The sequence below is a fragment of the Astatotilapia calliptera genome, chromosome 6 (assembly GCF_900246225.1).
Source record: "Astatotilapia calliptera chromosome 6, fAstCal1.2, whole genome shotgun sequence".
In the NCBI taxonomy this organism is placed as follows: domain Eukaryota; kingdom Metazoa; phylum Chordata; class Actinopteri; order Cichliformes; family Cichlidae; genus Astatotilapia; species Astatotilapia calliptera.
Window position 1 is genome coordinate 24,775,048 of NC_039307.1, and position 209,363 is coordinate 24,984,410.

Genomic DNA, 209,363 nt, shown 5'->3' on the forward strand with positions numbered 1-209,363 from the left:
ATGACAAAAGTACCCATTAGTGCATATTGATGAGAGCATTATGCAATTTTGAAGCAGTGGTCTCTCAAAAAAGAAAAAGTAAAAGGCAAGCTTTCCCCCCAGGAACTGCACAGAACTTTGCATCTCACTCTTCTCGACCTGTGACGGGCAGAAAACCATACCATATAAAATGTGCAATAGAGGGGAATTCTTGAAGCAGCGCCCCAGTTAAGTCAAGGCATATATAATCTCTTTTGATGGGCTGTATTATTGTGGTTAAGTCTCATCAGTCCCTCCTAATGTGGCAGATTACTCCTGGTTGGTTTGCCTTTTTTTCCTTCTTCTTCTCGCAAATTTACAAATTAAAGTCTGCGAATTCTTGAGAAACCTGAAAAGGATGCTCAGCTCACAACTAATAAGCGACATTTTTTTGTTTGCTTATTTTGTTTTGTCTATTTCACAAACAAATGGTTGACAGGCTGTGTCACATTCCAAAGCATAGAGGGAACAAAAAAAAATAAAATACCAAACAAAAACAAATATATACTTTTATACATGAAGATTTCTTTTCGTTAACGAGAACGGTTGAAGATGAAGAACACGATACTACTTCCACACTTGAAGGGAGGAGGGGCGCTCTTTTCAGCGACGAGGGGTCGTGAAGCGGCCCTCTCCCTGGCCACTGGAGCCCCTTCCAGAGCCCATGCCGGGTTTGGGGGCCATGCTACCACGAGGCGGCGGTCCCCTTCCATCACGCATCATCCCGCTTCCCACGACGCCTCGTGAACCTCCGGCACCCCGATCGTTGCGCCTCATGTCCCGACGTTCGTCTCCCCCACGGGTCTCTCGTTCACGCACTGCTCTCGTCTTCTTCTCCTCCACGTTCAGACGCACCTCGCCTCGAAACATGATGGGCTGCAGGGAAAATTAAGAAGGGCACGGTCAGTTTCACTTTGCTCCTCTCCCAGACTATTTAAGCATTACTCTCCAGGTCTGTTTCATTCAGGTGGCAGCGACCCAGAGTGAAAGGACACTGGTGAGATTGACATTGCTGCCAACTTGAAAAGCATGTTTTTAAGGTTTATCCTTACCACCTCACTGACCAATAAAACCCCACTATTACCTGCTACTGTGTAATGGCATCAATTTCGATATCAAATGCAATTTCCTGGATTTTTCTTGTCTCGTGGGCATCACTGATAACCCCAGCCTCAAACAGCAAAATCTTTCCCCACCCCATAAAAAGGACTCTTGAGCATGTCTGCAGGACTGGTTGAGGCAGAGCTGCCATTTTTGTTCACTCCCTGAAAATATGATTCTTTACACCTGCACTTATGCGTCTGTGTGCTGGATCTTCTCCACTGTGTCAAAATGGCCACTCTTTAACTTGAACTCCAATTTTGTTAAAGAAGAGGCAAAACCTTTTGACTGGGTTTGGTGGTGTGCAGACATTTTGTTACTGTAGTCCCCCAATTTTTAGTGGGCAGGCATAAGGTAGTGCAGAGACTTCAGGGAATTGCAGTAACACATCTGCTTATCGTCTCATCATGGATTCACAGAGAAAACAAAACAAACATGTGCTAGGCTGGATGTCACAGATTCAGGATTGGACACTGATAAAGACCCATGATGATGCTTGGCATGAAAGTTGGGCCAGTTTGACAGCAGAGTTGTGTTTTGTCTGTCAGTGGCTAATTTGCAGATGCACTAGTGCAAGCAGTCAGAACAAGATTTTTCACAGAGCCATCAGGAAGAGAACAAAGTCTGAAACCAGTCTAGACACACTCAAGGAAAAGACCCTTGAAGTTTTTTCCTTTCTCTGGGTGGAGACACGATAGCAATTTGACTTCGTCATCTTGCTTTCCTCTTTGCATATTTAAAATCTCAATATGTGACTGACAGGACAAGGGATGCAAACAAATATATCACAGAAAACAATGACTTATGTTTCAATCAGTATGTATTCAATCTGAGCACGTAGGTGAACCCTAGCATCAAATGAAATGTAGCAATGCGTGTCACCAAAATCCACCACCAAATGAAACAAAGTGGGTAATGAAATGTTGATACATGCCCCTTCTACCTTGGCCCCCAGGATTCTCTGCACAGGCTCCGAATCGTCAAAGACAACAAATCCAAAGTTAGGCAACTTCCCACCAACGCCCTTGGTGTTGATTCGCAGTTCCACCACAGTTCCATATGCTGAAAGATCAGGGGATAAATTAAAAAAATAAATAAAATAAAAAATTCATCAATTTTGAATATTTTTTTTTAATGTGGAAGAAAATAAATATATTAAAAAAATAATTATATATATATTTAAAAGCATACTCATAAAAAACTCTTTGAGCTCGTTTTCGTCAATGTCATGTGGAAGATTGCCAACAAAAAGCTGGTGGCTGTCAGGGTACCGAACAATTCGCCTGCTATCCATGTCACCAGACTCTGAATCGCCCCTGCTACCTGCAAATCAGAACAACAGGCAATGAAAATGTAGAATCACACATCGGATCAACAACTGAAAAATGTTCTCAGTAAGAAATAAAACAAGTGCTTTAAACAGTAATATTTACCTTTGTTCACAAAACTCAAGTGCTGTTTTCCTGTTTGAGAGTCTGAAGAAGCAACGCCATCTAAAAAGCAACACAGACGTACAGATAGTATAAATAAACCAGATTTAAACAAAAAACCAAAACAGAGGAATCTTCAATCTGAGGAGGTCGGTGTTAGCATTACCAGATCTGGGACCCCGTGGAGTGAAGGGTGGTCTGTCGCGAGTGCGCTGGTCTCTGGGGCGAAGAGGTGCCGTCTGTGTCTCCGGCTTTGCATCGGCTCTGGGCTAAACAAGGCAAATGAGAAATTAATATCATCTCAGCTTTATCTAGGATCAGACAGAAATCTGTCCTTTTGTGCTGGGGCTGTATGTCATTCTGATCTTTTCCTGACAAAACTTTTCCTTTTTACTGGTTGTTCAACATATTGGTTGTTAGCATTCAAGCGGTTGCTTCAGGTTTTAAAGAATTGCTGAATTTCCTCCATATTTTCCTTGAGGAGACTGCATATGCTGAATATGCCTGGTTCCAAATGAAAATTTTTATTTTGTTTGCCGCATGAAATCGGAAAAGTCCAAACACGTGTTAGTGTCCTTTTCAATGAGCAGAGGTCATTCACACATGTGTACCAAAGTTATTGCTCTTCTTCATCACAAACATTCAATGTGATGCACGTTTGAAATGAGCACTGCAAGAGACTTCTAAGAAGGGCCTACACCTATCAGAGGGGCACCTACAGTATCTCATTATTAAGGTTTAATTTACAACAAGCTCTCTTGGTTTTTAAGTTAATAAACTCATGGTAGTTATTTACCTGTGAGCTTGGAGCCTTAACAACATGGGGTGAGATTCCAGAAGAGGTGACTGTGCCAGAAGGAGGCAGGTTTTTACTGGTCACCAAGGCCCAGGAGAAAGGCTGTTAGGAGTACAGTAACGCATCATTAGGGCTACACTGATAATGCTCAACAGCCACACTGTCATATCAATGTTTGTAACTTTGATTAGAGCGCATTAGTGCCATGTGGATTCTGTATCGTCCTGCTCTGTGCATCTTAACATTACAAAATGCATTGTTTTTCCTTCTGGCTTTAAAACTGGATCACAGTAAAGTTGTTATTCTCTAAAATGTTAAATGCATCACTTTAGATTCAATGAACTTGTATTGCCCCTTGTAATATGAGATGGAAACCACTAAGAAGTAATTTCTCCTCACCTTGGGAGGCTCCAGGGTGTTTGGTGGAGACTCCACAGGGACTGGTGAGGGTGCCTTCTCCTCCATCTCTTCAAGAACCTTCTCCTCGACCTCGGGCTTCGTCTCCTCTACCTTGGGCTCTGGTTCGGGTTCCGGCTCTGGCTCTGGAGCTGGTTCTTCCATGGGCTCTTCAACTCCGTTGCTGCAGACCACAAATAAGGAAACATGAAACAAATGTGTCACCTCTGCAGACGGATCATATTTGAGAGACTTTCATCTTACATTTGATTGCACCGAGTTCTAATCAAGTTCTGCGTACCTGACGGGGTGAGGTTCATAATAGGTGCTGCTGTTTGGGCTTTCCTGAAGTGGTTCAGGGGAAGTCGGCCTCTCCTCTGGCTCCTCTTCAACCTCCTCCTCCGATTCTGCAGAAGCAAAATAGTTAAAAAAAACAAACAAAAAAAACAAGAGCACTTTAAAATATGAACATCTACTTAAACTCACTAGTTTTAAGAAAAAGAAAAGTCACTCATGAAAATCTCACCCTCATCAAGCTCAGCTTCGGAGTCTCCAAAAACCTCATCCTCATAACAGAAGATGTCATTGTGGACGTAGAACTTGTTCGCCACTGAACCCTGAGAACATGAAAAAAAAGAAAAGAAAAACTGTTTAATATTTATACACAAACGGCACATGTTACAGTACTTCATGTATATCTTTTCAATTAGGCTGGTCTTGTGTAGCCCTGATAAGAATTTATTAGTCTTTGTAGGTTTTCAGTCATCCAGGTCATGGTGGTTTAAGGATCTTGGAAAGAAAGCAACTGTACTTTTCATAAGTAGCGAGTTTCATAAAGATATTCATCAATTATTCAGAACTGAAGATGCCTCTTGGATGAGAGGTGAAATGTCATCACAAAACTTCTAGTCGCTTTCTTTCCAAGATCCTAACACTATTTACTTATTCCCTTTATTGTGAGGCCACTTTGAGACAAGTGGGAGCACCAAGAGGTAGAAGCACTCACCTCTGGAGCAAGCACAAACGTTTGCATGAACTTCCTCATGGGTTGACCATTGTTCGACAGTTCTCCGAGGACTTGTACCACCACTCCATCGCTCAGTGTGGCATGAGCATCCACGTGCCTGATCTTTGTGTGGCATTCACTAAACTGCAGCGACATGACCTTCTTGTGGATTTCCTAAAATATGCAGGGAGGGGAGAAAAAAAAAAAAAAAAAAAAAAAAAGAGAGAAAATGAAGGAACTAGGAAAATAGGAATCTTATTTCTAGACTCTCAAACTTTTAATTACTAATTTGGCAGGTTAAAAATCAGCAGAATTTACCCAGTGTGTTTTAATTTTATAAGTATACATCAGCTCAGGATGCAAGATGGTATTTTTACCTCTGGTAGTTTAATAATACCATTTTTTTTACTTCCCCGTACATATATTCTTTGCAGACAGCGACTTATTTAAAACGTTTAAATTCCATTAAAATGACATTTCACTAAAATTAAGTATTACCCCATTAATGAACTGGGGCTACAGTACCTACCGCTTGCCCATACACTGCTTCTGCCAACTTTCCACTTGGGTCGAGTCCTCCATGAACGTAGGAAGAATTCCTCCCGTAAAACCTAATCGCAAGTTAAAAAGCATCATTACCCATGCACAAATTTCCCATCAAATAGACTGTCATGTAAACATTTTGCAATTACCTGTGCAGAAAATCTGGTGCTTTGTTTAAGAGTGTGTAATACTGCCTCACAAACTCCCGCCCTACAAGCAGGGGACTTGGCTTCTCCATCACCATTTCTTTGGTAAACAATATTAAGTGCTGAAATGAAAAAAAAAACAACAACAACAAACAAAAACAAAACAAAAAACGACCAGGATTTAGTTATTATACCGTGAAGAGCATGCATTTAAACATTCAGTTGGTGATTACACATACCCTAAACCACATTAGAAAAAGTGAAAATATTTAGTTTGTGGAAAAACATCGTGGAAAGCCTACCACATAATACTTAAGATAACTCAATACTATTAAACAACACCGTGCATAACTAAAAAAAACAAACAAAAAAACAAAACAAAAACGGCCATATATTTTTAGCAACACTCAAAATTCCTCCACTAGGATTACATCTGCATTTTACAGCACTGGCTTAAGCTAGGCAGTCATAATAGAGTGGCAACCGAGTGACGGACACAGAAAATGAAGTTCAGAATCAGTTAAAGCGCATCGTGCATTGTTTGCGGTCAGGCCATTTTAAGGAAGTCCATGTTGAGCACACGCAGTTGCAGTGCCTGAGGTAAACATGGATGTATCTGAGCAGCAAGTACAGGAAGTACAGAAAGGGCTCCTCTTTGCTAGAAAAGCGCTTCGTTTTCGTCGTCTAGGCCCACGTTTCATCAAACCAACATTAACTCCATACCAAAAGCAAGACAGTTGACTGTTTAGCTGGCTGGCTAATACACTAGCCGACATTCAACTGCGCCATCACGTCTATCCAATGAGACAAAGAGGGAAACCAGCTGATGATTAAAAAGGGAAGCTAGTAGTGCAGGTGCTCTGGTTAACGAGTGGAGAAAGCCAGCGAAACTACCGCTAAATTGAGTTGCAACTATACATCACGTTCATGTGTTATATCTGCGTAACCATATGTAGATGAGTGGCCTGCTATAAAGGGCCTTTTCGTCTAACCACATTTTGTCATCATTCACGTTTATCACGTTAACAGACGGATCCAAAAACAGCACCGTATGTGCGCCAGTTCTAGAAGATTAATGAGCACTGAAACGTCGTTAAGCTGACACACGTTATATAGTGGACTGAATGAATATGAATGCCACTACCGGCCTCTTTGCTGTCACCGTAAACTGCTAACACGAGCCCAGCAAACTGAATCGAAACTCAGAGCCTGCGACACTGCTAACTGGCTAACACTAGCGTTAGCTGACTTGTGGCGTCGTCGTTTTTTCTTTCGACAGGGACCACTTGTTCAGACAGCGGGCATATTTCATTTACACGCAACCCTGGAAAACAGACAACATCCACACATACATACAACTAGCAGGCTGTTTGAAGGCAGAGCTCGGGTAAATCAAGCCGACCTGATGTTAAGCCCGGCGTTAGCAATGGCTAAGGCATTTGCCATTGTAGTTAACCAACAGAGAGGTTCCACTACTGATACTATTCACTCACTCTTTTAAAATTTGTTACAAAGCCCAAGTAAGATAAAGCTCCCTCACACTTCTATTAGCCAACGCCTGAGTGTCCAGCTATTATCAATGAAACAAGTTAAGAGCTAATGCTAGCTCTCAGAGACAACAAAGGAAGACGATTTAACTAACTTGATTCAGAGTTAAAACGTCTAACCACACAGCTAATGTGGAATATTTGCACAATAATGACACATTTTAGTCGCCAACTCTGAATTATTACTGGCTGTAATCGATTGGAATAGTTGCGGTGTAACTACACAATGCAGCTAACATTAGGCTAGCTGATGCTGTAACCATTAGCTTAGAGGAATGCTAACTTACCTTGTGAAAGACCTATCTATGTAGACAGAATGGTGTGTAATAAATAATTATGAGCAACCGACTGTAAAGGGTTCTGAATTACAGAAAATCCCAAATGAGATACTGTGCGATTTCCCACGCTGCTCTCACTGACAGTTTATGATCTCTGCTCTACCAGAGATTGAAGATTTAAAGCGATAGCTTCGATTTATTGTTGTACCCCTGCAATCCGGGGCTGGGAACCCCCATTACACAAATTCAGCCAATGGACTGATTACACTGGGCAACAAAGAGAGTGACGTCAGATAAATAACCACGCCCCTACAAAACTATCCGCAAACGTGTGGAGCGTAATTGAAACGGTACTCATGGACAGGAGTGTTTTTAAACTCTTTAGTTGCCCTGCATTGAGGTTTTTGCGGTGTTTTGATATCGTCTATGTTGATATATACGTAATTGTCTGTAGCATGCATACTGCATGCATAATAACATGCATACTGTATACTGTTTAAACGTGCATATCAAATCCATAATTCTGTGATTACAACGCATTCTTTTGGTAAAAATCTCATTACAAACCAGTTCTAACTGTGAACAACTTCTTCTCCTTATTCTCAGCTGTTCCATTTAGGGGGTCCACCTCTAATTCTCCTTATCACTAGTATCCTCTTCTGTCACACCTACCCTCTGCATGTCCTCCGTTACATCCATGAATCTTTGCATATTCAACAGTACTCTGTCCAACATATACACTATCCATCTTCTTCATATATCCGAATCATCTCAGCCTTGCCCATTTATCCTCGTCTCCAAACTGCTCAACCCGAGTTGTCCCTCTGATGTACTCAGTTTCTATCTGGTCGCTCTCAAGAAAATCTCAGCATCTTTAGCTCTCCCACCTGTACGTTGGTTACCTGTCGTTTTCTTAGTCCCACCATCTCCAAACCATATATCATAGAAGGTCTCACTACCATGCTGTAAACCTTTCCTTTCACTTGCCACCACCCTCTGTTCTCTGTTCTAGGTATTTAAACTCATCCACCTGCTCCCTATTCTCACTATTGATTACAGTGTTGTCTGCAGGCATCATAGTCCATGAAAACCCACCTGACAACTATAGAAGAAACTCATCTCTATCAGTCGAAAGATGACATAATATTTTTCCAGTACACCAGGGCAGGACCGTTTCTCAGTCAAAGTTGTTAGTTTATTTTGATTTGTGTGCACTGACTGTTCTGCTCTAAGATGTTTACTGTATGTTTCTCTGTCTTCGGATTAATTACCTGTGGAGACAGAGCAAAAGAAAGCTTTGTGAAACTTAACTGAGACTTGACACCAAAAGTGAGGTTATTTAAACAGATGAAACAACAGTGAAGCATGATTTCTGACATTTAACTCTATCTTTGATTTTGGGTTTCCCAAAAGTGGATATTAAGCACCACCATGTGGTCAAACAGGCTTAATGCCTGTTACTGTGGGACATTTTTTTCTTTGCTGGTAAAAAAAAAAAAAAGAAAGAAAGAATAAAAACCTGCACAAAATGTAGGGAAAGGTTAAAAATAATCAATCTTGGTTGCTTGGTGGTTGATATATGTGTTTTGTCACTGACGTAAATAGAAACAAAAGCTTGATTTAATACTTTTACAATGTTTCTTAAAACAGTTTGGTTTACTAAATTTAGGTGAATAGGCAAAGTTTTGCTGATTTGATGTTTTAAAAAATATATAAAGTTAAAGTCGAAATAATTATTTTGTAAGATGGGTGACTTGTACATTTTTAATATCTACAATCTGGAAATCAGACAAGCTTGTTTTTTTAATATCATACATCTTTGTTTTTAATTTAGGATGTATAGTGCAGAGAAAGTCAGAGCCTGATCATCGGTGCATTATACATGTAACACCTCCATTATCATGGCTTACTAGAGTGCTGGAAAGACACAAAATAAAAAATCTGAAGTTGCATTTTTTTAACCTCCAAAAGTATTGAGAAAATTTTTTTCCATAATGTTTGGACACATGAAAACACATAATACAAATTAAATTATATAATAACTAACAAAATGGAGAGCAGACCGTTAACATCATTACCTAACTAAACAAAATTACTGAAACCATGTTTGTTTGTGGAGTTTGTTTTTAAATATGTGCTTGAGATTTTAGAGTTGTTGTTACACCCATGTATAACTACAGAAGCCCAGTGTGAAAGCACGTTATTACCAAAGGGTCAGCTTGACCAATTTACGGCCATGATCATGCATTTTATTTAGAAGCTAAAATGCAGCAGATCAAATATAGTTCCCGCTGATTTTGACGGGGTTTTTTGTTTGGTTTGGTTTGTTTTTTGCATGTGGAGCACTGAAATTTCTGACCTCCTGTCAGTACGCTCCTCTTAGCCCAGTGCCTTGTTGCCATAGCAACCACAGACCCAAACACGCAGCTCTTGTGTAACTTTATAAATAAAACCTGTGTTACATTTTCAGTAAGTGCAAAGCTTATTGGTTGTTAAAAGAAAGCTAAAAAAAAAAGTTTTCAAATAAAATTACAACTTTTTTTCAAATTCTGAATTCTGGGTTTTACTAATTAAATACAACCCTACACCTTTTACACGCTGTAAATCCAAACAGTGAAATCTTGTTAAGTTTTATTAAGACATTGGGGTTAAAAAAATTATATCAATTTCATTAAAAAAAAAAAAAGTTCCCCCTGTGGTATTTTCCATCCTTTACTGCGACGCCATGACTTCTACTGTAACCCGAGTCCAACCCAAGGAGTTTTTTGGGGAAGAGTAACAAGAACAAGATGGCTGTCCCGGGATGAGAAAACTATATTCTTTTTTTCACGTAAACACGGCATTTTAATGCAGCGGACAGTTCAGTCCAAATACCTGTTTATCTAACAACTTTAACCACTTTAAAGGCATCACTTTGAAACGGACGTCGTTTTTCACGGGACTTTTCGGGAAGTTTCTAACGGTTTGTTGAGGGTGGAAACTACTGCATTAGCTATGAGGAGCAGGACATCGTTACTGAGATCTCTTTACCGTGAATTTTACGCACACGGCAAGGTTTTGTGATCTCATTCAATTGGCCATTTGACTAATTTTCTGCTTTATTTGTTTGGTTGTTTTTTAAGGCGTTTAACAGTTTAGTTTGTCACCTCTGAAAGCTTCAGTCACTGCTGTTTATGGGTAACATTTAGCTTTTTCGCATGCCCGCACCATATTATAATAATAAAATACATAAATAAATAATAATAATAGCTGGACCATGAGTTCATCTCGAGTCAGACCCCAGCAGCTGCCTCAGAGCCAGGCTGCTAGGTCGGCAAACAAACTCGACTCAAGTGAAGGGATAGAGATGGAGAACATCCAGCATCAAGACCTGGGTCTCGGTGGAGTCGTAGGCACCCCGTCCCCACCTTCGCGACAGGCGTGGAGCCGGGATAACCCGGGTTTTGAACCAGAGGACGAGATCATGGAAGCAGACTGGCCTCAAGCGAGTCCCGGGAGAAGGTCGGCGTCCACGACCTCCGGCAGCAGCTGCAGCAGCAGCGGTCTGGGTAGCTACAACCGTGGGGGCAGCAGCACCAACATCCCCCGAGGAGGACTCTATCCAACCCCGACTTTGGAGCAGCAAGACAGGCATGGGCACCCCAGCTGTCTGAAGCAGATACTCCAGAAAATCAGAAGTAGGTGACGATTTTTTATTCTTATTGTAAAGAATAACGCCAAAAAAACTTGTACGGTTCACTGACAGTCATGCTATTTTTTTTTACTAAGTGTTATTTGTGTTTTTACTTTGTAACTGTTAATAAAGACGATGCACGCATAATAAAAAACAATATTTTATTTTCGTCCATTAAAGTAAGGAATCACATATATGTTTGAATTCTGTATGACCACCGCTTTCTTCTCTATTGTTATCAGTAAATCTGAGTTCAATAATTGCACTAATATTGTCCTGATGTGTCATAGCCTTTATTTATCTCATGTATATAAGGTTTTATGCAAAGATGGAAGCCTCGAGTGTTGTCACTCTTCTAAACTTTCCTGAGATAGTTGCACATTTTGTCTCTGTGTAAATGTTGCACGTTAATAGTTAACTGTTTCCTTTGTAGTTCTGTGGGGCACAGAGCTGATGGAGGAGAGTGACAGCAGTCGAGAAAGATACCTCAGGAATGTACTGAGGGAGATGCTCACATATATCGCATTCCTGATCACCATCTGTATCTGTAAGTAAACATGCGAGTCTTGTTGTGTCCTTTAGGAGTAGTTCCTCAGAAGTGACTTATTACTTTGATCATTATTAAGAAATACTTAGGAGATCCCCCTGATAGATAGCATAAATTAAGCTCCAGATAACAGTTGTGGACTGAACTGAGAGTGACTCATGGACAGCTGTTTAAAATGTGGCATCTGTCCTGTTGCTGAAAATTTACTTTCCATACTCACAGCTTAATGAGTCTGGCAGAAAATCTAAATTTCAGCATTTGTCAACGGGCATAAATTCAAAAAACAGCACAAATTTCAAATGGCAAAAAGAAGTGGCATGTTTGGGAAGAAAGTTAAAATAAAATAAAAAGAACTCATAGTAAAGTTTTCCCTTCTCTCTTCTTGCTGCAATAAAAAATGCCAAAGTGTGGTTTAGGGTGGATCAGGAAATGATTTCCTGGCAGACACCATTAAGGCTTATTTTGCCAGCCTGAGCCCGACTGTTAAAGGCATTTTCCAGAACTACTGAAAAACTGCAGAGAATAATAATGCATTACAAAATTAAAAGTAGATTCAGCCTAATTTTGAATTTAAATGTTCATAGGGTCCTTACACAGTCAGAGTGCATGTAAACTGTGTCATTGATGCTGGTGCTAATAGAAATTTCCTTCTCTTTCCTGTCATATCCTGATTTGTTCTGCAGTGACCTATGGGATGGTGAGTGTAAATATGTACCATTACACCAAAGTCATGTCTCAGCTTTTCCTGGACACGCGGCTGTCTGCCGGGGACCCCTCTACTTTTAGGAGCCTGTCAACCATGGAGGATTTCTGGAAGGTAAAGTGTAACATTCATCCTGTCGTTGATGTCTTTTACTTTTCTGCAGTTTTGTTATCATTTCACAACATCTCAAGAAAGGAAGGTCATGTTTAAAGGAGTACTTTAAAGTCAACTTTTTCAACTAATGCTTATTTGCTCCCTACTGATGAGATGCATTTGAAGTTTCTGATTTTGGTGATTTGGTGATAGTGGTGATTTTAATATTCATGTCTGCTGTGATGCTAAATCCCTGGTCAAGGACTTTCTAAATGTTAATGACTCTTTTAACCTGACACAATGGGTCACTGTCCCCCACTCATGAAAAAGGACACATACTGGACTTGGTCCTATCCCAGGGGTTGTATTTGTGCGTTACAGAAATATATTATTTGTTTAACAGCTTCAGTCATCGTTGTTGTTTTTATTCGTTGTTGTTGTTGTTGTTGTTTTTATTGCATCATTGTCGTGCATTTTCCTTGTTTAGTTGCTCTTTAGTTTGTATAGTACTTTGTATATGTAGTATGAGCTGTTGGAAATGTGCTATATAAATAAGTTTGACCTTGATCTTTAGTTTGTGTTAAGCTAAGAAACTTTAACTTTCGGTTCATATTTATCAAATACATGTGAGTGTGGTGTTGATCTCATCTGTGAACTATTTCTTTATTTTAAAAGTGCATGGCAGTTTTAGTCTTGTGAAGTTGGTGTCCATCAGTTCAATCAGTGCAAACTTAGTAATAAACCACACTTTTGATTACAAGAATTAAAGATCTTTCTTCATGCCTTTGTCTGCCCTATACTCTCAGTTCACAGAGGGACCTTTCCTCAATGGCATGTACTGGGAGGTGTGGTACAATAATAAGAGCCTGCCAGAGAATCAGAGTCTTATCTACTACGAGAACCTCCTTCTTGGGGTGCCGCGCCTCCGACAGGTCAAGGTCCACAATGAGACCTGCTCTGTCCATGAAGATCTGAGGGATGAGGTCCAGGACTGCTACAACCTATACACCCTGACCAATGAGGATACTGCCCCCTTTGGTCCCAAGAATGGAACCGCGTAAGTTCATGAGTTTAAATTGGTTACATAAATATGTATCATATGGGATGCAGATATATTACTATCTACATCCTGTATGTTTCTCTCTTGGCCTCTGTCAGGTGGTTGTACACCCCAGAAAGCGAGATGAATAGCAGCAGTTACTCAGGTCAGGTGTCTAAATATGGAGGTGGAGGATATTACCAAGACTTGTCTCGTACCAAAGAGGAGTCAGCCATCCAGCTGCAGGTTCTGAAAGATCACTTGTGGCTGGACAGAGGCACTAGGGCAGTCTTCCTCGACTTCTCTGTCTACAACAGCAACATAAATCTTTTCTGCATCGCCAGGTAAGAATCAATAGCCTTGTCATAAATTATAATGTTGGGTTGTAACAGATTTATTGAGCTGAAACTATAATAACAAAACTACAGATAACATACTTTGAAATCATTATTATAGTTAAACGTAGGTACAAATATCTTCAAGAAAATGCCTAATTTTAATGTTTCCTGAGTTTGCTACTGAAAATTCACAATTTGAAAATAAAACAAAGTAAATCTAAAAATAAATTTGCAGTTTTAATTGCAGCACAGAATAAATTTACTATAGACCCCTCTTTTCAATATATCATTTTTTAGATTTTCCTCTTGTATGACTGGACTATTAGTTTTAAGGTCTTTATAAGCAGAAATGGTGAAAAATGCCCTTAGGTCAAATTGCCTATTTTTGGATTCGATTCTTGAATTTAAACTGAATTTAACAAAAAGTAAAAAGCTTTTAGTATTCTGTTAACTAAAATGTGTGTGGTAGCATATGGTTATCACCCGGTGCCTATCCACATTACTTTGCTGAACCTCAATGGTGGTGACTAGTATGGATGTATACACATGGCTAAATCCAAGAAGGAAGTTGCTGAGGAAAATACTCACCAACTTAAATCTACTTTGCCTTCCATTGTTAATGAGGATTAGAAAACCTAATCATGCTCCTTCCTGACTTATCATCAGCCAGATTCTTGATTTACACACTTTAGTTTGATTTGTTTCCACAACATAACAATGCCAGCTACCGTTGCAATAGCTGACTAAATGTGGTGCATTTGTCAGGTTGCTGGCAGAGTTCCCTGCTACTGGTGGCGTAGTGACCTCTTGGCAGTTCCAGACGGTGCGACTGATACGATACGTGTCCAGCTGGGACTATTTTGTTGGGATGTGTGAAGTGGCTTTCTGCCTATTCATTCTCTATTATGTGGTGGAGGAAGTGTTGGAGATCCGCATCCACCGCCTACATTACTTCAAGAGCCTGTGGAACTGTCTCGATGTTCTTATTGTCACGGTGGGCATCAAGGTTAATTTTAGGATGATTACAAATTTGATTTGATTTGATATTCACAGACTTTCACTTGTTTGTTTCTTTCAGTTGAGCATTGTTGCTATTATTATGAACATAACGAGAACAGCCATGGTTGGAAACCTGCTGAGAGGCCTGTTGGAGAACCACACTGCTCACCCCAGCTTTGAGCCTTTAGCCAACCTGCAGGTTCAGTTTAACAACATGGCTGCAGTTATTGTCTTCTTTTCCTGGGTCAAGGTAAAAAAAAATCTTCTTCCTTTACTTCATTATTCATCCAAGAGACCTTCAAGGAACACTTAGTGGAATTCACCAATGCAGCAGAGTCGACTAATGCGAACACTGTCTCACTTCCTCTCAGCTTTTTAAGTTCATCAACTTCAATAAGACCATGAGTCAGCTGTCCAGCACCATGTCTCGCTGTGCCAAGGACCTCATGGGTTTTGCCATCATGTTCTTCATCATTTTCTTGGCTTACGCTCAGCTGGCCTACTTGGTGTTTGGAACTCAAGTCAACGATTTCAGCACTTTCCAAGCCAGCATGTAAGAGCCTTGAAAATTTAGCTAATGAATGTAGGAACACCTCAAACCAGTGTTATTTCCTATTGTTGTTTAAAATGTTTTATTTGTTTGTTTGCATAGATTTACCCAGTTTCGTATCATTTTGGGAGACTTTAACTTCTCAGAAATTGAAAAAGCTCATCCAGTTGTTGGACCTATATACTTTACAACCTTTGTCTTCTTCATTTTCTTTATTCTCATGGTAAGTAGAGAATCCACGTGATTTGTTAAATAAGTAACCTTTGTTCTGGGTTTTAAAATTAATGCTCAGTTATCCTACAATATTTTCTCTCTTTATTTTTTACATAGAACATGTTCTTGGCTATTATCAATGACACATACTCTGAGGTGAAGGCTGACATGTCCCAACAGAGGTCTGAGATGGAAATGACAGACCTTATTAAGAAGGTATTGAACAACATTTCTATTTCATTGTTATTTGTTATTAAGGCAGATTTCTTTTAAATTGGTTTTGGCTTTGATAATAATAATTATAATAAGTATAAGCATGTACACCTGAAAGTGTGATTTCTTGGGTGTGACTGAATCTTAACAGGGGAAGTATTATGACACACTTTGTCGTCTGTTGTATATTTACTGTGATGTTGTTTGATGCTCATATTAAAGATCAGTTAGGCCATGTCCTCTCACCTGAGCAGGCACCTTGGAACGAATCTGGGCTGTTATGTCGAAGCTTGTATCTAAATAAATAGGGAGAACCATGACTTTCATTTCATCAGTTAGTGGGAAGTAAAAACTCCAGACATCAGAGCTGTGAATTTGGATGTGGCTGAGATGGGGGCGGGGCTTTAAAGCACAACTTCTGTCTTCAAAGAAATGCAAAGAGCAGCCAGTCAAAAGAAATTAAGTTTCATAATGATGATGTTATGCGGAAAATGGTTAGACATCAGGTCTTGCTGTGGTGCATTCAAGTGTAAAAACTCTGCTTTGTAGTTTTAACAAAAAGACTGATGCTTTTCTCTTGAATCTATCTGAACCATGTGTGGAGTGTTGGGTGGGCAGTATTTTCTGCTTTTTGTGAGGTTTTTCAGGCTTTCCTTGCTGAGAAAAAGTGGTAGGACTGCAGTTATGTGTTTCTATTGCTGTCCAGAGGTGGCAGAAGTACAGACATTCTGTACTTAAGTATAACTAAAGGGTATTAAAAAATATTCCAGTAAAAGTTGAAGCATTGAGTCAACTTCTTTATTCAAGTAAAAGTAAAAAAGTACAGGCTCTAAAATGTACTCAAAGTAGCTCTTTGAAGGACCTTTCTACCAGTTATTTTTGTGCTAAGCTAACTGAACCTTGTATTATACTAATGGTAAATGGTAAATGGCCTGTATTTGTATAGCGCTTTTACTAGTCCCCTCTAGGGACCCCAAAGCGCTTTACACACCCAGTCATCCACCCATTCACACACTGGTGGAGGCAAGCTACAGTTGTAGCCGAGGCTGCCATATTGCGCCATCAGCCCTTCTGGCCAACACCAATAGGTGAAGTGTCTTGCCCAAGGACACAACGACAGACTGTCCGAGCCGGGGCTCGAACCGGCAACCTTCCGATTACAAGGCGAACTCCCAACTCTTGAGCCACGATCGCCCTATGTATAATGTAATTATAAAATAATATTAGTACATAGAAATACAAACTTTATTTCATTCTACATTGTATTTCTAATAAAGGTACTCAGAGTATAAAAAAATAGCACTATTTTCTGTTTCCTCCATTGTAGAGACTTTGCCTCTAAACTAGAAAATTAGTAGGGAAGAGGCTAAAATGGGATTCAGCAGGTGGGAGAACCTTTAAATCCACCACAGTACAGCAAAGTAACCTGTTTATCCCGCACTAAACTGCAGAGTCTTTTCATTCAATCTTTAAACAACACATTTAGTCTCCCTCTGTTTTTTGCAGCATGTATAACAATGTGAAAACACATGTCACATGGACAGACACGATATTTGATTTTAAAACAAGAGGACTTACATGTAAGCTTTAAAGTTCCAGTTTATGATATCCCACTGAGCAGTCCTTACATTTAAATCCAACCTCGTCTTCCTCTCCTGTCTTTCTTATCTTTCTCCATCTTTGAGTGAAGTTAGCGCTTTCTTTTCTCTCCCTGCTGGACGTTTAATCAGAATCAGAATAACTTTATTATCATTGTCACAGGTACAACAAAATTAAAAGTGGTCCCCGATCAGTGCATCTAGCAACACACTGTGTTTGTTTCAAAATGTAGGGAGTGAAAGTAAAAAGTTGTCAGAAAAAAGACCTACTCAAGTAAAGTACAGGTACCTGAAAATTCTACTTAAGTACAGTAACGAAGTATTTGTACTTTGTTTCTTCCCCCCTATGTCGCTGTCAGTATATTATGGAAGAGACTCATTTATATTACTGTAAATGTAATTTGAAATATTTCTCTGGTTTCCTTCCCCCAGAGTTGTAACAAAGCTTTGATGAAGCTGAGACTAAAGAAGACAGCGGTAGATGACATCTCAGACGGTTTGCGTCAAGCTGGGGGGAAACTGAACTTTGATGAACTCCGTCAGGATCTAAAAGGGTGAGGAAACTCTAATTCTGCTAAAATCCCTCAGAGTTGTTGTGCTCAGTTTGTTGAATATAACACTCATGCAGCCTGTCTTCAGTGTGTACTGTCTCTTAATTTCATCAGAAAGGGTCACACAGATGCAGAGATTCAGGCCATCTTTGCCAAATACGATCAGGATGGTGATCAGGAGCTGACAGAGCATGAACACCAGCAAATGAGAGATGACCTGGAGAAAGAGAGAGTGAGTGAAGTCCCAAGCTTTTATTTTTACCATTTGGTAAAACAAGAAAAGAGTGTTATTTCAGTAACTGATCAGACAATCTGCACATAAGTGCAACAATGCAGCCACAACAGCAGATGTTCAGTGTGTCTCTGCTCATACGCTAGGAGGACTTGGATCTGGAGCGCAGTTCGCTGACTCGACCCAGCAGTGGGCGGAGCTTCCCTCGTACCCAGGATGACTCAGAGGAGGACGACGATGAGGACAGTGGTCACAGCTCTCGACGTCGTGGCAGCAGCTCTGGGGGTGTCTCGTATGAGGAGTTTCAAGTGTATGAAGTTTTTTTTTTTCCTTCCTCAGATTTATCAGTAAATGATATTTAAAGAAATAATAATAATAAATAAACTGCTGGGCAGACTCAGTTAGTAGAGAAAGGACCATGGTGATAACTGGATGTAAGCATGGAATGAAGTCTAATTGATGACAGTTTTTGGTGATTGTGAAACATTGGAACATCCTGAAGTATAGGTTAAACTTGCGCAGCATGAAAACATTTTGCCAGGAACAAATAATTATTTTTTAAATATATTTTTATTATATTAATGAACACATAGTCATGACAGATTTCCTAAGAGTGTTGGACAGACTAAAGGCGAAGTTTATTGTCAATTCCAGAAACTAAAACAACAACAACAAGAAGCTGCAAGTTCAAGTTTAGATCTAAGGTCCAGATTTATTACAGATTTGTTAACTGTCAGTATTTATTATAGTAAGTTAAATATTTATTCGTAACAGTAGCTGTGTCTGTCAGTGAACTACAACTCTACTGTATTAAATTTATGTGGTTGATGACAATAAATAGATATCAATCAGGCATAACATAATAACCAGATGCCTAATATTGTTCCCCCCTATTGAGACATGGACTCCAATAGACCCCTAAAGGTGTGGTATCTGCAGATTCGTTATGTTCTGTTAGTCACGAGGTGCAGCCTCCATGAATCGGAGTACTTTGTCTAGCACATCCCACAAATGCTTGATTAGACTGAGATCTGGGGAATTAACTTATTCAGTAATTTGAGCTATAGTAGCTCATCTGCTGGATCAGATCACACCACATGCATCGGGCCAGCCTTCACTCCCCACATGCATCATTTTGGCCTTACCATCTATCATCCTGTCACTGGTTCACATTGGGCCACTTTTGATAGTTACTGACCACTGCAGACCAGGAACACATCACAAGAGCTGCAGTTTTTGTCCAGCTTGTCCCTTGTCAGACTCACTCATATCTTTATGCTTGCCTATTTTTTGTGCTTCTAACACGTCAATTCTGAGGACAAAATGTTCACTTCCTCCCTAATATATCCCACCCACTAACAGGGGCCATGATAAAGAAATGCCCGATCGGTGTATATGCAGCACTGGACATTAGCGAAACTGCATCTGTATTACTGGAGATGTGTTAGCATCGTCCCTTTGCATATCTGCCAACACGTGCTGTACACAAAAACTGATAATGTAATAATGATTTAATTTTGTCATCAGCTAAACTCATCAGCTAATGTTGGCAGGCAAAAATGGGTATTGTGTGTCACGTCGTAGTATTTCATGCTGTTCTGAGTGATAGCAGCTGCAGCGCTATATGACATTTAACAACAAGAGAGAAAATCATTCTTTGTTGTGCAGGCTGGTGAGACGCGTGGACAGGATGGAGCACTCTATCGGCAGCATAGTGTCGAAGATCGATTCAGTGATTGTCAAGCTGGAAGTCATGGAGAGAGCTAATCTTAAAAGAAGAGACGTGGTGAGCAGGCTGCTGGATGGAGTCATGGAGGTGAGGTGTTAATATGTTATTATGTTAATAATGTTATCACATGACTGAATGCGTCATTTGTAGTGTTGACTTATGGCTGAATTGCACCCTGCAGCTCCCCTCAGTTGAGTTTTAAAACAGTATTCTAGTTTTTGAGGTTTTTAGGTATTTTTTATTGTTTGGTTCATCACTCTCAGTCACTCCCTCGAACAGTGATGAACACTGTGGTGAACACTATCGAACATTTAGGATTTAAGCAAGAGTCTTTTTTTTTTTTTTAAAATACTTGCCTTACATTCAGGAAGAAGCTCAGAATGAGTTATTATAAGTTAACTGGATAAACTCACGAGATGAATACGTGTGGGTTGAGCTGACGTTAACATAGTTTGACATTTAATCTGTTTCCGTTTGTCAGGATGAACATCTGGGGCGGGACACAGACACACACAGAGAGCAGATGGAAAGGCTCGTCAGGGAGGAACTGGAGCGCTGGGAGTCCGATGATATGGTCTCACAGGTCAGCCACCCACAGCCGGCCACTCCTGTTGGCCCGCGGCCTCGCCCTTCCTCGTCCTTGTCCACCGACGGCCTCGACACAGGCGTGAATGGGAGCAGCCATGTGTGAAGACTTGGCATGCTGAACTCTGCAAAGAAACTTTATTGGATCCTAACTTAATATGTGGGTCTTTGTTTTGCAGCAGAATGTGCTAAAGCTCATGGAAGGTGTTTAACTTACTCGACATATTAGAGAGGAAGTCAAATGCACCTCACCTGGTATACACAAATGCACTGAAAGAGAGAGGCTGTCACATGCAAAGGGTCTTTACTCAGTCTCACGTATTATTTTGACAGATGACGAAAGGTAAACAAAACAGACAAGGTGCTGAGGAACAGTGAAGGATTTAATCATTACACCACAGTATTACACACGCATGTACCAGCGAGCAAGTATATTCAGAATTCAGTGTATGATTTTAATATTACATGCTTTCGATCGCTGTATGCACAATTATTAGCATTTACACAAAAGCCCTTTCTATGAATAATAATGTTGCTGATTACTTTTTTCATCATTTTAATATGCAGTAGGTACAAGCGTGGCACTTCCTGTCACATTTACTCATCCTTCCAATGAATTAGCTTATCGTTTTATGATACATATTGTAACTTTAAACAAACTTCGATTTGGAGTGCATCCAGTGTTCATGGGAAACCCATGCATTATTTTTCCTTTTTTTAAAAAAAAAAAATCTGTTGTGCCAAATAAAGTGTTATCAAAATACATCAGGGGGACTTTACTTGGTTTTATCTCACTTTACAAGAAAACATATATATAAAAAGAGAGAGAAATCACATATTATATACAGTATTACAGATGAGTCATTATTTCAAAGCAGAATCAAATAATAGTCATACTGTCTACTGATCTGAACAGAAAATAAACTGCACCCACAAACTTCCCTGAGACTGGTTCTGTTGGAGGTTTCTTCCTGTTAAAAGGGAGTTTTTCTTTTCCACTGTCTCCAAGTGTTTGCTCATAGACGGTAATGTGATTATTGGCTTTTCCTTGTATTATTTGTAGGTCTTTACCATACAAATTAAAGCGCTTTGAGAAAACTGTTGTTGTGATTTGGTGCTATATAAATAAAATTGGAGTGAACTGAAAAGTAGGCCAAAAGTCATTTTGGATTTGTCTAAGAACTAGAAAGTTTAGATGCAGCAGTTTTAGTACATTGAAATTTATTTGCAAATGATGTTAAATTAAAAGATATTTTACACATTTTAAGGTTTTCAGTAACCAAAATTTGGTTTGTACTTCAAATTCTTCCATATACACTGATTTAAAGTTACGCAAAAAAAAAAAAAAAGTTTCTTATTTCAGGAGAATTTATATCATGGTTTTGGTGTGTGGTAACTACACTAAGGTTTATAACTGTATTAATAATAATTAATGCATTAATAATAAAAAAAAAACACAAGACCAAAAGTTACATGAAGATCTTTATACATGGTATGAAAAAACTAACAGAGTATAAATGTATTACAGAGTTTTGCTTTGGAAAACAGATAAAGCCACTTGATGTAATGCTTTAATGTCTACAATTACAAATGATCAGCTTTTAATTATATTATGAAAAATTAATAGCACAATTAAATAAGTATAATTTGGAAACTTTAATCAAAACAACTGGGTTACAAAGGTATTGGGAAAAAGTCACAAACTGACAAATGCTGCAGAAGTAAATATTAATAAACAGCTTTGAAAGTTTACTTTGAGGCCAGTATACTTTTTAATTTCTACACTTTTTCACTTTGGAAAATTCACAATTTTATCCTATAATTTGAAAATATTCTGTCTAGTTTGTTTTGGACTCACAATTTTTTATACCCACAAAGATTTTATCCAGACTAAACTTATATAACAGTAAACAAAGGAACCAACAACTAGGTTTTGATATTTTGGGAAACAGCCATACTTGCTCACTTGGTATACTGGTACTTTTATATCTGCACAATAAATACACACACTGGCATCTCCACTAGGTTGCTAGTACTGGGTTGGACCCCTTTTGCCTTCAGAGCTGCTTTAATTCTTTGTTGGGGAGATTTAAAAAGGAGCTGGAAATTTTCCTCACAGACTTTGGTCTATACTGACATGATAGCATCACACAGCTGCTGCATATTTGTCAGCTCACATCAATCTCCCATTCCACCACGTCCCAAATATAGTGTACTGGATTCAGATCTGCTGACTGTAGAGGTCATTCGAGCACAGCGAACTCACTGTCATGTTAAAGAAACCAGTTTGAGATGATTTGAGTTTTGTGATATGGTGTGTTATCCTGCATGAAGCAGCCATCAGAAGATGGGTACACTGCGATCCAAAAGGGACAGGGTGAGCAACACAGGTAGGCTGTGATGTGGTCTTCTGCTGCTGTAGTCCACCTGCTTCAAGGTTTGTCATGTATTTACAGATGCTCTTCTGTACACTTTGATTTTAACAAGTTGGATATTGTTGAATGTCTGACCTCTGCGATCAAGAAGGCATTTTCACCCAGAGACCTGCTGCTCAATAGATATTTTCTATTTTTTCTGACTTTTTTCTGTAAACCCTAGAGATAGTTGTGTGGGGAAAATCCCAGTAGATCAGTAGCTTCAGAAACACTCAGACCAATCCATTTAGTACCAAAAACCATTTCATGTTCAAGTTAAATCACCTTTCCTCTATATTCTGATGCTCTGTTTGAACTTTAGCAGGTCATCTTGTTCATGTCTGCATGCATCAATGCATTGAGTTGCTACCATGTGATTGATTAGGACAACCTTAATCAGTATTTTTATTCATCTTTAGGCATGAAAAAAAGATTTTTGAACTTCATTTTTTAAACGTGTATTTTTCAAATAGTTTTTTACATGACAACATCACCTTTAGAGTGAGCGGCAGGGTATGGAGTGACACATCAGTGTCCAATGTAGTGGTTTATGTGCAAGTGTACCATCAACACTGATATGAATACAAGAAAACAGTGTTTGAATAGCTGTCCACTGTAGTGACCACTATGCGTAAAAGGGTTAATGAGCAGCTGAACACAACACACAATAAGATTTTATGAGCTTTACAGGGAGACTAATGGTAAAAACGTGAACTCTAGAAAAGTTTAGCTAGCTGTTTTCGGCTGCTTTCAGCTTTTTATTTCAGTATTTGCACTTGTACTCTAACTTTCTCGCTTCATTATATGCTAAAGATATGAGGGCAGTGTAAAATAAAACTAAACCCCCAATATATAAATGTAGCTTTAATTGTGCTATTTCTGAGCACAAGATCTATCAGTGCTGGTACATTAAAGTAAAAAACAGATAACGCATTAAGTAAATTTCTTGATGAAGCGAAGCTTCAGATAGGCAATGATGAGAAATATGATCATCATAACAGTCAAAGCTACATGATTCTCCCACAGACCCCAGCAGGTGTAGTCTATGCCCAGGTACTCCAGATACTGCTCTCCTGTGCATCTGAAATGAGGCATGTTCAAACTGGTCAGATATTAGAGCCACAATACAACATGTTGTTAACCAGTAAGACAGAACTGGACCAATTACTCACGTCTGGCCAGCTGTTTTCACAGTGCAGTTGGCTGTCATAGCTGACATGTTGCTGTTTCGGATTACAACCTCTTCGCAGAACCTCAGACCCACAAATTCGTTTATCTTCAAGGCCTGAACAAAGACAGAAGGTGAGGCAGAGCAGTAAATCCTTAGCAGAACAATTTAAATACAATATGGTGCGTTTGGCAGATCATTTGTTCCATTTTAAAACAATAAATGTAATGTAGCTATTCTCTTTTGGGTCTCAACTCCCTTTTCACGTATATGTTGCCATATAAAGTAATTTCCTGTTTCATTTTTAAAGTCTCTTGTCTCTTGCACGCTGTCTTTAGCTGTGCTTGTGGTCAGTTGGTCCCTAGTTTGTTGGCCTTAATCCTCTCCTTTGAGTTTGGCTCCATCTTCAAACATGACAGTTACTATACATGGGGTTTTTAAAGCGCATTATCAGTAGGCTATCCACTTGGTCATGTATGTTTGGTATAATGTGCAACACCCAACAGTTAAAATCAGAGAAGTCTGTTTAAGTCTATGCATTCAGCCATCTAACATCAAGTTTAGAGCCCAGTTCAGGTCCAACCCCAGTTCAATAAAAACACACTTACAGACAATTAAAACTAAAACTGCTAAAACATATATGTGAAGGAGGTTGTCTGTGATGTGTATTTACAGTGGGGCAAAAAAGTATTTAGTCAGCCACCGATTGTGCAAGTTCCCCCACTTAAAATGATGACAGAGGTCAGTAATTTGCACCAGAGGTACACTTCAACTGTGAGAGACAGAATGTGAAAAAAAAATCCATGAATCCACATGGTAGGATTTGTAAAGAATTTATTTGTAAATTAGGGTGGAAAATAAGTATTTGGTCACCTCAAACAAGGAAAATCTCTGGCTCTCACAGACCTGTAACGTCTTCTGTAAGAAGCTTTTCTGTCCCCCACTCGTTACCTGTATGAATGGCACCTGTTTGAACTCATCATCTGTATAAAAGACACCTGTCCACAGCCTCAAACAGTCAGACTCCAAACGCCGCCATGGCCAAGACCAAAGAGCTTTTGAAGGACACCAGGAAAAGTATTGTAGACCTGCACCAGACTGGGAAGAGTGAATCTACAATAGGCAAGCAGCTTGGTGTGAAAAAATCAACTGTGGGAGCAATCATCAGAAAATGGAAGACATACAAGACCACTGATAATCTCCCTCGATCTGGGGCTCCACGCAAGATCTCATCCCGTGGGGTCAAAATGATCATGAGAACGGTGAGCAAAGATCCCAGAACCACACGGGGGGACCTGGTGAATGACCTGCAGAGAGCTGGGACCAAAGTAACAAAGGTCACCATCAGTAACACACTACAACGGCAGGGAATCAAATCCCGCAGTGCCAGACGTGTTCCGCTGCTGAAGCCAGTGCATGTCCAGGCCCGTCTGAAGTTTGCCAGAGAGCACATGGATGATACAGCAGAGGATTGGGAGAATGTCATGTGGTCAGATGAAACCAAAGTAGAACTTTTTGGTATAAACTCAACTCGTCGTGTTTGGAGGAAGAAGAATACTGAGTTGCATCCCAAGAACACCATACCTACTGTGAAGCATGGGGGTGGAAACATCATGCTATGGGGCTGTTTTTCTGCCAAGGGGACAGGACGACTGATCCGTGTTAAGGACAGAATGAATGGGGCCATGTATCGTGAGATTTTGAGCCAAAACCTCCTTCCATCAGTGAGAACTTTGAAGATGAAACGAGGCTGGGTCTTCCAACATGACAATGATCCAAAACACACCGCCCGGGCAACAAAGGAGTGGCTCCGTAAGAAGCATTTGAAAGTCCTGGAGTGGCCTAGCCAGTCTCCAGACCTCAACCCCATAGAAAATCTGTGGCGGGAGTTGAAAGTCCGTGTTGCTCGGCGACAGCCCCAAAACATCACTGCTCTCGAGAAGATCTGCATGGAGGAATGGGCCAAAATACCAGCTACTGTGTGTGCAAACCTGGTAAAGACCTATAGTAAACGTTTGACCTCTGTTATTGCCAACAAAGGTTATGTTACAAAGTATTGAGTTGTATTTTTGTTATTGACCAAATACTTATTTTCCACCCTGATTTACGAATAAATTCTTTACAAATCCTACCATGTGGATTCATGGATTTTTTTTTTTCACATTCTGTCTCTCACAGTTGAAGTGTACCTCTGGTGCAAATTACTGACCTGTGTCATCATTTTAGGTGGGGGAACTTGCACAATCGGTGGCTGACTAAATACTTTTTTGCCCCACTGTATTTCATTGAGGTGATAACCTCTGTCTGAATTTTGAATTGTTTCTGCTACTTTCTCTATATATCTGCATCGTCTGCTGTCAAAACCTTTAATGCTGACTTACTGCAAGACCATAACGAGGAATACTAAAGTACTTCAGCCAAGCCAACCAGTCTTTGGTGCTGGGTAGATTCACCAGGAGTCCTGAAAAAATCTAGCAGACACAAAGTCAGTTTAGATGTCTTTTTTCTGGAGGGTAGAGCTGACATAACACGACTTACAAACACATCTAAATGTTTCAAAGTCCAGATGCAGGATGTTAATAGTCTCACGGGAGCTTTTACTATCAGACAGTAAAACGTAGATGAATAACTGTCTATTGTTCATTATAATATACGGATAATATAATATATCTGTGTTGCTTATAGAGACTTAGTCAGATATAGATTCAATAGTCAATGTTTTCTGGAAAATTTTGCTATTGATTAAGAAATCAATCAACAATCATTTAAAATGCACTTACTGGCCACTTCATTAGGCATTGCCGTTCTTATACTTAATTTGTCAACCCCGTAGTAGCAACTTGGTGCATTTAAGCAAGTACACAAGGTCAAGAAGACCTGCTGAAGTTCAAACTGAGCATCAGAATGGGAAAGAAAGGTGATTGAAGTGAATTTTTGCCCACACAGCAATCTCAAAAAATGAGAAAATATCCAGTGAATGGCAGGTCTGGGTGAAAATGCTTTGTTGATGCCAAAAGTAAAAGGAGAATGGTCAGACTGCTCTGAGCAGGCAACAGCAACCAACTCGTGACAGTCCAAGTGTGCAGAAGAGCATCTCTGAATGCACGACACATCAAACCTTGAATAAGACCACACCCCAGCATAGCCGACCATCTCCATCCCTTTATAACCACATCTGATGTTAAAGTGACCAGTGAGTTTATGTCATCAGTGAGTCTTCTGTTTAAAATGTCTCATTTCTTTTTTTTAAAAAACCCTAAAGTTGCCTAAAACAAAAAACGGAGATGTCATCTTTACTCCTTCTCCCTTCCAACTTATTTATGTGGGTCATGGGGTTGCTGTATCTCTTACCATCATGAAGACAAAGGTGATGGTCATGAGGATGTTGGCAAGAGCCACGACACTCTGGTCAGCTGAGATGGCCATGGTCATGGCTGTGGCTGTGTAAGCCACCAGAGTCACCGTCAGCATGAAGACAAAAAAGGCTTCTGCTGTGGATTTGAGCCCTGGTTGGACACACAGTTTTGTGCGCTTTTACACACTGATGTCATTTATTTAAATTGAAATGCAAAAATTTAAATAGATAAATAGATAAAAGTCTCACCAATCAAAAAATAGACAACACAGCTGAAGATAACAGAGGTGACGGTGCGCAGAGCGATATCAGACAGGATCTTAGAAAGGAAGTAGACAGACACTCTGTAGTAGCCGCTGATGTACTCGTGCCTGTCACGAGAGAAACACATAAAGCAACAGTTCAATCTAGAGTCACACACACACGTATACGGCGTCCTGATGGAGAACTTACACAAAGAGTTTCCTCTCAGTGATGAAGAGCTCGGCAGCAGACACAGTACTGAAACACTGGTTGGTAGTGATGAAGAAGAGGGCGCCCATCCTGGAGCAATCAGAAAAGCAAAAGTCTGGTCACTGGGGGTCATGTGATTGTTGGGTTTTTCTCTGTAGGTATTATTGTAGGGTCTACCTTGGAATAGAAAGCGCTTTGAGGCGACTGTTTTTGTAATTTGGTGCTGTATAAATAAAGTTGGAATTGGAACCTCTGGGACAGCACAACACTTAAAGTGCACGCTATCCGGTTGTTCAGTGATGACGCGACAAATCCTACTTCCGGGTCTAAAGTAGTCTGCGTTTAATATGGCTTTTGTGTTGTTAACATGTTTAATGTTATGTATTTTCTTATATTTGATCTCAAAAAGCTCCTAAAACAGTCAGTGATCACTGTTGACCTCCCTCGGCTTTTATTACCGCTAATCATTTATTTAAGCTCAGTTTTTAAAACCTTAGGATGTAACTACAGCCCAGCCCATGCAGCAGTATAGGAATGACTAACCTCGTATTGTGGATGGATTAACTCAGTTGTTCTCCTGGCTGAAGTTTGGTCCTTTTACAGCATCCTGCCATGCGATTACATTTGTTCCTGACCACCGAGAACACTCACGGTAACTTTTATCGAGTGGAAAAAAAGTTAGCTTGTTTATATTATGCTAACATAGCTGTGTCGCTAGCGGTCACGTAGCACATCATTATATACCAGCTAGCCAAACTTCAGTAACCCTACAAACGTCACTGCTTTTTAGTTTTCTGTCTTCATTTATGCTGGAAGTGATAACAGAGCTGTACATTTTAATTTGTTTCCAAAACCCCGCAGTCAGGACATGCTATATTGTATTTAGATAGAAGCTAGCGAGCTAACTCCCTGCTAACTTCTAACTCCGTTAAATGTCATAAATTCCGTTTTCATGGATGCCTGAATGTTAAACTCAATTGTTACACCTGGTAGAGCAGATCGCTGATCATTTTATTAAAGATGAAAGACTTTAGACAGTTTTTCAACTCTCAGTAATGCCATAGTGATCGTTTGATATATGGACCTGCAGCGGAGTTTAGGTCCAGACACTGCTAGTGACGTCAGACTGAACAACCGGATACTCAAAAAGAGACTGCACAGATAAGACCTGTATCCGGTTGTTCAGTGATGACGCGAGGAATCCTACTTCCGGGTCTAAAGTAGTCTGCGTTTAATATGGCTTTTGTGTTGTTAACATGTTTAATGTTTTGTATTTTCTTCTATTTAATCTCAAAAAGCTCCTAAAACAGTCAGTGATCACTGTTGACCTCCCTCGGCTTTTATTACCACTAATCATTTATTTAAGCTCAGTTTTTAAAACCTTAGGATGTAACTACAGCCCAGCCCCTGCAGTAGTATATGAATGACTAACCTCGTATTGTGGATGGATTATCTCAGTTGTTCTCCTGGCTGAAGTTTGGTCCTTTTACAGCATCCTGCCATGCGATTACATTTGTTCCTGACCACCGAGAACACTCACGTTAACTTTTATCGAGTGGAAAAAAAGTTAGCTTGTTTATATTATGCTAACATAGCTGTGTAGCTAGCGGTCACGTAGCACATCATTATATACCAGCTAGCCCAACTTCAGTAACCCTACAAACGTCACTGCTTTATAGTTTTCTGTCTTCATTTATGCTGGAAGTGATAACAGAGCTGTACGTTTTAATTTGTTTCCAAAACCCCGCAGTCAGGACATGCTATATTGTATTTAGATAGAAGCTAGTGAGCTAACTCCCTGCTACTTCTAACTCCGTTAAATGTCATAAATTCCGTTTTCATGGATGCCTGGATGTTAAACTCAATTGTTACACCTGGTAGAGCAGAACGCTGATCATTTTATTAAAGATGAAAGACTTTAGACAGTTTTTAACTCTCAGTGATGCCATAGTGATCGTTTGATATATGGACCTGCAGCGGAGTTTAGACCCAGACACGGCTAGTGACGTCAGACTGAACAACCGGATAGGATGCTTGCCAGGAAAAGTCTTAGAAAAAAAATAACATGAGACTCCAACCTGTCAATCAACACAGAAGCAAAGACACAGCTTTGTGCAAAAGTCTTGAGCCACTCCTCATTTCCTTATATTTTGCCTTCAAAGAGCCAGAGTTTCTTGAGCAATAGTTCTCCAGATCTTCTGAAGGTCTTTCAGAAAGCCTGGGGAACTATTGGAGCCCAGACTTCGTCATTATAATGTTGACAGAGAACAGAACAAAAGCCAGCCAACATCCAAAGACCTTTGAATGTCCGTCAAGAAGCCCGGAAAACTATCCCCAAAGATAACTTAAAGAAATGGTAAGAAAGCTTGCCTAAAGGAGTTCAGGCTGTGTAGAAGAATAATGGTAGTCAGACCAAATATTGACTTTTCAGTATGGGGAATTGTACAAACTCTGTACAGGAATATACTGTATGGAGTTTGCACAAATCACTGTACTTATTTCACATTTTCTTAGCAAAACATAAAGAAGTGAGTGGCGGCTCAAGAATTTCAGCACAGTACTGAACTGTTAAGAAAACAGTCATGTTCAGAGCAGAATAAAGACTAAAGATCTTACATACTGTAACGTGACCTTTGAAAACTTGAAAATGTTTGCAGTAGTTTGTCACCGATGTCCTGAGCACAGACTCCCAATCTGAGCAATATTTCACACGACTCCTCACAAATTTCTTTTGCGTTTGTTTCTAGGTTTTTTCCCTCATTGCTGATTTTCCTACGCTGACTGTTGATGCTGATTGTTGTTGCCCCAATATTAGCCCCTACACCAAGCAAAGATGAAGGAGGGGTGAGAAACTTGAGACATTTAAGCCACGTACGGGCTGTCTGCCATTCTGCATGTGCACTGACCTTGAATATAATCACATTAGGTCCCTGTACACTACTGAACGGAAAAAGGGAGACCACTGAGGTCTCTGATGGGCTTCGCTGGACTTGCGAGTACCAGGTTGTGCCCAATAAAAAACGGTAAGAAGATTAACCGAGCGGGAATTACCTTTCACACTTTTTCACCAGAAGCGGTCACTGACCTGAACATTTATGGGGAAACATGTTGCCTTTAGTGTGTAAACGCATAGTATTAAAAAATAAAAACAAAACAACCTAAAACGAAACAATAAAAGAAGTCCAGTTTAAAACAATGGCTTACTAATAAAAATAAATGCTACTAAAGCTACTAATTTAAACATTTGCCCATCGATATAGATTTTTTGTAGTTGCAGCGCATTAAAAAAGAGTTTTGGGGTTTACATATTGTGGAAAACATCATCTATAAAATATGTAGAGTCCAAACAATTAATAAATTGCTTATTAGTAATTTTCCTCACGAATGCTGCTGGATTCGCTCAGTTTGCTGACATGAGGCACACACAAGAAATCTGGAAAGAGGGAAGCAAAGACACACTGTGTCTTCAAGTGAAGTACCATGCTAAAGAAAGACACTCTACAAACTGGCAACCCAAATGTTATTTTACAGGCTTAAGCGATCAACGAAGCATTACTAAACCAAGCCATAAATATAGCTTAAACATTTTAGCGTCAAATCTTAGGTTGACATTTTTCATGTTAGCTGACTGGTTTGTAGTCTTAAATGAACCTTTTACAAGTGTATTAAACCCATATCTGAACCACATCGCTGCGTCTCACACCCCGACTATGGAGGCGAAGGACTTTCTCGAGCATTTTTTAAGCTGCATTGTTCACTCACACGTGCCAACATTTCCTCTAAATCAGATGGTTTACTGCGATAACTGCAAGACCCGATGGGGAAGTAACAGTCATACTGCAGTAACAGGCCGAGGGCTGTGTTAATGTGACAGTTAATAAAAACATCGATTTTATAAGAGTATGTTGAGGTATTTATTGGCCTGCAGACGATGAGAGACAAAAGGAATTTTGCTGTGTGAGCTTTACATTATTACATGCATTTCATGGAGTGCCATATGTATTAAACCAGCTAAATTACACCGATGTAATAAGTATTATAAGTGAGAGGGATTAGCTGATTAGCTGCTGTGGCATTTAGACAATAGGAATGCTTTAAATAAACAAATAACACACAACATTAAAATGATCAAAGTACAAATTATTTAGCCATGAAGATGGTTTTTTTTTTTTTTGGAGATGACAGCAGGACAGTCACATTACATACTCAGAACATTTTGTAAAATATTATTATGTGACTCCAGCTCACTGTTGAGAGCAGTTCTCTCACCTGTTCTGAATACCACTCTGATCATCTTTGACCCCAAAGAAAATGGCTCCCACGATGAGAGCGAGGAAAACGTTGACTCCCAGCTGCGTAAGAGATTTAGACAACGTGATGACTTCTGTGCCTACAACATACACATTCAATATGTTGTTATATAAAAAACCTTAAAACCTCCTGAAGTCCAGTTTAATCCAAACTTACCAGTTTGGATTAAACTGGTAAGTTTAATCCAAACTTGAATTTAGTTTATGGAAAAACTAAATTAAACTTTTGGGGGTAAAAAACAAAACAAAAACATGGGTACAAAGGACTGAAGTGAGCAGAAAATGCTAAGGTTATGTCCTCCTGAACTGATCCTGGGGTGAGATGACTGAATGGAGGGGAAAAAAGGTGAAAGCAAGACATGTTTTAAGCTGAAACTATTTACAGGTTATGACAGGACTAAGTGGTTCCCAGGGTGAAGGGATAAGCCAGTAAGGTTGAGCCTTTTTCACCTCATTCCCCTCAGTCCCTCATGTGGAAGCTGGGCAGCGGCGGGATAGGTCATGATGCCATCATGTGATGACTCCCACACCGGGGCCAAGGGGCTTTGGCTAGATATGATATCAGTTCAGGTTCAGGCCCAAAGAGGCAGGAGTGGGGTCACAACAGTCACCAAAGCTGATTACAGCACCCACGCCACCAAGGAACCTTCTCGAAGGATTATTTTTGACTTATTTAGGACCAATTAGCTGTTAATAATTCTTAAAGTGAGGAGACTTCTGACAGCATTTTGCCGCCATGGGGCGACTAATGGGGGCATAAAGGTGACCCCTCTAACACGCTGCGTATCCTGCTCACGATGATGGGGCCAATACAATGTACACTGTTAAAAAAAACATTAAAAAACGGTAATATTCTGGCAGCTGGGGCGCCAAAATACTACCGTAAAATAACAAAAAATAACTTCCTCATAAAAATACGGTTATTTCCAGTAATGACAATACAGTTTGTTGCGCTAATTTTACATGGGATCTTGCCTTTTCAAGTGATCTTAAACATTAAATTAGGAACATGTTAATGTGATTAAACAATGAAATTATCTATAAATAGGAAAAAAAAAACAAATCCTAAAAAATGGTAATATTCCGGCAATCATGAATATTATGTTGTATTACATTACAGTGATTTAACGTTAATTTACATTCGAAATGTGAATTCACAGTCTATTTACGTAACGTTAATGATATTCTAGAAGAACAGAACAAAACTGTAAAATGCACAGTAAAATACTTTCATATTAGGATTTTTTCCTACAGTGCAGCCATACCCGCGACCTTGTAGTTGTTAGTTCACATTCATTGGCCGATGCTTAGCGTCATGTTATTATGTGTCCCAACATCCAATGGCATGTCACATTGTTTTCATGGCCACACCCTCACCCAGGTGCAGAGGCCTATTTCTGTTCAGGAATGTTGTGAATACTTTGAGATTTATATTAATTGCAATTCCTACCTCTACATTTATTTTTTAAAATATATAATGAGCACAGCGTGGCCGGGCAATGTTTTATATGTTTTTTTTGTTTGTTTTTATTTCTATTAATTATATTTTCACTTGTTACCTCTGAATTATTGAATCAGACCTAGATGACATGAAATTTTCAGCAAAATTATAATTCAAATACTCCTTTAATTATTGATTATTCTCATAAATTTTCTATCATTTTATATATTTTTCCATAGTATTACATTTGAATTTAACAGATCATTCTCTCACATAACAGACAAATATTTGTGAAATTATGATACATTTCTGAATGTATTTTTACAATCTAAATATACATATGTACAAAAAATATATATTTAAAAAACAAGTAAATTGTGTTTTACTATATTTACAGTGATGTTATGTTATTTTACCTTTGACATGTAAAATCACAGTCTACCTATGTAAATTTCATGATATTCTAGAAAGACAGTACAAAACTGTAAAATATACAGTAAGATACTTTGACATTACTATTTTTTGGAACAGTGTATGCTTTTATTTTTAAACATACTTAAGTTTAAACCTGTCACTAATTAACTATTTAAAGTTACCCATATAGCTACAAAAAAGTTGGTAAAAGTCTTCACCAGCTAATGAGCTTTATGTTCAGCTGACAGACACGAGAGTGGCACTGACCGACGTCTGAAAGTCGAACGCGTGCCCTAAAAGACGATGGTGTACGTGCTTACCTGGGCCACAGATGTTTGGGGGTTCAACATGAGGTTCTGAAATGTTCTGTGAAGGACCCATCGTAGCTGGTGAAAGAACGAGCTGTTGTAGGTGATGGTGCGGGACTTTGGGAGGGACCCACAGCGCTTATCTTTAACAATGCGTTCCAGTTCGGCTCGTGTGTTGCTGGAGTAACCGCTGTTCCTGTACTCATCCACCAGGCGCTCCTCGATGCTCTGCCTGGAGCTACTGAGCTCCTTGAAGTCCAAATCTGTTCACAAATACAAAAAAACCCACTCAGTTATATTTTATGTTCATAGCACCAATTCACTCTGGCACTTTATATACAGATTTGACTCTAGAATAGAGTTAATGGTCGACTATGTACACCCCACGATTCAACAGCTTGTAGAACCCCCTTTAGCAGCCACGACTTCAGCTGTTTTCTACATGACTTTATCAAAATCTCCCATGGATGTGAAGGAATCCCTGATTTTTTCTGCTTACGTTTTCACGTGAAATTTTTTCACTTGCAGAAAATGTTAACAAAAATTAAGGCGTTATGAGGTCCAGTAAAAACCATCTGTGTTCCTGTTTTACTCTGTCAACTCTAATTTGTGCGTTTGACATGTTGTTCTAATCACTATAAATGTCAAATTTAAAACACTTTAAATAACTTGTTAATAAAAAGTTCCAGGTAAAAATACTGTATCTTCTTTATTGTATCGTGCCTTTTTGTGGATGTTGCAAAATCAAAGAAAAATGCAAAGAAATGGGCACATTTGCACAGAATATGTTTGTTTGTTGTTATTCTATTAAACCAGGAGATGTGATACAAACTTGACTGAATATTCATAGTTGGTTAATTATGCCGCTACCTTCAGAGCCGTGCACTTTGGTCATTGCTGTGGCGGTGAAGTCTCCGTTAATCACATCCAAAAAGAAGTCAGCTGGGTTGTTGTGGGCCTCGCAGGCATAGCCTTGAACACAAATCACAATGTTGCAGCTCAATATCAAAGCAAATCCTATACATATAGTGACCCTGCAGCTTTTTTAGAAGCTGCACATCCATCTACATTTATTCACTTCATAAATTAAAGAAAACTGTAAAGAAGTGTCTTGTGATGTTACTGTTTAGTCAGTGTAATCACCGATGTTGGCAAAGTAGTCCAAAGCGTTTGGTGCTGGTCCGTGGTACACCATTTTACCACCGACCAACAGTGTGAGAGTGTCAAACAGTCTGTAGATGGAGTAGCGAGGTTGGTGGATGGACATAATTATGGTTCTACCATGACTCGCCATTCTGAAAAGACACATAACACAGTAAAAAATCAATAGGCACCACAATAAATTGATCTAAATAAAGTAGAAGCAAACAGCAGCAGTTTTCCTGCTGTAATTCTTCTATGTAAAGTGATAAGCTTCTGTTTAAAGTTAACCAAACTCCAGAATTTTGCTTGAAACACTTTTAAAAATTCTTTAAAGGCCAGAAGCTCAAGATTTTACTTTACTTTAAAGAAATCTGAGAAATTAGAGAGAGTCCGGGCTTTCTCACCTTTTCAGCAGGAGCAGGACAGAGTTAGCAGTGCTTGCGTCTAGCCCGGTGGTTGGTTCATCCAGAAATAGGACAGCAGGATCGATGATCAGCTCCATGCCGATGTTTGTCCTCTTTCTCTCTCCTCCTGAGATTCCTCGGGTCATCTGCGTGCCCACCTGAGGAACAAAAAAAACACCAACAAAACACAACGGGAATCGCTGAAAACGAGCTTCATCTGCCGGGGCAGGCTGCTTGTTAGAGGACAGGTGAGTGACAGGCTGTGATTATCTGCAGCACCTTGGAGTCAGCCACTTCGGTGAGACCCAGTTCTTTAATGAGGTGATTGACTCGAGCCTCCTTCTCGACCTGAGGCACGGAGACGTGCAGTCGCAGAGCGGCAGAAAAACGCAGATTCTCCCTCACGGTCAGGGTGCCCATGACCACATCTTCCTAGCAGGGAGACCAAAGCTTGATCAAAGGTCACAAACTGAAAAGCTATTTTGTAGTTATCATTTCCACAAATCCTTAAGGGAAACAACCAGAAACAAGACGGAGTTCACTGCCTCACTGCAAGAAGGAGTGAACCTCGGCAGGGTTTGCAGGTTTTTCTGGGAGGTCTAAGCCTGCCTGCCTGTCTTCTCTAAGGACACTTGCACAAAATATTTCTCATCTCAAGAGTTTCTTCTTAAAAGAGGTCTAACACAAACACAAACAATCTCAGCACTATGTTTAATGTTTAAAGGCCAACCTCTGTGTGTTAAGTTGGTTTTACAGCCTACAACATTTGCTTTGCTCTCAGACGCAGCGTCTAAGAGAAAGTCAAAGCTCTCAGCTTTTTCTGCATGAAAGCTTAAAGAAACCAGTCGAGGCCGGCCAATGCGTCACTGAAAAAGACCCCAAAACAAAAAATAAGTAGTGAAAAGCCAGTTTACACGTTGCTTAACTTAACACCTAAAGAGAGCTGCATTAAGTACGTAGAAAATAAACCAGAGAATGACTCCGACTTACAGTGCTTAACAAGTTTATTAGACCAAAACACAATTTAAGTTTTATCCCACAGCTGTTCTAAATTAAAAGCACTGCTAATTATCAAAAGCAATTCTTATGTTTCTGTAATGATTAACCCACCAGCATCCATACACTGTTTAATTGAAAGGATTTATTTTAATGTTAACATATATTTATCTGTCCTATCCACAATTTTTCCAATTTAACATTTTACAAAAAAGCTGATTTTTTTATTTTTATTTTTTAGAATTACAGGGTTTTTTTTACTAGTGCTCCTAAACAGAAAAAAAAAAATTTCGCGATTGACGCTCAATTAATTCCTGACTTCTCAGAGACGACTAGAGTGCCGGCTCAAATTTGGGTATAAAAATGTAAATTCAGCTGTTATTTACCTGATAAATAGTAACATAATGTGTAGCTTTGAACAAATTTTTGATAGATTTCTAAAATATTTGTGGCAGGTGGTATCAAGCATTTGTTAAGCACTGTACATTTATCAAATAAATATATTTCAAAACATAATATCACTATATCCATATCAGTGCATCTGAGTGGATATAAAATGGTTAATATGAGCTATTTAAAGAAATACAAATTTACCTGGACGACATAGCCAGAGAGGCACTTAAAGTTTGGAGGCTGTGGGGCTCCATCAATGAGAACTTCACCCGAGAGACCTGCGGGATCCTTCCTCGCAGCCAGAATATCCAAGAATCTCAAAGAAAAAGAGCAAAGAAAAATTCTACAGATATCCAAAACAAAAGTTAAGGTAATTATTTCAAGATTATATACAATTACGTCCATAGGTATTCAGACAATGTCATTTGAATTCAACGGGCCTAAAAATATCACATTAACTGTTTAGGAATTGCAGGCCTTTTATGCATAAATACCCCATTTTTAAAGGTTCAAAAATAATTAACAAGACGTTTCGTGGCTAGGTGAGGCTCTTTCCCTCATAATTTCAACTGACAAATGAAGCAGACGTAATATCTGAAGTCAGCTCAAAGTATTATGAGCTGACAGAAGGTTTAATAAACAGTCCAGTTTAACTCTCTCAAGGCAGGCGTTGCAGATTTGCAACAGTTAAAAGCTAACAACCTGATTACCCCACATACATATTTTATGAGGTTTTTTTTTACTCAGAAGTACCACTGCAGGTATTCTTTTGTGCATTAGCAACAAAAACTTAATTTGAGCCTGAGAGGGTTAAAAAAAATCATGGTTCAAGCTTTACAGGGTTAAGAGCGGCCAAATGAAACACTTGGTTGGTTCCTAAAAACAATGAATCCACTGCCCAGTATTACGACGACTAAAGTGCTGAATTAGTTCTATGGGTCACCGCATCTAACCAAGTGAAGAGCACTATGATCAAGAGACGCTTTCATGAATACAGAGCGTTTACTACAAGGTGCAAACCTCTGGTTACACATCTACAAGAGCTCGCACAGTTCAGGAAAAAAAACCTTGGAAAAATGAAACCAAGATGAACGCGTACCAGTATGAACAGAAGAGAAAACAATGGTGAAGGAGAGAAAATGCTCATGATCCAAAGCACAACCCACCCTCTGTCAAACATGTCAGATGGCTGTTCACAGCAAATGCGATACTTACTTGTACTGCTTGTATTACTGTTTGTTCAATCACATATTGATTAATTGATTTATACTGTAATAAGATAATAATACAATGATTTATAGACCTAACTGTATTTTTGAAAACTAAAGTAGTACTCACGAAGATTTTCCACTTCCAGTAGGTCCAAGAATAGCATTCAGACCAGGTCTCATAATCCCACTGCGAGACAGCGACACAGGCAAAAAGAGTGTAATGATTTAATAATGAAAAAAGAAACTCAAATACTGGGACACATATTTGCTTATGTTTCCAATTATAAATGTTTTTTCTTAGATTTTTACTGTATCAGTTTTATGCCACAGACACAAAGCATGTGAATCAAAGTAGTTAATATGGTCCTTAGACACATGCTGAAATGAACTACTTTTATTAAATGAATCATCCCTCCCAATCCCATTTAAAGTAATATTCATGAATGGATTTTACAGCAAATACAGATATCATATCATTTTTTTTTAAAAAGTAACAATTTAAAGAACTTCAGAGACTTCAGAAAGCACGGAGTGAGTCAGTGATTTAAAACAGAGTTGAAGACTGAATTAAGGTCTGGCGGTGGATCACGTGACGCTGTTTAATTCGTTTCCCTGGCAGACTGCTCTTTAGTGCATTTGAGAGATTATATGCAAGAAACCATGCTTAATATCATATAATTAACACTGTGGCAGGAAAAAGGTTCCCCCCCCCAAAAAACTTGTGTGAAATGATTCATTCTTCCATGGGAAACGTCAGCTGTATTTAATACCATCAGAAAGGAACTGCAAGGGTCTATTCACTATTGTCCCACTTTGTACTGGACTGACATGGAAAACAAAAGAAAAAAAGCAAGACGACACCCCCCAAAATTAAAAGAAATCTAAAACAGTCAGTGCAATAAAATTCAAAAGGATTCATTTGGCATTTTTTCTGAAATTCAACAAAGTAAAAATCATAAGATTTCTACTGTTTAATGGGGCTCTGTGCATGTTCAGCTAGCTTAAGCAGAGGGGAAATAATTAAAAAAAAACAGGTATTAAATGTTTTACAGGTTTTCTGCTGCACTTATCAAGTGAGCAAATCATAGCTCTGCAGGTTAATATCTGTAAATTCATGTGCGCGTAGTGTGTGAGTGATGAGAAAACGGAGGAAAGCGAGGGAGAAGGTGACAGAGCGGAGAAAGACAAAGAGACTGACTTGAGGTCCACCAGTATTTCCTTGGAGAGGATCTTTCTTTTGCAGAGGAAGCCGCTCTGCTGCTGCACTTTGTACTGGATGTTGTGGAAGCTCACGGTGGAACCGCACCGCTGTTTCGTCCCGTCCACGCCCGTGCCGACCTTTGACACGGCCATCCCGTTAGTACCGATGTCTTCTATCATTGCAATGTTGATGTGACTGGTTTTCTCCATCATCCTCTGCTGCAACCAAAAACACAGAATTTTATACATGAAAGAGAAACGCTGTTACTTTACTAAAGGCACAGACTGATCAGTATGGTGATAAGGATCGCTTTGAAGTGGTGTTAAGGTTTCCACCTCTTGAATACCTGCTGGATGCAAATCACTTTTTGAAGCAATAATCCTAAAATCAGCATAGTTATCAGCTGTTTTAACCATCCTGAGAGTCTCACTTAAATAATAAACACCTGCAAAAGTGGTAAACAACAAGATAGTAACTAAATGTTCATTGCCAAAGGAGGCATTAGCTCTAAATTTTATAAAGCAAAAAAGATCAACATGTGGACACACATTTCTTCTAATCTACTCTAATCTAATTTAATTTTGAAGTTGTAAGTTTAAATGCAGGCTAAGGCTGGTATTCTACGGCTTCGAAGGGATAAACTGATAAGGATAAATAAATACAACAAATAAAAATCCTGGAATTTAAGGAACAGTGGACTTTTCACTGCATTACTCGGGGATGACATGCTGGACAACACTGTAAGCTTAATATTTCTAAACACATTTATGAGGGTGCTCGACTCAAAGGACATGTCCACTATTTATTTTAACTTGTATTAATTTAGAGGACTAAAGATGTACTGAAACGTATTGATGTGCTTTACTATTATTATTATTATTGGGAACAAAGTACAGTTTTTAAATCCACACGTTGTTTCTGTGGCACGCGCTGCTCTTTATAGCAGTGTTTTGTGTTTGAGCTCACGTGTTAAAGAAAGAAAAAAAAACACAGCAGGTATATGAGTGGACAAGAATATTATAGCTATGTAAAACACGTGACCTCGGTGATTTACACTCCATGGGTCAAACCTGCCTGAGATAAAATTAAGGGAGTATTTCTTCTTGCGCCAATGCTAAATCAAGGCAGCAGCTGCACGTGATTTCTTGCAGACGTTAATAAATAAAATATGATTGAGGAGCTGCTGAAATCAACAGTGTGAGGAGAGAAAATATTTGTAGCTGGGACTTACCGGGCGGTGAGGATGTGAGAGGGCTGCTGCTGCAGACTGATGGCCAGCGGCAGCTCACAGAAGGGTCAACCCCACTCAGGCTGGGGGAGGGAGGTGAGGCCCATCACATTTTTCACAGCTGCTCATTTTTCTTTTTTTCCGTTTTATTCATACAAAAGTTAGCCAGATAACTTCATTATAGCATTTTCTATAGTTATGCCACTTATAATAAATCAGCTTATCCCCCTTTTCCACCAGAGTTACTGGTTTCTTCCAGGAGTTGGAATATAATGAAATCTGCATCTGGCAATCTGTTGTTTAGCTACCCACTACTGTATGGGGTTACACATGAGTGCTGAGGGTCAGAACTTAATAGATTGTAGCTGAAGTAGTTAGTAGAGCATCTATCCCCTTTTAAAATGTCTAGAAATGCAGTTTAATAGTTCTGGACACTTAATTCAAGGGGTGACTGACAGATACACAGCTTACAGATTTTTAGGGGGTGGGAATTTAAATGTTAATGTATCATTGCATTGAAGTTTGCATACCTGGCTCATCTTACACAAACTTTTATCGTCAGTCAAATTAATTAAATATGTGTGGCTAACTTTAGTTTGTCACAAGAGAGAATATCTACCTGTGGCATCCTGGTAAAGTAGATGTACTGCAGTAACTTTGTGTTTGTGATACTAAAGCCCAGAGTGTGACTGTGAATGCTGGATTTCAATGCCTGCGTGTAAAAGAAAATTTATATCTGTGTCTTCATGCAACTCTTGACTAAACAGGATCAGGTTTCACAGGAGAGCATAATGGATTTATTGCACAAGATATAGTCTCTGTTAGGTTGCCAACAATCCTGTGAAGACTGTAGAGAACTATGATCCTAATTTTAGCAGCATTAGATTGCAACGGTGTGATGCTGCGTCCAGAGTTTGAAAGAGTCTGCATGTGTGCATTAGTGTGCCTATCAATTTTCAACATAAGTGCGTTAGGAAAGCGGTCTTATGTAACTTCTTTGGTGTCACGGAGTAACTCTACTCTGTGGAAGCTTCCACCTAAAGACGTCTACTGCATTCATGTTCAGAAGGCAGGGATGGAAAACAACTCTGGAACCCACGACAAGGAAAGATGTGAAGCAATGGCTGACACCTGCAATCCCACTCAGTGCTTCTTGCCGTGGATTCTGTGGTGGATCCATTGGATCAGTGTCAGAACAAACATTAACTTTGAGTTCTGTCTCCCCTTGGTGGCCTTGGGAGAAATCTCACAGTGGCTCAGAATATTCTCTCAGAGTATCTCCATGCTGTGGTCATGTATCCTTGTGGCACATGGCACTTTTCACATAGATCTGAGATGGCTGCTTTCTGACTTACTTTTAAAGTCTTAAACAATATGTCATTCATCTATTTAGTCAAGCCGCTCAACCTATATAACTCCAAAACATGTAGCCAGATGCTCTCAGTGCAACCGAAGTCTCGATTCAGTCTCAGCTGCAGACCCTAGACTAATGCAATAACCTGCCACTTGATATTTGTACTGTAGTTTATGCAGTCTTTTAAATCCAGCCTTTTAATTGAAGTTCAAAGTCAAATTCAATTCCCATCAGGCTTTTTATGTTGTGTTCCCCTTTATTATTATTATTATTATCTTGTTTTATTCAAATATGTTCGTTTGATTTTGTTTTATTAATGTGTAGTTTCATGTGGTTTTAAACCAACCCGTAAAGTACTTTAAAAAGCAACATGGCTGACCAAAGTGCTGTAGAAATCAAACTGACATTGACCACAACTGAGTGAATGTCTAGTTTTGTCTAGTTCTCCATTTACATTTGGAAATTTCTTGAATTTGTTCTGAGGATAAACAGGAAGTTTTTTTATTATTCGTTTGTCAGGCTGTTTCCCCAACAACTTAAAGCAGTTTGAATCTACACAATCAATCCAGATAGAAATGAGATTTTTTTTTGTTAACAAAAAAAAAAAAAAAAAAAAAAAAATTGTGTTCTTGTCTAACTGACAACAATTAAGATTTCATTATTTATTACGTATACCTGTTATTTAATTAGTCAAGTAGGTGGAGCAGAGCTTCCTAACTCTGGACTCAATTAAGGTGTCCAAGATTTATTTTTCAGACACCTGCCTTCTTTAATTTATCAAATTCTTCCATACAATTTGTAATTTTCTAAATAAAGATGACCAAGTTTGAGCTCGTTGGCAATGTTAAAAAAATAAATTAAAAAAAAATCTGGAATATATGTAGACATAATGCAAAAATAAATATTTTAAAAAATATCAATGTTTTCTTATCTGTTTGAAGTGGCATGTAAACTGCTCTGTTGATGTAAATCTTTCACTGTATGGACAAAAGCATTGGATCACCTACACGAGGATAACAACACGTCCATGTTACAATGAAAACGGCTTCTAAATGTATCGTTTTTTATTGAAAGTGTCACAAGCCGTTTAGACCAAGAGTACAGTACTAACAGTGTCGTTCAAACGGTCACATTTGGGTCCCAGGTGCAGATCCAACACCACAATGATTATATTTCAGAGGCAGTGCAACAAAGTACAGTAAAATACTGAACACAAGGTTAGAGAGTAACTCTGACAGAAGGCTTGTTAACTATTTTGAAAATCATACACACAAGCGCCTTTATAATATCCAAAGTCCCGTTAGATACAAGAATAAGGGAGAGAAAATATATTTACATGAACATTTACAAGATGACAGTTTATACAACATTAGGAACTCACAGATAAAATAATGCTGATAAATATGACGTGCTGTATTTCTTTAGCCTTAACAAGGACAAAATAAAAGATCACACCACCAGCTCAACGGATTAAGTCTGAAAACACATCCACTCACATAAGGTCAGCCAACACGACTTGAGCAGCTTAGTCACACCTATAGCCTACAGAGACTGGTTACATTGTTTCAGTTTAAGCAAACATTCACATTGTCATACATGGCTCTTAGCTAAACAATTCTCTAGTGTTGCATTAGGTGTGCTTTGTTGTGTCTGACTGACACACAACGGTGGAAAACCAAAAATAACGCCAGGTTACTCACACCACAGGTCCGTGTCTAAAGACCTGCATGTGTAGAATATTCTGATGTGCCAAACGTAGCTGAGATATGAAGAAAATATAGGTGAGACCAGTTTTCCAGGTGTACATATCACACAGATGATTATTTACAGAACAGAAACAGTATGATTCAGTACCTCAAACACTTAAGTCCCCTTTAAAGGACCTGTTGCAAATCAAGCAAGCCTGGCAAAGAAACATAAAATTTCATTTTTATTCCTATATAAATACCAAGTTCAGTCACCAAAATGCTGTCCAGGCAGCTCTGTTCAAAACCTTTACATCTTTTAAGATTGTCCAAGTCTTCCAATAACTTCTGCGGCTCTTTAAGAAATTTTGTTTTTCTTTAAATATAAAGGAAATTTTAAAGTGTTGGTTTGCAACTAAATGTACAAGAACAATTCTTATAGGAAAGCTATATAATTTAGATATTTTAAATTTGCCATAAAGTTTTTAAGGCCCAGTCAGTGACTTTATCAGTGACACCAGTTCTTCAACCAAGGTGTGGGTTTCACAGCAGCTGATGACCAATCACTGTAGTTCAATTGCCCAACCCTGACTCCTTTTGTTGCACTTGCTCCCAAAATTAAAATGGAGAAATGGTCCAAACTTAAAACCTGTGCTCTTAAAACTGGTGGGATACATTTTCTTTAAAAATGTAGGTTAACAATAAAAATGAAATTGTGAGTGAGATTGTGGCGTGATGAATCTAAACTGAGAAAACAACGTGTGAATGGCAGAAGAAGGTGAGGAATTAAATCTGTAGAGCAGGCTACAGATTTAGCCAACACACATTCCCGTCTGCTGCTCACACACTTTTAGCACCTATGAGGTCATTGGCTTGCTAGTAGATACAACCTTGTATAAAGGGAGATTTACCCCCATGAATTCACTGCCTCTTTGTTCACACAGGCAATAAACATCATGCAACTGTAATTAATGTTGTAGCCATTAGGTGTCATTATTTCGGCAAACCACACACTTTTTACAATGTTTCTTTACAGGAAGCCAAATGTATTGCACATGTTAACAAAGTCTTAAACAGACCTCGTCCTTTCATCCTATGTCCCGCAGCCTATGCCCAGCGACCACTGGACACGAAGCTTCTGCTGAAAGAGAAACTCGTGTCTGAACTCTTGTGCTTTCCCCAGGCACCAAACGGCACCACGATGATTGTGCTGTTGTCCTCTGAACCATACTGAATAGCCTTAAAAAAACAAAACAAAACAGAGCACCGCAATGTGAAGCACAACAAGGTTAGAGAAAGTCATCGGATGAATGATAAATTCAAGCAAAAATTAATCTTCTGTAGGAAATTCCAGACTTGAGGAAACATGGACACGGTTTTGGGAAGCTTTTTTGTGTCTAACAGATCATTTCAGTACATGAGTCAACCAAAACTTAATGAAACCCAGCAACAAACAACTTTGTAGGAGAACAGGTAACACATTGACCCATGGGCTAATATTCAACAAAAGCATCAAATGTTTTACCTGCTCAGATATTCTCTGTGCTGCCTCTTTGGGTTCGTGACACTGGTTGATGACATTGCAGATCTCCTGGCTGTTCATAATAAAGTTAATGCCATCTGTGGTCAGCGCCAGGAATGAGTCATGGACATTGTGCAACTGAAAGGGAATAAATAAATAATACTTTATAACAGACATTAAAAAGACAAATCTACTGAACTATTACAAGAAGATGGTAAGACTGGCTTTACTGTCTTCTTCAGCGAACAACAGATGTGAAAATGTGCTGTTGCAGAGATCTGCATTAAAACAGTCCATGGTTCTGCCCAATACACCAGCAATGTGGATTTTACATCAAACAATCGTGACGTACAAAATACAAACAAAATATTTTGCAGTCATTTTTATAAAACAGTCCCCATTTTCAGTGCCTCAGAAATAATCGGACAAACATTTTAAATATAAGGATTGTTTTTAAACACCTGGGTGAACTTTGCAGTCAGTGGCTAAGGTCTCACCTAATGCTTTCCTCCCTCGAGCTGCTCGGTTAGGGCTTTCCTGCAGCCACCTTCAGTTGTTGCTTGTTTGTGTCTCTCTGTGACTTCAGTTTGGTTTTTAGTAACTGAAGACATGCTTTGTTTGGTTACGATCATGTGACTGACTTGGCCATTGAATAATATCAAATTTCTTTCCCTCAAGAAGCTCTTGGGTTGTTTTTCCAGTTTGCTTTAGGTCATTATCATTTGCACTGTCAAATTTTTTTTGCAGCATGACATGCACACTTCAGAATTCATCCTGCTACTTCTGTCAGCAGTCACATTACCAATAACCCCAGTGCCTTGCTTCCATTGGCAGCCATATGTGCCTATACACTAACATTTTTGTAAAAACCCTCAAAAGTTTGAAAGTCAGTTGCATCTTTATTGTCTGATTTAAGACCCACTGTGGTGGTGCACAGAGGAAAAATGACAAAAACTGCATCTTCTGAAGATAACATGTATCAAAAAATATATATTTCAGTGACAAACTAAATTTACAAACCTACCGTTACTCTTTTGGTCTCAGGTTCAGCAATGACTCCCGTCTTCTTCAGGTCAAAGTCTCCAATGCTACGCGTCATTGCCAACCTGCCATTGACATTTGGCTGCCCCAGGCTATTCCAGGTGATAAACCCCCCACTCTTCTTTATCCTTTAAACAGGTGCAGATCGGTATATTAGTACATGTATGCTACGAAGGCAGGATTCTTTTCAGGGCACTTACAATTAATAAAAAAGAAAGAAAAAATGAAGTTTAAAACCTGCTTTTAAAAGCATCATGTACCTGTCTTTTTCATCCTTTCTCTCAGGGGTGTGGTCAACAGTGAGTTTAAGGGCCTTGCCCTTGCGGCACAACATGACACGACTGTCACCCACGCTGCCGACCACCAGCTCGATGCCGTCCCTCAGCAGGGCCACGGTGGCGGTGGTTCCTGCGTTCATCCCGGGTGCTACAGAGACATACGAGAAAATCTCAAGCTCCACAAAGCCACTGCCCATAGTGTTAACAACAACATGGTATATCTCACGCACTCGCAGTCACACGCTACAACATGAACACATGGGTGGGAAGCCATGTAGTAGACTTAGAAAAAACTACAGATATTCACACAGTAAACAACAGAGGAGGCAGTCACACATGCAGGTTGAACTGTTGCAGAATAGAGCTGAGGTCCAGAGCAAATGTTACAGCAGGTAAGTCTAAAGCTGAATCCAAAAAGATAATAAATAACAACAACATTTATCAGTGCCCGATACTGGGCCTGATACTCGTAAAGCAACACAGAAACATCAGAGAATGTCATAATAGTGAGTTCAGCATTTTATCTTTCCTCTTATGTTCACCATGGATGCCTCTAGGGTTGAGAAAATATAATAAGTCAGTCACAAGAAATATTATGTTCAACTGACTCAGTAAAGTAAACGACTTGCGTTTTAAATAAATAAGAAAAAAATGTTTTATTTATGCCAAATGTTGAGAAATTACTGGAACAAAGAAGATTAACAAGTTTTACTGTCAAATATTTGACATTGGCAAACAATGTTCTGGTGGTAGATAAATAACGGTAAAATTTTATGCAATTAAAAAGTTTATCCTTTCCTCTCCTCAGAATTAAATGAGCTGATAGAGACTTAACGTTCTTTAAAGCTTAATCTGAATATTAAACATGGACTGGATCTGTCGCTGACAACATAAATCTCACACAACTTTCAAACTGAAGCACTGTCTCACAAGAAGCGTTGCATACACTTGGTGAGAAGAGAAAAATCAAAAAGAGAGATAGAGATAGGTAGAGGCAGAGAGAGAGAGAGAGAAGTGAGAGAAAGATAGGGAACCTTCCAGTAGTCCAGGATTTAGGACCCGCTGGACTCTCCTTCAATATCTAGCCTCTCGTCATCCACACTGGTGCCAAGGGCTTCCAGCTCTTAGCTGGCTCCGCAGCTGCCGTAGATAACATGCACACACACATACAGGCATATTGGGACATTTCACAGAGTGAGGCCAAAGTGAGGCCATGTAACAAGTACACTAGCGTTCATATATCATTAAACTTAAGACATAAAAGGTGGTTGAGAAATTTCAAGCTAAGCTGATGAATTTTACAGAAATAGGGCAAACATGTAAATTAGATTTATTGAGGGAAATGTTTTGCATTAATTTTTTTGCGTTATACTCAAACATTCCTTAATAAAAATGCCTGCTTTAAACATAACACTTTGCAGACAAAGAAAAGTAAACAGATTGGTGACAAATTAAAGGAAAACTCACTATTAACTAATTATGCAAAGTCTTTAAACCTCTACTGACAGATCTGATTCTGTCCAAATGATATTCTCTCACTAGGAGGTACCTCGGGGTAGTGACGTTCTTAAATGGTCGAGATCTGATAACAGCAGTCAAGAATTCCTACAATTTTCTCATTAATCGACCCACTGGGTAAACCCTGTGTGGCATCACGCATGTAAGGTAAAGCTGTTCCGTTTATCCAAATGTGTACTCTGATTTTTCCTTTAATTTGTTACCTTTCTGTTTCTGGCAATGTCGTGCTGGAAGCAAGAAAAACACTAACATATCTTCTACGCGTAGCTAATTTATTCATGAATTATTTAAGGAACTTGGGGGGAAAATGACAGACCTCTAACCAAAAGTGCTCAGTGGGGAAATCCAAAGCTTCAACGCCTAAGTAGGATAAGTAAATTATGTTTGAAGAGAGAAGAAACAAGTGTCATCACATAAAAACAGAGTACACAGCATATCCAAGAACATATAATGTGAAAGCACCTACCATTTGGAGAGAAGTGCAAATGCCTTGCTAGAGCTTTGTCTACTTCAAGGAAGGCTTTTGTTAAAACTAATTCCAGATTTTCCTCGTCTGCAAGAAGGTTCCTTGAGGAAATCAGAAAGAAAAATCACTTACAGAGCTGTGACATCTGACATTCACATTATTCAGAAATGAATAAGCTACTTGTGACAGCGACTCATATGAACTCCTTACGTGATATATTTTTCCATGTATTTTTCACAGAAGTCAGCTGCCTCCGATCCACCGTGCCCATCAAACACAGCAAAGTAGAGCACCCTGTCGGTCAGCTCGGAGACGCGGTAGCGGTCTTCATTGTCCTTGCGTTGACCAATGAGCGAGGCGCAGCCTACCTTGGATAGGCTAACTTTGGGAATGGGCTTGCCGTAACGAATGCTGGGGGGCAGCAGGATGGGCTCATCGATACGATTGTCCCAGATTCCAAATGAATCCCAGGTAGTGGGGCGGCCGCTGCTGTCTGGATCAAAGCGTGTATTACTGTGCCGAGTTTCTGACGGGGTGTGGAACGGTTTGCGGAAAATGAACTGGAAGTGGCTGTCATGCTGGACTGGAAGGGGGACTACGCTCATCTGTACAAGACCGGCTCGACCCACGTGAAGACCACTGCATCTTGCCAAGCGTGCGAGACAGGCTGTTGACATCACCCTGACAGCACGAACACCTCGGAAGCCACTGGATGGAGAGGCAGAACAGTGTACTGTCTGGACAAAGCAGGAAAATAAGAGAAAAGGGAAAAAAAATTAAAATCCATCATTTAGACTGGGAACACAGCATGACAAAAATCTTTTATTTGTTTAGGAGGAGGCTCCATTATGAGGACTAAAGGTCTCTTCAAACTAGAAATCATTACACAAACACAAATCAGATAGAAAAAAACTGAGATTACACAAATTCCTTCATATTTTTGAAACATTTGAAATGTAATCCATCTAGTAATAAGTGACAAATACCTCCTAACTATTACTAGCATCTGATACTAATCTTGATCATTTGCTTAAAAATAATCAAGTGGTTACTTTTAAATATACTTAATCGATGTTGCATTAAGACTATTAGATGACGTCATCTCCTTGAACCCCCTGTGAACTTCCTGAACCTTTTATTATTTGACAGAAAATAATGACAGGCAGTAACTGGAGCCCAACAGGTCTTGTGTTCACACATTCACCACGTTCAAATAAAAATTTAGTCAACTAACAATAAGAATCATCCTCAATTCTAAATTCAAAGTGTTGCGCATTTACTACTGTGAAGTTCCATTTAAGGATACCACAGGGATTCTGTGTTTGCCGACTAACTACTAAAAGCTTTACCCAGTTTTATTTAATTTTATTGCTGATCTTCCAAGAGCTGCTAAACAAATAGAACGTAACATAAAATGACATAAAATTATGTCTAATACTGTGCAAAAGCCTTGAATCATTCCACTTTTCTTTACATTTTGATTGAAGGTCTTTCAAAGTTTCTTTTGGACACTGGCTGCTTTTTCGTTCATTTTCAGTTCAGCCCTTATACTTGACCATTTTTGTTGTTTTTTTAAGTTACTCAACATCGACCCATGAATCATTTAAGTATTTACACAATGCGATTCAAGAGATGAGCCAGTGTTGTGTCTACACACAACAGACAACTTGGCAACTGGTTGTCTTTTTGTGTGTGCAATCTTTGCACACTTTTCTTGCTCACCTTATGTAGTCCTGTGTTGATTGTCTGTTAAATATAGCACCGTGGTCTTGGAGGAACGTTGTCTTGCTTCACTGTGTACTGTACCACTGCACATGGTTGAAATGAAAATAAAGCCACTTGATTTGACTTGAAATAACCAATCTTATCCTTTTTATCTTTAGGCACTTGGTTAGTAGCGGCCTGTCACATAAAGACATTTCTTTAGTTTAATCCACAAAAAACTCCAAAGATAAGTTTGACAGAACAGAAGTATTTTTACACCAACAAAGTTTTCAAAAAGCTGTTGTTTGAAAACTCTGCAATATGTGCTAAAATAGAAAACTGAACAAGTACACAGCAAAAAATATAAGTAGCCTAAAAATTAGCTTAAGAGTCATTAGTCATAGATTTGCCTCTCCGGATCCCGAACCCTAACATTATTGAAGCATTGTGGGATCACCGTCAAGGAAAATGGAACAAAGAGCACCAAGCATCCAAAGAAGAGCTTCGAATGTCCTTCAAAAAGTCTGGAGAACTAGTCCTGAAGACTGTTTAAAGAATAAAAAGGTAGTCATTCCAAATATTGACTTTTAAGCTTGTTAGAATTATAAAAACTCTGTATTTACCCCAAATACTTGATTTCCAACTATTTCCTATTTTCCCAGGAAAACGTAAAGAAATGAGAGGTCGCTCAAAACATAAACAACACATAAGCATATATTCTTAACAATCTCAACTAAATGTAGCATATGCAAACTTTTTTTGAAGTTCATTAAGATTATACAGATTCCTAGCATACTAAAGAATGAAGAGGCATAAAATAATTGAAGGTTATAGCTCAACACTAGCGGAGATAAAGGTCATTATAAAATTTAACAAACTTTACAATTTACTCTTTGCCACCAACAAACCATAGTCTTGCCTGTTACTTGGCATTTACGAAATCCGTGTCTGGCTATTGAACAACAAGGTTTGTCGAGTTGAAAGGACATTTAAAAAAAACAAACAAACCTTCCTTTCAGTAACAACAACACGCACAGCCTTTTTCGGACATCTACTATAGCAACCTCAATTCACACTATTGTACACTTAAAATTTAACATATATGAGCCCAGACTCTTTTTACTGTTAGTAAAACCTATAGGAGAGTGTTAAAGCCTTAACAGGAACTTTCCTCACTGTGTACAGGGCTTCTTATGGGTTAATAAGCAACATTTACTCGGACAGCATTAATGAATGACCTTTATTGTATTTGGTTTAATTAGTGAATAAACACTGATTAGGGAGAATTTCCGACGTGCTATATCGTCCATATGTTGTAAATCATCTCAGGGTAAACCGTGTATTCATGTGCGTCAACATGTCTGTGAAGGTTCTCAGAATGTGCGTCAAAGGCAAAGCTAAAGAATGATGCAATAGCCATTAAGCTAACTGCTCCACTATCGATCCCAATATCATAAATGTGTGAGGCACTTAGAAGTGCTATCCTAAGAGAATCTGAATAAGAAGCAGTCCTTAATAAAATGCAGTTTCAATACACTTACGAAAAGAAGCAGTATATAAACGGTAACGTCATCCATTTTTCATATTAGCATTAACTAGCTAGCTGCAAACGATAGCTCTGTAGCACGCAAGCTAACAAGGTAGATAGCATCAGGTAAAAGTTACCATTTCGTCTAACATTACCGAGATTTCAGTTGCATGTTGACTAAAAGCCATACCTCGAGAGTTTCAGATGTATTCGTCAACTTTAAAGATCCTTTGCTTGCTTCTTGTGGCGTGATAACAAATTGAATGAAAACGGTTGCCCCCTCGTCTTGCCTTGTTATCAAACAGCAAGGCCTATGATGTGACCGCACCAATCAAAATCTTGTAAGAGTATCCGCCCACATTGACGCCCCGTCTACAGCGCATAAAATTAGCCGAAAAAAGTCTTAATGGCAGCTATGGGTACCAATAATAAAGCTGCACCTCTAAGCGCCAACTGTCGCGAAACACCGAAAGGGCAATGTAGGAATAGAAAATACAATTTGTGACACAATGTCGTCATCCAAGCATTGATTTTGTTCACTAAGCTTCTGGTTTCTTTATGGCCAGGGCACTAATTTAGACCCGGAGCCTCCAGTAGGTAATTTAGGCCTGGGTGTTTACGTCAGTCCAATCTTTGCCTGCTGGAATCTAGGTAACTGGGTGGAGAACGAAACAGGGGCTGTATCCCAATTCAGGGTCTGCAGCCTTAATGGCCCACAAGGGCCGCGTACTCAAAGGCCGGAAGTGAGAGGCTTGTGAAATGGGACAGTCTAGCCTCCGTCTCGCTGCCCAGGATGCCTAGCAACCATGACACTAACAGCTGGAAACGTTTCATACAGCTTTGTTTGACAGAAATGAAGGAGAAAATCTTTTGTTCATTTGTTTGTTTGTTTCTACATGAGCTTTGATTTGGTAAGTATCTGAGGCTGACTGTGAAATCATGATTATTGGGCTTCACTTCTGTACTGAACAGTCATTTAAGATTAGCTAGTAAATAACAATTAGCTAATGTTGTTCATGAGACTAAAGTCATCTCACTTTGGTAATGTAAATATAATATGGCCAATATTAAAGTTATAATTTCAATCATTATTAGTTATTACAGCAGTGAATGAACTCTGTTTCAAATACTGAGCTTCAGTAAAGATTCAAGCTGCATTTGTTTATATTATTTATATTTCCTGTCACCTTAAATCTTCACTCAAAGACAGGTTTCTTTGACACTGTATATATAACTGTGTTATATATATGAGAGACAAATATTGTTCTTTTAATATATTGGCATTACTAAAATTGTCTCAGTGCTTAATTTAAATATCCATAAAATCATCACATTCTCTGTAAGATTAACGTCAACAATTGAACGGTGTATATTTTAAAGTTACGGCTTTAAAACCAAGTTAGTACAAACATCGCTAATGTCACATAACTTTGCCGACATGTGGCCAACAGTAATGTTTTAATGTTCTTCGTTATTAAACATTCGCACATAAATAAGTAACATAATATTCAGTACTTACTTTTAAAAGTTTACTCTTCGGCCTCCCCTCTTCCGCCGTTTTTTTTCCGGCAAAATTATCCACACCCACTGCCGCGCTATGCATTCTGGGATATGTTGGGCCACGGAGTCCACCGCCACATCCTTAAAATTCAATGAAATGAAGGACGCATTTGAGGGCCGCATTTTCGAGCAGCCTTTGAATTGGGACAGCCTTCGTCGTGTCGCTGTGACGTAATTGGCCTTAAAATGCGGCCTTTAAGGCTGCAGACCCTGAATTGGGATACAGCCAGTGTGTCAAACTCTTTCCATACCTGGGGGTAAAAGTGGAAGATAAGTCGTTAACTAGGATGAGTTGGATAAAAAAAAAAAAAGTCAAACCTCAAAATTTGACATATGTCAAGGTTCTGATATGTGCATAACGCTGTTATTAGATACATTTAGTGAAATAAACAAAATGTTTTCCTGCAATGAAAAAGTAGAAATAAATACATAAAACTGCAGAAAATGTATACACAAGTACTCAGACAGTACATCAGAATTAGAATAATATTACTTTATTGATCCCTAGGGGAAATTATCTTTCCTTACAATGCTCCATTATAAACAAATAGTAGAAAAGACAGTCCCTTGTGGTGCCCCTGTGTTGCTGATTACCTTGTCAGACACACACTGTGGGAGACGTACATATTGTGGACCACTTTTGTTGGATTTGAAGAAGGTGGGGGGGGGGGCAACTTCACTCACATAAAAAACATCACAGGACCTTCCAATACCTAACACAAACGTGAAACATAACACCTAAAAGACTTAGTTTGACGGGATGCTGACATGATTCAGATATTAAAATTAAGAGCCTCCGCCATTTTAAACAAAGCTTGTAAAAAAGTATTAAATATTGGGAAAATAAAATAGCCACACCAATAGATTTAATGTTCACGGACTTTGTTGTTACGCTAGTAGGCATTCACCAATTCGGACACAGCCATTGGTAGAGCCCCATGCTCGGCGGACCAATCACATTGTCTCCTGCCCATAACGTCTAGTGACGTAAGCAGCTGTGGCACTTCCTCGTTTGTTTTCTGGGCTGATGAACCGAAACCAGTCGCCCAAATTCAGAATGCATCTGTCAAGGTAAACACACTGTTTTAATTTTGCACCACCCAGCTGTAAAACAGCGCCGCTGTGCTTAGGTTGTGTTCATCGGCTAGCCAGCGGGTCTCTGTTTTTTAGCTATAAGACTGACAGCCAGCGCTGTTTTAGCCTGCGAACGTTAGTTAGCTATTAACTATAACGGCTTGTGTGGTTTGTCAGGCTCGCTAACAAACTTACTCAGGTAATGTCAGTGGGGACATTTAGCCACTGCTGCAGGATGTGTTTGTAATGTACACACAGCACGGGTCAGGAAGCTAACCTGACTTAACGTGCTGGTCCTCACAAACGATAAAGCAGCCGCTGACACTTAAAATACAGCTAAATATACAGCTAAGCGTATCTCACATCGAGCTACCAGTGTTTAGATAATAATAATAATGATAGCGTACTGGTAATACACGGGAGCAACTCACAGCCAAGACTGGTGTGCTATAGCATGCTAAACAAAGCTATAATGTATAGCTAATATTTATTTAATGTAACATTTAGTTAATGTTTACTAACTGCGATAAGGATGGTCACCCTGGGCTTTTGGTCCATTCCCTATATTTTCCTCCACCCTCCCAGGTAAATTAGTGCTTTCTAATACATGTGCCCGCATCCTCTCATCACAACTGTTTTCAGAGGTGTTTTTTGAATCACCTCTGAATCACCTTTTTCAGAGGTGATTCAGTTTAGTTTTTGCAGGGTTGTAATATAGGTTATACTTGTAATGATATAACTCATAGTATTAATAAAAAATATTTATATGGCGTTTATCCCAGTTACGATTTACACCTTAAACAGTGAAAATGTATAATATTTAAAAGTCACGTTTTTGGGACATTGTGAGGTAAAGCATACTCTCTATTGGCCCGTTTCTCTTTTGTGTATTTTCTGGCTTACTCAGTTGGTAATATTATTGTGCTAGAAGAGGCTGGACATTAAGGCGGGACTGCTTGGAGCTGCTTAAGCCAGGATTACACTGACAGGGTTTATTTAAATACACTGCCTGTTCCTCTGTCATCATGCTTACATCACTGTCACACACACCCACAGCAACCTCCGAGCCCGTCCTTGTTCCCTAATTGAAAAACTGTCAAGAGTTCACATATGGAGCAAAGTAATCAGCTCCTTACGAAGAAATATGCATAATCACGCTGTTTCTTTTGCTTCTAGGGTTGGAATTTACATGAAGAGGCGAAAGCGGGCCTGCTCTCGAGCTTGATCATTATAGTCTTCCTCCATCTGGCTGTCACTCTCTTTGCCTCTTCACATCGGTGCTCATTTCCTCTCCCTTCACCAACATGCTGTGCTGGGGGAATGCCAAGGATGGGCAGTTGGGTATTGGTGTGGAGAAGAACCCTGTGTTTGAGCCGAGGAACTGTCATGTGTTCAGTGGCAGGGGAATGAAAGAGGTCGCCTGTGGAAGCCAACACTCTGTGTTTCTTATGTATGATGGCAGTGTGTACACATGTGGCTCTAACAGCTGGGGACAGCTGGGTCATGACAAAGCAGGGACTTCCCCAGGTAAGCTCTAAATTGGAAACACCAGATTGGACCACCCTGGTGAACAACATAGCAAGTATGTTTGAGCATGTGCCTGAATTTGGACTGATTTGGCATGATTTGTCTTTGTCTGTGTTTGGCTGCACAAGCAGGAGGTGAATTGATGGTCTAATAAAAAAGTCAAATTGTATTCTGTTCTTCAACTATAGTGGAGTTATGTATTAAAAACCTAGCTCGTTATTTTGCATCTTTTACGTTTAAATAAAAGTGTTAATCAATTAAAGTAGTTATACAAATGGGCATGGGCTGATGGTGAAATTCTGGGCCGTTAGTGATGTTTGGCTGACTTAGTTGCACATAACCAAGGTTAAAACTTATCTATGATGAGTGATTAGGCACACGAGCAAGATTAGTCTGCACATAGTTGTTTGAGTTAAAGAGTCTGTTTTATGTTTTGCCTCAAATAATAGAAAGTTTTATATAAAGTTTTTTTTCCTCAGCCATTTGATAAATAATAATTAATTTTAAACTGGAATAAATTAAACTCCACTTTCAAAAAACTTAAAGAAATCACAGACCTGGTTATTTTCCTTTAGTATAAGCCGAAAGCTCTTTAGTGGACACCAATAATATTTTATATGGGAGAAGAAAAATACCCTGATGCTTAGTTACAAAGACTGAGCATGCAGTGAAATGTCTTTTGCAAGTCTTAGCAGGTTCAGTGGCTGTTGTGTTTTTATCTGATGTGGAAGCAGGATGACTGAGGATTTAAAAAAAGCACAGACACTCATGTAACAGCAGCATGACTGTATGCTGGAATTGGGCATCATTAGGTGAGTTTGACATGAAACAGAAAGGATTCGTGTACCCACATTTTGGGCATTTTTCCTAAATTGGTAGTGACTGCAGACATGATGGGTCTGTGTTGGTATTATGTGGGTGGAAATGTGTTCTACATGTTCTTTGTTATGGCATGTGGGTGAACTTGTAACAGCCCTGAACAAATACAAGAATTGCTGGACCTTAAAAATCATACACAGATTTATTTGAAGTATGTCCATCCACATCTTTAGTTAGATACACTGCATAGATTCTGGGATGTTATCTCACAGGTTGTATAACATGCTGGGCCAACTTGGCATAATTATATTTTTGTTATAAGGCCTTTATCATTTTATGTTTATGTTATTGAATCTTTTTAACAAGCTTAAAAATGTTGATTGTTGATTAAATGCTATAGTCTTACCTCACTTAAAACCACATTATCAACTATTTTGAGTTTTCAATTTGTCTAAAGCAGCTAACCCTTAGTTGGTCCTTAGCAGAATACCACCAACACCAACTGCAAAGTCTCACCCACACATCCTTTTTGCACGTGCTTCAACACAGCATTTCTCAGTGCAGTTAATAATATACTATTTTCAGAAGAAATGTGTATATTATGTTTCTTGGATCTGTTGTATTATTGTGTACAATAAATACTTGTATAATAAATAGCATGTAGTTTAAAATATTTAGACTTATAACTGAAAAACAAATGGGTAAAGAGTAAAAGTAATGAAAAGACCTCTACTGTAGACCTGTCATCTCTTCACAGAGGTTGTTGGGGCTCTGGATACCCAAAAGATTGCGATGGTGTCATGCGGTCGGGGGCATTCGATGGCAGTGAATGAACAGGGTCAACTGTTTGCCTGGGGAGCTGGTGATGGGGGACAGCTGGGACTGGGGACCACAGAGACGACTGTTCGAATTCCCAGGTGCCCGTGTAGTTTATAGGAAGAAGGGTTTAGCCTGGCCACACAGAATTACACATGCCAGTAGGAAAACTTACAGTACTTACCAGCAGCCTAGCACCTACTTGTACAGCGTACATCTGGCCACTGCCACAGCTAAGTGTGTCCATAGAGCGTGCAGACGTAGACAGGTTTATCAGAGCCTATTTGAAAACTGTTAGTCACAGACTTCCTGTAAGTCTTTCACATGCAAATACTGGGAAAATGGGATTTTACTGTAATAAGTGGTTTGCAAAACGTTTTCTAGAATAAGCAATTAGTGCCCTGACAAACAATTTTATTTTTAATAGACAATTTACTGAAAGTTTATGAGGGGAAGAAAGCAGACAAAAGAGACTAAGACTAAATAGATATATCAGAAATATATTTATATCTATATGCTCACAAAATCATTATTAAAAAGAAAGAAAAACTACAGTGACATCTTCATTGTTAATCCATTGGTTACTCAGACTAACCTCAGTGTTATAGTGGAGGAGAAGAAGCCCCATGTAAACATATACTCAGCGAGATAGTTTAATAGTCAGTATTTTGTATGCAGCAGCCTTTCATAATTCAGTTCAACTTAGTTTTATTTATATAGCACCCAGTCACAACAATAGATGCCTCAAGACACTTTGTATTGTAAGAGAAAGACCCTACAGTAATACAGTGAAAATCCCAATAATCAGATCACCCCCTATGAGCAAGCGCTTTTGTGACAGTGGGAAGGAAAAACTCCCTTTTAACAGGAAGAAACCTCAGGCAGAGGCAGGTTCAGGGAGGGGCGGCCATCTGGCTCGACCAGTTGGGGGTAAGGGAAGGATGACATGAGAAAGACACATTGTGGAAGAGCGCAAGAAATTATTAATAACTAATGATTTAATGAAGATTAGTGTAAAAACACATGGTAAGAGAAAAAAAACACTCAGTACATCACGGAAGCCTCCAGCCGACTAGGCCTATTGCAGCATGACTAAGGGAGGATTCAGGATCACTGGATCAAGCCCTAACTATAAGTTTGATTAAAAAGCAAAGTTTTAAGCCTAATCTGAAAAGGAAAGTGGGTGTCTGTCTCCAAAATCCAAACTAGAAGCTGGTTCCACAAAAGAGGGGCCTGAAAGCTGAAGGCTCTTCCTCCCATTCTACTTTTAACTACTCTAGGAATTAAAAGTAAGCCTGCAGTCTGAGAGCAAAGTGCTCTATTGTGGTGATGCGGTACTATGAGGTCTTTAACATAAAATGGGACCCGATTATTATGGATTTAAAAGGGAGCCAGTGAAGAGAAGCCAGTATGGGTGAAATATGCTCTTTCTAGTCCCTGTCAGTACTCGTGACAAAAACTCACTGAAAAGCTGGAAGCTTTTCAGTGAGTTTTTAGGAGATCAATAATTACCATACTGCATCGTAGAAGTAATAAATACTAGTTTTTCAGTATCAATCTGAGAAAGAGATTGCACGAAAGGAAGAAAGCAGTTCTTATATATTTGCTTAGTGTGTGCATTGAAAAACATCCTGGTCAAAATGACTCCAAGGTTCCTCACAGTGTTACTGGAGGCCAAGGTAATCCCATTTAGAGTAAGCATATAGTAACATATTTCTAAGATTTTTTTTTTAGGGCCACGTATGCTAACCTTAGTTTGTAGCGGAATTTAGGAATTATAGGTCATCCAGGTCTTTGTCTTTCAGAGATTCCTGCAGTTTCACTAAGTTGTGTGTGTTTTCTGGCTTCATGGATAGATAAAGTTGGGCATCATCTGCATAGGAGTGAAAATATATGTTTTGCCTAAGGCAGGGGTGTCCAACTCCAGTCCTGCGGCTTTTAGATCCATCCCTACTCCAACACAGCTGAATCAAATGATTGGATTACCCCTTCAGCATGCCATCAAGTTTGGCAAAGGCCTGGTAACAAGTCATTCATTTGGTTCAGGTGTGTCGGAAGAAGGAGTGCGACAGTAGCTCTCGAGGACTGGATTTCAACACCCCTCGCCTAAGGGAAGCATGTATAATATAAACAGAACTGGTTCTAGTGTGGAACCTTGTAGAACTCCATAATTCACCTTTGTGTGTAAAGAGGACTCCCAATTAACATGAACAAATTGAAGTGTTATAATTTTACGAAGTTTGTCTGAATTAGATCTCTCTTGTAAATGAGATGTTGAGTCTCAATGGGGCTACCTGTATAAATAAAAGTTAAATAGCAAGTAAAAAGTCTATTAGATAGATGTGAGTCGAACCACCTTGAATAGCTACAGCATGCTCTAATCGCTGTAATTAAATTATGGTCATCGAACCTCATTGCACCGAGGTTTAGAAGAAGCACAGACAGGAATCTACCATCAGTGGCCATAAGAAAACCATCTGTAACCTACACTAAAGCTGTCTCTGCAATCTGATGCATTCTAAAACCTGACTGAAACTTTTAAAATAAACAATTTCTTTGCAGATGATTAGTTAGCTGTTTTACAACTACTCTTTCAAGACTTTTTGAAAAAGGCAGGTTAGGAAGGTTGTGATTGGCCTATAATCAGCTAAGACAATAGACATCAGGTTTGACATTATTTGGAATTCCCAGCCTTTTCATGCATCATCTACTTAAACAAGAAATGTTTTAAATGTGTATTTTTTAGCTTGATAAACAAATGTTTTTGTTTCTTTTTAAATTTATCCTAGGTTGGTCAAAAGACTGTGTGACCATCGCATCTCTCAAGTAATGTGTGGGAATCAGCACTGCATCGCACTTTCTAGAGGTGTGAAAGACAATTTCTTTATAACACCTCATCACTGTTCACGATCTGAATGTTGGATCCCAACTGTGTCCAATCGAGCTGAAATGTATGGCATCAGAAAACCCTCATAAATTCTTAAATTCACTTCATGCAAATTTTAGCTCATCTATCCGCTCGTCCACAGTTCACTAGAAGCGTTAAGCCTTAACAGTATTGGTCAGATCTGAGTGAAACTTGCACATGGTCAAGGCTGTTTTACGAGCAATCACCAGGCAGTAATGATGGAGAACAAGTGTGTGTGTTTATCAATGTAACAACAAAGTGTCAACCATCAGCATCAAGGTTAGCATGACTAGGACTCAAGACATAATATTTTCATTAAAATATGTGATTGCAAAGGGAGGAGAGCATAGTTTGAGAAAATGCAATGGTTTTGCATTATGGGAGATTTTAAATTGACTGTTTTTTTGTCCAAAGAAATGTGATCAGATGTTGAACCACAGCTTCTTGGGGCTAAACACACATAGCTTCATGTATTAATACTAACAGGATAATGGGTTTATCTGTGATTTATCTGTCAGCCTGAAAAGTTGTGTATTTATTTATGTTTGGTGTAAGCTTTGACTTGATTTAAGTTTGGCTATAAATGAAAACATTTGGTGTTGTTGATGTTTTGGCAATATGTAGGTCTGAGCCACACCCTGTAACAGCTCTAAATATAGCCACTCTATAAAACAGACATCTGCCCTGTATTTTGTGTTCATTATTGGTGTTGATGTGAGGTAAAGTTCATGATGTGCGTTTTTCCTCTCAGATGGCCAGCTGTTCACATGGGGCCAGAACACCAGCGGGCAGCTCGGGTTGGGGAAAGGAGAGCCCAGCAAGCTGTTCCCTCATCCTCTAAAGTCTCTGGCAGGAATTCCTTTGGCACAAATAACGGCAGGAGGAGACCACAGTTTTGCCCTCTCATTGTCTGGAGCTGTATTTGGCTGGGGCAAAAACAGAGCTGGACAACTGGGCCTTAATGATAAACAAGGTAATAATCACCTGGTTAGAAAGAACAGCGACTGTTATATGATATAATGCAAAGTGTAGAGCTTCATGCAAATTATATAAATCTTTACGTAATATTGTGTCTCACATTTTTATCAATTTATTCGCGCTTGAAAAAAAAAAGGTTTTCACAGTACTCCACATGGTGTTGTGAAAAACTAAGTTCACCTGTACTCTTTTGATAATATTTTAGAGGTTAAGTAACAGCTAGGTACTATTAATAATTAATAATGACTGTGAGTACCGCTATCAAAGCAGACGTTTTGGCAGTTTCTGATCTGAAGCATTCACGTCTTAACACAATGCCACAATCTTCCCTGGAAAGGACGTCTCAGCAAATTCAAACTGAGCAATACATAGAGAAACTGCAAAAAACCCAGCAGCTACATCTCAGACTCTAGAGGCCTCTATTAGCAGGTAATTGTAAAGTTCATGATGGTACAAATAGAAAAAATCTGAACAAGTGTGGCTTATTTGTAGGGGTGGGGGGAAAAAATCGATACTGTGTAGTATCGTGATATTTTGTTTGCGAATAATGTATCGATACAGGGACAGCAGAAATCGATATTTTGTTACAAAAAAAGTTTTTGTGGACTGGAACATGCTCTGACTTCAGAGCATGTTGATCCTTTTTCTGAGCAAGAATCCTGACATTCCTTCACTGTCCAAATGTGTGTAACTTTTTTTTTTGGCAGCAATAAACATGACAGTTTACTTATTTTAATTTAAGACATGTTTTATTTTAATTAAGTTTAAAACTTTTTTATTTAATGTAAAATTATATTTTGTTTTAATTTACTTTCAAATTCTTCAGTTGCTGAAGGGGCTGCATAGTTTTCATAAATTTCAAAGTTCAGAATAGCTATAATTGTACCAGATGGTTGCATTCAGTTAAGTTGGACTACACTGTAATACAAACCGTTCAGTTTGTCAACAATAAAACTGACTGAAATGAGAGACTGAGTGTGAGACTTTGATATTAGATAAAATAAATATTGATAAAGTTTACCTTTATGTACAGAATCTGAATATCGCAAAATATTTTTAAAAAATTGCAATAATATCGTATCGTGCGTTAAGTATTGTGATAATATCGTATCGTGTGTTTAACAGTGTGGACTTGCTCGTGTGTTGTCGCCTTCCACAGATCGTGCCGTCCCATGCCACATCAAATTTTTGAGATCTCAGAAAGTTGTTTACATCAGCTGTGGAGATGAACATACAGCAGCCTTGACAAAGGTATGATTTATGTTTAACTGTGTTGTACATGCTTTACATATGGATGTTTAATTTTGGCCATTTCTAGTAACAGATATTATGCAACCAGATATTATAAAGTCTTGTTTTGTTAGGTCGTTCTTGTTTAGCTGCCATAAAAATTGGTGCAAGAGATTTATATTATTTTACACAACACTCTGTTAATACAGAGTTAAAAACTGAGTCTTATTCCAACCACACGGTCTAACCCCATCTTATCTTAATCTACCACCTAACGTGTGCCATAAGTGTTTTAGTGCAAGACTATGCATAAAGTTTCCCTCTTAAATGGAAAAAAGCACGGAAAAGGTCAGTGTGTTTACTCTTCCTGGCAGGATGGCGGCTTGTTTACGTTTGGTGATGGCTCGTGGGGTCAGCTGGGTCACGGCTCCACCAATAGTGAGCTTTTACCTAGACGAGTGCTGGAGCTCATGGGCACCGAGGTGTCCCAAATCACCTGTGGCAGGTACTGTCTCTGATAAACCTACAGAGGGCTTTTGTTGGTTATACCCATACGATCTCATGGAACCAAGTAAAACAACACTGGAGTAAAGTCTATGTTTATGAAGCTTAAACTTTTTTTTGACTCTCAGAAAGCCGCAGTTTTAACTCTCTTGTACGGTGTGTGTTTTTTTGTTTATTTTGTTTTAGTATTTTCTCCACACCTGATGGGAAAGGAATACTGAAAAGACTTATAGAAAGTTACCTTGTCCCTTAAATGTTAATAGCTTTGATTGTTTTGCTTCCAGCCACAGACATTTGTTGCATCTTTTTTTTGCTCAGTTATTTCTTTTATCCTCTTGACCGTTAGAACAAAACTTCTCTTTGAGAATCCAAATTAAAAAAAATATAAACATTAGTAATAATTAAAAAATATCTGCTGCAAAAACAACTGATCTAAACTGAACATGTTAAATCAGAGAGCTGTAAGGTACCTTTGATAATGTTAACTGCATATCTAATGCTGTAAATGTGTAACTATCAAAGTGGTAAATTTACTTTTTTGAGTTTCTTCATTTCATGGTTTTTCCTTTTGCCAGGCACCACACGTTGGCGTTCGTGCCTTCCTCTGGCGTGGTATATGCGTTTGGTTGTAACAGCCATGGCCAGCTGGGAACAGGAATACTGGGGGATGCCAGAAGCCCATTTCCTGTCAAGGCCAGTTTCCTGACTGGAAAATTCCATAGAAGAGGTAAGCAGAGGACTTGCCGATCAGTCCCTATATGCTTGTGACCGAATGCCTTTTTAAAAGTGCCTCATTCCCACTTCTCACGTTTGTTAGACATGTTTCCTGTTTGTGCCTTTACTGGTAACTGCAGTGGAAATCCAGGCAGGCAGCTGTGAATGTTACAGTTTTATTTGGCCTAACCATTATGGTCCTGGGAACCTTGTTTCCGATTTTTTCCTTGAAGACAATGGAGAACTTTGAGAGAATTTACAATTTACGAAGTCTTAAAACAGAAAGAACAGACTGATAACGATACAGTGGGCTTTGTTAGTGTCCAGCTAGACTCTGCTGCTTCACTGTCTTGCGGAGGTATTTCTGATTTGGCTCCAGTTGCTGTTGCCAAAACAACCAAGAGGATAGTTGGTATTCAGCCAAAACAGCTTGTATTTGCACAGCAGTGTCTTCTGTTGGATTTACCAGAAATCATCCTGCAATCTGCTTGTAATGTAGGCTAGGGGGTGTGAGTCACAGCAGAGATTTAAAATATATATATATATTGTAAGGAGACTGCAAGAACACAATTTATTCTGCCATGTATATCAAATTGAAATAGCACAAAGAAGAGCTTTTGAGCCAAATGCTTTATGATTGCTTTATGCTTCCACAGTGTATTATTCTTTATCCTTCATTACTGTGTATCATCTTTTTTCTCAAGGTGAGGAATCTTTACAGACACATGCAGTTTAAAGTGCTTTAAAGTGTGAAATATATATATTTTATTCCCTGTTATTATGTTCAGTGTCTATCTCTTTTTTATGTTTCTTAATTAGAATCAAAACAGTATACCGTGACCAAAATCATCTGTGGAGGAGACCATAGCTTCTTATTGTACTCTAATGAGCAGGTATGTGATTTCATAAAGATTAATACTAAAATATCACATTTTTTAAAATTAAAAATATATACTTACTTCCAGTTTTACCATTGTTATTGTTTGTTTGAATTTTCATGAATTACATAAATGCTTTGTTATTTATTTTCATGTTAAAAATATAGAGAAATGTGAAACTGAAAATCAAAGATGTACTCTAAAAACCATCAGGAATTAAAAAATGATTAACCGTATGTGACACACATATGCTTCTTAGTTTCCTGCAGCACGCTGTATAATTCTAAGCAATCACATCCAAAAACTCCAAGCAATCATGTCTGTGTTACTTAGGTTTAGTGTTTCACCACAGGGTGGCGTTAATGTCTCAGCTTTAACCAGTTCAGTTGATGGAACTCTGTATTTGGAGCCTTTATCTGGTTAAAAAAATGTAACTTTCAAGCAAACTGTCAGGAACGTAGGCTGATAAAGATGTAAAGCGCTTAGCCAAAACATTTCCATCTCAGGCGTGGCCTCTTTATTTTGTCGACGCAACCCAGATCAAACTTTGCCACACAGACTGCAAAGGACCAAAGCAAAGTCTTCCGTGTTTGTAACAGTGGTGTTATGTGTTCTCTGTCTTCCCCTCTACAGACCTCTGTCCCCTCGGAAGACTTCAGAGTGATTAATATTGGCAAAAGTCTCTCACCAATCAATTATGAAAGTTTGAATTCGTTGAGGCTGAAACTGATGTACAACACAGACTCTAGCATCACAAAGTAAGCCAACGATAAAAGGGTATTGTGTCAGATATTTTAGATTATAAGATAGAATGTAGACTCATATATAATTGGTTTACACAAATACACACAGAGCTTAATTCACTTTAATCACTGGAAAGTCTCCCCCGTTACATTTTCATTGTAATGTGTGTTTCGTTTACAGTGACGTCATAGTTCAGCTGTCGTCGACGGCGTGCTGGAATGCCAGCTTCTTGGACCAAAGGTGCATAGACCTCACCTGCATCAATATGAGAAATACACAAATAGTGCAGTCAGGACTTGTTTTATATTGGAGCACGGTTGCATGTATTAATGCAAAAACCTTCAGTGGAAGACAAAACACCACTGAGCTTACATTTTTCTAAGAGCTTTTCTAAAAGCTTACAGTGCTAAGAGTATTAGTGAATCTACATAGACAAGATATTTTTTCTTTAGAAAAGGTACTTCATATAAATTAGATTTTGCTACTTTTACTTAAGTCAGACTTGTAATTTTATTTTCACCTTTAAGAAAAAGAAGACAGTGTTGACCTTGAGGAGGAAACATTTAACAGTTAATAAGATATAGCACCAAAATGCGAAGTGTAAAGAAGAGCTGAAATAATTAATTAAGAGGTGATAAAAATGTTTAAGTTCCCACCTTAATAGTGCAGGATTTAGTCAGTATTTGCCAAACAAAACTTGGATGCATGCATACCATCTGGATGACAAGTTATGACCAGATATTTTATTCTTCGTTCTCCGTCACTGTCTGTGTTATTATTAGAAGAAGTGTTTGATTTCTGCAGGTTGAAAATGTGACAATGATTTATGTTAGACAGGCACGACATATTTAAAATAGTTAGTACAATTATGTGCTGCACGTGTGCTACGTCTGTATCGCTACTGTGCTGAGCCAAAAATAGCACATGCTCAGGATATTTGGCCTTGGTTCAGGCAGGTGACAGATGGCACAAACTGCAGTCGCGCTCGACATCAAAATTGCAGTTTTTCCACTGAATGCTGCCACAGAAACTCTCCCAGTATTTTAGGACAAAAAAGGGCACCACAGTCCCCAACAAAGGTTTAAAAAAAAAAAGGAAACAAGAAGGATCTGTTAGCGTTTTATTAGTACAGATTCATCACAGAGTAACTTCTTAAGCCCTTCAGGTGTGTGCCATAAATGAAGGAAACGCATGCCGTGTGATCAACTCACAAAGATGTACTTTCTCTGTCAAATACCCTCAAATCAATGCATATCATCTTATCCAGCTGATTGTCAGGCCTGGGAAAGATGCTATCTGTTTGGTTAGCGAGATCTGTGCGAGTCCATCAACCTGTGCGTTGACATCATGATGTATGTAGGACAAACTAATCAGCAGATACTTATCGCGTCCTGGGAATGAGTTGTAGAGGTCACCGGGTTGGAAAAAAAGGCCTCACAGACACATGCGTGAAAAATGAATCTTTCAAAAACTGAAATGCCACAGGAGGTAAAACAAATAGTAACATCCATCATAAAGTAAGTAAGTAGTGCATATGAAATACAGGAGGACAGACTTGTACTAATTGTCTGACTAAATGGAAATAAATGTTAGTTTCTGCCTTAGTTAATAACATGAAAACCTTCCCAAAAATGTAGCCATAAAAACTGTATTTGTATCTCCTTTTATTAGGTACAGCTGTGGGATTTGCTGCAGTTGTTCAGAGCACATCCATGCACAGGAAGTATTAGCATCACAGTTGGGACCCAAAACTGCTCAGATGGTGCTTTAAGCTCAGAGAGTTCTCTGAATTTAATGGGTCATTGCTGTGACTCAGTAGTTTTGTAGCACAAACCGCTGCACCATCTGCAGCACTGTTTGCTCTTTGACAAACAGTCTCCACAGGATCACGTCTAATCTGACTGAGTGGTAAATGGTAAATGGCCTGCATTTGTATAGCGCTTTACTCAGTCCCTAAGGACCCCAAAGCGCTTTACACTACAGTCATTCACCCATTCACACAATTGCAATGGCAAGCTACGTTGTAGCCACAGCTGCCCTGGGGCGCACTGACAGAGGCGAGGCTGCTGGACACTGGCGCCACCAGGCCCTCTGACCACCACCAGTAGGCAAACACGGGGTTAGTATCTTGCCCAAGGATATTTGGCATGCAGCCAGGAGGCAGCCTGGGATCGAACCACCGACCTTCTGATTAGTGGCTGACCTGCTCTGCCACCTGAGCTACAGTGCTGTAAATAGTTGCCATTAGGGATCAGTCCACTGTGTCAGTCAGTATTTGTCTTGTTGTGCCTATAGGGAAGGAAGATGGCATTTACAGATAGATAAATCTTTAATGCTCAGTGTCAGTGATATGTTGAGGGTTGTTTAAGGCGAAGCAGCGAGTGTGTTTATCAACTGGTTCTCACGCTCGTCATCTCCCAGGCAGAAGAAGAGATCTGCTTAGGGATAGACGTAAATACATTTAGGCTGCATGTATACTTAACCATTGCTTATATTGCAGTGAGTATTATCACACCTACCTAAAGGTGACTCACAGCTGACTTGCTGGATGACAGCTTGGAGTAGACCCGTGTTTAATCCAAAGCAACTTTCCATCAAAGCTTTATCACGAATTCCCTGAATATGAGCTCTGTTTTTTATCCTTTGCTGAGATCTCACTTATATCTTTCTTTATCTGCTTTCTCTCAGTGATGATACCCATTTCAAAACCAACCCAAAGATCCCAGGCATCGATCTCAACTCTGTCAGAATGCTGTTTGAGACTCTGAGCAAACCAGCTTTCTCTGAACTCATGGAGCAGGTACTGCTTCTAACCTCCAAACCCAGTTTACTGTATGTCTCTAAGGACACATGGTGCATGTGTTTGATAATGGCTCCTGTTGTTGTCTGACTTTCTTTATCTGACCAGAAGCATGAATAATAATGTGTATGTGTTAGTCCCCATAGGGAAATAGTTCCTCTGCATTTAACCCATTCACCCAGTGAAGCAGTGGGCAGCCACCAATGCAGCGCCCGGGGAGCAGTGTGTAGGGACGGTACCTTGCTCAGGGGTACCTCAGGGTAGCCGTTCAGTGGAGTTGAACCCCCGACCTTCCGATCATGGGGCCACCACTCTACCTACTGAGCTATCCCTTGTATACTAAAGAAAATAGCATACATGTTTTGGTTTACTCTAATCACCTAATCAATTACCTTTTAAGCTATTACACATAAAGTGGATTCATAAGCAATGAATGTAATGTAACTGTCACCAGACAAAGCTGGTGAGAGCTGTGAAAGATTTAGTGTCAAACAGTTAATCTCAGGAATTGAAGGAGTTCTGCGTGAATCCTAATGAACCCCTGTGCCTCTGGCTGTAGATGTTGCTGCTGAAAATCAGCTGCTCACTCCAAATTAAAACCTCATTGTTTGTATGTAGGTCACCAACGTCTAAATCCATAGTGATTTTCATAGAAATTGGTATCAATGAATGTGATAGAAAGTGATTTTTGTCTGAAACGCTTTGTGTTTTGGCTCCTTAATGATGCAGGTTTAATACATGCAGGGTTTGCTTTGTAACCATTCATTTGGTGGAATAAAAAAAGAAAAAAAAAAGAAAATCCATGTTTTGAAAGTAAATCAAGTTCTGCCACAGATCCATGGCACAAAATGGAGAACTGGTTGACGACTCCTAACATTGGCGCACTAATGTTATGTTTGGGACTGAAGTGGCCTCAGTCTGATTGATGCAGGCTGAGGCCTCTTTCCCCAACCACTAAATAACCTCTTGCAAAATTTAGCAACTGACGTTTTATCGCTGCTGCCTCGTTCATCCAGCTTGTTTGGAAATATAAAAATATCCCATCACATTCAGCTTGTTTTTTCTTCTTTTTTTTTTTAAAAACAGTAAAACCCTAATAATTCTCTGACTGCATTTTGTCTCTAACATGAATCTTCTTTCTCTGAGCAGTGTAACTAAACAGAGGGTGTAATGTCTGCATCCTCTCTCTCTTGTTTAGGCCACCAAGAGTTTTGAGAGCCTGCTGATCCCTCAGCTGCCACGCTCCCCTCCTGATGTCGAGGCCATGAGGATCTACCTCATCTTGTCAGAGTACCCGGCCCTGCAGGACTCCAAAAACTACATCCGCCTCACTATACCCCTAGCAATGGCTATTCTGCGGCTAGATGCCAACCCCAGCAAAGTATTGGGTATTACATTTGCACGACCACACTGAATACAGTTTTTATTCAGATTTGACTTTGGGAGATAACTGAGAACTGTGAAGCTCAGCAACTCTGTGCTATGTCCCACCATGTTAAGCTTACGCTGATGTTTAGAATATATCGGTATCCTCGTCCATATCTGTGCTACGTGTCCTTCGTCAGCAACAGATAAAAAAACACCACCCGGACAACAATATTTTCACAGCATCTTCAAACATTAGAGCCTGGCTCATATGGATTTTTGAACTCACTACTGATATTTGAGGAAAACTAGGGGTTTTAACAGAGGTAAAGGTCAGTTACTAGCCTGTCTGCTAGTTTAGTCTTCACTCTGTGGCCACATGAATCAGTTTAATAATAATAATGTTTGTTTTTTTTCTTGGTGGGTCTTGAAAATTACTTTCGTGCATTTATTTTAAATATTTGGATGATATTTCATAAAATGTTGTTGACACTTTCAAAGATATTCATAGTGCTGCTGCAATAATACAGACAAGTGACAAAAGTGCTCTGGAGAAAGGTTTGTTCACCTCTGCACATGTGACCGACTGCTGCGTAAAACTGTTCATGCATGTCTGGTCTACGCCACACAAACATACATTCACTGGCCATTTTATTAGTTACACCTTAGACCCCTTTTTGCTATCAGAACTGCTTTAATACTTCATGGCATCGATTTAACAAGGTGCTGGAAACATTCCTCAGATTTTGGTTCTCATTGACACAGTAATGTCACACAGTTTCAGCAGATTTGTCCATGATGAAAATCTCTCATTCCATCACATCGCAAATGTGCTCTGAGATTTGGACTGTGGAGTCCATTTGAGTGCAGCGAACTCACTGCTATGATCAAAAACGATGAGATGATTTGAAATTTGTGACGTGGTGCGTTATCCTGCTGCTTCCTCAGAAGGGACAGTACACTGTGTCATAAAGGGATGGACATTATCAGCAACAGTATTCAGGTATGCTGTGGGCTTTAAACTATGCTCAAATGGTGCTAACTGTCCCACAGTGTGCCAAGAAAATGTGCCCCACACCACCAGCCTGAACTGTCATTACAAGGCAGGATGGAGCCACGATTTCATGTTGTTCATGCCAAATTTGAACCCTGCCATCTGAATGTCACAGCAGAAATGGAGATTCATCAGGCCAGGCAAGATGTTTACAGTCTTCTGTCTGAGCCTGTGTGAACTGTGGTCTCAAATTCCTGTTCTTAACTCTCATGAGTAGCAACTGGTGTGTTCTTCTGTTGTTGTAGCCCATTTTCTTCCAGGTCTGACATATTGTGAGTTCAAAGATGCTTTTTTGCATACCTTGGTTGTAATGAGTGGTTATTTGAGTTCCTGTGCCCTTATTGTCAGCTCGAAGCAGTCTTGCCATTCTGCTCTTTGGTCTTTGGCAGCAAAACATTTTGAACTACTGCTCAGTGGATGGTTTCTCCTTCTCAGGCTATTTTGTGTAAATGGCCTGTAAATGGCCTGTATTTATATAGCGCTTTACTAGTCCCTAAGGACCCCAAAGCACTTTACATATCCAGTCATCCACCCATTCACACACACATTCACACACTGGTGATGGCAAGCTACATTGTAGCCACAGCCACCCTGGGGCGCACTGACAGAGGCGAGGCTGCCGGACACTGGCGCCACCGGGCCCTCTGACCACCACCAGTAGGCAGCGGGTGAAGTGTCTTGCCCAAGGACACAACGACTGAGACTGTCCAAGCCGAGGCTCGAACCGGCAACCTTCCGATTACAAGGCGAACTCCCAACTCTTGAGCCACGATCGATGTAAACCCTGAAGATATTTATATGGGAAATTCAAATTATATCAGCAGGTTCCGAAATACTCACACCAGCCTATCTAGCACAACAACCACGCCACGTCCAGAGTCACTTAAATCATCTTTCTTCCCCATTCAGTGCTCAGTTTGAACTTGCGTACATCCCTAATTAGTTACTGCCCTGTGGTTGGCTAATAAGATATTTGTGTTAACAAGTTGTTGAACAGGTGTATCTAATGAAGTGGCTTTAAATTATTTAAGTGCTAAAACAGAATGTCTGTGAAGGTTCTCAGTCATCCAGGTCATCGTAGTCAAAGGAGCTTGCAAAGAAAAGCGTCTGGACTTCTTTAAGTTACTTGAAGACGTTTCACCTCTCATCCGAGAAGCCAGAGTTTCGGGTGAGTAACTCATCCGAAACTCTGGCTGATTGGGACCCACACCCAGTTTCACACCTTGGCTCAGGCGATTAGAGGATCATCAGGGGGTCCTTTTGTCCCTCTGTGGGGGGGTTACTCCCACTAGGTTTATATCTGGGACTCTCCACCATTTGACCTTAGAACTGAAGAAGCGTCTCGGATGAGAGGTGAAACGTCTTCAAGTAACTTAAAGAAGTCCAGACGCTTTTCTTTGCAAGCTCATTTGACTGCTAAAACAGAAGCATTGCTATTGTGTAATTCCTGAAATTCCAATACATCATAGAAGAAACTGACAACCTCAGTGCTACTTGAGTCCACCATAAAATATCATGGTGTATTTGGTTGAGGTCATTTATTTTCCTCTCCTTTTTATGTCTCTGCAGACAACTGGTGGTGTATCGTGGATGGCAGCGTGTTCACCCGAATGGTCGACATGTACAAGAGCATTGTTGTCTTTATGCTAACAGGAGGCAAGACGGTGCTCGTGCCCATGTTCTATGAGAACTATTTTCTTGCAACTCTTCGGCTGCTGGAAAAGCTCCACAAGGTATTCACAAACGACACTCGCCGTTCTCAGCTGTGCTTGTTCGGCAATACAATCCAAGAAGGAAGTGTTTGTGTCACGGTCAGATGGTTCTCGGTAATCTGTCGTCTGCCGTGTACTGTGACATTTCCTGGAGATCAGCAGGTTTTTGTTCCATGTTACCAGGTAAACTTGAAGGCACAACACGTGGAGTACAACCGCTTTTACATCCCAGACATCACCAGCCTCGTGGACATCCAGGAAGACTACCTCAAATGGTTTCTGAGTAAAGCTGAGATTGTGAGTACTGAGTTTGGGATAGGTTTTTGGGAAGGCATCTGTGTTTGTCAGGTCTGTTTGTCTCTTCTTGCTGCCCACTTGTTTCATAAACAACACTCGGGCATTGGAAGGAATTTAAAAATCTCTTCGTTTCTACTTTTAAATGTCTTTTTATTTTTCAAGTGTCAGGTTTGATCAGATGACTTTTCTTTCATTCTCAATTTTAGAAAGTGGGATCATCCCCTTCACAGGTAGTTGAATTAAAGACTCAGTTATTAAGAGAAATGATAATAGATAAATGTGATTCATTTAAATGGTGATGGTTTATTAAGCATTCATTCTGTTTTCCCTGCAGAGTGACTTTCCCGCAGTAAACCTGTGTGCCTACCCGTTCATACTGAACGCAAAAGCCAAGACAACCATGCTGCAAACTGATGCTGAACTGCAAATGCAGGTATCCGCTGCTGACAGACTTTATGTGTCAGCAAATGTTTCTTAATTGTTCTCGTTCTCATGTGAACATTGTTTCATCCATTTCTCTCCACCTGTGTCCGTTACCAAGATGGCAGTAAGCGGTGCAAACCTACACAATGTCTTTATGCTGCTCACACTGGAACCCCACCTCGCTAGGAACCCTTACCTGGTGCTCCATGTGCGCAGGAGCCATTTAGTAAGCGACACACTACGTGAGCTCACCATGTACTCTGACGTGGACCTCAAGAAACCACTCAAGGTGAGAGGCGGCACTCACCGGAGGCGTAACTTGGACAAAGCGAAGATTTGTTTTTGTTTTTCATCTGCTTCTTCCTCCCTCCAGGTGATCTTTGATGGAGAGGAGGCCGTAGACGCAGGCGGCGTAACTAAAGAGTTCTTCCTGCTGCTGTTGAAGGAGCTGATGGATCCCGTGTACGGGATGTTCACTCATTACAAAGAGTCCAACCTGCTCTGGTTCTCAGATAAAGTGAGTTTCCCTGGTTGACAGTTAACAGGCAGTGGAATTAGTATGTTAAAGTATTTATCGAGTATATTTAAATATAATTAAGTCTAATTTTAGCATATTACCTTCAACTTGAAGCATTACGGTGAGCCGCACTGCTGCAGACAGTTAAACACGAAGCTCTTTTCCAACTGCTGCACCTGCTGTGAACAGGTTTTAATGAATGAGTAGTTGCAATGTCTTCAAATAGGAAACTTCATCTTTTGAGATGGTTATCCAGAAGAAAAATGATACTTAATCTGGAGACTGTGTTTTAAAACATCAGAGACAGATCAGAGACAGCTTATTTATTTATTTAGTTTATGGATAATTTAGAAACACACAACTGTTTAAGTAACTTTGGATATGAACTAAAATCATCGGTTAATTCCTAATGCACAACAGTGTAGCACAGCTAATCCATGCTTTACAGGGGTTATTGCATTTCAGTCACAAAGCTGAAAGCTGCATACAGTGGTCCACTTTTTTTTTTCTACCTCTGAAAGAAAAAGAAAAATACTGTGACTCTGCAGACTGAAACATATTTGGACTTGCTGACAATAAGCAGCCTGTGCTGTTGGCTTTTAGCTCAGCTGTTTTCTGGGAAGTAAAGCGTTTAGGCTAATAATGATATTATGAGATCTCAGTGACGTCAGAAAAGAAAGAAGATTTAAGTAATTAGTAAGCATACTGCTCCTGTGCTGTGTGTGTAAATTGCACTCAGCCTTGTTTTAGGTTTGAAGCATCTTGTCTGGGCTGTGTGGGGTCCAGCCTAATTTGCCCCTTGGAGATAATGTCTCTTTGACATGCGCAGGATGGACGAGTCATATCTGTTGCTCAAAAAGAGAAGTCAGTGTTTCAATAAATCCACTGACCTTTTCCTTTTAGTTTGAAGCCTTTCAGCTTTCTTTTGTCTGGGTTTGTTTTTTTGTTTTGTTTTTTTTTTGGACTAAAGAGCAGTCGGCCTATAATTGATTACCCGAATGTGGACTGGCAGTTGTTTGACTGCTGCTGTTTTTTCCAAGAAGAAGAGCTGCTGTTTCTGCAGTTATACACAGAGATGCTGTATGTCAGTGGGAACACTAAGGTTTACAAAACACTCACCTCTATAAGGGAGCTCGTCCCTCAGCCTTGACCGTCATGCTGACTGAGATTGGAAACAACATAATATTAGCTCTGTTCAGTCAGTCACCTCTCTGTCATTCAAATTAAGGTCAAAATCACCCCCCCCCCCCCTTTTAAACTAACTCTTTGTAAAATTATTAAGTAAAAAAGTAAGAGGTATTTGCATGAGAGTAGCATTTATTTTATATAGTCCAAGATTCCTTTTCTGGCACATAATTATAACACACAGTTGCAGCCATAGTGATAATCTAGAAGATGTCAAGATTTTCTTTTGGAGTGAGACAGAAGGACATGATTAGAAATGAGTACACCAAAGGGACATCTCAGGTTGAGTGGAGACAAGAGATGGTTTGGACATGTGCAGAGGAGGGACAGTGAATATTGGAAAAAGGATGTTAAAGATTGAGCTGCCAGAGACGAGGAAAAGAGGAAGACCACAGAGAAGATTCATGGATGTAGTGAAGGAGGACATGCAGAGGGTTGGAGTGACAGAGGAGGATGTCAGGGATAGAGTGAGATGGAGGAAGATGATCTGGTGTGGCGAGTTGCGCTCGAGGGGTGGTGTTGTTGGTTTCAGGGTCCACTATGTTGTTCCAGAATATCTCAACTATTCGGTAGGTTAATGGTTGGTGTATTTTTAGGCACATACTTAGCGATCATTGGATGAAGCCCACTGGTGATCTACTGACCAGCTGTTTGTTTCAATTCAAACAACTGTCATGGCTGCCATAGCCTCTACAGACTGCTTTGTGTAGATGAGTTAGTGAAACAGCTTCATCAGCTTTCTTGTGTTTTTGTGCCTTGTGATACAACATACAGTCTCTTTCTTGCACGAGGGTGTAACCATTGACATCCTCACATCTGTCCATTGCCAGTTTTTTTCATTTTGTACAAATCTGGCTAACTCTTCCAAGTTTTATCTTTTTTTCCCCTTCTCTTCAGCGTCCTTATACTCATCATAAAAATTCCCTTTTAGCACACAAACAATTTTCCTTGTTACTAAAGCTGATTCTTAAGTGTGATTTCACTAACTCGTCTACACAATTTTGTAGAGGTAATAGAAGCTTTGGCAGTTGTTTACTTTAAATGACAACTTTAATCTCCATATTTTGGCTTTATTCTATCCTTATGATAGCATATTTACCTCGAAGCTCTGATATCTTAGAGTTAAGAAGAAAGGTACCTTTTTCATATTTGTATAGTTCTGTGAGTGTGAATTTACTGCTGGTGTACCGTATAACATTTTTCAGCTCGTGGGATGTGAGAAATTGTCGAGTTACGTTGAGCCAGCTGACATGATGCCACCAAAGACTCTGCTCAGATTTCAGCCACAGAGAAGTGGTAAAAGAAAGGCAACAGGAAAATAATGTTTCTGCGTGCATCTCCAGTGTTTTGTAGAGCAGAACTGGTTCCACCTGATCGGGATCATCTGCGGTCTGGCCATCTATAACGCCACAGTGGTGGACCTCCACTTCCCCCTGGCTCTCTACAAGAAGCTGCTCGAGGTGTCACCCACGCTGGAGGACTTCAAAGAGCTCTCACCCACCGAAGCCCGGTAAACATGGCACATTGCAACTCACCATTTATTTTTAATTCATTTTTTAATCTATATATTTATTTATATATAAGGGTTAATCTGTACTCTGAGTTGGTAAAGACTTAAAATAATGAATGAAAGAATTCAATTTTTGATCAAACTTAGCAGAACAGTCTTTAAGTTTTAAGAAATGACATGACATCCTTAAAGCATAAAGAGAGATAACTGTGGGATTAGTGGACTTCCAGGGGAATAGGATGCAACTGAAGAGACCTCTTAGGTGAGAGGTCTTCAAAACTTAAGTCAAGTTCTTTTTCAAGATCCTTCAACTACCACGACCTGAATGACTGAGGACCTACACAAACAATAGGAAGAAAGATCTCACCAAAAGCGATGTTTGCATGCAAGCAAGGTATGTTTGGGGAACAAGTGGAACCCCCAAATATAGCAATGGAAGTGGTCAGTTTGTTATTGGGTTCCTAAAACCTTCCATAAAAAATTATGCAGTCTGAAGCAAAAGACAAACAAAGTGAGGCATGACATCTGGCACATTGGTCCATAATGTTGGGGTAAGTTCTTGATAAATAAGACCTTGAAAAGTGGATTCTATATCTTAAATAGTGTAAGTTGAAACCTGGCACAGAATCTAATCTGGAAATAAAGAAATAAATGGGACAATAAAATAACTTGAATGCCTCGATTATGTCACAGAAGATAGGAGGCATAAGTAAGAGCACAGGGTTTTTTTCAATAACGGCATCGCAGACTTAAAATGACTTAAAATGAGACTTCAAACTGAGACTGAATCCTAAGATTGCGCGTAAGAGGAGGGAACTCACAGATTTTTGCGACCTACTGTGTAGCATTTGTATTTCTGGGAGTTAAGGTGCAAAATATAAGGAGGAGAATATTTAAATCAAGCACGAAATTTACAGTTTTGGGTTTTTGTGTATTTTTCTTAATCACCTGTAAAACTAAACACACCTGTTAGGTTCAAGGTTCAAGCTTCTTTATTTGTCACATGCATAGTTATACAAGTATAACACACAGTGAAATGTAGTGAATGTTAGCACTATTTGGTGAATGCACTCAGATGCTGTTTTGCTCTGTTTAATAAATCTTGCCCTAATAGGTGATGGAGAGTAGATTAGAGAGGCAGATGAAGAAAAGGATGAGCGAGATTGAATCTCAAGTCTACACTCGGCGAGTGAAGCCGGTCGATAAATGTATGAATATGTGAAGACCGATATATAAAACGTGTAAATTGTTCTAATAAAGAAAGTCCCAATCTGGGGGCTTTACTGTCCCACAGAAACAAAGAAATAAATTGGTGCAATGATTTTAAAAAATGCCTGGAATAAAAAAAGATTATGACTCCATTAATTTTAACCTATTAGCAAGAAGAGAAGAAAGTCTGGACACGCAGGGCTGTCAGAGTAAAGTGATGATAATATCTCAGCCTTGGGCCAGCGACTTGAAATAGTCCTCCTTTAGAAGGATGTTTACCTTCATCGGGGTTAGGATCAAATCTGCACCCGGATGCCAAATCCGTGTGCCACTTGTTTACATAAGCAGTGTTTTTGCTTTTCAGAGTAGCAGTGAGATTGTTTGCCACTTCATTGAATTTAGAGCAGGAACGGTCAGCATTTCCGTTCAGCCTAATTGTCTCCAGTCAACTATTGATTTTGCGATTATCCATTGAATGTGATTACCGATACGTACGGGCTGCAGCAGCCTGTTGCTCTCGAGACAACACCATCTTAAAGGACACTACATCTTAAAATGTTTGTTCTTATTATTTTGTCTGTCTTTTTGAGCCGTTCAGCTTCAACAGGCTAAAGGCAGCACAGTGGAGACAACACACAGATAAGAAGCAGACACCAGCTCTGCTTTCTGATAAAACATTGTTTGATATTTTCTTTGTACTGTGACCTCAGCCGAGTAACTTGGGTCAAATTGCAAAACAATAATAATATATCCCCTTTGGCTAATTAGCATTTCCGTTGGCAGCCCATTTGTCCTTCCTGTTATTGGTGGTTATAACATCTAGCATTTTCTTTTCAGGAAAACTAACACAACACTCCCTGTGAGTCATTTCCTATTATTAATAATTCACCTCTAATCTGCCAGAGCCTGTGTTCACGATTTGTTTCATCTACGGAGCTGTTGGAGCAGCACGGCTGATCCCTGGGTTTTCAATGTAAAGGTCAAACGTGGATAGAGTTGAGAGTTAAATACAAGTATAACACCAAAGAGCTGCAAAGAGTGTTACCGACAAGTTCTGTATTACTACAGCTCCAAGCAGTGACTATAACACTGTGTGTAACACCATAATACAGTTTTAACTTTCCTTGTTTTGCTTCTGTCTGCTGAGCAAATGACAGTTTGAGTTTTCTGTGTTGGTTTTTATGAGTTGATTTCTTTGTTTCTCCAGGAGTTTACAACAGCTTTTAGACTATGAAGGAAGTGACGTGGAGGAGACGTTTCTTCTCAACTTTGCTGTAAGTGTAACTTTTTATTTGTTGATTTTTATGCCACGTGTGTGAAAAAGGCTGGTGTTATTCTTTATTTTGTTTATTGTTAATATGTTCCTTGAAGTTCTACGTTACAGAATGACTCACGACTGTTCGTTCTTTGTCGCCTTGGTGGTATATTTTGGGTCATTGTTGTGCTGGAAGACACATCCATGACCCATCTTCGTTGTTCTGGCTGAGGGACAGAGGCTATATTTTACATTACATGGCCACAGTGGCCCCTCATTGTGTTGAAGTCGTCCTGTCCTTAGCAGAAAAACAGCCCCAAAGCACAATGGCTTTACCTCCCTGCTTGACTATGTGGATGGTGTTCATACTCAAAGAATCTCGTATTTCAAGTCAAGTTGATGTTAAAGAGTCTGATCTTTGGTTTCGTCTAACCGCGGCATTTTCTCCCAAGCCTTCTCTTGCTCATTGGCAAACTTAAGACTGGCCGTTACAAGTGCCATCTTGAACACTTCATAGGTGGTGAAAGATTTTCAGTTCATTACAACGTAGCATATTGCCAATGGTGTTCTTGGTCCTGTCTGCCAGTTTTGGGGTGATGCATCACCCTCATCCCATAGGGCAGGCTTTTCATGGTGATCAGTTTATATTTCTTGCATTTCCAAATAATCACACCAGCATTGTCACCTTCTCTCCACGCTTCTTGCTAATGGTCTTGTGGCCCATTCCAGCCTTGTGCAGGTCTACAATCTTGTCCCTGATGTCCTTTGATGGCTCGTTGGTCTCCCTCATGGTGGTGATGGAGAGGTTAGAATGGAAGAAATTGATATTGTGGACACGTGTGCTTTATATACATAACAAGTTTGGATCAGGAGTCTCTGTAATTGATTGACATACATTTTAATCTGTGTACCACACAGGCACTAGGGTGTTTACCTTACAATATGAAGAGCCTTGAGACGACTGATTTGGCGCTATATAAATAAGACAATTGAATTGAATTGATCCTCTGGCTTCTACAATGTGGGGTTAACTGAAAATGAAGTACAGCACATGTTAAGGGATCCTTGGTTGTAAAGATCTGTGATACAGAAGAAGGGCCTAAAACAGTCTTTGACTGCAGAGGAAAATATGTGTGTGTGTGAGGTTTAGCTGACAGACGGTTTTGGTGTTTGGAAAAAACCAAAAAACAAAACTGGAGCATCACAGGACTTCTTTAACTTTAAAATGTTAAAAAAATAAAGCTGCAATTATCTTGTGCGGCTTGTGCACTTTTGCAACGTAAAAAAACTCCACAGTGAGTCTGTTTGTTGTGCTCATGTCTTAGATCACCAGGGAGAACTACGGGATGACAGAAGTCAAGGAGCTGATTCCCGGAGGAGAGAGCGTCGCTGTGGACAAAAACAACAGGTTTGGTGACTCGACAAATCAAAAAAACGCACACTGAAAATTTAAGCTGACTTTTCAGCACGTTTCAGTCGGTATTTCAGGAGGCAGAGCAGGTCACCTACTAATCGGAAGGTTGGTGGTTCAATCCCCGTCTGCTCCGGTCAAATATACTTGGGCAAGATACTAACCCCAAGTTGCTCTCCCATGCATCCATGGGAATGTGAATGTGTGTCAATGCTGGATAGAAAGCACCTGGATAGGAAAAGCATAGAAAAAAGTGCTGGTGTGAATGAGTGAAGCTTTATAAAAAGCTCTTTGAGTTCTCAGAGTAGAAAAGCTCTATATAAGAACCAGCCCGTTTACCAGATTAGATTTAATTTCATGAACGTTTCCATTTTTTCAGTGCTACACGCTCTGTCCTCTCTGAAGGAAGAAGCAAAGACTGTGAGATTTTACTTTTTTTTTCCCCGCACAGAGATTATAATGCGCTCATGGAGCCAGCAGCTTGTGTCCCATTGTTGGAGCTGAAGGCCACGATCTGTGCTGCACACACAGACACAGTTTTTTAGATTCACTCACACCGTGCTATTGCGCCTCATTTCTAGCTGCTGTCCTTGTGCCAGTGGCACTGATTACAGCGTTATGTGAAGGAGTCCTCAGAGAGAGAGCGTTTGGGGGCGGGCGGTGTCAACATGTCTGGCTGCTGGTGCTGAACAGATGGCGAGAGCAGCAGTAACACAAATTGTTTCTCCAAAATCCCTTCGACACTCAGATATGGAACTAGAACAAGAGGAATATTAGATTGTGGTGTTAAAGCAGCATCTCATACCGCACGTTTTATTTTGATACTGAAGGTTACTTTATCAGACTGATGAATCCTGCCTTTGTTTTTGTTTCGTTTTGTGTTGTGTAAGACAAGTTTGGTGTTTGCAGGGCTTTGTGACCCCTGTGGGTGTGACTTGCTTGGCTGGGAAGACTGTAGCATTGGTCTGAAGCCTGTATTTATTAGCTTGTTGACGTGAAGCAGTTGTGTGCGTGTCTGTGCGCTGGTTTCCTATATGAGAAGACCTGCTTGTGTATTTCTCTCAAATTTCAGGAGAATCAGGATCAATCAGAATCAGAATACTTTATTAATCCCGAGGGAAATTAGGGTTACAGCAGGCAGTACGCTAATGGCGCATGCGCACTTACAAAGGAACCTTCTGACCAACTGTTGGAGCATGTTGGTCCTTCTGTTGGTACCTTCCCTGTTTGAACGGGGGTTTGTGGCAGCAGCTGCTACACAGAGTCCTCGCTTTCTAAATGAAACGACATCATTACTTTCTGTGTGTGTGATCAGGGAAAAGGTTTTAAAAATCTGGTTTCTCTCTTTTTCTTCTTTCTTGGAGTGATTGCTCGAGGATTGCGCGTTCCTGAACATTTGAGTTAAAGTAACTGGTTTCTTCTGAATCCCCGACATCTGATTCACTTTGGGATTTTTAACCTGTTATTTTGAATCTATTAAGATGCTGTTATGCACTGTGTGTGGTTGGCTTGGGGTTTCCTGTTGTTGTAGCTGAGTACATGTCTTAGACAGAGATAGCCTGAGTGAATATAAAATGTATTTATTACGGGGAAAGAAAAGTTCTTAAAACCTAATTGCTCCCTAAAACCAATAACTAGTTGTGTTACCAGTTAATAGTTATTAATGCTTGTGCAATCAAGTGTTTGTAATTACTGGCAGTGAGTGTTTCACATCACTGTGGAGGGATTTTGTCCCACTCCTCTTTGCAGAACTGTTTTAATTCAGCCACACTGGAGGGTTTCTGAACGGCCTGTTCAAAGGACACGACAAAGCATCTCAATCAGACTTAAGTCTGACTTTGACTAGTGATGGAAAGTGACAAATATGTTCTGCTTTCTTCTCCCTTTTGTCTTTGACATGTTTGATAAATGCATGGATCTCTGTCACTGACTTTAGTGCAGTAGTTGCTCAGCCCAAACTAAAGCTTTCCATTGGTTTCCCAAATTTAAAAATAATGTTGAAGCTGCACATTCCTCTCCTTCAGTACAGTAATTTTACTTTTAAGCATTCATTTCAGAGGTCTTAAAATAGATTAATGTTAGGAACTCTGTTTAAATATAAGTCTTTCAGGGGATTTATTCAGCATTTCGTGTCCTGCTTCTGTAGTTTAGCTTGGCACAGTGAAAACAAATCTGTTTTAGTATTTACACATATATTGACGCACTCACAGGTGGCTCCAGCACAGATGAAGAGATTAGAGGTTTAATCTACCTAAGCAACTTCTGCGCTAAGACCTCACAGAGGTGTAAACAAAATTAGAGCGGGCTGGATGAAGAGGACGTTGATGAGTTCCAAGCAGGTTTCAAGAAACAAACCAAAAAAAAGCTTTGAACAGACGGCTCAGACAATGTGAACACACTCGGATTCAGACACAATGAGAGAGGAAGAGAGTGTTTATAGTCCCACTTTGACATCTGAATAAATAAATTTACTGAACCTGTGTGTGTGTGTGTGTGTGTGTGTGTGTGTGTGTGTGTGTGTGTGTGTGTGTGTGTGTGTGTGTGTGTGTGTGTGTGTGTGTGTGTGTGTGTGTGTGTGTTTCAGGAAGGAGTTTGTGGAGGCCTACCTGCGCTACGTGTTCTCAGACTCGGTGGGGGAGCAGTACTCTGCCTTCTCCGCTGGTTTCCTGAAGGTGTGTGGTGGTGAGATCCTGTCTCTGTTCCAGCCCTCCGAGCTGATGGCCATGGTGGTCGGCAATAATAACTACAACTGGGAGGAGATGGAGAAGGTCAGTGTGTGGTTTAATCATCTGCACATGTACTCCGACTGCTCTGATCAACTTTCCAGCTCAGGGTCAGCAAAGCCTCTCCTCACTGTGTGTGTTTTTCTTTTTTTGTTGTTGTCATTGTTGGATTAAAATCTTGAATCCCCTGCAGCACAAGTGTTTGCAGACCAATAGTTTATATGTGAAAGATTTGTTCAGATGCTGCATTTAAAAAAAAACAAACCCTAAAATCCTTGTCATCGACCACAGGAAAGAATGATGTAGTTTTTAGCTTTGTGTTTATATAACCAGGGAACTGCCTCGCTCAGAATAACCACTGCAGCCATGCCTGCGGCTCTACATACCAGCCTCAGTGAATGATAGATGTTTAGCTTTAGCATCGTAGATTAGAACGGTAGTGAGAAACACCCTCAAACATTACCTCAAACCATCACCTCAGGCGGTGCTACATTGTACCTGAAAGATTAATTATAGGTGTTTACGTCTTTAGTAAGAAGCAGGAAAGAAAAGGCTCTTTCACTGGTGTAAGACACAGATACCGGCGAACCACGTTTGGTTGTTGCGATTGTCTTTTTACTGGATGCAAAAGAAAAAATGGAACAATAAGTATAAATTCTGCAGTGCTAAAGCGACAAAAAAAATTGAGTTTGACGCAGTATTAGCAAGTTAGAAATCAAACTTCAGGAGATATTTCTGTAGTGTGCTATTCCAGTGTCATACGGTCATTTGAGAGTGTCCTGAAACATCCATCCCCCCTGCACCACTTTCTGTTTGAATGTCAGCGCAAGGGCAGATGTTTCAGGACATTAAAAACATGAACCAAAGAATTTTTTTTTATCCAAAACTCATAAATACACTTGTAGTAATGTGCAGTTTTTAAGAGAATCAACTGCAATGAATGCCCATAGAGTGTGAAGGATTGTTTGGGATGATGGGTTTTTACTTGTGTACATATATTTACTTTATATACATATTATTTTCAAATGTTTGCACTGATAAGACTGCATCAAAATTCATTGCACATGTGTAATGATAATAAATAATTTATAGATTTAGTTTACTTTTTAATGTTTCAGCTGTTTGTGGTTTACCAATCTTACATATTGTACCTTTAGTTGCAAAATACTAAAACGTGTATTATGTTGTCAGAAATATTCTAAATATATATTCACAAATCATCATATTAGGTAAGTTAAAATTTAGATTGGATGGTGAAGAAAACTGTAGATAAATCTGATCTTTTCTGAAAGGCTCGTTCTCGTGTGTTTCGTGTTATTCCTGCCAGATGTTGAAAAGGCACACCTCTGGATCATTTAATATGGAGGCGAATAAATGATTTAGAAACTCCGCTCTTGTGGGTTGTTGTGACATTTGGCTTACTTTGCAGCTCTGGATGTGATCATAAACGGTATGAGCCAAAACAGTTCTTCACATATTTTACCCGTGACTTTATCTCCTGTGTCCAGAGGTCGTTTTTGTGCAGATTACAACATCTGCACAGCAGATTGTTTTGTCAGATGTCAAAAAACTGGGAAACTGATTTGTTTTGTTTTTTAGGCCAGTAGTTGCAAAAATCACCCAGATTGTTGCACGTCTCTGAGGACTTTATTTCCTGACTGATAAGGAACTAACATGTTTTCCACAAATCAAATTGTTTACTGATGGTAAAACAGGCTTTTAATCTCCAAATCTCTCCTCTCTTTCTACAGAACGCCGTTTATAAGGGGGAGTACACCGCCACTCATCCAACAGTCAGATTGTTCTGGGAGGTTTTCCACGAGTTCCCTCTGGAAAAGAAGAAGCAGTTCTTGTGTAAGCCTTTAATTGCCTCCTTAAATGATCTGCGTGGCAGTTTAATTCTCTTACCCGCAGTCGCTTTGCAGTGTAATAATTTGCAGGTCATGAGAGCAGATCGTGAAGACAGCAGAGCTGCTTCGTGCTGCTTCGTGCTGCTTTAACGAAAGCGAGAACTTTTCAGTGTTAATGAAAATAATCACACATTTCAGGAGTTTTGAATAAAGTGTTTCATTCAGATTCAACTGTTTACTTTACAAGACCTCAATTATGCTGAATTCTTTAGTAATAGTAAATGATATGATTAAATAATGTCGAGCATAGTGATACCGCTGCTGTTGTGGGAAGTGTGGCATGACGATGTCCTGTTAAAATCACCCTGTGATTCTTGCTCCTAGATCAGAGGTGTCAAACATTTGGCCCAGGGGGCAGAACTGGCACTCTGAAGGGTCCATTCAGGCCAGCTAACCACAAACCTAACATTTGAACTTATGGGTCGTTCGCTGCAGCCACTTTTAATGAGTCTCTGAATGCAGAATTTCAGGTTTTTCAATCTTAATAATGAGAATAATGCAATTTTTTTCTTTTTCTTTCTTTTTTTCTGTTCTGTAATTTTACACATTTATTTAAAGTGTATTTAAAGCCCAAAGAGTTCTGTGGGCAGGTTTCTCTGTTAAACAAGCATTTCTTTGCAGTGTAAAAAAACATGCATGTTGCTTTCATTGCAACCAAGAATGACTTTTAGCCAAAATATGAAAATCGGAGCAATATTCTCTGCGAGTCAAAAATTGTCTAGACAGGCAAAGACCAGATTTATTAATAACATCCAGAAACATCAAGCTTGTGTCTGCACAAGAGCACAAACATGTTTCAGAGAGCTTCCCTAATTTTGTTTTACCTCTGTTCTGTATGTCCCCTTTCTGCCTGCAGTGTTCCTGACCGGTAGTGACCGCATTCCCATCCACGGCATGGAGAGCCTGCGCATCATCATCCAGTCTACCACAGCAGAGGAGCACTACCTGCCCGTGGCCCACACATGCTACAACCTGCTGGACATGCCCCGCTACCAGACCAAAGAGATCCTGCGCCGCCGCCTCACTCAAGCCGTGGAGCAGTACGAGGGCTTCAGCCTGGTCTGAGGGGAGTCCCAGGGTAGACTTAACGCACTTTAACAGCAATACACCCCCACGTGAGTGTCAAGAGTGTGAGTGGGCAATTGTTGGACACGGGAGGGTCACTCTGTTTATATATGGTCTAACAAGATCGTTAAGCATCTTGAATCTTAAAGGTCTATGTATGTAAATGCAGAGTGTTATTGCTTTTTTGCTTTGGGCAAAGTTCCTCAGCCTTCCAGGACCATTTAGAGGAGAATCAAATGACTGATAGATAACAGCCAACATGGAAATTAACCAAAAAAGCACTAAATGGACTAAAATGTGCAGAACGACCCTGGATTATGAAAACTTCGGGACCTAAAAACCAGGACCAGAGAAGGTTGAGAAACTCTTAATTTCTTTTTGCTTTGTTTTGTTTGCAAAGCTGTGTATTTTATATTCCTTAAATTCTATTTTTAATCATTAAAGAATCATGTTATTACCTTGAGACAATATATTGCTTTTTGTTACTTTTAATTTATTAAATAGAGTGGTTATTTTTTGACAAAATTAACACACACACACACACACACACACACATACACACACACACATACATATATACGCGTATGTAAATAGCACTTTGAATATAATCTTCACTGTGAGGTTGGGAGGAGTGTTAGTCCCGCTGATCCTTTTAAATCTGCCACCAGCATGTCCTCTATGCCTGATTCTGAAAGAGGACAAGCGAGTCAGGCAGGGAGCGAAGCATGCTGAACATCGTTTGCAATCCCTCGTTCTGTTTTAGCTGTGGCTCACAGAGCAGCTGACTTTGTTCTTGAACCTGCATTCAACAGTGTTGCCTTTCTACAGCAAAACCTTCTGTACGGAAACAAAACTTTATTTATTTATTTTTATTTTTATTTTTTTTGTGGATGTGTGTGCATGTTACAGAGTGAAAACAAAGACCAGATTGTCATTTAGCAGTGACGTTTTTGGAAATGTGATTATTCGCTTTCTTGCAAGAAAAGCATGTCAGCTGAATATGAAGCATCAGTTAGCATCGCTCAGACTGGAAGTGGTAGCAAATACATGTTTGGCTCCTTCAGATGGACACAAAAAGATCGCACTTCCTGTTGTTACAAGCATGTGGATGTCGCGCTTACTGGCTGTTTAGTTAGATTTTCTAGCTGAAAGGGGCCGCATCATCTGCGAGGTCGCAATCAAACAAGACCCCATGAGATGACTGTATTTGGACTAATACGCTAAGATGTTGAGTTTGGCATTAGCCGTGATGAGTTATAGAACAAGTCTGTGCCCCTATGTGGTTTTTATGAATGAGGAACTGTAGATACCAGGCTTTAAATACACTTTGTAATTGTATTAAGTTGGGTGTCTTACCATGGCAGTCAGTGGGGATTAACTTAGCCTCAGCCTCCAGTGGCCACTACAGGAATTGCAGTTTTTGTTGTTGTTTTTTTTTTAGTGCTTCCAGGTTTGCTTATAATATCTAAAATGTGACCTTGCCATCATACCTTTGCCCTCGATGACAGTGCCTAGCAACAACATAACCACAGTATGAAAGGTGGAGCTAGTCAAGATAACACCACCCATGGACAGTGAAGACCCTAGCTAATCATTTTTGCCTGAAACTGGACGTGATGAGCGAGGAAACCGAGGGACAGTCAGCTTATCCTGGCTAATCCTCCTTTGTGACTATAAAATCATTTACAAAATGAACTTCCTGTTTCATTCAGTGTGAGCTAAAACTAACGACTGAGCCCATAAACTCTTCAGAAAAATGTCTACTGAGGTTACAGAGACATGGAGCCCAGGGCGTGTTCTCCACGAGAGTCGCCCCCTAATGGCCATTCTAAAGAATCCATATTTTACTACAGTCTGTGCGAGCAACAGGTGAAAGACCCAGAAAAAGAGAGCACCTCTTGTTTAACCACTCTGGTTTCCAGCGATACACACTCCATGTTTGCCGTGGCGTGGATGCAGAACAGTCTCCTTGATTAGTGCTAATTTTAATCGCTTTCGTGAAGTATTTTGAAACAGATTTTTAGATACACATTCTGATAGTGTGGTCCCTGACACAGACGAGTATCTGAATACAGTCAAAGTCCTTCTTGGCCAACGCAGCGGTATCTCAACAAACCAGGAGTTCGTCCTGTTTCTCTCTTCAATTCCATATAGTCTCTTTCAGTAGACACAGTAGATTTAAATATTCAGGAGGACACGACAATCCCAAACTGTCCAATCACAGCCATCGCAGACTGTGTCCATGTGGTGTGTAGTTACGGTGTAGGCTGCAGGGTTGCAGATTTACAAATATAAATCCCCTGTAAGTGTGGATGACAAAAACTGTCATTTTTGTGTTTATGAAACTTTTCTCCCAGCCTTATTCACGCTTCTTTTCCCCCCCTAACAAACACTCTCATGGCTTCTATAAAATGATGACTTAGACCTCAGAGGGTTAAACAAACTTTGGTCATTTTTAATCATCAGAGCGGCTCTCAGTTGGATTTATTCACCGTGTGACGGAGCCAAACTAGCCGTGTTTTTGCTAGGCCAAGCAAACCGATTCCTCTGTAATGACATTTGAACCCATCTGCTAAGAAGCAAATAAAAACATGTCCCAAAATGTCACATAAACCTAAATATACAAACATTAGAGTTAATAATTGTTATTTGTCTGGTCTCCAAGTGGAGATGAATATTTTAAGAGTGTGGGCAGATGACTTAGTAAAAAGTCTGCATATAATAGCCATTTGATGATAAACTGTACCCATCATATTATTCCAAAAGTTGCCCTGATGATGTATAAATATTCCTGCAGTGACACCTCGCAGTACAAGATAACATTTAATTAGGTTGTGTATTAGCGTGACGTGCGTGGAATCGTCTCGCATATATATAATATATATTTTATATACATTTCATACACGACAGTGGTGTTAATGTGACTTTGGGCAGTAAAATGACTCGATGTGTTCTGACTAACACGTCCTCTCAGCAATAACAACCTGAAGCAGCCCACTTCTGTACTCACAGCTCTGGGCCAAACATATAAAGGTCTCAAATGCTGGCAGTTCATCTTATTGCTTAGTTCTATACTGCATGTGTACACATACACACACACACACACACACACACACACACACACACACACACACACACACACACACACACACACACACACACACACACACACACACACACACACGCATATTCAATCAATATTTGTCTGATTAAGGCTCCTGCAGAGTTTAGTCCTATGCAAAGGTTTGTGAAGCCCTTGACTTTTTTGCACCTTTAAATGTGCTAGAGAATACGTTTGTTTTTTTTTTTTTGTTTTTTTTTTAAATCATTATTTGACTGAAATTTACTCAAAGCTCTCTGTTCCAGCCAAGGTTTTCAATAAAATACGGTATAAAAGCAAGACTTCTGTGTGGCCTGTGATTGCATTTGAGCTTCCTCATTAAATTGCTTGAATTCATGAACCTATGACCAGATGGACCAGATGTGATGCCTCTGATTCATAGAGTTGTTTTTTAGTGTTTATCTGAGCACCTGCTGTTAAGGTTAGGGTTCTTGTTTCAGTATAGTTTATTTTTAATTGATATTTTATGAGGGGCATATGTCAGAGGTGAGATTTTAGGTGTTACAAGAAAAAAAAAAAAGTTTTTGAAAGCAGTTCACTCCCATTCTTCCAAACGTTCAGTGAACATGCTTCATCAGCCGAGATGTTTGAGATCAACATTTGAGATCAACTGACTGACCTTGAAGGAGAGGTCAAAGGTCACATGACATTTTAAATCCTTACATGGTATAAAGCTTTTTGTCAATTTTAAACCAATAAATCATTAAGTTAAACTGAAGACCTTGATGGGTGAAAGACAAATTTTATTATACCACATATAATCTTTTATATGTACATTCATATTTAAACAATTTTATTTATTTAATTTGGTGCTGTAGTTTTTTTTTTTATACACGCTTTTAATCCCTGTTTTATTTCCTTTTATTACTTTCCTTCCCGCCATCGCACAGTGCTCTAGGGAGGTCCTTACCTTCCTGTATAAAGCGCCTTGAGGCAGCTGATGTTGTGATTTGCTGCTATATAAATAAACCGACTGATCTCAGATCTGTCTGTAAAGTCATTCGACTGGATGAGTGAACATTCGCAACTTCACAAAGAAAAAACACAGAGCCCAAAAAACCTTCAGTAAAAATATGATTTCATTCACATTATATACAAAATACAATTTATGTACTAAAATGTACACACTCAGTTCATTAAGCCCGGCCAGTGTTTACATTCAGTGAAAACAAATTCACACTGATTACCATCCAGAAAATTGGAGAGAAAAAAAGGGATAAAGTACTCGCTCACAGAAATGTAAACATATACGATAATCCATATTTACAAACAAACAAACTACAGCGAGGACCAGAGGACGAGGCTTCGTCGACCACGCCCGCGCTCGCCTCAGAACTGGCCTTGTCAGTGTTAATCGGTGTGAGCAAACACAGCAGTGATTTAAAGGGGACGATAGCTTATTTAACATCAAGTAAATGAGGGGAAAGCAGGTTAAGGCGTACAAAAACGCAGCAAGTGTCAGTGGTCATCTTGAAACTGGGTGATTTCCAGGAGATGAAAGATTTTGGCTCACTGTGTGCGCTCTGAGCTGCTGTCTTTGGGCCCCAGTGAAAGAGGAAACCACTTCTTTCAAACGATAAAACTTTTACAGAAGAGGATTTAATGCTGTGGAAAGTGAAACTTCGGTACTGTCAGCATGATCGAGTAACATCTCCTTTAGAAAAATACACGCGATCCTTAAAAAGCAGCGACAATTTTATAGCTAATGACCGAATTATCAAGTGTTTTGGGTTCTTTTTGGTTTTTTTAAGACTTCTACGGCTGTGCATGAGACAAACATTCAAAATAAATTATCAGCAATACAAGTGTGATTCAGTTTAGTTTGTGCGTATGTTGCTTCGTCCGGAGTGACGTCCCCTCCTCGAGGTGAGGTGACGACAACGTTTTTCCAGGCGCAGCATTTGACGGAGGGAAACCCTCGAGCTCGACGGAGCGCGTCAACAGCATCCAACAGCGAGGAAAACATGACTGTTTCTAGCAAGGTGAGATGTGTTGACTGTGACACTGGAGACACAGCACCAGTCCTCTTATTGAGTCTTTGCTTTATTCAGATGAATTTAGTGGAGTCTCTTTTGCTGATGAGCACTTCGAGCAGCCGCAGTTTGGCTTTGACGTGCTTGTATTCGTTGTACTCCACAGCCAGTGGGGAGCGGTCCTCCTTCTGAACGTTCCTGCAGGAACAAGGCGGCAATCGTTACGACGCTGCGAGAAAAAAACCTTCGTGTCGAGGTTTCTCATTATCCAGTTCCAAATATTTGACATTGACAAACTCTTTTTTTCTTACCTTCCGTTTTGTCTAAAAAACTGGTCCTCAAACTCTTTCAAGTTCTTGCGAATCCTCTTCTTCTCCTCTCTCGTCTCTTGGAGCTGCTCTACAAGTTCCTGCCTGTGGGGTGAGGAGAAATGTTTTTTAAATGTCTCACATTAAAATATACACAGACTTCCAGCATTTACAAAAAAACCCCCCAAAAATCAACAACTTTGGCTCGGTTTTTGTTTTTTTTGTATTACACAGGTCACACAGGTGGGAGGCAACTTGTCTCCAAACAAATTAAGTCTGTCTTGGACTGACTGCAACTGCTCTGCAACACAATGGCGAAAGTTTGTAAACAACCGCTGGCTGATAAACACTTTGCTATTAATTTGAATGGGTGTGCGCTGAGTGTAATGTTTCTTTGCAACATGGGACTTGATTTAATTCGTTGCCAGATGGTTGTATCCTGGTTATATTCCTATATAAAGGCAAGGTTACTGGGCAACTCTGTTTAGAGGAATTTCTAAATTTGTGCTCTGGTTGGATTTCTGTGTATGTAGACAGTGATAGATCTGCAATTTTTGCTGAGTTATCAGGATTAATCCTCTCAAACAGACCCAAATCTGTCACAAACTGACAGTAAAACGAGCGTTTTGCGAGTACTTACATAGTAGCTGAGTGCAGGTTGGACAGCCTCGTGTCCATCGTGTTCTTGGACGGGGAAAGTTCGTCCACAGGTGAAATGAAACCATCCACTTCCTCATCCGCGTGCTCCAGGAAGCTGAACACGCCGATGTCGGGTCGCACGGTCACGGTGAACTGGGTCTTGGAGTCTCCGTCATCCTCCGAGCCGTCCTCTTCCTCCTACAAAGAGAGTGAGGGAGGCTTTAGTCTCAACGGGCTGCAAGGGAGGGGGCAGAGGGTCTCATCGTGCGGTGAGCGCTGCTGCAGCAGGCGGCCTCCTGGGCTCAAATACTGCAGGGCGTGAGGATCGTGCAGTGTTAGTGGACAGAGGTTAGAAATCACCGCGATGGTCGTCATTTGGAATCATTTGTTTTTATGAATGGAGTTAATCAGGCCACCTTTATTCAACTAAAACTGTTCAATTAATACAAAAAAAAAAAAAAAAAAAAAAGGTGTCCACAGAGTGCCTGCAAACAGTGCTGGAAAAATAATGATAACAATGATACATTTTTAATATACTGTATGCACATATTTGCTGTTTAGGAAAAATAAACCAGTATTCCAGCCTTGTTTTAGGCACTTAAATCACAACAAGCTTTAACCCATTTTATATCCACTTACATCATTACATCAATCACAGAGTGATTCATAGATCAGCAACTACTGATTCAACACTTCTACAGTTGCCCAATCAACAGGCAGCAATCAGGCTCATTAGAGGGCAAATGGTAGTAAATATAAAGGGGGAGGAGGGGTGGGAGTTTAGCAGGTGAGGAAGAGGGAGCCGGTTCACTGATTATTAAGCAGCAGCAATGGCTCTTCACCTTGATATCATCGAAGAAGAGTGCGGTTTCACCCTCGATAATGGGCTGTAGGAGGGGACCTCTGCGCTTGCTGGAGGGAGAGCCCTGTGGTGACGGTCGAGAAGGAGGAGTTAACCACGCTGAGACGCTAACTCTGACCTTTTTTCTTTCTTTTACAGTACTTCACACTTTTCTGTCAGGTTTAAGCACATTTAACGGCTTTTGTTTGAGCTCCTCTGTCTGCTCCTCTGCGTCTCCATGTCAGGAACAATATGGCAGCAGGCTCAGCCTGCGTGGTGCGGATTAGATGCAGTGCATTATATAATGCACATAATGCAGATCATGTCTTACATCATAAAGATGTTCAGTAAATAACTTTACTGAGAGCTTTACACTTAGTCCATAAGCAGATTTATTTTCCTACATTTCTGAAATATAAATATGTAAAAATACATTTTAAGAACTTGCTGTGTTTATTTTCCGTTTATTTAACTTGGCTGTGTTGTTTTGCACTTCCTGAGCCTCTTCAACACTCTGCTGTCACTTCCTGTGACCTCAGCCTGTAACCTCTGACCTTGCTTTACGAGTGCACTGAAAGCTGCTTCATGGCTGCTGTCCGTTCCCAGCAGCAGGTGCTAAAGCCGGCACGAGCTGGGATTAAGTGTCTGTGCATGTTTTGAGAGTGTGGCTTTAAACCCGGCAGCTAAAGGGAGGCTGGGATGTGATACTTACTATGACAGGAATGGTGGAGGCTCTACACAGGATCTGCTTCACCAGGCGATATCTGTCGTACACTGGCTTCATGATTTGCCTCTCGCTCTTCGTCATCTGCTCCAGGTGGGGAGAACAAAGATACACTGTTAGCACAGTTTTAGCAAATTTCTGTCATCCTCTCTACCTGCACGCTAACTAGCTACTTTGCTAACATAAAACAAAATTACAGCAAAACCATTTTTCTTCACTATAAGATCTCTGCAGGGCGTGATATGTAACTGTACTGACAGGAATAAAAATTACGGCATCTGGATTTGGTCCAGACAAACTGATATGGGTTCAGCTTTATTTGCAAAACTGGGCAAATTTTTGCATTTAAAATGTCTAAAATAAAACAAACACATGGAGGGAGGCTTACCGGTCGGCCGTGGATACTCTCGTAGTAGAGAAGAGCTTTCTGCAGGGCGACTTTCTCTGCGGCGATCTGCTCCCGTGTCATATCCTGTTAGCAGGAGACAGGAAGTGAGTCACTCGCCTTTTAAAAGTGACAAGAGTTCAGTCCGTGTTGCTCGCAGCAAAACTTATTTGTCTCTGTGTGATAATAAATTCAGAGTGTGCAGTCTGCTTTAAACATGTAAAGTCTTTTGGCTTTTAATGTCGTCTGTGTGAGCGTGCGACATAGCCGCGGATTTACCTTGATGTCCTCGGGGCGGTTCACCTCGTCCCTCTTCTCCTGCAGCTTCTTCTGAATTCCTTCCAGGGTGCTTTCCACCGGTGGCTTCGACGCCTTCTCCTGCTGAGGTTTCTTCTCCAGCTGCGAGCCGAAGCTTTTGGGCAGCGTGTTGCTGCGCTGGCGGGGCTGAGGCGTCAGGTCCTCCTCAGACTTCATCAGCTTGTGTTCTGGTGAAGAAGACGGGAACCAGAGCTTTTCAGTAAGTTGTGTAGAAAGGCGGGACGAGTTCGGAAGTGATCCAATCAGGAGCAAGTTAGATGCCTGAATCATGACTAAAACTAGATCAAATTAACTGTCAGAATGTGTGCGCCTGTGTGTTACCTTTTAGCTCTTTGCGAAGCCTAGCCAGTTCATTCATCCACCGCAGCACTTCTGGGTTTGCAGCTTTGTCACTGTGGGAGGGCTGCGTGGAGGAAAAGAAGAAAAAAAACCAGACGATCAGCTGCTCTTTCAAAATAAAATACCTACAATTACTGTTCACATGAGGATAACAGTGTAAATCTGAAGTAGGGCTCTGCCTTGCTAAACAACAAGGCAGAGCCCTACTTGGTGTAATGATGCACCTCTGACAGTCAATATTCTTGTTTATGTTTCACAGAAACATCATTACAGTCTGACTTTAAGGCGCGGGGCTTTATTAACAATGACGAATGAACCGGTCGTTACTACCTACCCTGTATTTTCGCTCCTCTTCATACTTCTCCTCAAACCTGTGGATCTTTTTCTTCAGTACATGAATCCTCTTTGTGAGCTGGGCGGAGGTCAGCTCCTCTCTTTCATCATCACAGGAGCCAAGCGATGAACTCCGCCTGCGACTGTTGAGATAAATGATGCTGTTACAGCTCCCAGTTCCTTCCTTCCAGCTCTGCAAAAGCACACGTCAGCTTACCTGATGAACGAGTGAGCGTTAGGTGGCGATGGAGGCACTTCCGTGTCATCCAGGTACTGCTGGGAGTGTCCGTAGGCGTAAAACCGAGGGGAGACCATTGGGTCGCTGGACTCCTCCAGGAGCTGGCGGATCAGACGCCCCCCACAGTGAGGGGACAGCCTGGCCTCCTCGCGGTCCATGCTCTCCCTCTGCAGCGAGTACGCCGGGGTTGGTTCTGAGTGACACAAAAACAAAAATGTCAAGATTTTCATCGCACTTTCATAATTCTGCACACGCAAGACATAAGAGAATGTGAAAAAACAGCAGATTAGTCAGCACATCGGCACATTTATGCATGGAAAGTCCTTAACGTTGGGACAATATGATGCTGGAAAACCAGCCGCATTGAGAAAAGCCTTCTTAAATCCGTTAGCTCTGCCAACCAAAACAGGCACCGCCATCAACTTATCTCTACTTTAAAAATCAAGAAGACATTTAACTGGAGAAATATACTGCCAAAAAAAGACTTTACAGGTGTGATGTTGTGCAAGATAATATATAAAAGCACTAAAACATCCGATGTGAGTTCATGGGCACTGTTATCAGAACACATTCAGCTGCTCTTTGGTGGCTAGCACGCTACCGAATGTCACATTTCACATATTTTCCTGTTGGGTTATATATGTATATTTTGTGAAGTCAGAGCAAATATAGGAGGTCAAAATGTGAAAGTGTCCTGGGAAAGCCAAACAGCATGCACGGCTCGTTTTCTAAAATCAGCCCCGGTTCTCATCCTGAAGACGCCAGACAGCGACTTCTCTCCCTGCTAACATCATCTCGGAGCCTCTCTGGCTCGGTGGAAGGTTCTGGATGTGCTGTGGGAAAAAAATAAATAAAAAGAATTTCCTCTGGGGCTCAGCAGTCACAGATGTTGCTCTGAAACTGTGGGTAAGACACACCCACTCTGCCTCTCTCTCTCTTTATTCATCCCTTGGTTACAGAGTCTCCACTCTGGCAATAATTATGCTTGGTGAAAATAGCCGTGCAGATACCCCTGACAATCGCTGGGCTATTAATAAAGCCCGGCACTCTGTGGGATAATGTCAGGGCGTGACCCCTGATGAGAGGTACAGTGATGAGCTTGTGTTTTAGTTTCCACTCGGCACGTCGACAGGGGAACGGCGCATCTGTCCGAGCACGTGTGCGTTAGAGAGAGCGACAGAGCAGACCGAGGATGATCTGATTGTTTAAAAGTTAAACTAGGAGCTCTCTACGAAATGTCTCAAAACATAAAAGTCAGCAGGAACTCTGATGTAGATTTCATGGAACAGGAGACACCCATAAAATCAGGTGTCGGGTGATGAAAAACATGCGGGGGAGACGTTACACCGAGAAAACAGATAAAAGGGAGTAAAAACAAGCGCTGAAGGAAACCAACTGTCAGTGTAAACATTCAAGGTGTCAGTATGCAACCAGGAAAATATGCACGCCCTGTCCAACACCGCACATGCATATTTTTCTTAGCTGGGGTGGGTTAAGGTGTATGAGAAATGATTTAGCTCAAATTCCAGCTCGGGAGTCCCGGGGGGTCCTCCTTCACTTCCAGGTACGTGCAGTTCATCGAGTAGCAGGGCTCTCGCTTGTTAGAGCTCTCTCACAGCAAACAAACCCTCAGTCAGACTGAAGGTCTTCCTTTGAGGCCTATTATCAAGCTTAGTGCAGTGTAGCCGGCCAGTAAGGCTTCACGGCATTTGAAATTAATCCTTTAAATCAACTGCTCGCTGATGGCTGAGGATTAACTGGACTAATGAAACAAAAAAATACGCCGGTGTGCCATTTCACTAAAGGTCGTGTGTGCGTGCGTGTGCGCAGGCGTGCCACCCTTTGCCACAATGTTCCCGATCACTCAAGCATGTTGCCATGCAGCGGTAAAAGTCAGACAGACAGACTTTCCTTTCTTTCACTCTGGCATCTCACTCGCAGAAAAGGCCAGTCAGCACTGACAGTGATGTTAGTGGGAGACTTACCATCGCAACAACTTGGATAGAAAATGCTTTTGAAATCAAGGAAAGGGGAGTTACAAAACGGAGAATCTAGAGGAACAAAAGAGGGAAATGGGGGGGATGGAGAAGGAGAAGAGGACAAGATGAAGGAAGAAAAACAAAGAAAGAGAAGTAAGAAATAAGCCAAAGAACTAGCAGGCATCCTTCCTGCTGAATTAGTTACTGGAAATTAAACTAACACACAGACACATAAACTTTAATGAACTCGTGGGACATGTGAGATCCATAACTCTGTCTCCCGCTGTCTGAAAAAAAATCGGCCACTGTTGTTTCCACCACCGCTGGCACACAGGCGGGGGACACCAAATATCAGGTCATGCTAGAACTTTACTGGGACAAAGGTCTCCAACTCCTGCCTGAAGCCCTCATTCACCCACATGGCCATTTGGCCCGCAGTATGCCTTCTGTACAGTATGCAGCAATTCCTCACTGGGACTCTGTGCTGATGAATAATCTTGCCAACTACACGGAAATACAGTTCAGCTTTGCACAATACTTGCACACACCATGACCATCGCTGCTTGTTCTCATGTGAAGCAGCCTGTCACAGCCAATCATGCAGGCGCCCTGTTTCCACGAGCTTAGTTATGTATTCAGGACACAATGTACAGAACACAGGGGAGGTGGGGGGAGTTTAAGGAAGAGGAAGAAATTGGCAAGATGCAAAGGATGGTATACAAATGAGTAAAACCGCCACGTGGACTGAATAAAGAACTGTAACTCACTGCGGTGTGCCTCACTAGAACACAAATTACATTTTAACTACAAGCATGTAAACACACCGTCTACCAGGCTGGGCAAAATCGCTCAAACCATGACTTCAAACAACCTAAACAGCATAATATCTCAGACACAACACTTCACTATGAGACAACAACAAATCTAAAGCTTGCTGGTGTTTTCCCTCTATGAGGTCCGGCCGCTAGAGAGCTCCACCAAACACGCAATTGCCCACTAATGCTCCAAACACGCGGCTGCTGAAACTGACAGGCTGCTTGCATGGAACAGTTTTGATTCTTGCTTCAAACAGGAAGCAGCAGCGGTGGCGGAGGCAGTGAGAGTCAAAGCCAATCGCCGCAGCGGAAAGATGTCAACACAACATGCAGAAACATGTCCTTCCAGTGTGCGAATGAACACGTTGGCCATCATTCCAGAGTACAGTTCAGCAAAAGCCTTGGCTTTCACCAATCAACACAGAAACCTCCACCCTTGCAATACTCTGACAACACAATCGAAAGTGCGCACAGCGCAGTCACGGCACAAACAAACACATTAATAACAAGCTCGAGAGAGGTCTGACGGCTGAAGGAAGGCTCTTTTTGCAAATTCTCTTAACAGTAATGCCACTTGATAAGCCAGGATCAATAAATTAGGATCCCGCGTACAGCTGACATCTCAGGCACGTGCAGAGACGTCAACATTTAAATGGAGCACGAACTTTAACAGTTCAGCCATGATCAATAAACTCTCCAAACCTAACCTAAATTTGTGCAGCCAGCTGATTGGTATGCTGTTATCGCCATCCATGCCGACCCTTTAATGATTGATTTGTGAGTGAAAACAACAGCAGTGGTCATCTGTTGCTAAGCCTGCACACAGGCTTTCCACATAGGTGATAGATTCTGCTAGAACCTCACTGTTTACTCTTTAAATAAAACCACAGATCGAGTATTTGCTGCACTTTCATATTTTCCTCATGGGAGATGAAGGCAGTACTGCAATCCTTCTAACCAAGCAAACAAACACATCTCTGGTGTCTCTCCTGCAGAAATAGTTAGCCTAGGGAACCTAGAGGATCTTTAACAATTAAATTCTGCAGGGAAAGCAGAAGCAGCATGCTTCAGGAGGAGGAGCAGATGAGGCAGCAGAAGGTGTGCAGCTGCGACCCAAACACCCAACCTGGGGTGGAGGATCCTGAACCTGCTGTCTGGACATGTGTGTCCTTTTGTCCAGACAAACTGTAAATGGGCTAAAAGCAAAGGAAAGAAACATCTAAGCAACAGCCAGGTGGTCTCCAGGCTCACCTCCCCAGTTGTTGTCCTCAGTCAGTGCTGTCAGATCCAACCGGGGCACGTCCTCACAGCTTGTCTTCTCGCAGTCTGAGTCCGGGCCGCGCACCTCTCCGCCGACCCTACCCGCGTCACAAGTGACCGGCGACTCCTGGATCTTCATCGTCTTCAACGTCTGCACAACCATGAGAGAAAAGAAACGAGCGCTCAACAACAACAGGCTGCCTGTGAACACACTCTTTAAGTTGAGTCACACACTCCCTCAGACTAGCCCTGCCCTAATGTAGGGGGCTGCTCCCTGGCTGCGATTGGCTCCCCTAGTTGGTCAAAACATCCTCCCATCTGTCTTTAGCCGACTGCTAGAGAGCAGGAGCGGCTTCGCTCCGCCTTCTCCTTCATCCACAGGATTCTCCTCACCCCTCCCGCTCTTCTTTTCCCCCTCTCTCTTCTCTCCACGGTAGATTTCCCTGCTTTTTCTCTGGCTTGACATGCATATATTCCCCACCCGCCCAGCTCTGGACTTGTTTGTTTAACAGCAGCAAGAGCAGAAGGGAGGGGTGTGCTGGAGACACACAGAGAGACAGAGGAACAGAGAGCGAGGGAGGAGGGGCGTGAAGCAAGAACAAGAATAAGCACAAATCGTGAGCCAGCACACGTAGACTGACTGAGTGAATTTTTTTGCCCCCCCTCCCTGCATCTCTCTCTCTCTCTGCAGACAAAAAATCAGATGAAGCAAAAGAACTTCATGTAATCCACTTCCTGCTTTTTTTTAGTCCACATTTTTACCCATCAGCCTCTCCCTCTTTTTCCTATTTTTAGATTTGAGACTATCCAAAAATTCCACTTTGCTTATCCGAGATCAGAGCTGTTCCGTCAACCTTGGGCCATACTGTAAATAATTTAGTTGAAAAGACTCGCACTTGGCAGCTCATGCATTTTCATCAACATATCAGTTAAATCTGTCCAGGCGTGGGACCAAACTATTTTTAGGGAAAACAAATCAGGACTCACAGCTACTAGACGGCTTAGAGGAAAGAGCTGCACTGTAAAGTAGCTTTGTTTTGTTTTTTGGTTAATGATAGTTGTTGTTGATGATAATGACAGATTACTGTAGGAAAGAATAATCGGTCTCAGGTATGTGCATATGTATCCTTGTGGCTTTAGCGGAGGGCGCAGGGCCCAAAACAGCTCTGATGTCATGTGAACCACAGAGGATATGACCAGGATCTAATGGTGCCTAGAGAGAACGTGCAGACTGTGACGGACAAACAGAAGAAACTTCCCCCTCGACGCGCTTACCGTCACTGCTCTCAAATCAATGTACTCACAAAGTACACACACACTCACAAACCACGCAGCATCAGTTTATCTAAGAATGAATGCCTCACATACACCCCCACTCATACACACAAGCCTTTAAAGCGCAGTGCACCATACTACAGCACATCATCCGACATGTTCTCAGTATTTCTTTACATTGTCGGACAAAGGCACTTTTGTTTGCCCCTTTGCAGCATCTGGCACATGCGTGACATGCCCAAGTATTTGTGAGTATTTATTGGCTCCAGTCTTATCAGACGCTTTCACAGAGTCCCACAAACGGTCAGATCCACTGTGGTCTTTGAGTAAAACAACCTTCTCCTTGAATTGATGTTTGTTTAGCTTGTATGAAGCCAGTCCTGTCTACTCTTGTTTCTTTAGTGGGCGAGTCTTCTTCATAGCTGAATAACAGGTAAACTGTTCATATTCAGAAGGAACAATTAATAACTCTGAAACTTGACCGTCATTATTTCATTTACAAAAGGCATTTTTTGAAGCAGGACTTGTATTCTAGGAAAAACATTAATACGGAATAGCCACACCCACCCTATGAGCTCTGCAAATTAGTCCCAGTGGATGTGTTTACAACAATCCCTGTGGTCATAAAAACAACAACATGAGAGTGGTTACATCTAATCCGACGATCTCCTTTTTTGCAACTCTTACATTAAGGTGAGACCTAAATAAGACCTTTTATACATTTAATTAAATCCAACTGGGACACAAAATTGTGAAAATACAAACAATGACTGTGTAGTTTTTCTTATCTGACCCCAAAGGAGCCAGAACGCCTTCAGCACGTCACCCTTTTTCTCCTCACACCCTTTTATATGTAAATGACGTTTCAGAGTCATAAACCTTCTGCTCGCTTTCAATGCCTGATTAGCTCATCCTACTTGTTCTGGTACATTTGATTAGCTGACAGTAAAAGTACTCACAGAAATTCTGCTGTAAGGAAAACAAGTTGCGACATGTTCATTCAAACTAATTTATTACAATCACGAATTAATTTTAACCGGCTTGACTTAAAAGACTAGTCAGCTGTTTGGCAGGCAGCCAGTGCTCTAAGAAAGCTCTGTTCAAGCTTACTGTATGTATCATTTATAGTTGGCAGCAAATTGAGCATTACATGCTACCATTATCACTTTCCCCATACAAGTGTACTGTTTCGTGATAACAGAAACATCTTTCTTTAAGTACCCTCAAACACTTATTTTGAAAAGAAACTTTAACTAGACTAAAAAACAAAAACAAAAAACAAATAAAACTTGTTAGGGAAATAAGGGTTTGCTTCAGCTAGTTACCATGAGTAGCTAGTTTTCTTAACAGATGAAATGACTCGTGACTGTGACTGTTGAGAAACTGGCTTGAACCAGCCGGCACCAGGCGGGTCAACTTGTTTTCCTTACTGGTTCGTGATAAGCCTGATTACCCATGATCAACACTTCCAAGTGCATCAAGAACAATTCACTGAATGGTTGATAAGCAAATTAAATTACATCCGTGGATTGCTGGCTTGTTTAGAGAACAAAGAACCCTCCTCAAAAGTAATTTAACCAAGACAATCCTTTTTTTGTAGTTTTTAGTAGCAGTGAGTATTGATTACTTCTATACTTGTCCCTTGTTAGTTACTGTGCTTTATGTTCTTTTTCTAAAGTGTTACCAGTGTGGCAGATGGCCATCAGACAAATGAAGTGTGCACTTATCATGTAATGTGATGAGAAGCAGCAACAGCGCCGGTTCTGTTTTCTCAGAACAACTAATCAAACTGATAAAAGAGAGATGCTGTCATTTACTTCACATTTACTTGACACCTATTTAGCACAGTGATTATTATTATTAATATTTATTACTATATTATTTATTGTTTTATTGCTTTATTATTTTGATTATTTGCACACAGTGATAAATATCAGTGTGTGAATACACACACACACACACACACACACACACACACACACACACACACACACACACACACACACACACACACACACACACACACACACACACACACACAGTATATTGTTGCCCAGAACAGCCACTCTCATGATTAAAGCATGATGAGAGGTGCAGCTGGTGCTAAGGAGGGGTGAAACTGACAGTGCTATGGCGTGGGCTGTGGGTGTGTTAGTGGGGTTTAATGGATGAGAAGGATATTTTCAATAAAGATTAAACTGTGTTTCAATGGCTAACACACACACACACACACACACACACACACACACACACACACACACACACACACACACACACACACACACACACACACACACACACACACACATTTAATGCAGCGGTTCTCAGATATTTTGGCATGCCACACATTGGAAGGCAAAAATTCGAGGCCCCCACACTCGACAGGTTTATTTTTTCTAACTGTCATCTGACTGTTACATGTCCGCGGTCACTCTGCATCCCACCAGCAGAACTATTGATTCCGCTGGTTTGATGCTATTGGAATATTCACAAATACCATGCACTCCTCTGTGTTTGTATCCTCTGCGTCTGCAAGTGATGTCGAGAGAAACTCGCTGACAACTAAAAGGCTAAATCCTTTCAGTATGTATAGGCCAACATGTACAACGTGCAGAACAGTATGCACTACTGTGTTTGGCACACAGTTACTGTAATGGCATTGTCACAATCATCTTATAAGCGAATCCGGCTTCACCTGTGCACATGAGCTGGTGAAAAACACTGCGACTTTCACTTCCCACTATCAGTTTTCTTTTGCTGCTGGCACAAAATGTTTTGAAGAACTGCCAGCTAACAGGGACTCGAGCTGCATCGACACACAAACTTATGGGGACAAACAAAACACCAGCACACTAAGCTTAACAGTGCAGTGGTTAGGAATTTAAAAAATGATTGACCAGCAGTTGTGAAACAGAGGAAGTGAAATTCTTTTACTATAGCGCCTAACATCTGCCTCAGTTACTGGAATAATATAATGATTATACTGAAAGTTATACATTTATATCAGTGGAATAAATACAAATTGTTGGATTTTAGAAGATGGTGACTGGCTCCCTAATATTTCTCCCAGGTAAGCACGACAAGCTGAGCTATACTGCACAACTTTTAGAAACTTTTGAGGTCAGCATGTAGATGGGGTCAACCGTGTTTGTGTGGTGCTCAAGTGGCAACCCGGGCATTAACCACCAGATGAGAGGATGCCGCACCAGCCTCCAGGGTTCAGCGCCATGCCGGCTCCAGATGGCCGCTCTGTGGCACAAGTGCGTTGGTGATGGCAGAGCCGGGGCCCGAGCTGCGACGAAGATCCATCTGTGCTGCTCAGAAAAATAGCCACGATATTGGTTCAGCACTCCTGACGACATGAGTCATGCTAATCATGTCATGAGTGTGCTAGTCTAGATTAGAATCGGAGACGAGCAGATGGAGAAGGTGGCTTGTTTCCTTATGCTCACACCCACGGCGCCACTAAACTTAAAATCTGTACTCGGTGTTTCAAAGAGCAGAAAGAATAAGGATTTGTTTGTGTCAGAATATTGATTGGGGGGGAATCCCCTTTCACGGAAAGGCTAAAAATCTCCTTTTGTTTAAGGTGACATTTTCTGTGGAACGGTTCAGGAGTTTCAGTTCAGCAAAAGCCCGTGAGTGCTGCAGCCAAAAAAAACACTGATGAGAAATCACACTGGTCAAAACAAAAGCCAGTGGTTTTCACGATTTTTGTGTTGTTGTTGTTTTTTTTAAGTGATTTTTAAATTTCAGACACAGGCCACAGTCGTGTAGTTGTGTATCGCTCTGTATCGGTCTATTGATGGGCTGGGAACCTGTTTAAGGTGTACCCTGCCGCCTCGTGACCCTAAGCTGGATAAGCAGTTAAAAAAAATAATGAATGGATGAAGCTTTGCTAAGCCCCTCCTTAGGACGCCCACAGCTTGCAGAACAAGAGGAAATATTGTTACACTGTGCCTATGGAGACGACAGATAACAGTAGATATCCTCGTAAAATAGAGGAGGGTGTCTTATTTTCTTTTTTAAGTTAAAAATACAAACGTAGTCATGTTAGATATTTATTAAACAAAGCTGAATCTACTGATTCAGGTCAAATCAGAGTGTGTGGTGACCTTCCAAAGTGTTGCCAGATCAACTCGGGACCTTTGGGGGTGTCCTTTAGTGTTTGTGGTGTTTCAGGTCATGCGGGTTGTGGGGTGAGTTTAGAGATCAGGTCAATGCCTTGGGCTTTGTGTTTGAGGGATTTTCCTGTTGGGGGAGGTTGCAGTTAACATGAGGAGTGCGCATGGTCTGCAGGAATGTTTGGGAGGGGTGGTATGTGTGAAAGCAGCATCTACATCAATGCTAGGCCTCAGGGCTTCCCAGCAGAACACCGAATTATCACTGTTATTCCCCTGGTTTTAATCCAGAGGCATATATCGCTCCTCTTGTACATGACCTTTCTCAGACGTTTCATCGTTTGGTAACTTTCCTCTCTTTTGTTTGACCTTCTCTGTTTTTTGGACTCTGCCTTTGGTTTGCTCACTTTTTTTTGCCAGCCTGCTTACTCTTGTCCCTTGTATAACAACAACCTGCTCAACAACATTGCTTTCAGATGAACTAGTAGAGCCTCTGTGTGCCTGAGCATCTGCGTTTCTGGTTATCATCAGATCTTTTATCAGCAAACTCCTTGAACTATTAAAACCACACACATTCAAACTGTAATTAGCTAAGTGGCATAATTTTGCAACTGTTTATTTATTTATTTTTTAATGGGTTTTGCTCTGATGAGCTCATCTTGTTTTTGCTTTTAATTTCATTGGACTGCTTATATCATGCTCGACAAACCTAAATATGTGATAAAGGCCACTTGATCACTGAATGTGATACCTGACGTGGGCTTACTGTTGTCAGTCTGTGTCAGGGGGAGTGTGCAAAGCTACTTTTCATGCTGGTCACCTACACTTGTCAGTAAAGATGCACAAAGATTAGCAGCTCCTGCATGCTGATGCTTTAGCAGTGCAGTGTGTATCAGCTAATCATCTTAGCTTAGCACGCTATCCCGTTTAGCACTTAACCACACAATATGCAAAGGCCATGAAGATTCTTGGGTACGCATCAATTTTGGCCTGATGATGTTCACTGCAAGAAACAAAGTCTATACTGAATTAAAACGTAACTGAGAAATTTCACTTAAAACCACAAATCTGAACTTCCCAGCAACTGCAGAAGTCAAATAGTCCAGAACATGCTGCTTTATAACACCTTACAGACATCTGGGAGCTGGCGCCTGGCATGCAGTTCAGTGACTCTTGACCTAAAGAGCTGGCAGTCACAGAGACAGCTGTGCCCACCAACGGAGACAGATACTTACAGTCATCTAACCGTCCAATCACAGTGGTGCCAGTTATCATGCATTCACCGTATGTGTGTCAAGGGACTCTGTGTCATCTGTGCTGTTGCGCAAGGAGGATTCATGGAGGCTCAAAAAATAAAAACAGTCTGCACTTATCGAATTCTGCTCACTGAGTGCGAGTGTGTAAACGCAACAAAGCTATTTTAAATGAGACGAAACGGTGCGGCTCAACTTTACATCAGCAAAAGTCACTTAAGAGCCAACTGTGAAGTCGTACTCAAGAGTCTGCAGAGATCAGGTTACTACAAGTCTGAGCCACAAGCACCACACACCGTGACCTTGCTGTGACTTTCAGGGCTTTCACACACTACCTGAATGCTGAGTATACTAAAGTAATTTTTTTACAATCAGACCATTAAATAAACTATTAAAATAATTAATTACTTATTTAACATATAAAATGTCACAGTTGAAAAGCTCCAATTTGAATATATTTACTTGTTTAAAAACTGAACTGACAATAAATAAGTTGCCAAAGTTGTAAAGCTCATTAATCAAAGGCCCATTAACTAACTGAAGTAGCCTTCTCTCTTATCTTTCTCTCTCAATGTGAGTTTTGAGACAAAAATACTTTTTGCTCCTCACATAAAAAAGAAGACAAACAAATGTCAGAAAACAAAAAGTGCTGGACTAACTTCACCTCATTAAAATACTGTAAAAATCAAGTAATTCCACAATTTATTACCCAATCCTGAAAACCCACCCTTAGATATTCTATGATGTAGTTAATATATGTAGCAGTAAACTCCAAAACTCAATAAATAAATTCTTTTTTTTATTCACAGTTACTGAAACGCCTGCTGCATTCAGCTACTACAAAGCAAACCTGCTGCTTAATTTAGAATCAAGCAATGATCTCATACAATCAATATTTTTATATTGTTAAAACTGAGTGTGAGCTAATTGTGTTTATAAAAAAAAAACATAGAATATAAACACACAAATGATCAGAATACATTTTTTTAAACTGCCGTATTTAAAATGTTTATAAATAAAGTGGCCAACAAACATAGAACTGGTGTATGACTATCATCAAAACATTTCTGTTTTGAGGTTTTTTCTTTATTTTCAACTTAATATTTTCTCTTTGTTTGTTGAAACACAGCTGTTGCTATAATCAGCCAAAGCTTCCGCCCTTTTAAATCAATAATTTTCTTTCCACTGAATTTAATTCCCTGCTGCCGATCACTTTTTGCGTTGTTGTTAATGATCCGAATAAGAATCTCTGTCAGTAAGTATTTTACTACATTTTTAAAAAGTACTCAGTACTAAAGAAACCTCTGGACTCATGTATCCACATGACATCTAAAACAGATAAAAGCAGCGGCTAACTGCACTCTCATAATTGGCCTTTACGTTTGAAGGAGTGGGCAACAATTAGCATTATGTTGCACATTACAAGCTGGTGTCTAATGGCAGAGCACCATTAGGATGCTGCACAGCCTCCACTTAGTGATTCTTGTCAACTGCAATAGGCAATTATCTGCGGTGACTCAGAAACAAGGAGGGCAGGGAGTTGAGATGAATGCTTCATTCATCATTGGTACATTAGTTTGAGAAGTTGTTGCATGTGGTGACGCCATGTGCACAAGGGGAAAAGAGGAATGAATTCACGATGATAATATTATTAATAATAATAATTATAATAGTAAAGAAGGAGGGAAAATGTCACACTCATAAAGATGAAAAGAGACGGGGAGTACAAGGTGTGACTCACTGCGTGGGCAGCCGTGTTCTCGCTTAGCTGCATGAGAGTTGGGCTCTTTTTTGGCTTCCTGGGTTTGGGGGTTCGCTCAGCGTGACTTCTCTGGCCTTCCTGTGAGTCCACACGGCTGCTCATGTCTTCCCCCACGCTGCCTGAACTGCTGCTCGACGGGACGTTCTCCTTGTTGGTGTCTCCTGTGACGGAAGGCGCTCTGTTGTCAGACGAAAAGGAAAAGGGTGAGGAAATAAGACATCTGCCTTCCATCGGACTCTCTCTCTGCTCGCCTTGCTTGGTTTTAAATCAGATTAAAAACGGATGAAATGCTTCTGGAAACCAAATGCCCAAGGTCATCCCGATGCGTTTTTTATATGTTCTCAAGCAGCTAATGTGCTGTTTAGTGTTTGTGCTAAGTCTATTTACTGTCCTGTCTTATTAACATTTTCTGCTGTTGAGACACTCCCCAAAATCCACGTGCCGCTGATCTCTCAGACTCCACCAGGTCTTCATCAACAAGGATTAGCTCCTTACTGGAATGATACCAGTTATTATGACTGCACACTAAAGCTCTCCCCACAGAACAAAACTTCACCACTGTTTACTGAAACTGAAACATCAACTGAAAGTATCATTGTAGTATCACTGCAGGAAGCCTCTGAGGTCAGACCTCCATAATGAAAGTGGGCGCCACAATGGTGGAGTGGTTAGCATTGTTGCCTCACAGCAGGGAGCTCCCTGGTCTCGACCCTGGCCGGGGCCTTTCTGCGTGGAGTTTGCTTGTTCTCCCTGTGCCTGCGTGGGTTGCCTCCGGGCACTCTGGCTTCCTCCCACAGTCCAAAGACATGCAGGCTGAGTAACCTAGTGAGTTTAAATTGACCATGTATGCGAGGCAGAGGCTGTATGAACGTGTGGTTAAAGTGCTTTGAGTGGTCAGTACGACAAGTAAATTACAATTATTTTGCTTTAAGATGATAAATGAGGAGAAACACGATGTAGTGCTTCCACTATGAAGGCCACTTTCTGCAAGTAACATCGATTATGATTATGCCACGCCCACGGTACCTGTTTTTTTCCCTGTGTTTCTGGCCCTCCTCCTGATGCTGCTGCTCTCTTTGGTGCCTACGTCTCTGCCTCGCTGTTAGTGTCACCCGTGAAGGGCACGGGGTCGATTCGTGGGCGTCTGAATGCTGATCCTCTAAGGGGTTCACATCAAAGAGGTGCTGCTCCACTGCTGAGCGTATGGTCCTGTCCAGAAAACTTCAGGGAGCAACACAATGAGTAGATAAGGAAATCCACCATTTTATGCTCTTCACTGTTTCATAAGAGCTTTGCTTTTTATTTTTATTTTAAGCAGAAATATACCTACTTTACCACACCAGGTCTGCAGTGGACGGGCGAGAGGTGGTTACTGAAAGAAAAACAAGAAGGGAAGCTTAATGCGCAGAAACAAGTGTTCACATAGGTCACTGAGCAACACTGAAAATCCCCCGAGGCTCACGTTGTGGCCTTTGGTGATCAAGTGCATGGGTGAGAGGTAAACTCAGCTGCGTTCAGAGCTTAAATGGATCCTTGGGGAGCAAAGTGGCTGGCTTCCATGGCTACCAGTAAGTCCAGCAGCAGAGTACACGGTCATGGACCTTTATACTGATCTCTGACTTCATTTTGGTTTTATTTTTAACGCCCTCTGTTTGTTAAATACTTGTAGGGTAAAGCAATAGGATTGTAAACTATATGCAGCATGAAATGTGTCTGTAACCTGTGTAAGTACCTGGATTCAACTGAATGCTTGTAGAAAAAAACATAACACCGCTGTTACATCACCACTGCTTAAACATCTTTAAAAGGTTTTATTCAGACGTCTGAAAATATTTCGATGTTTCAGTATTTTCCCTCCTACAAAGTCTAACTGAGAAAAAACAAGTAAATAAAAAATCTTAAACATTATCTTTTGTGACCGTAGGGTTAGGATGTAAAGGGTCATTTTCTCACATTTTATAGGTTACAGGGTGAATGAGTTTTAAGTGGTTTCTTTTTGGTCTTTTTTTTTTTATTACATATTTAGCTAAGTGTTAGATCATAATTACATTAACACATTACTCTTGTGACTAAGTTGGCACAGCAAAAGAAAAATCCGCTCTCCTCAGGAAGTTGCTTTGGCCTCGACCAACTGATCGACATCATGTCTGCTTTTCCTGGACTACAGCTTCCTCAACATCTTCGAGGGTGACCTCAAACGAAATCTTCCATAAACAGTGGTGCTGACAGTAATAACAACTGGAAATGGGATCGCTGATGAAAGACCAGATAATAACGGCATGATGGTGTACTGTGAAGGTGACTGTGGTGGAGCTGTGTAACATGCCACAGGCATGTACTGATATTACCAAATCTATAACAAATCTATAAGGCAGGATGCCGGGCCGAGTTAAAAGCAAGCCTGCTGCACTGTGTAATAGTAACAAAGTTGTAAAGTACTCACAAGTATAAGGAATTCAAATAATCCACATGGGATTTTTTTTAAATCTTCTGTTTCTCTACTCACAAATACAAATTCCTGAAAACAAAATCACATTTCTCTTCAGTGCAGTTTCATTTTTAACGGAGGGAAAAACAGAAAGGGGAAGTTGTGACAGAAGCAGAAACTGAACGCCTTGGTTATATCATGTTAAGAAAATTGCTACCGTGTAACAAATCTGCGACAAGTTAAAGGGATGGTTGATTCAGTGGCTGTCACAAATGTCACATTTTGAACATTCGATCTATACTAAAGCCTAAAATACGACAGACGTTTCTAGAGCTGTCTACAACTTTCTAGGGCTGTGGCCCATGCGAAAGGCAGGCGGGGGTAAAAGGTGATAAGACAGTCAATTACATATTTGGTCTATGACTTGATGACTGTCATAATTCAAGAAACATTTATGGCACTCTGACTAACAAACCAAGGCCATGCTCTAAGTTGCAAATATAGCACCATGACAGTAGATCATGGCTTTTTTTTAGCTTGCGGCTGCTTACAACAAAAAAGTTGTGTACTACTGTCTGTTCATCCTGGACCATGACTTCAGCTTGAACTGTTTCCCATACGAAAAAGATCCAGATTTAGATGTACAGGAAGCTAGGAAAAATGTATTTATATCTAAATGATCCCGTGACTCTCAGATTCATCTCGGGATACGATAGAGCCAACCAAAGGAGTAACACATGATTATTTGTCTTCTTTTAACCTAAAAAAAAACTAAATATGGATCAGAAATTAAAACCATACACAGTGGGCTGTACTCTAGTTAAAAATTCAGCAAAAAACATTCCATCCATATTGGTTTTTAGACATTAGTCTAAACATTTAGACATTTAAGCTTAGCATCACTACCTACAAAAGATTTTGGTTCCTGAAGATTTAGCAGCTATAGTCGAGCCAAATAGTCTTTTGGTTGGCACATGATATAAGAAGTGTTGCAGTTTTCTGAGGAAGATGGCATCACTTCCCAGAGAGCGTAGTGCCCCACTGACTTGGTTTCAGCTGAAGAGGTAACTGTAAAACCACTGTGGTATATGACGGGATGGCTGTCTGGTGAGTAATAAAGACATTCTTAGCTATGAACTCTGGGAAAAATAGACCTGAGGGGCAACAGGGACGACTCATTACATCACAAGCGCAACAGGAACATCACTGCCAGGATATGAACGGGCAAAGTTACCAATCCTTTCTAGAAAGTACTCTAACATATAAAACTACGCCAAAAAGCCCAGGTAAACGGCAGATTAACAAAGTGAGTGTGAAATTTCACTGCCTAGCTGTAAAAACGTACACCGAGAGTCATTTCTGTTGTTACTCCATAACCACGGCATGAGTGTTTTGTCTTTAAACAAACTTGATACCATTTGTTTTAGTTCTACTATTTTTAGCTTTACACCTGAAGAGTCATGGAGAACAAGTTGCATGTCAGCTAACAGTTGTCTTGCTCAGGTTTGTTCCAGTTACTTTTGACTGAGACAACATGATCTTAAAGGTTTATGCAGCACCAAGGTGTGTTACACTTCAACATGCGTTCAAGTGGTAACCAGTATTTCAGCCTAAAATTAGACTGGCATTTTGTGACTGAGGGTGGGAATTACAGGGAAACTCAATACAGTGCTCATGACTGTGTTTAAAGTGCCTGTGTATCGATAACTGATACACAAGAGGAAGTGATAATGACGCATTAATGAAGATGTCCGTGTAGATTCTCATTCATCCAGATCATGGTCGTCTTGAGAGCTTGAAAAAGAAGGAAACTGGACTTCGTTTGAGTTTCACCTCTCATCCAAGGTTTCTTCACCGTGGTTCCACCCTTAACCCCCGCTGATGGTAATGATCCTCGCCTTTGTTCACACCTTGGCTCATGGGATGACTCACATGATCAACAGTGATCCATTGACCTGTTCCAAAGGGATTAAATACCTGGGACTCGTCCACCTTTAGAAGCCTCTTGGATGAGAGGTGAAACGCCTTCACAAACTTAAAATATTAATACTAATAAATTCTTAAGAATAAATAAATGTGTTTATGAAATGTCCTTCTTTTCTGGCTGGTGATACTGACTGACTGGCCATTCTCATGTCTGTGCAATAAATATGAAGCCACACCCTATAAAGATAGGGTCAAAAGGGCAAATATCTATGCTGGCTCTGGTAACACAATACAAAGCTGTGGTTTCATCATGCATTATGGGCTCACTGTTTCTTGTCCAAACGCTGTAATCCTCGAGGTCTTATCATCCAAGAAAAATTCTTTAGCTTTCTACTTTATAAACAGGCATGAGAACAGTATAAGTCTTCTTTATCTTGATAAAAACAAACATTATTTTATAAAATCCTAAAGAAATATAGTTCCAGGCAGACTCAAAACATTAATTTGGACTTCCAATTTTATAGCGTCTGTAAGATTTGCTGAACTTTTAAGTCTGCTCTGTGACGATATGACAGGTCTTCTCATTTTAATTCCCCTATTGTGCATTTTTTTGTGTTTAAAAAGCCAACAGGGCAACTCTTTGTTGTAGAAAAGCTTAAGGACTGCTGAATTTAATTGCTTCACTCTGGACCCCCTAACTAAGAAAACTACTTTGCAAATAACAGTAAGACCAAAATAATGTGTTTCTCTAGTCAGTGGTTGTTTTGGTGTTTTAAAGTCAACAGGTCTTTAAGGCGTAAAAAGTGGGAACGGAACAACTCCAAAGCTTTCCCAGCTGAAGCTTATGCCAGCTAAATCCCGGCACTGTGTAACCGGGAACGTTCGCTCAGGTAATCCAGTATTACACCACAGTCAGATGTTAGCCAGGACCTTCAGAGGCTCTTGGCAAATCAAAACAGAAAATAAAATAAAATGAAATAAAATACATCAATCTGTGATCCAGTTTGACCGGGCTGAGGTTAACCAACTAAGTGGCAGTCTGAGAGCCTTTGTATGTGACAGATGCATGTAGACCTTAGCAGACAGCTCAGCTGTGCTTCCAACTAGATGTGTGCATGTGACAGTGGACAAGTAGGAAATGGAGTTACTCACAATGAACGTGAGCATGACAAGTGAGTGGGGATGGGAAGAGTTTATAGGTGATCACTTAGAGATACACAGAGAGAAACAACACTGCCTCAACTAAAGATTACTGTCACCATCAGTTATCTCTAAATTGTTATCCTGACTTTTAAAAGAAACATTGCTGAGAAAGGAAAATCCTCACATTTAGGAGGATAAAACTATTCAAGATTTTTTACTGGCATGAATTCATACGAGGAAGCTGGTGCAAAATATTTGCCAGCATTAAATATACTTTAAAAAAAGAGTCCACGTATGTATCTGTAATCAGCACATCATCTGTGAACACTGTGTCTTTTGCTGCGTCCTCTACTTGGCCGGTGTTTCTGACAACGTGCTGTCTCTGCGACAATAACCAAACAGTGTTGAGCAAACTGTTGCATGTGCATGCTGCCCTGCTGCCCCTCTCACTGGCAGCTTCATTGTTTCTGATGATAATGCACTGAGGCAGCATGCAGCCACTTCCCCCACACCTCCGATCAAAAACAACACAGTCTGTTCCCGTCCTGCCTGCTTTCTAACACATATACAAGAGGCCTACCTCATGTAGAAAGGAGATACTGGTCTGTCTTCATCTTGGGAGCTGAAATATGAAAACAAACAGACTCAATTAGCGTGCAGGATGCGCAAAGTCCTGTGAGATCAAAACATTACATTTCCCCACACAACAGTAGATTTCCCTGCAGCTAAAAAAAGGACATGCACAAGACTGGCTTTTGTCTGCAGAATAATGGCCATGCAGTGCTACAGATCAGTGCCTTTGTGGAGCTTGTCTCGGGTAATTATTATGAACCAAGAGAACTATGTGCTGCTCTGGAATATAGGCTGAGGTGCTACTGCTGCTGCTGCATGTATGCCAGAAGCACAGGATGAAATTATGCAACAATAAGAGGAACTCAACCTTGGCACTAATTTTGAGGTTGCCTAACTTTTTCATATCCTAGTTAAAAAATTTCACAATCGCCTGGTTTTGTTTGCCTAAGCAGAGCTCAGTTCTTTATTATCTGAGACAAGGAAAGAAAAAAAAGATTGGTACAAATACGTGAACTGTTGTAATGTTAAACCTTTAAAAAATCAAAAAGTGCTGACAGATCTCAGTAAGGTTTCTGTATGTTCATTAAATTTAGTATGAGACCTTTTAAATAAATAAAACCGATTCATCCACTTTACAAATTAATCAACAATTTTCAAGAAATTAGGGAAACAAAGAGGCATGTTTTCAGTTTAAAACACTGTGACTTATTACTACATTTTATAAAACTGTTAGGACTTTATTTGGATGTTTCTGTAAGAAGATAGTAGCTGTGTAAGCAACTCTTACAGTGCTTTATATTTAGATCTAAATAACATTGGGACAAAAGGTTTGGTTTACCAAATGCTGACCAAAAACGGAACAGCGGATAGTTTTGTAACTGCAATCCAGTGCAGGCTTTTACTTTGATTTCAAAACAATCAGCTAATTAACTACACAGAGAGTCAGGGAGAAAAATATTACTTTTACCATCTGATCATCTAATTTTATAAGTTTGAACAAATATGGTTGTTAAAAGCAGGCCACTTGACCTCAGCAGTGTTTCCTATGTTTACTCTTTGGGCTTCGATTTCAACATCTTGCTCAAGGGCATTTGGAAATTTGCAGGACAACTGCTAACCTGCTCTGCCAATTTACTCACAGCTGCTCTAAACATACAATTTGACCATAAAATATGGTATTTGTATTATACTCAGCTCTATAAAAGGAGTATATTGTATGCACATTACACTATTTATAGTATACTTACACTTTAATTACCCAAACCTGTAATAACTAAAGCACTTTTGTACTTTTGCTGCTAGTTAGAAGTCAAGCTGTCTCTCTAAGTCTTAACAATCATTATTAGATACAACATTGCAATATTTTAATCTAATATGGTAATCTTACATTTAATAGGAAAACTAATTGTTGAACTAATTAGTATTACAATATTGGTATAAACATAACCCTTCAACTTGCTGAGTGGTTTTTATAAAAAACAAAAATTCATGCGCATGCACGTTTCTCCAAAAAAACAGAAAACTAAACAAAACAAAAAATCTCAGTTTGTGTGGGAAGGAAAACAAAGATGGCAGTCTACACACCTGACAGGTTTAATATGAACATTATTTTGAATTTACAGTGCAAAGAAACAATAACGTGATAGTAAAATAAAAGATAAAGATTAAAGATGTGTCCATGCTCTCCTTGTGCATGAATATGTTAAGTTCAACGTTATATTTTTAGAGCTGCGTCCACACAGGAAACAATTTGCAGTGATGTGGTGACCACAGACAGAAGAAAGTGAATGATATTTGGCAACTCCAAGCCACGACGGGCAAAATAACTGCTAGCGATGTAAAGCAGGTCCCGAGATAAATGTTTCTCAACTTCAAGCCGGTACAGGGTTACCTAGGCAACCAGATCCTGAAATGCCAGCTAATTACCTCCTGTCAGCGTCACAGTCATGTGTAACAAGCGCATTGCTTCAATGTGCGGACGTAGCTGTAGCTGCCTGACAGCACATCTCGGGTGATGTTACACAGTAGCATGGATGTCATGAAGTAAATGGTATTATAATGTTACTTTACATAGGAAGTAACTCAATACTATAAAAAGAGAGAAGTAATGTGTGTGGTGAACCCAACACTAATCTCTCCAGCAATAGTTCCCTCTCCTTAGATTGAAGCAAACTGATCAAACATACTCGTTTGAATGTTTATATATCTCAGTATGAGTGTCAGATACATAAGAACATAAACCCTATGACATCAAACAAGCACAGTTAGTCAGCAGCTTGCACATGTTATTGTGGATCAGATTCACTCAATATTTAGTACTCTACTGCTTTGCTACGTGCTGTTCCTGCAATTGGCTTACTGTAAGCAGCGGGCATGTTGACGCGAGGGCGGACCACTTTGGCCATCCGGGCAGCACATCAACAAGTTCAAAACAAAGGATTTCGGTTTCAAGTCAGGCACGATCAAATTGGGCCAAAGTTTACTGAGCTTCAAAAGTCTTCTTAAATTGGCCAATGTACGGAAAATGTGCATACACTCCTTGTTTTAGTGAAGGGGTACTTCAACTACATAACTCTTCCAAATTCTTTTGCAGCTTTACGGGTGAGTTTTTTTCTCCCCCACATCCGCATGTTCTTACCGGGTGTTACACAGTCTGGCAAGCGTATTAAAATAGTGCGTGCCGTCACTGCCGCTGTGAATTGCAAAAGAAAAAAGCGGAAATCCTGCTTACCCACTACCTTACTGAGGGGATAACAAGAAGCTTTTGTAGGCATACTCCGACAATGCCTGATCCCTTTGAGTTAAGCGGAAAGCTACTAATGGCAAGTTGGTCAATCTGGACACGCTCTGCTTCTTCAACATTTTTAAAAATGTGTAAAACCCCCACAAAAAAACGTAGTCCCGATGTTCACCTAAAAAATCTAGCTGTAAGTTTTTTTGCTTTCACTGAGTCCTTCTTTACCTTGCCCCCCACCCCAAATTTCTCCATTACACACGACAACGACAACAACAGGAGACGTACGATTAAAAATCTCGACGTGAACATTTTCCATGACATTACTTTGTAGGTGCTGTCACTGTGTTTTGCATTGCTAATCTTAAAATTAAGCTACGTAAACCCATTATCTGAGCGGGTGCTGCAAACATAAAGTGGAATTTAGCATGACTTCACTGAATGCACAAACTTTTTGCTTTTGCTTGTACTGTATATCCTTTATATTCACTACATATTTATTACATTGTTAAGGTAACACAGAAGCTCAGTCTAGATGGTTTACAAATGAAATATGACAGTCATTAGTTATTAGTTTGATAAGCACAAATCTGATCAGAGCGCCAAGCAAAATATTTACCTTACTTACAGTGTGAGTGACAGCTGACGGCCACCGTCTCATATGAGTGTTGGAAAAAAAAATACACCAGTATGCAATTTGTTAGAAAACCAGTTTGATCTAGCCAGCAGCTTCTTTCTACAAATACAGTGTGTGCTGTCTGATGTTCAGGCTGATGGACGGGACCTCCTGACAGGCGGCCAACAATACTGCTAACCCACAGGGAACCTGCATTCACAGCACACTGCAATGTTCCTCACTCACACCTTTTTCCAACGGGCTTCTAAGAATCTCAGCGGTTACATCATGATATTCACTGAACCATGGCAACTCAACAGAAAAGCCAGTATGCATTCCCAGTGTGCAACAATGCAATGCTAAGAGAATAACAGCTTGTCATGACTCTGCTATGCTGGCTAGAGTGGCCTGTACGATGAATCAGATTAATGTGATATATTTCAGGTACAGGTGACGGCCGGAGGCAAACAAACTTAGTGTATGGAGGATTCTGATACATACAGAAGAGAAAAAAAGCAAAGTGGACAACAAGTGGAGCTACTTCCAGGAACTCCTGAGAAGGATTATTTTGATCTTAAGTCTGTGGTGAAGACCCGGGATGGGAGCAGTTTGTGAAACGATGTGTTAGATTTAATATGATACAACAACAAACAACGATGATGTGGTGCTCTCTTTACCATCAATTTGATGCAAACTAAACTGATTTCCCATTTTATTCCCTTAAAAAAGTATAGCATATTTTTAGGCATATTTTAATCAAACTTATCCTGGACAAGATAAATCTGCACTTTTCATTTTAGCTAAACTGGATCTAAAACAGTTCAGGTCCAGCTGTGGTATAAGCAGCACTATGCTGGTACAGACTTCTTTGACACATACCTACAGAAAGCGAGAGCAAGCTGCCAGCCCGGCATGAGTTACAGCTACAGACATGAAAACACAGATTTATATTTGTGGAAAATTATCATTTTGACTTATATGGTAAAGCATTTTTTCACATGATAACAGAAAATTAAATTTCTATAAACACCACAAAAAATACCACAGTGCAGTTTGTTAGACACGACTATAGAGCATCTGCTGCTTTCTTGCATTAGACATGGTGAAGTAATTCAAGTCTTTTGGCACATCGCATGTGCCTAATACTAAATACCAGTGAGTTCAGATTGCTGACGCACATTATGGAGGTACTCGGTAAACAGCCACCAGATACAAGTGGACCAGGAGAATTTTAGGGTGTGGGGAAAATCCACCTGAAGATTGGTGACAAAAGCATTTGCCACCTTGGAAGCACAGAATGGTTTTAATGTATTCCAGGCATTTCTGACTCCAGCACCTGGGTTAATATAGTGCATGATCTTGGCTATATGTATATAAACCCTTGCAGCACAGTGCTGTGAAAGACATATCGCCCTTTTCCTGATTTCGTATCACTGAACTCACCGTTCCGAAAAAACCAAAACAAATGTGATTATTCACAGTTAATGAATATATTTCACATAGGGCAAGGCTTGGATAGCTTTTTTCAATTAATAAATGAAATTATCATCATTTACAAACGCGATTTTCTTATAATAAAATCTGTTTGATGATCTGAAACATGTAAGAATAACAGATATCCCCCCAAAAGAATCAGGAAGGGGGCAAATACTTTTTCTGCTCATTCATAGGACGCATGGCTGTCTCTGTTTCTATGTTTGCGTGTCAAACTAAACTTTTATGTAACGCGTAAAAGGATCTTGTGATGACAGGAGTCAGACACTGATTAATGTTATACTAAAGGTCACAGAAGCCAAAAACGTCGTCACCTTTTTTTATCCAAATACTTGGAAGCATCACATGCGACATGCTCATATCTTATAATTTGCAGTTTTTCCACTTCCCGCATCCAATTCTACGCACTTTTGATTTATCACTATGTAAAGAGAAAAACTGGGATAAATAGTAGCATGTTTAAAAAAAGGCTAATGTTAAATAGTATAGTAGTGATTTTTGGCCAACGAGTGAAGTTCAATTGAACGCAGTTCTACTCTAAACTCCGAGTTAAAGCAAAACCTCAACAACAGACACAGCTGCAGTCTTGCTATTCCAGGACGGCACTTAACACCAAGAGGTTTCCAGTTTCAGCTTCTTGTGACAGGCTGCTCTGCACGCCAAACAAACGCTGCCACCGGGCTCAGGCTACAGGTTCTTTGGTTAACACCACATTGCATATGTATACAGGAGTCATGAACTATTTACCACTAAAAGAGCCCCTCCTTCATATTTCACTCCATAAGGTATCTTTTAATGTCATGCAGGCATCTAGCAGTGAAGTGTGTGGCTGTGTGTGTTACATGATTTTACACCAGTCATAAGCATCATGCAGACAATACTGTGATGCTAATAAAGTCATAAAACTGAAAGAGTGGCTGGCCACATTTTTCAGAGTAAATGAGCCTGGTTTTTAAACTCTTTTGAAAAACAAGATTCACAAATAACACTTTAAACATAAATCACACATAGCCATCGATAATGGGTTTTTTTTTTTTTTATAATTTACACCAGACACACTCACCTGCTGAGGCCCTTCATGCTTTCAGAGAGGCTGACGTCGTGAGGGTCGACGTGGGAGGCAGTGTCCGAGGTGGCTTGGTGAGACATGGGTGTAGTTTCCATTGCTTCTGCGCTGGGGGTCCTTAGCTCTGAGGTCAGGGGCAAAACTATTGGTATGGAGAAAGGTTTTGCGTGGTAGGGCGCCCTGGAAGAGAGGCTGGGTTGGGGGACCACTTGAGTCATGCTGTCAATTTTCCCTTTCCTCACCTGTGTCACAGAGAAAGGTGAGAGGTCTCGTGAGGGGAAATTTGAGATAGCACGGGAGGCAACTGATACACTGCCGATAACATTTCTGTACAATCAAACACACGTGACACCTTTGCTCAGGTTGCTATAAACTATAAAGCATGCATTCGAGGATCTTCTGGAAAAGGGTTAGGGAAAAAAGGAGCTATCTTATAAACCTTACCGTGCTGACTCTGAGAGGGTACAAACAGCGTGAGCCGTCAACTGTTGTATAGGAAAAGAATCTTAACCTAATTACAGCCACATTCTGAGAACTACCCTTTTTCATTTCCGAGTCACGACCAGCTAAACCAAGGAGAAACGTGCCGAAGAGCTTTCTTCTCGCTCATGTGGAGAGCACTCGCTGCTCACGCACACTGAAGCTGAATAGCTGGCTGTGGGGAGCATCAAATGGGTCTGACACTAGCTTAACTATTGATAATGGCCAGAAATATCCAACACTAAAATGGGCTTGTCTTTAGATGAGCGTGTGCAGGCTGAATTAAAAGGCTTTTTCGTCTTTGTACCAATTATCAGAGGAACATTTCCATTTTGGGGTTTAACTTAATGGGCTGTACAATAATCTATGAATGCAGCAACCCATTTAGACATTTAGTCACTGATGCACTTAATGGGCAGATCATTGGGAACATTATTAGTCGAACAAACTTCTTTAGCTAGACCTGGTATGGATTTTGCCCCTCAGAGCTTTGTGATTGATTCAGCTAAATCGGTCGTTCACAGGAAAACTGCAGGGGAGGAAAAGGGGGAAAATAAATGTGGACATCAGCTTATTTTTAGCAAAGGATTGAAGCATGTTGCATCACACTCTGGGGAGACGTCATGGTGAGAGATGGTAGAAATGGGTGTTGTGTTAATGGACTTCAGTGTTTGGTAAAGGTAAGATGTTACCATAGCCTGGTTTCTCTATATTACTGTATTTCCTTACGTTCTGTGTTTTGATGTTCTACTTTTGTATTTTCCTTTTTTTGAATAAAAAGATATCTTTAGTGTTTATTTTTAATGTTTCTTTTACTACTAAACAACATCCAATTGGATAAATGAACACATAAATACATTTCTCCAGTCTCTAATAAAACAACTTTGTGTTCAAAAACAAAAAGTCATCCTGCTCACAGTCCATCACAATTCACAAGTTACTGCCCATAAAATCATAAACGTGACTCGACCTTGAGCACAATTTTGATGAAGACAGGTAACCATTGTGTGATAATTTCACTAAAATCTGACCAGCAGCCAATGATTCGTGTGAATTGAGGATGGACAAACAACTTACTGCCATGGCATGAGTTCATCAATTCTTCAGTTTTGGATTAGCTAAAAATTTAAACTGAATCGTGCTAGAAGCTTGTTGGTGACTAAATAGCAGCCACTAGTTATTAGGGAAAAATGCATATTCCACTACTGCTTAGAGAGCAGTTGTGGAAGTTGGCTGTTGCTGTAAAATTGACTCCTTGTGAATGCTTTGGCTGCTACAGGATTGCAGCGGCAGACTGTGGTTTGCACGGAAGCGACTGACTCTTCTGCAAACAGTTGTGCCATTAGAAACGTGTTGTTTATGGTACAACTTTTACTGTGAAAAGTGAGCAATCTCTGTTTGTTTTTTAGATTTTTTCTATTGCTCAATAAGTAGTTTGTGAGTGTTCCTTCCATGCAAACTCCAGTCAACAGCTACACTTTGCTTGTGTTGTGATTTTGGTGCAGCACCCTTTTTGAAATCAGTTTCACCTGGCGACAGCCTAGCAACTTCCAACTAGTCAGAGAATGTCCATTTGTGGCCAGGGGTTGCAGACTGGCCTGTAGGCCTGTGTGACTGCGGTTTTAGCCAGAAGATAACATGAAATCATGTTATATCTCTCAATAAAGGCACAGCCATACAAATCAAACAGAGGGCTAAACACCCGGTTTTGGTTTTGGCCTACGCATTTAGAACAAAAATCAGGAGCGAAAGAGACCAAAAATTCCTGACAAACCTAAATGAGGATATGACCTGGTTTCTAAATCATGGATTAACTTATAATTTGTGAGTAAAATCTCAAAAGACTTCAAACAAAGCCAAATGAAATATTTAGAACTCTGTGTTTTCTCTCTCTGAACCTGCTACAATAAAAAAGGAAGCTGTGGCTGGCCACAAAACAAGTACTCACTGAACTCTGTTTACTTGATGGTGCAACGTGATCCATACCTCTTGCTTGCACAATTGCCACAGTCATTTCTTATGAATGTTTTAAATGGTGGGTCTTGATATAAACATTTGAGCTTTAAAAGAAGAAAAGCGGGCATCTGCCAATTAAAAAAAAAAGCACTCAAGCGTTTCTGTGATTTTCCACGGTGACAGTTTTGTTTTTTCAGCAAGAGGGAATAACTAATACTCTGCCAGTAACAGCTGTTTGTTTTACAGTCCAAAGATCATGTATGAGTATAAATGTGTTGGTCAAACAAAACACAAGTTTCAAGTTTAAAAGAGGTGTATGATAAATCTAGAAGATAAAACAAACAGATTAAAGGCTCTCCAATTTAAGTAAGTGGGTGTGTTTTTCTTTTACTGTTAGACATAACCTGAGGCTAATAAAAAGTATTTTATAGACTGACAAGACTTTGTCCTTAGAGGACTTCAGAAACCTGGTGTAGCTCTGGTAGAAATGTGTGAGTGGAGATCATTTAAAAAACAAACACTTAATATGTTTTCTTAAGCAGTAAAGAAGCCAAACCCCTCCTAAGCTTAGCTTTATGGGGAAAGTGAGTTTTTACTGGAGGCTCTGGGAAACAATAGCAATAAAAGTTAATATTTAAAGTGACCATGAATCGCTTGATAAATTCTTAAGGTCAGTCTTTTATCTGTGAACACCATTTTAATTTTGAGAGGAAGTTAAGACTTCCAGGAATGGGATATTGTGAGCTTTTGTAATGAGACTCAGCAGCTGGACGTTCAGGTTGATGGGTTTAGTGGTTCATTGGCTCCTAAGCAAAAGACGTCACTAGTTTGCTGCTGATGGTCGAACATTTAAGTCGAACATGCTGTTGCTCTTAGCAACCATCAATGGGAAAGCTATACAGCTTTTTTTAGTCGTGTAAAGTATCTAAGTGCATTTATTTGAGTGCAAATTTGAGGCCCGTATTCTACTGGAGAATTGTCTTTATGAAACTCTACTTCTACTGCACTAGACTTCAGAGAAAATATTTGACTTTTTTCTTCCATTATCTATTACTTTGTATTTTAAAACTTCATAGAAACATAAAAAGTAGATGAAAAAAATAAATAAAACAAGCCAACAGTACAAACAAGTGCAGCTGATTGCTTTGTTTACACAAAACTGTATTTTGAGATTACTTCATTTGTCTTTTGGGCAACTGTATGAACATTTCATCATTATACCCTCTTGAATGTGAGGGCTTCCCTGTTGACCTTCCTTTTTAGTAATAAGCACTAGTTGCATTCTTATACAGAGTACTCAGATATTACTTCAGACAAAAACAGTAAAATGATTACCTGAATACTTTGAGTTAAGCACAAATTAAAACAGTTAATCTTGTGGACGCCATGCATCTGTAAATTATTACTGTGCTGCATTTTACAACAGAACCAATTGTTGATCTTTATTAATGATAATCAGGGTTGCCAAGCCTGCGTGCAAAAATCAGGCCAAATGCCATTCAAAACAAGACCAAGCGAGCCCAGTGTTCAGACGCGGAGGATGCCAGAGACTGCTTTAGCACGTACGCATGTGTGCTCGGGTTGATTACTGGCATGTGATTATTTGACTTGATGTAATTTTTCACACAATAACACGTCTTAATAAAAGTCACATACAGATGTAAACTGGATGAAGCCAATTTTGAACAAAGTTTTTATAAAAACTTTATCTAAACACTAGCTAAATTCTTTTGTCACATTTGTTATAATAAAACTTTAAAGCAGCAGAAACCTGAAAAGCAATGAGCGAACGTTAACCTTCACTGGAAGTGTATTTCATTTGTCGCTTAGCTGCACACTGACACGCACAGACTGTGAAGCCAGAGACGAAGGTTGAAGTGAAACGTTTAAATATACTCTTCAGTTTTCTACACAACCTCTGCTAGAAAGCAAAAAATTCTTTGCAGGGCACAAATGAAAGCAAAACGTCCTTCATCGGCAGATGTTTTTACCCTTCTGAGCTTAACTTGCTATCAGTCAGCATTTCTTTTATCTCACAGTGACACAAGCTTGGATATGATAAACACATTTATGGCTTCAGAGCTTTGTTTAAACTACGCTCAAAACAAACAGCAAGATCATTTTAATGTGTCTCAAAGCTGAAACCAACCTTAAGAAAATTACTCTCATTGAACTGCATATGTGATAAAATACTAAATAATAATAATTTATCATTCAATTCAACTGACTAAAGGAGAAATTTATACTTTACAAATACATCTTTCCAATAAATGATTCCTGAGCAGTTTGTAAAACATGTGCACAGACAGGAATTCTCCAGGGTTTTATTGCCCTTTTGCCCCTAATTGCCTATTTCAGTGTCGGGCCTCATCTGTAGTAAGACAGCATACCAAAGCCACTGTTTTTCTCTCTCTGCAAATAACTATGCCGTTGTTTCCTGTAGCAAATTGTCTTTATCAAATCATGTCACGTGACCAAGCAGAGGGCTTTAGGCATCGCAGGCAGTCTGAGAGATAACTTCAGGGTAATCAGCACTAAGGCAATACAGCAGATAAGAAGCCCTATAAATGTATATATGAAATATGAAATAAAATGTAATAAACTAGGAGGCCAAAACAACAGTGCAATTATTCATGCTGACACGTGGTTGTCTCTTGTACCTTCTTTTTTCTTGTTTTTGCATTTGGAGCGTTGGTGCAGGATTTCTTCGGAAGATCTGCATTTCCTGTTTGGTTTAGGTGGCCAATCTTGAAAAGGTGTACACACAGATAACAGCAGACAATGAGATTTATAGTACATAGTAAAATTATCTGAATAACTTTAGAAGGTATGTATGAATGTAAACCACAGAAATAGCATTGCATTCATCAAGAAAGGTGTAAACACTTCAAAAAGCTGTTTTGAAACAACAGAATTTAAACAAAAAAAAAGACAACTGAGTCACTAAAATAATTTTACGCTGCATCATAAAACTCCAGTGGGTGGTATTGTGAGCAGTGAAGATCTACAGCTGTTAATGTTTTAGAAGAATAAATGTTAATGCTTTTTAAATTTAGGTTGAACTTGGTCACCTGATAAGTTATCAGCAACAAAACGCAAACTACTAAAAAGGTCATCGTCTGCTTCACTGAGTGACAGGAAAAAACAATACATGTGGTATTGCATGTGGTATACGCTAGTCACTACACAATAACCCACACAGATGCACACAAATATAGCATTACAAAACAGCTTTTCCAAAACATGCCCATGTTGTGTTAATTGCGTCACACAGATTATAGTGCTGTTGTAAAAGCGACTATGTAAGGGAATTTAAAAGGTTCTTGGAAGGCAGATCTGGGAATGCCAGGCATAAACGAGAACACACACAAACACACACTTCACACTGGACAGATTTCTTCTTTCATAACAGGTATGAATACATGCATAAACAAAGACACAAACACACAGGCTTTACTTTCATCCTAGTAAGTGGGGTTATTGTCTTTGCATCGAGATGGCTGGATGAATTCTTTGTGTCTGCATCTGCCACTTGAGTCTCCTGGTACAAGAAAGAGGACAAAGGAGAGTCACATCTGTAATACACATCTTACATACAGCCAATTAACAAAAGAGGTAACGTCTCATCTTTAATAAAGGCCAGGAAGCTTTTTCTCCAGTCCTTATGCATGGAATAAGAATCTCATATATATAGTAGATGTGAAATATGTCAGGGTAGGTGGGTTCTGCTGTTGTGTTTTATTCTAATAGCTCCTATCAACACAGCTGAGCACAGATTTAAACAGCATGACAGTCTGCCTCCTCAAACACACACGATCACTAAAAACTGCCGTGCACACGTGCTGGCGGTCTGCATTTTACAACTGGAAGTAAAGGCAAACCACCGATCATGTGTGCTATGTTCACAGGCATTGCAAGGAAGGTCAGGAGGTATGATGCCTCTGCAGGTCACGTGTGCGTGTGTGTGTGTGTGTGTGTGTGTGTGTGTGTGTGTGTGTATATGTGCATGTTTGTATGTTAGACAATCTTTTCTGGGTGAGGGATTTCCTACTGCTCATCAGTGTCTCAAGTGTCAATGCCCTTACAGGAATTCACAACACAGCACAGGTGCTTGTGATCGGATGATGATATCACAAAAAAAGGACACGTCTTTAAAGTCTTTGCAGATTTAATTTTAGTGTTACAAGTAATCTGGACCTTTGGAATTTATTAAGTTGAATTTGATCAGGTCATTTGTAATGTTTGCTTTTTCATGACGTCACATAGGTCACAGACTCAAGACTTAATGGTGTTAAAAATGACAGGAGAGTGCTATGAAAGAAGAGGCTAAAGGTCAAAACAAGAGAGAGATCCCACCATCAGTAGCTGCTCATCAGATGGCCAGTGTCACGTTTCACACGCCCGACACAGGCATTAATCAACAATCGAGACACTGTTGATGTCTGCACACTGAGATAAAAAAAAAAGGCTGGTCTCTAAATTCTGCTAATCATGAGATAGTGGTAAATGAAGCTGTTCTCAGTAAATATTCGGTAGGCTTCTCTACAAATATTAATTGGATCTTTAAACAATTAAATAATTAATAAAACATGTTAATGTTTTTATTAATTTGTTTGTTTACTGCTTTCATATGCAGTCTCTTTGGGTGAAAATTGATTCATTCTATACTGAGTTACAGTTTATAGTGACTTTTATGGTGACAGACATATGATTAAGATAATACTGTTACACAACATAAATGCTGGGCAATGCTTTGACACGTAGCTAAAAATACAGCTTTTTTCCCCTTTAGCTCACGAAATTTATACACAATGACACTTAATTTTGGACACCTGGAATATCTAAATTATTATACATTCATAATTTATAAATATGTCAACAACATGTTTAAAGGAAGGAGGAGGTAGAGATTTGATAGGGTGCTCTTGTCCAATATTTTCATGTGTGTGAGGGTGCACGGGCATGTTGGTATGGGTATGTATATCTGTAGGTTGTGTTTCCTTTGAGGTGTTACTGGGGTTATTGAAAAGGTGTATATGTGTGTATGTGTATGTATGTATGGATAGATAGAAAGATAGATATACATATAATTAATAAAAAAAAAATACATGTAAAATATAATGTAATTGTAAGGAGGTATTTCTGTAGTCTATTGATTACTTGATAGTGGAAAGGGGGTGGGGTTAAATAAGCCGATGCTTCTTCCTGCTCCTTTTTGAACATGAAAGTTATTTGTGGTTGTGGTTGCTCGTTTTCCTTTCGTTTTGCTTTGTTTGTTTGTCTCTTTTGAATTCTATGTTGTTGTACTTTTTCAACATGTTCAAAAGAAAGATTCAATCAATCAATTAAAAAAAGCTAAAAATTACATTGTTGTTTATTAGGCAAATACCAAACTGAATTCATGTTTTTATACTCAAAGTTAGGGCCAGCCAACAGTACGGTAATTACATTTTAGCTTTAAAAATATAATTTCGACTAAACAGCTTGCATATGCTGGCGGATTAACCATTACAGGAACATAAAAATTATGTGGTAATTATGTGTATCTCATAAAAGAAATGAAATGGTGATGAAAATAAACCTGAATATAAACTGGCAAATCAAACCAGCTGATCAATAGACATCAGTCATCAAAGCAGACAACAGACAAAAACAACCAAGGACTGAAAACAGCCACCTGTTGATATAAGATCAATAATTCAATCATTTTTACCTTGACATTACACAAGGCTGCTTGTGTAAGCCATCAATCATCCAGGTGACTGGGCAGAAGATGATGTCATAGATGAAGTCACACTGTTTAAAGTGCATGGGCACGACATGTGAATCATTAAGTTGTCTTACCAAACTGCAAAGCATTGCCCCGACCATCAACACTCATTTATTTCATGTAAACAGTGATCTGTTTCACATAAACACTACTTTCCGGTGCTTCTGTGAGTATACCGCACCTCGGCAATGATAGGCGATGCCTCTTCTTTTGCGTAGTCTTCTCTGTCTGTGTTGGTCTCAAAGATATTGTTGTAGTTCTGGATAAGTTTGGCCATGATCTTGTTACAGATGTTCTGCTCCTTAAGTGCTTCAAATCCAGGAGCCACGCTAAAATAAAATAAAATAAAGTAAAAGCAAAAAGATGACATTTAATTGAAATTCTTTAAAGGGAAAGGTCATTCAAATGAGCACCAAATAAATATCCATAAACACTAATGTGAGCACTTTAATAGGAACTACATTCAATGGCCAGTATGTTAGGTACACCTGTTCAACTCCTTATTAACACAAATATGTAATTAGCCAATTGCATGGCAGCAACTAAATGGTCAAGATGAAGTACTAAAGTTCAAATCACAAGGGCAAGAAAGCTGATTTAAGTGACTGATTGTTGGTGTCAGATGGACTTGTCTGAGTATTTCAGAAACTGCAGGGATTTTCAAGCACAACGGGTGAAAATGTTGTGTTGAATGCCGCAAGCTAACTCAAATAAACACTCATTACAACCAAGGTATGCTGAAGAGCATCCCCTGAACCCTGCATATTAGCTAAGAATGGGAAATGTAGGCTACAGTTGAGGTTAATCAAAATTCAAGCAGAAGACTCTTTAAACATTTCCTGGTCTGATGAAATTTGATTTCTGCTGCAACACTCTGATGCCAGGGTCAGAATTAAGCATAAACAAAATAAGAACGTGGATCCATCCTGGTGTTGGTGTTACGATATGGTCTTTGCACACATAACATCCCGTATGACCCAAGTGTACCTGTCTTCTGATTGCTGTTTCCAGCAGGACAGGATGCCATGTCACAAAGTTCACCTCATCTCAAACTGGTTTCTTGAAGCAGCGGTTTCAGTGAGTTCACTGTACTCAAAAAGCCTCCACAGTCACCAGATCTCATTCTATTGAGCACCTTTGCTCATATAGCAAAAAGGTGGTCCGACCCAGGATTAATGGGAAGCATTAATGTTTATATTATGCCCTGTTCATGGATTTCTGTAAAGTAATAAGGAATTATGTGTAGTTTGGTAGAAAAAAAGTGTCACTTTCATTAAATTTAAGAAGAAATCAGACATCTGTAGATCTAAAGCTAACACCAAAACAACATAACTTGAATTCATGGGTGGACTATCCCTTTGAAACTGACTATAGCAGCAGCAATAAAAGCAACAATCTGTATGGAACAAATGCAACTAAGCTGTAATCTTGATACTGAAATAGAAAGTAAGTCCCCAAGTTGTCAGACTGAATCCAGCTTCTATAACAAGTTTGTATGATACTGCCGAACAGCTGTGTGAGATGTACACCGGGCTGTGGGCCTATCTGTAGGTCTAATTATATAACCTTTACACAGTCTGAAGAGAACAGACTGTACAGTATGAAAGAGTATCCATTACAGTGTCTCTTATATCAGTTTCCACGGGAATCCCGGCCTTAATTAACCAATTTATCGCTGGAGATTCCCACTGGCTATCAGTCTAGACAACACTACAGTTACATGGTATGGTCTTGTCTTGGTCTTGGTATGGTCTTTGCACACATTGAGTGAGTTATTATCAACCATCCCATTATGACCCGAGTGTATCGGTCTTCTGTTTGCTTTTTTCAGCAGGACAGGATGCCATGTCACAAAGACTGGTTTCTTGAATCAGCGGGTTCAATGAGTCATTATACTCAAAAGGCCTGCACAGTCACCGGGTCTCAATCTATACAGCACCTTCGGGATGTGAAGACTGGGAGATTCACAACATGGATATGCAGCTCATATAGCACAAAGGGGGTCCAGCCTACTACTAGCAAATACTATTTATTACTAACTAGTATAGCTTACTAACATTAAAACTGGCCACCGAGTAAGCCTATCAGAAAATTTAAAACTTGAGCTCAGAAGCCTGAGACACGGCCACATACTGTATAATTTATTTCTGAACATTTTCACATCTGCAAACAGGGTACCAAGCTGAACTTGTGCTTTGTATTTTAAATGCACAGGTAAATCAAACTGATTAGCTTTCTGAGTGACCTTTGTTAAGTCAGTTAATTGAAAAAAAACAAAACAAAAAAAACTACTGACTGCCTTTAAAATTTGTGGTAACTTATATTTAATTTCTAATCATTCACTCTTCTGCTACCTCTGCTACTTCCTCACCCTTTATTTTTAGCACTTTATTCTTCAAAACATGAAATTTTTATGCTCTCCTGACAATCTGCTTCTCTACTCACTCAGTAAACTACAGCATCACCTTCTGGCCAAACACTGGATTTTACACTGGATGCCTTTTCTGACGCAACCTTTCCATTTATCCAGGATTGAGGGCGGCACTAGGAGTCTATGTCTTGAATCAGGGATTTTTCACGTGTAATGCAATGTGACAGAGGCAGAGCCCTTGTTTATTAATCAGACTACAAAACTGGGGAATCAACACTGATTTATTTCATGTAAACAGTGAAATTACATGAAAACTCTGTATGAAAAGGCATTTATACAAAAATACACAACAGAAAACATAGAATCAGCTTAAAAAAGCATTTTTTTAATGGAAATTCAAAGTATAAATTTGAATGTAAAATTCTCACATTTTTATAAATGAGGCACCAGGTACAGTGGGTGTAGTGGTTACCACTGTGCTGGCTAATAGGAGGAGGTTGTGAGTTCAAATCCACAAGGCAAGCGAGGCCTTTGTGGATTGAATAAGCGGAAGAAAACTGATGGATGGCCAGAAGGCTGTGACTATAGCTTTCAGCAAGAAGAAATGCCCTCTTACATGGAGTGATATGGTGCACAGGTGTGTATTTGGACTGTTTAACCACATCTAATCTAAAGAAATGTTTCACTCACTGGAACACGCTGGGTCCAAACACAGTAGCGAGGTTGAGGGCAGTCATGCGGTTGTCCTTGTGGCTGCTCTCCACAAGGGTGAGGAAATGGCAGAGGTAGTGCAGGAGACTGTAGTGGACATCTGGAAGCTGCAGGAGAAGGTGTCTCACGTCTGCCCAGGTGTCATCATCACCACCACGCTCTACAGATACAAAAGGTTATAGGATTTTTTTTTAATTCAATGTGTGTAGTTTATGAAATCCCTGGCAAACAACCTTTAGTGGAAAGATTAGTAATGCACTTGTGCTTCAAGTTTTTCATTAACAAGGACATTCTGCTTTGGTCTGTTTACACAGAATTAATTAACAAAAATTCAAGTAAAATTCCAAGTATAATGAATACTATTACAGCCTATCTCCAGAAGGGAGTAACAGCTCAATCCATCATCCCTCTATAATATCTAATCTTGGGTTATGGTGACTTCTAATACCTGAGCATTACTGCCTCAAAATATGTTGATGCTATTACTGGGGGTACATAATTGGGTCAGAGGTGGATAAACGGATACGACTGCTGATCCCAAATGACTTAGTGACGCAAACGTTGTGAGTGTGCACTGTAGGTCTATGTGAATGTGCATGCATGCGTACGAATGTGGGTATGTGGGTACATCTGTCTCAGTTTGGAGACGGGCAGTAATCACCCAGAGCTTTCACGGCTGCTCTTGTGACAGCTGAGTAAAGTTCAGATTCTGTGTGTGTGTGTCCACCTGTATGTTTATTATGGATGTATTTTAGGGCAAAAAAAAGGTTGTGCTTTAACAGATGTGTACACTGCACATAAACAGAGGAAACAGGACACAGGTGCACAATACAAGAGAAAGTAACACCATGCATGAAGGTATACTAGAAATTAAAGATACTAATTTAAATGAGAATAAAAATGTATTAGTTGTTGTTATTTATGTAGTGTTTAAGATCTTGACTTAACCAAAATAGGGTCTGGTGTTTCTACAGAAAGAGCTGATTAGAGTATACATCTCGTGTTGCATGCATATGTACATACAAAATGTAACCATATACACTAGGTTATCATATACTTTTCTGTGAGGTCTGAATTTCTCCTTCAGCAGAATTAGAAAAACTTTCAGTTGTTGCAAAAACATTATAATATAATATTTTTAGCAGCTCTGGGAAAATATAGTAGAGACATAGCAAAAGTATTATAGACAAATATGTGATGAAATATAGCTCAATGGTACAAAGTTATTTAACTTAACTATACACAAAGAAGAGACAACAAAAGCGTTGACGACTGCCATTAAACACTGATAATCAAAATCATTTATTTTTCTTTTAATTTGAAATAAAAAAGATTAATACCAGTCTTAAGTTCTTTGATTTAAATCTGATAGCAATAGCAACTTTTTTTAATACTTCTAAAAGTTTTGTCATGTTAAAATGTGTAATGCAGAAAATCCTGGCATTCAGAAAGATTTAATAACCAACTGCTTGGGATTTTCTCTGGATAAAATAATGAAACACGCCTGGTAGAAACAAAACAGTTGAACAAAAACCAGCAAAATAATCTTATTCTCCAGTTATCGTCAGGAGCAGCGTCACTACTCAGGCTGACATTCATGGGGTCTATGAAAGCAAAGGGAATGCAGCAGATAAAGTATACACCACTCCCATCAAACGGATTAAACCTAGCACTGAAGCTGGGAGCGATCGCAGATGCTTTTCTTGCTAAATGACTCACTTTACCTTTTATGACCTCAAAGGTTTATTACCAGAAAAATCTGGCCCATCACCCTTCATATTACCACCCTCTCTCACAAGCAAACGCAGTATATAAATGCTCCGCCTGCTGTAGACGACTGCGCGGCTAATCGTAAAATTCACCAGCTAAAGATAGTCTTGCTGATCATCCAGTCAGTCATGACCCAGATCTACATTACACTGGAGAGGTGTATCCAATAATATCGACATGATCACATTTTGCCAGTCAAAAAAACAAAAACACTGACCCACACATGTTGCAGGATAATTTTTATACACTGCCTATAAAAAAAATAGCACAAAAGGTAGGACTACATGTTGGTGATTTACCTTGGTAGTGCTGTATTAGTGCCTGCTGGACTGTCATGACTACCAGACCCCCGGGGAGATCTCTCAGGTACTGTTTGAGCAAGCTGGCAACAGTACAGGAATCAGATTCAGAGAGCAGGTTCACATCACCACCACCCTCCAAATGCTGCTTCAGGGTCTCCACAGCACGGACGTTTCCATTTACCCTGAACAGACCTTCCTGATGCAGTGCTGGAGGAGTTAAGAGACAAAAAATATTACAAATAAAGAAATCCTCACTTACAAGGTCTTGAATGATCAGTCCCCATCTTATCTTATGACCTCAAAGTATCATATCACCCTAATTGAGCACTGTGCTTCCTGAGCCTGATTCTGCCAGAGGTTTTTTCCTGTTAAAAGGGAGTTTTTCCTTCCCACTGTTGCCAAGTGCTTGCTTAAAAGGGGCAGTCTGATTGTTGGGGTTTTCTCTCGTAATATTATAGGATTTTTACCTTAAAATATAAGGGGGCTTGAGGTGACTGATGTTGTGATTTGGTGCTATCCAAATAAAACTAAACTAAATCATTATTAAAAATATTTTATTTTTCTTAAATAGTAAATGTAAGTTTAATTTAATTTTTCCTTGGTAGCAGACTTTACATTCTCAGAGAATATAGAGCAATTTGCAGATTTGCACTGTAACCATGACTTGCAAGGATCTTTTCTGACCCACTGTTACATCCTGGCACTGCTATCAAGTCTGAATTTCCTTCATGTAAAGGCACTTTTGTGACCAAGAAGTGAAATTGTGAAAAATATAAAATCTAAAGGTTTATCTGTTAACCATCTTTTTATTTTTTAATTCTTTATATTGAGCAGATCAACAACACACTGAGAAAAAAATAGCAAGTGACATTCTTATATATGAAAATTTTAATTTAGTGTAACTTAACAGATACTAGTCAGGAATATTTTCCTTTTACTTTATTGCCAAACTCACAATTAGCTGGGGTTTTTTTGCATGCCATTTTAGTATTAAATAACTACACTTTTGTATTTGCTGTTAGCATTATCACTATTTTTAATTAGTCTAAACGCACTAAGGCCATAGTAATGCTTTCTTTGTGAGTATTTATTACACAGTGTGCTGCGGGGAAAAGCCTGTTCTAACGTTTGAGTCTAAGGTTTATTTTTTAGCACCTGGCGGCTTTTTTACTTCTCATCCGTAAATAATCTGCTCTTTCAAGTGATTCAGTTTATTTTGAAAAATCTCAACAGGATCTTGAGCTTTATTGTGAAAGGTTTATGTGGAACATAAACAAGCGGACACGCAATGGTTTTACCATCGTTGTTGCTAACGACAACGCATAAAAACAGGCGCTTGTCCATCCCTAGTGTGGTTATATTAAATATAAGAGAAAGAGAGAACTTTAAGAAATTAATATAGCCACTACAGTGACCATCAAAACCATGACAAAATATTGCCGTAAACAGTTTATTTTGCGACACCACGAAACAAAGGATAGCATAAAATGAAACGATAAAAGTTTTTATATCGTCATCATATCATATGAACAGCCCTAGTCTGTGAACATGAAATTAGCAGCTTAGATTTGTGTTAATAGCTGTCAGTGTTTTGTTTTTGGTATCTGTTTTGATTATGTTGCTAGTTAGCGTTGCTAAGTGCTTGCTAAAACCTTAACAACTGCCTTTTGCCTTATCAACACCTGTTGCTAACCTTACTTTGTCACACTTAGTATTTTATAACAAAATAATAATAATAATAATACTATGATAAAATATTTTAAAAAAAAATCTTACTAAAAGATTTCAACTCATGTTGTAGACCCTTGAAGTTTTGTTTTTAACAGCTAATAAAATGGCACACTAATACCCATAATAATAGGAGTAGTTATTTGGAACTATTTTCTGGCCAAATAATACTATTCAGAAATAAGTGACAGCGTTATTCACTGGATTATACATTTATTTCTTAAAAATAAATAAACAAAACAAAACAAGAACCAATTAAAAAAATTAATTGCTTTAAGCACTACTTGCAAAAATGAAATTTGTCCTTCAGGGTGACTTAATGGAGGAAGAAATCTCAAGGCCACATCCACAGCTCTAACATGTAGGCTATCTATGTTTGTTGGCCCATAAGGAATTATATTATTTCCCTCCACGCTTACCTTACCTGGTTATGAGACAGCCTTTAAATACATAGGCCAGTGAAATGATTGCACAGCGAGTTTAAGTCAAATTAAACACACTCCAATAATTGCTTTAAAAGAGGCCTATGTTTTCAGTTGACCTGAGTAGGATATCGTTTTCTTGTAGGGACATCTAGTGTTCAAACAGAAGAACTACAGAAAATAATGTAGGTTAATATAGAAAATTTACAAGTTCTGTTTTGTTTTTTTTAACTATGCGTTATGGTTGATCATTTTATATATTAATATCTATATACATTTTTTCTGGAGAAATCTGTTGGCTGATCGTTTGTCAAAGCAAGAGCTGTGGATTTGTGTGATTATATTTATTTATTTAGCAACAAATTTGCTTTTTAAATTGTTTGTCTCATTGAAAACTATTACATGTTTAGTCTCTTTTGTTTTCTGTATATCTGGTTTTAGATGATGATGATGGAAACTTGTGCTTGTGAAAGTGATTCAACTGTGCATTGTTTTTGTCTGCAGCAAATTAAATGATGAAGTATTAAAATGATTGTAGCTGATTATCAAGAGTAACTAATTGAAGAGTGAGATGGCAAGTCTGTGAGAAATATTAATAATGCATGCAATGACAAAAAAAACCATTTAACTCTATTTCAGTAGTCTAGTAAAGTTGCTCTGGTCTAATTCTTATCCGGCTCATATTAACAAGACTCAGAGGATTGACATAATGAGGTTTCTGATTATTGTATAACTGTATGATTTATTTAGAACAAATTATGTAATACAAGAAAACCTAGGTGGCACTATAAAGCTGTATTTATGTAGTGACACCAGTAGGATTGGATATTCAAAAATGTATGTGCACCATCTTCTCAGCATGCAAGACCAATTGTATTCAGCAAAAACTCAAAGAAATAAAAGATAGCCAAAGGTTGCACTTCTCCTCCAGTGCTCTCATGCATTTTTGCCTCACCATGCTTGCGGAGATGCTCCACCATCCTCCGCACCACCAGAGGCACCCCATTCTCCAGCAGCCCCTGGTTTCGCAACTCAAACAGAGACGCTCCAAACACCTTGGTGTGCTTGGGTGCGACTATCCTGGGTCTCGGGATGGGCATCTGGACCATCTTCTTCATGTCTTCTTTAACCTGCACCGCCGCCTTGTTGTGCTGCAGGGAGAGCAGACAGCAGCAGTCAGACACTGACACTATGGAAGCAGAGACAGACATCTTTGTAGACACCTGTTACACAGGAAAGCGCACTTCATCCCAAAGAGTAGAATGTGTGTGCTGCTGCTCATGAAGTGGCTGACTACACGCAGAGCTCTTTCAGTCACTCTGCCATGCTCTTACAGGACACCGTGTGCTGAGGGCAGCAGGAAGATAAAGAGGAGAGCTGGCTGTGCATGAGTTGCTACGACAAATATCAGGTTACCTCGCAACACATCTTTGGTTAAAGACACTGCCAGAGTGACACATATACACACACATGCACAAATAGGCATATGAGCACATATTTAGAGAAGCACATGTGGTATATGCTCAGCTGCCAGGAATCTGAACGATAGTAAGGATATCAGATCAGACTGATATAATACCTTAAGAGGAGAGGCTCATTGTACTACAAGTAAAATTACATTTTCCATTGCTAATCTCATTGAGAAATAAATACAAAATATAATATGGTAAAACATATTATTACATTTTCTGATTTGCTACTTATATATAATTGTTTACTTCACATAGGCTATTCAATACATATAGATATAGACCCATATGTCTCATTTTATATATGATTATCAAATTAAAGAGAGCAGCATTTTTCTTTTAGGTGTACCAAAAAATACTAACAGTACTGAGGTAACTAAGAATTGAAGTTAAGTACAGCAGGTGTTTTGATACACTTAGTTAGGTTTTACACTTTATGTGCTCTTAGCCAAGCTGAGCCAATTCAAAACCTGAATATGATGTTTACCTGGTAAGATACCGAGGCAAACAGCATCCCCATGGTCTCTGTATCTGCATACAGAGACTTTAAGATACACTTGCTTGTTGTCTGTCTCTGAGAGCAAACCATAACTTTCCAGCAAATTACTCATTCATTTAGCATATTTACAGTCCTGAGCAAAAGTCTTGAGTCACTCCATATTTCTTTAATATTTTGCTTCCAAGGAGCCAAACTTTCTTTTACATTTTTAACATAATCTTAATCTTTGCACATCGGCTGCTTTTTCACTCATTTTCAGTCCTTGTACCTGAGCATTTTCAGAGGAATTTATTTATTTATTTTTTGTTAAACTACTCATCTGATGATGAAACAGGAAAATTCCAGCAGCAACCTGACAAAGGACCTGAGCGATGTGTCTGGTCGTTCAGTTGAGCCATCTACCATTCACTGAAGCCTCATCAGAAATAGTCTCAGTGGAAAGACGACTGTCAGGAAGCCATTCTTAAGGAAGGGGAGCAGGGCAAAAACGATGATGATGTATGCCAAATTACACAAAATCTGGACTGAAAAATGAGGGGCAACAGATGTGATAGACTGTCGTGAACATGCACTGTTATTGTTTGGGGCTGCATTTCAGGGATCTTGTCAAAACTGATGGAATTCTGAACAAAGAAAGTACCATCAGATTTTCATCCACCATGCAATAACACGTGGAAATCATCTGACTGGCAACGGCTTTATTTTTCAGCATGTCAACGATCAGAAGAGACCTGGGTTAAAATGTGGCTACAATAAGGTCCATAGTGGCACGGTGGTTGTAATATGATTTTTTTCCCCTTTACTCACCACTTGCTAAGACACAGAAGCTAGAGTCATCTGCTGATTAAAACCCACCTCACAGAATGTGCTAAGATGGGTAAGGAGACAAAATCTTTAGCGTGGCAGATGCTCCGACTGTGTTAATACAACATACATTATCACTTAAATCAGCATTTATAAAGGCTGAACACGTCTTAATAGTTGCCAGACACGCTAAACACAAACTATCTTCATTAATCTTTAGATTTTCCGCTTGCACAAATGATTGTTTATGTATATAATTGAGTTTATGTGGCCATAGTTGGACCTCTCAGAGTTACAGTCTGGGCTCCTGTGCTACTACTACTGCAGGTGTTAAGGAGTTAAGCTGGTCTGAGCTAAGTCTGACTGTGAGACTGACTGTAAGGGGCCCAACGGAGCAGATGTCCCACTAAATCTTCCTTTACTATCATCATCATGGCAGATAGAAATGAATCGCAGTCTTACTTCTGAATTCACACAGTAGGCAAACACTGAGATGAAAAGTTTTATAGCAGGTTTTGGGGTTGTTTGTTAAGTTTCCCCTCAGCAATTTGAATGCAAACACAATCGCCTCCATTGTTGCTGGGATTCAGCCAAAGATGCTCGTCCCCTCCTTTGTTTTTAAGATATTTTCACACTTCAACATCTGACAGTGAAAAGGAAACTTATTAAGGAAACTTATTGACAAGGACCTGGGGGAAGGAATTGTTTCCCCTTGCTTCAGAAGTGTCTCAAACATTTTCTGTGGGAATCCTTTGGTTTCGACACTTTGGGTGAGTGAAATCTTTTAGAAGTATTGTCCTGTAAATAGACTGCTAACGGTCGGTACAACCCATCTAGCATAGGGGTGTCAAACTTAAGGTCTGGGTCCAGAATCGGTCTAGCAGACTCCAATCCGGCCCACTGGAAGGCTTCAGAAAATGTGAAGGAGGTCAAAAATTTTGCACTTTTAACTTAAGTTTCATAAATTTTATAGCCTGTCCTGCTGACAAAGACTCCCTCACAGTCATTCATACTACACCAATGTAATGAAGTAATACATAAATAATTTAAATGTGGAAAAAAATGTGATGTACTGTTGGAACTGCAATTAATTTTCTTATACTGAGGGGATTAAATGTGCAGTTAAACTACTTTACAATGACTTTACACTCATCCTGCTAATTTAAGATGTGGCCCACAATGCGAAATGACTTTTCCAACCCTGTCTTGTCTTCTACTTGCTCATGAAGGGGATAGCAAGCCCAAGCATGTGCCCTTCTTTTCCTCCACTCCCCACCTCCCTTGTCCCTCCCTCCTTCCCTGTCTGGGTGGCCATTGAAGCAACTGGCAGCAAAAGCACCACAGGAACCCTGAAGCAACAGCTGCAGAGCTCACAGTTACTACTGCAAGAAGAAAAACATTAAATAAAATAGAATATCCCGGTGCAGTGCTGGTGACAACTCTTATTTTCATTTCTGGAAGTGATCACATGCTTGGAAAAAATTACTGGTGTTGACTGAAAACAAAACATACAGTGTTTCTGTTTTTTGTTTTTTTTTTGTTTTTTACAGTTGTTGTTTTTTAAAGATGCTAGAATAAATTTACTGTTGCCCTACAGTAAGAGGAAGTACTTTCAAGCAAGTAGATTGGTCATTACAGCCCTATGAGTCATGGATTTTTTGGTAATAAGTTAGCTGAGGAAGGGAAAGTTAAGATTTACTTTAGGAAAGGAATATTTGTCCCTCCAGGACATTTTAAAGAGACAACACACCCCATCACAAATGAGTTTGTAGACAGACACTGAGCAGAACAGTCCCGTTATATGTTCTTCAGCTCTTAATTACAGGTCGATTAGGAAGTCAACTCAAGCTTTGTAGTTTCTACTCACACAGATGGTCATAGCTCCTGCCCCCATTCTCCCACAGAAAAAAACGCCGGCACTCCGGGGAAAGATGAGGAGAAAAAGTACAGCTGGCTCCCCTCCTCCGCTCCTCACTCTTTTCCAGGACACACTAGACTTTTCCCAGGGCTGGGAATCTTTTGCGCCTCACACTGAGCCATTCAGATACTCTAAAAAACACATATAATCCAACCAGGGGGGAAAAAAAAATCTGAGGAAGTCCTGTCACTACCGGCAGACCATGAGCACAGATTAGAGCTTGTCTCTTTCTCTCTTCCTCCCTCTTCATTCCCCCCCTCCTCTCCTTCTCCTAGGCTGAAATCTGAACCGAGTTTTTTCATTGGCTCAGAGGCCTGGTCATGTGATCAAGGGGGTTAAACCCCCAAAACTTTAAATATGTGCTGCAACATTCATCTACCAGAGAACAGAGCTAATCAGTGACTGGAAGAGCAATGAAGTAATGTTTTACTCAACGCTGTATTAAAGTGCACGCAAAAACAGGAAACGGCTTCAGAGCCTCATGTAGTTTTATCAGACCAATGGTGATTTTTGTATTCTATTATTTGCAGCATCTAAAATTTAAACCAACCTTTTATTTTTTTGTTCTTTGATGTCCTTCTTCTTTTTTTTTTTTTTACGTATGGTTGTGGACTGAATATAACAGATAAACAGCTGGTCAGAGAGACATTAAAACACAACAAGACAGTGGCTGGCAAATTAAGTTATATAAAATGACCATTAATTGTTATTAACCTTGATTTTTTTTTAACACTACACTTTTTATTACAGTTAAAATATTCATTCTGAACACAGCACTATAAAGTAAAAGGAAACAGTAACTGCAAGCTTTATAGATATGTATTTTTTATTTATACATGATATATTTATTCATTATTTTACAAATTATTTTACAAATATTTGCTTAAATATAATTTGCTTAAAATGTTCAGCAGTGTTTAATATATAGAAACGTACAAGCAATATGTTATTTACTAAATTATTTTACGGGGCACAATGCAACCTTGTAGGTTGGTGCTGCTGGTCAGCATTTGTTACATTCAGGGGGTTTTAAAGAGAAAAAAATAAATCTAAACATGGAATAATCTCTACCTAAAGATGTCAGCTTTACAAAGCTTTTCTGCTTTCATAAATATACTTCTTGATGTTGCTGTCGATCCAGTCACTGAAGGCGGAAACGCGGGTAAACACTGATGGTTTCTTGTCTCTGATGCAGCCCTGAGCTCCAAAGCTGACGATGCCGTGCACCTCCCAGGTTGTATTTGTTCCTCCAGCAGCAGTGGCAGCTGTGCAGGCGAGGGGACCGCCGGAGTCACCCTACCAGGAGACAGCGGGACAAAGAAATCAGCAAAGATCTACTTATGATGCACTGCAGAACATTAGATTTTGGCAGCTGCTGTAAATCGTCTCTGTGACCTTGAATTTGTAGAAGTCAGTCTTTATTAACAGCCTGACAAAGTATTCATTAGGCAAATGTCAGAATCGTGCTTTATGAAGCTCCTAAAATGTAAAACGTCCCATTTTTCACATTGCTGCATTTCTAGCAGCTGCTCATTAATGCTGGCGAATAATGTTTCTGTGTTCTTCTGTCTAATTACGCCTGCAAACTGGGCAGCAGCCATTGAGATCAAGGCTGAATGACCGCAAACAAAAACGTTTTCAGGGAGCTGCATAAAAGACGAAGAGAGGCGGGCACACTTACGTAATGTTTTTAAATAACTCGGAAGGAATTTAAACAATGAACAACAGTCTCATCGTCTCCTAACAACTTTCAGTTTGTCCATTTAGATGATGGATGCATTGATATATTGTCCAAACGTCAGTGCATCCTTAATTCAAGCAAATACTCTTTTCTAAATGTGTCGTCAAACCTGACAGGCTGACTTGAGCTCATCTGGGGACTCGTAGCCGGCACAGATCATGGAGGGCCTGAGGGTGTCCCACCAGTAAGCAGGCTTACTGCAGGTTTCGAAGTCGATAACAGGCAGCGCTGCCTGATTAAGCTTCTCGGCCACTTTAGGGAACAGGTTACCTAAATATAAGAAGAACAAATTAAAATCTTTACATCATAGAAATTTCAGAAAATAACACAAACATGTTTACACTAATAATTTTGTTTTACATATTGTATCACTAAATCTAAAGTCATCACTACTGCTGTATGCCAAAAAGTGGGGTTTTTATGTGTGTACCCCCTTGTTTTAACAACAGGGGACCTCCAGCTGAACCAGGCTCAGGGAGGCAGCAATGAGGAAGATAGAATGAGGAAACAGGATCCTACAGAGACTAGGAACAACAAACATCATAAAAAATGAATACAAAAGAAAGTAGACAACAGTTAATCACATAGTGGGGATTGGAAATTAAATAGCCTGAGCCTATAGCAGCATAAGTAAGAATAGCTCAGGGTCACTGATCCAGCCTGACGTTTCTGGGCAGAGACTCAATTTAGTGTAGTATTGGCTTTTTTAGACTATCAGAGTGCATTTAAAATCAAACACTCAAGATGTAATTGAACTGTAAACGTTCAGCTTTAATTCCAGGGGTTTAACAAAAGTATTGCATTAACTGTTTATGAACTACAGCCACTTTTATAAATTGCCCTGTATTTTCAGAGGCTCAAAAGTAATTGGACAATTGAAAGTTGTTATTTCTTTCTTTTCTTTCTGTTGTGTTTTTTATGACTAGTTTCTAGGGGTGCAACGATACTCGTATCGATATTGAACCGTTCGATACAGTGCTTTCGGTTCGGTACGCATATGTATCAACAATACAAAATTTGTAATTTATTTTATCAACTTTCCTTCTGACAATGCTGTCTGTGTTGAGCGCTCAGTGAATCTGCGTTCGACTACTCCGCCTAGGCTGCACTGTCGAGCGCAGATCCACTGAGCGTTCAACACAGACAGCATAGTCAGAAGGAAGAGCGCAGGGCAAGCTAGCGAGACAGAAGTTAAGCTCTCCTTGCAACATGGCAAATTGAACCTCCCCCACCCTCATTCAGATCTGGCGTTTGGAATTATTTTGGTTTTCATGTGACGTATGACCTTGAAGGTAAGCGCGTCATGGTCTAAAGTAAAACAGTATGTTGGATGTGCCACGCAATGCTCAATTACATGGGTGGGAACTAGTGTGTTAGCGCAGTTAGCTCGTTAACGTGTTGGCCGTCTAGCCCCACACAGGGGTAGCTCGTTAACGGAGATTTGCCGTGTTGTGGCGTTAACGTCATTTCAACGAGAACACAACAAATATGACTGCACATTTACGCCGACATCATCCTAGTGCAAAGACAAGTGGAAGCAGACAAAAACAACAAGCATGCATGCTACAAACTTTACCCGAGTCATTTAGACAGCCGTTAGCACATAGAATAGAATAGAATAGAATATTCTTTATTGTCATTGTCACAAGTACAATGAAATTGAAAGATGTCTCCGGTCAGTGCAACATCACGAAAGATAAATACTTATAAACTATAATAGATATGATATAAAAGATAGAAATACATATAAAATACAGTGTTCTCATACAGTAAATACACCCAAGCAATCCAGGCCTAAGGCCCCATACAGACACTCAACATACGACTTAGTTGATATATCACTCAAACAATCAATCACTCAGTCAATTTGTTAGCGCATCCAACAAAACATGTCTGAAAGCATTCCAACATCAAGGGCACAAATGACAACAGGGGCAATGAAAGTCATCTACTTTTAGTAGCATTGAGACATGATATTGCAATTGGGTAGAAACTGTGTTTGAGTCTGTTAGTCCTTGTGTATGTTGTTCTATACCGTTTACCTGAAGGCAGCAGTTCGAACATGGAGTGTCCAGGGTGTGAGGTGTCCTTTATGATGTTATGGGCTCTTTTGAGGCAGCGGGAACTGTGTAGGTCTTTCAGTTTGAGGAGAGGGCAGCCGATTGTCCTTTGGGCAGCGTTGATTACTCCCTGGAGTGCTTTCCTCTGAGCCACTGTGCAGCTAGCGTACCATATGCCTATGCAGTACGTTAGTATGCTTTCGATGGAGGCTCTGTAGAAAGACACCAGCAGTCTCTGTGTGATGTTGTTCTTCCTAAGCACTCTCAGAAAGTACAGTCTCTGTTGTGTCTTTTTCAGTAGCTCAGAGGTATTCACACTCCAGGATAGGTTTCCCTCTATGCTGACTCCCAAGAAGCGGAAGTCTGCCACCCTCTCCACATAGTCGTCGCTGATGATTAGTGGTTGGATTTCTGTCTTGTGTCTTCTGTAGTCAATTATGAGTTCTTTGGTCTTTTTCGTGTTTAGGAGAAGGTTGTTATCCTTGCACCATGAAGACAGCCGCTCCACCTCATCTCTGTAGGCAGACTCATCTCCCCCAGATATGAGCCCCACCACAGTAGTGTCATCTGCGAACTTTACAATGGTGTTGCTCTGGTGGGCGGGGGTGCAGTCGTGTGTATAAAGCGAGTAGAGCAGTGGACTAAGCACGCAGCCCTGTGGCGACCCAGTGCTTAGATTTAGGGCTGGAGATGTATAACGTCCCACTCTCACTCTCTGTCTGCGGTCGGTGAGGAAGCTATTGATCCACTTACAGGTGCTGTGAGGAAGCCCTAGGTCTTTTAGCTTGGCGTCCAGTTTGTATGGAAGAATGGTATTAAATGCCGAGCTATAATCCACAAAGAGCGTACGCACATAGCTTCCTTGCCTCTCCAGATGTGTTAATGCTACATTGAGTGCTGTTGCTATGGCGTCCTCTGTCGATCGGTTTGCTCTGTAGGCAAACTGGTGTGGGTCAAGGCTGCTGGGTAGGGCTGCTGTGATGTGGTAACGCACCAGTTTCTCAAAGCACTTCATCACCACCGGGGTTAGTGCCACTGGTCTATAGTCATTTAGGCTAGAGATATGAGGTTTCTTGGGCAAGGGTATTATGGTGGAGGTCTTGAGGCAGGGTGGGACGTTTGACTGTTCAAGGGATTGGTTAAAAATCCTGGTGAAAATATAGGCAAGCTGGTCTGCGCAGTCTCTCAGCACACGTCCTGGTACACCATCTGGGCCGGCTGCCTTCCTCGGGTTAACAGCCCGCAGGGTGCGCCTCACTTCATGCTCCTCCAGAATGATGATGGTACTGCTGCTGTGGGCTGTATGGTGTAGCTGTTCCTCTGAGGCATAGGGTGCAGTGACCTCAAAGCGTGTGAAGAAGATGTTCAGCTCCTCTGCCAATGCTATGTCACCTTCAGCCATACCTGATTTGGACTTGTAGTTTGTCAGCTGCTGGACACCCTGCCACACCAGCCGGCTGTTCTTACTCTCCAGGTGGTTCTCGATCTTCTTCCTATAGTCCGCCTTGGCCTTCATAATGCCTTTTTTCAGGTTGGCTCTAGCCCTGCTGTAGCTCTCCCTGCTTCCGGACCTGAAGGCGCTGTTCCTCTCTTTTAACAGCTGCTGTTGCTAACATGATTCTCCTTATGGGGACTTGATATGTTTAATATTGTGGCGAGCTCAGACAAGGAGGAGACGGAGGTATCGTTTGGTCTTGCTTCCCGTGAGCTAGCCAGGGAGCACAGCCGTTTATTGACATCTGCAGAAGAACACTGCCGCTAGCTAACTGCTCAGCGCGGCAACCGCACAGCAACAGCAACAACAACAACAACAACACACAGGGCGCCCTCTGACCCCGGAAGGACACACCGTCGCAGCGAGAGGGCGTCACCCGTCACTATGGCAACATAAACAAAACATAACTGTACAAACAGAACCCCGAACAGCCCTGGCCCGCTACAATATGCTGCTGAGAATATAGCCCAGAAGAAGCGTATAGTATAGCTTTTATTTTGGAAAGAGCCATTTCTCTGTAATAAACTCTCTTTTCCAAAGATGAGTGTTTCCTCAATCAGATACAGGTGTTACCGCGCCAGATCCGCGGCCCCGAACCGTAGTAAGGAAACCTCTGGCAGTTACTTGAAGGTTCCGTAACTGACTCGTAGCCGGCAACAGCTTACTATACAGGTCAACTCCGCTAGCAAAAAGATAGAAGGAGGCATAGGAAACTGCTTCACCGAACTTTATTTCTTCTCTAAGGCACGAACACCGCGTACAGTGGCTGAAACAGTTTACTCACAGCGAGCATCGCCGACACAACTCTGGCTGTCGAGGGAGTTGTTATATTCCTTTTATTTATTTTCTTTTCGTCTCTTCTGTAGCTAACCGTTACTTTTTCCCCTTCTCCGCTCTCTCTCTTCACACATACACCAGGCAGTCCCGCTACACACATCCCGAATACATTTCCCATCAGGCTTCATCCTTAAAGGGCCATACCTGTAACACAGGGCTCGCAAAATCGCTAGCCCGACGTCCCGGGGCTAGCGATTTTTCCAGTCGGGCTACCAAAATCTATCTCAGCCCTGCCCGTCAGGCTATCATAGGAAGGAAAAAATATATGTCAATGCTTTTGCATTCTTTCGGAAATGTAGCTGGGTAATTATGTCATTGGCATCGGTGAGCCACTGTCAATATGTGACATATTGAAATCGCGTTTGAATTTGCGCTTGTTTTTTGCTTTCACTTTGCAAAAGTCCAGGTGCCTTCTTTTGGCGCACCAAGTCACTCGGGTCAGAACATGGGGTGCCACCATCATCCCACTTCTGACACCAATGTGGCGAGCTCAGACAACGAGGAGACGGAGGTGTCGTTTGGTCTTGCTTCCCGTGAGCTAGCCAGGGAGCACAGCCGTTTATTGACATCTGCAGAAGAACACTGCCGCTAGCTAACTGCTCAGCGCGGCAACCGCACAGCAACAGCAACAACAACAACAACACACAGGGCGCCCTCTGACCCCGGAAGGACACACCGTCGCAGCGAGAGGGCGTCACCCGTCACTATGGCAACATAAACAAAACATAACTGTACAAACAGAACCCCGAACAGCCCTGGCCCGCTACAATATGCTGCTGAGAATATAGCCCAGAAGAAGCGTATAGTATAGCTTTTATTTTGGAAAGAGCCATTTCTCTGTAATAAACTCTCTTTTCCAAAGATGAGTGTTTCCTCAATCAGATACAGGTGTTACCGCGCCAGATCCGCGGCCCCGAACCGTAGTAAGGAAACCTCTGGCAGTTACTTGAAGGTTCCGTAACTGACTCGTAGCCGGCAACAGCTTACTATACAGGTCAACTCCGCTAGCAAAAAGATAGAAGGAGGCATAGGAAACTGCTTCACCGAACTTTATTTCTTCTCTAAGGCACGAACACCGCGTACAGTGGCTGAAACAGTTTACTCACAGCGAGCATCGCCGACACAACTCTGGCTGTCGAGGGAGTTGTTATATTCCTTTTATTTATTTTCTTTTCGTCTCTTCTGTAGCTAACCGTTACTTTTTCCCCTTCTCCGCTCTCTCTCTTCACACATACACCAGGCAGTCCCGCTACACACATCCCGAATACATTTCCCATCAGGCTTCATCCTTAAAGGGCCATACCTGTAACACAGGGCTCGCAAAATCGCTAGCCCGACGTCCCGGGGCTAGCGATTTTTCCAGTCGGGCTACCAAAATCTATCTCAGCCCTGCCCGTCAGGCTATCATAGGAAGGAAAAAATGTATGTCAATGCTTTTGCATTCTTTCGGAAATGTAGCTGGGTAATTATGTCATTGGCATCGGTGAGCCACTGTCAATATGTGACATATTGAAATCGCGTTTGAATTTGCGCTTGTTTTTTGCTTTCACTTTGCAAAAGTCCAGGTGCCTTCTTTTGGCGCACCAAGTCACTCGGGTCAGAACATGGGGTGCCACCATCATCCCACTTCTGACACCAATGTGGCGAGCTCAGACAACGAGGAGACGGAGGTGTGTTTGGTCTTGCTTCCCGTGAGCTAGCCAGGGAGCACAGCCGTTTATTGACATCTGCAGAAGAACACTGCCGCTAGCTAACTGCTCAGCGCAGCAACCGCACAGCAACAGCAACAACAACAACACACAGGGCGCCCTCTGACCCCGGAAGGACACACCGTCGCAGCGAGAGGGCGTCACCCGTCACTATGGCAACATAAACAAAACATAACTGTACAAACAGAACCCCGAACAGCCCTGGCCCGCTACAATATGCTGCTGAGAATATAGCCCAGAAGAAGCGTATAGTATAGCTTTTATTTTGGAAAGACCCATTTCTCTGTAATAAACTCTCTTTTCCAAAGATGAGTGTTTCCTCAATCAGATACAGGTGTTACCGCGCCAGATCCGCGGCCCCGAACCGTAGTAAGGAAACCTCTGGCAGTTACTTGAAGGTTCCGTAACTGACTCGTAGCCGGCAACAGCTTACTATACAGGTCAACTCCGCTAGCAAAAAGATAGAAGGAGGCATAGGAAACTGCTTCACCGAACTTTATTTCTTCTCTAAGGCACGAACACCGCGTACAGTGGCTGAAACAGTTTACTCACAGCGAGCATCGCCGACACAACTCTGGCTGTCGAGGGAGTTATTATATTCCTTTTATTTATTTTCTTTTCGTCTCTTCTGTAGCTAACCGTTACTTTTTCCCCTTCTCCGCTCTCTCTCTTCACACATACACCAGGCAGTCCCGCTACACACATCCCGAATACATTTCCCATCAGGCTTCATCCTTAAAGGGCCATACCTGTAACACAGGGCTCGCAAAATCGCTAGCCCGACGTCCCGGGGCTAGCGATTTTTCCAGTCGGGCTACCAAAATCTATCTCAGCCCTGCCCGTCGGGCTATCATAGGAAGGAAAAAATATATGTCAATGCTTTTGCATTCTTTCGGAAATGTAGCTGGGTAATTATGTCATTGGCATCGGTGAGCCACTGTCAATATGTGACATATTGAAATCGCGTTTGAATTTGCGCTTGTTTTTTGCTTTCACTTTGCAAATGTACAGGTGCCTTCTTTTGGCGCACCAAGTCACTCGGGTCAGAACATGGGGTGCCACCATCATCCCACTTCTGACACCAATGTGGCGAGCTCAGACAACGAGGAGACGGAGGTGTCGTTTGGTCTTGCTTCCCGTGAGCTAGCCAGGGAGCACAGCCGTTTATTGACATCTGCAGAAGAACACTGCCGCTAGCTAACTGCTCAGCGCGGCAACCGCACAGCAACAGCAACAACAACAACAACACACAGGGCGCCCTCTGACCCCGGAAGGACACACCGTCGCAGCGAGAGGGCGTCACCCGTCACTATGGCAACATAAACAAAACATAACTGTACAAACAGAACCCCGAACAGCCCTGGCCCGCTACAATATGCTGCTGAGAATATAGCCCAGAAGAAGCGTATAGTATAGCTTTTATTTTGGAAAGAGCCATTTCTCTGTAATAAACTCTCTTTTCCAAAGATGAGTGATTCCTCAATCAGATACGCAAACGCGCGTTGCAACTTCTTATCTGGTGCGAGTCTTTTATTTTGACAGCGAATGCGCACATGCGGACCACTTATGTGCACCCGTGTAAATAACATAATGTTCTGCCGGGTGTGTTGTTGGTTTTCTCTCGATTTCTGAGTCGACAAGCGCCTTTGTTACTGGGACCAGTCATTTTAAGAAAGGCCCCCATTAGAACCCATGAGAAATGCAAGAAATGCATTATTGCTCAGTCTGCAATATCTTTCCCAGAACAAACACCAATTGCAAATAACATACTAAAAATAAACCTGAAAAATCTGTTTAGAACAGCGTACTATGTTGCAAAGAGTGAACTACCACTGGCAAAATTTAGCAGTCTTTGCAAACTTCAAAAAGCAAATGGCCTAGATCTTGGTTCCACTGTCTCTTACCCGTGACTTCAGCGGAAATTTCAAATTCAGGATCTGACACAGACTGATTCATGTCCTACACAGTTCTTACAAGTTCATAGAAATTTCTGTTCAATTAGAACCAAGTATTTGAGTTGATGATTGTAATTTTTATACAATGTTGTAATTTGTTTTTCAACAATTTTTTGATTAATGTTTTGTTTCCTTTACAATATTATACTTTAATGTATAATATTGTAAAGGAAACAAAACAGGAAACAAAACATCAATCAAAAAAATTGCTCTCTTTTTTATTCGGGCTACTTACATTTATTTTTGGCTACCAAAAACTGAAGAGTCCCTGCCCGAAGGGCTACCAGGGATTTTGAAATTTTGAGAGCCCTGAGATATATTTATTTTTTTTAATTATTTTTGTTTCAGCAACATTAAATTTAAAAACTGTACTTTTGAGTTAAAATATATATTTATAATTTTAATAAATGACAAATTAAAAAGGCATGAACATTTTTTTTGTATCGAAAAACTATCAAACCGTGACACCAAAGTATCGAACCGAACCGAACTGTGAATTTTGTGTATCGTTGCACCCCTACTAGTTTCTTAGCATCACTGAGACAGGATGTTCCTAATTTTATAGTACAAGTACAGACCGAAGGAAGGTTGGAAATGCATGACTGTTTTTACCCTTCTCGTCTCCCCAGCCGGTGACAAAGCACGGCATCCCAGCAGGCATCACGACCCCAGGTTTCGGCAAGCAGATGGGGCTGATCTCTTTTGTCATATTGACAGGTTTGGCCAAGTGAACCAGGGCTATGTCGTTGGTGATGTCATTGGGATCCTGCTCGTAGACAAATCCTTTGTGGCGAATGATGGTATCCACCTTGTAGCATTCCTCAGCTGAGGGAATGTCCATGGAGGAGTTCATGTGGTGCTTCCCCAGGCACATGCGCCAGAAGGAGGGTACATTCAGTGGGCTGGAAATCAAGTGAAAGATAAATGTGAAGGAGACAGAACAGGTTTTTATTTTTTCTTCAGCTTCTCTTTTAGCTTTGGCTGACTTTACTAATGATTGAATCTAAAAGGTCTCTACAGTTTCGTCTGATTTCTACAGTCATTGATCCGCACTGATTACTCCAGCTAGTTCCTAACTTTAGCTTTTGTATGAACAAAGCACACATAACTGTATGTAAGGGTTAAACTCATTATAACGAGAGCTATAAAGCTGAGGGAAGATACAGATTCAGGTGATATCTCCCATTTCTTTACACTTTCATTTGATGAATTGTAACTTCAGATTTATCAGGTATAATCACTTTCAAAAACTGTGCTATTTAAATTCCTATAATTTAGATAGTTTTGTAGTTATATCTTACAACATGAAACAGTGAGCAGCAGTCAGGATCCATTCTTCATGAATCAAAGAGCCTCCACAGCCATGCATATAAGGTATAGGAGAGAACGGTGAAGCCTAAAAAGAGAGACATGAATATTTATAGAAGAAAAGATCTGCTCTGTCACTGACTGTCATGCAGAACAGGAGCTGACAGTACCTGCATAGAGACTTGCCAGGGCCAGGAGTGGGGGATCGCTTCTACACCATTTACAACTCTCACAGTGGCTGTGCTAGGTTTCACCTCTGGGTTTCCACAATTTTCTGGCCAGACTGGGAAAAGAAAGTGCACCATTTATTATAACATCTATACCAGTCATACAGTAAATATATTTTAAGTAAAGAATAAATGAGAAAAAAACCCAGTAGCATAGCTTCTTTAAACTACAACATCAGTTTTTCTTACAGTAAAAGATAGATACAGTAAATTTAAGCATTACAGTGTAATACTGTCAGCTTGGTTACCATTATACTGTTTTTACCTGTGAAATATAACTGCATACCCCAACACCCAGAGGTTTGTGTCAGTCTCTGTATTTTGGTGAACTATGAAAGGATATCAGCTGTGTCACAATTCTCCTACTCCTCCTTGTGCCAGACAGGCATAAAACTGCTGCTGTTTTCAACATTGGACCAACAACCACTCTGAAGGTGAACTAGGCAGATGTGATTGACAGCGGCAGGAGTCTCATTCAGTGATGCCAAACCTTGCAGGTCTAAACCTTAACACCACAATGTTTAGTCTGTAAACTGAAATTACAACTTGTAAATTAGTGATTGAAACATTTGTGTTCATTTATATTTGCGTCAAATACACAAATAAATTAGGAAGAAATTTTCAGTGGGTTCAGATTGTTATTTGTATCAGTATTTACAGAATTTACCTGTATTTGCAAAGAACATCACAAATGTAACATTACAGTTTGCAAAAACTCAGGTTGCAGTTAACTCTCAATTCAAGTGCATAATCCTAGCTACAGTGGCTGCCATTCAATCCATATTTGTTTACGCTGGATGAGGCTGTCAAACTTTGTGAAAAGAGTCTGATATAAATAAATAAGAAAGTGAAACTCAATTCTGTTAATGACAGCGATACTGAAGAACTTTTCTGTCAGTAAGCACTGCTGTTTGTCTTTGTTAGCTACTAACAAAGCCAAAAACAGCTTAGCTTAGCTGCTGTGAGCCCTTGTTAGCTAATGCTACATACTGTTGGTAAAACTTTCTTTGAAGTGGATCTTATATTTCTTGGACTATATATATGTATATATATTTATATATTTATATATATATATAAATTCTCGGATCCTTCATATCTTAAGATATAAATAAAATTTGCCTCCATTTCACATAAAGGGCTACAAGTTCCTTTCTTCTCTGACTGTGGTGTATTACTATGTGGCTAGTATCTAACCCTATACATATACCTCATTAGCTTTAATGACGATCTGTCTCAGCCCTTATATTCAAGATGGCGGGCAACATGGTAGCTTCCACAAACCAATTAACACTCGATGTATTTTTAATGATAATTTCAGAATTTATGACCATGCATTAATTGTTGCAAAATGCAATTACACACTAATAAATGTAAATCTATGAGTAAAGTATTTTTTTTTTATTAAATAACCTAAAAAACTATGGCTGACTGTACCTTTAAAGTATCTTTATAGCAGTTTTTTACAGTGTATGTCTACACTCACTGATGGTGATGTTGTCCCATGGATTACTAGGGAGAGGTGGTAGAGTTGGGAAGATACTGGTGTCAGTAGTCCAGTAACCACGGAAACCCTTCTCTTGGCTGGCTCCATTACTAAGGAAGCGGATGACGACTGTGTTACTAGGGATGTTGATGAGGGGTGGAGGGGCAAATCCGCAGAATCGACCTGCAGAATAGAGGAGAATAAATTACAGTTTTCCACCATTGTGTGTTATGTGACCTGAGACATAAATTGTGGACGGTATTTAAAGTTCGGAGACCCACCGAGTGATGCCATCGTTTCACCATTGATGACCTCCACATAGTCCACACAATTTCCTAACAGGTTTACAGCTTGCAGCTCAAAGTGAGTGAAGGCTACATGAATACTTCTTGATGAAGGAACGTTGATGCGCCACGTGCAGACAGTCTGGGCTTGGTAGTCATTAGGCCAGTTAGGAGAAGTAATTTCACCCTGATCACTGCTGAAAGTCCCTCCACATGGAACTGAAGTACAACAAGAAGAAACAGGAGGGAAGGGAATAGAGTTTGAAAAGAGGAAAGGAGAAGATTTAAAAATATTATGAAAATTAGATATTTAAAGCTTTACATTTTTTAATTTTCCCTCGCAGTCTTATGTTATCTTACCTTCTGTAGCGTCCACTGCCCTCCAGGTGGCAGTGAAGCCTGAGTCAACCACTTTGTCGTTGGAGGAGAAACTGATGTGAAGCGTATTCCCATCACTCACCATGTCTGCAGGAGGCACGTGACTGCAGTGGGTACCTGAGGTAATATGAAAATGTGTTAGAAGCTCTGTCCTAGGAGTTCATTTCATAATAAAAATTCCCCCCAAAAACTGCAGATATGTGTTTGAGACATTTAGGGCTGATCACATGTGACACCACTATCTGTTCAGTGCTATGCCTGGCAAACTGATTAATGGCACTTTACTACACAGTAAAAAAGGGTTATTTGAGTATATATTCTATCTCAATAAGGTGCTTGTACCAGTCTGTTTAATGCCATGGTTCTTTAGCACATGGTGGTTATATAACTGAGTGCCATTCTGGAAGTGAAAGCTCCTTGTGGGGGTCAAAGGTTTTTCTTTTATTTGTTACCGGTCTGTAGGTATTTTTACTTGGGTAGAGATTTATTTGTCTACTTTGGGCTTCTGGTTGCCATGCATGCTATGCAGATGTTCAATTTTTTTTAGCCTGACAAATTTTAGGTTTTATCCTGACATCACAAATGATCAAACTTTAGACATTATAATGATTGGTTACATCACTGTCACAACAACAAGAGGCTGCACTGACTGTGCTGAAATGTCTGCGCTGGTGTCTAACATGGAAAGAAGGCAGATCCTCACATACCCAGACTTCCTGTTTTGTCTGAGAGTCTGACTTTGTCATTTAGGCACAAATCACTCTCCTCCAGAGAGAAATTGTGGAAATGGAGGTGAACCAATTTGCCTTCAGGCACTTGAATGTTCCACTGGCACTGGGCTGTGTTGCTGTAGGTGCCAGGGTAACCCATAGAGGACAGAGTGCCACCAGTACCAGTCAGGTCCTTTGGTCCCCCACAGCCTGATGCTACATAGAGAAGACAGAGAGAGAAAACTGGCATTACACTTTGACTTTGTCACATATTGTCACAGTGGGGAAACGAAGTATGTTTAAAGAGCTGGATTCATACTGTGCTCATTGTAGAGGTGTCGGCGGATGACATTTGTTATCCACGGGATGTAGGCAGAAGAGCGGGTGAACACAGAAGGCTTCTTATCCATAATGCATCCAATAGGGCCAAAGCTAGTTATGCCATGAACTTCCCATGGATCGCCAATTTTATCCTGGCAAACCAGGGGTCCCCCTGAATCCCCCTGTCAAGAGCAGAACATTAAAACACTAAAGTGGTTTTGTTGTTCTTTTAAAAGATTAGATAAGATAACTTTATTTAGTCCCACACTGGGGAAATTCACCTGTTAGAACCTGACAAGAGTCGAAAGGGAAAGTGAAATCAAAGCCACACTACCAAGAGTAGTTAAATCCAAAGTTATTTATCCTGAGTGAGAGGATGTTGAGAGGTGAGAGGTGTTGTCTGTAATGGACATTAGCTTGGCTATCATCCTCCTCTCACCCACCTCATCTATGGAGTCTAGGGGACTGAACTGGAAAGAGCTGGCCCTCTTCCCCAGTCCATTAAGTAGTTTCCAGTTTCTCTCTGTGCTACCATTTCACCAGCAATGCTGACCAAAAGACATCAGCCTGCCCAACAGATGGAGTCTTTAGCCCTTCTTTTCTTTTTACTCAGTTGTATATAGCATTCGTATTCTATTTTTATCTTATTGTATATTTTTATTCTATTTTATTCTACTGTATATAGTATATTATTTTATTCTATTCTGTACAGCTGTGTACTGTATTTATTCTTATTGTATTCTAATTTTTGCGTCATAACTTTTGCACTGTCCACTTCCTGCTGTGACAAAACAAATTTCCCACGTGTGGGACTAATAAAGGTTATCTTATCTTATCTTATCTTATCTTATCTTATCTTATCTTATCTTATCTTATCTTATCTTATCTTATCTTATCTTCTTGTACAGAAATTAAGCGTTATCCGACCAGACCAGTTTACTGTTAAGATAAACCTCAATTTATGGCCGCAATATAGCTCCTCTTATAGTTCTTCTTTTACCTGACAAACAGACTTGAGCTCATCAGGCAGTGTATAACCACAGCAGATCATGGAGGTCTTGACCTGGAACCACCAGTAATCCATCCTGTTACAGGTGTCATAAGGCACCACAGGCAAGGCGACCTGGTTGAGCGCTTCTGCAGCTTTAGGGTTAATTGAATTACCTGATAAACACACAGAGTCATTTCAGTTGTTACAGAAGCCTCGAGATTGACGCAGGAACATTAAAAAAGAGGCATTTACACATTAAATCCAGCAGAGGGCATGCTAAATATACAATTCTGAGGTGATGCAGTTCTAGTTCTTTGTAAATAAATATCACTTTAACACAGCTCTGAAACATCAGGCTACAATTATTTTATCAGAGGCTGCTAATGAACATGACAAGACAAAAACAGCACCAGTTTCATCTCCCCAGCCGGTGGCGTAGCACTTCTTTCCCTCAGGTAGGGCTTCCTCTTCAGATGGAAGGCAAGCAAATGATATCTCATCAGTGGGTGTCACCTCTCCATCCAGTCTGACCAAGGCAATGTCAAACTCCACCGAGGGCACTGTGGGGTACTTGAAGCCCTCGTGGCGATAGATACCAGATATGTTGAAGCATCGCTCACTCGGCTCCGTGTAGGTCAAGTTGTGTTTGCCGAGGCACATGCGCCAACGCTCCAACTCATCAGCGTATCTAGGTGGGAAATGAGCAGATGAACTAATGCTAATGCTTTACACTGTACCTGTCACTGTCAGTGCACTGTGTGACATAAAGCTGTATCTGTTTGGATTGTGGGATTTCTAGTTCCACAAAAATGTATCTATCATATATATGTATACTCGAAAGGCTCCATGGTGCACCAGCGCCTCTATTTCTAAAGAACACTGTAGCCTATTAGCCAAAGCGTTGAGGCATTTCTAACAAGGCATTGTTCCCACACTGTAATAAGCCCGAGGTAACAGTGCACACACACACACACACACACACACACACACACACACACACACACACACACACACACACACACACACACACACACACACACACACACACACACACACACACACAGACAGAGATAACTGCCTCCTGAGATTACACAAATGGGCTTCTAGGAAGTTTAGGAAAACTTTTGCAGAAATAAAAGCCAATAAAAGCCAGACTTAAATGTCATTTCTTTGTAACTGACTTGAAAAACTTTTTTTGGAACACATTACTAGAAATAGTACATGTATTTATTGATGAGGGAACTGAACATGTACCTTATAAAGCAGTGGGCTGCTGTAAGTACCCAGTTCTTATGAATAAGAGTACCACCGCAGGTATGGGAGAATGTGGGTTCTGGCTGACTGGTCGGCCAGACCTGAAACAAGCAGAGAAGAAACTCACTAAACAGGATGATGATGATGATGATGATGATGATGATGATGATGATTAAATGTGATGAACAGCATTGGGTTCAGATCTGTACAGTCAATCAGAAAATTAATATAGGATACAGAAAAGGACACTGATATCATATTGTGAGGAAACTGTAACTGCACAGGTTATGTACTCGTGAGGCTTTTCGATGCCGTTTGTTTTCATCTTTCTGTGAATTTTCCTCATTGGCACATGGAGATTCTCACCTGCATGGACACTTGCCAGGGCCAGGAGTGCGGTGTGGCTGGCTCTCCATTCACAATACGTGACACAACAGCAGGAGGAATGGCTGGTTTCCCACATGTGCTTGGCCAGTCTGGAAAGGCAAACACCCACATGTACAGAGTCTCTCGAGAAATGATTTGTTTGTGCACTGTACAGGCTACACAAACAAATCTGTGCCTGTGTAAATAAAGCCTGAATAGACGACACGTATCAGCAGCTAACAGACTTGTGTTTTTTTAAAAATAATTTTCCAGTTGTATCAGGTTTAAACTGTGTGGTGTGTCCTAATGATTCTGGCTTTTAGTAATATGCACACATACTGCAATGTCTTTATCTTCATTCAAAAATAATACGATGCTCCTGCGGCAAAATTCAGCTAATTGATGTCACAACATGGACATGCGTGAAGATATAAATTTATTAATCTACAGACTTCCCACTAAACTGTCCCAGTCACTCTTATCACACATTTTCTTCCTTTGTACTCATTTTACTTGCGTCATTCTATTCACAGGGCGACCCTGCATGAGCCTGAATGAGTAAAATCTCCTAGGCAGTGGAGCCCATCTATAAAACTATTTTCAGCTATCGGTTTGGCAGGGCCCTGCGCCACCTGGGGCTCATTGGCAATTTGAGAATGGAAATCAGGTGACAACCGGCAAGTTAGTAGGAAAAGTCGGCACATCAAATCACCTTGCTGTACTGCACATCTGGGAGACAGTAAAGAGGGTGTGAAGAAAGAGTAAGCAGAAATCATGAATCAGATGAATGTGTGAAATGTGTCTGTGCAACAGCTGTGCTAAACTCTTATCTGGGGGTCAGTTTAATTGGCTAGTGGGAACTACTGCCCAGCTGAAAGTGTGTTAGTTAAGATTAAGAAATACTAAACAGAGTGATCGATTTTATAAAATAGCTGCAGGTATTGAAGCCGTGCTGTGACAAATTGCAGGTCCTTTATTTCAATCCGTGCAGAGCTCCACTGTCCCTAATTATGGCAAATGCTGCCTGACTGTTTCAGTACTTGCAGCAGTGCTTAACAGCGATGTTAAATGCAGCGCACTAATTTATTGTTTTGCCACTCGGATTCAGTGTGACACGCTGACAACGTGACATCTGATATATTACTGCCTTTTAAGGTTGTCATTGCTAATTTATTAGCAAAGAAATGGTTCTTTGCGCACACAGTCGACACTGTATTCTATTGAAAGACCTTTGAGCTGTCTAATGCTACAGGGAACAAATGTGAACCTGAACCTAGCGAACTGGAAATCTAAAACAGTGCACCACAACAGGCCTTGTATAACTGATGGGAATAAACATATTGTTTATGAGTTCAACACAGATCAGTTGATTTATTTTCGTAGAAAAGTGTGGATCGATGCAGCTTCACCTATGCAGTGTAGGTGCTTGTAATAAACTGTGTGGGGCTGGAGCAGATACTCCACCTATGATGATGTTGTCCCAGGGATTGGGCTGAACAGGTGGCTCAGTTGGAGCAGGCAGGCTGGGGTTTGTTGTCCAATAGGCCCTGAAACCTTTAGCTTCAGTAAGCAAGTCTGTATGGAAACGAATCAGCAGCCTGTTGCCGTTTGTCTGGATGGGATCAGGCAGCGTAGTTCCACAAAACTGACCTGAAAGGATTGATGACAAAAAAGTTTGTCCACAGTTCCAAAGTGACACAAAAAAGCTTCTTCAATTAACCAAAGCAGGACTTTCAGTTACTTTCGCTCTGCAGGTACAAATTATTTGGGGAACAGACATTGGCAGCTGTAAAAACCTGCTTACCATAGCTTTGAATCAGTGCAGAAGTCAGACCATTGATGTCATAGACCATTATGTTATCATAGCATGTGGACGTTAGGGCATCTTTTGCTTCGAGGTCAAAATGGGTGAATGTCAGCGTGATTTTTTTCCCCGAAGGCACCTTGATGTTCCACATGCACTCGGTGTTGGCCTTGTAATTCATGGGCCAGTCCTGGGACTTGATAACTCCGGTTTCCTCCTTTGAAGAAAAGCCACAACCCAGGATTTCTGAAACAGACAGGGGAAATGATAGAAAACTGCACGAGAGCCTACTATGAAGCATAGTATTGAATGTAACTGGCTATTTACTCCGTTGCATTAAGTATAACTTTGAAGCATTTTTAACTTCTTTGATTATTTTGAATTTATTTTAAACTTTTCATTTTTCATAAACAATTTAATATGATGGACAGTTTAAAACATTCACCTTCACTGCACAGCTTACATGATGATGGCTAAAACATCCATTAAAACATATTAATAATTCAGTATATTTACCAAACTCATTTTTGACACAGCACCGAAGCCTGCTGATAACCTTTATGTGTTTTATTCAAGTAGACAGCAGGAGTTTTAGCGTTATATTTTTACACTGTGTGATTTGTGCTTTAACTTTTTCTTCACCAGATGTGCAGCTGCAAATTCTTCCCTAGCTTCATAACTGTGATTAAAATAAAGAAAGGAGTTTTATCATTTTCTTTGGATGCTTGTCACTATGCACTCCTGCGCTTTGATAGAGCTCTCCCTATTTATGCAACAACTATATTTCTCCGCTAATTCCAAAAGGCACAAAAACAGCACTGCACGTGAGTAAAGCATGGCAGTGGTAGCATCATGCTTTGGAGCTGTTTTTTCTTCAGCCGGAGCTTTATGCAAGGTGAAGGGAATTACAACCCATTTCAGACATTTGTCAGAACATTAAAGTTTTGTAACAGCAAAGCCAGAACCCAGACCTGAACTCAGGTGAAAATCTGTGGGACGAGTTGAGGAGGACCGTGCACAAGAGATACTCTCGTACTTGGACAGATTTGGAGTGGGGGCAAATATTGCCAAGTTGCGATGTATCATGGTGATAGACGCCTACCCAAAAAGCAAGAGGTGCTTCAAGCAAGCATTAATTAACTTTGTGAATGTTTATGCAACCAGGCTATTGTAAGTTTAAACAGATTAAAAGGTATAAATGTGTTTTTGAATGGAATCTTATGGGTTATAGATCACACTGAAGGTGTAAAAAATCCTTGACACGATTTATTTTTAATAACAAAAGCCTGGCATTTTTACAGGGGAGTGTAGACTTTTTATATCCACTGTAAATATGTGACAGAGGAGGAAGAATTTTATGTTCTGTCTAAATGAGATGCTGTACTGCTACAGCATTATGTGCCTCAGGTGTGGAGGTGCTCCTGTGTGTTTGCGTGTGTGTGTATTCGCGTGTGTGTTTTGCACTCCTGCGAGTGTGTTCATCAGCGCTCAGTACCTGTGATATCCTCAGGGTACACAGCCTCCCACTTGGCAGAGAATCCGCGGTCTGTGAGGCGACTGTCAGACTGGAAGGTCACAGATATCGTGTCACTGGCGCTGACCACCACTGGGGGAAGGATGTAGCCACAGTGTGTACCTGGATCAGCGAGAGGAAGGACAGAGGAAAAAGGGAAGGTATGAGAGAATGAAACAAAGCAGAGGAGAGAGAGAGAGACAGTAACATCAACTTCTAATGAGTAAAACATGTTGCAAATTAAGACGAACCCTTCACTAAGTTCAAAAAATCAGCATACATATTGGCAGATACACATGCCACATTATTAGGAACATCTGACTTGGATTACAGGACAAATTCAAATTCAAATTTTATTTGTCACGCACACAACCATACACAGTATCACATGAGGTGAAATGCTTGTGGCTGTGCAATGCAATGCCCAACCATTAAATGACAGTGGTTTTACAGTATTTACAAATTTACAGGTTATACAAAATTTACAGATTTAACTTAGAAATTTACAGTAAAATATGTGCAAATAGCAGAAAGAGATTATAAATTATAGGAAGTATGCATGAAGAAAAACCAGAGTGCGTGTGATGTGTGTGGGAGAGTCCAGTCCTACACCTGGTTCAGGGCCCGAATAGCCTGGTGGAAGAAGCTCCTCCTCATTCTCTCTGTTTTGGCCTTAAGGGAGCGGAAGCGCTTCCCAGACCTCAACAGTGAGAAGAGTCCATTGTTGGGATGGGAGAGGTCCATCATAATCTTCCTAGCTTTGGACTTGCACCGCTTGGTGTAGATGGACAGCAGGTCAGGGAGCTCTGATTGAATGATGCGTTCGGCTGAGCGCACCACTCTTTGCAGATCTCGTCTGTCCTGCTTGGTGCTGTTCCCAAACCAGGTGCAGATGTTTGTCGTCAGGACGCTCTCGATGGTGCAGGAGTAAAAGTTCTTGAGCACCTTCAGTGGCAGATGGAAATCTCTAAGTCTTCTGAGGAAGAAGAGACGCTGACGGGCTTACTTAACCAGGGTGTTGATGTGACAGGACCATGACAGGTCCTGAGTGATGTGGACACCCAGGTATCGGAAACTGTCCACTCTCTCCACTGGCGTGCCACTGATAATGAGGGGCTTGTAATTCCTTGCCTGCTTTGTAGTGAAGTCCACGATCAGCTCCTTAGCTGACGTTTAGGAGGAGGTTATTCTCCTGGCACCAGGTCTCCAGGTTCCTAATCTCCTCCAGGTAGGCCGTCTCGGTGTTGTCGGAGATCAGGCCCACAACAGCAGTGTCGTCAGCAAACTTGACAATGGAGGTGGTGTCTGATGTGGCTACACAGTCATAAGTGTACAGTGATTACAGCAGGGGGCCTAAAACACAGCCCTGAGGCGCTCCAGTGCTGAGTGAGATGGAGGGGGAGACTTGTTTTCTCAAGCTCACTAAATATAATATGGACTGCCATATTGACATGACAGAACCATGCGCTTGCTGTTCAGCTAGTAACTGCGGAGGCCATCTGAGTCAAGTGAATCGCATGCAAGAATCCAGTCCAAGATGGTATGTGCTTTGTGACACGGCGTGTTATTAAGAGATCCATATACAGTGGTCACACAGAGGCATGGTCAATGAGGGACGAAGTGTGCCAAGAGTATATCACCACGAGCCTGAACTCATGACATAATTCAGAATGAAAATCTGACACCACCAGCTGAATATCACAGCAGAAATTAACTAATCAGGCCTGGCAATGTTTTTCTCACCTTCCGCTGTCGTATGCTTCTGTAGTCCACTGATGAGCTTTCAGAGTCTTTTTATTACCTGAAACCTGTCGTGTTGTTCTTCTCTGACCTTTGCAATCAACAAGGCATCTGTTTGAGATCATTCTCTAACAACCCTACTGATGGCTGTGAATGAAAATCTCAGGACCGCATGATGTGCCGCTAACATGATGCATGGTGTGGAGGACGTTGTGTTAATTACTCTGCAACTCCATAGATACATATTGTGAGCACGATGACTTATGAACAATGCACACTAGACACTTTATCCTTAAACCAAAGGTACTTCATATGGACTACATGAGCTGATCAGAATTTGGAGAACTTTACAGAGAGAAAAATAATTATTTGATCCCCTGCTGAATTAGTGACATTACTCACTTATAAACAAACGAAAAGGCTCTACTTTTGATTGTAATTTCATTTTTATGAAGGGAGACAGAATAACCAAAAGTTATTAATTGATTTGCGTGTCATTGAGTGGAATTATTTGAATCCCAAGCACAACATGACTCACTACTGTGAGGTTTAATAATCCTTGTTGAAAAGCACAGTGGTAAGGCATTTATTGTAATCTTTCACCAGGTTTGCAAACATCTCTGTTCTAAATCCTTTAGCTTTCTTGACTGCCACTTGTTAAGACAAGAATTTCTATAGGACTGAGCTCTGGGTAGACCACTCCACGTCCTTAATGTGCTTCTTCTTTAGCCACTCCTTTGTTGCCTTTGCGATCTGATTTGGGTCATTGTCATGCTGGAAAACCCATCCACAACCCATCTTCAGTGATGAGGGAAGGAGGCTGTTTTCCTCTATCACCCGGGGTCAACACACCTGAATCACATGATTAGTTTGTTACCAGGCCTCTGGGGAACTTCAGGACATGACGAGGAGGTCATTTAGCCATTTGAATCAGCTGTGTTGGATCAAGGACACATCTAAAACCTGCAGGACACCAGCCCTCGAGGCCTGGAGTTGGCCACCCCTGGTGTAATCATTTGAAAGTGAGTTTATTCCCAGTGGGATCTAGGATACGGAGTCATTTTTTTTAACACTTAAACATAAATATACTAATATACGAATTATACTAATTTGTGACCATTAGAAAATAGCAAGAAAGTGAAATGCTGAAGAGCAGTCAAAAAAAACAGTATTTTGATACAGTCCTCCTTGAAATTATCTTAGAAGTTAATGAATCTTTCACAACATCCTGCTTTTGGGCGTAAAGAACACAAGGACTTTTGTCATATTTCTTATTGTTACTTTTCCTTTGTGTTTTGTGCACAGAAACATATGCCCTAATCTAAAAGTATGCCCCACTAAAACACCATTTGCTTATCTGTGAGTGTTTCACGGAAAGAGTGCATCTCAGTGCTTTAGTCCTTGAGTACTGAGCAATAGATAAAGCTGTATCAGCCTCACTGCAGCCCCTGAAGTGAATAATGAGAGGTAATTTATAGTTTGCTGTGCTCTGTGCGACCCAACTCCTAATCAACAGATTTACAGACGCAGCAGAGCGGCTGCAATAAACACAAGCCAACGGCCTCACATTCATGTGCTTCTCTCACAGGTCAACCGAGCTAAATTGCAAAAAAAAAAAAAAAAAAAGCATGCAGCATGTAGTCAACCAAGACAATGCAAGAACAAAATAGAAGTAATGGCTCACCTAGAGTGCTGTATTTGTCTGAGATGATCAGTTTGTCCTCCTTGCACATTCCAGTCTCTCCTGTGATGGCCAAGTCAGTGATCTGTAGCTTAACCAGGAATCCTTTGGACACCGATATCTCCCAGGAATTATTTAAATGGGCAGGATATGGATTTGGGAAACCTGATGACTGAAGAACTCCTTTACGTCCATCAAGGATTTCTGGGCCACCAGGTCCTGTAGCGAAACCAGCACTTGGTAATACTTCCTTCTTGTTTTGCTAATGTTAAAATCTTTTAACATGGGGGGGGGGGTTCAGGCTTTGGAGAAGGTGCTTACCTGAAGTTGTGGCAGGTGGAGGGGTTTGTGTGGTGGGTGCGGTCATGGTGGTGGTGACAACAACAGGAGGAAGGCTGGACTTTGTGTACGTTGCACTGAATCCTTTTGAAGTCAGACTGTTGTCAGATTTGAAGCGGACCACCATCGTGTTGCTGCTGATTTCCAGCGGCTTCGGCATGGTTCCGCCACATAATTTACCTGTGATGGATTACACGTCTGTGACAAGGCGATAGACACTTACGCAGCCTTGTGTAAGAACAACAGCTTTGACATTAGTAGCTGCTACGTGTTGCTTGAGAAGTGAAGTCAGATGGAGACAGATTTAAATTCATTAAGATTAAAATAGACTCGAGAAACTTGGCCCATTGTACAGCTTCTCAAACTTTTAATTGAGCTCATCTTTTATTCATGGCCCTACAAAGTTGACATTGTTAATGTTGAACAAAGCCCACAGTCTATTCTGACATTTTAACACATCCCGTTTTCCTCTTAGTCACATATCCAGCTTTGATGTAAACTCTACTGATGAGTGAAAACATTTTGGTATGTAAAGAAGAACTGTGGATTTTGTTTGTAATTTGTGCCATGCTTACCTGCTAACTGAGGGCTGGCCTGGTTGTAATCATAGACCTGAACAAAGTCTCCACAGGCTTCAGGGACCAGGTCAAAAGAGGTGAATGTCAGTTGGACTGTTTCACCTTCAGGCACTGTGATTCTCCACTGATTCAAAGAGCAAACGCACAGAAAGAGTGTGAAAGGCTGTGTCTGCTATGGATTTAAAGAGAGACTATTATGTTAATTTCCAACTCCACATTTATAATTCTTGGACTATAGGACAGTAGCTTTTCACTATTTACTCTGTTGCAAACAAGACACTTTAACTACTCCCCATTTAAGCCAACTGCATTCTGATTGGCTGCCCCTTGCAAACAGGTTTAGGTGGACCCTGAAAGGACCATATTAAGGAAACCCCCTCTTATTGACATCAGCAGGCCCAAGAGTAGAAATAACTGTGTGAAGTAGTGTGTTCAGAGCAGTCTGAAACACTAGCTTTACTAGCAAATACACTGACATTATTCTTTTAAACACTGACCATATTTAATATGAGCATCCATCATTTTAACTGATGGAAAATGACAAAAGGCTTAATATTTGCCCTTTAAAATCATTTTGATGTCGTTTCAGTAATGCACAGCGCAGCCATCTGCATCACTCCTCATGTTCTTCTTCTACTAGTCTCGTGGTTTCGACATAGGCTACTGTAACTCATAAATAATTCTCTCACCGACTCTGCTCTTGTTTGGACAGACGGTGATCTGTCGAGCTCAAGCTCAGCCAGATGAAATCATGATGACAGCCAAATAATGCCATATGACTCCACATCCAAACCCAGCATGCAAAGCCGCACATCCGAATACACTCTGATTCATTTAGATGCGTTAATGAATGATCAGAACCACAAACGCCATCTGGGTGAGAATCGGAAACGTCTAGGCTCGTCTATGCTAATACATCACTGTCGTTAATGTTATGTGAGATATTTAGGAGTATATATCTTTACCAATCCACTTTCGGCAATTAGATTTATTTTTGATTAGATTTTAAACAAAAAGCCCATAAATGATGTTCAGAATTAGGCGTAACCTATATCCTATATCTACATCTATTCAAACAGACAACAGTTTCAGACATTAGTGGCATTTATAGGAAGCAGTAAGAACACATTTTTACTATTTGCAATTACTTACATACTATTCTTATTGCAAGAGACAATTAGCTCAGCTTTACACTGAAACCAAGTGGAACCACTTGCCTTGTTTAAATGTTAAACTCAAAGCCTCCTATTAGTCTGACTTTAAAGTTTTAAAGATGTTTACCTCTGTTGCTTATCTGGTCACATCAGTTTAATATCCTAAATGAGATATTTTTAATTTTCCTGAATTAGCTGTGTTTACGCTGCCACTGGATCTGAACACTGTAACTGCATTTGAAAGTCAGATACAGTGCTTTAGGAAATCGCTGGAGCTTGGGTAAGTGCTCCAGCAGCTCTCTAATGATGTTAACTTTTATTTTTCAGATTACTTTTTGTGTGCGGATCAAACAAAACCGACAAACATGTTAATTACTGAATTTTAGACGTGTGTTTTTGAGCCTTGGAGACGGGCAGGGTGGTTTGTTTGTTATTTCTTTATGCTAATCAGGCTAATTATCTAAGTGGGTTTATTACGACCAACCTCCTTCAGCTCTGCGTGGAAAATGAAATCTGATATAAAAATGTCAGTTATAGCCGCTGTATCATACTGCAGTATGATACAGTCATGTAAGAGTCATTGGTGCTTCCTCAGATGATTCATATATGTTGATGATTGTTATATTTGCTTTTAATTTACCTGTTTTCTCATTTCTAATTGCTCTTATTTCCCAGTTTTATATCCTTCTGCTGTCAGTATTACTTCACCTTATATAGTTTCATTTTTATCTCTTCATACAGTTTTTTTATGGGTTGCTTGTTTCCTGTCTTGTCCTGTGACGATGCATTTTAACTTTTTTTAATGGTACAATATAAATTACATTATTATTATTATTATTATTATTATTATTATTAGTAGTAGTAGTAGTAGTAGTAGTAGTAGTAGTAGTAGTAGTAGTATTCAGATGCATAGTTCCAGTCTTAATGAAATGCTGTTGGATCTGAGCTGGTGTTTGTGTGTTTTAGTTCATGTGTGTGGCTCTACCTGGTATAGCGCTCCGTTTGGGTAGTTTTGTTCTGGGAAGCCGGGCGTCATCAGATTCCCCTGATCACCTTGGAGAAAGCCTCCGGCTCCGGCTATTTCTGGCAGCAGGGATGAAGGGCACTTCATTTCCACAGATAGCACAAGGATACCCACAGCACACCCCTCCACCTACCCACCCCAGTTTTGATTGACCATCTATTACCCCTCGTCTCACCTTGCACCCATCCCTACAACATTCGCCTTCCAGGTCAATCGTGTAACGTAAGACAGAGATCCAACGTTATGTCAGGCTTATTTCCTCGATGAAGTCATTTCTTATAGTCTTACCTGATGTGAGCTGTGGAGCCACAGCTTTGTAATGAGCCTTGAATCCTCGGTCTGTTTTTCTGTCATTGGTGTCAAAGTAGACCGTCAGCTGGTTTGTCAGCGACACCACTGGGTTCGGTTTATTGTAGCCACAGTATTTACCTACAAATATCACAGATAAGAAGCTGGTTTATTATAGGGGTTGTCCAACTGGTAATAGACAGCTCTAAAGTTACAATGATCACAAACAAGCACAACAAGACCACACAGTGAACAAAAAAGGGGAAAAAAACTGAATGACCACAAAAAGGGTAAGTCATTGCTTTCAGTCCGAGTGTCTCTTTTATGTGCCGTGCTGGAGTGATCAAAAGTCTTTTACATGCATGTGTCAGAGGGAGGTACAAATAGCACTTATTAACAATTATGATGTCAGATTAGAATGACTTGAGGGGGTAGGGACAAATAAGTATATACTGCCTACTCCTTTTTAAACAAATAATAAAAATGATATTTTGTAATGATTGTGAAGGCACATGTTTGAAATAAACTGAACTGAACTGAACTTAAAGCTGTTTATTTCGCATCAGTTTATCACAACAAATGACATTGAGTTATGTAATATGTATGTAATAAATGAGGGCTTTATTGTAGTGTTAAAGACTTACAGTAGAACAATGGACACTGATTTGAATAAGCTTTGCATTTTATTTCTATATTTTTTCATATTTTTTCTTGACAAATTGTAGTTTGCAAATTAATCATATTTTGGAATATTTTCAGTGTTGCATTTAGCAAGTTTAGAAGCGCCAGAGTTTGATTATCAGATCAAATTATCCGTGGCACTTATCTCTGAGTGCTTTCACTTGATATGTTTATCTCCTTTTTTCACAGAGGTGGCATTTACAGACCTCTTTGAACTCTTTGTATGATGAAATGGTTTTACAATTTGCAGCCTCATCAGGTTTGATCTTTTTTCATGTATTTTACTTTTTTTTAAAGTCAATATATATATATGAAATACAGAATTTCCCCTAAGGCCAAATATATTTGACTTTACTCTTTTACTTCACTTCTTCTTCTTTGTCTTTCAGCTGCTCCCTTTAGGGAGGCCTCCATCTCTCCCGAGACACACCTAGCATCCTCCTCTGTCTCACAACTGTCTCACAAACCCTGTGAGTTTCCCTCTTTCCTCCTGCCTGGCAGCTCCTCCTGTCTCCTTCTCATTCAAACACATGTATTCAGTCGTGCTTATGTCTCTCCAGTGCGCACTTCCTCTCTTCCATCTGCTTCCTGGACTTATTGCAGATCACAATGTCATCTGCAAACATCACAGTGCACAGAGACTCCTGCCTGAACTCATCTGTCAACCTGTCCACCTAATTTCCCAAATATAGTCCCATTCTTTAAATCTGTGCCCTAGTCTGGCAACACCAAATCCAAGTTCATGATATTATTCCTTCCCCATAAACTCTGCTGTGTGGTTAAAAACAGTGTTGGAGTTAGTGCTGAGTAATGTGCACTGAACCAGCGTGACCGTGTGTAGCTCACTAGCTGAGTCTGCCCGTGGAGAGATGAAACCCTTAGCCTTGAAAGGGCAGATGCCCATCTGTCCAGAAACTGAACACCATCTTTTAAAAATAATTTCCTATCCCCCACCCTGCCGGAAGGCTGGAATTTATGTGTGATATTTACCGATGATTCCCACTGAGTCTTGCAGTGTGATAAAGTCTGCTGTGCAGAGCTGGGTGTCCTCCAAGGCAAACTCCTCAAACCACAAATGGATCACCTGCAACACAAACACGCAGAGGTGTTTCATCTTTCTATTTTGAATCTGAGAAGGCGCTGCTGAAGAGATAGGCGAGCGTGAGAGCTCGGTGTGAATTCTGAATGTGCACGTGTGCACGCGTGCGAGAGCAGGTTTTATGTTCGCTTATGTGTTCAAATACAGAGAAATAGAGATGCGTATAGATAACAGCCACTGTGTCGGGCATGCAGGAGGGCAGCCGTGCTGCCAGAGAAAGAAGGATCAAAGATTTGTTTTGTCCTCTGGGTCTGAGAAGGAAAGCTGAGGAGAATGAAGGAGACAAGGCAGCCATCTGTCCACACCGCTGCCACCGCACTCATCCCAGCTGTCCTCTACTGCTTGGCCTCACATAAGACAGTTTCCATAACAGTAATGTGACAAACTCTGCTGATCAGACAGCAGACAGAAGCACCGTTAAAGACTGTGAAATAGAGACACGAGTAAATGGTTTTGATCTGAACTAAAAAGAGAGATAATGTGACTGTGCTGAAACTGGTGTTCACAGGAAAATCATTTCAGACACTTAGAAGCCTGGAAATTTTTTCCCTTTAAACTATAATAATTTATTTATTTTTAAAAAAAAAACTTCTGATAAAGCCTTTTTATGGATGGAGTTACAAAACCAAGACCAACCGTGAAATCATCTCAAGAGAAGCGTTGTGGAGTTTTCTGAGCCACTATTACAGAGAAAACTCACCTCTGCTTTGCTTGAACCTGATCATAATAAGCCACTGTAATTTCTTGAATATGTAAATTAAAAGGATTACAGATGTTAAGATAAAACTGATTAAAATTTTTAGATAAAAACTCTTGTTGGAGTTTGTTCTTTGTTTTTCAACTTTTCTTAGTGCATAATTAAATTTTCTTTCTAATTTTACTGGTGATATAATTTAAAGAGAGGCTGAAGATCAGAAGCGCTCTAATGATGATTCTTGTCACCTTCTCAGGGTCCACGGTGATGTGCCAAGCGCAGCTTTGGCCACTGTCGTAGCTGCTGGGGTAGTTTGAGCTGGTGAAGGTGCCCGACTCTCCAGACAGCTCTTGAGGAGCCCCACACCCTAAGGTCAGCCCTGGAAATACATCAGATGGTTAAGCTCAGCCATCTTTTTTTTTTCTTCTTCTTTTTTTTAAATCATGGCAACATGATCTCCATTTGAAATACAGCCACCCTTCATCAATTAACAAAACACCGTTCAATTCTATTCACTTCATTTTTATTCATATGGAGGCAAATCACAACAACAGTCACTGTACAATAACAAAAAAACGCTCTTCCTGTGCACTCTGTAGCTCCTGGATTCATTTGTAGATTGCAGCATTAGGAGCCTTTGAGCTGACTGAGACAGCTGATTGCTGTGCTCTTATACCCAGTGCAAACCAGGAACCTGCTAAAGCAATTATCCTTCCTTAAAGACTGTGGGGTTTATACCCAGGGATTTGGGGTTTTCACTTCTTGACTCTGAATCCCGTTTCTTTATTCAATCCTCCTTTAGATTAAACAGGTTTCAGTTAATTTGTTGCTCAGCTTAATAGTTTGTAAGTGTCATCGTCTCTGTGTTTTGATGACTGAGGTGGACTGGAATAAGTTATTTTTCAGGTATTTGGTTATAAATAAAATGATATGACAGTCATTTTTACAACACGCTGACTGAAGTGTGTTGTCAGTAAAGGCATGACCATTTATGATCGCGCAAACACTTAAACACTTGAATTTCTTTTTATTAAAAAACACTATAAAGGCATGTGATTTTAAAGTCGAAGCCTTGGTGACAGCATTGATGACACTGTGTGGCATCCACAGTGTTGTGTGTTGTGCCTGTTGCCAGAGAAGCTTCGGTCACGGCGTCTTTTTTTCTGTGGTGCAAAAGAAACACTCATCTGTAACAGAGTTTTTTCATGAGATTTACGTATTTGTTAAAGTGATGAAGACCAGGGGAAAATAATAATAATCATACAGTAATTCCTGATCAAAGAGTCAAATGTGCAGCACTCTTATTTGACAGCTGTTTTTCAGGAGCGAAGCACCAACTGATGAGTAACGTAAGAATCAATTTGTTTCTGCTGATAATCACCACTTTACGCATCTCAACAAACAATTCAGGGTTCATTCTCCAAAGACAAAACAAGTCAGCTTAAATGTGTCTGCTTTCACAAAGCAGCCATTTTCATCTATTGAATTTCTTTTTCACGCTTAAGGCCAGAATGAGTGATTGTTTTGCTAAACTGGAGCTCTGGAAAAATAGAGGAGATGGTGTCTGTGGATGGTATTATAGTAAGGACCGCTGCAGTGGTGATGATGCATGCAATAAAATTAAACACAGTCATTTTACGATACAGAGAGCTCCTGTTTGTGCACCTTTTCTTGTGTGTGGCTTAATTTCTTAGGGATCAGAAGTAAAAGCCCCTGTAAAAACCATTGCATGACTTGTTTACTTTTTCACATCAGCAAAAACTCATGTAGGCTTTTCTTACCTTTATTTCCATAACAGCAATTTATTAGCACTGGTCTTACATTTTCTGTTGCCTTGAGTCTGTTTCTTGCTCCGGTATTTGCTACAGAAAAGGCCGTGGAAGTCTTACAGCCAGCCCTTCTGCACTGTGAGACTGTACTTTGCCCTAAATGCTGATCTCAGCATGTTAACTTGGTCACAACTGAAGGTTTTACTCTGTTTGCATGTTTACGTTTCAGTACAGTTAAGCGTGAGATTAGTTCTTAAGGTATTTGTAAAAAACAAATAATTTAATGGCTTTAAAAATGTTTTATACGCATGTTTATATAAAAAAGGGGAAAAAAACTTTATTAATAATATTTTTACAGTTTATAATATAATAGCTGCTGAGATACTTTTCAGTCTGGGCCAAGGTGCAACTTCCAGAGTTGAAAAATTAAGCCAACACCAAAGTGTTTGGAGCTCCACTTCCTCTCTGTGCTTCTTGAGTTAGTCCATCATTTTAAAATGTCTGACTTTTTAGAATTAAGAATATATATTTACAGCCTGGTATAAAAAACAGTTTTGGTCTCTATGGATACTTATAACAACTCTGAGTAGGGTGAATTTTTTTTCTTGTAAGTCATCTACTTATATACTGGAGTTAGAGGCCTGGCTGTGTTGATTCACAGGTTTGTGTGTGTGTGTGTGTGTGTGTGTGTGTGTGTGTGTGTGTGTGTGTGTGTGTGTGTGTGTGTGTGTGTGTGTGTGTGTGTGTGTGGGGTTAAAGTATTTTGGAGCATCTTAATGGATTTTCTGACTAACATCATGGTTTGTTGTATGGTACAGTCTGTTGTGTTTAGATGATATGAGCATCTCTTACATTGTGCCCATGCAATTTATGAATGCAGCTAGCTAACCAATTATTATTGGCTAAAAATTGAATGTAGCTGTACCCTAAAAGGAAATTCCAAAAACAGCATTAGTCCAAACCCAATGGGTGACGTCATGACAGTTACTGCCTGTGAAGTAGCTGAAGTATCTTTAGGCAAATACAGAACCTTGAGTTGCTCTCAGTGTGTTCGTTAGAGAAGCAATGTTGGGTAGAAAGCACGTAGGTGCAGAATGCCCAAGCAGGAAAGTGCTATATTAGAATCAGTCCATTTAACACACAGCAGATGCAATCAAATCATTATTATGATGATGCATGTTGGTTATTTTTGTACTTTGCAATAATTACTTCAGATATTTTAGATGCTTTGAGAATTTTAGCTCAGTACATTCACTTTGGCATGTCTCTGTATACTGGCTTTGTTCAAATCAACAACTGAACAATCATTGACCAGTTATTTACCAGCAATAAAGATATGTTATTATGTATCAGCAATCTTTGCAAAATCTCCACGAGGAGCTACGAGATGCAACATGTTCACACACATGTTCATGGTCAGCACACCAAACTTGTGAATATCAAAATTTGCCTAAAAAATGTTGGAATTTACATCATAAATAAGGACTAAGTTAAAAAAATGATTTATGATTTTTATTTTAGAAGAACATAATCAAGTATATAAGAGGTTTGAGAAAATCCTCAGCACAATATTGCTTCTCGTTTTGAAGTACCTCAGGGAAATGCTGATATTAAAAGGGAGCACGGTGTGTTTCAGCAGGTGTAAACACTCACCTTCTGTTTCAGAGTCAGCTTTGTCAACGAAGTAGATGACCACAAGGCCGATGCAGGCGCCGGTCATTGCTACGAAGATAAATATCAGACATATTTCCAGGGTGCTCATACCCCGGGAACGTCTGTGACCCTTCTCCACATCCATTTTCCTCGCAGTGCAGGAGACGGTGCCTCGTCCAACAATTCACCCCTTTATTGGCCACACATTGAGGACCATAACTAAACTTTAACACCACAGATGGACCTTGAGCTCAGTCAGATGTGGTATTGCAGCACACCAGCCCTATAGATATGTTAGAGCCATAAATTTGTATCACATAATACAGTAACAGAAAGTTAATGAGTACTGAGGTGGCTGCTTCCCCAATCAACAGGTCATTAGGACTCCATCTTTAAAAAACACTGATATAGTTGATAAAAGGCAAAACCTCTGACAAAAAGAAGGAAATTTACATGCATGCAAGGATTGTTTTATTTTAGTTGGTCATCACAATCAAAAAGCTGGAGTTCTCATGAGGAAAATTCATTATCTTGCATGTTTAATTTATAGCTCTTCCACACACTACACTCAGCATGTAATTCCCTGCTTGTCAACAGATTTTAATCAGCAATAAACCTTGAAGCAGAGGCTATCAGAGCTGTACAGCTACCACGTTGGACACTGGTAAGGCTTTGCTGGACTCCTTTTGCTGTGCATCTGCTAAATGCTCACATTAGCACGATAACACATTTTGCAGTAATATGTACCATGTTCACGCTCTTGGTTTGGTGTTAGCATGCATGTGCTAATAAGCACTAAACAAAGGACAACCAAGGGTGATGGAAATCTCCTCTGTTCTGAATGTTAGTTTTCTTTTTAAGGAACTTGATAAACGTTTTTTCTTAATAGTTTTGATTATAAAACCAGATGAAAAGTCAACACATCAAAGTTTTCCAAAAAAAGTGCCATCTGACCAGTTTTTAGATCCACAGGTGTCTCTCATGATCGGTGAGACATTTCAGGAACGAAAGAGAGTCGTAGTCGATGTGTTGTTAGTGACAGAAGATCTGCAAAGTTATTAAAATGGATCGTGAGGGGACATTTAGTTTTTATTATAAACTTCCATTGTAATGCGCCTAGTTGTTAAGATATTTCACTCTTGGTGGCACTAAAAAAGGCCATCAAAATCTATAAAATTTGTCCCTGGGAAACACAGATGTTCAGACTATTGTCTGTTAAATTGAACGGATATTCCTACGCCACAATCCTGGTAGAAATAATGGCACAGCTAGAGGCCCAATAAATGCATTTGATAAATTGGCCTTGATCCAGACATAAACTGAAACTCTTCCAAATGGTGACTGTTTTGTCCATCCAAAACTTTGCTTTCACAGACCTAAAAGAGTTAATTTCTCCACTGCTTGAGGTAAAGCAGACAATGGGATTAACTTCCTTTGCGGAGGTGCAGAGAGCGCAGAGTGACAGGGGCCGTGCTGTAACAAAAGCACCGAGGTTAGAGGTAATAAGTTTCACAATGGGGATCTTCATTTTGGCCTGAATCTCCATGCATACAAAGACGCTCGATTGGGTTTTTATCGAAATCATCTCCTAAATTCAGTCTGACCCTATTTGAATCTGAATCAATCTGTCCGCTGGTCCCCTTTAACACTTCATTTTCTCTCGAGATAAGGACTTTCCTTCTATTTTACAAAAGGCAACGGTGTGACAAAAGCTGCTTATCTCTCCCTGGGGATGCAGAAGAAAATGGGGGTAAAAAAAATATCATTCTTTAGGCAGAATGATGATTTTGCTGCAGTGTCAGAAACCTATTGCTGATGAAACTATCAGTAATTAATGACACTGTGCATGCATGATTCCGGCACCGGTGCCGCTCTCTGTGCTTCATCTTTATCAGTATTTGTTTTGGATCTTCTGGTTCCACCAGGAGACTGATTATTTATGGGCACATCTGTCAGCCATAATGAAGCCAGGAAAGGTGACCTTTGTGTGAATGACTTAGTATGTGTGCATGTATTTTCTTTTTTTTTTCCTCTTCCCCTTTCTGCACATACAGTATATGCACTGTTGAAAGGTTACCAGTGCATGAGCTTGTGAGCTGAATAGTAAGCAATCAATGATGAGGTCTGAAATGCATCCAAACATATGCAGAGAAGACAGGCGAAGGACGGGGTGCAGATACAGAACAGCGAAGTTTAAAGAAAGAGGCACAGGAAACATGGATTGTTCGATCACACGTGCAGGCCAACACTGTACCGCAGATAAATGTAGGCCACGTATTCCACTGGGATCCGATCAGCCATCGGGAGGACAAGCCTCACTTCCAGCTATCTGGATAATACAATACGAGGATAAATAAGGGCGGGGGAGACCATTTTCATGGGAAATATTCTGAGCAGAGGAAGCCAGCAGAAGCTTTAATTACTGCACTGTTACTGGCTTATATGCTTCATTATGATATCATCGTTGCAGCGAGAAAGGGAGAGAGGGGAAATGGGGAGCTGGAGTTGAAAGGGGGTGGGCACAGTGACAAAGAGAGACACGGAGATGAAAGTTGGCGGCGAAAAACTGAATGGAAACGGCTGAAAATGGAGATAGTCAGGCAAACTTTCCAGGAAGAATGGAAGCAAAATAAGGTCATAAGTACTGTAGCTGTTTATCATCAAACCGGCATGTGTAAAAAAAAAACCAAACAAACGATGAATATACTGAGAAGTGTAAGTGTACAAATATGTTTGAGTAAGTGTTTGAATATTTTTGAAAAAAAGGAAGCAAATAGATGCTTTTTTGGCTCTGACTAGATCTGTAACTGTATATGATATTTGGTGAACAAGTGAAAAAGATTTGCATGAATAATTTTCAATATGTGAGTGCATAAAGAAGATTTGCACAAAGGTTAGTAGTTTCACAGCAAAGCTTTGCAGTTAAGTTACTGGAAACACAGCAGCAGTGTTAGTGGAGAGTGATGGCAATCGTTGCACTGCAAACTATCATTTAAGTTAGATACAGGATCTAAGTTAGATACACATCTTCTCTGTGTTCTCAGATATGATCAATTACTTCTGCAAATCTTTTCCATATAAGTTTTTGTGCACAGCTACAGATCTCCTGTTTTCTACGTATTCAAACGCCTGAATTCACCTGATCAAAACATTTCAATGCATTCACACGTCTGAATATATATATACACGAGCTGTTTTCACACACTCGCTAATGGTGCGTCACAGCTCTGGTGTTTCTGACGTTATTTTAAGGTTATTGTCTCAATAATAAAGGAAAGGAGATGAATTTGTCACAAATTCTCTGTGATCAGCAGCCACCACTAATTACTCACTCCACAATCTCTAAATATGATCTGTAAATATTATTAGCGCTCATCCCCAAGATAAGAGCACATCTAATGTCCCACAAATGATGACGAGGACATATTTTATCCCTGTGATGGTCTGGATAATAGTAATGGCTTCTTTCACGGGGCTCCTGTAAGAGTTTCTATATGAACAGGAGACTCTTGTGTGTTTATGAAGCTAACTGGGTCACCGTGAGCAGATCTCAAATCCCAATACCACTGCAACTTATCTTGGACTTCAATTATAGCTCCAAAATGATGCTGCTGCTGCCGCTGCCCTCAATTTCTTCCAGAATCCAAGGATGCTGTTGCGTATGGCGGTGTTTACACTTTGAAGTGATTAAAAAACACACACGTTCAGTGGCATCCAAATAGGACTAAGTCAGGCAAGATCTCCACTCAAGAACATCTCATTTGGTATTTCAAAGTGCCTTCAAACACTGAGACTTCTAGACTGCTATTAATTATCCAAGTGCAGCAAAAACAGAGCAGCTGAAGGTTAATTACTTTATGCACAACTCATTTCCATAAATGTGTGCATTCTCTTCAGCATAGACTAGTGTGAATGATTTGCCTTTTTATAAGTAACAAACTGGTAAATGCTTCACTGCACACTGAAATGCCACTTTTTTTCTCCTCCTTGAAACATTGTGTCACGGTTTCAGCTCGTCAACTCAGCCACACTAGTTTCAGAGTCTCAGCAGGAATCAGGTTAGACCCTAGGGCTGTAACAGAGGGACTCCTTCTTCTCATGGACTACCAGTCTTTAATTTTAGCTTATGACACAGCCTGGGAGTTTCCTCGTTAAGTGGTAACACTTGAGAGATTATTATTTCGCTACCAAGCTGTGCGTTAGGGCTGTGCTGTCGCCTTAATCACCAGTGTTTCTACCAGCACTTTGTTAGATGTTATGCAGTCTGTGAAAATGTGGTCCGACTTTGCACTTCATGACACACATGACGACAGAATGGCAGATACACATCACCAGACTCCTCTTACAAATACTCATTAATGCCAATACCTAATCAGCTAATCACACAGCAGAAGCATTTAGGCATGTAGACATGGTCAAGACCTGTTGAACTTCAAACTGACCACCATAGTTGTCATAGTTGTTGATGCCACATGAACTGGTCCGAGTATTTCATAAACTGCTTATGTCATCTCTGGGTTTTTTTTTTTTTTGTTTTGTTTTTTTTTTTTTTTAATAAATAGGACAGGGGGAATGAATGAGAGAAAGAGGGGGAGAGAAAGAAAGAAAACCAAAGGGGAGAAGAGACGGTGAGAAGGGGGGGGAAGAGAGAGAGAAAAAAAAAGAACTCCTGGGTCACCTGTATGGAGAAAAAAAAAAACAAACAAAAAAAACAAACAGAGGAGACAGCAAACAACAAAGAGCAACATAATAATAGAGAAAACAAAGCACCATCACAATAAACTAGCTAGTCATAGATATCAATATTTACTAAATAATAAACGATATTGTGCAGCACGCAAGATAGACAGCGCACAGTGTGCTTTGAGGCAGCAGCCAAGAAAGCTTTAGTCCGCGTCTGTGAATACCCATGTGTGCATACCTGTGTGGATCAGCATGCTTGCATTCCAAAGGTTTCTCCATGTAATGATCTGCTAGGGAGTGTGGGGGGGCCACAGCCCCGTCCACCAGGGTGTGAAGTGGGTATGGAGGAGATCAAAACTCCAGACATCCAGAGGCCCCCAGAATACAAGAGACCATGGAAGACCAACAGAGGGGCAGCCGCGCCACTGTTCCAGTAAGAGCTGAGGAGAGTCCCAGATGAGGGCTCGCCCAGCAGCCGCGGAGCAGAAGTCAGGGGGAGTTGCAGTGACGCGCCCGTGAGCTCCGCCGGCCCCCAGCTGTGCCTGAGTGACCGAGCCCCAGGCCGAGAGGCCGGGGGCACCCCACCTCCAAAGGGGCCCGAGCGAGCCCCAGGCCCCAGGCCCCGACAAGCGGCCGCCAAGGAGTGAGCCGGTGTGTACCCGGACGCCCACCCCCAGATACAAAGAACCACCAACACACCGACACCTGAGGGAGTCCGCCACCGGCAGGGGAAGTGGTGGTGGGTGGAGATAGGCCTCCAAACCTTGGAGGGCCTGAGGTGTCCCCAGAGAGGTGGCGTCTGATACCCAACCTGACATATAGACACAGACATACGGGCACACACAGACACAAACATCCATTCCCACCCTCATGCTCTCATATGCACTTACTCCACACTCAACCAACGTGGAGACAGACATAAAGAGACGCTGTACACACGATCACACTCCCCAAGCGTACTCTACAAACCGGGTCTAGGTACCCTTGCCCCTGGAGGGGGGAACTGCACCCAGACCCAGGTGGTGTTACCCTTTTCCCTGCGGTGGGGAGAGGCAGACCACCCCGACTCCGCAGCAGCAGGGAGGCCCCACACCCCAGACCGCAGTCGGACGGCCAACTCCTCCTACTAGCCCTCCCGCTCCAGCAGGCCGCAGAGAATGGGGGTGGGAGAAGACTCCAAACCTGTCATCTCTGGGTTGTAAACAGAGCGTTCTTTATTCTCTATACACTGACTGAAAATGCCTTGTTGGTGCCACAGGTCAGAGGAAAATGGTAAACTGCTTTGAGCTTACAGGAAGGCAACAGTAACTCAAATAACTACTCATTACAACCGATGTTTACAGAAGAGCATCTCTGCATACATCCAACTACGGCAGCAGAAGACCACAACAGGATTCACTCACGTCAGCTAAGGAAACTAAGGCTACAGTTCACGTGGACCAAAACTAGACAATAGATGATTGGAAAAAAGCATGAAATCCATCCTGCCTCATTTCATCAGTCCAAGCTAGCTGCTGGTGGTGTAAGGGTGTGGAGGATATTTTCTTTGCACACTTTGGAGTAAATGAGCATCATTTATGCACCTTTGTCATATCCACAGGTTTAGGTGTGTGACAGGCAGAGCTGTGGACCCAAAAACGCAGGACTGAATTAATAATCAGCGTTAATGCTGTTAGTGCAGACATGGGTACATGACTGGGAAGGCTGAAAGACGCAGAGATGAGAATAGAGAAGACTGAGCTCAAGAGACACCAATATAGATCTTAGAACATAAACACAAAAACTGAGTTGAAGGCCCAGGACCATGAGACCACAGCCTTTGAGTTTTTGCTGACCATGTCCATCCCTTTATGACCAGCAGGATACCAGATCCCAAACAAAGCTCAAATAATCTCAGACTGGTTTCTTGAACATCACAGTGAGTCCACAGTCATGAGATCTCAGTCCAACAGAGCACCTTTGGGATGTGGTGGAACAGGAGGTTCACATCATGGATGTGCAGCCAACAAATCTGCAACAGCTGTGTGATGCCATCATGTCAACATGGACCGAAATCTGAGGAATATTTCCAACACTTTGTTGAATCCTTGTCACAAATGATTAAAGGAGCTCTGAAGGCAACAGTGGGTCCAGCCCAGTACTAACAAGATGTGCCTAGTAAAGTGACTGGTGAGCAGAGATGGGCAGTAACGCGTTACTTGTAACCCGTTACTGTAATCTGATTACTTTTTCCTGGTAACGAGTAAAGTAAGGGATTACTATTGCAAAAACGGTAATTAGATTGCCGTTACTTTCCCGTAGGAACGCTGCGTTACTGCGTTACTAAAACCGTGATTTTTTGCAAGAATGTCTCATGACAGTGACGTAAGCGAGTGCGACGTTCATGACAACAGCTGTGTGCAGATCAACAATGGATCATATATCGAGTGCGGGAGAGAGTATGAGCGTGCAGCGTTTAAAACGTGGAAGTACTGACCTTACTTTGAGTTTGATTCCATAAAAAGTGACAAAAACATTAGCGTCCATCGTGCGTGGGAAGAAAACTTCTTTTTACAGCGAAAAAAACCCCTAAACTTCCAAGCAAGCACCGAGTGCACTACCACGTAATGGGAAACTCACAGAGAAACTCGTGGATTCTTCCACTGACCGCTGCGGCACACCTGCACCAGGGTAAACCTCCGCCTACCCCGCTCCTGCTTTACAGGTGAAAATAGAGCAACAGGACCGCCGAGTCTTTGATGTTATTTATTTTCTGCTGTGTTTTACTTGCATCTATTTGAAAGAGTGAGTTTAAACACACAAAAAATATGTATTTTATGTGCTGGAATGTGCAGAAAATAGGTTTAAATGTTAAACAAATTTCTTCCAGTCAGAGAATGTTGCATATAATTAAATTTTTGCTTGATGCATAAAGTTAAAAGGTTAAAACTAATAAAACAAGTTTTAAAAAGAGACTTTTCCATTTGATTACATTTTGTATGATGGATTATGCAGAAAAAGTAGAATTGGGCTGAAAGATCTATCGCTTTATCACCTATTCAGGTTGTAAATTGTGTTTTTAAAAAGTAACTAAGTAACTAAGTAATTAATTACTTTTGAAAATAAGTAATCAGTAAAGTAACGGGATTACTTTTTTGGGGGAGTAATCGTAATTAGTTACTGATTACTTTTTTCAAGTAACTTGACCAACACTGCTGGTGAGAGTATATATTTCTCTAGAAAAGATCTAGAACACCAATGAATGTAACTAACAGATATTATGAGCTTAAGCATCCTTTGATGTAGCTTAATCTTTTGTGATGAGTCATCAGTTGTTGATGAAAAAAAATATTTTCTGAGGATTTTGGTTGTGTTTAGTCAGAACTGTTGAGAGTCCTACTTTCTGTAGTAAACAGAGCTTCAGTGTTCATCATGTTTATTATTTGGTATTTAAAAGAGAATTATTAACATGTTTAAAACCAGGAAAAAGGCCACATTTCATTAAAACACCCACGGAGGTCACAACAAGTGCAGCCAAACAGGTGAACACTGAAGGCATGCTAAACTCTGTCCTCTTTTAGTTGCAGCAGCGGGTGGTATCACTTTGAAATCTCTCCCCGTGCTCCTTGTCATTGTAAATCTTTCCCAGTGTTACCCACCGCCTGTGGCCAAATCTAATCTGCACTTCCAAATAGGAACCGGTCATAATGACACAGTGAGTAGGGGGTTATTAAAAATTGAAACGTGGCTAATTAAAGCCGGGGTGAAAGAATACGAATTAAGGCTGGTGACCAGGCCTACAGAAATGTAAGAGTGTGAAACTGAACTTGATGGAAAGGAGAGAGAAAGCATCAACTGCCTGAGACTGAACTTGGAATCTGAAACGATGTTACAGTTTGGTTTGACACCTTTCAGTCAGCGCTGTAGCAGAAGACGAAAACAGATTTCCTGCTTTTGTTTTTTGTGGAAAGAGCTTTGGTTTCACAAAATCCAGTCAGGTATTGGGTGGGACAGATATACACTGCGCTGTTCTTTACAGGTTGTGACATTTCACAGCACAACGGGCATAGAGGACTTTTTCGTTCTTGTTATCACGCCCTGACGTTAATATGTAGAGACGTGCTTGTTAAGAAAGTAAGAGCAGTCGCCTGAAATCAGTGTTACGCCACTCAAGACAGTAAATTCACTCTGAAGTGTTTTAGAAAGGGCCTTGGAAAGAAAAGGCTGGAGAACACACAAAGGACAGAGCTGGTTCAGTTAGGCGTGCAGGCAAATCATACACAGAGATCTCTGCAATTATGCGCATTCGGCACTCCATCATCCAATGTGCAATATTAGCAAATAAAGAAAAAATAAAAATTCTTGGAACCTGAAGCAGATGAATCGTTTTGTCCAAACATTAGCCCAAGTTTTAGGAAAACACGTCTTGCCCCGTGACAGCTTGTTGGTGTTCAACCCCCATGTGACCCTGAACTGAATTCTTACATTTCAGAAGCTGAAAATAGCCAATGTTTGCCATGTTTTCTGGGACCTAAATGATTAATCTGCTACCAAAGCGTGAGTTTTTTGTTTTTTTTAACTGAGTCAAAACAGCTGCAAAACCTTTAGATGAAAGTACAAACTGGTTCAAGGCCCTGCAGCCCTAAAATGATCAGATTTTAGGAGTTAAAAGCAACAAAGCGACTTCCCTTGACCCCAAAGCCTGCCCTTGGGCAATTTAAACTATTCAAATATTTTACTTTCCAGAAATGACTCCCTTTGAGTCGCTATACGTTTTAAAAATCAGCCGATAACAGTCAGATCTGTTTGTGTCCCGCAGGTCTGTTTTCTCTCTGTTTCTTCAAAAACGGTAAAATTATCCTGCCACTGACCTGACGTTTCAGCTGCTCGTAATAAAGCGGTTTCTTTTTCAGGTAAATGCAGATAAAAATCAGTTTTCACATTAAGAGTTCTTCTCAAAACAATCTCTTTTAAATCTGTGCTTTGACTCAGACTTCAGGCCGCAACAAGCCGAGGCCCTGAAGTGGCGAGCGTATATTTTCCGCAGCATCAAAGGTGGACACTTCACTGCTGCAGATGTATTACTGCATGTTTATATCCATTCAAAGATTAAAAAAAATTGAGATAGCTAGGCAAAGGAAATTTGTCATTTCCCGCGAGTACACTTTTAACACCTTCTGATTTCAACCTCTTTATTTTAAAACTTCAACATCAGGTCCCTCTTTGAAAAAAAAGGAAACAGTTAGTCACTGCTGCGTCTTCTTACGCCGGCTGGCTTTGTGTCTCTGACTTTAGCAGGTTTTTATGCAGCATCCGAAGTCGTCCTCAGATTAAAATAGTATATATCACTCTATGCTCATTTATTTATTTTACTCTGAGTCATGCTGTAGTTGTTGTTTCTTTAAAACCTTCTTTCACACAAAAAGTGTAGAATTTATGCTACAGCAAGTACTGGTTTTAAAATTTGCCTGTCTGAACCCACAACATTTTATTTTTGAATATTCAAGCATTAAATACCTTGTCAGTGAAAGAGATAAGCTTATTGATCAATACAGGGAAGCTAAAGGGAAACTAATACTCAATACATTCAGCCACCGAGGACCAACTCCACATGTAAACTTGGTAAAAGCACAGTGACAGAAGACATGCATGTTTCTGAAGATTACAGCTGGCATGCACAGAGAAAACCTGCAGTCTCCATACATAAGGACCCCAACTCTACCCAAGACTCCCAGGAGGAAACATAGTGGCTTAGTTTCCTCCTGGGAAGCATAGCTGTAGATTTCAGGACATGGACATGGGGAGACGTTCCCCCTAAAATGTACTGAGGGGTGGATACAAGCCCTTTAATATTCCTCCTCTGCAAGTGCTCAACTAAAACCTGTGCCTATAGTTTGGAGCAAATCTTTCACTCTGAACGTACTTCATGCTCTCTTTAAGGACTGCATCTTTACTCTGATTTATCATTTAGTCTTTTAAATATTTATTTTCAAAACCGTTTATTCTTGTGTGTGAGTCCTGACGAAATAAATGTTTTTGCATTCGATTTACACGTGGAATCTCCTTTAGAAACAAAACAAAAGAATCACCAGGACAGAAACACTACACCCACGAAAAGTGAGAAATGACGTTGTAAAAGTCAACGCATTTTTTTGCTTACTTTAATAGAAAACCAAAGAAGAACAGAGATCGAACAGCGTACATGTATGCATACAGTGCCCCCTTTAAGTACTCACTAAAAAGAAAAGAAAACACAGCAACCTGATAAATATAGGGCCCCGGAAACAAACGAAAACACCTCATGAACATATATCAAATGCACCAGATGCGATGAGACGTCGGTTGAATATATTTGCACAGATATCCTGACAGTGAGTTAGTATGTCTATCCCATGATCAGTGCCTCTTGCTGTGAAGGTTTGGACTTCATATTAGGTCATACAACTGTCACTGTAACTGAAATACATGCGTTTCACTGTTATTGCCTTTGTTTTGTTTTCTTTATTTTTATTAAAAAACTGTGTTCTCTCTCATATTGATTTCTAAAAAATAAGTTTGTTTTTTTTATTTAATTCTTGTTTGTTTCATTTGATATTTCTATTTCCTACCTTGTTGGATCACAAACATCATCACAAGTATTGACTCTTTTATGCTACGACATTCCAGTATACTTACTTACAGGGATCGGCGTCAATGTTTCACTTGGCATTGAAAATCTTGATGAGGGGAGGGAAAACGTTTTGACCTCTAGGAAATGGGAGGAGTCTGACAATGGCTACCTCTGTCCTGTGCTACTCGAGGACGGAGGAGGGAGGGGGGCGCACGCAGCAGTTGGGCCGTCTGACATTTTGCAGCATTGACCTGAAAATGTTCTGCTGCCTCCTTTTGTTCTTGCTGCCATGTCGCGGCGAATCAGCACCAGAGATTGACTTTCGCAGCGAGGTCTGGACCATCAGTTTCCTCTCTTGCTCCTTTATTTTGCTCTGTAAGTGGCTCTGAATTGCAAAGCCGAGTGATTCGGGGTCCACGGAAGCCCCGTAGACCTCCCACGTCATGCCCTGTTCGTCCCAGACGACGTCGTGGATGCTCTTTCCTTTCTGCTTCCGTGACTGATCGTCCTCTTTGTCGCTTCTCTCCGGTTCCACCTTCTTTTTGCCAGAATTTGTCTCCTTACTCTGGGCTTTACTTCCTGCTTCTTTGCTTTTTTCTTTTGCACTCACATCTCTATTTTTAGTGAGCTCTGACTTGGATGTGGTGTTTGCTGCTGGTGCTGCTGCTGCTGTTGTTGTCGGTGCTGTTGTCGTTGGTGCTGTTGTCGTTGTTTTTGGCAGGGCCTGCGCAGCAGTGTTGCTGTCAGCACATCCAGGCACAGGAACAACGGCTGTCTCTGGGGGCATCCCTGATCTGAGAGAAGGAGTTTCAGCCGTGGCTGTTTTTGCGGCTTGCTTCTTGGGTTCGCTGTGTTCAATGTTGATTTGATAAACCGGCTGGATGTTGCACAGAGCTGCGCCCGCTTCTTTAGGCTTGGCTCCTAGCCTGGAGTCATGCTGTTGTGACAAAGTTTCTGATTGGAAAACCATGCCGGTGTTTTGGTTGGGGCACATTTGTGCCTCTACAGTGAGTCTCTCTGACTTCGGATCAGTCGCGGTGCCGCTTTTCACCTGGTAGACTACAGCCAGGCTCTCCTCTCCTGGGACTGCACCACTGCTTGGCCTGTGGGTCACAGGGAAAGGCAGCAGACTAGGACTCGTGGCCACAGCCTTACTGCACATTTTAGCTACTGCCTGAACCTCCATATCATGACACTTTTTGACCGGGGCTGGTGATAGCGATGAGGTCATTGTCGAAGCCTCCGTGTAGAGCTTGGAGTCCCGCTGCCCTTCAAAGACAGCTGTGTCAGTCTGGCTGCTTCCTTCAGCCACCTGCTCGGATGCCTGCGTGCTTTTTGTCGCCTGGGGCAGAGAGGATGAGTCTTTCTGTGAGGACACTGGCTGGTGTTTATCTGAGGAGACCTGCGGTCTCGATACTGTTGCAAATTCCTTCTCTGGGCGCGTTGACCGTGAGTTTTCGTTTGTTGGTCCAGCTCCTGCATCTTTACTCTCAGATGGGGCTTTGGCTGAGCTTAGCGGAGTTTCCATGCTTTTCTTGGGTTTTGATGGATCTTGTAAAGAAACAGACGTTGATGAGCAACCTTGCATATGACCAGTCTCTTTAGATTTCTGTGGGATAGCCATGTCCCTGCTTTGGGGATTGGAAATGGTTTCTTTATTATCTTGTACTTCAGATGCTGTACTCCTTACATCACTGTCGTTACGTTTTTTGTCATTCGGAGAAAGGCGTTCATTACTTTTCTCTCGTGCTGTAGTTTCTACTGAGGGTGTCAGCCGTACCTGCTTCTCTTCTGGTGCAACTGGGTTTTTTACTTTGTACTCACTGCTGTTCGTGTCGGTGCCCGATGCTGCAACAGGAGACAGCGAACTGGCCTTACACGTGCCCATTTCACTGGTTGGGCTCAGAGTTTTCATGTTAGCATTAGAATCCCGCTGGTCAGCTCCTGCCTCACCCACCTCTCGGCCTGTTACAGACAGGTTTGGTGTTTGGTGGTCTCCACCTGACACTTGCTCAGATTTTATCTGGTTTCCATTGCCTGGAGCTGATTTGTCTGACACAGTGGTAACTGGTTCCCCTCCCTTACAACCTGTTTTTTCTGTGTGGGGGGCGGCGTTAGCAGTCGTCAGAGACAGGTTATCCTGCTTGTCGGGAGATCTGAGGGTGGGTTTTGGACAAACCTGAGAGACTTTGAGGTTGGGCTCTTTAGCCCAGTTGGCATTAGACTCCTTGTTGCCCAGTGTGTCCACCCCAGCCAGCTGAGGCACCATCTGGACTGTTACTGTCCTTTTTGGGTTAGTTCCCATGGCGGAGTCACTGCTTCAGTCTTCAAATATTGCCGTATATCCAAAGATGGAAACGGATGCACGCTGTGCTATCATTAACTTTTTGCAATTTCCTAAAGGAGGAAAACAGAAGTAGACTCAGTTGAAGTTTTTAATCATTAAGCTTATCACAACAATTACACCTTTATTCAGATGATTATAATCAGACCAGACTCCAGACCAAGGTGATTTCTGCAAGACAATTTTACTCAACAGTTATCAACCAGCCAGGACAGAGAACAGCGAGAGACCTGCACCTGACTAAGAATATAATATGTGATTCCAACTTTAATAATCGAATGAACTTATAACTTTTAACATATAACATAATAATATTTATGGAGGTAGTTTTTGGTTCATTGATCTCCACATTCTCCTTTAAACTCAACATCATCTTTGTGCTGCAACTGATGCATGATTTATTTTTCCAGAACATGGAAATAAATGAAACTCCAGAGATTTTATAAGCATCCATCACATTTTGCATATTAAACCTCTTGACTGATTGCACTGAATGTAGAAAATGTAAAAGTATGATAAGAAAATGCTGCGTAAACAAAGTAGTAGTATGCGACATTTAGACTCAAAGTGCTTACAGATAAAACAGATCTTTGATTAAAACTGTGGATGCCACACATCTGGTGGCGTTTGATCTAACCGCTGTTTTTCTCATTTTACAAATCCTACCGTAAATAAAACTACGCCCAACAGCGTGTCATTCATAAATCAGCTGAAGTTATCGCAATTGAATATTACAGCATACAAAGAGATGTGAATAATGAATGAAATGAACTGAGTCTCCCCATGCTAGCCCGTTGACTCGGTTTAATTAAATGTTGTGATGCTGTGAGATATTGCCAATGGCAAGCTAGCCACTTAGTAACAATATCATATGTCAATTATCCTTTAATCTTTGTGTTGAATATAATTGGGTAGATTTAAAATACATACCTGAGGGACTGAAAATCACTCATAATCACTCATTTAAAGTTTCATTTTTTTTTGACAACCACAAGTAAATTTATAACCAGCATCACCCTCGTTTGTCCTTTATCTGTTTTAAATTCTACACAGTGATCAACAGTTTCTTTGTCCAAGGCCTGATGAATGGCTTCATCTCAGTCTGTGTCCTGAATGTGTAAAAGTATCCAGCCAATTCTGCAAGTAATGACCCAGCACTCGGCAGACAGCTGAAATATGTGACCCTTTGGAGTTGGACAGATGAGCTGTGCTGTGGTCAAGGATGTAATCATGGAAAACTATCTCTAAAGCAAATGAAGAACACACTGAATGATAATTCGATGGGTGGCATTAATGGGCCTTTTCCATTTCGGTGACATCCACTGATGATCAGTGTAGTTCATCTCAGTAAAGGTAACAACATCAATCTGATCTAGAGGCATTCTCCTTCATCACACCAGCATCCTCTTCTTTAGGAGTAGCAGTGGGAAACCGAACAGCTTTCCAGGTTATACTTGTATCTGATAAGGCGAGACTAAAGAATAAATATTCCCGTCACACTCTTTTAACCATGATAATCTGACGCACTCGGTAGCCCTATAGAGCACCCCCCCCAACGTGTGACTCGAACAGCACAGAATAGTAGGTTACTGGTGTGGGTCATGGACAGGTGTAGCCGGGTTGTTTGTGCTCTGCCACTATGCATCTGTCTGTCTGTTGTCAAAGCGCAAATATTTATGGAAAGCATATCCTGGGTGTTATTAAATATATGACAAATAAACGCCTCGGTGTCTGGGCTTTTTTGTGTTCCCTTTTCTTCTACTTCTTCTTCTTCTTTTGCCAGTGCAGTTAAGAAATAACCGTAAGTGTGGACAGACTACGTACAGACTGTATTCATGCAAAACGGCGCACATGAAAGATCCCGCATGCAAGCGGTGCACACGATCTATTCAGGCCAATTAAGATCCATGTCGTGCACTGTAGCCTCTTGCCCCAATTCAGCGCCTCAGAAGCCACCGATGCTTGCTGGTTTGATTTGACCTTGCGGGCGAATTTAACATCTCACAGTATAAGAGAGCTTGAAAAGATGAAGGCGGCTTACCTTGCGAGACGATTTATGCCCCGTGCCGTTGGGTGCCGATTGCGCGTCAGTGAGACGAGGGGGAAAAAAAGAAAGAAAAAAAAAAACCTAGGGATGAATATGGAAAAGTCAGCCTGTGTAGATGACACCAAGCCACGCCTTCCACGTAGAATATGGGTCTTAGAGGTATCGATCCACCACAGTCAGGCACAAAATTTAAGCACCTTGACTGACTGACCGTGCGCAATCAGTCACCGCTGACTCCGAGGTCTTCATCACTGCTGGCTCGTGCTTACAAAAACAAAAAGAAAAAAAAATGTGACGAGCCGATCATGGTTTGTGCGCTATCCCAGACTGAACTGGTCTTGGCAGGGCAATCCAGAGTTAACCAGATGAATGGATGAATGGGGAGGGGTGGAGAAGATGCGAATGGAAGCAGCATTGTAACAGCCGCAGGCTTTCACAGGAGGGTCACTTGGTCCTGAAATTAATTAGTTTTAGTTCCCTGCGCTTTCTGCCTCCTAACGTAGACCATAATATTCCAAGAGGAGAGGTTTTTGGTTTTTCTGCTCCCATTTGTGTTATTGAGAAATGGGTCGACTTTCATGCGGTTCTTTTTTGGAGCATGCTTTAGCGAGATCGCGTTCATTTATTTTACATCTACATTATTTTCAAAATGAAGAAATATTTCTCTGTGCTTTCGGCAGATGTGGTGAATAAAGAGCCTCTACAATAAGAGCCTGTCGGTTACAATTGGTGTCATTAACTATTACTACAGAAAAAATCGCATTAAAGATTTTCTGTGGTTTGCAACGTGCTTATGCAAATGAGTCGGAGACAGCTTAAGACTTTGCACTTTGCTGATAACACGGAGAAAAATGTGGCTCATGTAGTTAAAAAATACATAAGTGATTCTGTCCAAATAACTGTTCATTATGAATGAGCCTGCTTTACACTGCTTTATATTTTTATACATAGACATCAGTAATTATATTTAGGCTTTAATATATCTTATATAATTCATATCTATACTTTGATATCACGTATTTACTTTCGTCTGCATCTCATATTCTTAACTATTCTTTGATTCGTTCTAGTAACACACAGTGGGTTAAGGGTTACAAAATTTCGATCCTGTGTGTGTGTTGTACATACTGCAGAATTGACAATAAAGCTAACTCTGACTTTACACAAGAGTGTGCATTTTTTCCACAGTAGTTACAAATCCCACACACACGGGTCCCTGCCCCTGAACATTAACATGAATGTAATGATAAAGAAGACGACGATCCAGTAACAGGTGTCTCAATGTGCTTTATACTGTCGTTTAAGGTGATTTTGGAATATTAGAGAGAATCTGCGAGCAAGCATTTTGGCGAAAGTGGGGAAATACACTCAACAAAAATATAAACGCAACACCTTTGTTACTGCTCCCATTCCCCATGGGATGGACGTAGAGACCTAAAATTCATTCCAGATACACAATATAACCATCCCTCCCAAACAGTGGTCACAAATCAGTCCAAATGTGTGGTAGTGGGCACATCTGCTATATTGAGATAATCCATCCCACCTCACAGGTGTGCCACATCAGGATGCTGATCTGACATCATGAGTAGTGCACAGGTGTACCTCAGACTGCCCACAACAAAAGGCCACCCTGGAATGTGCAGTTTTTTGCGCTATTGGGGGTCTGGGGACCCAGAACCGGTCAGTATCTGGTGTGACCACTATTTGCCTCATGCAGTGCAACACATCGTCGCATGGAGTCTATCAGATTGTCAATTGTGGCCTGTGGAATGTTGGTCCACTCCACTTCAATGGCTGTGAGAGGTTGTTGGATATTCGTGGGAACTGGTACACGCTGTCGTATACGCCGGTCAAGCACATCCCGAACATGCTCAATGGGTGACATGTCCGGTGAGTATGCTGGCCATGCAAGAACTGGGACATTCTCAGCTGCCATCTGCCCTGAACAATGTGAACCATGATTCATCCGTGAAGCGCACACCTCTCCAACGTGCCAGACGCCATCGAATGTGAGCATTTGCCCACACAAGTCTGTTACGGCGACGAGCTGGAGTCAGGTCAAGACCCCGATGAGGACGACGGGCATGCAGTTGAGCGTCCCTGAGACGGTTTCTGACAGTTTGTGCAGAAATTGTTTGGTTGTGCAAACCAATTGTTCCAGCAGCTGTCTGGGTGGCTGGTCTCAGACGATCTTGGAGGTGAACCTGCTGGATGTGGAGGTCCTGGGCTGGAGGTCTGCGGTTGTAAGGCCGGTTGGATGTGCTGCCATATTCTCTGAAACGCCTGTGGAGACGGCTTATGGTTGAGAAATGAACATTCAATGCACGGGCGACAGATCTGGTTGACATTCCTGCTGTCAGCATGGCAATTGCATGCTCCCTCATTGCTTGTGGCATTTTGCTGTGAGACAAAACTGCACATTCCAGGGTGGCCTTTTGTTGTGGGCAGTCTGAGGTACACCTGTGCACTACTCATGATGTCAGATCAGCATCCTGATGTGGCACACCTGTGAGGTGGGATGGATTATCTCAATATAGCAGATGTGCCCACTACCACACATTTGGACTGATTTGTGACCACTGTTTGGGAGGGATGGTTATATTGTGTATCTGGAATGAATTTTAGGTCTCTACGTCCATCCCATGGGGAATGGGAGCAGTAACAAAGGTGTTGCGTTTATATTTTTGTTGAATGTAGAATTCGCTTTTAGGCAGAGCCAGACTCAGGTAGGGGCATCTGGATAAATGGATGGATGGTTGGTGAAATGTATGATAAGACATACGAAAGAGCAGCAATGCTGATCAGGACAGAAACATTAATAACTTTATGCAAGCTCACAGCTCACTGGAATGTTATGAATCTCAAAGAGGAATTTAAAGGATCATGAATTTTAAAATGTGGAAACTACTGCACTGGAGGTGTACAGATTTAAACAAGGATGTCTCGATTACTCTCCTTGGGCTGTGGAAACTATAACAAGTATTTTCCCATGTTTTAAATGACTTTCACAGCGAATTCTTGTAATCACCGGCAGATTAAAATGTAGATCAGAATGAGTAAACCAAGAAATACAGAAACCAGCCTGGTTTTAATTTTGATGTCGAAGACAGTATAAAGTTGTGGAAGCAGTTACACAGTGCCATCCTTCTCACGGAGACAGCGATCCATACAAACGCGTTCGTATGGCTCCCTTTAGGTGATATTATTGACTTGATTTGTCTTTTAGGAGTTGTTGTACTTGCTGACATCATTGGATCTTTGCTTTAGTTTTGTGACACCCCTTCTGCATCTCATCCTCGTGGATAACAGCACTGACAGAGAGCGCTAACATTTAGTAGCCTACCACTTTCTAAAGCACTTCATCGAATCTGAAGGGCTTTTGTGCAAAGTCTGTCCGGGTTGTTAAAACGAAATTGTAGCATTATAGACTACTCTCTTATTCACCCTGATCTATCACACTGTCAATACAGTCTGTGTTAGTGGGGGGGATTCCTTATTTAAATACAGCCTGGGTCTGAGGCAGGGCTTGGACTGCAGTAATTGTATGTGATAGACGTCCTGCCTTTAAAAGCCCCGAGGGACTGATTAGGTGAGAAAGCAGACTGTGACTTAATTACAGCTGAGAGCACCGTTGGTAAGCATCTCAGAATAGGCTGCATACATTGTCGATAAAGCAGATTAATGGGTAAGGGTGAGGGCTTTTATGCAGCCCCTTTCGATAAAGTGACACAGTGGTGGGTCTTTATGTGCCGTGTGTTTTCACCATTTAAAAAAATTGAACGGACAATGGAATAATGGAGGCTTGTTGACCATTATCAGCAGCATAATATGACTGTTTTCTATAAACAGCCCTATGATAGACAGTGTAGCACACATTTTGTGAATTTGGCATCATCTTGTGGCTAATATTGGAAAATGCAATATCTGATTATCTGATTAGCTTCCAGCTACTACCTGCAGTTGGGATTTTCTTGTCTGAGTTATTTCAGTTAGTTTTTTGTTTTTATTTGTTTTTATTTCAAAGTTATGTTTTCAGTTTAGTTTCCTTTAGTTTCAAGTGAAGGGTTTTTTTTTTTTTTTTAGATTATCTTTACTTTCATATTTTTATTAGAATGAAATTTCATCAAATTGAGAAAATTTCAAACTAAAGATCTTTTCTATATATTTGATCTCATTTTATTATTAAGTCCAGTAAGTTTTTATTGCACTTAACTGAAATTTCGTGTCTGGTTCAAATTTTAGACTGTGTAGTTGTGAAGTTGTCTGCGCAGTCATGACCACTGCGGGCAGTAGATGGCGCTGTAGCAGCACTAGAAACTATCATGCTGTGTTCAAAGACATCACGATATTAATCCTTAGTGATAAATTCAACCCAAGTTTCGAGGTGTGTCATGGACTGTTAATTGTTTTAACTTCTTAGTTGAACATTTAGAAACAATGTTTAAGTCTTGGTTAGAAAGAAGAGCCTGTCTTGTGTCACCTGGGAGACTTGTGTAGCTGTGTGCGTGGCATAGACGGTATAGTTGTATAGACAGTGAACGCATCACAGCCAGCCTGTTGTCAGGCGAACCGCCGCTAACCTTACCACCCGCCTGCGGCTAAGTTAGACTGTATCCTGGGTCTGGCATCGCTTTCCCTACGACTGGAGAGTAAGACGAGCATCACCACTCTCTCACGGTAAATATTGCCCAACGCATCAGCTACTCGTACGAAACTTAAAGTAGGTTAGCGTGGTGTTGCTAGCTACCAGTCAGACGAATGACAATGACAACCTGTTGTCTGAACCGGGTCATTTGGGGGAATTTAGAAGCCGGTATGCTCCTTTACGTAATTAATATCAAAAGTGGCTCACTACCACTTCGCTAGCATCAACATGCACCGCTTTCAAAAGCCCCATTAAACTCCCAGAGTGCCTGTAAATAAACTGAATGACCACGTATGTCCGAACTTAGCATTAGCATCAGTGCTAGCCATTGTTTTGGCTGTAGGAGCGTGGGCTCTTCTCTCATACCCACTCGGCGCTTTTATTGTTGGATGTTAATTCGCATTTAGCGATGACCCACGATTAACTAATCATGTCTTGCACTGAGCAATAGATTACTCTGCTTGTAGCAGAGTACTTCCTCAGTGGCTTCAAAAACGTGGTCACTGTCACTGTGACAGACGGCAGTGAAGTGCATCTGCAACATGAGTCCAACTCAGGAAGCAAAATCCATCAAATCCAAAGTTCAATATAAGTTAGAGGTGTTGGAATAACTTATTTGCCTGTAATATTCACGGGCATTTATTCACTGTGTCATAAAAGTGTTGGTTAAATTGTGTATTTTAGCACTAACATATATCAATTGAACACAATATACTCCATGTCCATAAAAACAACAACAACAACAACAAACATATTAATAATAATAAAGATTAGACTTAAAAATGTTCTTTTTCATAAAGGTTATATTTAGGGCTGGATCAGCTATCACTGACGTATTCCTTAGTGATGCTGCAACAGGCCCAGACTGCTGTAGGACCTCATGTGATAAACTCAGCACTTCTTCTTCACTCACCTCTTTTCACTCCCCAAATTTTTATATAGTGCTTGTCCTTAAATTTGTGTGTTCTCTCTCCCATAGTGTACCTTTTGTCCTGTCTCCCTCAGACTGTCACAAAAGTGTTTGCTCATAGTTGCTTGATTGCTCCAATACTGTAGGGCCTTATCTTACAGTACCTTGAGCCAAACGTTATCGCTATGTAAATAAATCAGAATCGAAGTAATAATCTGCTCATGTATGCGGAAGGGAGGACAAAAATAAGAAGCTGTTCTCAGTTTGATGCCGTTTAGTGCTTCAGAATAAGACTGGATCGTGTTGTAAAAAGTGCCCTCTTTCATTGAAAACAAAACAAAAAAACTGCATTAGATTAGCTTCTGCTTAATGAGCTGTAACCACACCAATGCACTAATAATTTAGCTTCTTAGTTTATTTTTTCATTTATACTTTACGAATACAGACATGTTTCCTGCATCTTTCGGCTTTTCCTTTTAGTAGATGCCTTTGTCACACCCAACCCTCTGCATGTTCTCCTTCGCTACTTCATGAATCTACTCTGTGGCATTCCTGTTTTCTTGTTCCCGGGCAGCTCCATCTTTAACATAATTTTTCCCTCCTCTGCATATGTCCAAACCATCTCAGGCTTGCCTGTCTATCTCTGTCTCCAAACCGCTAAAACTCAGATGTACTGATGTGCTCATTGCTAATCTGGTCCATTCTGGTCACTCCCAATGAAAACCTTAACATCTTCAGCTCTGCCTTCTATCTTTTAATTATCGCCACTAAACCGTACATCATCGCAGGACTCACTGCATATTGTGAACCTTCCCTTTCACTCTTACTAATAAAAGCTATTTGAATTCTGAAATGTGATTATCTAAGTAAAACTTCATCACAGGGTTTGTTCTTGTACAAGGTGGTGGTTTTAATATAATGAAAGCTGTACTTCCTCCACCTCTGTTAACTTACACTCCAGAATAGTTTTGTGGTCCTCGGGTCTTCAGGATATTTCTCGCACCGTAGTAATCTGTGAACCTTAACCTGTTTATGTCCTAGAACATGTTTGGATATATCTGGGAGTATGTCTACACATCCTTCCTGAGATACTGGTTGAAATGGCTCATCAGACAAGTAACGGGGACATGTGAGCTGCAGAGAATATGCTCTGGACACAAGCCAGGGGCAGCAAGGACTACAAAAGCAGGTGCGTTAAATCACCCCAAATCTGCTCTACGTCTGCATCCTAGTACACATTTTCTCTGCAGTGTTAATGTGCTTCTTGTGTCCTCCTGCAGAGTACTCTCTTCAGTCATCAAAGAACAAGGTAAGGACCTTCTACCACTGTTGGCTTTTCTTTCGGGCTTACCTTCACAGGGCTCTCAAAATTTCAAAATCCCTGGTAGCCCTTCGGGCAGGGACTCTTCAGTTTTTGGTAGCCAAAAATAAATGTAAGTAGCCCGAATAAAAAAGAGAGCAATTTTTTTGATTGATGTTTTGTTTCCTGTTTTGTTTCCTTTACAATATTATACTTTAATGTATAATATTGTAAAGGAAACAAAACATTAATCAAAAAATTGTTGAAAAACAAATTACAACATTGTATAAAAATTACAATCATCAACTCAAATACTTGGTTCTAATTGAACAGAAATTTCTATGAACTTGTAAGAACTGTGTAGGACATGAATCAGTCTGTGTCAGATCCTGAATTTGAAATTTCCGCTGAAGTCACGGGTAAGAGACAGTGGAACCAAGATCTAGGCCATTTGCTTTTTGAAGTTTGCAAAGACTGCTAAATTTTGCCAGTGGTAGTTCACTCTTTGCAACATAGTACGCTGTTCTAAACAGATTTTTCAGGTTTATTTTTAGTATGTTATTTGCAATTGGTGTTTGTTCTGGGAAAGATATTGCAGACTGAGCAATAATGCATTTCTTGCATTTCTCATGGGTTCTAATGGGGGCCTTTCTTAAAATGACTGGTCCCAGTAACAAAGGCGCTTGTCGACTCAGAAATCGAGAGAAAACCAACAACACACCCGGCAGAACATTATGTTATTTACACGGGTGCACATAAGTGGTCCGCATGTGCGCATTCGCTGTCAAAATAAAAGACTCGCACCAGATAAGAAGTTGCAACGCGCGTTTGCGTATCTGATTGAGGAATCACTCATCTTTGGAAAAGAGAGTTTATTACAGAGAAATGGCTCTTTCCAAAATAAAAGCTATACTATACGCTTCTTCTGGGCTATATTCTCAGCAGCATATTGTAGCGGGTCAGGGCTGTTCGGGGTTCTGTTTGTACAGTTATGTTTTGTTTATGTTGCCATAGTGACGGGTGACGCCCTCTCGCTGCGACGGTGTGTCCTTCCGGGGTCAGAGGGCGCCCTGTGTGTTGTTGTTGTTGTTGCTGTTGCTGTGCGGTTGCCGCGCTGAGCAGTTAGCTAGCGGCAGTGTTCTTCTGCAGATGTCAATAAACGGCTGTGCTCCCTGGCTAGCTCACGGGAAGCAAGACCAAACGACACCTCCGTCTCCTCGTTGTCTGAGCTCGCCACATTGGTGTCAGAAGTGGGATGATGGTGGCACCCCATGTTCTGACCCGAGTGACTTGGTGCGCCAAAAGAAGGCACCTGGACTTTTGCAAAGTGAAAGCAAAAAACAAGCGCAAATTCAAACGCGATTTCAATATGTCACATATTGACAGTGGCTCACCGATGCCAATGACATAATTACCCAGCTACATTTCCGAAAGAATGCAAAAGCATTGACATATATTTTTTCCTTCCTATGATAGCCCGACGGGCAGGGCTGAGATAGATTTTGGTAGCCCGACTGGAAAAATTGCTAGCCCCGGGACGTCGGGCTAGCGATTTTGCGAGCCCTGTGTTACAGGTATGGCCCTTTAAGGATGAAGCCTGATGGGAAATGTATTCGGGATGTGTGTAGCGGGACTGCCTGGTGTATGTGTGAAGAGAGAGAGCGGAGAAGGGGAAAAAGTAACGGTTAGCTACAGAAGAGACGAAAAGAAAATAAATAAAAGGAATATAATAACTCCCTCGACAGCCAGAGTTGTGTAGGCGATGCTCGCTGTGAGTAAACTGTTTCAGCCACTGTACGCGGTGTTCGTGCCTTAGAGAAGAAATAAAGTTCGGTGAAGCAGTTTCCTATGCCTCCTTCTATCTTTTTGCTAGCGGAGTTGACCTGTATAGTAAGCTGTTGCCGGCTACGAGTCAGTTACGGAACCTTCAAGTAACTGCCAGAGGTTTCCTTACTACGGTTCGGGGCCGCGGATCTGGCGCGGTAACACCTGTATCTGATTGAGGAAACACTCATCTTTGGAAAAGAGAGTTTATTACAGAGAAATGGCTCTTTCCAAAATAAAAGCTATACTATACGCTTCTTCTGGGCTATATTCTCAGCAGCATATTGTAGCGGGCCAGGGCTGTTCGGGGTTCTGTTTGTACAGTTATGTTTTGTTTATGTTGCCATAGTGACGGGTGACGCCCTCTCGCTGCGACGGTGTGTCCTTCCGGGGTCAGAGGGCGCCCTGTGTGTTGTTGTTGTTGTTGTTGCTGTTGCTGTGCGGTTGCCGCGCTGAGCAGTTAGCTAGCGGCAGTGTTCTTCTGCAGATGTCAATAAACGGCTGTGCTCCCTGGCTAGCTCACGGGAAGCAAGACCAAACGACACCTCCGTCTCCTCGTTGTCTGAGCTCGCCACATTGGTGTCAGAAGTGGGATGATGGTGGCACCCCATGTTCTGACCCGAGTGACTTGGTGCGCCAAAAGAAGGCACCTGGACTTTTGCAAAGTGAAAGCAAAAAACAAGCGCAAATTCAAACGCGATTTCAATATGTCACATATTGACAGTGGCTCACCGATGCCAATGACATAATTACCCAGCTACATTTCCGAAAGAATGCAAAAGCATTGACATATATTTTTTCCTTCCTATGATAGCCCGACGGGCAGGGCTGAGATAGATTTTGGTAGCCCGACTGGAAAAATCGCTAGCCCCGGGACGTCGGGCTAGCGATTTTGCGAGCCCTGCTTCAGTAGTTCTGAGCTAATTGTTTTATATTGTTAAAAGATAAACGGTGGGTCTGCACAAACATTAATTGGCAGTGATCCTGATAATCTGTTCAGCTCCTCTGATTTCCTGTTGCAGCTCTTTAATGCTGGGGGTGTGTTTGTCTGATTTTGTTTTTATGTGGCTGAAATCAAATATCGTTGATGATCTTTGTATCAGATGTGCATTTTTTTACAACATTTAGTTTAAATTTAGTTGTTAGTAGTTATTTGATATAGGCCATAATGGAAAAAAAGTTAATATATTAGGTGCCGATGTACAAACCAGGACAAAGAAAATCCAAGTGCTGTCAGCCAAAAGGCAAACAACAGTTTAAATACATTTTGCAAGACAGTAATTGCTCTTTTTTATTTTTAAAAGACTCACATTCTTAAAAGCTAAAGCAGAAATAGCTTTTATAGGCGTGCGTGTGTGTTTTTTAGGACTCTTTTCCAGTTTACGTTTCAGCACTGTCATAAATAAAATCTGTTATCTCATCACTTTTAGCACTGTCAGGCCAGTAAAAGATGTTAAGTGTCAAACATTTGAAAAAATATTGAGTATTTGGAGACTAAGAATGTGTAGATATGTGTAATAAACTCCTCAGGACTGGAGCATTGTGGATTTTCAAGTAATCTGAAAGCTTTCCAAGCCCACAGATGTGGAAAGGAATCACACTTTCCTTCACTATTGACCTCTTTATCTTTTATTGCGCAGTATATCCCCTGAGTTTAATCATTGCTTTATCTTTCACTACCCTAGCCAAGTTTAGGTGAACTGATTACACATGTCATGCTTGTGTATATGGCTTTGTAAGCATTTTCAGATCAATAGTCTGTCCAGGTGCAAGAAGAGATTAGCTGTGTCATCTTTTTGACTTTGAAAAAACAGTCATTTTCACTGTGGTTGTAAATGACCTAAAAGCATTTGCGCCAGATTTCTGTCTGGTAGCTCTCTGTGTTATAACTTTAGCATGCGCTCTTCCTCTGCAGGTTTTAAGAGGAGCGTTGGAAACCACTAAGGATAGCTTAGAGCAATGCGTGGATCAAATTATGAAAGTGAAGAACATCAAACCTGCAAAAGATCCCAAGTAAGGTTACTTTGCCTGTCAGCTGCAATTCTTTGATGTAAGAGTGATTTTTGAATGTGATTGAATTGATCTTCCGTTGCAGGTTCAAAGAGAGCCTCCACATCTGCCTGCTGCAGATAACAGGATATAGCAGCTTGTATATATCTGTAGAAGACTTGAGAAAGGAAGTCTTCAGCTCAGACAACCCTGAACACGAGGCCATGCTTTTGAAGGTATGGATTCCTGCTCCTAGAGCAATAGCAGTGAAGCTGTGTCCATATGCACAGGCTTTCTGCTAAGATGAGACTTGAACCAAGATTTGGAAACTAAGGAAAAATATGTTTTATTATTATTTCTGCACATTACTAAAAGTAGCATTTAGGATTTTTTTTTTTAAACATCGATTGACATAGTAAAGATAATACCACAGTCTAACATCACATCAGCATAGAAACACTGTAAGTTGTTGGATGGGAGTCTAAAATGCTGGCACAAGGTCATATTAGGAATCGTTGTACTTCCAAGTTATTGTAGTGGACGGATTTGATCGTGTGTGTGTGTGTGTTTAGCTTTGGGACCTTTTGATGCCAACAGTCAAGCTGGAGTCCAGGATAACCAAACAGTGGGGAGACATTGGATTCCAAGGGGAGGACCCCAAGACTGACTTCAGAGGGATGGGCCTGCTGGGGCTGATCAACCTCGTGTGAGTACAGTACCAGTGTAAAGGCCTTCAAACATCGAGTTCATTGCAAAAAAAACAACAACACGAAATTCTGAATTTTTGGGGGATGTGAACTTTTCGTGTATCATTTATGTACACACCAAAAAAAAAAAAAAAAGATATATATATATATATATATATATATATATATATATATATATATATATATATATATATATATATATGAGACAATATAAATAAAATATACGAAGGGAATAAATAGGAATAAAAAATAAAAATACAAGTGAATTGCACATTTCAAGTATTGAGGTCTATTGCACTGTTGACTATTTACAAAAGTATTGCATAAGGTATTGCACAGTGAGGTGAAGAGGCACTACAGCTTAGTTGTTCCCCCCTCCTTTGTCCTCCTGTTTCCCCTCCCTCTCCCCTCCAGAGAGGAGTTAAACAGTCTGATGGCGTGTGGGACAAAGGAGTTTTTAAGTCTGTTAGTTCTTGTCTTTGGGAGAAGCAACCTGTCACTGAACAGACTCTTCTGGTTGTTAATGGCCGTGTGCAGAGGATGTCTGGCATTGTCCATAATGTCCATCAGTTTCTTTAATGTCCTTTTCTCTGCCACTGTCACCAGAGTGTCCAGCTTCATGCCGACCACAGAGCTAGCCCTCCTGATCAGTTTCTCCAGCCTGGATGAGTCCTTCTTTGCTGTGCTGCTCCCCCAGCACACCACAGCATAGAAAAGTACTCCAGCAACCACCGACTGGTAAAACATCCTCAGGAGCTTCCTGCAGATGTTAAAAGACCTCAGCCTCCTGAGGAAGTACAGTCGGCTTTGGGCTTTTTATACAGGTGCTCTGTGTTGCATGACCAGTCCAGTTTATTGTCCACCCACAGCCCGAGGTACTTGTACTTGTTGACCACCTCCACCTCCTCCCCCTCTATCTGAACCGGCAGTGGACCTGCTCTAGACCTCCCGAAGTCCACAACCAGTTCCTTAGTCTTTGAGGTGTTGAGTTGCAGGTGGTTTGTGTGACTCCATGCGACAAAGTTCCTCACCAGACTTCTGTACTCCTCTTCCTGATCATCCCAGATACACCCCATGATGGCTGTGTCGTCTGCAAACTTCTGAATGTGGCATAATTCAGAGTTGTAGCAGAAGTCAGAGGTGTACAGGGTGAAGAGAAGAGGGGACAGCACAGTTCCCTGTGGTGCTCCTGTGCTGCTGACCACTGTGTCAGACGTGATGTCCTTCAGCCTGACGTACTGTGGTCTGTCGGTGAGGTAGTCGGAGATCCAAGCCACCAGGCAGGGGTCCACCTCCATCCTGTTCAGTTTTTCCTGAAGCATACAGGGCCGGATGGTATTAAAGGCACTGGAAAAGTCAAGAAACAGTATCCTGACCGTGCCTTTTCCCCCATCCAGGTGTGAGTGGGCTCTGTGTAGGAGGTACAGGATGGCATCCTCCACTCCGACACCCGCCTTGTACGCAAACTGTAGTGGGTCCTGGGCATGTTGTACCTGTGGTCGGAGGAGGTTGAGGAAGAGCCGCTCTAGAGTCTTCATAAGATGTGACGTCAGTGCCACCGGTCGGAAGTCATTCAGCTCATTGGGCCGGTTCCTTTTGGGGACCGGGACGATGCAGGATGTCTTCCATAGGGCGGGCACTCTCCCCAGTCGCAGACTGAGGTTGAAGACTCGTTGTAGCGGCTCCCCAAGTTCAGCAGCACACGCCTTAAGCATCCTAGGACACACCTTGTCTGGGCCTGCTGCCTTTCTGGGGCGAAGCTTCCTTTACTCGTTTTACTTAGAATCATCATCCTTCTATAAGGTCCACTTCTGGTTTTGGCCTCGCTTTATGTTGAAGAACTCTGTCATAGTTGAATCAAGAACTGCAACCTGCCCACTTTCTGAGACCACAAAGTTCTCAGAAAGGTTTTCACAGTTTATGCTCTTTTCCCAAGAAGACACTATTGGTCAGCACAAAACATGTGTACTTTTTTTTTTTTTTTTTGGCCCAACCACTCTCTCTTTGATCAGTGTGTCCACAGCACACTAAAGTCCTGGTCTTTGCCTCTGTACCTATTGGCAAAGTCTAATCTGTGACGTTTGTTTTTTGGACAGTAAACAGAACGCCTGCTATGCAGGTCATATTTGTGCAATCTGTCTGATTATAGATGCATGAACTTTGACACACATCAGCTCTTATAGGTTTTGTAATGAAATTTGAGGATTCTTGGAAACATTTTTTCCCCCATCAGGTGCTTTTTGGCTGAATTTGCTGAATGTTTATATTTGGTAGGCTCTAATGATTAAACCGATCCACACACAAGAAGCGACAACGGTACTTATCCTAAGATTATATTCCACTCAAGTTTTGATGAGAAATACTTTTAATTACCTTACACAGATTATGAAAGGTGGTTGTAGATACAGCTCAAAGGGTACGTATAAGGTACACTGTTCCACTCCAAATGCATGGCTCAGTGTAACCCAACAGATAATTTTTAGGGTACAACAATAATTACTCACAAAACCTCACCAAGTAAGGTAGATGGGAGCCCCGGCAGAAACAAACACAAGAAGGAGAGGGCTTTGAACCAACAAGATTCAGGCTTCACCTATAAAATAATATTTGAAACAAAGACTGAAAAGAAGGACTGTCAGTAACTCCCAACTCAGCGAAAAATAATTAAACAGTGCTAGAGATAGCGACTAAAGACAGAAGTGGTGCTGATGGAGTAGAGGTGGCTGTTTCACCACTTCTGACTTTAAATGCATGCAGGTTGGCTTCTACAGCCAGTCAGCTGTAGGAAGGGTATAAAAGAAAAGAAGAGAACGTTAATGAGGATTATAAAAAGAAACACTGTCATAACACCTCCTCCTCCAAGTATTGAATAATGAGCCAGCAGAACCAGTATTCAACAGGACAAAGAGAGCGTGACAGCATGTCAGACAGGCTTGACTTTGAGGCTGAAGGACTTTAAAGGCAACCCCCAACACGTCAGTCGCTCGTTTCACTTGTTCTTTCGACTGATGAGGACGAGGACACAAAATGACAAGCGATGTGTCAGATTATTAAAGCAGCACCAGTCAAACACACATTGACTTTATTTTTAAAATCTGTAGGTCAGAATGATGTGACCTCAACATGTTTAATCATGCAGACTCTGTTTGACGTCATGTTTATTGGTTAACAAGAGACCGTAAATAAACTCTTAATTTGTTTGGCTCTTTGCAGTTTTTTCAGTGAAAACTACACAGCGGAGGCTCGGCAGGTGCTGTCTCATGCAAACCATCCTAAACTAGGGTAAGAGACCTTCGATTCATATACCTTCCACTGGTGTTTTGTGTCGCATGATGTAGACTTTATTCATTTTTTGAAATTACGTTTTCCATATGCACAGTATGTCATTTCTACAGTGCACTTTATACATTTTTGTTTTTTAAAGGTATTCCTATGCAATAGTTGGGATCAACTTGACAGAGATGGCTTACAGCCTGCTAAAGAGTGGCGCTTTGAAACCACATTTCTACAACGCAGTGCAGGGCACGCCTGAGCTGCAGCACTTTCATCAGCTGTACTGTGAGTAGTCGAATCACACTGCTGTTTGTTCTGTGCGTCTGATTATACACTCACCGGTGGCTTCATTAGGTGCAGTCTCAAGATTGCTAATCTTGGGTTGGACCCCTCTCTGGCTTCACAGCTGCTGTAATTCTTCATGGCAATGAAGTGCTGGAAACATTTCTTAGATTTTGGCCCATATTGACATGATGGCGTCACACAGTTGTTGCAGATTTGTTGAAAATACGTCCATGATGCCAGTGTGACTGTGATAGTGACTGTGGATTTTTGTACAGTGACCTCAATGTCATGTGTAAGAAGCCACTTTGAGATGGTCTGAGCTTTGTGTCATAATGTGTTATCTGCTGGAAGCAGCCATCAGTAGATGGGAACACTGTGATCATAATGGGGTGGACATGGTCAGGAATAATACTCAGGTAGGTTGTGGTGTTTGGATGATGCCCAGCTGGTACAAAGGAGCCAAGAAAATGTGCCAAGGAAATATGACACCACCAGCAGCAGCCTGAGGTGGGATCCAAACGTTCATGGTATTTATGCCAAGTTCTGAATGTTGCAGCAGAAATCGAGACTCATCAGATCAGGCGACATTTTCCAATCTTCTTCTGTTGTCCAATTTTGGTGACCCCTGAATATTTCCTCCCTTTTAAACTCAAAGATGGTTGTGTGGAAAAATCCCAGCAGATCAGCAGTTTCTGAAACAGACCAGTCCATCTGGCACTGCTATCCAGTTCACATTTAAAGTCACTTAAAAAGTCACTTAAGTCACAATTTGAACTTCAGTAGGCCACTTGGAGCATGTCTACATGCCTAATTGAGTTGCTGCCATGTGATCAGCCAATTAAATATGCAGTAATGAGCAGTTGAACAGGTGTATTTAAGGAAGTTGCCTGGTGAGTGTATACAAACAAAAACATTTTCTGATAGAAGGTAAATTTTTCAAAAATGTGTGTCTTTCCTCCTTACAGGCTATCTGGCGTATGAATTCGATAAGTTCTGGGTGGCAGAAGAACCCGAGAGCATCATGCAGTTCAACCAATACAGAGAAAAATTCCATAACATAGTCAGGACACACCTACAGGACCCTGATGTGTGTCTCACATTGACTGTCAGCTCCAAGAACTAAAAGCGTTTTTCACGATGTTACGATTGGTAGAAGGAGAAGCAGGAAAGTTCCTCGTAAACGTAGCTGAGCATTAAAACCCTAAACGCAGACTGAATACTGTTCGGCCCCTCCAGACAAGATCCAGACCAATAAATCCTCTTGTGTTTGGTTTTGTGGTTCATTCATAACACACATATCATTGTTGTAATGATATTTAAAGTTTCTCAAACTGAGCACAAATCCAACGCCCTGTACCTCAAAAACAACCATTCCAGAGGGCTTTCGATCACAAAGAGGACTGTAGAGAAAGTAACGGATCCGTCGTTTTGTGAGGCTTTAAGCACTTTGAGTGAGCAAGCAGCCAAATTGTTATATTTAAAGACAGGAAAGGACAGAAGTCCTGCTCAGGAATGTGAAGTTTATGTTAAGAGATAATGGCTAAAACTTGACGTGAGGAGTGATTTCCACTTTATTTTTCCTCTTGTGGTGCTGTCAGCTTAAAAGTCTTGCATGATTTAACGTGTCCCCACTGATGTCATTGATCTGTACTGTAAAATGTACTGTTAGTGATGTGGTACTCTAAACTATACTAAGCTCCTGTTTTCATAACGTTGTGTATCTTTAGACTGATGCTGAATTTTTATGACCTGATCTTTTTATGCCGTGTGTTTGCATTTGAGGAATGTATGTAACGACTGGCATCTCACTCACTCCAAGTTAGTAAATGCAGATTTGTTTTGAAATGTGCTTCATGTCCATGTGTTTAAAAGGCAAAAACAAACCACAACAGTTTGTGTAAAACAAGTCTAGTAAATTCAGGACCTGCATAAACACATCCTTTTATGCTTTATTATGGGTACCAGTCATTCAGTGTAAAGGCACACTGCTTTAAGCTAGCTAACATATAAAACTGACAGGTTTAGTCATACAGGGCTCAGTGCAAACTTGGCATGTTTCTGTAATATTCCCATCCATGACATCTGGAATGGGCTCACTGTGGCAAATTATAAATATAAAAGGAGACGGCTGTGTCTCCTCATGCACATAAAGTCAATACTTTTTCAGGAGGCGATCCTTTTTCAACAAAGGATTTCCGCCTTTCTCACCACAGGACAGTGGATTTGTTAAATAAGGTTAACACAAGAAATTATTGTTACTAGGGTTTCCTCATTCAGGTGCCAGTCCAGTTGTGGTTCAGGTATTACAGTCAAACTTTGAGGAATCTCAATTAACCACTTCGATCCTCTGCTTTGTGACCATCATGGCTCTTTTGATTTGTTCGAAGGAGACGAACATCACGATGTTCCACGATCCCAACCTCAGGAATGAGGGCACGAATCTACAAAATGGAAAAAGTGAAGAGTGAAAAAATGAAATTGTGTGTCATGCAATGCTGCAATTTGTTTTTGGATTGATACCGATACCAAGGCCAGTATTGCCGATACCAATACTTTTAACTTATAATGTCATGTTATTTAGAGGAGAGCATAATCATGATTTATGAGATGAATCATCAATTTTTAATGACCACTGCATTACTTTACTCAATAATGAGTTAACACACCTCTCATTTCACCATTTTTTTTAAAAAGGCGCTATAGAGTAGAAGGATCAGTCAACACAAAAACACTCAGACATTTTTCACATTGTATGCCTGAAGAATATTTTTCCTTTTATCCCGATTTAATTCAGTGGGCTCCAAACTGAACGTGAAGGATATAAAAGTATCGATACTATCGATATTTGGATCTCTTGAAGAGTTTGTCGTGGGCGGCGCAGGTGAAGAGGCTTACCCTTTGTAGAATGCTGTTGGCCCCTCTTTAGTTAACATGGTCCAGGCACAGTTAACGGCGCTCTTATACTGGCCCGGTGGTGAGTTCATGTATCTCGTCTTTACCACGTCTACTGGGGAGGCGATCACTGTGGTAACGAAGCCGGCGCCAAACGCAGACACAAAGTGGCACGGCAGATTGTCTGAGGACAGAGTTGGGGAAAAGATTACAATACGGTCTTTGTTCTCAGCTGTGCGACACAGAAAAACATGTCAGTGGATTTTGCAATCGTCTGAATGGGGCAATATAAGTTCTAGAGATAAATGCTAATATATTGCTATTGTACTCACTGCACTATAAAGAGAAAATACACCGTGTCCTGTACTGTAGGAGCCTGTTGTGCTGGTATCAGTTAAAAAGGTGAGAGGGTGTGTGGATTTTTTTGCCAAATCAGCAGTCTCCCGGGGACTCTGTTTTTGTGAATGTGTGTGTGTGGGTTTGTGTAGCTCAGGCAAACAACCGTGAGCTGACCTCACCTGACAACAGCTTGTGTCTAAGGATGGCCTCCTTTATCAGGTCGTATGTAACCAGCTCTGTGCAGTTTACCAGGGCGTTTCTTGTGATGTTGGGTAATGTTCCTGAGGGAAACGGATACTTTAATCATTACTGATAAAGGATGTTATGGTTTGTCTTTTTTAAATAATGGGCAACACTCAAAGAATGTACCTTTCCAGAGCCCACGCAGGCCCTCGTGTTGGAAGATGTGTCTGTAAGCCTGCATGGTGCTGCTGTAGCGGCGGGCCACTCCGTCCAGATTCATCTGGGCTTGGAATCGAACCTTGACCACATCGGTGGGCTGCGCAAAGGACACCGCCATGGCACCTGTGGTGCAGCCAGCCAGGATACGTACCAGTACACTAGGGTCTGGAGAGAAGGAAAGACTCAGTTATTTTAATAACAGGCTTGAGAACTTCTAATTTTAGTATCAGTTTTAATAAGGAAGATAAGAAACTGATTCAACAACCCAGACTGTGAGAATCCTTTATCGCTTTCAAGAGAGAGATAACACTTTCCCTAAATCTTGTTTAACTTATCAGATTTGAAAAGCCTCTGTTCTGCGTAAATTATCTATTGCATGTTTGTCTGCAAGACATAGCCTTCCTTCACTCTCCCCACTTTTTTATTTTTAAAATGAAGCTTTCCTTCATCTGAATTCCTTATCTAAGGGAATATAAGACCGACTGCATCTATCTGATAAACATCTTTTTGATTTTTGACAGCTGGATATTAAATCTCGAAATCACGGCTGTCACCAGTAAGAACAATTATGAAGGTTTAATTAACTTAACCAAAAAATAAATGAAAAGGCAACAACTTACTGTCTTTGCCACCGGTGTAGAAATTTTTAACGTTGTCATAGAGGCCGATTCTGACGGAGGCAAAGCACAGCTGTCTCTGCAGCCCAGCCACCAGACCATTATACAGAGACTTGGGCCCTTCTGTTCGGATCATGGTGCTGATGGTCCCAAACACCCCTCTGTAGCGGATGTCCCCCACTGCCTTCTTCTCTCCTTGAATCTGGGGTCACACATTGTCCTCAAAGTTAAAACCAGCTTTACAGAGCAGCAGCTTAAGAACAAATGGTTCAGAAAGGTGAAGAAGTTTGACTGAAGGGTGCTGAAGTGGACAAAGTTGACTTCTTCGTCAATGAGGCAAACATCACGCTGTGTCCCACAGTAGGCTACAGCAAAGCAAGACCGGCTAAATGATCATATTGATAGCACAGTTAGTACCTGTAGTCTGACTTTGGCTGTGTCCAGAGGGAATGTGACCATGTCAGCTATACAGGCTGCTGCTCCAGCACTCGCCATCTTCACACCCAAAGGAGGAGGAACGTCTGAGGGTTTAAGTCCTACCATGTTTCCTACTGCTGGGACGACAGGTACGCATCCACGCACAGAAATAACAATTAAAACAACAAACAAAAAAATCAGTGTAAGATTCTCTTCTAGAAAGCAACCACATAAACATTAACCTCTTGTACAAATCATTTGTCTGTTTAAATGAAAGGTTAATCAATAATCAAAGTGGACTGATGCTCAAGACATGAAACACACTTACGATTATGATCCGAAATTAAAATTTCCTTTTGATCCTCGGGTGGATTTTTTGGTACCGAGCAGGATGCGATTGGTCAGATTAAAATCCACACCGGGCCCCACTCAGCAGGAAGGAAAGACTCATCATTTGCTGTGGTTTTATGTTTTCTGGCTGGCGTTTTTATGACATCCTCGGAGAGGCGTTACTGTGTACTCCTGTACACCTGGGTCAACTCAAAGTCCACAGACTGTCAGAAAGTCAATGTTCAAGTCACCTCACACAGAAAAACAACCATATAACGTCCCCGTTTTTTGGGTGTGTGAAACTGACGATTATTTCCATCCAAATTTCCACAGGTGTCATTAACTGATGACGATCTTTCTAAACGTTATGTTCATGCTTTCAAATATAGTCTGTGGAGTGTGCATTTTCTTTCATTTCACTTGGTAGAATTTGTTTATCAGCGGATTTTTCTTCTATCCAGGATCTGTGACCGACTTTAATATTGTCTCAATAATTATTTAACTGTTCAGATGAACTGTGTGCCACAAGCAGCAGCGATAACAGATCGGTATCAGGGTTCACCAGAGGCTCGTCTCCCCTCTCAGCCAATGACAGCAAAAAGCTTGTGATCAAGAGCGTTCGGAGCTGACCGGCTAAATCAAGATCTGTTCCACAGACTTTATGGTCGAGCCTCACAGCAAATTACCCCTCTGTGCTATCAGCAGCATTGTTGCGTCATA

At 40.6% G+C, this 209,363-nt stretch overlaps 10 protein-coding genes across 22 annotated transcripts; 3 read left to right on the plus strand and 7 right to left on the minus strand.

Moving 5' to 3' along the window:
* Positions 1 to 555: 555 nt before the first annotated feature.
* On the minus strand, positions 556 to 7,472 carry g3bp2a (G3BP stress granule assembly factor 2a). Its single transcript, XM_026171286.1, has 13 exons — positions 7,271 to 7,472; positions 5,440 to 5,558; positions 5,277 to 5,358; positions 4,748 to 4,921; positions 4,268 to 4,358; positions 4,043 to 4,148; positions 3,745 to 3,925; positions 3,346 to 3,447; positions 2,716 to 2,818; positions 2,553 to 2,612; positions 2,311 to 2,442; positions 2,063 to 2,181; positions 556 to 894 (listed from the first exon to the last, which is right to left on the minus strand). Exons 2-13 carry the CDS (start codon positions 5,532 to 5,534, stop codon positions 622 to 624), a joined length of 1,518 nt encoding a protein of 505 aa, XP_026027071.1. The 5' UTR covers positions 5,535 to 5,558; positions 7,271 to 7,472; the 3' UTR covers positions 556 to 621.
* A 2,490-nt stretch (positions 7,473 to 9,962) lies between these two features.
* On the plus strand, positions 9,963 to 21,422 carry pkd2 (polycystic kidney disease 2). Of its 2 annotated transcripts, none has more exons than XM_026171288.1 (15): positions 9,963 to 10,938; positions 11,368 to 11,481; positions 12,165 to 12,298; positions 13,084 to 13,334; positions 13,436 to 13,660; positions 14,420 to 14,648; positions 14,733 to 14,903; positions 15,025 to 15,206; positions 15,306 to 15,426; positions 15,534 to 15,632; positions 17,660 to 17,781; positions 17,893 to 18,010; positions 18,160 to 18,320; positions 19,679 to 19,826; positions 20,221 to 21,422. In XM_026171288.1, the coding sequence occupies exons 1-15, from the start codon at positions 10,518 to 10,520 to the stop codon at positions 20,428 to 20,430; spliced, it is 2,706 nt and encodes a 901-aa protein (XP_026027073.1). In that variant the 5' UTR covers positions 9,963 to 10,517; the 3' UTR covers positions 20,431 to 21,422. The 2 variants fall into 2 exon arrangements, with proteins under 2 accessions (XP_026027073.1, XP_026027072.1); XM_026171287.1 differs by having other exon boundaries at positions 9,964 to 10,938; positions 18,157 to 18,320.
* Positions 21,423 to 23,347: 1,925 nt separating this feature from the next.
* On the minus strand, positions 23,348 to 40,777 carry abcg2d (ATP binding cassette subfamily G member 2 (JR blood group)). The gene is made up of 16 exons (XM_026171289.1): positions 40,767 to 40,777; positions 39,533 to 39,750; positions 38,462 to 38,521; positions 37,325 to 37,439; positions 36,014 to 36,166; positions 35,735 to 35,892; positions 35,331 to 35,482; positions 35,058 to 35,159; positions 34,200 to 34,450; positions 31,984 to 32,066; positions 27,715 to 27,804; positions 27,511 to 27,632; positions 27,258 to 27,412; positions 26,288 to 26,377; positions 23,911 to 24,023; positions 23,348 to 23,819 (listed from the first exon to the last, which is right to left on the minus strand). Exons 2-16 carry the CDS (start codon positions 39,745 to 39,747, stop codon positions 23,672 to 23,674), a joined length of 2,007 nt encoding a protein of 668 aa, XP_026027074.1. The 5' UTR covers positions 39,748 to 39,750; positions 40,767 to 40,777; the 3' UTR covers positions 23,348 to 23,671.
* A 2,380-nt stretch (positions 40,778 to 43,157) lies between these two features.
* Positions 43,158 to 52,309, minus strand: ppm1kb (protein phosphatase, Mg2+/Mn2+ dependent 1Kb). 2 transcript variants are annotated; one of them, XM_026171290.1, is made up of 8 exons: positions 52,050 to 52,309; positions 50,350 to 50,435; positions 48,838 to 49,364; positions 48,628 to 48,728; positions 46,626 to 46,791; positions 46,349 to 46,493; positions 45,328 to 45,462; positions 43,158 to 45,041 (listed from the first exon to the last, which is right to left on the minus strand). In XM_026171290.1, exons 3-8 carry the CDS (start codon positions 49,302 to 49,304, stop codon positions 44,910 to 44,912), a joined length of 1,146 nt encoding a protein of 381 aa, XP_026027075.1. In that variant the 5' UTR covers positions 49,305 to 49,364; positions 50,350 to 50,435; positions 52,050 to 52,309; the 3' UTR covers positions 43,158 to 44,909. The 2 variants fall into 2 exon arrangements, with proteins under 2 accessions (XP_026027075.1, XP_026027077.1); XM_026171292.1 differs by lacking the exon at positions 50,350 to 50,435.
* Positions 52,310 to 54,415: 2,106 nt separating this feature from the next.
* On the plus strand, positions 54,416 to 86,517 carry herc3 (HECT and RLD domain containing E3 ubiquitin protein ligase 3). 4 transcript variants are annotated; one of them, XM_026171298.1, is made up of 25 exons: positions 54,416 to 54,490; positions 55,670 to 56,020; positions 57,597 to 57,756; positions 60,445 to 60,521; positions 61,315 to 61,536; positions 62,701 to 62,792; positions 63,146 to 63,276; positions 63,851 to 64,002; positions 64,809 to 64,882; positions 65,501 to 65,625; positions 65,792 to 65,851; positions 68,300 to 68,411; positions 69,610 to 69,799; positions 72,400 to 72,563; positions 72,726 to 72,839; positions 73,046 to 73,069; positions 73,174 to 73,272; positions 73,381 to 73,551; positions 73,636 to 73,779; positions 76,308 to 76,474; positions 78,891 to 78,957; positions 80,264 to 80,346; positions 82,934 to 83,117; positions 84,824 to 84,926; positions 85,839 to 86,517. In XM_026171298.1, exons 2-25 carry the CDS (start codon positions 55,798 to 55,800, stop codon positions 86,045 to 86,047), a joined length of 3,147 nt encoding a protein of 1,048 aa, XP_026027083.1. In that variant the 5' UTR covers positions 54,416 to 54,490; positions 55,670 to 55,797; the 3' UTR covers positions 86,048 to 86,517. The 4 variants fall into 4 exon arrangements, with proteins under 4 accessions (XP_026027083.1, XP_026027084.1, XP_026027086.1 ...); XM_026171299.1 differs by lacking the exons at positions 57,597 to 57,756; positions 60,445 to 60,521; XM_026171300.1 differs by lacking the exons at positions 54,416 to 54,490; positions 57,597 to 57,756 and having other exon boundaries at positions 55,962 to 56,020.
* Positions 86,518 to 90,225: 3,708 nt separating this feature from the next.
* On the minus strand, positions 90,226 to 140,122 carry fam13a (family with sequence similarity 13 member A). Of its 5 annotated transcripts, none has more exons than XM_026171294.1 (24): positions 139,861 to 140,122; positions 136,177 to 136,372; positions 133,069 to 133,278; positions 130,979 to 131,159; positions 128,099 to 128,246; positions 125,605 to 125,688; positions 124,808 to 124,894; positions 119,709 to 119,953; positions 113,809 to 113,850; positions 109,062 to 109,103; positions 108,758 to 108,952; positions 107,711 to 107,909; positions 99,312 to 99,471; positions 97,252 to 97,317; positions 95,246 to 95,459; positions 95,030 to 95,171; positions 94,678 to 94,759; positions 94,318 to 94,523; positions 94,042 to 94,125; positions 93,642 to 93,737; positions 92,931 to 93,014; positions 92,090 to 92,286; positions 91,453 to 91,554; positions 90,226 to 91,339 (listed from the first exon to the last, which is right to left on the minus strand). In XM_026171294.1, exons 1-24 carry the CDS (start codon positions 139,885 to 139,887, stop codon positions 91,216 to 91,218), a joined length of 3,213 nt encoding a protein of 1,070 aa, XP_026027079.1. In that variant the 5' UTR covers positions 139,888 to 140,122; the 3' UTR covers positions 90,226 to 91,215. The 5 variants fall into 5 exon arrangements, with proteins under 5 accessions (XP_026027079.1, XP_026027078.1, XP_026027080.1 ...); XM_026171293.1 differs by having other exon boundaries at positions 125,596 to 125,688; XM_026171295.1 differs by lacking the exon at positions 97,252 to 97,317 and having other exon boundaries at positions 125,596 to 125,688.
* A 699-nt stretch (positions 140,123 to 140,821) lies between these two features.
* Positions 140,822 to 173,249, minus strand: LOC113024331 (ovochymase-2). The gene is made up of 25 exons (XM_026171302.1): positions 173,042 to 173,249; positions 169,874 to 170,004; positions 168,823 to 168,916; positions 167,152 to 167,292; positions 166,825 to 166,922; positions 164,683 to 164,809; positions 164,090 to 164,287; positions 163,772 to 163,987; positions 160,330 to 160,470; positions 158,835 to 159,080; positions 158,495 to 158,680; positions 157,031 to 157,140; positions 156,665 to 156,765; positions 155,821 to 156,098; positions 155,420 to 155,583; positions 154,418 to 154,601; positions 154,096 to 154,314; positions 153,371 to 153,505; positions 153,008 to 153,229; positions 152,727 to 152,909; positions 151,187 to 151,299; positions 151,010 to 151,104; positions 150,321 to 150,610; positions 141,762 to 141,922; positions 140,822 to 141,207 (listed from the first exon to the last, which is right to left on the minus strand). The coding sequence occupies exons 1-25, from the start codon at positions 173,190 to 173,192 to the stop codon at positions 140,998 to 141,000; spliced, it is 4,194 nt and encodes a 1,397-aa protein (XP_026027087.1). The 5' UTR covers positions 173,193 to 173,249; the 3' UTR covers positions 140,822 to 140,997.
* A 10,573-nt stretch (positions 173,250 to 183,822) lies between these two features.
* Positions 183,823 to 194,359, minus strand: gprin3b (GPRIN family member 3b). 2 transcript variants are annotated; one of them, XM_026171304.1, is made up of 2 exons: positions 194,272 to 194,359; positions 183,823 to 186,716 (listed from the first exon to the last, which is right to left on the minus strand). In XM_026171304.1, exon 2 carries the CDS (start codon positions 186,622 to 186,624, stop codon positions 184,501 to 184,503), a length of 2,124 nt encoding a protein of 707 aa, XP_026027089.1. In that variant the 5' UTR covers positions 186,625 to 186,716; positions 194,272 to 194,359; the 3' UTR covers positions 183,823 to 184,500. The 2 variants fall into 2 exon arrangements, with proteins under 2 accessions (XP_026027089.1, XP_026027088.1); XM_026171303.1 differs by lacking the exon at positions 194,272 to 194,359 and adding an exon at positions 188,705 to 189,125.
* On the plus strand, positions 192,299 to 205,491 carry elmod2 (ELMO/CED-12 domain containing 2). 2 transcript variants are annotated; one of them, XM_026171309.1, is made up of 9 exons: positions 192,299 to 192,347; positions 195,310 to 195,457; positions 195,549 to 195,577; positions 199,308 to 199,405; positions 199,488 to 199,617; positions 199,954 to 200,087; positions 203,302 to 203,370; positions 203,513 to 203,646; positions 204,612 to 205,491. In XM_026171309.1, the coding sequence occupies exons 2-9, from the start codon at positions 195,313 to 195,315 to the stop codon at positions 204,767 to 204,769; spliced, it is 897 nt and encodes a 298-aa protein (XP_026027094.1). In that variant the 5' UTR covers positions 192,299 to 192,347; positions 195,310 to 195,312; the 3' UTR covers positions 204,770 to 205,491. The 2 variants fall into 2 exon arrangements, with proteins under 2 accessions (XP_026027094.1, XP_026027093.1); XM_026171308.1 differs by lacking the exon at positions 192,299 to 192,347 and adding an exon at positions 193,212 to 193,390.
* An 84-nt stretch (positions 205,492 to 205,575) lies between these two features.
* ucp1 (uncoupling protein 1) lies at positions 205,576 to 208,855 on the minus strand. Of its 2 annotated transcripts, none has more exons than XM_026171307.1 (7): positions 208,642 to 208,855; positions 208,314 to 208,450; positions 207,900 to 208,098; positions 207,247 to 207,444; positions 207,057 to 207,158; positions 206,542 to 206,722; positions 205,576 to 206,087 (listed from the first exon to the last, which is right to left on the minus strand). In XM_026171307.1, the coding sequence occupies exons 2-7, from the start codon at positions 208,437 to 208,439 to the stop codon at positions 205,973 to 205,975; spliced, it is 921 nt and encodes a 306-aa protein (XP_026027092.1). In that variant the 5' UTR covers positions 208,440 to 208,450; positions 208,642 to 208,855; the 3' UTR covers positions 205,576 to 205,972. The 2 variants fall into 2 exon arrangements, with proteins under 2 accessions (XP_026027092.1, XP_026027091.1); XM_026171306.1 differs by having other exon boundaries at positions 208,314 to 208,447; positions 208,642 to 208,851.
* Between the last annotated feature and the right edge of the window lie 508 nt (positions 208,856 to 209,363).

Excerpts from the sequence above, each read along its gene's own strand:
- g3bp2a (XM_026171286.1), bottom strand. The coding sequence starts at position 5,534 with ATGGTGATGGAGAAGCCAAGTCCCCTGCTTGTAGGGCGGGAGTTTGTG. Across the intron at positions 3,448-3,744 it reads ACACCCTGGAGCCTCCCAAG|CCTTTCTCCTGGGCCTTGGT; the intron begins GTGAGGAGAAAT and ends TACTCCTAACAG. Across the intron at positions 895-2,062 it reads AGAGAATCCTGGGGGCCAAG|CCCATCATGTTTCGAGGCGA; the intron begins GTAGAAGGGGCA and ends TTTTCCCTGCAG.
- pkd2 (XM_026171287.1), top strand. The coding sequence starts at position 10,518 with ATGAGTTCATCTCGAGTCAGACCCCAGCAGCTGCCTCAGAGCCAGGCT. Across the intron at positions 12,299-13,083 it reads CCATGGAGGATTTCTGGAAG|TTCACAGAGGGACCTTTCCT; the intron begins GTAAAGTGTAAC and ends CTATACTCTCAG. Across the intron at positions 15,207-15,305 it reads AGCACTTTCCAAGCCAGCAT|ATTTACCCAGTTTCGTATCA; the intron begins GTAAGAGCCTTG and ends TTGTTTGCATAG.
- abcg2d (XM_026171289.1), bottom strand. The coding sequence starts at position 39,747 with ATGATGGAGAAAACCAGTCACATCAACATTGCAATGATAGAAGACATC. Across the intron at positions 35,483-35,734 it reads GTCCTGCTCCTGCTGAAAAG|AATGGCGAGTCATGGTAGAA; the intron begins GTGAGAAAGCCC and ends GTGTCTTTTCAG. Across the intron at positions 27,413-27,510 it reads TGTTGTCTATTTTTTGATTG|GGCTCAAATCCACAGCAGAA; the intron begins GTGAGACTTTTA and ends GTGTCCAACCAG.
- ppm1kb (XM_026171292.1), bottom strand. The coding sequence starts at position 49,304 with ATGTCAACAGCCTGTCTCGCACGCTTGGCAAGATGCAGTGGTCTTCAC. Across the intron at positions 48,729-48,837 it reads TACATGGAAAAATATATCAC|GAACCTTCTTGCAGACGAGG; the intron begins GTAAGGAGTTCA and ends GATTTCCTCAAG. Across the intron at positions 45,463-46,348 it reads CTGAGACCAAAAGAGTAACG|TTGCACAATGTCCATGACTC; the intron begins GTAGGTTTGTAA and ends ATTCCCTTTCAG.
- herc3 (XM_026171298.1), top strand. The coding sequence starts at position 55,798 with ATGCTGTGCTGGGGGAATGCCAAGGATGGGCAGTTGGGTATTGGTGTG. Across the intron at positions 68,412-69,609 it reads TCTCTGAACTCATGGAGCAG|GCCACCAAGAGTTTTGAGAG; the intron begins GTACTGCTTCTA and ends TCTCTTGTTTAG. Across the intron at positions 73,552-73,635 it reads ACCTCAAGAAACCACTCAAG|GTGATCTTTGATGGAGAGGA; the intron begins GTGAGAGGCGGC and ends TCCTCCCTCCAG.
- fam13a (XM_026171293.1), bottom strand. The coding sequence starts at position 139,887 with ATGGGGGCAGGAGCTATGACCATCTGT. Across the intron at positions 131,160-133,068 it reads ACTAATACAGCACTACCAAG|AGCGTGGTGGTGATGATGAC; the intron begins GTAAATCACCAA and ends TTGTATCTGTAG. Across the intron at positions 93,738-94,041 it reads AGAGTATCCACGGCCGACCG|ATGACGAAGAGCGAGAGGCA; the intron begins GTAAGCCTCCCT and ends CACCTGGAGCAG.
- LOC113024331 (XM_026171302.1), bottom strand. The coding sequence starts at position 173,192 with ATGGATGTGGAGAAGGGTCACAGACGTTCCCGGGGTATGAGCACCCTG. Across the intron at positions 157,141-158,494 it reads CTGGGACAACATCATCATAG|ACTGGCCAAGCACATGTGGG; the intron begins GTGGAGTATCTG and ends TTGCCTTTCCAG. Across the intron at positions 151,300-152,726 it reads ATGGGACAACATCACCATCA|TCTGGCCAGAAAATTGTGGA; the intron begins GTGAGTGTAGAC and ends TTCTTTTCCCAG.
- gprin3b (XM_026171304.1), bottom strand. The coding sequence starts at position 186,624 with ATGGGAACTAACCCAAAAAGGACAGTAACAGTCCAGATGGTGCCTCAG.
- elmod2 (XM_026171309.1), top strand. The coding sequence starts at position 195,313 with ATGTTTGGATATATCTGGGAGTATGTCTACACATCCTTCCTGAGATAC. Across the intron at positions 199,406-199,487 it reads AAACCTGCAAAAGATCCCAA|GTTCAAAGAGAGCCTCCACA; the intron begins GTAAGGTTACTT and ends CTTCCGTTGCAG. Across the intron at positions 199,618-199,953 it reads ACGAGGCCATGCTTTTGAAG|CTTTGGGACCTTTTGATGCC; the intron begins GTATGGATTCCT and ends GTGTGTGTTTAG.
- ucp1 (XM_026171307.1), bottom strand. The coding sequence starts at position 208,439 with ATGGTAGGACTTAAACCCTCAGACGTTCCTCCTCCTTTGGGTGTGAAG. Across the intron at positions 207,445-207,899 it reads CTACACCGGTGGCAAAGACA|ACCCTAGTGTACTGGTACGT; the intron begins GTAAGTTGTTGC and ends CCTTCTCTCCAG. Across the intron at positions 206,723-207,056 it reads TAGACACAAGCTGTTGTCAG|ACAATCTGCCGTGCCACTTT; the intron begins GTGAGGTCAGCT and ends CTCTGTCCTCAG.